Source organism: Chiroxiphia lanceolata, chromosome 4, assembly GCF_009829145.1.
Source record: "Chiroxiphia lanceolata isolate bChiLan1 chromosome 4, bChiLan1.pri, whole genome shotgun sequence".
Taxonomy (NCBI): Eukaryota; Metazoa; Chordata; class Aves; order Passeriformes; family Pipridae; genus Chiroxiphia; species Chiroxiphia lanceolata.
This window is the reverse complement of record NC_045640.1, coordinates 23,097,700-23,386,057: the sequence shown is the minus strand read 5'-3', so window position 1 is coordinate 23,386,057 and position 288,358 is coordinate 23,097,700. Positions and strand designations below refer to the sequence as shown.

Sequence of the window (288,358 nt, the reverse complement as noted above, 5' to 3'; positions counted from 1 at the left end):
CCATATTGGTTTTCAAATGGTATCCATTCTAGTACTATAGTGCAGAATGAACTAAATCTGTTCATTTTTAAGTAAAAAGCCAGCTTATTGTTCACGCACATTGATATCTAAATAAATACATTTTTAATGTATTATTACTACATGTTCCAACAGACCAAATAAAGTAAAAGTATTAAAGGGAAAATGTTTGTATACACATATATATTCTGTTACTAGTGGTCCTAAGCCTAGTTTTAGAAACTACAGTTATTCTGTCACTATTGAAAAAAAAATCACCATCACACCATGATTTTGTCAGATGCAATCCTATGATCTTAGTGTATAAACATGCCAATGAACTTTCCATATATATTCTTGTTAGAGCAAACATATATAAAATTGTTACCACAACTGCATGAAGTGTTAAGAAGTCAAAAGAGATTTAATTCTACCTCCTTGTACACCTGAAAGATATTTTATGCTACTTCACTTTTTTATCTCTTCATTCTAATTACTTGAAACAACTGTAGAAAGAAAAAAGGAACTGAGAAAATGAAATGAGCTGCTAATGAGGATTACCATCGCAGTCCACAACTTCCTAGTGAGGAAAAAAAGAGGGCAGACACTTATTTCTGCTCTGTGGTGACCAGTGACAGAACCCAAGGGAATGGCCTAAAGCTGTGTCACGGAAGGTTTTTTAGGTTGTGCATTAGAAAAAGTCTCTTCACCCAGAGAGCATTTGGGTACTGGAACAGGCTCCCCAGGGAAGTGGTCACAGCACCAAGCCTGACAGAGTTCAAGAAGCGTTTGGACAATACTCTCAGGTACATGATGTGACTCTTGGGGATGGTCCTGTGCAGGGCTAAGGGTTGGACTCGATGATCCTTGTAGGTCCCTTCCAACTCAGCAGAATCGGTGATTCTGTAGTGGAAGCTGCAGTTGATCTCTCAGAATCAGTTAATGTGAATATTAGTTATTACAGTCTCAAGATTTATTCTACAGATAGCATAATACAAAAAATGCCAAGTTTCAATACTTACAGGAAAATTTGTTCCACAGTTAAATCCTTTTTTGCAAATAAGATAGACCACACTTTTAAAAAATAATTTTCACTTATTATGCAGTTCAAAAAGGCTAATAAGACCAGCAGGTTCCAACTTTGTAAACCTTCTTTAATGCAATTAGATATCTTTCTCCTTATGACTATCTCTTTTTTGTGATGAAATCATCCTTGCAATTTGTCAGGAATTGACCAATAAAAATTAACTTTACAGGTGTGGTGAACAATTATTTATATATTTTTGAGAGATCTAGCAAAGTTTATCTGAACACAAGGAAAATTCCTTCTGTCTGAAAACTATCTATATGCAACGGTATCCAACTGCCACTTCTAGCTAACCTAAGCTAATGTGGGATGTGCTGTTCCTATAGGCTCCACCCAGAGCCATCTTTCCATGGTGTCAGTTGTGGGAGATAAGAAGTTCCCTAAGGAGTCCATCACTCCCAGGCGTGGATACTTGCCCTTAATAGCATATAAATAATTGTCTGGAATCCATTTTTCCCATGAATGCACACCTGGATTTGTTGACAGGATTATTATTTTCCTCACCTCTTTCCTGTCTTTGAAACAGACTTGGCAACCACCTGGCAGTGAACGAGGGAGCAGGATGGGAACCCTGTCCTGAGGTCTCACTACCATCCCAGCTAACAAAGCTTCTGTCCAGCCTGTCTTAAACTGTACTTGTGTTATTATACATGAGTCATGAGAAGGCACGAGGTTATTTCACATCATCTCTTTCATTTAGCATATTAAGTGGCACATATGTGGATGTCATATATATGGGTGGCTTTCTAATCAGTTCTATATGCCACAGGCAGATTTCTTAGAAATGGAGTAGTCGATAGCCTGCATGTGAAACCCATTAATTCATTAAAGACACTGAAAAGCAAAGTTCCTCAGGGGCTTGAGCATTCTAGCTGAAGAGGGTATTATTGCTTTGCAAAAATTTTCATATGTATGTTTGCACAAAGAGCACCACTTCACACACAGATGAAAATACAAGCTATTCTGGATACCTTAAATATTAGTGCTACTGCATTGTCTGGAAAAAGCCTAGAAAGATGATCTTTGGGTTTAAACATTGTCATTTACACATTTACAAAGAAGCTGGATTCTATACAATGTTTCCCTTCCTTGCAGGAAAAAAATTGTCTACACTGGCATAGAATGGGTAAAATGAAAATCATAATTTAGGTTGAGCTTGGGAAAACTAAACCTATGAGAAGAAATTCATTGATTAAATCTAAAAGTAAAATATCTTTGGGTTCTAAATGTCACTAGATAAAATAATGTGTTTGTATTCATTCTTAATTTCTTTGCTAATAAGAAATACAAAATATTTTAGCTCTTGATGTCACTGGGGTAACATGCAAAGTGTAAGGTGTGCTTTGTACTGATTTTTTAAAATTAATATCATCATTGCTGATTGTGCTTTCATATTCATTTTATCAACCAACAAGTTGAGATAATGTTTCTTTTATGTATTCCATACAAATATTCTTTGTCTTGGATGACAGCTGTGTTACTGTAAGAGGAGGAGAAGAAAGATGATAGCTCAGCACTGTAAACCAAAGTGTGCTAAGAAAAAAGATGAAAGCAGAGTGAAATAAGTTTAATCTCCCTCTGTTCAGCCAAAATAAGATCATACTTACGTGGGTAAATAAAATTGCAGGAGACTAAGATCATGTATGACCAGTAAGCCTTGCAGGTTAGGTTCATGCATTGCATTTTGCTCTTATCCTTTTGTATAAAAAAACTTCATTCTTTCTTTCTAGCAAATGCATTATTTCTGTGACTCCTAGGAGAAGGAACTACCATTAGATAGTACCTTAGATTATTTTCCATTATTATCTGACCCTCTGCTATGCTATCAGCACCTTCTCTTACTGTGACAGGTTCTGTCAGTTCACGCCTTTGGATTTCAGATTGTCATCTGGAGATCAAACATTTTTCTAGGAAGCTGTGCCAACAAAGAGCAATGATCAAAGACACAGAGTAAACTAAACAAAAATACTGGGTCTATGCAGCTCAGCTAAGTGCTGTTATTACAACTTCTTTTTTTCTCCATTGTTGATGTAGCTTCACTGGTGCAAAAATTTCAATTTTCCATTGTAAATACATATAGGAGAGGCTGAATTTGTACAGGGGACTGACCTTTTGAGTGTGAGATCCAGGCAGCATAAAACCTCATGACACTATGTAATTTATAGTACTATTTTTATGTCTGGCATCTGCCCCAAATCATCTCAGTCTAAAGCTATCCCTTTGACAGGTTTTCATAGTTATTGGGAAGACCTTTTCAGTTTTTTTCTGTTGCAGAATGCTGTAATATATGAGCATCATGCATACAATTGTTAAATTGTGTATTTGTCTGTTTCTCTATCTTCAGTCTATCTTCAATGTGACATAGAAAAATAAGGATATGGCCTCTTGTACAGAACCAATATCTCATGAACTACAGATACAGTCATAGAGAATACGGAAAAAAATTGTATAACTAAAAACATCTTATCAATTTCAGTTGTTATGAAAATAAAATATGTCACACCAGAATAGCAGTCATAGGACCAAAGTATAGAAATATTTGATAAATAGCTGTCTATAATGGGAACACATAGGATAATGACCTGTAAAGGAGATGTCAATCAAACATGCAAAAGAGAATTTGTTTCATTCATACTTGTAAGATATTTCTATCAAACTCAAATGGCCTATGCCTTTGATAACATAGGTTTTTCAGTCCTATAAGGCACAAGTCTTTTACAGATATCCTTTGTGAATGAGCATTTAAGAAGCAAGAAAAAAAAGGCATGATATTTTTTCCAGAGTAAAAGGAAATAGTGATTTTTAAGGAATAAAACTTTTGAGAAGTAAAATTTAAGATTAAAAAGAAATGGAGTTGGACTGAGTTGGCAAGAAAAGTTGCAGAACAATATGGGCAAGACAGACCGCATAATCAACAAACCAGATCCTAGAAACTTTATAAATACCTAATGGGAAGATATAAATTCTCACGGTGTTCAATAACAGGATGAGAAAATGGGCCCAGACTAAAATACAAGAGCCAAGGAGAAAGTGAAAAAGAAACTTGCTTTCTGGCCAAGCTGATCTAAGAGTTCGCTGACAACAAAACAGTAGTCTCTCCTGTCCCAATGTCAACTGACTGGACCTACTTCTTTGTGCTGGGGGGCAGTTTTCAGGCAGCTAGATAAACTAGTAGGTAACAGCATCAGATCACCTTGGGACTGGATGAGCACCAGTGCAAAACACCTAGAAAAGAGGAGGGAGTACGTTGGTTTTTCAGTTAGCAGTAAGCTATCATATTCGTTCAGCATCTTTGTTCAGATATAGGCACAAAAAATTGCAGAGTCTCATATCTTTATGAGCAACACAGCCTGTGTATAGTATCTCTAGGGAGCCAGTAACACAAAAGGGATCATAAGATAATAGAATGCATAAGTGGTATTTAACAGCTTTATGCTGGTATATTTGACAAAAAGCAGGCCCACTGAAAACAAGGAAGCAGGATTAGGAAGAGATGAAATTCACTTGGGAACAGGTAGTGGGTATGGCAGATACACAGCAATTAGCTCATGGGATCTGAAATCTGACAAGTGCCTTGGGAAGAAATAACAGATTCAGAACTTGTAGTACAGACGAGGGCTTTGTCTGTCCTGGCATGCTGGATCCCTGATGCTGACTTCTAGGACAGGTTTCCAGTGAAAGGCTCTGCTTGAGTTAAATCATATTGGGCTTTTCCTATTTGAAAATCTCAGAAAAACGGTGCTTAGCTTGAATGCTAGCCTTCAAATGCCACTAAATACATCTCTTCTATGGTCAGCTGCTAATCTTAACTGCAGCTGAGGGAAAGGTAGATATTGAATTGGTCAGTTTAAGGTTTCTCCACAGATGAATCTGTCTCAGGCATCCAATGGGATGTTGATCTTCTAACTAACATTGTTTTATGGGAGGAGATATGTGTACTGATGCAGCCATGTGGTAAGCTTTGTGAAAGTGTTTCTTCTGGTAGGTGCTAACATCTAACATCTAAAAACTAAAAGTAACTCTGGGCAAATCCAGAAATGTCACATTTTCCCTTCAAAAACTTCAATTAAGTTTTAATCACGTCCCAGGAAATGCAACATTAGAATAATTTTCAGATGCCTCACACACTTGAAATACACAGTGGCTGTTCTCTATTGGAGGATTCCAAAACTCATACATGAGATTATTTTTAATCACTAATACCAGTACTCTCCTAGTGTTTTCAGTAGAGTAGATGACACTGTTTAGTTCCAAGTATGTTCTCTCTTGAAATGATATAGCTAAAATGCATAATAATAATAAATTTACACTGATATAAGCAGATTGTAACATGAAATGTATAAAGCATTTCGAAGTTTTCATGCACTTTTAGGCAACTCTATCCTCTTCCTCCTGCTTTTGGAAGCTTTCCTAGTCTAAGGCTGGAAGAATTGCTGTGTTCATGTCCAGTTCCACCTGCAGATGGTATTAGCGTGGAATCTGTTAAAGTTGGTGCTGCAGTTCAGAAACAAGCATTAAAGGAAGTTGAAATAGTGGCAAACTAGGTTTCCAAGACTGAATGCAAATTTTTCTCAACTTCAGAAATGCGTTTCCATTTTAGTAATTTGAATATACAAAAGATGGAAGTTACTATACTGGTCAGTGGAAAACGTTGTCCAACCATAACATTAGTTAATTCTTCTTGGTTAAAGGAGTTAATTCTTCTTGGTGCCATCTAATCTCTGTACATCAGTGGGGAGAAATGTTCTCTTAATCAGTCTTGTCAGAAATAACCTCAATATACCAGCAAATATAATGGCTTTTAATCAGAAGACAACATTTCCCAATGCAACTTTCATTTTTGATTATGTGTATTTTAGTTATTTGTGAAAGGAATGTAATATTAGATAATTTACTGTCTCTTTTTCTAAGCCTTTTTCTCTGCATCTACATGGTTCTCAATGCATTTCTGGTTTCACTTCAAACAAGTTAGGAGTCTTCTTTTCAATATACATTGAGTGCTCCACACAGAAGATGTTCTGACTTCTGTGAACTATTTGCCAGCAGTCCTTCACTGAGGGATGAGAAATATCTGTGCTGATCGATATGTAAGAAACTTTTAAACTTTTCTTCCCTCTGGAAGACTTTCATTGCTTTCTCTTTTCTGTGCCATTTTTCTGCTTTACCACACATATTTTTCAAGTTCCTCTCTCTCCACTGCCTGAACCCTCAGGTGTTCACCACACATTGTCTTCTTTTCATTGAGTATTTCAATTTATATATTTGAGAGAAAAATGAAAGAGTGTTAGGTCATGTAAGTTGACTTCAGACATGTTCATTGCTGTTGTGCTTACAAAGGGTTGGAAGTTCAATAGATGTTGAATCACAACAGCAAAGCATGGAAGTGTTTGACATTCTGCTCTGGCCACAGTAAATAATTTCCATTTAAAATACTTAATGTAAGTTCCCTGCTGCAAAATCCAGATCAATGAACAGGAAGAAAATGAATAGAAGAAATGGTGATAAAAGATTGAAGAGACAAAAAACATTTGAAAAATTCTAACTCTTTTGTAGAACTAGAGACAGAAGAGAACATTGGCTTAAATGTAAACTAAAGAAGCATTTCAAATACATGATGAGAATTGTATCTGTACAGGATAACCCCCCCCACTATAGAAATATGTAACTGAAGTTACTGTAAAAGAGAAATGCAAAACTATTTGTAGCAGTTTGGACTTACTTTTTTTCTTTTTAATTTAGTTAGGTCACTTACTGTTCTGTCTTTCAAGGACTGTTTGTATATCTTATCTAAATGTTGCTTACTGTAAAATCATAAATAACTTGCACTCAATTACCTGTCTTGCAATTACTCATATTAATCACTGCAAATAATGCAACATCGGTTTGTAAAGATGTTTTTCGTTGAAAAGAGATACAAAAAATCTAAAACTGAAAGGACCAAATACCGAAGGAAATAATTTCTGTGAGTCTGCTATTTTGGGGTGTAGTGGTTTGAACCAGGTTTTCCCCCTGACTCTAAGAAAGTGGTAACCCCCAGGGGGTGGTGACACTTGAGATTTGAACCAGTCTGCGCTCCTGTGAAATACAAACATACCACAAGCAGACTGGAAGAGAAAAGTTGTAGTTTGGTGTTGAAGAAGTAGCCATGTTGTGAAAGCCATGAGCAGAAAAGGGTAAGAGCCCCTGGGGGGCTCTGCAGGGACCTGGAACAGTGTTAAACTGGGCCAGGTGTCTGTAGCTGAAAGGCTGGGAGTTTTCTCTCCACCGTGGGCAGCGGCAGGAGTAGCGGCAGACCAGCACTGACCGGAGAAAAAGCGGCGGCACAGAGCCAAAAGATAAGAGAGCAGCAAATGGGCATGCAGCAAAGCAGATGGAACTTCTGCAGGCTGGGAGAGAAAGAACAGCAGCAGAGAACAGAACTAAGTTCTACAGAGAGAAAGTTTGGGGGTAAGAACTGCAAAACTCCCCTAAACTTTCTTTGAGATCCCTGCAAAATGGAGGGGGGTGGACTCTTACTGATTAGAAGTCCTAAATGGAGTAAAGGAGCTAAGAAGCTCGGTTGTCCTGAGAGCTCAGCCAGGACGGTGTATAGGAGGTTGACCTTGGGGCCCTCCTTGCTGCAAGCTACAAAGAAGCTCACAACCATCTTGAGGCAGAGCACAGAAGCTCTGCAAGGGGCTTGAGTCCCCTGAAGATACCAGACCGTCACGAAGACCCCCTGTGCTTCGTGGTATGACCACGGTGGAACGACCTTTTTCTGGGGTGAACGTAGCCCACGGAAGACCCCTTTGCCTGCGTTGAGGGGCCGAGAGGGGCTTGGAGGCCTCCCTCATGTGTGCTGGCAGAGATCCAGCTCCAACTGCTGCATGGAAGACACAGAGAACCTACTGCCTTAGAAGATACTGCTGCTCAGAGACTAGAAGGGGTCTTTTTTTCTTCTTCCCTCCTGGACTTTTATTTGGAAGGGAGAAGAGATTTGATCCATTGTAAATACTTATGTCATGGTAGAGATAGCTAAGGTTGTATATAATGTACGGCAGTATTTATTTGTACAGTCATTGTAATATATTCCCTTTTCTCCATTTTGAGTCTGGTGTGTTTGTCTGGAAAAAACCCATCTCACACTGGGTTGAGATGTGGGAGGGGGAATGGAGCTAGGGAATTAGATTTGGGGGATCTCAAACCATGATATGGGGTTTTGGGTGTGAATGCTGGGATGTTATTCCAGTAATCAGTTCTTATCTGTTGGATAAGAAATGTAGGACATCATAGTTTATGAATGAATTCAATAGTCATAAAAAAATTTTGCTGATGGCAGAATTACAACACAAGCAAGCAAGATAGCAGTGAAATTCAAAGATACTATGAAGTACAAATAAACATCTGATTTTCACTGTTGACTTCAGTGAATGCAACACATTTAATTGTTTGAAATGGAACAAGTGGCATTATACTCCTTTTTGGTGATATTTTCACTGCTGCTATTTCATTCTCTTACCACTGAATGACACATTACACAATAAAAGTTCATATTTTACATTACGAATACATCATCAGTGAATGTAACCTTATAATACTATCATCAAATATTTTCTGTATTCAAACATACAAAAGAATTTTGAGATTATATAACATAGTTTTGCCTCAATTTTTTAAAAGATGAGGTAGGAGGCTGGAAAAATCTCGTTTGCTCTTTAGGATTAAATAGATATAATTTACATCATAATATATATTTTGATCTATTTTAAATATCTCAAGGTAGAATTTCCTGTTTGCATATTCATCTGCTCTATTCTCATAATAGCTCTGTATTGTATTTCAAAAGAGAATTTCTCTTATCTTGTGATAGTAAAGGGTTTTTACAATACAAATACCTTCATGCCTCTAAAATGCTTTAAGAGATTTATTAACTGTGAAATCCTTCTTTCCTTTTAAAGCTCATGTTTATTTCTTCATGCTGCCAACATAAGACTAAGTGCATATAGGTCTGTTTTTCCAAAATTTAATGGAGTAAAATTAGCATTTAGCTTTTGTCCTTTTATTTTTACTGTACACTAAAATTATTCCTGCATTTGATGGAATCAAGAGATTTGTTACACAAAACTGTTTTGCTTGCTCAAATTCAGATGTCCCAGTTTGCTCATAACCAGGAATCTACCTCTATGCTGTGAGACTCAACAAGCCTGAGAGGAAAGCAACTGCTAACATCCTAATGTCTGGAACATTTATCCTATTAGAACCTGTTAAAAAAATAAGAATTACTGAGAAAAGATGTAGTGAAAATAGCTCTCAGGTCTTTCTAATTTATGCTTTTTTTCATCAGGTGTTCCCTGTTTGCAGTATTTACATGCCAGTGTAAAAACTTTTAGAAGCACATTATTTCTACAGTGCCAGTAAAGCCACAAACTAGTTTGTAAAATCTTGTGTAAATCATTTGTTGGAAGAGGAAGGAGAGGTCTTGAAGCTGAATTTTTCATTTAGGTAGAAATGTTTATATCCTACAGATGAGCAATCATTATGATTTAGTGGATAGCATTTTGTATTCATAACACTCTTGTAAAACCTATTTGATGCTTGCTGCAAGAAACAAGTTGTGGGAGAAGATGAGGATCTAAGCTTATATTAGAAGTGAAAAGGTAACCCAAAGCCGTTGTGGCTAAGTCACATTGATATAGATTTGAATGTTATACCTCCTTTTATACGCTTCCTGAGTATTGTCTGTACAGACTGAGTGCCTGAATGTAAGAGAATCTTATCCTCACAGCAGAGAGCTGAATATGAGTAGCTGCTCTATATAGTAGAAATACTGGCATGTTTTGACTGCACTAATGGGGATTAATTTAAGTCTCAACTCCAGGTTCAAGAACTATTTAAGAACAAATGTAGCTAAATTAGAGAATAGATTTTAAATAGTATATTTTCATTTACAGGTACTACCATGTAAAAAAAAAAAAAATGTGCTATGCCCTTCATCCCGGAAGCACATCAAAGCCTGACTTAATTCTCTGCATGAAGGGAGGAAGAAAAGCAGTGGATGACAGTAGTGGGTTGCTATTTAGACAAAGTAACAGAAGATGTGAACCACCAGCCAATCAGTTATATATCTATATATCTTGGCTTACATCTAACTTCACTGTTCAACAGGAGTACAGCTGCAGAAAAGTTTAATGGATGGACACATTTGCTTGAGAAGGTAACAAACCACTATGGACTCCTTTTGTTCTTTGCTGGCAATAGCATAGATAGAACTTATCCCGGGGAAGTAAAAAGAACAGACTGAAATAATAAAAGTAAGTATTAAATATAGCTGTCACAAGTTCATCCTTCAAAGGAAACGAATCCAAAATATTTTTTGATTTTTTTTTATACAATAGCAATTTCCACTGCTGCCCATTGAGAGAGGAGATTGGCAAGTTTGTATTTATTTTCCTTTCGTTTTTAAAAAAAGTATTAATCACACAATTCTATTCACAAAGGTAGAACACAATAATAAAAATCTCATTTTAAAAATTTAATATACAAATATTTATGGGGCAGTATCCAATTATTTCTTCCTTTCCTGGCTATTACTGTAAATGAGTAAATGGGTCTATAATGTAAATAGGTCTTACAACCAAGGATCCAAACAGCTTCATTCTGTGAAAAGTTGATGTTCATGCCTGAATTTTAATCAGTAGGTCCTATATTTCTCCAATGAACTTTATCAAAGCTAAGATGCAAACAGCACTTTTACAAATTTTAATAAGCTAAGACAATTTGTGATAATTTCATCAGTGCTTGGTAACTTAATGCCTAGTGGCTTTTTAGTTCTAGAATCAAAACATTATCTGTCATCTTCAAAGGTAAGAGGACCCGAGTATGCTAACGTGAAATACTAAAGATTTTTGCTTATCACTGAACAGATTTTTGTTTTAATACTTTACAGTTGACACTGATAATATACTGCACTGAAAAATCTATTTTGTCTGTTTTCTCCAGAATATTTTTCAAATATTGGGTAATTGAAGGAAAATTAAAAGCTTTTATCCAATCAATTTAATTTCACTTATCTTTTAAATAGGTATATTAGATATACCTATTTATATAAAGCTCCTTCTGTAGTGGACAGAACTCAATGGTCTCCCAATTAACAACTAACCAGCTTCCAAAGGCCAACATAATTGTTGCAAATCTCCTGGGTGTGCCTGGCTCTTTCCATTGATTTTGCAGTATCCAGAAGCTGAATTTAGACTAGATGTGTAACTTTCAGACAGTTTGATTCTGAGAGATGAATCCCATCCTCAGCCTAAGAAATTGGAATCTTCTCCAGTCAGATGACCAAATTGGTACTAAAATCTATTTTAATAAGAGCACTGAGATTAGCAGAAACCATTTAGAAATTTAGAAAATACAAAAATGTTTACAGTTATGCTGTGACCCCAACCATTTAACTCAGTCCTTCTACATCTTTTCCCATCCCTCTTCCCTCTCTGCCCCAATGGAGACAAAAAACTTTTTTTGAAGAAAGAAATATCCATGGGGTAAAACAAAATGAATGCAAACACTGACATGTTTTCAGAGCAAAGGTGCTCATTACACTCAGTAACGTGTCAGCAACAGAAAGCACACACTAGAATTGAGTACATACAGACACAATCTGTTGTCGTAGTTCACCATCATGTTTGTTTTCCTGCCCACATGTAGACTCACAGCAGCATAGCATTCAAAAATCCATTTTTATCTACTTCTATCTCATGGTAGATTAGGTATAACTCCCATCACATGACCACATTTTTTTCTCTTTATATTGGAACCATTTTTCCAGAGGATCTTCTCATGTGCTTAGCACCATTCTATATGAATTTCTCACAAACAGCAGCAGGTTTACACTCATAGTATCTCTGTGAAATAAAAGCAAAAGTGTTGCTAGTAAGAGCAGATGTTGACAAAGTGTAATTGATATCAATACAGAGACTTCTATGTATTTCAAGTGACCAGTGAACCTGGTAGCCCTTATCAAGTAGCATTTGCAATTGCACACTGAATTCCAATTGACTATAGTGAGATTTGAGAATACACTGATACATGTATATAAGAAAGCTGAATGTAGATGTCTATCATAGAAGATTGGAAAATACGTAAGATTCCTGAATTAATCTCAGTCACAGAGTTGTTTCTCTGACTGTTCTGTTTGTTAGCTCTCCAACAAAAAAAGCTCTCCTCTGATGCAATGAGTACTTTGTATGCCAACAGAAATGTTTTATCTAACTAGAAAAGGGATTTCATGAGTTGCTACTGCCATTACTTGTAGTCTGAATTGATATTAATCATTCACAATGTAATGAAAAAAACAAACAAAGCATTTCTACATTTTCAATCAACATAGGATATGAAAAAATAACATTTTCTATTAATTCAAAGAAATTTTCCTGAATAGAAAACTTTAATTTACAGCTTCCCTTAGTTAATCCATAAAATGTCTTAGTCTCTGGTTTGCATCAGAGTCCCATGTTCAGTTCTGAGGACAGGGAGAGAAGGATAATGGAGCTTTTAAGACTTGAAGGGACACCAGTGTGATGTGTCGACCTTATGATTAAAATATATCAGCAGTTGGCACTGAAATCACTGTTTGAAAGTCTTGACATGTGAGCACTCATATGAGTCATGGGAGATGCATAGATGTGGACAGTAATGTGTGAGATGGAGAAAGGACAGGGAGTCTACACCCCCAGTGGCCTGCAGTCACATAATCACAGCCAGTGGCTTTTGATATTTCAAAACCACAAATGAGGTACAGATATTTGGTCCAAGAACCAGACTGCATCTATTCCTAAATAACCTTGTGAAATATATAACATACATATATTAAGTTCCTCATATAAGTGAGGAACTTCAACACACACCACTTTAATCCATCAATTTGTTCATTTTGTATTGATTGGTAACGTATAAAATATTAACATTGTATGTTGAAGCCTGCAGAAATACAGTGTCTGTTTTGGGGGAATATTAAAAGATTGGTTTCTCACCAGCACCACCTCCACACAAACCATCATGATTTAAAAAAAATGCACTGAATCTCTAACTTGTCTGTTACACAGAAGAGAAATACCAATATTTGAGTAAGAGAATTTTTTTTTCTAGGAGTCATAGCTTCATCTTTTAGAAATAGTTACTTTGTCAGCCAGATTTTGAAACCAACCACTCACGTATGAATTAACTGTCTGTTGTCTGAGGCTATGTATCGCTATGCGAATATGCATATTGCTAAATGACCTTTGTGGTTAAATTTAGATGATCACTTAAGGAAAAATTGTCAGTTTCATTTCATTTCCCCAAAGTCTTTGTCAGTGTATTTAAGGATCTCATTCACTCTGGAGCGTTAGACAACGTACACGAATAATTAAGAAGAGCTTATAACTGAGTATCTTAAAGTAGCTGTTTAAAAATATGCTAAAATGCATTGAAAATATGTGATTAGCAAAACAAACTTGACTAGTTTCCTCTGTCATGGTTCTTGTTGCCTCTTTTTTTTTGAGAGTTGCTCCTTGATTTGTTTTACTTAAAAATATGCAACAGTAAGGCATAAATGTTACGTAATAGGTATCATTTAGTCTGCATTTTCTCTCAGAGACTTCAGTCAAATTTGGGAAAAAATTTTTATGAAGTGGAACCTCTTGAGACAAATGATAATGGGTTTTTAAAAAATTAAATGTTTTATTGTAATGAACAGGTTTTACTTCTATATAAGTGAAAGGACAGGCCTTTCAGGTTTAGAAAAGAGGATGTCACAGTAAATGTTTTCATAAGTAATTGAATTTCATTTACCAGGTAGAAATGCACTGCAGTAGTGATATTTACCACATCAGTGATTACAAGGCAATTATAAAATCACACTAGCTTATTAAAATTGATGAGAAATGTTATACCTATACATGATTTGTTAAATGTATCACTGTAGCTGATAATTTCTCAAAGTATGCAATGAGAAAACTAACAAGTTATGCTTATATTAAAACCAGGATAATTTAAATTCTTCAAAACATTTATTGCTTACATTTTTTGAGTGAGAAATCACAAGAAAAAACCTTACTACAACTTCAGTGGAAAAAAAACCCATTTAATTGTAACAGGACCACTTAAGACCAAGATCTTCCCTGAGAATAGTTCTACATATTTCATATTTTCTCTAACAATTTTCTAACAACAGCAATAGTCATATACTCAAGCTTGTCTCTCTGGTTTAGACTGAAATTTCAAGTTTTAAACCATGCAACTATTTAGAGAGGTTTGCTTAAGAAATTACTTGGGCTATTCTATGATCTCAAGTAAACTAAAATGATTTATTACTTCAGGTATGGTTTATTTGAAGTTTATTGACGCTCACAGGAGTGTTTCTACTGACCCACATTGGCTTAGGATTTCAGTTCCCACAAGTTTTTCTGGTATTGTAGTTGTCAAGGGTTACTGAATTCAGTAATCTTACAAGGGTGAGGCTGTTGAGGCTCCCCACACCAGCTCATGGTGAGTCTGAGCATGTGAGTCTGTAAATTTGTATAGCAGGTGAATTGAGAAAAGATTAATGCTGAAATTTTTATAAAAAAGAACAGTGGCCACAGCCATGTCTAAAAATATTCTGAGCTATGTTTCTATAAATGTGGAAGTGCTTAGCAAAAGGGCAGGAATATTAGCAGTATTATCTCACTAATACCCAATGTCCAATACTTAAGCTTGGAGTAATTATAATTATACGACAAATATTGTAAAAATTTAAATAATTAGCAAATTGAAGGAAGTTGTAGTTTGCTCCTAAAATTTCAAAAGCAGAAAAGCTGCTAAACTAAATAGATTATTCTTTATGTCTGCTCAGATCTAATATGCAGCTAATTCAACTTTCACACAAGATTTAATAAATTAACTAGAGAAACTAGCATAGAAAGTTCAGGAAAAAGGTAGGGAATGATGCCATCTAACACTTTACTTTTAAACTTACTTTGTTGTTCATCCAAGAGTCATAAAGGTGACACCTTGTGGTAATGGAGAACATTGCTCCAGTATTCATTGGCCACCTAAAGGGTATTTTAAACTGCCTTTCCTGTAATACAAGTAGAACAACGTTATAATTGAATCCCAGATTTGGTCAGTAATATTCCACTCTGAAAGATACCCATTGTGTGTCAGGTTAATGTTATTTTAGATTCAAAGTTTCAAACTGTTTTGTTTGTTTGTTTGTTTATTTGTTTTGTTGTGGTTTTGTGGGTTTTTTTACCTTGTTCTGGTGCTTTTGTAATAATTTCACGTCTTTAGAGTACTAACTGGTTTAAACGATGCTCCTCAGATTCAGCTGAATGTTGCACTTGTTCCTGATTTAGGTGGATACAGGAAGCACAGAAGCCTGATGATGAGAAGGTAGTTGGAATATGCTTCTTTGTTTGTCTCCTAGGTACGTGAGCTGCTGCCAAGTGAGGGGAGAATGTAGCCTACTGTAACCTAAAGAGATTGCAGAGAAAAAACTCAAGGCCAATTTAGAATATAAGGTAAGATTAAAAGAGAGAGAATCAGATTAAATGCATCTTCTTTGTATAGATCCCATGTGCCTACATGCCCCTCAAAGGCAATACAGAGCTCAGATCATGTAACTGTGTCTGCAATACACCCAGGGAATATACTTCTGCGCCTTCGACCTTCCTTTTTGTGTATGCACAGTCATTGCAGAGCTAATGTGAGATAAAAGTTAGTAAAAAAAGCTTAACAAATGGGTGGTGAATTTCCTTGAAGAGTTGGCCAGACATCAGCTAAAAAGGTATTAATATTGGTGAAAGCAGTAGTTAAATGAACTACATCCTAGTTAAATGGTTCATCCAGGAAAAAATATCAAAGAATTTGAAATACTCAATGACATGAAGGACTTTTATTAAAGGGGTTACTAAAATGTGACAGAATGATAATTATGGTTCTTACTTTAAAAGTCTTTGTTCTACTGGGACAAAAGTTGAAAAATAAAGGTGATGTTAAATGTAATGACTGAACTCTGTAACAACATACTGAAGAAACAAGACAGAATGGCATAAAGATCTTTGAAGGTTAATATAGTTTTAGGAAAGGATTGATAAGAATTTTACTTAAACATGGGGAATTTTGTGCCACATTTGATTATAAAAACGATTCTGTGAGTCCACATGAAACTATTGACACTATTTATTTGAATATTTGAGAAATATTATTGAGATTTTTATGGTGCAGCATTGCATAGATAGAATTAGTAATGCTATAGCAGATGTAGATACTGATGACTGCTCTAGCAAAATTCAACATTAAATATCTCTTAATCCAATGAGCAGGCAACATCACAGAATGGTATGCATATTATTATAAGTTGATACAATTTATTTACGCTGGAACATTAAATGAAAAAAGGCATTTAAATCTCTGACTTACAAATTATGACGGAATGAAGTGAAAACTTGCAAACTGTACTTATGTAAAGTCAGATCAGTTTACCCTTATTTCAGTGAGGGATTAGGCAGGTACAAGGAACTGCATGGTTGTTTACTGTGGAGCAGCTGACATGCTGGATTTCAGTGCATAATTTATACTTATTTATATACCCATTCCATAAGGTTCTCAATTTTGAAAGACAATCATTCATCGAGGGAACTAGTAGAATCAACTAGTTAAAGAACTAGTTGATACAGAGCTTTTACAGAACTGTACGAGACTATAAAAATCAATAAAACTATGAGTAGTCAGTGTTTCAAGCAAAATGGGTGTGGAGAAAACTTGTATAATTGTGGTTTAACCTGAATTACTGTCTGTGAAGTGCCAAACAAGCTGATAACTTGGAAGAGAAAAATCATGTGATCAGAGAAAAATTGCTAACTCTCAGAAGTCATATGTAAGGGTAATATGAGAATTACCAAGATTCAAGAGAATTATATCTTGCCAAGATAGTAAAATAAAATAAAAAAAGAATTCTCTATTTTGTATTAAAATACAGATAAGCTGTTCACACCCAGCTTCAGAGTCTTATTCCTGCTACCCAGGGAGTATCAGAATTGACATGTATTGTGTAGGACAAAATGACATAAGTCATCAACTTCCTAACAGCTGGGAGTAGTGGGGCATCAATGTCGTGCAGCTGTAAAATCCAGGATAGGGAGTGGGTTTCAAGGCTGTTTCTCTTTCTCCAGTGAACAGACTTAGTGCCTCAAATCTACCTGTCAAAGAAACCACATATTTAAAGGAGAGCCAGCAAACCCAAGAAAGGGATAATCTGCACACCTACTACTGGCCTTTGTTTACATGAACTCCCAGTCCCCTTCAGAAAGACTTCTCTGATCCAATACAACAAAGAAATGAGTAAATGGCGTAATTTAGAAGAATCCTTACTAGCTGCTGCCATGGAAGCAGAGGAGCAAAGCAGCATCAAATCTTGACCTCTTTGAAGGTCAGTAAGTAAATAATGGCCTAGCACTGTCATGAGACAGGTCTTAAGGCATATTTTGTACTGACTTTTAACATCTGACTGATTCAGTGACTGTCTCACATCAAGCCTGGTTAACTGTGCAGCTGGCATGCAAGAAACAGAATAGATTGTTTGTGTTGTGGATAATAGAAAAGACTAACACATATACACATACACACACACACACAAACACACACACACACACACACACACATACAAATCAAACCATGTACATTCCTGACAATGCAGGAACCCCTTGCACTATTCTATCACCATTGCAAGAGCAGTCACCTGTATCTATTTTGAATAAAGATCTTACTTAACATGGCTCCAGAATAGAACAGAAAAATGTGAAGCAGACTAATCACAAGTACCACTAATAAAACAACACTCTTGAGAAGAACTGGAGAAGACAAAAATAATACAATCGAGGAGATAAATATAAAGTTTCAAAGTACAATGTGGTGTGCTAGCAGATCAGTGAGGAGCAACTTTGCCATAAAAACCTCACAGCTAAGCAGAGCAGCTGAAAGCATCTCTGTACTATTGAATCATGGAGTGACTACTGCTGAAATGTAGCTGCAAAAAAAGAAAGCTTAGATATTTCAACCAGGTAAAGTATTTAGCAATGCCAGGAAAAATCTAATTAAGGCAGTTTTAAATAGTATAGGCCTGATGACATTTACTGCAGGATGCTTAGAGAATAGATGAAGTATCTTTAATGAAGTTAAAGTATATCCATGAGAATTTTTGCAGATTGGGAAATGCATTAAAGTCTGGAGAATCTATTGGTTTTCTCCTTGCAGAGATGGAAGCTTGCTTTCCTAAAGTTCAGTGTTCTGACTTTATCCTTACATGACCCATATCCCTCAGTACTGCAAATTCCATCAGTGCATGGTAACTGCAGCCCAGACTGCCTCCAATCTTGATGCCCCCAATTGGCTCGCTTGCGTTGGTGACCAACAAGTGCAGTATCGCTGCTCTCTATTACCTGGCTCAAGAAGTTATCCTCCGTGCATTCCAGGAGTCTCCTGGATTGCCTACAGCTCACTGTGCTACTTTCCCAGCAGATGTCAGGGTGGTTGAAGTACCCCAGCAGGACAAGAGCCTGATAGCATGATGTCTCCTGTAGCTGGAGGAAGAAGGCTTCATCGACAGGTTTGATGCCTTGATCAGGCAGCCAGGTGTAGACATCAGCCATTAGATTCCCTTCCTTGCCCTGATATCTAATCAGACTTTTGACCTGCTTGTGGCTGTTCTTCAGACTCTTCACTCTCAATCCACCTCTGGAGGCAGAAGGCAATCTCTCTGCTTCTCCTTCCTCTCTTGTCTCTTCTGAACAGTCCATAGGCATGGATAATCACACTCCAGTCATGGGATTCATCAAGGTCATAGCTTTCTAGCAGCACTGTAGCCTCCAACTCCTGCTTGTTGCCCATGATGTGTGCATTGGTCACTGGTAATATCCGGCCAAATAGAGAAGGAATTTTTCTGGTGCTTGCTAGTCCCTTATCTATATCTTAATCTTTTAGTTCCTTCTAATTTCCTAATGATTTTACCTGACCATACTATGTTTGCCATTAATTTGGCTCAACAGTGAGACCTGTTGCCTTCGGTAATGCTGGACTATTTGAACCTGAGAAACAGAACTGTCAACAGCTGAACTGTCTGTCAAAACAAACACACATGTGATCAAGAATCCACTGATTGCTTAATTTCCTCTTCCCCCAGTATAACAATTCAATTAAAGTAAACACAACAGCTAGAATAAAGCTGTAAGTGTGCTGCATCTTGTTCAAATAGCATTTACATTAAACAGTTAGAAGAGGAAGTTGCTAAGTAAAGCCTTACCAAAATCTTCAAGTTCCAGCACTAAGACCTTAGCACAAGCCAACATTGAAAGTGTGCATTACAATATTGTTTTAAAATAATGCTGGCAATTTTTCCAGTGTACTTGTCCATAGTTCAGTTTAGTTGTCTCTTAACAAGCAGCTATTCTATAGTTCAGCTTATTCACTCTGCAGTTTATGATCCCATGCTTTATTTACCATGCATTATTCAACATCTACCTCTAACATAGCTATTGTTAGCTTTCTTTTCTATGAATCATTACAGAATGTACATTTCTTAAATGATAACATACACCAATAAAGGAAGAAGGTATTTTACGACTATGGATCAAAGACACAAAGGCATTAGTGTCAAAAGTACTTGGCAAAAGAGTATTTAACTGGATGTGTCTAGTATGTAATTTTTTTTCCAGAATACACCTATTCTGTAAATCTGAAATGGAAATATCGTTGTTTTCAGGTGAGTTTCTGGCTTTTGAGCAATTCTGCAATTGAACTGTGGGTGCTCTAGTAGTCTAAATAAAATGCCTAGTATCATGTAAGATCCACTTTCAGATGCAAACAGATTACAAAACTGCCAGTAAAACATTCCTAACCAATGGGTTTGGTGTCCTTTTCTAGCAAACTTGCACCTCATAGAGGATCCTCCATACCTAATACTGCAAATAAAAAATTTACTTAATTGACAGAAAAACTCCAGTCTAGGCTCCAGTCTAGCTGTTCTTGCAAAAAACTTTGATCGCTTGTCTCACTGTGTTGGTGTTAATAATTGTGCTCTTTAAACATTACTATATCTACTAAGAACCACTAAGCAACAGCTGGCAGGAAGTATCTTCCTCTCAGTGAAGAATGCCAGCTAATCTGAGTGGCTTGAACCTGCTCCTGGGCTCCCAGCAGCTTTAAACATGGGTTCCAGCTGCCAGTTAACCAAATGTTTCCCCTTGTGATTTAATTTCTCACATATTTTATACCACATGGAATTTCATACCACATTACCATTTTTGTTGGAACAGAAATTTACTTTCTATGTCCATGACAGAATGCCAAACATTTCAGTTCCCTCCTCCAAAGCATAGTCATTCCAGACTTCAAAGAAAAGTAAAGGTCATCAGAATTTCCTTTATTCTCTAAATTTTATTCTTCAAAATTACATTTATTTTTGCAATAGCAAAAACTGTCTCAAATAACAGCATAAAATACCTTCAGATAGGACTTGTCAGTGGGAGAAATATGCAGAATATCAGCTCACACTGATATTTAAAGCTTGACAACTAAGAAGGTAAGTTCTTATAACGAAGAGACCTAAGAGAATCTTAACAATAAATGGTGGTATTGGTCCCAACTGCAACTATTTAATTTTACATCCCATATTCAGATCCCACATGCTAATGGAAACACTTTATAAGCCAGGACTTTCGATGACAAACAAACAACAGCTGATAAGTGAATTCAGACTCCTGTGTGTGGCCCTAAACTTCCAGTATCTTAATGTTGTTGTCAGTCTCACAACATCAGAAAAATACTATTGCCCAAAAAAATAAGACAAAAAAGGTAGGAATTAGGATAATTAATGAGAATTGTTTACAGGAGACAGGTTATCGCTGCATGCTACAATTCCCATGCAATCCTTAATCCAGGAAGCTGCCTGAGGTAAAGACTGCAACATGGTTGCTGCTCACCCCTTTGTAAAGCCTAAGAAAACATTGTACTGAATCATGAATCACGAGTCACTTCCGGAGATTGGTGTCAGGGCCCAGATTTTCACCTGACCTTCTTGAGGATTTAGCTACCTGGGCTCAGGGCCAATTTAGAAGAAGTACAGCTGAAGGCCTTGACAGAAAGAGTGAGAAGTGCATCCTTGTGGTGTGCTGCAAGCAACTCTGAGGAAGCCTGAGCTGGGACTGCTGCAGGCTATCATGGTTGATCCCTGCTTGAGCTGTGCTGCAGCCATGCTGTGCCTGTGCCCTGCTGATCCAGATCCTGACCCTGTGGTTTGATATCCTCCTCAGACCTTGGTCTTGCTCTGTCACTGTGAGCATCCACAATGAGGAGGGCTGCTGGCTGCCCACCCCAGTCCTGCTGTCTCCCTGGGGCAGGGGGACGGGCCCTGGCTGGTACAATCCTGCACTGTCAGTACTCCTCCTTGTGTGTGCAAGTCTGAGGGAATGTGCTGGGTGTGAAGGGTGCTTGTCATTTACCAGAAAAGCCGTTAACACCCAAAATGCCATGATCATAAAACTCTCTGCATTTTTCTTCGCAGTTCTGAAATTATGTTATGGTATTTCAAACTAAGCAAGCTGTGCTTTCCAAGCAAATTTGAAAAATAAGTGTTTTACTCCAGTTCTTTTAGGTATTTAAACTACATCAATTACAATAATATTAACAGATTAACACAGTGCAGGAAAACTATCATTGAGATATATTGCTGGACCTATCCCAAAGTTGTAGAAGCTGTACAACCTCAGTTCTATGAGCTCATGGCTCAGCCTCAGCCTGGTGATAAGTTTACTTCCTAGTGCATTTCTATGCTCCCGGTAAAGTTGTTTCTGTATTATTCATATCTGGAAAATTCCACAAACCCTATGGTAGTACATCCATCTTTCAATATTATTGTCTTCCATTCCACATATTGCCTTGTGCTGTGACTGTACCTCCTAATTCACAGATAATAATCCTAATGGTTTAAGAAAAGCCAAAGTGTTTGTATAGAAGATTATATTTGCCCACTTCCACTTAAAAACAGATCCAGATTGTATTTGTGGTTACAGTTTGTGGACATTCTCAAGTACATCTCCCACAGGAGGAGGAATGGATGGGAAGTGGTGTTCCAGAGAAAAATAAACTGCTAGGTCTCCTTCATTCTAGGAACTAAGCTGTGGTGAAACAGAATGGGAAAGTAAAATTCAGTCATGCAGAGAAAATGATCTATGAAACTATTTTTTTACTTTTAAAAAAGAAATCAGTATTTTCTCAATAAAAAAAATTTAAAATAATTTAAAACTTCTACAATATAAAATGAACATCCCCTCCTTCAAAAAGTGAGTTTCCACCATATGTTTCCATCTCCCATTCTTCCAAAATACAGACATGGGTGTAGAAGTGCAAATTATCTCTTTTCTACTGAAATGTTTCAGTGATGTAGGAGTGCTTGTAGGCAACAGAATGCATGTCACATTTTCAGAAAGTCCCTTCCAGTCCTATTTTCTTCAGGAAGTTTTGCTCCCTTTGAAAGTCAATGCAAGTTAACTATATAGAATTGAAAATGAAATATTGAAAAATTTCTTTTAAAACATCATTTTTATTTAGTAGTGAGACATTTGCCTCCTAGGATCCAGCCTTACTTTCTAACCTGGAAATACTCTACAAACAAAGTTTCTCTGAGTTGTAGGCTATTTCTGTGACAAATAGCTCTACAATGTACACAGAAAAATAAGGCCCAAAAAAATCTTTTCATAGCTGACAATTCTCAAGAACTTGGAAACTCTGCAATCATGTTGAATCCAGGTTATATGCTGAAGAAAACACACTTTATGTAGTCTAACACAATACATTTGGATTGTGTTACAGTGACAGTCAAGAAAATAATTTTTTGAACAAAAATATTATGCTCATGCCTAAAGGTTAAAGTAGCTTCTGACAATTCAGAATGTGATCACTTCACATAAATGAGCTGGGATAGAAGATATTTTCTGATTCAGAATATGAAAAAATATGACTAAAAAAGTGCATATAGAGCAAGGTTTTTCTTTGGTTGACAAAAAGACTCATTTGACTCAAAAAGTCTTCTAGCCAGAAGAGACTGTGACTTCATGACTTTCTATATAATGTTGAAATTAGGATTCCAGAACATATTCCTTCAGGTACAACCTGCAGCTAAACCAGAATTTTCTATGTATATGTAACATTCAGAACCCACAAAAATACTCAGCTGCAGTGTTCTCCCAGTAGTTGTTCCAGTGGTTAACAATTCTCACTTGCAAAGACGTGTTTTGCTTTTTTTCTCTGAATTTCTCTATGTTCATCTGTGGTGAATTAAACTGAAGAGCTGTATAAGCACTCTTCTAGCTGCTGAACTCATCTCCTTCTTTTAAGATAAACAGACAGATCTTGAGGGTTTGAGGGTTTTTTTCTATAATACATTTAATGTCTTCTACTGATTTGACTAATTTGTTTAGTCTTTCTTTTATCTATATTCCTTATAAGTGTAACTTTCTCAGAAGGAGAGCTTTGATCTGAGCTTAGTACTATAGCAGCTTTTCCCTTGGGAAAAGGGAGCATTACACATGCATATTTCCAGCCTCTCAGCCCCATGGAAGTGCCCTGCCACCCTTGTGTGTTACCTCTTTTTCTTGACAGTCACTATTGCACTGCCATCCGTTATTATTACTGGGACTAGGGTCCAGGTATGCTTCTGTAAACTGTCCTTGTGTACCATGCATCAAGATGTCTGGGGAAATGTTCAGATGTTCAGGTTGATTGCAAAGGAAAGGAGATTGAATTGTTTCTTTATCTGAGTCCTGCCTAGAGAGTTACAGAATGGTTTGGGCTGAAAGGGACCTTAAAAGACCATCTAGCTCCAACCCCCCAGCCATGGGCAGGGACACCTTCCGCTAGACTAGTTTACTCCAAGCCCCATCCACCCTGGCCTTGAACACTTCCAGGTATGGGGCATTGTGCAACATCGAGTCTCTCTAGATTATGTAATTATTGGGTCGAATCAACCAACCTGTGTGTGTTGTGGGAGAGACCAGGCCAGAATCCACATGGTCAGGCCTGCCATGGAACGCACATGGCCTGCAGCTGCAAGGCGGTATTGGAAGCCATGTGGCAGAGCTGTCAGTCAAAAGGCTGGTCTGGTAGCCTGTCCACACCACACCCCCTGGAACCCCTGACCCAGCCTCTGACTGGCTGCACCGCCTCTCTCTCTGTCCAAGAGCTATAGGGATCAGCCCTGTAAAAGTACAAATAAATCTAAAATCAGTCCCAGAGAAGTGTGATGGAAGAAAAATAGCCATTGGTGATATTCCTTATTTACATTGCATATTGAGTTTTGTTACTCAGCTGTTAATCCCATTAGTATGTGCCTTGATAATTTGTATTCACTGAATTTATAAAATGGTACCAACTTAATTTGACAGGATCAATTTTCCATGTACCCATGTTGATTAGCAGTAATTATATTATTCTCCTTTAGTTGCTTATTTCTTGATTCCCATATCAGAATTTACACAATTAAAACAATCCCCTAATACTGGCAACATGAGACCTTTCACTGACACTTAGATTCTTTTCCCCATGATAATGCAAGGTGGGTTTTTCCCTCTAAATATTCCATATATATGCTTAAATACTTATTTATCGTGTTTACTAAAATTACATATTAGTGTGAACAGAGTGATGAACCTGTCTTATGTTTTATTTGGTGAAAGTTTTGACCAGAAGGTTCAGAAATACTTTAGTCTAAGTTGTACCTTCCCTAGACACCTGGGGGGTTTCATATTCAAGAATATTTTTGCAAGATTTCAGTACATTAAACATTTTTCCCTAAAAAAGGAAGACATTCCAGGCCTTATTCTTTATTCCAGAGGTTGGTTACATATTTGTGTTGGAAATTACAGTCTGAGAGAGTCAATTACTAGAATTTATGTATCTTTTATGCAAGCACATGTTACATAAGGAACAAAAAAGGCTCACAAAAATCCCACAAAAACTGCAACTCAAACTGACACTTCATTGATGTTTTTCGGATGCACCTCCCAGAAAAATCAACTGGCCTTAAAGAAGGGGGGGGTGAGAAGAGAAGAAGGGATGGAAGGAATCTTAGTTACCTATCTTCTCCTTCTATCTTTTTTCTTTAAGAATGTAAGGGTTTTTAAACTTTCACTATTAGAGCCCATGCGTAGTTTAATAACTTCATGCATTCAGTAGTTAGAACATACTTTGAAAATTTTATTTAATTGTCTGAAAAATATCAGTTCCCTGATATGTTTTGTCCATGAACTATAGTCCAGTGTACACCTATGTGTTTAAAACCAAGAAGCACTTATGTTTTCCTACCTACAGGAGAGAGGGGAATATTTTTCTGTATCTTTTTGTAAACAGACAGCTATTTCTGACATTCAAAATATCAAAGGCACTCCTGTGTAAATAACAAATTCATAAATTAAATATCAAAGTCGACTGGACATTTTTATCCTCTGTGTGCCTATAGAGATTTATTTGGCCCAACAATTGTACTGTTTTATTTCTAATTAGTAAAATAGTTTGCAATAGCCTGCTTCCTCAGATATCTGAAAAACTGATGTTCAAGTAAATTTATTCTGATTTTGTTTCACTATGATTTTACTTTAATAATATAATATGATCAATTTTTCTTTGTTTATTGCATTCCTTCATTAATTTTAGTTAATGGAGTCATAACATTTTTAATCATAAGAGGCTTTTGAACACAGTGGAAAACCAGCATCTATAGGATAAATGAGATTTTTTATGAAGTTCAGAGGCTCTGATTAGAAGACTGGATCTAATATATCTCTTCCCCTAAATAATATTGATTTTATATATTCATTATGGTTTAAGCCCAGCTGGTAACTAAGCCCCACACAGTTGCTTACTCTCTCCCCCCTGGTGAGATGAGGGAGAGAACTGTGATGCTAAAAGTGAGAAAACTCATGGGCTGAATTAAAAACAGTTTAATAAGGAAAGCAAAAGCTGTGCATGTAGCAAAGCAAACCAAGGAATTCATTTGCTGCTTCCCATAGGTAGGCAGGTGTTCAGCCATCCCCGGGAAAGCAGGGCTCCGTCATGTGTAACGGTGACTTGGGAAGACAAACACCATCACTCCAAATGTCACATCCTCCCTTCTTCTTCCCCCAACTCTATATGCTGAGCATGACACCATATGGTATGGAATATCCTAATTTTCAAGAGGAGCAAAGAAGGAGGATCCTGGCAACTACAGGCCTGTCAGTCTCACTTCAGGGCCTGGTAAAGTTATGGAGAATATTTTTCTGAGATGTATTGAAAAACACCTGATAGACAACGCAGTCATTGGTCACAGCCACCACGACTTCATGAAAGGAAAGTCCTGCTTGTCAAACCAGATTTCCTTTTATGACAAGGTAACCCACCTAGCTGATCCAGGCAAACCAGTTGATATAATCTTTTTGGATTTCAGTAAAGGTTTTGATACTGTCTCTCACAGGATCCTTCTGGACAAACTGTCCAGGACAGAGCTGGATAAACACATCATGCAGTGGGTGAACTATTGGCTCATGAGTTGAGCAGAGAGGGTGATAGTGAATGAGGTGACATCAAACTGGCCACCTGTCAGTAGTGGAGTTCCACAGGGCTCCATCTTAGACCCAGTGTCCTTCAACATCCTCATAAATGACTTGGATGCAGGACTGGAAGAGACAGTAAGCAAGTTTGCAGGTCATACAAAAGTGGGAGGAGCTGTTGACTCCCTCGAAGGCAGGGAGGCCCTGCAGAGAGACCTCAACAAATGAGAGAACTGGGCAATCACCAATAAGACAGAGTTCAACAAGGGAAAGTGCTGGATTCTGCAGCTGGGACAGGGTGATCCTGGTTGTGTGTATAGACTAGGGAAGAAGAGGCTGGAGAGCAGTGCTGTGAAAAGGGACCTGGGGGTCCAGATTGATGGCAAGTTGAAAATGAGTCAACACTGCCCTGGCAGCTGGGAAGGCCAACTGTGTCCTTGGGACATCAGACAAAGCATCACCAGCTGGTTGAGGGAAGGAATTGTCCTGCTCTGTTCTGCATTTATGTGTCCTCACCTTGAATCTTGTGTGCAATTTTGGGAGCTACCATATAAGAGATATTGAGTTATTGGAAACTGCCCAAAGGAGGTCAATGAAGATGGTGAAGGGCCTTGAGGGGAAGCGGTATGAGGAGCAGCTGAGATCACTTGGTCTGTTCAGCCTGGTGAAGAGGAGACTAAGGGGAGACCTCATTGCAGTCTACAACTTCCTTGTGAGGGGAAGAAGAGTGGCAGACACTGATCTCTTCTCTGTGGTGACCAGTGACAGGACTCAAGGGAATGGCCTGAAGTTATGTTAGGAGAAGCTTAGGCTGGATATTAGAAAAAGTTTCTTCACTCATGTGGTGGTAGAGCACTTCCAGCTCTCCAGGGAAGTGGTCACAGCACCGAGCCTGTCAGAGTTCAAGAAGTGTTTGGACAATACTCTCAGGTATGTGATGTGACTCTTGGGGATGGTCCTGTGCAGGGCCAGGAGTTGGACTCAATAATCATTGTGGGTCCCCTCCAACTCAGCATATTCCGTGATTCTGTGATCCCTTTGACTTGGGATCAGTTGTTCCAGCTGTCTCATCTGATGCGCAGCTTCCCATGTACCCCAGCCTACTTGCTGGCATGGTAGTATATGAAGTAGGAAAGGCCCTGACATCATGCAAGCAGGGTCATCCTAGAGCACAGAATTCTCCTAAATCTCCAGTGAGGGAGACTCCACAACCTCTCTAGACAATCTGTTCAGTACACAGTCACCTACAGAGTAAAGTTCTTCCTCGTATTCAGGTGGAACTTCTGTACATCAACTTCTTCCTGTTGTCTCTTGTCCTATTTTTTGGCACTACAGAGCAGAGCCTAGCTTCATCTTGGCACCCTCCCTTCAGATACTCATAGACATTGATGAGGTCCCTTCTCAGTCATCTCTTCTCAAGGCTGAACAGGTCCAACTCCCTCAGCCTTTCTCCATAAAATAGATACTCCAGTCCGCTATCACCTTTGTAGCCCTCCACTGGACCAGCTCCAGGAGCAACATGTCTCCCTTGTATTGGGAAGCCCAGAAATGGACACAGCACTCCAGATATGGCCTCACTAGGGCTGAGTAAGGGGCAGGATCACCTCCCTCGACCTGCTGGCAATGCTCTTCCCAATACACTACATCAGTTTATTCCATGAGTAGTATCCTACTTCCCTGAGGGAAATGTTTAATTGAATGGTAATATTTGTTTGGCTGGGTAAAAGGATGCAGAAAATATAGTGTACATGATCTTTGTTTTTAGAGTGTTTAAACCTATAGATTCATTAAGTTGGCTTTTTTTTAAACTCAGAAATATCAGACATGCAACGAAGGATCATTGTCCCTCAGGTCTGATTTGACAGCGGCCGTAATCTCTTGCTCCGAGAAAGAATTGCTATGGCATGTTGTGATGACATATTTTCCTAAAGCAAAACTGTTAGTGGTACAGCTTATGCTCTTAAGCATGGCTTGATAATGTTCTAGGTTTTTTCATTTCACCATAATATAGCCCTAATATCATCCATCATCTGGATGATATTCATATTTATGTGGACATCTTAGGCCTGTGGAGCTTCACTGTTGTCTGTGGCAGTCTTTTTGTGGCAATTATAGTTCACTGGTGTTCTTTTCCATTATTTCTCATTTTCCCCTCAACAAAAAATATCTGCCCTAAAATGCCCCCTTTTTAATATATCTAGTGCTGTGAGTACATAAAAGAAATAAGAATGCTGGTTTTCTTCTTGCAGACACTAAATTTTTCAAGTTTCTAAGCAACATCACGAGATTGCAAACAAATATGATTACACCTTGTCCAGGCATAAGGAGTTTGCCCAGGCTCACAATTATTGCTACAGAACAAGATCACTTTCCAGAGCATTGTCACTCTCCTGTAAACATGAGGCTAGGATGGAAAAAGAATGATCAGAAATGAGCACTTGTTCTCCAAGTACAAAATGTCTTCAATGCATTGGAAAATCAAATTCCAGATTCTCTAGATCTCAGTTTTCTCAGGGGTTTGTTTTGCTGTTTTTTAGGCAACTCACAAAACTGCTCATTTGTTTTACAGTTTCAGAGTTTCTGTAATTCTAGCATTCTAGTGAGAATTAAAGAGGTTTTTCAGTATTTGACATTCATCAAACACTGGTGGTTACAATGCAAATGAAGAAATTGCAAAAGATAAAGTTGGCTGCAATCCCATCATGATTTTGACTTTAGTAAAAGAAGGAAGTCTGCAACAGATTTTAAAGCCCCAACAGCATCAGTTAGGAGCATAAAAAATAAGTCAGAATTGTACTTCAGAATACTACGAAAAATATTACAAGTGTAAAAATTGTCAGAATAAGCCTCCACTTTGGTTTACAAGCTCATTTGAAAGATTTTCCTTGAACCTTTTTTGTCTTAGAGATACATAAATAGAGAAAAGAGGAGAACTGCATGCTTTAATCAATTTTTTTTCATATTTCAAAGTTTAAAATTCTCATGGGAGATAAAGTCACCCTTTTTCACATCATACAGACTTTTATGGCAACTTATTGTACATCTATGCTTTTTCTTCTTGTATCTCATTTTATAATAAGAAACCCTCTTGTAGCCCAGGGGTGGACTTAGAGGCCTGTGGAGACAAAGCGTTTTTAAATTCCTTGTTACATTGTAGTAGTATCATGGCAAAGAGGGAAAATAAATAAATACTTGCCATTCCGTTCCATGCTATCATTCTTCTTTTTTTTAATGATTTTGCAATCATTATAATAACATGCATATTTGAAGCATCTAATTAAAGCAAGTTCTCAAGGTACTTTTATCTGTTACATGTAACCTCTATTCTCCCTGACTCAGGCCTCTAGAAGACTGAAATAAACTATCTATCAAGGAATCAGCATTTTATTTGGTGTCACTAAGGGAGTCTATCCTGCTTCACATTTCACAGTAGCTAAATTTTAACACAGGTGGGAGCAAGTTATGAGAACTATTCCTACCATTACATAAATTTTAAAAAAATTAAAACTCAAGTACTTATGGTTTGTACTCTAACAACAATCATCCCTGTGGTTACTGGGAATTGCAGGTGTATGGTACTATAATCACATCCTATCCTCCCTCCACTAGAGGTATTTCTAGATTACTTTTTCTGACCATGGGTGATAGAAAGTCTTTTCTTCCTCTTAAGAATCTCCACATTGAACACATTCCACTACTGACCGCAACACTGGACCACTAATGTAAGAAGTATCTGAATTTTTTTCCTATTTCTAACATTTGAGCCTGTACCAAGCTGTTACCAAACCTGTTAAAACTGAAATAACATTAATCAATCAAGTAAGCACTTTCTAATATGAATTAATCTAAAAGTGTACTAGTTCCTTGTACTTAATTTAATTTTCTAGATTTCTTTTAATCTTTAAAATTTTCAGACTAATATTGTATATAACATAATTTTCGAATACAATTCTTGATTATTCATCTATTTTTAGGTAGCACAATGTCTGTTTACTGAATGGGTCCTCACATCCCTGATGTATTTGTTTGTCATCATCATGGATTAACATAAAAAATTTATGTGTTGAGTTTAAAAAGAAAATCTGAAAAACTAGCAGTGGAAGAATAAGTTAGAGGTAGATACCATCTACAAAACTTGGTTTCAGATTTTAATTTCTTACAGGTAAAATAAGAGTTATTAGAAATTTGCTCCTTCTCTTTTTTTTCATGGTGCTTTTCATGGACATTTACCTCAGCCAAGCCATATAGAAATATCAAATGAGTTTCATGCACTTTTGAAGAAGATTGTTTTCACTCCTGACCACAATGATGAATATACAAATAAATTGCTAAAATGTTTCTGTAGTTCAGAATTAGTTGACAGAAATTGATCAATTCTCATGGAAAAGAATTATATCACCTAATCCAAACTGGATCAGTCAAAGGATGTGTGTTCCTGTCCCTTTGGATGCAGCAGTAATAACATTATATTTTTCTGCTCCTTACATTTCTACACAGACCTGCTATGCTTAGTTCTCACACAGAGTTTTTGTATCTTTTTACACCACAGTTTGGTCCTGGTCATGACATGGGTAAGTAGAGCTAAAAAAACTTGTCAGGTAAATACTAAGGTTCCAAGAGGTCCAGCAGGAATTCAGGGAAGAAGATATTCAAGGAAAAAGGTGAAATTGGAATGATGGTTTCTATACTACATCAGTTTCTATACTATTTGTTATCAATAGTTCAAACTAATTTTAGCAGTTAAAGGTAGAGAATTATTGGATGGAAGCATTAGCAGCTACACAGTGAGAAACAACAAAAACACATACATCAGATGTGTCCTAGTCTGTTCAGAATAAAGTGAAAACTTATTCTATTGTAAATTAAAACTATGTAAAAACCCACTAATGTAAATGCAAATATTGCATCCAAACTCTTGTACTTGAAATGCCTTACTGCCCCAGCCAATTAACTAAAAGTTTATCTTTTTTTCCAGATTTTTATTAATTTTTTCCTGCAGAGGTAAAGTTTAAATTGATATGGAAATACAATCTGTAGTATAGAGAATCATAATGTTGGATAATAATGTTACTACTACTTGAATGAACTGTAGATTCTAATCTATAAATTAAAAATAAAGAAGGTATTTTGTACAAAACAGGTATTTTATGTTGGTTAAAAGGAGCAATGGGTTAAAATATTACCCCAGCTAAATCTATTCACTGTAAAATGGCTAGAAGACCTTTGACAAGCTCATTAAAATTATATGAACATTTCAATGGGACAGACTGACTGTCATAAATTATTCAGAAAAAGTTATTATGCTGTTCAAGAAGGCATGTATTTTTTACTAAATACAAGCAAAATTTTAACTAGTAGCTAATTTTCACTTCACCCTGAATTACTAGTTTTATATTCTGGGGGTTCCATAACAAAATCAGTTGCAGTAAACACAGCCTGAATTACAGCACTGTGGATCAGCGAACTTTATTGCATTGGGTAGCCATGGTTACCAGTCACTGAAGAAGAAATGAGACAAAAGCTTGTCAGCAGTATATTGTCAGCCAGGAAACCATGAATCAGGTTGATTTTATACCTTTCTTAGGCATGAACTGAGGCTATTGCCTGTCAGGTTTAGGTGTGCATATGTGTGTATGTCCATGTACACTGTGTGCAATGTGACAAGGAGTGGTAGGAGCCTGCTTGCAAGTGGAGGTGGATTAAACAACTGGTAAAAAGGATATGTTGATAATTCCCATCCGGTTTATATCAGTCTCTATAATCTAGGAACACAAAAATGGACAAAGAATGTCTGTCCTTGTGACTGCAGTTCTCCACTGTTGAAGACTACTGTTCTAAAACATTTAATGAACTTTAAAAACTGCAATTTAAAATTCTTGCAGTATGTACTCCTTTGAATCCTGCTGGAAGGTTATAACGGTTAGGAAAATAGTTCTAATTCCTTATTTATATCTGTGTTTATGCTCAGCAACCAGTAGAATGCTTATCTAATTGAAAATAATTTTATTTTTTTCTCTTTTTTTCTTGCTAGACAAGACTTTTTTCATAGTTTCCTGTAGAGAACTTTTCTCTTTTTGCATGATCTTTTACCTATTCCACCTCTGCAGAAGGGCTCAGCAAAGATTTGGTACTTTGAGTTCATTATTTTTGAAGGTACATGAGCACAACCATGCACCTTGCTGCAGAGGTCTCTACAATCTCTTCTAGACTGGTGCTGGCAGTTTGCTGTTCCTCTGTGCACACTTCTTGGTACCATTTGTTTCTGGAACATTTTGGAAATTGTCTATGTAGTTTAAAAAAAAAATCAGAAGGCTTTCCCTGTTTTATGCCAGTTTCCTGAACGCCCTGCCTTTTCAGGAGTTTATTTCACTGCACTTGAGATCTGCTCACTGAAATGAGCTGTTGAGAAGAGCTGGAAGGAACCTCTACTGAGGCTCTCCCACCAAACAGCTCTGTATGTGAACTCCCTCTCACTTCACTTGAGAGAAGCTTTAAAGTTCAGACTCTCATAATTCAAGATGACTTTGCTACAGATGTAAACAGTACTTACCCAAGGCTATTGAAAGAATAAACCAACTCATTTCTGAAAGGGGCTTGGATGGGATATTGATTAAATGCCATCTTCATTTTTTTTAATTAAACATCTGTTATATTAAGCAGTTTACTGATTCTGCCTATTGAGCCTTGCTTCACTAAGTAGAGAGAATTTGTATTTTGAACGTTGAATATGTGAAGTCTGCTTCATGCCTTTGAACTTCATCAGTCTCAGATGCAGTTGGCAATCCGTCCTGTAACAATGTCTCAAAAGGAATATATTTTTTTCTGATTAGCTGTTCAGTATCTAAATAATTAACTTCTGTCTTCAGTTAGCCAAATTGTAGTTGTCTTGTAGGTGATTTCTTTATGAGCAACTGGCTTCCTATCTTAGCCCCTTTTCTGTTCAGCTGCCTTCATTTGTGTTTAGCAGAAACACACAGCTTCACCTTATCTTTAGGGGTGGAAAACAGACACATTCTAAGCAATACAGTTCAGATTTTGCTCTTGGTCCTACATAATTTTTATAGTCAACAAAAACACATAGCACAGAAGCGGATTTGCCCCATTTAGGTTTCATTCTTTCCCACATTTTGACTGCAATTCAGTGAGTCTAAATCTCACTGAGGGAGCCCTTTCTTTTAGGAGACAATATCTGATTGCCTGAAAAAGAAACGAGAGTGTTGATGCTAGTTAAGAAATTGGACTTTCCACATCAGCAGTTCAGCCATATCAGCATGTGACTGGCATTTGCTATTTGGAAAGGAGGAGAGTGGTTAGGAATTCTTCCTTCCATAAGGTTAGAGAACCACCTCATTTGATATCCCAATACTACTCCCTTTTTGACAAGGTCTCTTTGGATTCTGCTACAGCTGGATCTCAATTTACTTTAGCCATAAAGATCTACAATTTTGTGTCTTATTGCTGCTGATGTTCTGTTGCATGGAAGACCACACACATTGATCTGAAACCTACTTTGTTTGGAGGTTTCATTTACAGCCTTTGAACTTCAGAGGGGAAGAATCTCTTCTCTAACTGAAAAGACAGGAATCTAAAACATATCTGGATATAAAACTGTTGGTTGAGACTAAACATGAAGGGAAACATACACATCCCACACCCCCATTCTCTCCTCCTGTCAAGAGTCCCTGGGGTTAGAAAGACCTAAACAAGGAGGATGCTTCTGTGGATATCTGGTAAAGCAAAAGAAACAATGTGGGAAGGCATAAGAATATTTGGTTTTCATGTGGTGCTTATATAATTTTTTGTTAAAATGTGCATTTTAAATATGCTTTTCTGTCAAAATGTTTTTCTAAGCTGGGAAAGTGTATACTGAATGCTACCCATGCTTTTTCAGCAGATGAAATATCCAAAACGTGGGAATGAAAGCTGTGAAGGTTACCTAGAGCAGATAGCTGGGAAAGGCCCAGCACCAGGCAGAACTGGTGAAAGAGATGAGGAGGGAGAGGAATAGAGGAAAAGCACATCACCACCCAGCTTAGCTTTGCTGGTCCACAACAAGACTAGTTACTAGTTTAGAAATGTAAGTGAGAATTACTGTAAGAAGAGAAAAATAACCAGCAGACCTAAAGGTTACCTCCTCAGAGGAGAAAATGAAGTGTTATATTTAAAATTTTTAATTTTTTAATCTACCTTATTAATAATTTTTGCAGTCTTTCACAAAATATATTGTTTACTTAGTCACTTGATTCATATTTGTTAATTAGATTTGAACATGAGCAAATTTCATATATTTTTACTGTTCAATTAATGTGAAAAATAATCTCAAATTCCCAGGAAGAGGAGGCTGAATGCAGTTGTTCCCTTTGCATAGATGCTATTGAAATGCCCACAATTCTTGGTGCCTTGCACTGATGTTACTGATCATAAAATAATAGAATGTATGTTTCCAAAGGGACCTTAAAGATCAGCTGTTTCCAAACTTCCACTAGACAAAGTTACTCTTGGCAGTGTCCAGCCTGGCCTTGAACATCTCTAGGGATGGTGCATTCACAACTTCTCTGGGCAACTTTTTCCAGTGTCTGATACTGCGTGGAGTATCTAGGTGGCTTTTAGTTTTTAGTAGTGCTTTATTCTTGTAGTTTTCAGCATGTGAAATACATGGTTTTGTTGGACGCAGAGGCCATCTTGTGGCAGAATGTTGGTAGTTGAGTCAAAATACTTTTAGATGGAAGAATGAAATCCAATTTTTTGTAATATTTCTGGTGTTGTTTGCCATACCATCATACATAGAATCATGATCATGATATACATACTCACTGACAATATCTGCTGAACCTGCAAGTGAATATTAATTCCTAAAGAGAAGGCACTGACGACAAAAGATCTGATGCCAAAAGTGTTGGGCATTGAGAAAAGTTTGATAATACTTTCCTCTAATAAGAAGTTAGTTTACACTTTAAAAAAAACCCTTTATTAAAAAAAAAAAAGAAAAGGAAAGGATTGTTAGTATGGTTAGTTCACAGTGAAGGGGTTAAATTGTTCATATATTTGTCTTACGTCTAAAAACTGATAATCGCACAGGAGGAAACATTATTGACTAGATGAATCAAACTAATTAATACTATTTGTATTTATCTTTTCTTTTGCCATGCAATTTTCTCATCTATAGTAGTGATTTGGAAATGTTGCAAATATATGACCTCTAAAAATAAAATAGCCAGACTAACTATGTATCACAAGTAAGATTTGTCAGCAAGACTTACAGGGATTCTAAATAGTCTAAACACTAATAAAGTTTGGATTATAAACTTTTTGATTTAGATTAATATTTAAAGTTTATATTATTTTATTAAAGGAGAGGTGAAAGCAGAAAAGTGATGCATTGAATCAAGAAGAATAACAGTTACTAAAAAACATGCACAAGTGGATTTGAAGAAAGAGCTGCATCTGTTGCACACTGCTGAAGCAGTAGGGAAATCACACAAATGTGACAGCCTGTGTAATCACAAATTGATATTTTTATGTGTAATTTCTTAGCAGTCAGCTTGCTCTCAGAATTGTGTGATTCAGTGACTCTTGCCACGTACTTTGAGCCTTTAACAGAAGCCAAAGTTTCGTGTTTAGAGAAATTCTGTGTGTGTTACATGGTAGAAGCAATGACAGAAGACCGTAAATTAGAATATTATCTCAGCAGAAACACAGTACTAAAAGCCCAAACTTGCTCTTGCTCTGACTTAAAAATTAGGTCATTCCTACTTAGCATTTTGGAAAGAAATGAGTTTTTAGAGATTGAAATATATGACTGAGGAATGGCACAAACATACCTGCTTTACATCTGTATCTTCAATACAAGAACTTAGTATGATGAACAAAACATCAAAGCAAAGCATTTTAAAATTTATATGAAGAAATACTCCTTTTTCCAAATTTGATGATAACCTAAAACACCCCATTACAATGACAGTTAAAAGTGAGGCAAGAAATCTCATAAATTTTGGAAACAGATTACATATTCACATGTGTCTGCTATGACATTCACAAGGATACAGAACATTATTGGAGAATATAAATGCAGAATGAATTACTAACAATCTGAAAGTAAGAAGTTACCTCTGTGCAGTATAATGATAGCTATTAATACTGGATATAAAGTAATCCACATTTCATAGAATGATCCATATGATTTTGGTGTAATGAATAATTCCAAATGTTTAAAGTACATAGAAATATGATTCTGTGTTGACTGTTGCATGTGCAAAAAATTAAAGTCCTTAGAATCCTATGCAGACCAGTCTACAATTCTTTGTACCCATATTTTCAATATCTTACTTTTCCACAGAAGAAATTTTCACTTTTAGCAAGCATTATTATACTTGTTATTATACTTTGCTTTAGTAAAGAGATTGCAAAGTAACAAATAAATAGTCTTATCCCTGACTTATATGCCTGTCATTTTTTCATCCAGAGGTATCATGGAAATATTCACACCTTTTGACAAAAAACAAGAGAAATTGGACTGTTATTCCGTCAAGTGAACACATTATTTTGCCACTTTAAACGAAGTTCTTCTGAAAGATCACTTCTGCCACTCTTCCGCAAACAGCGAGACAGGAGCTTCTGTTTATTAGCTGACCTTGGAAGGGTCTTTTTCCAGCAGCAAAGCAGCTCATAGATCTGGTGTGTTAAATTATCAGGACACTTCAGCCTAACAAGCTGAAGTGTGCTCCGTCGAACAGGTAAACATAAAGCAAACAAGGATGTATTATCTTCTGCAAGCTCTTCTGCAAGCCAAAACAGCAAGTTGTCCCACAGGTCCTCTAAAGAGCAAAAATTAGTTAAGCGAGAGCATTATTCTTCTGCTATGTATATTTTCCTTTCTTTCAAAAAGCTTTCTAAAGCTGGAGGCTCAGAGGATAAACTCCCTAAATAAATATGGTTTGATTTTTACTTTAATAAAAACAGCTTCTTATTTCCAATGTAATTTTTGGTAACTGCACTACGACATGAAGTGAATTTAGTCAAGAGCAGATTCAGCAATGATCTACAAGTTTTGGAACTGCATGGGAAAAGTTAGCAATAAAATATAAGGTTTTTGATATTTCCTGTAACTGATACATCAGTCATACTGGAGCTTTCTAATATAATCTGAATCTCCTTATACAGAAAATTGTATGCTGTTCAAGCGTCCCACCACAACATTATCTTACAAGACCTTTTGTATTTCAAGATAAACAGATTTTTTTTCCTTTCACTATCTTTTAACACATTAAATATTCCTGAATACGGCATTTTTAAATGTCAGTTACAGCCAAAACAAATTTTTGCATTTTAAAAAAATAAATATCAAGTATAATTATTATTTATATTTATATAAATATAAATATATTATGGATGCTTTCTTACCTGATGAATCAGAAGAAATTGTTTTTGTGCTTCGGGGATGGTTTATCAATTTTTCATGCTATTAAAGAAAATGTGTCAAGGAAAGAGAAACGACTAAATGAGTAAGGAATGAGGCATAGGGTATAGGAGGAGATTGCAGTAAATCAACATTTAAGATTGGTTGTTAATAGAAGATTTTTGTCACTATTGAAAACCAGTTAACACTGTCAGCAGGTATGAATCAATATACAGCTATTTAAAATAATGAAACTAATAAAGTTTCCATCCAACAAATGGGAGCTTATTATCTCTTATTAAAAAGTTCATAATTTATACAATTTTCCAAATGTTTGATCAATAGCATTATGCCATCACTGGTGTGTAGAAACTAGAAAGTCTGTATGGCACCTTCATACATGCAAGAGATTCTAATTTTGAATACTGCATTAACTTTGCCTACCTTTCAAGGAGAATAACCATTTTTAGGTATGCAATAGCTGTTGTTAGGTCTAATAATTATGCTGTGTTTGCAGGTATAGTTATTCATCTTACATAGTTCATCTTACTAGTTCAATGCATCACAAAAAAATCATCAAAATTCAAAAGACAAGTTTCATTAGAAAGTACAAAGTTCTTCTTCTTTCTTCCTCTAATCAGTGGAGAGAAAAAAAAATACTTTGTCCTTTTTTTCCTGTGACTGAGAAAGAGGAAAGTCTTTTGGGCTTTAGTGTTTCCCACTACATATAGAACAAGAAATTACTTATATAAGCAATTAGCACAAAAAGAGATTAGTTTGTATAAAGTGAAATTCAGATTTTTTTTTTTTGTTTAAAGCTGTAATGATCCTCTTTTAGTGCCCATGTTACTTTTGTCACACATATTCAGTTGTATTATGCAGCTGGTCATGCACAGCTTTCCCTTTGAGACTTGCCCAAGGTTTATTTGCTGATCCTCTGGTTTTCATTTGTGAATGAAGAGCATGAAACTCTGACTGGAAAAATTATTCTCCTTTTCCTTCTGGGCATACTAAGCCAGAGTCTTATGGAGCTTGTCTTAATCACTTTTATAATACAGACTTTTATATTGTTCAATATTTGGAGTGTCTCATATATACTGAGCTGCACATCCAAAAGGTCAATATAATCACAAGTGTTACCTATTCACCTCTGAATTAATCAACTTTTCATCAGGCGTGTACTCAGCCATCTTGGGAAGCGATTTCAGTGTGCACAGGATGCCCACATTATGTACTGCATGGCAGTGCAAAACCATCCTGTGCTGTACCACTCTTGAGATCTTGGGGGTAGGACTAGATGACCTTTAAATGTCCCTTCCAACCCAAACTATTCTATGTTTCTAAGTTCTGAATCTGCCTTTTCTTACATTCTTCTACAGAAATTCTGTCATTGGTCGTGCCTTTGTGTGAAGATAGAATAACATGGCTAAAACCCCCTCAGAATAAAGAGAATATAAAGCTCTTCCAGAAGGGGGCATTGTTTTTCTTTCAAGACTCAGCTTTCTCTGGCTTTGTTTAATTATGCTTTTATATTTAAACTTATTTTCATTCATTAATGAGAATTTAGCATCTCAAAGATCTGTGAGATTTTCAAGTTATTGTAGATGAACTCAATTACCCATGCATTAACTTTAATCTGAACCACTTTATGCTACTTAATGTTAAAATAGGAGTAAAAAGTATAAGAATTGAAAATTAGTATTGTCTAGAAATAGTATAATAATATGCAGTGCACTAGATCTAAAACATTAAACTGCCTTTAAAGATTAAGTATCTGTGGTGAAGCGCTAAATTCGCTCATGGTTCAGCTGCACCAGCATGTGGTCCCGCTGTTCTGGTCAACAGCTTAAGTAAACTACTCCTAGCAGTCAAAGCAATTTTCTAGTCTGGAAGGCCCTTCAATTAGCTAAGAAACTGCCTTTCTGAGGCAGAGGAGCACATGCTATTCTGCTGTTAGACAGTCATTAGACATAAAACTCCAGCAGAATAGTAATTTCATAATGCCTGTATGTATTACAGCAATCTACTTTTGCAAAGCATTTTGATTTCAGCCAGTAACATAGACGTGTTCTGTCAAATGGACCTCTCAGACATGACCAGACTCCTGTAGCATATCAAACAGGACAGACAGAAAAGGAGAAATTAATATTTTAAACTCTTCAGCTCCATTTCACAGAAATACAAAATTTTGAAATAAATAGATAAGCACACACATACTTGATATCAGAACCTAGTACATATATTTGACTTGTGTTGAAAATAACTGGTTAGATCAACAAGTGTTTCTGTTGCTAAGGAAATGAAAGAACTATAAATAGGAATCATTAGTGAAGACCAGATTACTTCTGTACAAATGTAGCGTGTTGAAACTAAAAACTGATGTGAATGGTTACATAAAGTAAAAAAAGACACTGCTTTGATCACTGCCAGAAATATATTTGTAAGTGTACAATATCGGCACAAACATATAAAAAGCGGCTTATGATCTATATAGTTACTACCTTCTCTCCACAATTCAAGAGAAATTTAGGTGGGAATTTTACAGAAATGAGTGAAAATGTAGTAGTCAGAATGGCTGCCTTAAAAAGATTCCAATCTGTCTTTGTCAAAACCAAAATCAGGCATTCTTGATGGTTCTAACTTTATCATCTGGAAAAAAATTAATTTTGTTGAGAAAATTTGCATTGTTGCAGGTAACACTGAGTATTTGTGAACTCACATATATTGAAGCAAATCTGTTAACATGGTTAAAATAAACAACTCAACAAAGTAGTAGAAACATAAATAGTCTTTGCTCTTTCTGCCCTGCATTTACTACTATTGCGGGGATTTTATTCCCAAACCATGAAAAGCTCTCCCAGGATACTGGCAGAAAGTGAAAAAAACCACCAATAATCCTACAATTTAGAGTAAACTGGTTCACAGTTAAGACACAAGAGCCTTACTGTGTAAACTGGAATTCTGTAAGCAGCTGTGTATGAGAAATACTGTAAAATACAGATATGAACACTGACTGTTATGCTTTCATATGCTTGCAAGATTTGTGGCAGCTTAATTGCTACTGCTACTGTAGTAATACACATGTGATAGAAACTAGAAACTAGTAAAACTGAAGGACAGTTGCTTTAGTCTAGGTCTACACACACAAATGTGGTGAGGTAGTCTAGATGTTTTGGCAGCATATATTAATAGCATCGGCATGTGTCTAACTATGGGCAGTGCCAGCTTTGGTTCCTGTTGTACGAACATTAATACATGAGCTGTACTTTAATAAAATGGTAAATAGCAGCTGCATTTGAGAGATGGCTAGGGTAGTTTGTATATTTAGTGCATTAAATTTCTTCCTAACTTTTTTCACGTACAGTTTTTACCATTTCCTTTTATTTATTTTATTCATTAGAAAGCCTACCTAAATGTGAAGAAATATCTGATTCAAATATGCTGATTGGATAACATGTAGTAAAAACAGAATCAAAGTCCTTATGTTAATATTTACAGTCAGTGTTTTTATCACTGTTAATAATTTTAAAGCACATCATAAGATATGGTAAGTAATTAGTATTTCATTTTCATGGTTCTGGCATTTAATTGGACTGTTATGTTTAATATATGATTCTGTCTCTCTTCCAGTCATTTCCTTTTCTGGCTGAAAAATGTATTTAACTGCTGCAAGTATCCTGTGAAAATGAGTTCACCATTTGATTATTTCTGAGTCTAAAAAGTATGTTCTTTCCTATTGCTGGTTACACCTGTGTCTTACAATATAATTGTTCTTATCTCCTGTGAAAAAGTATATATTTGTCCTTTTTCAGTTGCTCCATAATATTCATATTCATATTTCAACTTTTATTGAAGCTTCCTGAAGTGTTGTGATCAATATATTGTCTGTCTACCTAGAACCAGTCCATGTTTCTGATCACCTACTTTCTTTCCTCTTGTTCCAAATCTTCTTTCTGTGTTCTATGACCAGAATTGCACAGGGCAGTCACGATGTGAATGCCTCATGATGCCACACAGATATATGGCAAAATCTTGTTTTCAGTTTTGTTGTCTAATAATTCAGAACATTCTACTTGCTTTTTTATTTGCTACTGAATGCTCTGGAAATTCTAAGAAATTTTCAGAAAAAAAATTAGGAGATTTTTTTTGAGTGCTAATAGGTAATTTAGAATCTCTGTATAAAATTAGATATGTACTTCTACTGCAACAAAACAATTATTGACATCTAATTATCTAGTTTATTTTCAAGTGGCTCAGTATCACTTTATTGTGTGACTTTTCACAGACAATTATTCAAAAGTTTCTGATGAATATCTTAGTATTGATCTGTATGGGACTTTACTAGTAATCATCTTTCCTTGAAAAAACCAACGACTTTTTCGAGTCTTTTTTTTTTTTCTATCTTTTGGCTGGGAAATATTTTTTGTCCTTAAAATTTATGTGAGTTTGGTCAGTATGGAATTCAAGATTTACTTGGCTGGAAGAACGTATGAGGAGCAAAAGAGTGAACAACATTGTAACTTTGCTAGTGAATGTTGTAGGCCGCTAGGTACTGGTGGGGAGGGAGTTCCCATTTGCCTTGTATGTTAATATACTAATAGTAAGGTATGTTGTATTTAATGTACTAATTATTCACTAAAGTCAAATAATCAGCTTCACTGAGGTTGTTTAATTCTTAAAGAAAGATATAACTGAAGTAGCTAATTTATTAAAGAATATTTCTTTACTATTAAAAAACCCCTGACTTTAGGCATTACCAGTTTTAAATTACTGCACTGGATGGATGGAAAATAGAATAAAAAGTAGGAAGGTTCACCAACTATAACAAAATATAATATTTTGTGTACAAAGGCGACTTGCAACATAAGGGAAGATGTTTTTGATGCTGTTTTCTTTATTCTACATATGAGTATTTCATTCTGTGTAAGACAGAAAATAACAAAAAAGTTATCAGTGTGCAAACACTCTCAAGCATTTTGATTACATTCTGGATATAATATTTGCACTTAGTGAAGATTCTTGAGTCTGAAATGTGCTTCATAAAATATATTTACAAGAAGAAAAAGAAAAATTATTTGCAAGATGCTTTAGCACTGATTTTCTGAAGTAATATAATAACTCTGACCCTCTAAGCAGACTTTCTGGCATCAAACTTATGTCCTCTGTGCTTGAAGTGATTCAGATGAAAGTAGAGACACTTCTCAAGATACAAAAATAATATTGCCAAAGGCTATCACCATTCCTGAGGTTTTTCTTTATTTCTAATTTTCCAGCAATGATTATTTTATACAGCTCCTCCCTTTATTTCCACTTAAATGAGTAGGTTGCCTGGGTGCTACGGTGTACCCACATATTTAAATATTCTCACACACTTATAGGCTGACCAGACTCCAAGATCTCAACCACACTGGGAAAGAGGAAGCACAGCCTTAAATTTAGTAGGGAAAAGGTCTAGTCAGAAATATTTGTTTTGAAAAGTCCAAATACAAGAATAGTCCAAATACAAACACTAATATGTGTTACAGTAGACTGTATATGCCAACTCAAATCTAAGAAACTTGATATTTATCTTTGTGGTTTAATACAAATGCAATTCAATCCTTAAATCTTGTTATGAATAAGATTAAATAAAGTGGAACAACAAGATGGAGGCTAGCCAGGCAGATGGAAGACATAACTAATGCCTAGGGTATGCTACAATTATTTTTTTTAATAATGATTTTTTTAATCATCCCACTAGACTTCAAGAGTTTGTATTTCCCTCTCTGTAAACACTGCTAGCCCTGCAGAAAAACAAAGTGCTTGAAAGGAAAACATACATTTTATGTGGAGTTTGTCACTAAAAGAGATTTTCTCTTATAATCTTCTGCAGTTAACTCTTTAAATTTTACTTGGAAGAATGATGATGAGAGAGAAAAGAGGTATGCTCATGAAATAGAAGATGTATTTATAGGTGATAGCTTAAGGAAGAGTGAAGTCAATGAGATTGAAAAAGAGAGAGAATGCTACTCCTTGTCACCAGAGATTCAGACCAAGTGTTATTGTACATATTTTGATATTAAAATGTATGCAAATTTTATAGCAGTCTGGTGGCATCATTTTGTACAATATAGGGTGCTGATGCCTAGGCTCTTTGAAAGGATTACAATGAGATTTCATTGCAGGAATATTAAAGATTAATTTATGTAGCAATAGCGTTCACCAGAGATGAAGATAATTGCCTGCATGGCTGTATTGCCAAGGCTAATCAGGCATAATAGGATAATCAGGTGATAGGTGGGAGATAGGTTACATGAACCATTTAATGATCTTACAATTTGCAAGTCTGTGCTCCCAAGATGGTGAAACAAAAATTATGTAACTGAAACTTAAGTAATAATTTCTGAGTGCCATACTAACTGGGGAGAGAGTAGATGGGTGAAAAAATTCTGCTAAATATTTTTCCATGCTTATACCTGGATAAGGCTCCCTCCCTAGTGCTAAGAGAAATTCTGAGAATGCTTGTACGTTGAAGATGGATCAGAACGGCTCCCTCAGTGACTCCTGTGTGTATCTGTAAATCAAAAATCATACCAAGATCCTTTTGCCTAATAAATATATGATAAGAGAAAAAGGGAAAGATCTCTAATATTATCAAGTGAGAAACCCACCTTTGGTAATGTTAGTGGTAATTTACACAGTGGAGACTGGTGTTGATATTCACAAAATGGTAAGGATTGTTCCCATTTCTTGGTTATCATCTCTCTGGTAATTTTATAAAACACTGCAGTTCCTTTGTAATGAGGTGAACTGTGGTTACCAAATTCATCCACTTCTTTAATTTGGAGCTCCAGCCTGGCTTTTCTTTGTGAATGAAAAATCAGTCTGTAGACTTTTCCAAAATCTTTTCCATTCTCTGCAGTACATATCAAAAAAAAAATTTAAATATTTTTGCACTGTATTCAGATGTGTGGCATCTAAAATAATTCATTAGGGTGAGTCAAATAAAGGTAATCACATTCTTTGGTTGTTCTTTATCATTATTATTACTTTATTGAACATCTGAGGTTCAAAATTCCTGCCAGCCTGTTTCAGTAGTAGAAATATCTTCATAGTTACTTCTCTTAGCCCCTGAATAAGGAAGGGGCATTAGAAATAAGTGGTGAAGTCTGTGCTACAAGTTGATAAGCAAAAGAAGATAAGTACATAATACAGAGAAGAATGAAATGAATGGTGCCAGAGATTTAGGTGCATTTTTAGGATTTGTAATTCCATTTTAATTGATACACTTATATACACTATCCTTTGCATATATGACCAGGCATCCCTTGGGGGCTGGAGACTTCTCTTTTTGAAGAATAGTCCTTTCTTTAGGGTAAATGGAGTTTTCAATGGGAGAGTTCATGGAGAAAATGTCCATAGGGCCAAATACATATGTTCATTCTAAAACTGACAGAGGCGTATACATGCAATTTTGGGTGAAAACTTTTCTGAGGCTTCTTTTCTCTTTTTCCTCTCAGCAAATCCCTGAATGGTAGCAGCCACTGCATGGAATTTTCTAGGCTGTTAATGGAAACGACAGAACTCTCTCATCACCTCAATTCATAGTGCAACTCAAAACAGGCAACATTTTTGCCCTGGATTTCTTGCTCCCTTTAAGTGAATGTTACATAGATAAATTAGCAGACTTTTCCTTTTGTTTGGAATCTGTTTAATTCCCATGCTCTTTATATTAAAAAGCTATTGACAGAAAGCTGCCCTTTTGAAATAAAACATAAAATGACATCTCTTTCTGAGGGGCCAGTTTTCACAGAATGGCAGATGTTTGCGAGATCTCTAAAGATCATCTTGTCCAACTCTTCTGCTCAAAGCAGGGTCACCTAGAGCACATTGTTCAGGATCTTTTTCAGCTAGCACATTTTTTTTTCAGTTGGAGCAGTTTTCCATTAAGTTCCATGTTCCTATCATTGACGAGAAATAAAACAGCAAAATAACTAAATGTGCTGTGACTAATCACAGTCTATCAGTGTTCCCATATAGCCCTTTTTAACAGCTGAGGTAACTGGTAATGTTCATCCAGATGCATGAATTGATTATCTTACCTGAAGCAAAAATATTTCCTGTAAATCTAAAATGAATCTGCTCTCCCTCTCTTAATGGGAACTGTTGTGTAGGTTCTGGGGGACCAAAATAGCCCTCCTCATGGAGATTTTGAAGTTCATAGGTCAATTCCTTGGATGCAGACAGCAAAACTACTATTTTATATGGGTTTTCTCTTTTCCTATACAATATCACATTAGCCATCGTGCTACAAAGAGCTTCTTCCAGAGCCTGAGCAAAGAGGAGTAGATACAGGTTTTCCAAAATGAATGAAAGGCGGATGACCACAAAGCTGTATTAAGAAAAAATAAATAAACAAAAGGAAGAAAATTAAATTAAATAGCTCTAACTTAAATCATTTTATCAACTGCTAATCATTTATTTTGCAAAATAATTTGGGGCAGTCTCCAATGGGCCTTTTTTCCCTCATTTTCATCCTTGTTTCCAACGCATGAGAAGGTGGAAATTTGCCTGCTTCTGTGGAGTATGTTGACTATGTATCTTACGATTTCAAACATATATGAATTTTAGATGAAAGTGAGTATTTCCTAACAAGAATTCAAAAAAAATTACGATTTTGTAGTTGGAGGGCTAAATCACATTTTCCAATTAAGACTGATACCTTCACTTCCTGTTTCAGGTTTTGTATGTACTACACTGTGTACATTTTATAAATGAAAAAGTGTTTAAATTTATATTTTTTTAAGAATGAGTAACAAATCTAAATTATCTTATGCTTTCAAGTGGGAAAAAGAGATACTGACAAGTTAATAGTTAATAGTGGATGATTTCTTGGCTCTAATAATTTCCATTGATTTGTATACATGGAAGTGAATATTTCAGTAAATAAAATTTTATTAAATTATTCATACATTACCTTTCTAAATGTTCATTTAGTTCAAATGATACAAGTCCATTCCGTACATTCTGGATAACGACATCATCAAACACCTTCCACCCCTCTTCTTTGTTTCTGTGACCTAATAATTTCAAAGTATCACTGAAATTCTCCCCATCTTTTCTCACAAAAGTGCTCAAAGCCCTGGAAAGCCAAGGAATTATAGGAAAAAACAAAATGAAAAATAGATCCTGTAGAAAGAGTAAGATTGTGGTTTTTAGCTGTTCTCCCTTCTGCTTTCCTTGATGACTATGTCTGGTTTATCCACCTTGCTTAAAATCTGTATCTGGAACTATACTGCAGAGTATGTAAGTAATATAATTATTAAGAGATTTTTTTTTTCAATTCTGAAGAAATAAGGAAAAAAAAAGGAAAAATAAAGCTTTTTGTCTAAACCAGTCGAGTTTAATCTATCATTTAATATAATGCACAATACTTATTATGGATTGGTTTTGAGTCATTCATTGAGATCTAGATTCTGTAGATACACATATCTGAAAAAAACCCCAACCAAAATCTCACCTTTTCTTCCAGAGGCCAATATTACTCAACCACAAAGGAATTTAGAAAACAAGTCATGGGTGCTATCCATTATTGCTCTCAACAGAGAAAATAAAAGTAGGTTCTCTTCAAATCAGCTGATTACTTTGATATCACACTCAGAACCAAGACAGTATGACATGACATGTTCTGGCTAATTTATTTCAATGAATGAAATGAGGGTGTTTGGTGGGGATTTTTTTGCTTGTTTTTTTTTTTTTTTTACAGAAACCCATACCTCTCCTTTCCTACAAACCTCTCCTCATGAGTTTTTTAACACCGTATGTGAAGAACCCATTCACATCAAATACATGCCCTATGTACAATCTAAAAAAGAAAATTCTCCAAACAGGAGAGCCTAAGCGTATCTCAGGTGTTCGGCCTCAGCCAATGTGTAAATGTAGGAAAGCGTTGGCAAAATTTTCTATGGAAATTCATGCAGAAATAAGCATTCAAGCCACCATCTTTTCACACATGTGCTTTGAGAATCTAAAGGGCCATTTAGACTGGTATTAAGAAGAGACAGATGCCATGAGGGTACTGTCACACAATGAAATACTTCTGGTTCAGGAAATGGAATTTGAATCCCCTATAAATTGACATGGTCACCCTTCTCACATCTGAAGTTTGTGATAAAAATGGATGTCTACTCTAAGAGACCAGTGTGAATGCAGAGCTTTTTAAAACATAATCTGAGGAGTTTTTCTGAAATGGAAAGCTAGAACATTGTCAGCCTTCTCCATTTGTACCTCGCTTACTTTCAAGACTATCGTAATCTTGGAATATAGGTGGATTTTTAAAAAGAAATGTTTAGCCCAGTAGGAATAAGCTAACTCTTTAATGACATAAGGCAAAAGTAGTTCAAAGCTGACTGTTGTTCCAAGATAGCCCCTACCAAGACAGTAAGGCTTTCTGAACCTGGAGTTGCCTATGGCAGCACAACTGGAAGGACAATGATCAAATGGTAAATTCGGATTAATTTTTTCCCTGCATGAGATGGTAAAAACACCATTGATTTACAGATTGACAAAATAGATGAGGTCAGCTTTTGCCTTTTTTTCCACGAAAAAATTTTTGTCTGTATCCTTGTGTGCATGATGAATAGATTTTATTGAACTGCCAATAAAGAACTGAGATTCAGAGATTACCTTTTTTTTTAGGAGTCTTCTCTTCATGTTTTAATCCATTTTTAAGACATGCCAAAAGCTCTAAGTTTTAGAAATGTTGTAGTGAGTGTTTTGAAAAAATCTAGATCTTTATCCAGTGCAGTAGTTACCATGAAGTTGACCTACTACAAACCACTGTGCCATACATTTTGATTCAGGTAACCATTGGAACGTTGTGGTGGTTTGGGCTAGGCCTTCCTTGGTGACCAGTTTGTAACCAAGGAGGGGTCCAGATTTACCCAGTATTCCCTACGATTTTTACGTAAGCCAGATTATAAGAAGAGAGGAGGAGAGGCCTTCGCTCTCTCTCTTTCCTTCCGGTGGCTTGGAGGTGCAGGTTCCCTGCTGTTGAGTCTGCCGTGTTGGGGAGTGAGGCCTGGTAGGGCCTTGTCGACCTTGGGAGGCGGAGGTTGCCGGCGATCGTACCGGAGCGACTCTCGGTTGTCCCAAGGAGAGTGGTGGGATATTTTCTTTGCTAACTCTTAGTTACTAGATCTCGGGCTACTGATTGGGATATATATATATATATATATATATATATATATATATATTTTATTTTGGTTTTGTTCCCTTTCCCTTCCCCCTTCCCCTTCCCTTGTGAAATTCTATATATTTTTAAATTGTATATATATTTCAATTGTAACATAAGTGTAAATATATTTATATATATCACTTTAGCTGTCTCTCTTGTTTCGGGTTTTCTTAGTTGGTTGGTTTTTCTCCCTCTTCTCCCTGAGGTTTGGGGGGGGGGGGACTTCTGGTGGTAAGGTTTGGAGACTTGGTAGGGAGCCAGCTTCAAACCATATCAAACGTGAAGAAGTAGAGATCAGAAAATTCAAAGGTCAGGTTCAAATGACCAACTGGTAAAGTAATGACCACAGTAGCTTTAAGATATCTCTATTCTCCATGTTCAGCATTTGATTTTGTTGAAAATGCTTGAATATTTCTTACTGAAAAACCCCACACATTTTTAATTCTGACTCCTGCTAGAAACGCAGTGGTCAGAATGTTTAAAGAATATACATCAAACCCTATATGAATTTCTATGGTGAAACTATAGCATGAGAATTGTGATAATTTGCTCTAGTGTTACTCACAATGTTTCTAAGTATAGCAATCTGTATTAAGGAACAAACACATTTTTAATACAAGAAATTATTAATCAGCAACTGCTAAAATTAATTAATTTTGATGTTTTAAAAATGCTGAATTTGTAGTGAGGTTGTTCTTACCAAGGATGGTATGCTGCAGCAACCCTCTTTACTGTAGCACTAACAGCTCTTTCATGTTCTGTCTCACATCCTTGCCTTTTTTTTTCTGGGTTTGGAGGACAGGGTAAAGTAATAGTGACTGAACTGTTAAAAGGTTGGGCTGAAGGATGCTGGACACGAACCAGTGCACTAGTAGATATCACAGAGTGGTACATATCATGTCTTGCTTTCAATGTTGAAACCAATGATGGTTCAATTGGCTGAATCTAAATAGAGAAAGCAATTATATAATTAATTTGTAAATAAAAGTCTCTTCTCTTACATGCCTGGCTTTTTTACAAATTAGTTTGTCTTTTGAAATTGGAACAGACTATCACAGAACCTTCAGACTCCTTTCTATGACCCAGCAACAACCTTACCAAAGTATCAGCACTTTATACGATGCATATCAAAATGCTTGAAAGTCATCAAAACCTGGAACCTTTACTGACTCAAATATTTTGATTGTTTTGTTCCTGCTTTGGTTCAATATTTGAAACTCATTAGCTTCCTCAGATTTTGGAAATTTTCTGAGATTTTTCTAATCTCTATTTTTTTTCAATTTTAGTTTCTCTCTACCTCCATATTAATGTTTTAATGTGGGAAGGGAAAAACATGTTATAACTGATGCAAAATTTGAGATTATTCTCATCCTAAGAGTAAAACATAGTAAAACCTTCTGTTGCACTTCCTGGCACAAAGGAGGGAGGTTGGGTGAGAAAACTTGTTCAATTAGCTTGAACAATGGGATAAACAGTTGAAGTTTTGAGTTGCTACTTACATATTTATTTAAAACTACTGTATTTTCTGAATTACATGAAAAAAGGTAGATAGATATTTTTAGCTAGAGATATCCTTGACTACTGATGTTATTATGTGGTTTTTACAAAACTGACAGGAAATCTGCTTATACAGGATGTAGAGTTGTAAACACTTTGTGTAGACTTCTGATATTGGAACAGACTGCACTTTAACATTGGCAGACTTGCTACAGAACTGATCAGATAACACACTGATGGAACAAGTATTGCATATTTCAAGCTTACCTTTAACTCTATGGGTGCTGGAGAACTGAATGCTTCTGGATTGTAACAGAAAGAGATTCTAGAATCCATGCTCAGCTTTTGTGAGAGTCCTACCTTTGGAACAGTAAATGTTTCTTTCTTTAAGCATGACAATACAGATAAAACACCCAGATGATAAATTTTCACTTCTGCAAAGCTTTCCTGAATAAAGAGAATGGGGGGTTAGATCACACTGGAGAGAAATGAAGCTGTGTTCCATAGTGGAAAAGAATATTGAGAAGGCAACATTCTTTCCAGAGCAATGTCTGAAATGAAAATAAATTGCATATTATTGCCACCTCCATGCCCAGTTTTGTGGTGATCTCTAGTCATCATGTGATGTCATTAATACTCCAGTGAAATAAAATAAGCTTCTAAGCTGGGTGATGACTCTGGTCCAATGCAATACTTCTGCATTTTAAAAAAAGAAAGAACCATCCTGTGTTTTTATAATATGGAGTTTGAACTTATACACATGGAACTGTGTTAGTTTACTGTGGTCAAAATTCATAATAATTCCCTTTAAGTTTTACTTTTATCAAATAATGCAACTCATTACACTTATTTACAACATCATGAACCATTACTCAATCATTAATATTGTGGGATCAAGCACTTGCCTCAACATTACAATTGAAGAAAAGGACCTTGTTAAATACTAGGTTTAAATTACAGAATAGTTCATGAGAAAGTGGGAAGAAAAGTTCTATTTTACCCTGAGTAGTAGACAATATGATTTAATAATGACAACTTTACTTATATAACTCCAGAGAGACTTGACTGAGAACCTCAAATGATGTCTTTATGGTGCTTTGATGAGAGGTTACCAACCTCATGGTTTCCTCGGTATCCTTCCAAAGAAATAGGAGTTAAGTAGGTAGATTGAAAGTTCACATCAGTCACCTTCACCATAATCTCCCGATAATTTCCTCTGAAGCGTGAAGTGAAGGGGATTGCAATGTTGATGGGGAAAAGAATTTTTTCATAATCATAACATTCGATGCTTATGATGTTGCTGACCAGCTCCTCAGAATCATCCACCACCAACGAACTAGTGTCATTCAGTACCTTACACTTCAGATTCTCCAGAACAGATGCAGGAGCTTTAACAAAACAAGCTACTTCATGTATATTCTTACTACTCTCCTCGACTAGAAATCTGGCGAAAAAAGATATAAAATATTATTCTTTGTATTTTGGGTGGGGTAGTGTCTTGCATTTTTAATTAAATATTTCAGTGTAATGATGTGCTACATTGAAGCAAAGTAGATCGTTCAGAAAAATATGTTTATGAATAGATAGGAAAATCATGAAAATTTTCATCTTTTGCCTGTTTCAGAACAGCTTATAAATTACCATGAAATTGACAAATTGGGGTAATTTTCTACTGATTTCCAATAATTTGGGAGTTATTGACTTTATTGGCTGTGACTCAGTCCCTCTCTGGTATAAAAATAATTATACAAATGCAAACCATACTTTAGACCAAAGGGAAAGATCTTCATTATGCACACTTAAATTGTAAACTGCATGACCAGCAGCTGTTCAGTACATGTATATTGAGCTTCTGCACCCACGTATGTTTATATGTTAATAAGCAATAATTATGTATGTCTTTTCCTAAAAAAAGAAGAACATATGCTTACTCTTTCTTCATCCATTGCCTAGATTTTTGTACTTCTGAATCACTCACAGAAAGATTCCCAGCAGTAAGATCATATATTTGTGCTGAAGATGTGAAGGTACTTAGGTAATTTCTACAAATCTCCTTATTTGTTTTCATTTTACTGTCTTCCATTTTCTCTGTCAGTCTGTGCTCTTCCCTTTCTAGCCCTTTCGAAGATTCTCCAGCTACTTCCTTTTTTTCCTGTTCAAAAAGACTTGTGATGGTTCTGTCATAAATGTCTTTCAATGTTCCAGACAAAATCCCTTCCCCACTGTTCATAAGAGCATCTTGAAAAGCCGGTTCTGGAGGCTTTTCAGTAACAGAACTACCTCTGTGAAATTTATCCTTTCCATTGCACTCTTTTTTCTCTGTAACAGAGTTCATCAGTAGTCTGTGTTCACCATCTTCCTTTTTCATTGGAGGTTCTCTGCTAGCATCCTCCTCTTGGTCAGACGTGTTTTCAGTTAACGATGCAGCATCTTTTTCAACAGTTTTAGTTTCACTTATCTGAGTTTGATTAACATTTTGACTTTCTGTGTTGTTCAGGGAAGGAGCTTTTTGGAATTGCTGACTTGGACTGGAAGATGCTTGTACAGAGTCTGCTGCTTCTCCTTCCAAACAACGCATATCTGTTTCTCTAGAAGCATTTTGGCCAGTTTGGTTCTGAGAATCATCATCTTGTCTACAGCTAGCAGCATAAAGTTTATTTTCTGCCTCTTGAAGGTGTGAGACTGTATTTATCAAATAATCCTTCACTTTCTGCAGACAATCTATAATTCCATTGTGCTCTGAGGAAAAAATAAGTAACCAATTAAATTATGCTATGAAAGCTAGAAAGAATGTGAAAACTCATATACATACCTAATGAATTTTGCATAATTCCATAGTGCCAGTCAATACATGAAGAACACTGTATTTCCTGGCATCCACTTAATGTTTTTAATTAATTTCTGAAGAACTGAATACACACAAATACATTTTTGTTCTTTTCCAAGAACAACTGTGTATTTGTCAAAGTGTTACTGTGGCAACTCTAATGAACACCTTTCTAATGGTCAGACATTAGCTAAATTCTTAATGACAATCAATCAATCCAAAGCATGGAATTGGTAAATAATATTCAAATCAATTTGGGAAGAGCTTTAAAATTAAATCTTAATTATATATATTTCCAGAATTGGAATCCTGCAAGGTTCCAATGCACGAGTCTCTAACAAAGCTGTAATACACGAGCCTAATTTTAAACATGCTTAGCAGCTTCGAATTTTTGCTATGAAGAATAGATAACACAAAGCCACCAGCCCCTACATAATACTGGAGTTCAGCAGTATTCAGGAATGGTAGAGGTTGCCCTTGCATGTAACTAAGACCACTTGGTGAGGAAGAATGCACAAAAAACGCACAATCATTATGTGCCACTCGTGTAAGATTTTATCTTATTTATTTTATGAACCCTCATTTTTCTTATCTTATACCTTTTCTTAGAAATCACTCCAGATATTCTCTCCAAGGATTTCATATGTATTACTTAGAGCTCTTCCCTCACCTTATGCTGTCAACCTCTATAGCTGGAACTAGGCATACTTCAAACCCCTTGGAAAATTTCTTGCTTATTTCTGTTTGCTGCATGAGATTCTGGAAAACCCTGTTTTGCAGGTTAAATGCAGTGAAAGTCAATACAAATAAGAAAATAGTACAAAATGAAACACAGTGTAGCGTGCTCTCCACTTACAATGGACAGAGACACACAAAAGAAGGAAAACAGAAAGGGTTGATACGAGTCTTACAGGAAGTCATCAACTTACATTCACTTTTTTCAACGACATCATATGAGGTAAATCAATACCTCAAGGTTTTTAACTTGGAAAATAATTTTAGAACAAATGTCGTCATACATCAACGAGTGAAGTTATGTGATCTAGACAGGCCTCTCACTTTCATCTCTGTTTGCATTTGATTAGTTTAAACCTACGAAGAGTACAGTTCAGAATAGGTTTTTTCTCATTTAACTCAGTTTAAAAATTATTCCTTTCCAATACTTCCTCAGTTCTCAAAGGACTTGTTATTGGACTTTTACTATATTGAGGAAAAAAAAAAAAAAAGAAAAAAAGGAAGAAAGTATACTTTTTAAAAATATTTTTTCCACTGGTAACTTAAAGAAAACTATTATTCTAATGTTTTTCCAGAGGCACTTTTACAATAATGAAGAAATTCTAAATAGTTTAACAGGGCTGAGAAATAAAACAAAAGGATTGGAAATAACACAGCTTTGTTTGCAGAAGAGGTTGTAAAAGACCCTTCCCAGTTTCACTATAAGGCAAAGTTCAAGCTTAGGCAAAACTGCCAAAACTGACATTTCTTCCCCAAATTTTGCGTTCCCTAAACCAAGCAAACAAACAAAAAAGCCCACCATGAAACAAATTATATAGCTCTTTAAACTTCCCTAAAATCAAATTTGAAGATAACAGGGTAATTCAAAACAATGGCACTTTCCTGTGCTGTGAATGTGACTTTTCTAATACTGCCAAGCAAAGATATGGCCTTGTAACTGTACACTATCCTGTGTCACACGGAAAGACACTTTTTGCATTCTGTTACAAGGCTAACCTCGAAATAAGTCTTCTTTTGTGTTATCCCCCTCCCCCATCACTTTTCTAACACTTTGCTTTCTGTGCTTTTTCTGATGTTTGATAACACAGCTTTAGAACACAGATGCAGTTTATAGGCAACTGTATCCAGACCTTTTTGCTGACTGTTTTAAAGGGTATTTGTCAGATGAGGAGTAGTAGCTCTTTGGAAGGAGAATGATTCTTGGAAACCTGACAAAAAAAATTTAAAAAATCACATAAACCATGAGGTCAACAGGACAAAGTTTGCTTGCCTGGAGCCTAGAAGGAGAGTTTTTAAACACAAATGTTTTAATTTATAAACCTATAGATCAAGGACTCATAAACACAAGCATAGGTAAAGATTTCTGTCTAGAATCTCTTTCTTTCTCTGTCTTTGCATCATAAAATCATCATAGAATCACAGAATGGTTTGAGTTGGAACAAGATGATCTTTAATGTTCTTTCCAACCAGGTTTCTCAAAGCCTCACCCAGCCTGGCCTTTACCATCTTCAGGAATGAGGCATCCACAGCTTCTCTGAGCAACCTCTTCCTGTGTCTCACTACCCTCTGAGTAAAGAATTTTTTCCTAACATCTAATCTAAATCTCTCCTCTTTTAGTTTAAAACCATTCCCTCTTGCCTTATCACTATCTGCCCACTTAAAAAAAATCAGTCTCCCTCTTTTTTATAAACCCCTTTTAAGAACTGGAAGGCTGCAACACGGTCTCCTCCGAGCCTTCCCTTCTCCATCCAGAACAACCCCAACTCTTTCAGCCAGTCTTCATAGGAGAGGTGCTCCATCCATCTGATCATCTTCATGGCCCTCCTCTGGACCTGCTCCAGCAGGTCTATGTTATTCTTGTGTTGAGTATTCCAGACCTTTACTCAGTACCCCAGGTAAGGTCTCACAAGGGTGGAGTAGGGGGGCAAATCACCTCCTTTGACCTGGTGGACACTCCTCTTTTGAGGTTTAATGCTGTTAGACCATTATTAAAAGTTTTCACTTCAGCTTTGATAAATGTTTGCTAATATGTTGATGTTCACCTATTGCACAACTGAACTGAGCCTTGCAGCAAAGCCCCTGTGAAAAGATATTCAAGAAAGGGCAAGAACACCAGAGAAAACTGAGGAGTGAGGAAAAAGTGTGAGAACTAGCCCTGCAAACAACAAGGTCAGAGGAGAAGGAACAGGAGGTGCTGCAGGCACGGCACAGAGATTCCCTTGCAGCCCGTGGGAGACCAGACTGGAGCGGGTTTACAAAATCACAGAATATTCTGAGTTAGAAGGGACCCACAGGAATCATTGAGTCCATCTCTTAAGTGAATGGTCCATACAGGAGATTGAACCCATGACCTTGGTATTATTAGCACCAAGTTTTTACCAACTATCCACTCTGCAGTCTGGGGAGGACTCTCTGTCAGGGCAAGTAGATATTCCCTGAAGGAACTGCAGCCTCTGTTAGAGCCCAGCTTTTCCTGACAGAAACTGCAGACCATGGGAAGGACTCATAGTGGAACATGAAAAAGAGTCAGAAAGAAGGAATGGCAGGGGGGAACTGCTATAGACTGACTTTTGCCCCCTGCACTCCTCAGGAAGGGGAGGAGGTAAAGGAGTTGGAAATAAAGGAGTGAAGGTGAACCTGGAAAAAAGAAGGGATGGGGGAAAGGTGGTGTTCAGATTTTTTTGCCTTTGCTTCTCACTATCCAATTCAATTGACAGTACAATAAATTGATTTTTTCCCAAAGTTGAGTCCCTTTTGCCCACAATGATAAGTTTTAAGTGATTTCCCTGCCTTTATATCAACCCAGGAGTTTTTCCATCTTATTTTCTTCCCTTTTCTTGTTGAGCAGGGGGTAGTAAGTTGCTGGCTGGGCATCTGGTGTCTGGGCAAGATAAACCCACCAAAGAATAGTGTACATAAAACTTTGAACAATTCTGTTTAGTTTATTTTATTTTTATACGGTTTTGGTCACATAATGAGAATTATGAATCTCATATTGAATCTCATGTAATAGACTCAAAAAAAGTGTGGTACAATTGTGGAAATATGAATTAATTTGGTGTCATGAGTGACCAAGTACTGAAATACTGAAAAATGTCCCCTGGCACCATCACACAGCAGAACTTAGCACCCAACATGCCCACTCCCTACTGTTTACAGCTAAGTCCTTCCATACTTGCCTGGACTTCCAGTCAATTCCTTGTGTTTATTGTGGAGAGCGCTCAGCAAGTGACAGGTGTCTTGAATACTTTCCATAATGTTCTCCAGCTGCTGCCTGAGAGATCCGCTCAGCTCTTCTGTTAAAGAAATCAATCTAAGCACATACTCCTCTATACCTTCATTATCCAGATCACTTTTCAGAAGCATATCTCTTGCCAGCAAGTTCAGGTGCCAGATTTTTTCCAGGACTTGGCCTGATTTGCCTTCAGGTATAATCTTACTTTCGGCCAAATCCATTTTATGCTCAGAATATACTACTACAATTTTTTTCTCCTCTCATAGGTTGTTGTGCTTGGTTCAGGCTACTACACTGTTTAGAGTTTCTAGCCTAAAGAGAATTTCTAAAAGTACTAGCTCAGAAACTCTGAGTTGATGTTGACTACTAAAAAGTTACTAGGTGACAGAAAGGAGTGGCTGCCCTGTAACTATGGGCAAAGTTTGCCAGGAGACATCAATTTACACCATGCACCTTTAAGAGAAGTTATGCAACTCAGTTATGTAGCAGTGACTTAAAATTTCAGGATATCTGAGCAATTTCTTACTTCAGTAGCTACAAATATTCAGTACCTACGAAATCAAGGCTAATTGTGATTTCATTATTACACAGTCATCAACAATGAGGAAGTGTTTTTACTGCAATCTGACACTAAATGCCATAGATCATTTGACATAATTTTCTGACAACTGTGTCTTATTAGTTGTTTACAGACAACAAATAGGTGGGGCAGGCCCAAGGTGCCATGAGGGTTATGTATTTGAATTATATGTAGCTTTCAGCAATACAAAAATCTACAAAACTTATTTTGTGATTAGCGAATATATTTATTAGCCGTAGATGCTTAAAGAAACTTCCAGTGAGTTCTGGGGTGTGCTTATGTAACAGGGAAGAAACATAAAAAGAAAAGGAGTATCAGCTAGAAGTTCAAATAACTATTGACTGACCTTTTTTTTGACACTTAAGAAGTTGAAAAGCAAGGTTAGGAGAAAAACTTGAGCTTACTAAGCTGCAGTATCAAGAACTTACTATATGGAGATCATGAAGAAAAAGCAATAAACTATGAGTAAGAGTACGTCAAATATCCCACTCCCATGAATACCCCCATGAAAGCAGGTAGTATTGCTTTTGGAGAGGTTCACAACCATGTGCTCCTGGAGGCAACCTGGGAAGCAGCAGGGCCAGTACCTGACAGGGCTCCCATGCTGGTCACTGTCTTGAGTAAGTAAAACTGGAGCACTGGTACCTCAAGGACAACATTTGCAATGATTTCCATTTCACACAGCAAATTTGGGAGAAGATGTCTCACTGGGACAGCAATGAAAGCAAGAGGAGGAACAGCACTGGCATTCTCTTATTGATGCTAATTCACATTGTGTTGCGTGATGGTCATCTGCAACCCTTATTAGCAGAGTTCAGTACTTGGCTCAATCTGAAGTATCACATCAAAGTATTTTGTAATTTAAGATATGTACTGCAGAAATCATTGGCACGGTGTCTTTCCTGCTAAACATTCCTTTTTATGGAATAAATAATGTAAATTTAAATGGCAATTAAAATAGGATTGTGATATAAAAGCACACTGAAAATTGCATCTAAGCATTACAAGAACTAACAAGGTAGTGTCAGCAGAGTGCTTTGAAGATGTAAAGCATTGTATAAATGTTAAAATAACAATGAAAGATGTAAAGTGTCTTTAATCAAAAGGATGAGCAGGAACCAGCTATAATTATTACATTCAAAAGGAAAGTTACTTTTGACTTATTATAGTTTGCTTGATCACACTGAAAGTACTGCACAGCTAACAAAAAAAGGTATGTGAATCATTAACTTACTTACCATTTCTGATGGTTCAGTATCTAAACTTTTCCCAGATTATTCCTAGTAAAAAGGGAAGTCCGAAGAGAATGTATACTGACATGTTTATGGAGTGAAAAATGTCATCTTTTCACCCAAAAGTTTTGTGATGTGTAAGTGAAAAAAAAAAAAAGGAGGAAAAAATGCATTAATATGTATTTTCTGTATAGCATTGAATTGACTGACCTCTCAGTGTGGAATCATAATGTTCCCCTAACCATAACATAGTTGCATTCATCAGCTCTAGATCTTTTCCAATATATGTATTTCCTTAGACTACTTCCAACTAAATCAATTAGCAACGTGCAGATGTGAGTTATGAAAAAAGACATTAGATTCAATAAAGGTAAAAGAAGATCTGATTTTTAAAAAGCAATCTTTGTGACTAGAATAGATAATAATAAATGAATCAGTTAGCAGAATATCCTACTCATTGAATGCTGTAGAGCTTAAAAGAAGCTACTATAACACCCTGTTATAATCACAGAGTTATAAGATATGACAACAACTATCTATATTTATGTTCTTTGTCATAAGCAAACTGTTTTGGTTTGGGTTTTTTGTCAAAAAATTATATATCTAACTCCTGCTTAAGTCGATACCTGTTATTTCTATAAGTTGTCTATGCATATTCAAACAAAGATATTACCTTTTTTAGAAAACACATTTGTCTAAAATATATCCAATAGAAGAGAAACGACTCAGAATTTTTAATGGGTAGTTGAAAAAATGTCAAGCCTTAGAGTTAAAAAAAAATATTGTTATTCTCTGTAAACATGAGCAAACCAAGCAAAAATAATAAAGCTTTTGTAAAAGTGTAAAGTACTACATGGTATGCATGGTATAAGGGTCTGCAGTTATAGAGTGGTCTCTCTAAGGTTTTATTATAGAGGCAATTGGGTGAGATACACTATCCCTGAAACACTTACTACATGAGTCCTGCTATTGGGAGACATTTCATTTTTAAACACATGATCTATATCAGATCTCATGACATGAAATGAGGCAGTAATGGCCATTTAAATTACAGTTGAGTCTTCCGGCTTTTTTCCTCTTCAGCAGTCATAAAGAGAATATATATTTAGGCTGTCTGATGATCAGCATTTGAAGGTCTTTAAATTCAATGATTCATAGAGCAAACGCATGATTTCAGTTAAAAAAATAGGTCCTTGTGTCAGACTATGAAAACTTGTTATTTCTAATATTTTATTATCAATTTGCTGTTTCTCCTTACTCAAACAATGGTGATAAATTATGTAAGTGGAATTTCTTAATCTTTGATGATATTCAATGAACAGTCTTATAATCTAAAGCTTGTGTTTATGGACCATACTGACAGGTATTAGACAAGGTGACTATAAAATCTTTGGGAAAAATGAGGTGTTTTTTACTTGACAAATTCATGACCAAAGAGATCCAGTTGCAGTAGTGTTGCTCTGCAGACACCCGGGGGCTTCATGGTCCAGATCAGCCTCCCCTGGTAAGTGCAGATGATTAGCTAGGCCATGTTTTGAAGCTTTCTGAACAAGGCAGATTGTAAAGGAAAATGCTGCTGAAATGAGTAAAATATAACCAGAAGACATGAAGGGTAAATAAAGTAGGCAACATGAGTAATTCAGAAGTATTACAGTGCATATCCTCTGAAAATAAGACTGCCTCTATTAATATATAGTATGGAGTATACTGAAGAAAATAGTATCATAATGTCACATACGGGAAGGAGGAAGTCCTTTCAGTGAAATATGATAAAGAATTTAGTGCAAAGGTTATTTAAATAGGATAGAATTTATATCATACAGTTAATGCTGGAGTTTTACAGTCACTTTAAGCTTGTACTTTTGTGAAGTTAATTCAATCTGGATTAGTTATCTGAGATGGTTTACTGTGGAGTACACCAGCTACAAAAAGAGGCCGAGACTTCATGAATAAGAAGACTTTATAAATACAGTATTACTTCATTCTCCAGAAGAGTCAAGTTTAACACTGAAACTACGGTTTGCTCTTTCAGCTTTTACTATATAAAATCTGTGCAGATATTATATAAAATCTGGCCACTGTAGATCCCCAGCCTCACCGAAAATCCCTGGCTAAAATACATCCTTTAACTGAGAAAGAAACTGAGAAAAGTCTATAGTGGTAGGACAAAGACACGAGTTGTTGTGTTTTCCATCACATAGGGACACCAGCTAATTAGTATTACAATAACAGACTCACAAGAAAAGAGAAAGGAGTGTCCTGCAACCCAATTGACAAAACAGGGTCCTATGCCCAGGTAGGTAATATATTGCACAGGGAAGAAAATTAATATAATTGAGACAATATTTAAGAAATAAAAGTGCAAGAACAGTTGTGATAAATATGGAATTATTACTAGACTGGTTTTTTTTCAAGTCTTGTTATTTATTTATTTCTTTTGTGTGAAAGAACTAATAAAAGAGCTTGGTACTCATCCTCAAAGTTTAGTTCTCAATTAAATTTTGACTTTCTGAAGAGTGATTCTACTCTTCAGCAAAGTTACTTTAGAAAAAAAAAACAAATTGGAAAATTGGCTCTGTGCTTGATTTTGTTTTAAAACTATTCCTATTCCTGAGTTACTTTCACATTTAACTATATTATCTTTCACATTTAACAATATTCTCTAAGTATTTGAAGAGTCCATTAAAAAAAAATAGCTTTTTCATCCATATTCAATAGAAGTCTTGGATGTAGGAGGAACAAAATACCAAATTTAGAAAAAGTAGGGATCAAATTATACATTTAAGTTACCATTTAGCAGATATGCATGTTGTTTTCAGAATACCTTAGCAGTGTTGCATAGCTGATAACAAAGGAAGTGGACTTTGTTCTCCTAGAAAAGGAGATTAGGGTGTGTGATGCAGACCCAGAAAGTTCTGTCTACATACACTGCGTATAATGCAAAGTTCAGTATGTGACAGTGAAGGCATTTTGGTGTATTTACTGATCTATTCATATTTAAAAATATGTGTAATGGTTTTTCTTCCTGTCTCTGGTATTCTAAAGCCCAAGTAAAAAATCAAAAATAATATAAGAAAAGCTAAGAGTGCCATAGACATGCTGTGCCATAGAATTTATATTATATGTTTATGTAAATGGTTTATTTAGCACTCTACACAGTGATCAGTGTTGGATTTTTTGAAGAAAGTCGTAATCACCTTAAAATACATAATTATGAAATAACATGGTTAGAAAAAGTATTTCTCTCCGGGTGCAGTCACAGTACTTGACTTTAGGCCATCTCAACAATGAATCAAATGTTCATGAGCCTCATGTTTAGGAAAGGCAAAGCTCCAGACTTTAGGAGGCAAGCAAGTCTGAGCCTATGCTAAACCTCTGTGTGGGACCACTTTATACCTGTATTCACTTCAATGCAGCATGGTGCTATTGGCCTAAATTTGCAATTAGATTTAACCTAGCTTCTGTGGAGGTTTTGGGCAACCATTGTTAAGAAAACAAGCTATAATCTGCTGTTCTGGGGTAGAGCTAACATATAGAACATGGGTTCAGGGTGCTAACTGTGGTTTTCACATTTCTGAGCCTGATCTATGTCTGCATAGCCACAGCCTTTGGTTATCTTTGTAATCTGTGAAAAAAAAAAAAAAGAAAAGAAAAAGGCAGGTTATATTCTTTATGTGTTCTCTTTTAGTTTAATTGATAACTTTCTCTAAGCAGTTTGAATATACCAAAGAGACTGCAGACTGGGGCTTTGAGTTCTTATCTTTGGTGGGCAATGTCCTCCTATTTGGAATGGCAAGAGGCACTTCAAGCCCATCTAATCTGTCTTTTACTACTTGAGCACAGACCCACAAAATATAGCAAGAATAAAGAGGAAGATAAAAATATCAATATATACTCTCAAATCCATACACTTTATTGTCCTATTTACATTCTTCTACAGGAAAAAATCTTGAAAATTTACGTGAAAATCTACTCTGCCTAAAGTCCAGCTTGAACTGTAAAATGCATAAGTGGTAACCTAATTATAACCTTTAGAAAAAGCTATTTCTTGAAAGCAAAATGTCTTTTTGATGTGATCAGCAATAATATTTTGTAGTTATTAAATATTATTGATGTTGTTTTAATGTTGTGTTTAATTATGCAAGAAAACCTGTAGCCTTTTCTATCTAATATTGAAGTGACACTTATTTAATTGCAATTTTAATTAAACTTGAGAAAGGGAAAGGCTGTAGAAACATGACATGAAAGTGTTGTTTTCACTTGATGGTATTTCTTTTCCTAATGACAAAGTCCCAGTCCATTTATACTGCTGTCCTCAATACTGGAGTTAAATCTTCATTGCTCTTAAGAGATATCCTTGTTACAAAGCAATGTTTGAAGGAAGCATGACATTTTCTGTATAGAAGATGAAAAAGATAGTAAGAAATATAACTTTTAGATATAGAATGTTGTGCTATCATCAGTTTCAGCAGTTTGTAACATAAGCTGAGCATTTGAATAAGACTTCTTAAATGGTAATCTAATTCAAAATTGTAGGCAGAATATGTCATCCTTTGTTTATCTAAAATAATTAAGGTTACTGGAACTCCCCGGGTGACTTGTCTATTTTTAACATTTGCCATTTTACATTTGAGGCTGTTGCTCAATTTGTTATTTAGAAAAGAGGCAGAAAACTAAGGAAACTATTTGTGAAATGGGATGTATGTAGTTAAAATTCAAAGATTTGATACCTCTCATCTTCTAACTTAACCTAATAATTTAACAAGAAATTAGTCATGGACAGATGGGGTATTTTCATTATGAGTTTTCTATTGAAGTATTGTTTGTATATACAGTAAGCCTCCAGTTTAGCCCCATTAAGAGCATCGGAACCCTGGAAATGAGCCAGCTATCATGATTTGGGCAGAAAGCAATGGGGAAAACAGAAAACAGAAGAGAAGGAACAGGTTGTCCAGAGAAGTTGTGGATGCCCTATTTCTGGAAGTGTTTAAGCTCAGCCTGGATGGAGCTCTGAGCAATGTGGTCTAGTGACTCTGCCTATAGCAGGGAGTTGGGACTAGATCATCTTTAAAGTCCCTTCCAACTCAGGCTATTCTATGATTTTATGATAATGTGTTTCATCAGACCTAAATAAAAGTGTGAAAGTATATACAATTTCAGTCATGACTGTACTTTGGAAATTTTTTTTTCTAAAACTAGTTCTGTGATGTCCATTACGTTTCATTACTTTTCATGCTAAATTTGCTTAAGCAACAAGTAAAATAAAAGAGAGAAGGAGGTAGCTGAAACTGTGACCTTTAGAACTAATAGCATCTTCAAAAGTGTCATATGTGGTTTCTGTTGAGTGTGAGCAAGCCAATGCTGTACAGATAAAACCTTAATGATATGCGATTCATTACAATTCAATAAACTGTGCAAAAGAAGAATATGGGAAAAATCTAGCACTTGGATGTGCAGGTAAGTTCCTCAGAGGGATTTATTTTGAAATAAGTTAAAGAATGCTCCATTACACTTCTCAAAGATGACAGGAAGTTATGTCAAGATAACTAGATCCTGTAAATGAGAGCAACAGCAAAGAAACAGAAAAGAATGTGTCACAGGCTTTGAAGGTACATTTGTATTCAAAAGCAACTAGAAAATGAGAGACAGAAGTGCTAGGATAAGGTGCCACACTGAACACAGGTACTGTGAAAAGAAAGTATTAAAACCACTAGACTTTCTAGTGACAGATTTCTTGGAGAAATCCTAGTCAGTAACTACAATGAGACATTGATGACAGGAATTTCTACATTTTCCTTTTTTTTTTTGTTTCTTGGTTAGATGACTTTCATTTGAAGCAAGAACTTAACTTGCCTGCCTTGCTAGAATAAATTTTCATTTCTAGGCTTGTAAACTTAGGTGAATCTTGTACATAGAACATGCTTTTGCTTCCTCATAAGCAGTGAATTCAAATAAAGCAGTACTGCAGACAAAATTCTCAGCATGTCTGTAGGTTAAAACATGTATCAATATATATGAAAGTAGGGAATCACAACCACATAGGGCTGTATCCACAGTTTTGGGTTCAGGTTTGAGTCAAGACATGGAGCAGGTAGTCCAGGGAAGTACTGTATTGTGTGCTTTGGCAAAAGGCAGTAGACAGAGCCTTTTTAATTTCTTGAAGTCTTCTTCTTGTCCCAGAGGATGTATTTTGAATTGCAATCTTTGCAGAGTCTTGTTGAAAGTGAGGTCACGTTCAAAGTTTTTTATTCACCCATTACCACTGCATGAGGGGTGCTAATTAAAAGCAAACTTTACTGTTGGTTTAGAAGTGGTTTTATGATTGTAAAGAGTATGTCAGTTAATCTGAATAACTTCTTGACTTGAGACGATTTTGCATGTGCAGTTGAGTACCATATATAACATGTAAGCCAAAAATTTGTTCCGACTTAACTGTCACAAGAATTGGTAAGGGAAAGAAAAAAATCAGTGTACTGTAAAAGTAATTAGGAAACAGTACATCGCCCTGTGGCATTACTTTTATGGCATTTATTTCAAAAGTCAAATATCAATATAAAAATATCTTAAAGGGACTATTTCATGAGCTCATCAGTAGTTTTAACAAAACAGACTGCACTAAGGTTGAACTTACAGCCATTGAAGAAAATAAGATGGCAAAAGCCAAAATCATTGTGTTATCATACTTGTACAGAATACATTAATAGTTTACAAAGTGATAGTCTAAAAATACAAATCCATCATATGGTACAGGAAACTATCTTATGAAGCTTCCTGGAAATCAGACTGACTATTAATTACATTAAAATATGGGGTATGGGTCAAACTGGCTTACACGTCTGAGTAAAAATGTAGGTTGGTATCCATTGTGACATACAAAAGTAACTGAGTTATAATGGCCTGAGTAACTGGCTGAGAGGAATCCCAAGGACACATAAACAATCGATAGCAAATGCAAAAGTGGAACCTTGATATTTTAGTTCTTGTGCTCATTCTTAACTGCAGTCCTATCATTTTTCTGAAGCTTTGTAGCATTTTGTCTTACTCTGAATGAAATATGTTACCTCAGGCTAGAACTCAGCTTATGAAAATTGTAATGCATGATTTAATTTCCAAAGTTAGTTATCCTGATATTTTATTAATGAAATATCAATGCTATACTATAACAATAATACTGAGGCTCAAGTTGTAAAAAGACTAGATGTTCATCTGCTGGTTGTTTGAGATGTAGTTAACATTTAATTTCTTATAATGCTTCATAAACTCCAAAATCTAAATATATTTAACCTTCTCAACACCTTGAGGAGACTGGTGGATGAATTTTATTATTTCTGCTTTAAAAGGAGCAAATGAGACTGAATAGATTGCCGAAGACCAAGTTTAGAACTTAGATGTTGCTATATGTCATGGACTGTGTTAAATGAGAATGTGTGCTTTTTTCTTTTACAGGAGAAAGGGAAATAATCTCATCAAAAGTCACAAACTCAGTTCTTCTATGTATTTTTAGAGAGCTGACAAACTTCATGTAAATAACAGAGCTGCTTGAAGGCCATCCATAAGGGAAGGAGTAGCAGTTGTTTCTCCTAGTTTATCTTATCAATTTGCTGTTTGTACAGCTAGATTTGGAGTTCTTAAATAGAATAAATATTCAGCAAGTAGCACAGATCCACAGTTTTAAAGATATACACACTCAAAAATTACAATATTTGAAAATTGGAAAATGGCTGACTAGTTCGAATCAGTTACTTTACAACTTAATAAACAATAAGAAATGTGGCAATCATCTACTCTGACTTACAACAAACCACACAGAGTGTGGAAATCTGGGATAGATTCATATTTTAAGGATCAGTTCCTGTACAGTTTAGATTGTATTATTCCATCTTCACTTAGACATAGGCTTACATGGTTATTCTCACGGACTGATGCTAAAAAAAAAATCAGGCCAATATCAATTACTGGAAAACAATATTATTTTAAAGGTGTTTGTAATGATAATTCTGAGTTGGAAGGTAATATTAGCATGTTTATTACGAATGACCTTCTTGTATTGCCAAATATATTTTAAGATACCAAAGCCCCTAATGTCTTTCAGAGAATATAGCAAGACTCATGCAACTTCTTTTTATAATTAGTTTCTAGACTGAAATTTTTTCTTGAGTTACTAAAAAAAAATTGCCTATATAATACTTATTGGATGACAGCAGCACAGAAACTCGAGTGAAGAAGAAATTATCAGATAACTAAATCTCTGCAATTTTCAGGCTTTTCAACAGATTTTCCAAAACTCAGTCTTATCAGCAAGTCATAGAATAGTACTCCGCCTTATGCCATATCTGAACTACATCAAACTTAGTAAGGTACAATTTCTTGTTAGATTTTTGTAAGACTTTTTTTATCATAGTGTTAGAAAGCTGCCATTCCATGCTCTCATCATCATCATCATCATCATCATCATCACCATGCTCTAACAGAGAACTATATGCTGTAGATAAATCAGTGACTTAAGAGCTTTCTTAGAAGCAGATAAATTATGCTACTTTATTTTAAACAAAGAGGAGAACACCATATATTAAATTATACTACTTTATTTCTAAAAAAGAAGAAAACAACATATGTGTTTGCATGGTACTGATAATGCCATTTACACATACACAAAAACCCTTATTAGCAAAACTTGGCTTAAAATGAACTTGTGTATATTGTCATTTTTCTGGACATAGTACAAACAGAAATAAGTAAACACAACTGAGTAGGTGTTTAATGCTTATTTCTCTGATTCTTTGCCCCTCTCAATAAAAAGAAAAAAATATCTCCGTTCTTGTGATCTTGTATTGCGGTCAAGGGAAGTAGAGAAGTAAAATTATGATTGAGACAATAAGGGAAGACACTATTACAGCACAAGTATAAAAGTGCTGAAGGCAATATCTTTTAGTGTGTTCCTTGTGAGACTCTGACACCCTTTTTTAAACAAAATACCGAGAGGACTATTATCTGTAGTCTCTGCCAATGGCCTGCTGACATGAGAAAATCATGTGGGTCTCCTGGAAGAGAAAGAAAGGACTTGTGAATTTCTTGACAGAGGAGAGAGAAGAGCTCAAGGGTATTAATCAATGATCATACTTTAAGACTTGCAGGAGAAAGAAATTCAGCCTACCACAAACTGGTAATTAACTGTGTTTTTGCATGGTGAGGTAAGCCTTGCAAAGGGGGTAGGTCTTTTGTTGTTTACAGGACCTGAATCTTTCAAATAGTTTAAGTTACTGTGGTTAAAATTCCTTTTCTAAGTCAGTATTCATTGGCATTCTTACTGTTCTGAAAGGAAGCTGGGCTTAGCTGGAAATGTTAGGCAAATCTGTGATCAGATGACTCCGTGAGTCATTAGGTTACAATCCAGAAAGGCTATGACCAAAAAGGGTGTTAGTATACTCACCTGAATCACATCTGAGTGCTCACTTGGTTTGGAAACATATGGGTCCCTTTGCAAATAACTAGGAATAACACTGAGACAGAGTGAAAAAGCAGTAATAAAAAGACAAGTAAGAACTAAATAAAGTTCTTCAGATTATCAAAAAAAGGCAAACCCAAAAGCTTACACTGGAGTGGTACTTTCTTCCTGCATAATACAAGTTTAGGGGTAAAATTAACTGCATTTTTTTGGTACACGGGTATTTATGTATCTAATAATTAGAACTTGCAGCTGGGTTTTCAGAAGTGCTTGGACAGCACCGGAATTGGTGCTATAACGCTGGACTGCAAACTTCTAATCATTTTTACTGGAAGTGAGAGACTGAAAAAACTGTTTGCATACAAAATTGTGATCCTGAAATCTTTTTATTACCATAGCACCAACAGTTTTTAACAGCCTTATTACTAGTAAGGCTATTTAGTTAGTCTGTACTTAATGTGTAGGAAGCAGTCTTTGAAGAAGGAAAGAGGACCCAGATTTATTTACTCCTCAGTTAACGCTTTAATAATTGGCTTCTTTGTCTCAGTATCTCTTTGCTTCTTTTCTCCTTCAGTAGAGTGAGTGGCAGACTTCAGGCTTCAGCTGCAACAGTGTGAGCCTTCTGGAACATCCTTGGCTTTAATTAGAAAAAATCAGAACTGATACTTTAAGAGGAGGATGTGTATATCCACCAGCGGAGTACACAGAAATACTTTCAGTATCATTTTGTGTAACAAAAAGCTAGTTTCAGCTGAGTGACAGTAATTTATAGATATAGGCCAGTTCCAAGAATTGGGGAAGTTACATGAGTTACCGAAAGCTCAGTAACTTTTCCTTTTTTGCAGCAAATGATCACAGCTGTGCCACTACTGGCAGGCTGTCCTACTTCCTCGAAGCTGGGGCGCCTGCCCCGAGCGCGGCTCCGTGCGGTGACAGAGGTGATACTGGGATGCCCTTTGCCGGGAGGCTTGGCAGGGAGGGAGACCCGCCGCCTGCCCAGCCCGGGCCGGGGCACACAGGACACGGCCGCCTCTGAAGCGATGCGCTGAGGCAGAAAGTGCTCCGGAGCCGAAGCCTGTGGCTGCCAGCGGGCTCCCTCCTGACTCCTCCTCAAGAAATATGCTGTCCGGCCAGAACGCCCTGAGCCCCAGCCCGGCGGCCCGGGCGCGGAGGGGCGGCAGCGCTCCCGGCGCGCCCAGGTGCGGCCGCCTCCTGCGGGAGGGAGGGAAGGAGGAGGGCAGGGAGGGAGCTCCGCGCCGCGGGCGCGGCCTGACGGGGATCGGCGTGGGGGTGGGGTGGGGTGTGGAGCCAGGCAGGCAGGAAGGAAGGAAGGAAGGAAAGAAAACTAGCAAAGATAGAGAAGGACCAGGGTGGCGGAGGGAGAACAGAAAGCCAAAGCAATCGGAAGCCCTGCGCTTCCTCCTCTCGCCGTCGCCGCTGGTCTTTGCCAAAGGTGAGCCGGTCCCGGCGGGGCGCGGGGTGTGCGGGTGTTGGGCAGGGTCTGCCCGGGCCCTGCTGTGCGCGGAGCTGGAGGTGCCGGTCCCGCGGCAGGAGAGTCACTGCGAAGTTCCCGGCGAGCGCAAGGGCGAAGCAGTGGCTTGGTACGGGGCACGTCTCACATGAGCCACAGATACCGAAGCTGGGATCGGACAAGAAGCAGCTGGTAGGCAGGTCGGAGACAAGGCGTATGTTGCTCTCTGTTTTCTTTCTGGCTCAAGTTGTTTTAACGGTTTGTATGTAAATGCCCTGCTAAAGAACAGTGCTTTATTACTGTGTATTTGTTTACTCTCTGAGTTGTTTTTGTGAAGTCGGATGTGAACAATCCTCTGGTTAGCTGCCATTATGTTTCTGGAAATTTTACCAGCAATTTTAAGAAAGTCAAAGAACTAGTAGGATGTCCTGGATCGAAAATACGTAGTGAAGGCTACAGCACTCTAGTGTTGCCACAGCAACTTGCTTCAGTTCCAGTTCCACCTTTAGCTTGCTTATTCATACCATGCAGTTCCTTACTCCAGCGACTCTGCAAGTTGTTCCACTGGAATTTCTTGCAGTATGAGGTTTGACTCCGAGGTAGTAAAGGTGGCTTAACTTTCTCTGGAAGAGAAGTGTTCTAAAATTAAAAAAAGCCAAAGAAGCATTTTGACAGAGGATGTGATTAAAGTTATTTTGTAAATAACTTAGTAACTTCCTTGTATTGATAAAGGGAATGGTTCTATTGTAATCGTTTCTATCAGTATGTTGCTCTGACTTGACCCATGTTAATTCATTAAGTAATCACTTTAAAAAGGTAATTTGAGAGTCGTGTTTGCATTTGTTTTTGTTTGGTTGGGGATTTTTTGTTTGTTTCTTTGTGCTTTTTTTTTTGTTTGGCTTTTTTTTTTTTTTTTTAGCATGCAGTCAATATGCTGATTGTATTATGTAAGTTTTGGGAAAGATATTTAATCTACAATGTTTTCTAGGCCTGTTAGTCTTGTCAGTTTTTATGGAGTCAGTTACAACTGGAAGATGAAATTCACTACTTGCAGATTTCATTCTGCTCCATGGTAAGTCCTGTTGTACAGTTTTATTTTGCTTTGGTTGTTTTTTTTTGCCTGCTTCTTAGGAACTTAATCTAGTATGTGGTTTAGCAGAAGCTAGGAGCAAGCCTGAACTTGCTTATGTTTGTTGAATTGATTGCTTAAAGTGTGATTATCTTGCCATGTACTTTTAAAGGTTTGACACTTTCTTCAGGTTTTGTCTGTATTGATATTAAAAAAGGAAAAAAAAGTTTCACTGAAGTATTTCTGTATTTAGCTATAAGCTCCTGTACACACATTTCATTATTAAAATTTGGATTGCTTGCTTGCTTCAGCAAAGATTTGTCTATCTTCCAGTCAGTGTTGTCTTGAAGACTTTTCAACTTGAAAATCATAGAATGGAAGAATTGTAAAATCAGCTGACATAGCTTTTCAGAATGCTAGATGCAGGTACTTATCCTCCATGTGAGGGAAGAGTCCTGATAGTTATAGTTGCCCTTTTTTCTTTGATGCTGTTTAGCTGTCAGTTTTAGTAAAACGAAAGAACTGTTAGGCCACTCTGAGTTTTCTTGACGCTCTTGTCTAAGTCTCTTCTGTAAGATGCGAAAAGGAAGAAGTTGAAAATCAGTTTGTAAAGAAGTGTGAGAAACATCATCTTCTATGAAAGAAAGCTGGATGATCCCATAGAAGGCTTGAGATGTGCAACACATATTGCAATTCATCCCCTGCCAAAACTTATTTTCTTACAAAAAAACCTTGGATGGTTTCCCTTGTATTGGTTTTTTTCCACATAGCAATTTAGATGTCTATCCTTATTTTCATAAAATTGAATGGTCAAATGTCTTCCAAGAAGTTTGATTTCTGTATAACCACTGTAGTATTTTCCCATTTTTAGTAACCATGTTGGGAAGGGTGACTTTTGTCTTGGTTACCCTGTATAGGAGAATATGATACTACATTAAGAATCAATTTCATTTAAGCAAGACCAAATTCCCCTTGGTTGGTTGGTCTTTTTGTTTTTTGTTTGTTTGTGGGTTTTTGTGTTAATGTTTTGGGTTTTTTTTGGTTTTGTTTTTTGTTTTTTAATGTATATTTCTACGTAGGAAAAATCTATTTTGCCTTGCTCTTAAGAGAAGTTTTGTTTTATAAGATATATGCAACCATATGTGCTAACGGTCTTGACTTAAACTCATAATTGTACAAATATGGATGTGAAGGAGAATGCATGTATTCATATAAATGTGCATATGTCATATATATGCACTCCATATCTAATGCTTTACAAACATTCTTTAGGATTTATTATTATTTTGCAATTAAAACTAAGGAGGAGATTATTTTTTAAATTTATATTAATCACATCAAAATTGATTAGTGTATTGAATAAATATGGTGGTCCTTGAGTTCTGCTTTTCTGTAAACTTCTTTAGTTCAAGCCTTTAATAAGAATAAAACACCGTAAGAAACAGTTCAGAATTCATCTACTAGCCTGCAATATATTCACTAGGATGTATAGATTTGTTTAGCTGTTTGTTACTTTAATCTTTGTGTGAGTAGTCAAACCAAATCAGTTGTCAGTATACCCTTTGCTCAGACCCACAAAATAATATGTGACTGTGAACTTACTTGTATTTAACCAGCTGTATAGCTAGGCCAGATCTATAGCATGTCTGTATAATAGATGCATTGACAACTTCTGCCATAGACTACTACAGAAACAGAAAGTGGCTTGGGCTTCATCTTCTAGCAGTGTTAGAATTTGTGGTCAAAATGTCTTCTGAGGAGGCAGTTCCTTCCTTTCTCAGACTGTTACATGTTTTGCTCATAAAATACACTGTAAAAAGTAATCATTCTTGCAGATTTGGAAACAGAGTTTGTTCTGTGCTGCGTAATCTTTTGCATTGTTATGTGGTTTATACAGAGATGGGTTAGAATCCAGATAGCTGATAATACATGGCTATTTGAGTTCCTGAAGCAGCAACAGTGGAGGTGTTCCCGAATGAGGTGTAGGCAAAACTATTGCATGTAGTAAAAACTGTATTAAAATACTGAAGAGAGTGTGTGAGTATAAATATATATGTTTACATAAAAGACATATTTATTTATAAACATATTGTTAAAGCCACTTTCCTAAGTGTATTTTTTGTTACTGCAAAAGGTGGAGGGATTGAACGAATTATGCTGTCTGAAAATAAACACTAACACCTTAGGGAAAAAATAGCCAAATGCTACCATGAAACCCAGAACTGCCAAGGAAGGTGGAAATGGCTGAGATAACCAGCTGCAACTGCAACTTTGAAACTCTTAGACTGATATGCTAACACTGTGGGGGTTTTATATATTTGGATATGTATGGGGTTTTTTTGTTTGGTTTTTGTTTGTTTGTTTCTTTGTTTTAATTAGTGGGTACATGAAAGACTATTTTCTGGCCCCAAAAGTGCCTGTCTGATACTTTTTTCCCACTTAGTAATTTCTGTACTAATTATTGTTTCATTCTGTACTCAGAATTTCAGAATATGTATTCAACTTCTTAAGACACTAGGTATTTACATTTGTATTTTCCAGGGTGTAGAGATGGGTGGAGGCCATACTGTTGAATTATATCCTTTATGGCTAGAGGCTTATATGAAAAATTTGAGGAAATGCTGATGTCTGAAATTTTTAAAGGAATGATGAGAGTTTAGATAAGCATACAGGTTGGGAAAGGAAAAAGGTAAATCTGAAAATGGGTTGTTAATCAGTTTAGCTCAATCCAAGGCTTTTTGAATTTAAATGACTTTGGAATCTTTTAGTGAGGGTTAACTCCATAATAAACTTAATCTCTCTTGAGCAGTTGATATTTGATTGATCTATAGAGCTCTCTCCCTAAACAGATTTAATTGTACCAATTTAATATTCAAGATAATAAGTCACTTCTCAGACTTGTAGGTAGTGATAAAAGCTGATAGAAATATTTCCACACAAATGAAGTTAAAGAGCCCAGTAAGAATCCAATGACTTCTTTTAAATAATGGAACACTTAGAGTAAGTGTGCTATGTTGGTTTCAGAAAAATGGAGGTTTGTTCATCTCCTTCTTATTATTCTGTCACATACATATGTATGTGGTGTAAGTATGAAGAGTTTAGTCTTTCCCTTGGTTTCGATTACCACGTTTTGAAAAAGTGTGGGAGTAATAAAGATATTTATGAAATTTTGCAAGAAAAGACTGAGGTAGTTCAGGTAGTTGATTGAGGTAGTTATTTAACAATTTATTTAATAATCATAATAAAGTACAATCACCAATAGCAGTGATAACTGTTGTGCTTCATTCAGTACATTATTTTAAATTTCTATTTACTTATATGTGGCTTTAGGGAATAAGGAGGAGTGTAAAGATTTATTTACGACTGCATTTCTGAATAACAGCTTATATATTCAAAAGACATTGTATCACAGGAAGAGTTTTTATCCTTTACTGAGGAATTTATTGAGGAATTGATACAGTAAAAACTTAGGCAACTTCTTAAGCTTCAATTCTAGGTCATTAATAGTGTGCTTTTTGTCAGGAAATACTTTGAAGAATGAGCTATCAATGCCTACTACCATGGATAAATTCTGGGCATAAGGGTTTTTCTCCTAATTGCTACTTAAGTCTTAACACTGTTCTACTGAAGCACTTCTTTCTTTTCCAGGCTGCTTAAGGCTAGTACCTGCATGCCAGGACAGCTGCTGCAGTCAGCAGATTTCCCTAAAGCCAAAATACTCTTTGTACAGAGAGGTGAAAAAACCTGTTGACTGCTGCTGATATTAAACCTTCTTTGAAGAGATATGATTTCAGGCTGTCTCAAACACCTTCAGAACAATAGCATCTGGATTTTGCGAGTCGTGAATTTAGATATGGCCCTGAAAGAAAAAATAACTGAAATAGATGAAATCTGGAAAGTGTAAGACCTGAGTTGAAAAATACTAAGGAAAAACTGTCATGGGCATTTGAGATAACAAATGTCTCTCGTGTGGAGGCCAGAACTTATAGAGTCATGCCTCTTCTACTCTTTGTGCCAAGGGAAAACTGCTTCCTTGACAGAGTTGAGAAGTTACCTGTTTCCACTTTTCTGGCATGACTGTTTGAAGGGCCTGATCTGTTGTAAATCATTTTATTGATTATAGTACTTGTTCAGTTGGATTCTCAGTTGAAGAGGACTTCAATGCACAGTTCACATAGAATGCTCTAGCCAGTCATTTTTCCTTTGTTCCATTGAAAGTCTATTTCTTTGTTAAAAGGAGTCTAAGGTTCAGAAGATAAGGGAATAGAAGCCCTATTTTGTAGTTAATTGGTGCTAGCATGGAAACAAGAAAGCTTTAGGTTCCAGTTCTGGTCTTAGATAACTTTTTCTCTCCCTGATGTCCAAATACTGTGTAATAAGAGCATGTGTGTAGATAAGTAGTTCATCTCTTAACTGTTCATCTTAATGTTTAACTATGTAGGTTTTAAGGAATGTATGTTTTAAGTCTGTGTTACTTGTGCTGCATTAAGACTGATTTTGCTATTCTCTTTATAAAGGCTAAGATAAAAGGATGGAATGTGTATGCTGTTTTGTTGGACTTTTTGTATACAAATAATTTTAAAATATTACTGTAAAAAAGACGGGGGGGCCTTTCAGAATTTTATTCAAGATAATTGTGAAGTTCAGGTGAGAATTTTTTTAATTGCATTTTCCATATGTTTGCAGCGTTTAAAAAAAATAAGTTTGAACTGAAGAAACTTGAAGAGGTGTCTTGAAGAAACTTATATTCTCTGCTGGCTGGCTGTCATCAAATTTAAGAGAGCTTTCTTGCTGGTGAACATGCGCACACCCTGACACTATTTGTACATGACTGTGTAGGGCAATATTCGATATGAAGTCATGTCATCCACAAGCAATGACACTGATATTGAAGAATTTTTGGTCAATATTAACCTTGGACAGTATATTCCTAACTTTAAAGAATATGGCTATAACATTGTGACAGATTGCGTGGGAATAAATAACAGTGTACTTCAACAAATGGGAGTGTTACCTACAGGGCATCGCAGAAGGATTCTTAAGCAATTAGACAGCAGTCTTTCAAAAATTCAAGGAAATACTCTTTTCTGTGAAAATCTAAAATTCAAAGACTTGAAAGGTTTAGAAGAGAAGCAACATTTGTCCTTGGATCAGGAGTCTCCAGTAAGCAATTCAGGTGTAGATGGCACTGGCTTGATAGCTGCAACACTGTCAGAACGACTTCTTAATAAAACTTATATTAAAAAGGAAAAGTTTGACCTTGTGGAGCAAAATTTAATGGAGGCAAATGATGATAGCTTTACAAATCTGGATTTTTCTCCTTTATACCAGAATTCAGACAGCATACTTAAAACTGTCAGTCAAACTGGAAGTATTAAAATGAATTCTCAGCCAGATGCATCACGGAAAGAAGCTGCTGCATACCAAACTGTTGAGGACTTGACTGGCTGTTTGGTATTTCGTGATCATCCTTCTTCATTTGCTCATTCATGTGAGACAAAACACAAGGAAAACCAGCATCTGAGATGTGCAGATGAGAGTGATTTATCTGATAGTAAGCCAGATTCTCCATTCTATAAGTTTAAAGGAGAAATGACAGACAATGACTTATATGATTCCTGTACACTAAACTGCATGAAAGTATTTCCAAGAGCAAGCCGATCTTTTATCTTAAGGCATCGACCTGTACCAGAAATTCCTGAATCCAATAAAGTTCAAGCTTCATCAAGGTAATTACTGTTTATTACTAATGAGGAATCGCCATCCTTGTAGAAATTACAGTTTGGGATTTCTTACAGGGTTTTTTTATTTTATTTTTTTTTTGTGGATTTTTTTAAAATGTGCTGTAAATACACTGGGTCTGGTATGAATGTTGCCAAATTAATTGAAGGATGATTAAGCTTCAATGCAAGTTAAAAGCAAAAATGAGAGCGTAAAGGAGAATTTTAGAACAGTATGTCCTTATAAACTCCCCAAATATCTCCATGTCTACATGTTATCAAAGAAAGGGATCTTTATTGCTTTATATATAACTGTTGTTAAAAACAACTGTATAAAACGTAAGCACTTTCTTCAAGATGACTCTTAGGATAATTTCTAAACTGATTGTCATTTCATTGTTAACTTTGGAGAATGAATGCAACCATTTTCTTATTTTAAGTGTTGGCCTTTGCTGATGTTCTCCTAACAACAAAACCTTAGCTTTTAATCATATTTGTACTATAAAAATATTTCTGAATCATTCCAGCAGGGGGGAAAATCAATGGAAAAAGTAGAAAAAAGAGGATAGATGTGGAAGATTTCCAGAGTTTATGGAATCTTTGAAGTTTGAGTTTCTTTTGAAATATTCAAGTAATATGACTATGTATTTTTCTTCCTTCAAAATGGTTGAGTTCATAACTTGAATCCAGAAATTACTGAGCAGTACTTATTATCTTGAATAAGCATTAGTTTTTGTAGCAAAAATATGGTGGAATGTAGAGGAAAATATCTGATGTTAGAACTTAATTTCAGACATATCTTAATAAAGTAATATTGTTTGAATGCTAATAGGCACTGAATATGCAGTCAATCACAATATTACAGTCTGGAAGCACAGAATATCTCCCCACAGATTAATTTTTAATATTTTTGGATCGATTAACAAAAACTGTTACTCATCATGTTTAATAATCATCATTAAACAGAAGAAAAATGTCCAAAAAAAGACTTCCGGTGAAAGGCGTATGCAAAGATTTGTTGGTGTAGTCATATCCAAATCATTAGATTGCATTTTTTTTAGTTAATGTATATTTTCTTAACCACTAGCTATGCCTGGAAGGGGCATGTCTGAGAATGTTTTTTATTTATCTTGGCTTTTTCATCTGCATATCTCAGCAGTTAGAAACACCGAGTTTATACATGCTCTAAATGCAGGGGTTTCCCAGCATTTATAAGTTTCTTTTAGGTTACTGAAAGAAGTCAAAATTAAATGTTTTAATACAATTCTTTAAGCAGGTGGAGAGGCAAAGATTCTTAAAAAATGTTTAATCAGTGTCTTACTGAAACTTAAGTATACGTATCTTTTGGTGAGGAGTAGATTTATGTTAACTTTTGTAGAGTGATTATCCCTCTTTCATTTAATGAAGCTATTGATGCTGAGACAAAATGGGATTCTCAACCTTAAAGGCAATAATAATAACTGGCTACTAAATGAGTATTCTTAATGTCTTTTGAGAAACAATCATCCAGTAGAGAGAATATGCTATATTTGTAATCTTCCCACTATTGAAGTAAATCCTCCAAATCCCAGTCTATTAGTGATTGATGTGACTGGGTCACTAAATTCATTACCCACCATTTTGTTTTGTGAGGTCCAGCTTATTTTTTTTGTCTTTATGCTCCAATAAAGTAAAGGAATATGGGAATGCTGAATGGACCAGTCTGTCTGAGGAAGATCAAGGCTAAACAAGAACTTCACAGCAGAATTTAAACTTCGCAGAAACATTCTTGATAACCTTGCTGGCAACCTTTTTTTAGAGGCAGAGGACTAATACAGAACTTTAAAATGGCAACTTGCAAGCATCTTTAACCTCAGGATTAAAGATCGTGCCTGTCTTGCAGAATTTCATAGACAAAGATTCTCAGCTGACCTTATTGACAGATGCTGATTTTGTCCTTATTACATTGAATGAAGGCTATTCCATAGAGGTAGAGAAAGCATTTCCTTCTGGTTGTTCATGGATATTAGTTATTAATTTTTAGTTATCAAGTTGTTTTTAGTTATTAAGCTGAAGCAGATTTATAACATGGTAGACCTGGTTTTTATATAGAATGCTACAAAGATAAAATTTCAGACTGATGAACTCTATATTCTTTTAGATTTTTTCCTGTCTCCCAGCTTTATTACTTGTGTTGTTTAGTATTGGGAGTGCTCTGATTCTTTTTTAAGATAAATAAGAACAAGTAGAACAAAAGTAATTCTGGATAACATGCTGCGTTTAGGGGAAAATATAAATAAGTAAAATAGATAATGGCATTTGGCCTGAGGAGGCATCATTCATTTTCTACAGTTGGCAGATCCTGTGATTGAGACTTCTTGCTTGGTACTGATATTCTTTAGACTCCATTTCTTAACATACAAGTGGTCGAGATTGCTAATGAGGTGTCCAAGCTGGTGCTGCTGTGTATCTCTACTGTCAAAAAAAATATTTTTTTAGAAGAGAGAAGCTGCTCCCTCTCTATTCCCATGGTCAAACATCGCCATTAATTTACTTCTGCAAACAGTCTATGAACCCCAAAACTTTAACACAGCGTGCTAGAGCAATTTGGATGTGTTTGCATTATGAGAGGTTAGGTCTTAAGGTGGATAGAAAAGAAAACATGTCTTGAATGAGTTTGAAAAGAAAAGCTTCTTTCATTTAAAATACTAGGCAGATGAATGCCAGTGAAGACTTTGAAGCACTGACTGCTTGCACTGACCTCTTTCCCTGACTTTATTTGCAAGATGACAAGAGTATATTGAATAAACCAACTCAGTGTGACGTTTTAGCTTTCCAGCCTCTCGACCTTTAGCAAGACCGGTCACTGCCTCATCACACCCTTTCATCCTGTTTGTGCGTAAGAAGGGGTGGTAGGGAAGAGTGTGTAGCCTGAGCTGCATCCGGTACCTCTTAATATATGAAAATTGTGAGCATTAGTCTCCACAGTTGTAACAAAGTGGTAATTGAATAATAATTGAAATTATTATTATATCATTGAAAAATTGGCACTTTGTGATTGGCACTCTTAGACTGCTCGCACTAATCTTCCATTAAAGAGCAAAATAAAGAATATCATCAATCTTCTTTGATTGAGGTATTCAATTTTTGAATTGAGAAAATTCAAGAGAAGAGGTATTAAATTTTTGAAATGGTTGACAAAAGTCAGAGATTAGTATTCATATAAGGTATTTTTTAATTTTTTTTACTCATGAAGTCTTCAGTATTTTTCTGTCTTTTAATCTAGGTATTCCATTTGCACAATAACTAGCTAACTATTCTATTGAACATTGATAGATTATTATCATTTTATAGCTTGAACTGAAGGTTTTTTGTTATGCATAATCTTTCAAGCAGTTATTCGAAGTAAACTAGTTTCATTTCTTTTATACCTTGAGATAGTTTTTACTTAACATAAGTTATAAATTTGCTTTCCAGAAATGACAGAAATGTTTTATTTTTGATTGCTGAAAACCCCCCCAAGATTATAGTTAGCTTATTAACAGGTTTTTTGCCATGCATACATACATGTAGGTACATGATCAAGAAAGAATACACTAATCCTGAAAAGTATATAGATTTTTAAAAAATCGTGCTTTGGGGTTTTTTTTAAAGGTGATTTTGTTATTTTTCATTTCCTGTTGAATTTATCCATCCACCCTGAAACCAAGAAAATGACTCACTGTTTTACATAAGGCAGTAAACCATAATTTTAAAAGCTCTACGAGTCAAAGCTGTTTATCTGTAACTCTTAATTTAGTTTAATGCTGCTAATACCTTTTAAAAAAAAACCCTAACAAATGATCTGTGTTGAAATAAGTTAGGTTAGGTTTTTTGTAAGCATACCAAGTTCTTTAAAATTAGGTTAGTACAAACTCAGGAGGTTAGTTTGCTAATGGAGCTTCAAAATATGTAACCTCATCAATTTTAGTAAAATGTATGAAGAAACACAGACTTTTAAAGTATTTGCTGTGTATTTTTTATTTTTTTGTAATTATAACTCGGGAGACAAAACAGCTATATAGGAACTAGGCAATGATACACTGTAGCTGGCCAAAGTCATTCTGTGTTTTCTAAAACCAGGATTTTACAAAATATCACTAAGGAACTTAATTTATATAACCTGGATAACAATTGAAATGTCAAGTAACCTAGTAAGGTGTGACTTCTGTCTTGAATCTAATCTAATGAATTCTTTGAGGCAGATTTAGGCATGGACTAAAAATTAAGTTCACGAATGTGTGCCTTCTGTTACAAAGAAACATCATCTTTTAGTAGGGAGTAATTCTACTTGGACTTCAAGGGACAGTAGTTCTAAAGTTTTAAATGTAGCTAATATTAAAATAATAAAATTTCTCAATAGCTTAAGTGGGGAAACAACAGTTAGGAAATTGGTATTTTTAGTAAAACACTTTATTTTGAATGATAGAGGACCTACAAACTGATAGACAAAATTTGTAAGGTTCTTGTATGGCATTTATCAACCACATAATATTCTGTAAGAATATGTGAGAACTTTTACCATTTTAAGCACAGAAAATGAAATTAAGATGAAAAATTACTAATTATGATAATGGGGGGATTCAGAGCTTGACTGAAAAGAACTCTAATACAGACTGCTAGAGTAGTGAAGAGGGGATAGAAATGTTCTAATTCACACATATTTGTTCCTGTGTTCTGATTATAAAGCTGCTGTCTTAACCTGGAACCTTAATAATAATATGTCACTATACATGAAACTACTGAAGTACTTTGGGGCCAGCACAACACCAATAATAAAATAACTTTTCTGTTGTGTATGGGGATACATTCTTACCCATCTACAAAACGTGCAGGAGTAATCACAAGCAGTTGCAATACAATGTCATTTACATCTTGGTTTTAAAACTTTGTGGGAAAATAATGCACCTTAGGAAATCAAAACTTTTCAGCAATTTTTTTCTAGTGGTTGAGAGCATGTTTTGTCTGGATTCCCATGCCCAGGGTCACGCTGAGTTTAATGTTAAATTAGATTTTCAGAGTACGTCCTTCTATAAATATAGTTGTTGGTAATCAATGGGAAGGAGAAGAGAGGTAAAGGATTGGGGGAAAAGTGTAGGATCTTCATTCTTCCCAGCAATCTAAATGTATCATAAGAACAATTCAGAACAAAACAGAACCCCAAACTCAAGATGTGTACTAGGATCAAAGGAGCATTCAGTGTTTTAAGGGAGGAAAACAAATTGTTGTGTGACTTTTAAATTAAATTTTCCCAAGTCTTAAAATCTATTATTTCTATATTTTCTATATAATTTTAATCATTTAACTGCATGAGGTGGTTAATTTCTGGGATATTTCACTTAATGTTTTAATTTTGTACTCTGTTTTGTTCAAGCTCCCTTCAGAGAAGAAGAAATGTGGACCTTGTAAATATTTCTTGCACTGGGAGGCAACTTCCACAAAGCAGTGAGTACTGAACGGTAATATTTACACCTTGAATATTAAGGAAAAAGTAACCTTGGACCAGAAGCTGCTTAAAATTAGTATTGACTTGCATATTTTAAGAAATATTGGGCATCTCAAAGGTATGGAAGAAGTGATTTATGTAATAGCAGGGCATTTAACCACTTCTGCATTTTTGCTTAGTTTTTAATTATGAACAAATAAGATAAAAATTAGAAAATCCTGACTTTAAACCTTCTTCATTTTGTTATACTTTTTTAGATTGGTGGTTTGAGTTTCTAAGTTGAGATCCAGATTTTTTAAGCAGAGTTAGCTTTTTCTTGAAAGATATTAGTAGCCTATTCCTGAATAGTGCTGCTTTTTTTGTTTGTTAATGCTCATACCTCCAGGAAGTTAATTGTAATAAATACTTTACTGAAGAGTTTGAGTCTTCCACAGTCATTTGCAAACTTCTTTCATATTTGAGAGATACATCTTGTTTGAGGTTATGTATATTGATTTCAAGCAAATACTTGATGACAAAATGAAGATTGTGCACAAAAACTTTATTTTTGGTGTGCAGTTTTTTAAGTGAGAATAAATTACACTTTGGAGCTATTGGTCCTTAGAAAACGAAAGGTTTTTTATTTTAACTTGATGCAGGGTAGAAAAGAAGAAAATGTCTGTATGCAAGTTATATTCAAATTGCATGGTAATAGTGGTAGTGTCTGTGCTGAAAATGTGTCTGAAGTTCAGTTAGAAATGAGAAATTGTTTCTTGTTCTTCAGAATTTTTTCTGTGAAGAACAGAGAAATCACAAGCTGAAAAATATGTCCCTTGTTGATTTTATTATTACTTTAGTAGACTATTGCACTATATGACTGTACTTACTTATTTTCTTGCTTTAAGAAACTTGCATAGAAGAAAAGCCAACCATCATCTCTCCATATGGGGAAACCTTTATTTGTGACAACCCTAAAGATACTAAAGTAAGTTAAGAAGCCTGAATATAAATGCTCTACCTTCACTTTAATCTTCATGTTAGATATCCTATATTGCCCTTAATTCTTTTTTATTTTTTGGCTTTTTTAGTTTCCAGTACTACTTCTGTCTTTTTAGGTACCTGCAAGGGTTTATAACGTAAATAGTTGAGGTCTAATAACTTTTCATAATCTTGAGATACAGATGGTACTGTTCAATAGTAATAGGAAGCTGTGGTGTGTGTGCTGGTTGAGGTTTTTTTTATTTTTTTTTAAAACCAACATAGGGTAGATAACAGACTTTCCTCCCCCACCCTATGTCCAGAGCTGCCATATTTAAGCAAGTACAGTGGTATATTGAAATACTTTTTTTCTGTAATTGAGGTCAAGGGGTAAATAACCATTCGAATTTATTAGTAAGGGTAAAAGCGACTTCTCTGCATCTGGTAATTGCAGATCAAGACTGGGCATCTCTACACAGACTTGTGTGTATCCTGTGAAAGCAACTTGCACAATAGCTTAGCTGATCTAATGGTCACTTTTGGCCATACTGTTTTTCAGTTCCTGTATATGAAAATTCTCAGGACTTCTGATATTTTTTGTGCATCTTCTAAACTTGCTGTATACCCAGAAAGTCACTTTTGTTTTAGAATTCTCTGAAGTGAACACTTTTGTTGGGGTCAGTAATTGATGATGTTAGTACCACAGATGGCATATGGACAGACTTCAGAATCATGTGGAGATCTGGGAGGTAAATTAGCTTTGTGAGGTGTCTGCCAAATGCCATGAATTTCCAGCTCCTGCTTCTATCTCAGCAGGATACAGACCAGAAATTGTTGATTCTGCGACTGCTTATACTTCTTACAGCCGATCTCAAACCAGAGTTAAAGAAAACAGAAAATTCTTCTGTCCTAGTCTTCACTCTAATGTTTTACTTTTTAAAATATTGTAAACTACTGACTAAAATAAAAGCTATTCAAATGGATGCCTAGGGGTTTTTTTCTCCAATTTTAACTTTTTAAGAATTGGTCAATAAAAAAAAATTTCATCTTCTAGTGGGAGTGGTTTTATAAGCATAAAAGTGAACTCTGTTTTTGGTAGGTACTTTTGGAAATATACTGTCCTTTTCCTTGTTGTTGACTTCTTAAGGAGGTACACATAAATTCATGCCTTTTTTCCCTCTTGTTTTTGTCATACACAGAAGTGATTTTTTAGTGTTCATTTTCTTTCCTTGCATACAATGTCTTGTCTGTGCCAGTTATTGGTGTCTTTGCTGATTGGTGTCTTTAAAAATTCAAAATTTAACTTCTTTGTAATTAGTTCAATGGCATAAGCTGATTTTCTACAAAGTTTCCTAGCTCTCTTGTTACTTCTTAGCATTATTCTGTACATTTAATTGAAATGATTGGTTATGAAAAAGGATACCCAGAAAGGTTGTCAGCACTCTTTCTTATCTTATAAAGGCAGCAAGTACAAAAGTACCACGCTGTTAAACTGGATTAACTGCCTGAAATTAATCACTGTTTCTGCTGGTTCTAGTGTCATGATTACTGCAGTATGTTATAACATACTTTTCCTGATCTGAAGATTTGGGTTTCAATATCACTTTCATGTATGTGAACAGTTTCTTAAGTTTGATGTTTATCACAGACCTGTTGGAAATTTCATAGCTAAATTTTGCTCCGTTAGAACTTTATTGCAAACAAAGGTCATAAAGGAGAACCGTAAAAAAAACATCCTGAGATACATTTCACTTTCATATTTTTTTCAACAGGTATCAAGGAACAAATCAGAATATTTAGATAAAACTGTAAAATATTGGACATTTTAGAGCTTGTAGCTGCTGCTTCATGCTAAGTCACATGAGCATGTAATTTGTAGAAGAAAAGGTAGCAAGTTGTTATACTTACTGACTGAAATTTGTTTTAAGGTCTTGTAAGTTGGCCATTACCATTCTTCCTGTTTCATTGGTATAAGGAAAAGGCTTCTGTAGGCTTTTACGAAGGGAATGCCTGTAGAAACAGGTAATGAGTCACTACAGATTGGAAGTAAGTGAGCATGAGAGAACAGGGGAATGAAGGTTATAAAGAAAATATGCCTTTGATTTGGTTCAGGAAGAAAGACAAATAGAAGGAGAAATCTCTAAAGGGCAACCTGAAGAAGGAACTGGGATTTTTCTATTGATTTAAAAATAACACAAAAATCCAAATGTTTTAAGGCTGTTTTATTGTTGTGCCCAACTAAAAGAGTCAAGTATGTTAGAATTCCTTCGGAGGAAAACTGAATTCTAATGAATTCAGGCCTCTAAAGTGAAATATTGGCTTTATTTCTTGCCGTAGACAGATTAAATTAAACATGCATATTGAGTTCAGTAAACTGTGTGAGTTCCTAAGCGTTGTGATGCTGTGGAAGGCTGACCAGATTGCAAATCTTACTACTTTAACATAAAAAACCTTGATATTTTAAAAGGAGACATTTATCTTTATGGACCTGTTATAAAATTGTACTGCTAAACCATGATTCAAGAATCAACCTGAGAACTGTGTGACATCAGCTTTAATGGAACACTAAGGTAGTATCTCTTAAGGAAGATGCCTCTGTCCTGAATGGCATTGAGTCTTCGTTTAATGTAGACTCAAGCTTGATACCCTTCATGCAGTCGATCTTTTAGCATTCAGGGTTCCTGTCTTGCTGTTCAAATCAGCAAGACTCCCTGTTAGAAAAAGCTAAATGTATCTGAATTACTTCCTGATCTGAAGTAGAGGGTTTTTATACAGACCTCTAAGTAGGCAGTTCCATCTGTCTGGGATCCAGAAACCAGATTTCTTCCTTAAGGGTGAGTGCTTCCTATGCATAAGAACAGTACATATTTAGAGACAGTTTCTGTGTAATGTATATACCTATCTTTTAAGAAATACTTCTCTCTACAAAGTAGTCTGCAGAAGAAAATGCTGCTGGTAACTACCTTTGTATAATACCTCAGAGATCTGTAGGAGGTGGGAGATGGGGATTTTGTCTCATCTTGAGTCTGAGCATCTTGAAGGGTATTTCTGTAAACAGGACATTGGAAATCCTTGGGGTGTCTGTGGGCATATAGAACTCCCTTTACCCACAACCTGTTTTCATTTGTGGACTTCTGCATTTTAAGATCTACTGGTAATAGAAATACATTTATTGGTTATTACTTGAAAGTTATCTGGCTCCCTGAATTCACTTACCCAGGTGCTGAAGACTGGGGAGGGAACACAAGCAGTCCATCAAATTGTTGTAATGGTTCATGACAGGGAGGAAGAGGTACTGCCACATAGCTTCAGTGGGTGTGGTTTGGGCATGCATACTAATAAGGAAACAAAGATAAAGGATACTGACCATTTTACTCTGAAGATGTTTCATTCATGGGTTGTGATACTAGCCTCTTGACTGTTGTGTAGAAGTGGGACACTTCCATTTCCCCTCCTTTGGTGAGATTCCAGACAATTCAAATAATTGATAAGCAGTGGACAGGTTGCTTTTTGGTTTTCTATTTAATTTGTTTGCAAGGTATGTGGATGCTTTTTTGCTTTGTGTTCTTTAGATTTGTGTTGTATTTTTGTGTTTTTTTGTTTACTGGTTTTTTTGTCTAGACCTTGATGCTGCAACATAGTACTGTGATGTGTGGGTGTCAGGGTTTTGGTGGATTTTTACTAGTATAATACATCTGGCTGACAGAGGAAGGCAGACAGTTCACCTAGGTTTGTCTTAGCATCAGCCTGTGATTTCTACATTTTTGCTACAGTGTACACTTCCTCTGATTTGGACTATTTGCTTTTTTTATTCTTGCCTTTACATGTTGCCAAGGTACAGTCCTCAAGTACAAGATTAGGTGCTGCTGCTCAAAAAACAAATGACAATGCTGTGAAAGCTTATCCACTTTTTTTTCTGACATCGTTCAGCTTCGTTACATACACATCAAAGATCAAATGAGTAAATCAAAATGCTTCCATCAGAAAGCACAAAGATGTTAATTTTACTTTTTTTAAAGGAAGAAAGATGAATACTGAGAAACTTAGTAATATAATATGATTGTCAGATCAAGTTTAGGGAATGTGAAATGAGTGGTGTTAACCTTAACATTTTATAAACTGCAAGCAATTTGTGATAAAGATTTCTAAACAAAAGTTAATAAATGACCCTTTTAGGAAGATCTTAGAAAAAAAAAAGCAAGATATATTCAGCAAGATATTGCTGAGTTTGGTGTTACTATGATTTTGAATTTGCCATTATTTTATCCTTAGTATATTATGAAGGCTGTATGTTTAATTCCGAGAAGAATTGATATGAAAGATAGGCTAGCAGTGGCAAATCATAAATGGTGCTTAACTTACATGTAACAAGTGGCTCTTGATCTTAAAAAATATTCAATTTTCATGGTTTAACCTCAGCTGGCAACTAGAACACAGCTGCTTGCTCTCTCCCACCCCATTGAAAATAAGAATGGTTTAATAACTGAAACAAAGTAAAGTATAATAATACTAATGGTGTTAATAAGTATAATGGAAAGGAGAGAGAAAGAGAAATGAAAACCAAAACCCACAAGAAATGCATGATACAATTGCTCACCACTTATGACTGGTGCCCAGTCCATTCCCGAGCAGCGATCGGCAACTTCAGGCCAACAACCTCCCTCTCCCCACCCTGCCTAGTTTATATACTGAGCGTGATCTATGGCGTGGAATATCCATTTGGCCAGTTTGGCTCAGCTGTCCTGGCCATGCTCCTTCCCAGCTTCTTGTGCATCTCCTTGCTGGCAGAGCACACGACGCTGAAAAGTCCTGGACTTTGAGTAAGCACTACCTGCCAACAACTAAAACATCTGTGTTATCAACATTGTTATACTAAATCCAAAACACAATACCAGCTACTAGGAAGAAAATCTGTATCCACTGAAACCTGGACATCAGTGGTACCTCGAGAAAAATCAGAGCACTGATACTTCTACACGCTGGATTTCTTTATCTGATTTGTTTGTCTCAGGTATTTTGGATTATGCTCAAGTGTTTTATATGAGTATTATTATTTAAAATGAAAATGTTGAAAATAAAATTTCTTAGAATACTTTTTAAAAAATAAGCTTTCAAATGCATATTTAAAAATATGGGAAAGAGTAGCTTTGCTAGTTAGGCTGTTGTTTGTGTGTGATTTATATCTACAGTAATTTAAACATCACTACTTCCATACAAAAGTTGGTAACAATATATTTCTTTTCTAGGAACTTGGTAGAAATGATTTCCTGGCTTGTGAAAATAAACTGGATCTAGGAATGAATGAAGAATATCCTTCCAAGAATCTATGGTATTAAATAAGTGTCACAGAGAAACTCAAAGTGTAAAGAGTTATTTACTGATGTCACAAGTAGATCTCTAATTCTGAAGGCACAACCATGACTGTATATTTTTTTCTCTTATTTGAACCTTTTACCGCATCCTAGAGGAGGCAAAGTTAGGCTCTGTGCCTGTTCTGAGACTGTCTAAACCAGGTTTCAGAATACTTTATGGATTTGGAAAGTGTCCTTGTTTTCCCCAGTCGAAACAAGAAAGGCACAAGTTCCATTTTTGTATGGCTCCCAGCTAACCATGTCTGAGTACTCTCATAATCTATCTCCTCACTGAAAAAAAAAAAGACAAACACAAAACTAAAACCCATTCTCCTCTCCTGTCATGAGGCAGTGGCCACTGGTTTGATGAAATGGGAGCTAATGTGCTCCTTAATTATCCAGTCTGCACCAGGCTTTTGTTGATCTGGGAACTGGAAGAGAGAGATGATACTGCAAGTCCTCCAAAGTATTCGAATGAGCAAAGCTAGTTTTCTCAGGAAGGAGAATTAATTTTTAATTTCTGTTCAGGCTTCTAAAGGAGTGTTATATTGCTACCATTCCTGTTGAATGGAGAAAGTAGGATTCAGTATGGTCATAATTATAAGATAGGTTGTGTTTAGCGTTTCTCTGGTTATCACAGTGATTATACAAGTTTATACATAATTATAATATGTTTTACCAATATTTGTTCTAATTATTAATTTTATATATTTGTGCATTGTAGTAATACATTTTAGGATTAAAATGTGCTTTTCCTTTCCAGTTACTTTAATAATCAGGAAGAGAAGACAAAGGAATTTGCAGAAAATGAACCCTTGTCTCAGGAAAACCAGTCATTGGGACCAGAAGAATCTGAAAGTGAATCTGTATATTCTGTTGTGGAACAACATTCTTTGCCTTTAAAGAAAAAGAAAAACAAAGCCAAAGCACACTCAACTTCTTGTAGTAAGATACAAAGTAGAGATTCTGATCACTTAGTCAGTAAACAAATGAATTTTTCTCAATTTAGTGGAGATCAGACTTTGATTGGAAATGAATCAATAACACCGTATGCTTGTTTTTTTGGACCGTCAGTAAAGAAGGTTAAAGCAGGATGGCTGGATAAACTATCCCCTCAAGGGTAAGTATTTTCTGTGATTACTGTACAATTGTGACAATGTATGTTTGCGTGAGAGATGTTAAGTTTGTATTTGGTCACTGCTTAATATTTGCGGTGGGAGGAGAAGAGGAATTGTTTTTTGTTGAAAGAGCACTGGACTGCTGAATTCAAAAGTTTTTATTAGTGTTCTCTATCCTGAAGTTTATTTATGAGTGCACTCAAGAAAAATATTTTATTAAAAATGTTGGTCACTACTCATGAACTCTAGCGGAAAAATACAGAATGAATTTGTACCAGTATTTCTAATCATTACATTTTTGCTGAATTGCTGGGTTTTCTCTGGGCTACAAAGTAAGTGAAAACTAACTCCGATTCTGGAATACTGCTTTACTAATTTGGCTGTGGATTATAACTTAATAATTAGTATGACTGAAGATCCTGTTGCTTTCAGAATTGTGTGTATAAGTTGAGCTTTGAGTTTAGAAATGTGTCTGGGGTGAATTGACTCATAGTTTAGTTTACTGATGTGCCTAAACTTAGATGGGAGGAATTTGAGCCCAAGTCTTGTTTTAAGATTTCAAATAATGAAGAGGAGAGGGGAACACAATAGAAAGTGAATACTCTTTGCCACATGTGGAGGTTAGACAACAGCAACAACAAATCTTATGTTTAATTTCTGTTATGAGTTTTTTCATTGTTTTATTTTAACCAATTTTAATTTCCAGCTATTATTAAATTGATTTTGGCTAAAGAATGCTGCCTTATCAAATCTTCCCTTTATAAATACTTGCAAACTCTGATGAAATTTTTCTAACTTCCTCAGTAGTAATTTGAATAGACTAGTAATTTTAAATTGTACTTTTCAGTTTTCCCCATTTGTTCTTATGACTTCTGAATTCCTTTTTCTGTTGAAAGTGGCACAGTTTTACTTTTTTAGTCTGTTTCTGACCTTCAGTACTACTTAACATCTAAAAATTAAAGCTGTTGTACTTGTTAGGGCTGTAATACATCTACTGTACTTCTATTCAAGCCTGGGTACATCTGCATTCTTTGTTCTAAGGACTGTGTCTTTAGCTACACTGAATGGTATTAAACTGTTTGGCCTTTCCTTTCATTGTTTGTGGCTATAATAATTGTCACTGCTTAGCAAGTAGCATAGCTATTATATTTTTCAGTTTAGTGAGAAATTTATTGAATTAAATTGTTTTAGAATACAATATGGTCTGAATCCACTTGAAGCAGCTCTACTGTATAGCAATTTCCATTTTTTTTCTTGTTCTTTTCTGAGGATTCTAATTTGACAAGGTTTTTTTAATTTTGGTTTTGCATGGATACATTGTCGAAGGTGAATAATAAGAAGAATAAAACTGGTTTAATAAACCTGTTTTACCTTCATGGGATTTCAATGTGCTCAAACCTATTTTCTTTCCTTTTTAAATTGCTTTAAAAGTTTCATTAACATTTATGGATTTTCATTGTTTACTTTTGGTAAAGAATCAAAGAATAATTATACACAGAGTCAAGACTTTTTCCCCATATAATATGCATTTTTAGTTGTTTTTTTTTTTTTCAGAATTGTTAATATGCTGACTTCTTGGAGAGCTGCAATTAGTTGTACCTTTTGTTTTGTTTCACTTACTTTTTTTTTTTTTAGCAACACTTTTGGCAGTTAACTTTTCGAGTGATAAAAGTATAGTTTTTGATTCCAGTTGCCTTGTCTTGCACTGTTTGAAATAATAGAGTTGTGAACAAACTTTGAAGACTTTAATAAAGTATTGTGTGAGAATATATTATTTGAAAAACAGTGCATTAACCCCAAAATTAGTACTGGTTGCTACTGAGTAGAACACTTGTAGGGTCAGTAGCCTTTGATCCAGTGATATTCTTTGACTACATTTCAAGGTCTTTATCTCAAATGCAGTTCAATGAATGATACATTTTTGTTTCTCTTTCTTACAATACCACTTTTCAAATATCTGAAGAATTAAAAAAAAAAAAAGAAAAGGAAAAAAAAATGTAATTTTTTCAAGCTATTGAAGCATCATCATATTTTATTTCAGTTCCCACCAACTGAATCTTTCTGTTCTACACCTCTCATTCTTTTTATAGAGCTCCAGTTTACATATGGCGGTTTGTTTCCTCAGGAAAAAGAGTGTAGACTGTTTCCTTAAATTGCTACAAATCATGCAATTAAAGTACAGCCTCTCTATTTTAGTTAACTCACTAAAAATTGTAAAACCATTCAGTTTACTCGCATTGTATGTGGTACTTAGGTTCACTCTTCACTGTATCATCTTGAAATTTATTGACATTTTAATGGAAAGGCCATTTTACATTGGCCTTTCCAGGTTATGAAAAATGATGATTTATTGTAGTCATATAATACAAGTTAATTAAGCCAGAGCTGCTATTTGATTAAAGTTTTGATAAACTATCACAATCTACTAATCCTAAAGCAGAGCACTCATTTAGCAGGAAAGGAAATAATGTTGGGAAAAGACATAAGTCGGGTCTTGTTGCTGCTTAATTAACTTGTTTAATAGATTTTAGAATTGAAACTTTTATAGATGGTAACTAACAGGCTACCAGCATTTTTAATGAGCATAATGGACTACTTTGGGTTCATGTAAAAATATATTTTCTTAGAAAGTCCTTATAGAGCATGAGTTAACTGGATACTGAGATATCAAATGATACCCAGTTGATAACACATGTTGAAATGAAATTTCATGATGTACTTGTTGAGAGATGTGGTGTGATTGCTATTTATTCAATGGCCAGGAAAGAGAGTGTTGAGGAGATGTGTTGATGTTTATGATTGGAGATACTGTAGCCTATAAACAGAGATTTCCTTCTCGTAAGCATGACAACGAGATGGTCATTTTAGGTTCTCAGCTTTCATTTTTGGAAAGTATGTGAGCAGAGCTTGTAGTACTTATAGTTTTGCTCTATGTTCAGAATAGTTGACTTCCAATAAGAAGTCAGTTCTCATCCTTGTTAGCTTCAAGCAAAACTCAAGTAAACCTTTCTATAATTTGTGCTTGAGACATTATTAAAAGACAGTGTTAGCTTGTGTTTATAATATTAATTGTGTTAATTTTTTTTATTCCCAGCAAACGTGTGTTTCAGAAGCGCTGGGTTAAATTTGATGGAGACAGCATTTCTTATTACAATAACGAAAAGGTAGGTCATGTGTTTTGGTCATGTTTAGAACAAAATGCATCCGTGTAATACACATGTTACCATTAAGAAATTATGAAATAATTACAAATGAATATTCATCTTAAATTAATTTTCAATTGTAAAGTAAAAGGGTGAGATATTATTAAATACTTCAAAGTGTCCTTGAAATCATCATGTATTGTTCATCCTTTTGTTTCCTAGAAGGGTTTGTATTCCTCACCTTTTCAGGTAGATATCAGCTTTTTTTACTTTAGTGAGAGTGTGACACTGCTGCCATCTGCAAAACAGATCACGCTAAACACATTTAAGACAACAAGTGGTATTTTGATGGTGGTTGGAAAGTCTCTTTGCAACCTATACACTTGTTGATTCCTTGATTAAAAATCTCTCTTTCTTGTATGTCATGTCATTGAACAAGGTTAGGTCTGAATGGGTCTGTTCGAAATCAGCATAGTACTGTGATGTTTATGGATGTTTTTGCTTCTGTACCTGAGGATTGAATCTTACTGAAATATTCGCAGACTCATGAGTTGCTTCAATTAAAGTAGTTCACTTCTTATATGTGATGCAAAAATGGATTCGTAAATCATGATTTTCAACAAAGAGTATGTTCCTTGTAATTCTCTTGTAATTCCATGTAATACTCTAGCACACTACAAAATTCTTCTTTCTTTTACTCTGTGATTAATTAATTTCTCCTCTTGGAAGTAATGAAGACTTTCTTAAACTCAAAAGTGATAGATGATGGTACAATATGCATGTTTGGGGAAGTTGAGGTTACGTGCTTGTGTGTTATTTTAAATGCTGGAAAGCATTTCCTGCTGAAGATGCATATTGAATTAGGAAGAAAATACAGTTTCAGGTAAAAGTTCCCAAACAATATGCTGGTTGGTGGTAATCAATAAGAGACCTATAGATGCTTTATGATGTGCTAAGGGTGTAAGAACTGAAGTAGGATAAGACTGTTTATTTGTGAAGGGCTGGGAAATTAAGAACAAGCTCAAAAAATTATTTACATTGATCTTTATGCCTACTGATTGGGAACTTGAAACAATCTGTTTTCACTTGCTTACCTTGCTTCACTTACAGTCAAAGACATGATTTTGCAGGTGAAGGGAACAATAGAATAACATGTGGATAGCAGTGACAAAAAATGTTACCCTTTTGTGGTATTGATCCCAAGGCTTCAGAGGAGCAGAAAAACAGGGTTAGTCATTAAGAAAGACTTGAAAAAATACAGCAATGGGATTTGCTTAACACTGTCTGCAGCATAATTAGGGAAAGAAATGATAATATAGAATTTTAAATCTTGTATCTGCACTGGGGATTTTTTTTTTTGAAAGTTACTGAAAATGTTATTTGGAGGTCAATTACTCCAGAATAGTACTTGTTACACATTCATCTGTCATAAGAGATTCCAGAAGTCTTCCCTTCTGCTCCAGGGAACATTTAGTGTGTCACATGAAGCTACCAACTCTGCATCCTCTATTTGAAAGGTCTCTGTGGTAGGTTAGACCCTCACGAGCTTGCGAACACTTGTCTTGAAGCCTCTTTGTCTCACTTTTCCTCAAATCTGAGTCTAAACTTCACTCTGGGGTTTGAAAGAGATGCTGGTTGGTCTCTATGTGTATAGGGTTTGACTAAGTCTGGGCATCTGACTAATTAATTTGGTGAATCACATATGCGAAGAACTGTATGTCTGAGAACTCCAAGGCCTGAAGAAAATTCTGGGAATTGGGGATTTGGTGAAACTCAGGCTATCTTGCAAATAGGAGGAAAATATAGTTGATTACCAGTATTTCTTAGTGCACAGTGGGATTGTGTTGAGTAAGAAGTGGTGTCATTGGGGAATGTGAGATTTTGGTGCAGTGGTCTCTGCTGAATCACTACTCCCATACCAAGCGCATTCATGTTTCCTGCGAGATGGATACCAGTGTGTTCCTGCTGTTGCTTGTGTGTTGTTACCTTGAGATCATAAGCAACTATTTGCAGACCCATCAGGAGCTGCGCAGAGCTCAGGAGATAATTCTCGTAAAAGATGAGGGTAGTTATACAGCTCGTTGCAGGTCACTGCATGTCTCCCCTCCTAGCTAAATAGCTATATATATATATATATATACATATATAAATGGGGAAATGGTTGTTTTAACTTTAGATCTTAATGGCGAGTTCTTTCAATTCTAATTTGTGTTTGTCCAAGCATGTTCCTACACGGACAAGCATGTTATAAAGCAATTGCTGTAATTTTGGTTTCACATATCAATTAAAAGTAGTTCTCAAATGGAAACCAATCCATACTGATATTTTTCTGATTATTACAAGCAGATAAGAGTAGACTCAGTGGAATGAAAGTGTTTATTTTACCCAGAAACACTAGCAGTATTAAATAGCTCTATTTGTCATTCACGTTAGGAACAGAAGAGGAGTGAGGTTCTGAAGAAGGGGAAGTGTGCTACATGGCTAATGAAGAGTGAAATTAGTGAAGGATAGAGAGGGAAGATGTAGAGTAGTACTCCTGAAAATGCCCACAGGAGTGCTTCTCTGAATGATTTCAACCTTAATTTTATAAATATTTCTCTAGCTTTGTTCTAGTTGGGCATCAACTTCTAATTGATAGAGATCTCTCCTTTACTTTGTATCTGCATATATGAAAAGGGTCTTTAGTTTTGAACAAACAACATCTGACCTAGAGAAGGTTTTGGTTTGAATCTGTGATGCTCTCATTTCTTCTATGTTCCTTGTTCTGAGAAAGTTGATGTAGTCAGAACAACATCTTATGTGGCTTTGTCTTAATAGACTGTAGTTAACCGAAGTGAGAGTAAACAGGAAGGAGGAAGGTAGAACTGGAGAATTTTTTTCAGCTATCCAATGTGCACAGGTTTTGATTCAAATTTCTTCCAACTTTCGGCAGAACCCCAGTGCTCTGATGTTACTTTATAATAAGGCAGAAACTGCTAGTTATGTTGAAAGTTTTTATTTTAAACCAGCTTAGGTGATTTTGGGAAATCTATTAGTGATTTAGAGAAAAGTCTTGCCTTTTCGTATGGAGAACTTCAGTATTTTGTTGTGTTACGGTACATATGAGCATAACAAAGAACAACGATCACTGCAAAATGAATTTGTCTTTCTTCAAATAGGTCATGCTTAATCTGTTGAGGAAGTAAAGCCAAAGCAGTGCAAAATGGTATTTTCCAGGATCTTTTAGCCCAACTCTGAATCACAATTGTCAAGGAGTGATGTTGGGCTGTATTTGAAAATAAAAGTTTCCATTGAAGCAGCTGGTATTAAAAAAACCCACCAAAACATTCTGCTTTTCCTCCAGAAAGTTGTTCTGTCATATAACTTCTTAGCAGCTCTAAAACTAGTGAACACCACTAAGTAATAGAATAAATATCTTTGAGGTTTGGCTGCATTTGTTTGGTTTTGTTTCCTATATTCTTAAATAATTCACCTAATTTCTAGTCTGAAGTATTTCAAAAAGAGATACTGTATCTTGATCAACAAGGGCTTTTTAACAGCCATTATTTTTGCACATGAAAGAAATGCTGCTGTAGAAGAAAGATTGATACATTATTATAGTTTAAACTGTATTTGAAAATATGTATGCTTTGGAGAACAAAGCTTTAAAAAGGATGATGGATGATTGTTTAAACAGCAAAGCAAAACTATGCTCAGCTTAAAAGGGAACTGACTTTTTTTTTTTGAGCAAATGAAATAAAATAGTTGTGACTTCCAGCAGTCTGAGTTATTCCCTTATAGTAGTACCAAAAACAGCCAGTAGATGCCTGCAAACACCATAATATATTTATATCTGAATACCTACAGAAATAGTACATGTAATAAGTTTGTTTTGCCATTAGAAGGATCAGTAGTTAATATAATATCTAACTTTATTACAAATATGTTAAAATCACTCTTTTGAAAAATATAGCCATAATAAAAACAGATGTGCATTATTATAATAATTCTATTTCTTGTGTGTAACTATAGTAACATGCTTTTGTCTGCTGTATTTTAACATATCTATTTATTTATTTGCTAAACTACGTTTACTGACATGTATTAGTACCTCAAAGCGGAACAATGTAAGAGTATTTATTTGGTGAAAATCATTAGTATATTAAACTCAGTAAACAAAAAAAGGATCCAATGTATCCTTCATGCTTAGCATTCACAGTAGTTCCTTAAGTCCTGGTATGAAGTCTTATAATTTATACTTTGGCAGGAAAGTTATTGCAGTACAAATTCTTTATGGGGAGCTGACTCTTGGACTGTTACTGCATCTGGAACATAAATTTTAGCAGTATATCTGAATTGTCTTGGTCAGAAAACCAATTGATCAAAGCACAGTGGGGACAGGAGTAGCATTAACTCTGGAATCCAGAAATCATGCAGATGTATTTCCAAAGTGCCCATCTGCTTGACCTTTCCTCTCCTCCCCTCTCCCTCCCCCCCCAAATACTTAGGTTAGTTAGGTTAAAAGATGAGCTACTTGAAGGTACTTGTAGCAGTTCCCTTTTACTATCTTGCTTTTTTATCCAGGTCTGTTGTCCTGATTCCTAGTTGGAAATTTGCAAATGTGGGGAAAATTTGCACTGATCCCAAATTATTGTACTTTAACCCCAGCTGGCAACTGAGCCTCACACAACCACTCACCAACCACTCACTCACTCTTCCCCCACTGGGATAGGAGAGAGAATTGGAAGAATAAACATGAGAGCTCATGGATTGAGATAAAGAAACTTTAAGGGGCAAAGAAAAATCTGTATGTGGAAGCAGAGCAAACCAAGGAATTCATTGACCAAGTCCTGTGGGCAGATAGGTGTTCAGCCATCTCCAGGAGAGCAGGGCTCCATCCCACTAAATGGTGACTTGGGAAGACAAAACTCCGTCACTCTGAACATTTCCCCCTTCCTCCTTCTTCCCCCAGCTTTATATACTGAGCATGATGCCATATTGTAAGGGATATCCCTCGAGTCAGCTGTCCTGGCTGTGTTGCCTCCCAGCTTCTTGTGCACCTCTGTCTCCTCCCTGGTGGGGTGGAGTGAGGAGTAGAAAAGGCCTTGACACTGTGTCAGCACTGCTGAGGTGTAGATACCACCTCTCTGTGTTATGAACACTATTTCCATCACCAAACATAGCCCTATACTAGCTACTATGAAGGACGTAGTTAACTGTGTCTCAGCCAAAACCAGCACACACGTATAGCAGAAAAGTACATACTTGATCCAAGCTAGAGCATTCTTGTTAATACTGACAGGAAAATGTATTTTTCTAGAGTGATGCCCCCTTTGTGTTCAAATTTAGGGATAAATCAGTGAATTTACTTTTCTTATTGGCTAGCCATTGAAGGGGCAGTGTGGGAGGGAACAGAAACAATGTTTAGAATTCTCTGCCTAGAGAAAGCACAGTTTTTTTCCTGTCTGACTCTATCCTACAAGTGTAATGATTATATGTTTTTAAATTATTTTTCTGTGAGATAGTAAAAGTAATTTACTTTGGCATAAAAATGCAAATTTTGGAACGTTTGATGTTTTGCAATATTAATGCCATGAGACAATTTTTGTATCTCAAATATACACATTCTATTTCACCATAGGATTTTATTCTATTTTAGAAGGTAGTAGATGTGGATAGGTCCAGAGCAATGAAGTTGGTGATGTGTAAGGTAGTGGTTTACTTATTAATGCAACTTTATTAAGTGTGGTGAACTTTTAGGAGCACACACTGTATATGTGAACTTCCTAAACACTATGACAAGTAGTATTACCTGAGAGAAATTTAACATTCCATGAGAGTTAATAAATATTTCTATTCCCTTTTTATTACAGGAAGTATTCTCAAAGGGAATAATACTGCTCTCTGCTATAGCAACAGTAAGAGTTCATGGGGAGAATAAATTTGAAGTTGTCACATCCCATAGGACTTTTGTTTTCCGTGTGGATAAAGAAGGTAAGTAGAAGATGTGTAATTCTAACAATTGCCAAAAAAACATGCAATCACTGCTGATAAATTATGTTTGTGAAATAGGTCTAGTTATATTACCAGTAATATTTCTGGAATCCAGCTGGTTTGAGCTCATAAAGTGAAACTGAAGATAACTGTAACCTTTGTAAGTACAACTGAAATTGTTGGGGAATGGCTTTTTAAAATATCGAAATGAGAAGACTATTTTCCTAACTCTTCTGCCTCCTCCCCCATCTTTCCCAAAGATTAATTTGTTTGGACTTTCCTCAGGTCTCACTAGCAGCTCTTACAGCCGGTGTGCTCTTAACCATCTCCTCCAAGTCACCACTTAATACAAAATTTAAAAAGAGACAATGAAGTTGGTGGCTGGAATGTGATGCTGTGATCAAAGGAAATCAGAGGCTTTCTGCCTTATACAGTATTTTCAGTCATGTGTTGATAGAGAATAAAAATTCAAATTGTAGTAAGAAAGTTAGTATCCCTTCTAATTGAATGCTCTATCAACCTCCTGCTGTAATATGTGGAATCAATATCAGTGCATGTATGATTTATTAACAGAAACAATCAAATACAAATGAATACCTAGAAAAAAGAGATATGCAATGTGTATTTACAGCAGTACATGCCAGAGCCTTTATACCTTAGAGTCTCTCAGCATTTCCATTATCAAATCCCATTTTTATGGGTTATAGCTTGGTTGTAAACATTTGCTGCAGGCTTTAACAGGAGTGCAGCATCAGTGAGCAAATCCTTCTTATCAAGTTTGGCTCAAATTATTTCAGGCATTTCTATGCTTTTAGCTGAGTTTAAAAGTATGTATTTCTTTATTATTTTTGCATTTCTCTTCCAAATCTATTTTAAAAATTCTTTATAAATGGGAACATAACCATCTTGATGCAATACATTTTGTAAGGTTGCAATTTGCTTTATGGACCATTGCCTTTGACTACTATAAAAGTATTTACAACTTATACTGACTTATAAAATATATTCAGAGCAACCACTTGTTATACATGAAATTCCATTTTCCTGTAGTATATAACCGTCTTTGGACATAGTAGCCTGTCTGTAAAGCTGTTCACTTAAGATTAGAAATGTTTGTTGGGCAAGGAATTTGGTCCTTACTTACTCCAGAACTGGATGATATATTCATAGTAAAGTATGTATATAACCCTGCTTGATTTCTGTTATGTGCACAAACCTGTTTCTTCATGCTGTTATTTCTGTGGATTTGTGGTTGAGAATTGTTCTGGGACTATTCAAAGGGTACTTACCTTCTTTCAAAGATTTTGAAATGGAGACTTTTATATGTATTTTGATATATCAGAAAAACATATTTCTGGATGGATTTAAATATCTATAGGGAAAACATTATACATAATGGTTTGGAAAGCTTAGGAGCATTTGGGGGAAAAAAATTAACTAATCGGGGGTTAGCAATGAGTTAGAACATAATCTGCCCAGATGCAGTGAGATTTGGTGAATTGGAGTGAAAAACACTTCTAGGGTAATTTGATGCCCTCAGCTATTCTAAAATACTTTGAAAAGATCACTGGAGTGTTTCAAGAGAGCATATATATATTAATACAAAACCTCTAACAGGAACACTTGGATTGCATTCCCTGTGCTAGTCTCTCAGGCTAGTCTTCCTCTTCTTCAAAGTGTTTTATGATGCTTAAATTTGTGTATTTTTTCTTTCATGTTGCACACATAACAGTTATGAAGTAAACACGTTGTTTTAATGTTGCACTTTGCAATGTTCAACACTACTTTTGCCAATTTTATATATACTGTGGATACAACTTTCCATTCCTCCCTGCCCCTCCCCCAATATATTTTATGACCTGAATCTTTCAGAGCAAACAGTTGAAATATTCATGATATTCCAATTGCATAAGAGGAGTCTAATTCATTCAGACTACTCAGCATTTAAGTATATCGATCTTAGTCTGGTGAAATATCTGAACATAGTGAATGAGACTGAGTGGAACTTTATTACTTCACCTCCTTGTGTTCGTGTATTTGTAAGATGTTAAATTAATAATGCATGCAAAGATGCTCAAACATTCGTTTTCTTGATTACTCAGTACCCTTGACAATATCAAGCTTAACCACCACACCTTAATGGAATAGATTGTAAATTGCCAAGTGTTTTTGCTTAGAAGCGTGGCCAGACATGGAATAGCAGTGGTGATGGCTTGCCTCTTTAATGACAGATGAAATTTAGACTCCCTCGTTTCTGCTTGTGTAACTGCACTAGTTCTTTCCCATTGATCTGACTTCCAGAAGGTGAACATGCCACCTGTCTACAACCTCAGTCTTTAAGCTGCCTGGAATTCAGCATCTTAGAATTTGTAGTCATGATTTTAAGAATCTCCATCATCAGTTTATTTTGATTTGTGTGTTGATTGTTGGGAGTTAACTACATGGCTGTCTTTGCTAACATCTCCACTGATACATATTCTCATTATTTTTATTTACACCTCCTCTTCAAGGTGAATCTCTTACATGGTATAGCTATGCCATCAACCAGCATAGCATGCTAGGAAGAATGGGAAAACTAATGTGTAGAGAAGAATGGACCTGCTGCTTAACTAACTGCCTTTGACTAACTTTTTTCCTGTTTAGAAGAAAGAAATGACTGGGTTAATACGATGCTCAATGCCTTGAAATTGCTGTCTGATAATAAAGCTCAGTCTCGAACTTCTGTCGCCCCTGAGAAAAGCGGATACCTTGAGCTGAAGGGATACAAAGCCAAAATCTTTATTGTACTTCAGGGGAGTACTGTATGGATCTGCAAAAATGAGCAGGTAAATTTTTCATATGCTTTTTGTGAATGAAAGCTTATAAAGATGGTTTAACTAGTGAGTTGGAAATTGATGGCTCCTTGTGAATAGGTGCATTTCAATATAAATGCATATCTCTTTTTGTGTAGTACTTTATTGCTGCAATTCTCAGAAGGCTTCACAAAGCAGGCAAAGTATCATTATGTCTGTTGTACAATAGAAAAAAGCGAATATATAGTGAGGTGAAGTGAAAAGCTCTGAGTGTCACAGCATGTTAGTGTTAGGGCTGGGATCAATTCACTCTTAAAATGTCGGCCATAAGCACTCAATCAGAAGGCCTATTTTGTGCACTGTTTTCAGTCTTTATTTACTGCTCCATTAAGTGTGTTAAACAGAAGCACATTATGGTATGTAACTGATACTTCAACTAAATGTTCAAAATGTTCTTTGTGTTGTTGAGAATGTAGATTGGCCAGTTTCTGTTGTGCACTGTAATATTTTAAACAAATATTTTAAACAAAGTAGGCCTATCATTTCAGCTCCCAAAATCTAGGGCTTTTGGTTTTGATTTGGTGTGAGTATATGATAACATGAAGTACTTATATGTGGAACTCTCTAGGATGGCATAGGTAGGGAATAAATGGGGATAGTTGGATTCAGTCAGTGATTGTGTGAACTAGTGGAAGAAGTCTATTTCAGGACACCAAATGGAAGGTGTTATTTCTGTGTGAGGAAATTGGTTACTCACAAGTAGCTGGAACTTGGAATGATGTTTGGGGCAGGTATTTTTACATGTTTGTCTTGTTCTCAGTTTCTTTCAAATTTGTGTACAAATACGAATGGTTCTCTTAGTAAGACTTTTCATTTTGGAGTTGATCTCACTTCCTCTCCTGTTATCCTCTTACGTGTGAAATTATTTGGGTGGGTTTGAGGGACCACGTAATGTTCAATATTATTCATTCCCAGAGAGATTTGAGACCTGTTTTTCTTTGTACTTACTGTACTCCAAGGAAGTTTTACCTTTTAGGTAAATTCTTTGAGGTCAGTCAACAGCCAGCTAATCAAAAGTGTTGTATTGTGTTTGCATGGCAAACATGAGGAGGGAAGACCAGCAGAGACAAAGTACCACAACCCACATTCCCTGTCCACCTAAGCCACTGAGTGGGGAAGAGTAAATCAAAATTAAGAAAGGAGAGGTGGGAGTAAAGGTGCTTAAGATTTGCTTTTATTTCTCATTATCTACTCTGGTTTGATGAGTAATAAATGAAGCCGATTTGCCCAAGCTGAGTCTGTTTTGCCCATGACAGTAACTGGTGAGTGATCTCTCTCTGTCCTTACCTTGTCTCTCAATGATCTGTTATATTTTCTCCCCCCCTGTCCGGTTGAGGAGTGGAGTGATATAGCAGCTTTGGTGGGCACCTGACATCCAGAAAAGATCAATCCACCACAAATGTGATACAGTTCATGGATTTATGCTGTTCTGTAGCTATAACAAAACTCCACAAATGACTTAGATATGTAATGTGTTACCAAAAGTGTATTTGCTATGTGCTGTTTGAATTTAAGCCAATAGCATATGTTTTGCCAAATAAGCATCATGGAGAGAAATTGGTCTTCATAGTTGAGCACAGTACTCTTTATCTATACTGAAATCCTCAGTTTTGATTATTGTAATGAACAGGTGACCTCTCAGTTAGTTCATTTATTTAAGTAAAGTTTACAGCTGTACATCTTTAAGGAGGAACAAAACCAAAATGCAAACACCACCCCTCCGTTCTGAGACCCTGTACTTCACTGAGGTTCCCTCGCATCAGTCAAGCCCAAAGAATGAAGTCGGCCCACCTACCTTACAGTCGTTGCTTGTGGGATGATCCACACTGTGCTGCAGTGCTCAATGTTAATTTTCCGTCGTGGGGTTTCCAGGTAATTTCATCAGTGAGAATCCATGGAAAGAATTCTCATCAGTAAAAATCCTCTTTTTGTGGATGTTCGTTGTTAACGACCCACTTTTCCCTTCAGAATTGATGCTTATTGAATCTTACGTCCCTGAATATTTTAGAGTGGTCCTTAGGGATGTTCTGAGCTTCTTGATTAAGGAACAAAGGTATACAGACTTGTGGAGGCATTTCTTTTCCAGGGTGATAGGTCATTTGAAACTAGTTAAGTCCCTCTTGAGAGTTACGGTGCCAAATTTTTGCTTTCTTCTTTCTTACTTTACCTGAATATAACTGTTGGGAGCATCTTCCTTGCCTCGAGCAGAGGCATTCATCCTTTCTGTTGATAAAGGGCACTCCCAGCTCTGCCCACTGGCTGAGTCAGTTTTTCTGAGTGTGCATGTTGATACAAAACTGTTGCAGAGCCAGTCCCTGTTGAAGGGTTCTTGATTGCTCTCTTCTACATTTTCAGAGTGCAGAGATTATGACTCAGATAATCCTAAAACCACTCCCCCTGCCCCCCCATCAATTTCTGTATTTACAGATTTTTTCTGAAATTGTTTTTTTGTGTGAGGGTGCATTTGAGTTGGTTCTATTACTTGTGCAGCTGTATAGTAGATTGTGTCTGCTCTGCTCTTTCAGCATCATGGAGTTCAGAACTGCTTTAGCTGATCATGAAAGCACATGCTTATACAACCTTTTTACTAGATATTTATTCCCTTCTACTATGTGGATGCTCTGCAGAGATCACTGACTGCAGTGCAGCAGAAGGCAAACCAAAATCAAGCCCTGAAACAATGGTTAGACATGCTGCCAGCCTGTCAACTCCTCCTGTGTGTATGAATATTGCAAACAATGGTGCAAAAGCAGCTTCTTCCTAAAGCTTATTTTCTTAAAACCAAAAATAACAAATGGTCCTAAGAGATTTCTTTTTAGATTCTCAGTTTGAACAATGTCCTTTCTTTATGCAATTTCTGGATGTTTGGGAAAGATGAGAAATAGTTTCCTTCTTTAGGTTTGCATAGCCTGCAATTCTTTTGGTACCTCTTGTGTTTTAATTTCAAGTGGAAAACCGAATTATTTTTACTGCAGTACTGAAGAAAACCCCAGTAATACAGCACTGGTCCATTAGAGGGCGCTGTTGATCTAAAAATATTTCCCTGCCTCAAGTTTGCACTTCAGCCAGTAATTACTAGGCAAATCTGTCCAGGGATGTCCTCAAATCCTGTTCATATTGGAATTCACATCCATACTAGAATGATTCCCACAGAGCCTTAGAGGAGTTTATTATAACTGCAGTGCTATAAGACACCTATTTAGACTTCTTACAATGCTGAAATGAGGTTGGATCAAGCTGATTCATTGATTTCTATTAAACTTGATAGAGAAGAGCCCACTGTTACTTTAAAAAAATTTTCTGCACTGTTAAAAGTGGAGAAGATCCTAAGCCAAATGCCAAATCCTGACATAACCACCATGAACTTTGTGAAGTTCAGACTGAGATCAGAACATCATGTCTCAGGCCCATTTCTAGTTAAAAAGTGATTGGTTTAGCTTGAACTTCTGGCACTGATATAGTGCTAGTATGAAACCATCAATTTCTTTGACTCCTCATGTAGTGTAAATTTCTTAAACTTCCTGTCTGAAGCAAAAGTGAAAAATAAATTGTACAGAATCAATTTGTTCAACTTGCAGCTTGCTGAAATCCCCATTTCTGTTTCGAAGTCATTCGTGCTTGTATAAAATCATGTCATCTGATCCTTCATGACAGCTCAGGCATTGGCTTGAAATGTCAGTCTGCTGTGGTAGTGCCAGTAATAACCTCCCCTCTGTTACCATCAGAAGGGCTGACAGGTGCTTGTCTGGTCTGCTCAAATGTACCCCCTTTGTTAGGTTATATTTAAGGTTCACTGATATGTAAAGTTGGGGGGGCCTAGGCATCATAGTTTTCATGCCAGAATTTGGCTTTGAAAAGAGAAATCAGGATTTTTTTTTTACTGCTTTGGGTGGTTCTGAAATAGATGTATTTACCTGGGGTATCTGAGGAAACTTTGTCGAATATAGAGACTGTATGTATGGCTGGCTGTATGCCATAATTACTTGTGAAGTGTTTTCTCCATGCATGACTTCAAGTTAAAACTTGAATAGTGATGAGTATTCTCTCTGATATTTACAAGCAATGGTATCCATTATTTATTGGAGAGCTCTTGTTTTCATTTTGACTCAATGTTCCTATTGGTTTCAAAGGGTTTTCTGTTTTGTCAAAGGTTGAAATGATTTGCTGTGTGGCAGATGGAAATGTTTTTTTGAGTTGAATGAACCAGTAAGAGTGCCTAGTAATTTTTGATTTCCTCTCTAATGCTAATGGTGCATTTAAAGCAAAACTGGACAACACCAAAAGATGTATTAGAGGAAAGGATATTAAACAGGTAGAAGATGGCAAAGGGTAGGATAATGTAGAGAACTGATATGAGGATACCTAAAAGGACAAGCCAAAGATGATGCTTGAGATTGGCATCCTGAAAGAAAGGAAGTGATGTGGATGCTGGTGGAGGGAAGCAGAAGGGATGTGCACACATATCTCTGTGTGCATAAGAGCAGAGATGTGCTCTTATCCCTGTTAAGAAACACAGGCTTAAAGGGAGGTGTTTTTGAACAAGCTGACCTACTTGAAAGATGCTGATATTGGGTGCGTATTTCAAGGGGACTGGATTAGATGATCTTTAAAGGTCCCTTTCAATCCAAACCATTCTATGATACTGTGAAATTCATTGTGAGAGATGATGTGGCAACCTTGGAAGACTTGTGGCTTTTTGGTATATAGGAATGGGAATTTATAATGATACTCTAAATTTCATTAGGAAATTTTCTGTTTTTCCCTGGAGAAAAGGGAATCCTAATTAATAATCATTAACATGATGAATGTAAAAGAGAAACACTTTAAACCCCCCCAAAAAACTAAAGTATCTGTTAAGTACAGTCAAAGGTGTCTAACGATTGATGGTAACCAAAGAAGAATAGTTAAATGAAGTCCTAAAGATATGTGGTAATAATTGGTTGTCATGTTAAAGCAACATGAGAAAGTCTTTTTAATGTATGTAGATTCTTTGGTGTATCATTGCGATTATATTTGTGAGTATGAAATGAATCCAAGGTGATGGCAACAGAAGTATGAAAGAAAATTGGGGTGAGGAGTTGAATGCAAGTTGAGAAGAAAGCAAAATAGTTACTTAAAGGTTTTGAGATCTAATGAGGAACCCTGAGCTAAGCAACTGACAGTTTTGAAAAGGAAGCTATGGAAAAAGGTACAGTATTAAAGGCAACAAAAGAAAGCAGGAGGGGGAAAGAGAAGACCTTTCAGGTGGTTGATAGATGGTAAGAGAAGAGAGAAGTGCCCCAGTGTACTGGGGTGTGGCGGTGGAAGGAGAAATTATTGAGAATGAGAGAACAAGAAGAAGTGTAATTCTTGTCACTTTGTTTCCTCTGTTCCCCAACCTTGTCTCCCATCCTCATCCTCCCTGCCCCAAGAACATGTGTGTTTTTGGAGATTTTGGGGTGATAAACTGTTATTTGTAATAACTGGAAAACTCTCTGAAGAACCTGTATTGTACTTGATTGCTAGTGCAGACTGTGATCAGGCATGTTTACAAACATATGACTGAACTTGTCCTGGAATGCCTTAAATAAGTGAAGTTAATAGAAAAACATTAAGAAGAACATTTGCCCTTTGTTGTTTGATTCATTTTGGCTTTGCTCTTGCTTCAGAACAATACAAATCTGTAGCAAGATGTTCAAAAAACAAAACCAGAACGACCTAAAAATATACCAAATACATTGGAGGGGAAAGACTAACATGAAGAAGTGTTTTAAGATCAAATATACTAATACATTGGTGGAATCCAGTGTTTCAGCCTCTTTTAAATATGGTTGTTTACATAAAACTGTAGCCGAGATGATAGATTAAGGTCGTATTCCTAATTTTCCAGCAGTTCCTTAAGAAGTTCATTCCAATTTTCCACACTCAAAACCATGGCAATGATCAATTGCTGTACATGACATCAGAAACAACTGAACAGGAAATAACTTGAATTGTCTAAGAAAGCTTAAAATCTTCCTTTTTTGCTTGTTGTAATACAAAATGAATGAATACAGGAAATGTTGTTGAGTGGAGGAGAGGTTTGTTGTTGTTCTGACCATTGCTTCTTCAATTTTAAACTAATTGCACACTTCAAAAAAGATTTAAAAATGCATTTAAAATAATACATTGTTAAAGTGGTTCAATCAGAGAAGAAAAATGTGTCAGTGACCGCCTTTACAGGGAAGATCTATACTTTACATTCAAAAATATTTTTGTGTGATGTTGCTTTAGGTTATTGAATATATTATGAAAGGACATGGAGAAGGGCATAAACAGGACTTCTATCAAAAAAGATTTAAAAGTTAATATTAAATTCTTCTACGTGCAGTTAAACTTTCACTCTGCGAGGATGTTTTCCTGTTCATTTGTTTTTGTGCTATTAAGATCTCATTGAGATGTTAATACACCTAAAGAAGGCATGAAACATGGTAGGAAGCCTAATGCTTCCACAATGATAAAAAGCTTTATGATTAATCTAATTTGGACTGAATGGTAGGGAAGGAGGAAAGAAAATGGCAAAGTTGTCAGTTTTTCAGTGATGCTAAGTCAAGCTTTCTGTATCATGGTCATATATGTATTATGACTAATACATATATAGCCAGCTACCTTGATCACTTAAAAATTAAAAGTGAAGAAAAGTAGGATTTATTTGAATATTCTGAAGATTTTATATAGTGGTGGCACAGCACATGCATAAGCAATTGAAGAAGATTTTAGGTCTATTTGTCATAAGGTTGCAATACTATTCGTGCAATATTGGGGAAATCCGTTTTCCTCTAGGAGTACTGGAATTAACTGAGACCATTGTCCATCACTATATATGTTACTTGTTTATAAGAACTACTAACTTGGCTTCAAATCCCATGGTAAAATAATGTATTGGATAAAATAATATAGGAAGCAGAACATCATTATGGGAACTTCCGTTTATAATGGTAGGCAAAGTCTTCAGTTATTTATGTATTTGATATCACATGAACAAGTTATTTCTGCATTCCATTAACCTGAGAGGTTGTATAATCAATATATGTTCTGTATATATATATATACACACACACAGTTAAATGACGAAGGTTTTTTTGTGTGTGCAACAGGAAGGTTTGAGGTGACAATGAAACAGAAAAACACAGTATTTTTCAAGAATACTTAGATCTCTCTTAATAACTCAGTGTACTGTAGAATTAAGGCAGCTAAATCATTATTTTTTACCAAGTTGATTAATGTTTAATTGTAAACATATAAGTCAGTTCTCACAGGGAACAAGCTAAAAAACTAGTCAGTAGCTTTGGTTTGCTTTTTCTCTTTTAAATTGAGGGAAATGTAAAATACTGTTATTTCTATGCATTTGTCACGTTTGGTTCAGAAATAAGTTTAAGCATAGCACTGGCAACACTGATGACTTTTTTTCCCTCAGCCTGCATCCTTTACTTCAGGTATTAAACTGTATTAGCGTAGGTAAAATACTTGTGTAAAGCTACACAAGCATTACACCAGCGAAAAGCAGAGCATTTCTGAGGCAATGTAGCATATCCTCACTGAAATGCTTGTTCCACAAACTTAGATAGATAGGTACAAACATATGTTATGATCATCATAGAGTCATCATAGAATGGCTTGGAAGGGACTTGAAAGATCATCTAGTTCCAATCCCCCTGCCATGAGTAGGGTTGCCACCCACTAGACCAAGTTGTGCAAAGCCCCTTCCAACCTGGTCTTGAACACTTACAGAGATGGGGCATCCATAAGTTCTCTGGGCAACCTGTTCCAGTGCCACACTAGCCTCATAGTAAAGAATTTCTTCCTAATGTCTAATCTAAACCTACTCTCTTTCAGTTTGAAGCCATTACTCCTTGTCCTGTCACTACATGCCTGTTTAAAAAGTCCCTCTGTATCTTTCTTGTTGGCTCCCTTCGGGTACTGGAAAGCAGTAATTGGGTCAACCATAAGCCATCTCTTTTCCGGGCTGAACAATCTCAATTCCCTCAGCCTTTCCTCATAGGAGAGGTGTTACATCCCTCTAATCATCTTGGTAACCCTCCTCTGAACTCAGTTCAACAGGTCAATGTCTTTCCTGTGCTGGGACCCCAAAGCTGGATGCAGCACTCCAGGTGGGGTCTCACCAGAGCAGAGTAGAGGGGTAGAATCACCTTCCTCAACCTTCTGGCCACGCTGCTCTTGATGCAGCCCAGGATACAATTGGCTTTCTGAGCTGCAAGAGTATATTGCCAGCTCATGTCCAGCCTCTCATCCACCAGCACCCCCAAGTCCCTCTTGGCAAGAGCTGCTCTCGATCTGATCATCCCCCAGCCTGTATTGATACTGGGGGTTGCCCCGACCCAGGTGCAGCACCTTGCACTTTGCCTTGTTAATCCTCACGAGATTCTGCTCGAGCTTGTGCAGGTGTGGATAGCAGCCTGTCCACCATGCTAACTGCACCAGTCAGCTTGTCATCTGCAAATTTGCTGAGGGTGGACTCAATCCCTGTGTCATTAAGGAAGACATTAAGTAACACTTTTCCCAGTACAGACCCCTGAGGGACACCACTTGACAGTGATATCCATTGGGTCTATGAGATGTTGACCACTACTCTCTGGATGTAACCATCCAACCAATTCCTTTTCCACTCATCAAATCAGTCTCTCTGCAATTCAGAGAGAAGGATGTTGTGGGAGACCATGTCAAGGGCTTTACAGAAGTTCAGACAAACGACATCTGTAATTCTTCCCTTGTCCACTGCTGTAGTCACTCCATCATAGAAGACCACTAGGTTGCTTAGGCAAGACTTTCCCTTGGTGAAGGCACGCTATCTGTCTGAATCTGTCCTCCATGGGCCTTAGCATATCTACTAGGAGGATCCTTCTCAAGATCTTCCCAGGCACAGGGGTGGGGCTGACAGGTCAGTAGTTTCCAGTGTTGATGAATACATCTAGTGCAGCTTTACAAACTGCAGTGCGTGATGCAGATGGAGATGCAGATGCAGACTGAGCTCTGGTTGGGAGCCCAAGACAACAGGCTATGAACTGCCAACCCTTTGCATAACAAAGGGCACGTGTGGTGAATGGACACTGAGAGACACAACAGGAACCAGGGACTCAGGAGGAAGTGTGAGACTTGTGAGGCTTTTGTGCATGTAGACTTTGAGGGCATAAAAGCCCAGGGGTTCCTTTGTTGGATGTCCTCCCAGGAGGCACTAGCTAAAGCTGTTTCTGTGCTACTGCACCATGAATAAAGTGCTTTATGGAATGAGACGTGAGACTCCACTATGGGAAACCTGGGGTTGAACTAGTAAGAAAACCTGGTCTGACTGTGTGAGTAGGATGTGTGGGGAGTTAAATGGGGTGCCTGTCACTCGCTGGAGCTGCCTGCTGTGAAGACACGTTGGTTTCAGCAGATAAAGTTGCTGGTGTTGGGAGTGTGATTGCCAGGGAGTCTCGTGAATGGTCAGAATGGGAAGTTTCCTTAATACCAGGGTACTCCTTTCTACCCTTTTAAAGATGGGTACAGTGTTTCCCTTTTTCCAGTCAGCTGGGACTTCACCTGACTGCCATGACTTTTCAAATATCATGGAGAGTGGCTTGGCAGCTACATTAACCAATTCCCTCAGGACTCTGGGATGCATCTCATTACGTCCCATAGACTTATGTACATTCAGGTTTCTCAGGTGGTCACAAACTTGGTTTTCTCTTACAGTGGAAAGCACTCAGCTCCCTCAGTCCCCATCCTGCTGTCCATTCACTTGAGAGGTGTGGGAAGAGAGGTTGCCATTGAAGAATGAGGCAAAAATTTGTTGAATACCTCTGCCTTCTCATCTATTGTCACCAGGTTTCCGTGATAGTATTTGTGAATTCCATGTCCTAATTAGTTAAAAATACCGTGAAATGCTATTGCAAATTTTTAATCGTTTAGCATATATCTTCTGTTACCAATTTGCCATGTTTGAAATCCATTGAAACTCAATTATGTAAATATGGTTTCTGAATTCAGTATATAATGGTGATTGAGCTCAGACAAGTAATGTCAGAAAAGGATACATTTATTTTTTGTACATTGTCCCAAAGAGTTGTATCGATATCCTTTTGTGAAAGCTAACAGACAGGTGAGGCTATTCTTTTGTCCAGTCTGAAGTGGAAAAGCAATATTACTGAAGACTAGGATTTGCCTAATCTGTGACAAGTATGGTCAGTTGAGCACTAACAGTCACATTATGATGATTAAAATTTTATTCTTGGTTGCAATGCTAAATAAATTGGATTAACGTGCAGCAGCGGGAGACCAAAGAGTATGCCTGCAATTCATTAATGTGCCTTGTAACTGACACTGTAATGTCTAGAATTCCAAACACTTAAAAGCAGGTGATTGATCATAACGCATTTAGCTTGCAGTAGCTGATCAAACAGGAAATAAACAGTGTTCATAAAAAAAGCAGTTTGGGCATTCATGGATTTCTATTGTTACTCAGTGGTGATTTTCAAGATTGGGTGCTCTTACTTCAATTTCTACTGGAGTTCATCAGAGTAAGGACCATTGGAATTTGCTGAAGATACCCTGTAGTATCTCACTGTTTTTTTCCCTCTTGTGCTTTTTCACTTTCCACCTCTTTTTCTACAAACACTTAATCCAACAGTGGTATGATACCTGCTCCAAAACTGTGCTTTTCTGCGCAATGTGTGCTGGAAATGTGAACAGTATCTTTGATAGCAATGGAGAGAGAGCAGGTTGGACTTGCTATTTGGACTACTAAAGTAATTAGGCCATTTTCATCAGTTATGCAAAGTGGATGATTTAAAATAAGAATTGTAGAGATAGATGATCCTTAAAATATTGAGAACTTTATTATCATTGTAGCTTAAGTGATGTTTTAATCTTTTGGACCATAAAGACCATAAAGATTTATTTTTCTTCATTTGTACTGATTTCTTTTTGTTGCTTGGAGCAGATAATAACAAAACATTATTTTCTTTACTCCACTATCTTTATCCACTATATCTATCCAATGTCTACAAATTTTATTCTAAATAAATGCATCATCCTTACAGCAAAAGAAAAGAAATTTATGATTCACAGCATAGTAAGAATGTGGGGAATACCCCGGTGTGCTTTCTTAGCAATAATTTCTGTCCCTGGTTAATAAATTGCTAGGCCAACAAATTTGAACTCAATCAACTCACACTGATCTTGCTTCATGAAACACTTCAATGTCATGGTTATTAAATTAAATTCTCCCTATTAAATATTTTGCATGCAAAATAATATCTTGCTAGAGATGGTATGTTTTATAACTCATTCTTTAAAATTCGGTATCTTAGAGATATTTCCAGCAAACTTCACTCAAAAGTTATTTCCATCTCAGCAGGTGGGTCTGGCCCCCTCAGAGACCCAGCAGGATGCTTCTTTGATATCCAACACTTTTAAAGAAATATGTGAAAAATATTACATGCACTGAATAGTAGGGAAAAAATCAAGCTTTGTTACCTTCACTTAAGATGGCAGATTTTCAAAACACCTGGCAGTAGACAGCCAGAGAACCATATGAAAAGGCCTGGACAGTGGTTGAGAAGAAAATATAATCAGGAAAATATATAGAAAGCAATGATTCAGAAAATAAAAGGTGGAAATAATCTTGTTTGTATTGTAAGTCATGCCTAGTGATGTACATTAGTATATTTTGAGCATTTCAAACAACTTTTATATGGTTTGAATTGTTTTTGTTGAGTTTCTTTTTCCTCTTGGTAGACCTTTTTATTGTACTTCTGTAGCATTTCCAATCAAATTACTCTGAAAAAAATGCTAATCCAAATAATGCAATAGCTAATGAGTGTATTTTACTCATGGAGATAAACACTTTAATTATTGACTTTGCTAATCCTTTTGTGGATTCTGATATATATTTTTTAATTATTATATTACATTGATTATGTGTCCATTTATTTGTTTACGGTGAGTTAGTCTATTAAAAATATAGTACAAAAATCCCTGCTACTCTCTGTTGGAAATTATTTCATTTCAATTATGGTTAAAATTGTCTGTTTCGTACCAGCCAATATTTCCAAATATTGGAGGTTTCTATGCTCTGCATCTAGGCAGAGAGGAGTCTGTATCCACTGTACTGCATTTGTCTACAATTATACTTGTCTATGGTTCAAGTCCAGTATGCAGAACTGTGTTAGAGAAACATGAGTGAGGTTTAAAAAAGGTTTGAAGCATTGTGGCTGCGTTGGTATAATAAATATGGCTTTGTATACTTCCTGTTTCACCGTCAGCCTTTCTGGCACTTGTTTAAGAGACTCTGCAGGGCGTTGTATGTATGATGCTTTTTCCAGCTGAGGGCTGTAATTCCTTGCCATGGGGTCAGAAAGAAGTTCAAAGACAGATAAAATGACAGCAGTCAGCAACAGCAGCTCAGTTCCTGCAACACAGGAGTAATTGCAGCCTATTATTACAATTGACTCTTGCTTCTCTCCCCTGAAGGAACTGAGCAGCTGCCAATTTACTGGGCTGCAAGAAAACTGATGAGCCAGGAGATGGGGGTCATAACAAAAGTTGAGAAACTGATCAAGGCAAAATTCATTAGTCCTGAGTAGCCATAAGAGAAGAAAAGGAGACAGTACTGACTGGTCATCACCAATGCCCATGTGGGAGATGGATTCTGACTTTCAGGTTGGTTTGTTTCACCTTGTACTTCTTTTTTTCACAAAAAGAAGCGAGGCAGATTCTATAATCTTTTGTCTTAATCTGTATAGAACAAACCAACCACACAGCAGAGGTCCCTGCCATTTTTATGCAACTTACCTAGAAAGGTTTAATTGTACCCTGAGTAAATACATCAGCTGTTTTTCTCTGTGCTCTGTGATCATTCCTGTGCATCAGGTATTTGTAAATTTCTCACTTCTACAGCTGATAAAGGATGATCTATAACTTGTTTGGTTTTATTTAAGAACAATATGCAGTTGAATGATCCTTAGGTACTTGCTTAGGGTAAATATGTACAATTAGTAGTGTGGATCTGAAACTTGTCTTTATTGACGTTATTGGAAATAAATGATAATGGAGAAGTGAAGGGGTTGCATCTACACAGAGCTGTGTTTCACACTGTTTCTTCATCCTTCTCTCACTGATGACATATGAAATATCAGAAACATCTTTTAATACATGCAAGTTGATCTGTACTGGAATTTTATAGGGAGGAGAAAAAGTAAAGGTTAATAGAGTGCACTGTAGGTACAAAACCAGAGGATGTTATTTCATCACAGTTCTGCATGATTAGGTGATGTTGGCTGTTCAGGTCTTCTAATTGTGCAGGTCTTTTATCCTCAGACCTAAATTTCATTCTCCTACACTGCATGTATTTTAAAATTAACCTTAAGAAGCCAGTGCAGATTGTATTGTAGCTGTTTGTCCTTCTAAATGGAAAAGTTAAAGATGCATTTTCAGTATATGCAGGGCTGTTTAAGGAAAACACACCTAGAGTGAATTTTCATCTCTGTGAATGACAGTTGGAGCTTTGCCATTCATGTCAGAATTACCAGTTTCTCACTTTAGTCCAGTATTTTGTTTCAGACCCAAATTCTTCTTTGTCCTAGTTTCTTAAATGACGTTTTCATGCTGAGAAAATATACCTTCTTCTAATTTCAGTATGTTTGCAGATTGTGGCAGCCCATTCTTACTAATATAGAAAGGGTTTTTGGTAGACTTTTGTTCTCAAAAATTGTTGTAGCATGTTACAAGCCTCCCCACCCACAACTGGTACAAAATGCTGCTGCTGGGTTTCTGAGTATCCTAAATTGGAGTGATATTGTAATTCTAGTTCTATTTTTACTGTTTGTGAGCTTCCCTTTTATGTGTTAATCTTGATCGAGTCTTTGCAATTTTGATGAAACTTATGTGTGATGAGATACACCTGCATACTTTCAGTTATGAGCCAGAACAACATTTTCATAGCTTTGCTTCCCCATGATACAAAGTGGATTCAGTTTGCTGGTGTCTAGGTCACAATCACAGAATATCACAGAATATACTGAATTAGAAGGGACACAGAGGGATCATCAAGTTCAACTCTTAACTCTGCACAGGACCATCCTCAAGAGTCACACCATGTGCCTGAGAGTATTGTCCAAACACTTCTTGAACCCTGACCGGCTTGATGTTGTGACCACTTCCCTGGGGAGCTTGTTCCAGTGCCCAACCACCTGAGAAGTGAAAAGAATGTATCTGTAGCTTATTGTGGGTCTTGAAGGATCTTCCTCTATTGTTCAGTGTGTGACAACAGGAAAATCAGTAAAACAAACAGAAGATAAATGTATAAATTGTAAGTGGAGATAACTTGTTCAAGATGTAATATTTGGTGTTCTTTCTACTAACTAGCTCTCCAGTTAGTAACACAAAGTATAAAGGTTCTTTGAAAGGAGTTTGTAGAGGACTTTTTTTAAGGATTTTGGTTTGTTTCTTAACTTTTAAGTGTCATAGTATTTTTTTTTTTTAGAGTATGGTTTCTCCACGTTTGTACAATTTCATTGCAAGCTTGAATTTACTTGATTTTTTCATTAGCTTCTTCTAGCTTATACTTTTGATGGGAAATGATATTCATAAAAAAAATAGATTATGTTAATTTTGACAAAGGCGTTTTGCTTGTTTGAAAGGGTATATTAATTCTACATGCAGTCATGAAACATGAATATAGTGCAGATATTTTAGAACTGGAGCCTTTTTTAGCTGTGATGGTTGCCCATCTTAGCTTTGATCATTATAAAATCAAAACTAAAAAAATACATCACTAAAAACAAATGGCAATGGGTTTTATATAAACTCATAATAAAACTTATTTATGATGGATTTACTAAGGAATTCAGTAATCTCTATAAGCATTTAATACTATAGTTGTTTCATTATTAAGTAATGAAAAATAGATTACTTGTTTGTAAACTGTGTTGATTTTGAAACTCTTATATATTTACTTTTATATTAACAGTATTTTCTTCATGTGAAATCACTACCTTCATTACATAAAGCCTAGGCAAATATGAAAGTGAATATCTGACAAGCAGTAGCTGTATGTGTGTCCATTATTGATTTTGCTTTACAGAAATTCAAAATAGTTTCTCTGCATTCAGAGAGTTTTCATCTTTTTTTGTCACATAAAGACTAATTAGTATGAGTAAATCTAAAGCCAGCAGAAGAAAATATTTTCTTTATAAACAAAAACAAACAAAGCAACCTCTCAAAACAATCAAAATCCCAAGACCACCCCACTCTGTTTTTGGTTGAACTAAATGTAAAGAGGATGTCTTCCTGGAAGAGAAAATGTTGAAATGACTGAATGTGTTAGGAAAGGTTTGTGCTTATAAAAATCTCTGGTGCGACATTGTGGTTGTCATGGCATCAGCCCACTCCTGGTGAAGGCACAGAAGAATGTGTGGTGAACTTGTTGGTGCTACTATCCCTTCGCTGTTTTGGAGTAAGTGTTGCAGAAGTGAGAAAAATTCACAAATCATAGTTTGGTCTCCCTGTGTTTCTGATTCTGGGTGTTAGAGGGAAGTTGCTGCTTTACACTGGCTTCCAGAAAAGGTCTGTACCTCCACAAAGTCTAGGACACATTCTTCAAAGTTATGGAGTGTGCATGCAAACTCTCAAAATTTAGATTTTCTACTAAGTATTTATGTATTTCATAAGAAAAAAATTTTTTTTGGTTCAGATAGTCCAAAAGTTTCTGAATTCCAAATTTTAGCAAATCTGAAATTTTATAGAGTTTGATGTTTCTTTTCTGCTGGGTGAATATTTCTTAAGAAATGAGAATTTATACTGCCTGGCAAAAAGCTTTTGTGTGGGTCTACACTCTTCTTAGATTATTTTTTTCCTCTTAAGTTGAAGATCATAATGGTGCTTGTTAAAGTGCAACTTTTCACGACTTTCTAAGCAGCAGGTATCTGAAATCTCTGAGCTGGAAAAAGTAGTTAGCACAATCTAGAGCTCTCTATATGTCATGTCACTAGTATTGAGGCCATGTTACTGAGAACGCAACTGCGATGGGCAGGGCACGTCTCAAGAATGAAGGACCACTGCCTCCCTAAGATCCTGCTCTATGGTGAACTTGCCACTGGCTGCCACATGAGAGGAACCCTGAAGAGAAGATACAAGGACTCCCTGAAACAACATCTCAGCCTTGGTCATATTGATCACCATAACTGGTCTACTCTGGCCTCCAGTTGGGAGGTCTGGAGACACACCATCTATAACGCTGCTGATGCCTTTGAGAACGCACACAGGATCACTCTTGAGGAGAAAAGACAACGCAGAAAGAATCGTGCCTTGCAGAATATACCACCTAAGGAGTCTTTCTGCTGTGCCTTTTGCAATCAGACCTACCTGTCTCGTATTGGCCTCATTAGCCACCAGCGCCCTTGTAACAAACGTGGGTAGAGCCCTCCCCAAATCTTCGTTCGCAAAGCCCAGCCATCATGATGATGGCGGGATGTGTGTGTTTGTGTGTTTTGTTGCAATATGCATCATTTAAGGAGGGCAATTAAGTTTGATAGCATCAGAGATCTGAACTGTTCAGTTTATCAACACCAGCAGGGAAATCCCATAGGGACCCGGTTATGATAAAATGGGGTATGTTTGGAATATATTGGGAATACCATAGCTATATTTTTTCAATTTATTAAAGTAGGAGATTGTAAATTAAATAAGAAGTCCTTATATGTACTGCGAGGACTTGTTTTAGCACCTTACAGTTTGTAGTCAGTAAGTAAAAGCACAGTGCTTGGTCAATGATACTTTTTACTGTCAATATTATATTTGTTTATCTCCATGGGCAAATTTTGGAGGAAAGCAGAAACTCCTCTTTTTGGAGGTTTTCTTGGTTCATTAGGGGAATTTTGCCAATGGAGATATCATATCAGTTTTATCTATTGTCGAGTGACAGCTGTATTAAAAGGTCTGTGAAAAGGTTTGTCAATTTTGCATGTCTGCTCTTGTAGATTTTAAGGTGTCACAGAAATGTTCACAACCTGTCTATCCTGTAGGAGTTTGGACACTTTTTTAGCAGTTTGTCTGGACTATGAATACATAACAAGATCTTTGGTGTGTATGTAAAGCTTCAGCAAGAAGATTATAAAGATATGAATTCAGAAAACCATAGCTATACATGGTACTTTTAAAAGTCACTGATCCTTCTGGTCTCCAGAGAACAGTCTTGGTAAATCTTCTAAGATTTCCATTTGTGAAGCACTACCAAAGAAGAGTCCAGATGGCTACATAAAATTGTAATAGTAATAGCTATGTTTCAAAATGTCCTTGTATGAACAAGAGTTGCTCTGAGTGCTAATTTGAGGGTATTTATTTACTAACTACTTGGTAATTTTAATTTTTTTCATGAACTAACCCATACCTTTTTTATTGAACACTGTTGAAAAGTACCCTACATTTGAAAGAATCCTTCACCAGTAAAGGAATGTTCTTTGAGGAAATAATCAGTAATTGCTGTGTGTGGCAATTTGAGAAACAGTGATTAACTTAGTTTTCATCAGTTCCTGTTAGGTAAAGGAACATGATTGTCTCCTCCATATGACCACACAGTTTTGAGAAACAGAATGAAGGATTCAAATATCCGTAGATTTTACATTCTCTGTTTTCTCAGTTTTTTATGGGCAGTTGGGAGAGAATAGTTTTCTGTCAAACTATACCTGCTCAAAATACTGCTTTCATAGGTCTCGGCTGAATTTCCAGTTACTCAGCAGTTCTGCAAATCAAACCCTAGAGCATAAAGTCAGGTACTAGGAAATGAAAAACGTATAGTGAAATGACTGTGTGCTAAGGCTTTTGATTTACACTGAGTAGAAACTGAAAAAGGCAAAGATAAGACCTAATTCTCCAGGATAGTGTCCAGTCACTTTAATTCTGTGATCCTCCTCTTTTTTTTCTTTTTTTTTTTTTTTTGTATTTTGCAGCTTTCATCTTCACATGTCCTAGTTTCAATCCCATAAAACAAGCAAGGCATGAGCCTGATGGTGCATAATCAAGTAATGTAAAACTGTATTGATGCTGCAAAATACACACACATAGCTGCTAAAGTGAGGATTCTGCATTACTTCTGTAATAAGTGAATAGAGAGATCTGTAACTTACATGAGAAGTAACATCTAAGGTTGTAACTACCTTAGAGTGTTGATCAGAAATGCATTTTTGAAACTAATCTCTTAGTTATTCCTACCTCTTATGTGTTGGCTTTCTCACATAGCAGAAGAAGAGTTTTTGTAGAAGAGCATTTTTGCAGAGAAAGTCTGTTCACTAACTGAGTGTCACAAGATTCAGCCTCTGATTTAAAAATTTGTTTACAAATTACATAGAGAAAGATACCCAATTCTGTCTTTTTAAGACAACATGCTGAAAATTAGGTGTCCAGCAACTCTGAAAATTAGCCTTGTTTAGATATAGGCTGCATGATTTCATTCATAATAAGTGTTCTTATGGTGTTCATTTCTGTGTCTGTAAAACAGTACTGGTATGTTAGAAAAGGTGTGAGACTAATTTTGAAGCTCCTTGAATTTCATCCAAAATAGAATTGAAGAAAGATTAGTAAAGCCTGTCACAGGGAAGGCAGTTTTGTACACTGAGAGACACTGTAGATACACATTAAAGGTATGTCTTAAAAAAACAGTTAAATAACTTCATGGTTTATGTACAGATGGCAGGTTTTCATAGGTTATGTCTTTTTCAGGCGGGGTAGTGACAGCAACACTCGCACATTATAATCTTTCCTCCTTTAGGAAGGAACAGCAGCTAATCAGAAAGCCAGTACTCATCTTGCATTGGTATTTTTAGCCTTCAATCAACTGTGCTATTTAGTGAATACTTTTGATCTATTATTATATCTATAAGGAATTTGTTTGGGGTTTTTTAAAGCTCTTATTGTCAACCCATTTTTCAACCTTTCTTCAAACTTATGAAGATAGTATAAATACAGACATTTAAGTCATATCTATAATTAAATAAATTAAAAAAAAAAATCCAACGCAATTCTTGGCTTTCTCTGTGCATTTTTTAATCAAACTTTTCTTCACTTGTCAGAAAGTCTTATGGAGTTCAATGTATCTGAAACTATGAGCTTTCAGTCTGTAGAAGCAAGACAACTCTTATTCTGAAAAGATACTGCTTGGTCTTGCTGTCAGTATGTTTTGTATAGTGCTTGAATGGCCCTATTGTCCTTTTGTGCACTCGAAGTGAATGGATTTATATTTCAAAGTGGAGCACTTCTTTCTTCCCTGTACCAATTCCCACTTCTGTTTCTGAAGGAGAGAAGAAGACTACACTCCTGAAAACATATAAGTTCTGAGCACTGAAAATTAGATTCCTGTGTACCTGTCACTCACAAAGCCTGGTTTATGCCAAGTGTTGTGCACTTACCATAAAGAGCTTGTCTGGACCATTATGAAAATCACTCTAATGTATCTATGAATTCATTTGCCACCATCTTCTGTTCCAAAAAGTAGATTCTAATATCTAAACATTTCTGACATTCTTCACACTGAAATTCAGTACACTAAGTTCTTATGCCCTTGCTGAATGTAAAACATATAATGTGTTATTCTCTTTTTAGTGGGATTGTTCATACACTGGGCACGTGTGCAGATTTTGGAGGGTTAGTGCTGCAGCTATGCACTTGTTTCTAGAGTGCTTTCTCAGTTCTGCTTTGTTAAGTTTGGTACAACAAAGTTTGTTGTGTTTGTGCTATCTTCATGCGGTAGGTTGCTTCCATACAGCCTGCTCCCTTTTTGCTCCAAGGAAGCAGGTGTGACTAGTTGTTTGAAGGCATGAAAAAGAGACTGAAATGAATATATGATAGAAATTTTCAAGAAGGAACAGTATGGAGTAGGTAGGTGAATGAAATTTAGTTAATGTTTCTTTCCTCTTATGTAGTGAAATTCTCAGTTGTCAGGCAAAAAAGCCCCCACATACAGGCACAAAAGGAACTCCTTTTTTTTTTTCACAATTAGTATCTGGGAAATCTATAAAGTAGGATGCTGCAGAGACCTCAAAGTATGTTTTGGGTTTTTTTTAATTCCTTGAGGATGTGTCTGTCAGTGGCTAGTAAGTATGTCTGGCTTTACTGCAACTGTTTATTCAGGGACTTTCCAAGCTGAACGTCCTTAGATTGCTGGAAACTTATTTGAGAAGATGAGAATGTACCTTTTCTTATTTACGTTGTTTTTATGACAGTTGCCAGTAGCAAGTTCCCAAAGCTACTGTACTAGGGAAACTTTTGATCTGGCTCCATATGATAGCTATTAATTTTGGTCATCTCTGTTAATCATTTACCCTCAGTGAACTGTAATCTGGACCTAAAAGTATATTAAACTGACTTCTGGCAGACATTCAGCTGTTATTTAATAAACAAAGAATGCATTGCACTGTTCAGGTACAAGTATAATCTTGTTGCCCATCCTTTAAAAGCCAAGATTTCTTAAGGCCAATTATTTAAAATAATTGAAACCAGTGAATGAAACATGCATCCAATTTACATCTCAGAAGCATAAACCATTTAATCTTAGAAAGTTAAAGGTTTTGGATTGTTTTGGCTTGGTTTCTTTTTTTAATTTTGCTGAAAGAAATTAAAAAAAATTGTATTTTTCTATCCTCAGTCTTTTTTTTTTTTTTATTTTTTCATGCTTCTGTTTTTCTCACTGGTGATATCTGCCTCTAAGAATGCTTCACTGCTATGGAGGATGCTGTCAAGTTCATACTCAAAAGGAGATTATTCTGCCCACTCCTTTCCCATAGAACTGATCTTTGAGGATGAATTAGGGACTGTGTAGGCTTCACAGAACTCTGCTTTCTTCTGAGGCAGGTGTGTCAGTATGAAAACCTGTGATTTATAGGGAAATAGAGAGAGGGCTGAAGATGAAGAGGGAGAATAAAAATGTCTGTTACAGGATATGGATATAGAAGAAAATTAGAAATGTTTAAAAAATACATTATGTGAGTAGTGGCTAAGCCAGGTTACTTATTTAAAAGTTATTACTTTTTATAAAGGATTGTGCTGAAATCCGCATCTGGGTTCCCCACTGTTACTATCAAAGGTAATAGAATGTAAAAAAATCCAAAAATTGTTAATAAGGAGTCTGTCATGGAAACATTAGCTGATTTATCCCACAATATGTTTAATTAGTTTACACGTTTAATTTTAAAAATCTCATCCTCGAATGGGCACTACTGTGCTTTTTTGAGTATTATTCTCTTCAATGCCTCATGTGATATAATTGATACTTCCGTCTTGTCAGATTTAGCCTTAACAATCATGGATAAAATGATAATTTTATTTGCTCATATCTGAAATAGGGGAATAAAATTAAAAGAGTTTTGTGAAGTATTTTCTCCATGTGAGCTTTAATGCTCAAAAATTTGAAAATCTTACAAAGAGAAGCTTGTCAGTGATGCAGGTTTAAATATGTATTAACTAGAAAAACAATCCCCTCTGTACAGGCAGACAACTCAAGCTTTTACCGTTCAGTGTTTTAATTTTTAACAGTTCGTACCCAGCTACTTGTTATGTGAGAGGTAACTTAGTCAGCAATTTGCAGGTGGTAAGATATGTGAATTTGGCTTTTTGCTTGGTTGATGAAGTTTGATTTTTTTTCTGTTGCAGTTGCTGTTTCCAAGAAGTATGTTAATATTTCCAGAAATTAACCTTGTGGAAGTGACTACCTTTAGATGAACATCTAAATCAGTTTAAGAAGGAAATACTGATGGTGTTCCAAATAGATCAGAAATAACATATGTAGCACGTTTTCCAAAATGCATACGTTTGAGAGGCCTTCACAAGAGCTCACTGAACATTTTATTTCCCAACTGTGTTAATGCAAAAGCTATTTTTATTTTAAGTACGTTGTTTCGTGCAGAAGAAAAAAACCCAACAATTTCTCTTGGTTTGAGGCAAAAATACTTTTTAATAATTGAGTCACAGCTAACCCTTTGTCTATTTTAGCTGCAGCATAGGACTTCTTTTCAAAGACGTATTTAGTTCAGTTAATAGATCAGAAGCATGAGCAACCAAAGGTTTAAGAAAGAATTTTATATATAATATGTTTCATTTTGTTAAAACTGCTGTCAATGAGAAGGATTTAGATGTATAAACATTATTTAGACACTGAAGCATGATTTAAGCTAGTTACTTCTGTAATTTTACATCCACTTTTTAATGCAATCTGTTGTTTAACCTTTTTATATTTTTTCTCTTATTAATAGTTAGAGTGTGCATTTTATCTCCTACCAGCAATCAAGTAAGGTCAATCTAGCACTTAGAAATGTAGTGTTTGGACAAAATTTAGTGTAGGTTTATTTATGCATTAATGATTTAGAAGTAGCTTGTATGTTGTGGTGAAAATGTCTGTTACTGACTTAGATTTTTAGACCATGCCAAAATAACTGTTCTATACATATTTGATTCTTGAATGATAAACCCCTGAATTTTATTATCTTTTCCCTAGGATTTTAAGACTGGATTTGGTATCACTTTGATCCCTATGAACGTGGCAAATGTAAAACAAGTGGATCGGACTGCAAAGCAATCTTTTGAAATAATTACTCCTTATAAAAGCTTTAGGTGAGAAGTTTAATATTTACATTACAAAATATGCAATTAACTAATGCACTAAAGAAATACTTGCTTCATAGTGCGGTGCCTTAGCTAGTTTGGATGAAGAGGTAATGTTTTTATTAAGAATGCTCAGCAATCTTTTAAAAAAGGGAAGGATTTTCTGTCTTTTGTTTACCTGTGTGCTTTAACTGTTAGCTCCCTGACTAGGCATATTATGCTCACGGATTCATATTTTTATGTAGCCTTCCTTGTTCATTCTGTGCAAGGTCAAAAGAAAAAGAGAAATTCCTCTATTTTAACAACTTGAATCCATCCTAAAGAATAATAAACTACAATAGTGAAATAATGCAGCATACATTTAGTATTAAGCATTTTATTTGAAAAGAATCTTTCATGTGCCTTGTAGAAATTCTGGTTGAAAGCATTTGAAAGTTTTACTTAAGCTGATGCTGTGACTTGTAATGATTTTTAAGAAAATGGAAGTATATGCTAATAAAAGCCTTTTGTTTAGTGTTGTAGTGTTTCTAAATGAAATCTCAGTAATGAAGGAGAAAAAGAAATCACTTTGTTCTCCTGGGCTTTTTAAATGTTAGCAAATACTTTCATTCTCAGTCAACTAGCACTTAAATTAAGTCTTGATCTGCATTTTGAGTCTGTGACTAGTTGGCAGATAGCTGGTTCTGTGACTTTTCCTTAGACATCACCATGTTGATATTTATTATTTAATTTTTAAAAAGGATAAATTTAAATGAAAAACAAGTCTATTCTTACTTCTCAGTAAGTCTCCATGGTTTCTTAGGTCATTTTATGCATTTGCTAAAGTTCAGTTATTAAATTGGTAATGGTAACATAAAAAGATTGAAATAACTCAGGAATGTTATGAGAGTGTTACAAAAGCTATGTAGCTTTTACTGCTAGTGGTTTTGTTGAAAACTGCATATGAAAACAGGGAGTTTCACTGACTAAAATACAAAATAATACATTCCATCTTAATTTTTATATCTGTGTAGATAAAGATTTTTTGACTGTGATTTTGGGTGTAAATGTAATAAATGAGAGACTACAGTCTATATTTAATTTGGCTTTAAAATAAAGATCAATAACACAGGAAAGTCAATTGTTTCAGCTTTACAGCAGAGTCGGAAAGAGAGAAACAAGACTGGATTGAAGCACTCCAGCAATCGATAGCAGAAACTCTATCTGATTATGAAGTAGCTGAGAAGATTTGGTTCAATGAGTCCAACAGGAGCTGTGCTGACTGTAAAGCTCCCAGTCCTGACTGGGCATCCATCAATCTCTGTGTTGTCATATGTAAGAAGTGTGCAGGTAGAGTAATAAATGCCATATTTGCATATCTGTGTATGTCCTTGAATTGACTTTTTTCATTTTTGAAGGGTTATCCTTGTGGAAGTTTTGAGAAACAAAAACTGAACATAACCTTTTTTTTTTTAATACCAGGGTCATTCTTATGCTAAAGCACTTCCATGCATAAATGACAGGTCTGTGGTGATTGAGTTCTCTCAGATGAATAACCCTTCACAATTAGATGGAATTAAGACACACTAGCACTTCATGGAAAATGTCTGGTTTTTGCAAGGCTAGATGCCAAAGAATAACAATTTTCAGTGTTTAAGTTTTGCGTATTAATTTTGTTACATCTGGGCATATTTTACTGTCAACTGGAATAGCTTTTTCAGAGTCTACTAAAAGTCTAGTTCTATCATGTTATATTTAAATATGTGTTTAAGCAGTAGATTCAAGGGAATAGTTTATAACTCTATGTTTTCTTTCAAAACAAACCCTCCCAGAAGTATTCTACATAAGCCGGCCTTCTTTGTTTATACATTACTATCAAATGAAATTCAATTTTTCCTTTTCTTTTTTTTTTTTGAAAAAAGGATGTATTTTTGGTGCTTTTATTTTATATTCAAATGGCAAGCCCAACCTTTTTTTAAAAATAACAATTAGAATAAATCTATCTTCGATTTTTTTTTTGTTATCTCAGCAGAAGAGAAACCCAATTTTAGTGCCTTAGTTAAGTAAAACTACTCTTGGATTTTCAGGACAACACAGATCTTTAGGACCAAGAGATTCAAAGGTCCGGAGTCTGAAAATGGATGCCAGTATTTGGAGCAATGAACTTATTGAGGTATGTTGTAATATTCTGACTCTTTGTTAGAATTCTAACATTTTGAAACCTACTGTATGTAAAGGAGTAATTTACTGCTTTACTCAGAAGAAAATCGAATGTATAACTGCTAAATAACATAGTGCTGTTATAGTGAAGTCTGTGTTTCTGAGCATAATGTACCTTTATGTATATAACAAATATTCATTTGTTTTGATAACAATTTCTCTTAGTATTTCTCCAAATATCTATCTTTCTTTGGGAAAAAAAAAAGAAATAAAATGCTTTTGGACAGCAGTCATGGTGGGGAGTATTGGAAAGGGGAAAAGAAAGGAAACTTCTCACTACCAATTTAGCTGCTTGGAGTATTAAAAAGTGGTGATGATAAGAAGTGGTGCTGATTAAGAGGGTTGAGCCATCAGTGCTTTTTAAAAAACACATGATACTCTTCTGTGAACTTTAGCTGGTGTTTTCTAATATGTACTGAAGTGTTATAATTGATTAGCCTTGTAAATCTTAGCTGATATTAATGATAAGTTATGACTGCAGACTTTATTTGTAGATGACTGCAGGCAGTGACTGAGGCTTCTGTCTCCTGCAGGGAATTTTCTTTTCTTTAATGACTTTCTTTTTCAACTTTTAGTAGCTGGAAATTATTTGGAGGCCAACTTCATATCCTTCATACTATTTTGCTCTTTTTTTTTTTGTTGTTGCATCTCATCCAGCTCTTTATTGTCATTGGAAATAAGAGGGCAAACAGTTTTTGGGCAGGAAATCTTCCTCCTGATGAAGAGCTGCATATGGATGCCCCTGCAGAAAAAAGGATAGCATTCATTACACAAAAATACAAAGAGGGAAAATTCAGGAAAGCACCTTTTCTCTACAAAACCAAGGAACAGTTGAATAAGGTAATATGAACCATGGTTAAGCCCATAGTGCACTTTTTTTATTGTATTATATCTGTGTGCAGTTTGGTCATCTTGTTAAACTGATGAGAAATAAATTCAGATTCCTGAGTGACATTCTGACACAGTTGAATAAGAGTTGTTTTAGATCCTTTACAGGCATAATTTCATGACTACTTAGTTTCTTGTTTTTTCTGTTAGTTTGTTTACAGAATGTTATGGTACTTATATAGTGTCTCTAATATGTCTTCCTGAGCCATTGATGAATATGGATCTTTATATTTCTTCAAGTACACAGTCTAGGGATGCAATTTAACACTTTGTTTCTTTAGATTCCTTATTAAGTCTTTTTAATGTTTTGTATATCTGACATCTAAAATTCAGATACATTAGATGATTTGTTGTTATCAGTGGTGAAAGTAGCTCATGCACTCTTACTTATTAGCTTGTAGCTTGTTGGAAATGAAAAAAGCTAAAATTAATTATTAAAAATGTGTGTTCTCAGTTTTTCCTTTTACACAAATAAAAAAAGTTCCTTACAGTTATAAAATGGAAAATTATGTCTATGTAAATTTGAATGTACATTCGAGTGAATTCTAATAATGGTTAGTTTGAGTCATGAATGCATTAATTACGATGTTAATGCATTCAATTACATGAGTCAAATTGTCTCAAAGATTATCCAGACATTGTCAGGAGGCAATAACATTCCAAAGTTGTGGTTTGAACCACAGAGGTCTCATTTGTTTCAGTGTTGAAAAAGTAGGTGTTAGTTTTTGTACATTTTACAAGTTGTATGTTAGTTATTCACAGAAGTAGTTAAAATGAGGGCATATAAGAGTAGTTATCAATGAAACATGTTTAGCCAAAGCGTAGAACTACCTCACTGTATAGCTTGAATTTATGTTTTCTGCACAAAATAATTTAAATAAATATTAAATCATAGAAATTGTAATGGAATAAGTTGCTGTAATTGTGTAGCTATTTCTGGTTTTGAGGTTTTGGACCAACCTTCTGGAAAAATAAAAAAAAGTTGGTCATGTTTTTCTGTGGTTTTGTATACAAAACTAAAAGGACGTGAGGAGATCTTTAAATTTCAAGGAAGGTGAACAAGTATTAAGATACTAAGGAATAGTTGCCTTATTGACTGTGACCATGGTTTTTAAAAACTACCTAGGAATTTTAATCTAATTCTTAGTAATAGAGTTTAAGGATCTAATCTTGTCCCTTTGGATTAAGCTTTGAGGTCTGAAATAGTAAGATTTTTTCTTTAGTAGTTTGGTGTAAATAAACAGCAAGCTTCCCCTCCAGTTGTATTAATTCATGTTATCCTTCCCAAGTGAAATTTGTGACAACAAAGTCTTTCAGGGTTTGGGTTGATGATGTTTTTGTATTTTCTTGTTATTGCTGCTTTTTTCTGGATTCAGACCATACTTCATGATTTCTCATACATTTCAATGTTTACAGTCTTTGAAAATTCAGGGGAACCATATTGGAGGTGAAAGGATTTGTATCTGACATGTACTTGTTGCCAGTAACTTTCTAATTTAAACAGACTTCTTGTTTTCCTTCTCCATGAGGCCCTGTGTGCTGCTGTAGTCAAGCAAGACGTGCTAGAAACTCTGATGTTACTCTTTAGTGGGGCTGATGCTATGTGTGCCACTGGAGACCCTGTTTACAGTACTCCATATTTATTAGCCAAGAAAGCTGGACAAAGACTGCAGATGGAATTCCTGTACCATAATAAGTTTTCAGGTAGGATGCGTTTCTTTCTTTTGATCTTCTCATTTTATATTGAGCAAAAGGGAAGGAAATATTTTAGTAGAAAAATTGACATTGCTTTAAACAATAGTGTTGTGCCAGAGGGGCAGTTGTAATGGTATTAACTGGATTTCAGTAGTGCAATTTCAATTGTGTACAAATTTGCTGTTTTGCTCAGATGTCTTGTTTAGGATTCAAAAAAACCCCAAAATGATAGCTCATAGGTCTCAAACCCTTATTTATAGCCAGAAGAAAAACATTATCTTCTCTGCTAATATTATCTCTCTTTTACCAGAAAAAATGGATTTACAGAGTTAACAAATATCTAAAGTGTTCATCTGGAACCTTTTTTTTCTTAAAAATTATTTAAATTGATATTTACCCCTACTTTTTACAGGCCTACCTGTTTTTTAACAAACTTTCCTCCCAAAATAAAACTCTCCTCTTGAGCCTGAAATATGATCTATCCCAGAAAACTTTTTTTTCCCACATCACAGCTTCTGTTGCAGCTTGGAGCACATGATAAACTTTGGCCATGAAAATCAACAGTTCTGGTTGTGTGACTGTTATGAGGCTCTTGAAAACAGAAAGCTGTTCTTAACAATAAATAAATAAATAAATAAATAAATAAATAAATAAATAAACTGTAGAGTGTAGATGTGACTGAACTTACCTGTTAAAAGGGCTGGACAGTATATGAAACAGTTGGGGGCTGAAAGTTCACATGCAGATTTACACTGGAAAAAAAATAACTGTGTGGACGTAGGCCTGGACCACTTTCCGTTGTCTAGTGTCACTCTGCAAAGTAACACTTTATAGGCTAAACAGTAGAAGTTTTAGTGGGAAACACAGGAATGAATGAAGTCTTTCTAGAGCAAACACAGTGTGTTAAATTCTGCCTGAGCACTTCTCAGGCCAGTGCCATGCATGGGGTCATAGGATGTTGAGCTCCGTCAAAGTGCAATCATGTAACTATGGTTTTGGGTTTTTTTTGCTAACTATGATCTCAAGCAGTCCTAAGGCTGTAGGGAAAGAAGTTTGCTTGTCTTGGCTCTGTCTTTTCTACTTTTGACCTTCCAGCCAAAGCAGCACCACCACGTACTGATTTTTGTTCTTATTTTCAGAGAAAGGGAGGTCAATGCAGGTTGATGATGATTCTCAGAATCTTTATCTGTCTGCTGCCAGACTTGCTGGTAAACTCTATATAAGCTCTCAAGAGAAGCAATTCCCTTCTATTGAAACGTGTTATGTCAGGGATGAAAATGAAAGATCACTACATCAGAAAGCCCTATTTTATATTACCATGGCAAGCAGTGGTAGACAATGGCAACGTTGTAACAGATGTGGTCCAAAGTTAGTTTATGAATATGTAAGAATCTTTTTCTAATTATAAAAATAAATCCAGTAGGTTTTATCAGTGCTGTAGGAAAGATACTGCAGAGCAATTATGTATTTATGGATACAGTTAGACAGACCTGTGTAGAAATGGTTATAACTGACATAACTGAAGATGTATGTTATTTACTCCTTTGTCTTTTAATAGATTTCCCAAACTATGATACTTGTTTTGAAAGTGGCTTCTCTGAAGATTCTTCACATTCTACCTTTCTTTGTGAATTCTTATACAAAGTTTCCTCTAATGCTGCTAAGCTTCTTACAGAGAAAAAATTAACAGAAGGTATTTCACTTTTAATTTATGTTTTTGAATAACACATGAATATGTATGATTTGGGTGAATTTTATTCTTTTTAACTTCTTGCATTACTCTTTGAAAGATATGTCTTTGATATGACATACTGTCTTTTGATTTAGTAGACCTCTTTCAGATAAAATACTGATTGTCTTGATGTCTTTATTCAGTAGTTTACAGAGCAGGAAGACTGAACTTCTGAAAAATTGTTCAGTCAACACAGTAACTGATAAATAAAAAGCAACTAGAAACACTTCTCACTTTAATTATATTTAGATAACTACCAAAAATTACTTTTCATCTAAAATGATTCTATTACAGAAATCATTTGGAAGTATCACTGACTTTTTAGTAAGAATTTGAATGGGTAACACTTAGGATATTTCTCAAGTTCACAGATTTACAAAGTATTCCAAGTGGAAAGGAACATGTCCATCAACTCTATGACAAATTGAGCTTTGTGGGGTGAAAACATGTGTATATCACATGTAGTTATTTTCTTTTCTGAGAGAGAGGTGTTATCAAATAATTTCTTTACCTTTTTCTCCTCATTTGTGTTCCTATATTTTTCTTCCATCTAAACAAATGAGTTATGTGGATTTTAAAATCTGTGCTGATTTGTCATTGAATTTATTGCTCCTAAAATCCTTACATCCTAAAATCCTGCACTGGTATAGACTTTTCTTTGTATGATTATGTCCTTATTCTCATGGTGTATGCCTTTAGGATCCTTAGTGGAGATTAAAACATCTAAAAACATAGAACCTCTGTTTAAATATGCATTTGAAGGATCTGTATGTTAATGTGGCTCCAAATTCTTGAAAGCACTGGATAATCAACAGAGCTTATGCCTGATCACTTATGCCTGATATTTTCCCAGCAACTTTGCAGTTTTAACAAAGATGCCTGTTGTGTCAGAGGACTGCTGCTGGACAGGACTCTGTTAAGGATTGCTCTGAAACTGCACTGAGCTTATTTGGGAACTAATTGAATCCTCACCAGGCCAGAGGGAGCACCATTCTCTCACTGGGGATTACAGTACTTGTCTAAATTTGGGCCTTTTGATTTTTTTGATTTTTTTTGTTTTTTAATGCTCTTGATGGATAGGACTCCAAGCCAGAATCCTGTGAAGCTGTCTAACCATTAGAGTTAAGTTCTTCTTCAGTTTTAGGAGTCTCTGAGGCACTTGTCAGCCTTGCCTTAAGCACCAAGGGCTGAAAATTTAAGTGCTGTGTTTGTTGTTGCAAAGAACTGTTATCCCTTTGTGGGCCCTAATGGTAAAAGGACACTCAAGAAATCATTCAGTGCTGTGAATTGAACCTAGGTGTTATACCAACCAGGTGTAACACCTGGAAATACACTGTAGTTTTTCATTATGTGTGTCTCAGTGCAGGAGAGAGTAAACCAACGCAGTGTATACTTCTCATTATAGCAGCATCAGTTGTTTCAGTAGGGGTACATAACTTTTGAATAAAGTTGTTAATTAACAACTGTTGATTTCAGGAGGAAGTGAGCTCAAATGTTGGTGCTCTTCTGATGTAGTGGATCAAAAAGTAAAGGTTAATGGTTTAATGGCTTGGGTTTGATTTGTGCTTCTTCTGTTTCTAGTGTAAAAGATTTTATGGAGCCCTTTTAAAATCTTGATATTCCAACTCATCCTTGAGAGTTGTAACAGTTTAATGAATATTGAAGCAATGAGCTATTTTATAAAACAGGTGTTGGAGGGTGGAAGAAGGAAAGTTGGGGGACAAAAAAACCTGAACAATCAAAACCTTAAAGTTTGGTGCTCAACTCCTCTAAACGTATACATATTCAAACTATTTCTCTTATGTTTATTTTAGTACTTAAAATGTGTATTTAGACAGAATCTAGATAGTACTAGATAGCAAATAATAGGATGCAAATAAATACTAATAAAAGTATTTTTATTAGTATTAAAATACTAATAAAAAACTAACAAGTTATTAGTATTAAAATACTAATAAAAAAGTAACAAGTTATTTATAAAACTTGTATAAATCCTATAGCAAACAACAGAAAAAGGAATTGGATGAAATATCAGATAACATAGTATGTATTTGCTAACTACAGCTGGTTTTTTATTTGTTTTTTTGTGGGATTCTTTTTTCCAGATCTGTTTTACCAAACTCTCACAAATACTTTGCCAGCCATATAAGAATTTTAAGACTGTAGAAAATAAACATATTTTCTCTTACAACCTGCTTCTCCGCAGCAGTGGTAACAGATGCACCTCAGATTATGTTCTAAGAACTAGATATAAGCTAGAATGAGCACATGAGTATTTCCATTAGCAAGTAGACATTAATATGCTATGTTGTGCGATGTATTCATATTTTAGGTCATAAGAGTGAGTAAACACTTGGTCGAAATTAAATATGCCAAATAATACGTTGAAGTTGCTCTGAAGACTTTTTCCTCTGTCTTGTATTTATTGATTTTTTTGAAAAAACTTACTTCTTTAAAAAAACCTGACTTTTCTATGAATTCTTCAATTACAGATTGCAACAAAAGATGGTGCACTTTGGAAAGTGGCTTTCTGAGCTACTATGAAAATGATAAAACTACCACTCCTAATGGTATGATTGACATCAATGAAGTTATCTGTCTTGTAGTACAAAAGACAGACTTCTTTTCAAATAGAGGGTAAGATCCCAAAGTCATATTTCAATAAACAAACTCAGGTATTTCAAAGATTTTATTCTGAGTTTTCAGAGCTGTTGATTTTTTCTTGAGTGTTGAATACGCAATTTAGAAAAAAAAGCTGAATTGTTTTATTTGACTTAAGAAATAAGCACTATGTGATATTTGGGATTTTTAATTTTTTTTTTATAGTGATAGAATGAAAATGTTAGGGTAATTTAAAAGGGCATCTTGAATTAGATACATCTGTTTCTTACTAAATCTGTAATGAATATTCTCAGTGCTTAAAAGGTTACATGATGATAAATCGAACAATTAATACTCATTTTTCTTTCTGAGATAGACCTCTACCTCAACCCAAAGCTCTTGCTTTGTTTCTTCCATATATTAATGCAGCAGTTTACAATTCTCCACAATACTTTTGGATTTGGCCACAGAGATATTTGTCTTTGAAACCCATTCTTTGTCCTGCAGCTGAGGACAGCAGTGTAACTGATGAACATTGTGTTAGTTTGAAGAAAACAACTTTTTTTTTTTCTGGTTTGCTTTTCTTTTATAACACTCATATCCCATTTGTAAATTAAAAACATCACATGGAGATTGACCTAAATCTGAGTTGCATTCCAGTGATACTTAGTTTCTTTAGGGCAACATTTTTGTTTAAATTATACTTTGGATTTGTCTAACAAACTCCATAACACTTGCTTTACATTTTTTTAATGTCTATGTATGTATGTAAAATAAAAATATCTTTCTTCAGTATAATGCTCTAATGCTTTTAGTTAAAAACCAAAATTGTCTACAAAGAAAGCATTCTATTCAGTAAGCTTCTGGAAAGGATAAATAATGATAGGAATAAAGGACTTTCACCAGAAAAAAAAAAAATCACTTCTGTCCTCAAACCTAACCTATTGCTATCTCCAAGTGGCTCCGTTTTAGGATAATGCTTAAATTAAGAACATGTTGGATGAATACTTCACTCTTCACAACCTCCCATTGTGCTTTACCTGTGATTGGGTAGTTTTATGAGAAATTTACTAAGATTTGATATTTCATGTAGTTGAACAACTGGTCCTCAAAAATGCCTGTTCTATTAGTCAGAATTAAGTGTTCATATAATTTTCAAAGTGATTACTGAAAGTGACACAAATTACTCATGTTCAGTTCTCCACATTTAGACAAATCTCAGTCTTCAGTATTGAAAGGTAAAAGCCTACTCCATCTATTTGGAATCTAGACAGAGGGCACAAACAAAATCATGCTATAAATTGGTGAACCATAATTTGTAAGTTAAAGACTGACCGTAAGTTCAACATGATATTTACTTTCCAAATTCCTCACTAATTTGAATTGGTTTGCTTTTTCCTCTTTTGCTATCCTTATTTGAGAATTAAAAATAGAAAAACAGAGTCTATCTGTTTAAATAATGGTATAATTTTTAAAAGAAAAAAACCCAAGAATCTCCCTTGATCATGCTGTGTTATAAAGTACTCTATTATTAGCTGGGCTGTACTTGTAAGATTGGAGGAAAAATGCAGAGGGTTTCCATTCCATATGTATGAAATAATGATAAAATACCAAAATAAAACCCTTGGGTGTCTACTGTCATGAAGGCTAAATACAGCTACCTTTTTTCTCTTGCTTGCTTTAGGGACATCTTTACCTTTGAAATCTACTTAATGTCAGAACGTGTTTTTCAATTTGGAGCTGAAACTGCATATGCACAAAGAAAATGGACTTGGGCAATAGCTAAGGTAATACTGATAATTATCTTTTCCAGTTAGGCCAAAGAATAAAGTGTCATTGTTAGCTTAAAATCCTCTCAGAAGCTATTCTTGATGACTGCTGATCTAACCTGTGTGTGAGTGTTTCTTGTGCAGCAGGAAGAAATAATTTCTGTGATTTAATGTTTGAAACAAGATAATAAAATAAAATGCAAAAGGAATTGAAGCAGCATTTTAATGCCAACCTTAAGAATATATTAAAGGTGCTCTACTATAAAGACATATTCTGTATGAATTTATTTCAGCAAAGTTGTTTATGGTTGCAATTCTATTCTTTTATTTGCTGCAACAGGTTTCATAAAGCAATACCGTATTTTATACTGTAACAAATGTTAATAGTTACATTACTAGTTAAATCAATTGTAGTTTAAAAAGCAAAAATATTTGAATTGGAGAGTATGAAGGCAAAAAATGTTAAGCTTGATTTTGTATTTTAGATTTATTGTAGATATGGGTTTATGAATGATATATCTGGAGGTCTTATTTTTGAACTGTGACCTTCATCCTTGAATCCTATAGATTTGCAATGTCTTGATTTTGTTTTTTAGGGGCAGAGGGTTTTTTTTCTTCATCTGACTCACCCCGTTTTCTTTGGTAGCATTTTGTTCCCCCTGTGGCTGAATCCTTGTTAGAGAGAGACTTTGACCTGATTGGCCAGCTGTACTACAAAGATCGCCATAACCTGGATGAGTGGAGAAAAGGCTGGTTTGCCATAGAGAAGTCGAGCCTTTATTTTTGTCTTGAAATGGCGAATGCTGAAGAAGAGTCCATATATCTAAGAAGGTTGCAAGAACTAAGTAAGAATTTTGTTTAAGGTGTAGCATTCGGGAAATGTTCTACGGGATTAATTCACTGTTAAGGATATTCTATTGCATTTCAAAATAATAAACTTTGGGAAGCTCAGGAACTATTCTTTCACATGAGCCAGATGTTTTTCCCACTCTTATCTAAATGTGGATTTGGTAAAGTTCTGTCTTGGGGTTTTTTTTTTTTCTTACTTTGTGGCACACACTAGAGAAATTTTTCACAGCTTTATAATGAATGAAGGCAATTTTTATTTCAGTTGCAGCAGTATCTTTCTTACAAGAATACAGAATTGGATAATAATATATAAACTTTTGGGATTATTGCCTCATATTTTTGACAGGGCAAAAATACTTCCTGCAGAATGTATTCTTGATATGATTGACAGGTCTAGTTTTAACACACTCAGATGTACTGGAAAAGGATAATTCTCTCAGAAAACTTTCACAGACTAATAGACTTTTCTTTTTTCTATTAATAAATATTTTTTGGTCAGTATCATGGTGTGGAAAGATAAGAATATTTGTTCAAATGGTCTTCTAAGACCAATTTTATATCATTGTTTGTAATCATGCTCTGAATCCTCTTAAAGCATATCTGCCCTATATGTTTTCATATCGAGCAAGACAATTGGTTATGTAGAAAATTAACTATAATTTGAGGTTTTATACGGAAGTAACATAGAGAAGATAATTTAGCTCTTTATTTATGGTCCTCTTTATAAGTGCTGTCAGGTTGTGGACTGTTTTGCAGGAGCTTGCCTAAATGCCATTGGGCTTTCTACTGTTTGTTTACTACCACCTTATATTTGCCGTCAATAACACTGTGAAGGTGGTTTTTAATCAGGAATGTTTTTATGCCTCTAGCTGGCTTTTTAACTTGTGAATACTTTTTGATCTTGATTCAGAATTAAAAGATTAGGCAGTAGGAAAACTGTTCATGATACTTATTTTGATGAGGCTACTGTAATTGCTTTTACCACAATCATATTAGCATCCAAAATCTGTGCCTATCCCAGGTATAAAAATAAAACAAATTTAACTTTCAGTTAAGAATTATTTTTGCTTGCATTTTTTAATATTAGCTGTATTTCTTGGAAATATCTCTACTCCTATCTTTTTTTGATTTCTGCTTTCCCCAAAATAAATCTGCTCTGCTATTAATACTGATTTGTTTAACTGAAACCTGACAGATAATGAAACATTTGTGGAAGTATAGTCACTTAGCTTCTTGATATTTGACTCAGTAAACGTAGGTGATGCCAGGAGTATGTGTGATACAAAACCAGCATATAACATGCAATGTGTTGTTTGAGCTTCATTGATATTCAGAACTTTACTATCTCTGGGAATTAGTTGAAATAAGATGTGGATTATATATAAGACATAAACTCTGAGAAATTCACTTCTCAGAATTTTGAATTAGTAAGCAGGTTACATTTAATTTACCATTTTTAGTATAGAGCACAGTATAGTTTTATAAGCACTGTTACAGGAAACTAGCCAGATGTATTTTTTGTATTATGTACAAGGTGAGTGTTTTACAGGGTGCTTTTTTTAGCACTAATAGCATAAGGTGATGTAAAAATGGGTGGCGGTGATCTTCACAGTAAAACATAGAACTTGTGTTATGTTATTGTAAATGTGTGCAGCAATTAGGGTGCAAGTAAATGAATATATTCCAAAATTCAGCTTACTTCTGAATCATTATGTCTTCTAAAACTTGTATTTACAAGTTTAGTATAATAAAACACTGTAGCATGTTTTCACATTAAAAAGTACGTGTTTAAACTTTCTTCATAGTTTTGTATTAATTATTCTTTTAAATGTATTGTGCTACTTTGTGGAGTTTTGTTTCTTTTATCAGCAGTGTTCTTTATTTGTAAAGTTTAATAATTCCGTGCTCCTTCTGCCAGTAAAGATCATACTGAAAAAGCACACCTATATGTATGTGCATGTATGTGTTTGTCTGTCTGTGTAGATCATGCGAATGTGTGTGTGTTTTGTTTTCAGCAACCAGTAGTGTGATGCAAAATGGAGAGAAAATAGATGTCCTGCTGCTCGTTGAAAAAGGAAGGTAAGGTTCCTATCTGAGTAAAGGTTTGATCTGTTTTTATATTGATATTTTAGAATTCTTGTGTGTAAGTCTTGGAGTTTTTTCGCTTGGGGTTGTTAGGAGGAGAGTAAATTTGCAGACTTTTTAAATGAGGGAAAATCTTTGTGTATTAATTACGTTTTATGTCTATGTCAGGAAATTCTAACAAGCACTACTTAATTAAAAGCAGTTTTCCCACTGAGAAAATTATTCCCAGATTAGTCTGCCAATAATGGTTTCTTCAAAAGGACCTAACTTCTTTTACTGTCTAAAAACAGAGTATCTTTTTGGAGCATTAAGTACATTAATCACTCTTATGTCTCAGAATTCCGTGCCTTAATCTTTGTAGGTCAGGTTTGAGCGGATATGAATGAGTCCCCGGGTTAATCTTATTGTAATGTCTGATCTCAGTTAACACCATCCTAGCTAGGAAAAAACATACTTATGAAACAAACATGATCCATGTTTGCTTCCGAGTAGGTAATATTCTGTGGAGATGACTGTGTTGTATTTACAGTAATATGAGAAGTTGAAACTTGAAACGAGGTAGGTTATTTCTGCCTCACATATAGGCAAAAATTCAAAGATGAAAGTAAAAATTATGGAAAATAATTCTTAGTTTGTAATAGATTGGGGCTTTTTTATTTCGATAATGGATTATTGGGTGTCTGTATAAGAAGTAGCGCAGTGTTTACACAGTCTCTCGAACAGCCAATAATAGGTTAATAAATGAACATTGTTTTTCTCTTTGTCCGGCACACAAACAATCCCTACAGATACCTTTGATATCTAATCAGGGTTGGAGTAACTTGTTGGAGAAATGCATTATAACTTGTGAGTTCTACATTTTAACTCTTCCCAGGATACTGTATAAGTTTCAGAATTCAGTAAGGCTATGAAGGCTAGAAAGAAACACTTTTTCTTGGGGATTTTTTGCTTGTTTGGTGTTTTGTTTGTTTGTTTTGTTTTTTCTTTGTTCAGGTTTTTTGTTTTGTTTTGGGGTTTGGGTTTTTTTTCCCAAAGAAATATATTGAAAGATGCAGCATTAAGTAACCTACATACACCAACCAGTGAATCAGAGGTTTCCTATTCAAGGTGTAGTCCAATAGATGGATCTAAACCTTGCATCTAATTTCGTAGGTGTTAGTGCTGAGCAAAACTCTTACCTCCAAATCAGCGTTTATTTCCTTATAATATATCTGTCAAGTAAGGGTAGGTTTTCCCTGAACCGCTTTAATAATTTAGTGGAAATTCTGAACTATTTGAAAATAATTTCACCAGGGGCACTGGCGGATTAATGGTGGACATAAATATGTTTAATTTTTCTTCACTGAAGTCTACTATAAATAATTTAAATGTATGGTGTTCGCTTTATCTTAACCATTTAAAGCCATATGGGTATGTAAGCTTTGGCACAGTGATTCCTGCTTAGGATATTACTCTAAAAGTATCCAGATTTTCAGTGCAGTTGTGTGAGATTGCATCTTAAAGTGATAAGCAATTTAATGTGTGTGTGTGGAAAATGATTAAGTATAAAATCACCCTTGTCTTTAGACTCAATTACTGTAAATTGAAATAAAACCAGCCATCCTCCCTCTGCCCCTTTAAACTCTAGATAAAGTAGTTAATATCATCAGCATCAACTAAATGAAACATCGCAGTTTCTAGTTTTTCTGTTTTGTCTGTCATTTTATGTCAGTGCTTCTCTAATGTTAACTTTGGCATTGATTGATCACTTGGAAGAGACTCTATATAACTGATGGCTTCTGTGTTAATTTGTTAGTTACTTAAATGCAGGATAAATTTTAAAATAGAAAAAAAATAGTATTGCAAGAATTGCATAAAACAAGTATGATTTTTCCAAAATTAAGAAAAGTTTAGGGGAGAAAAAGCAAACACCTCAAACCAAAGAAAAAAGCAAACCAAAACCAAAAAAAAAAAACCATCTTCCTTTACATAAAGACATAAATGTGGTCAATATCTTATATCTTGTTAAATTTCATTAGAATAAATTATGAAAATTCCTTGAGAATTTTCTTACTGACTTTCCATTACATACAAATACTTATGCCTCTTTTTCAAATCTCAGTCATTGGGTTGATTAATTAGGGAAAGTCATACATTTACATGTATCATATATCTTTTTCTTTTATCCTTTTTTGTTAAATACTGTAGGCAAAAGAATGGCTTAAGTTGTTAAAAGTGGACTTCACACTTAAGAGTGATTTCATATGCAAGTAAACATTTTCAGAACTGTAAAAACTTCAAATCTTCTGAAATAATTATAATCTAATAAACTTACGAAATCTTGATTATTAAAAAAAATACTTAATAAATTTGGGGTACATATATTTAACATTAATCTGATCCATCTTTACTCAGAAGAAGAATTTACAATTGATTGTGGCCTGTGATGTACATAATGCTTTCCTGCTTTTATAAAATACAAGAATTCAGAGAGAATACTACCAAAAGGCATGTGAGATTTTTCTGAAGTGTCTTAGACATGAATATGATCCACTCCTACCCCTTCTTTTTTCCCCCCCTCTTCCTTTGCTCTGCTGTCCATTTATTCTCTATCTGACATGTTCAGCTAATGAAGACTACCAGCTCAGAAATAAGAAGTGGTAATCATAATATACATTGCCAAGTAGCAGCATATCATGAGAGGCTCAGCCATGCTAAGATATTTCCAAAACCACAACACCGCTTCACTTTTTGAGATTGTTGTCTTTTTTGAAGATCAAAGTACTTGCTAAATTTTCATGATAGTTCTAGACCACTTCTAACTCTACATTATTTTTTTTCGGATCAGTTAATGTTTGTGTTTGGGTATCTTTGCTAAAGTAAATTATAAAGGAACACACACTCTTTTATGGCACTTATTGGTATTTTATTGCACTCTGGTCTCTACTGGAGCATATTGTCTGGGCTGTTAGAACTGTCTCAAACTCAGCTGGAAATCTTGACTTCTTGCAACACTGTTTTATGCCATAATCAGATGATCATTTGTCTCTTCTTGCATTCCACTTTCATAGTTGAAATGCTGCTTGACGTTTTGCTAGAAGTGGCAAACCATTTTCCAGATTTCTGTGTGTGATGCTTCCCTTAGTCACATAGAGTTGTCCTCTCATTTGCTCCATATTCAGTTTGGATTTTTTTTTTCCTTGATCTCTCCTCCATATTTTTAAAATGCCTGAAGTGATTGGTCTCCTGTTGCCATCCCAACAGAATTTGCATACTAGATCAGTGAAACAGCTACTCCTGTGTACTTTGACGGAGGACAACAGAGAAATTTGTACACTGAAGAGAGGAAAGCTGAAAACAGCTGTACACAGTAGTTTTAAAATATATTTTCTATATATAGAATTTAATGTAAAATCTAATGCTACACGTTAAGGAAACACAGTGGTGCAGACAATTCAGTTTCAATTATTTCCTATTTTTTTCTGTAATAATTTAAGTTCTCTCTTAGGTGTCAATGAATGTTTTCAGACCATACTGTAATCCAGATGGTGCTTTTCTTCCCCCTGTTATGCTTCTCTTGTAGTTAGCTCTTTGTTATTATGAATAATAAACCTTCCCTATATACCGGCACAATTTCTTTATGATGATGGTTCATGAATTACAATGCTTTCTTAACCCTTTGATGATAGCAGTAATTTGTCTCATAAAATGCAACTATGGGCACAAAATTCTAAAATCCAGGATTAATCTAAACATAAGACTTGGATGGAAAGACTTGTGCTTCCAGTGCTTCCAGTATTATGTGCTGGATATAAGCTCAATATCCTTCAAAGAAATATTGATGACCTTCTTTACATGTAACAGTAATTATTAGTGGAATTTCCATGCTTTAGCTGCAATTTGATTTTCTAATATAATTTCATAGTAATGTGTATCTTCTTTGTACCTCTGTTTTCAGATAGGTAAATTACCAGAATCACTTGAAAATTGCCAGAGGGCACTAAATTGTGCTAATGTTGATTTCTCACTCTTCCTCCCCACAAACCTTACCCAAAATCACTTGCTACCACTGCTTTCCCATTGCAGAGTTGTGCAACAAAGCATTCAGACATAGCTAAAGCTAGTGGACTTTGCAAGATGGGCTAAAGATAAGCCTTGCACTGTTGTGGATGAAGTGTGGTCACGTATGTTGTTTGTCTGACTGCTGGTGCAGAAGGATGTGCTGGTAGTCAGCAATAAAGTTGAACAGGTAACAACAGTAGCTTCCTTAATGTTGAGACTAGGTGATTGTGGGCTGCTGCAGTAATTTGTGCCAATTCAATTCTCTCAATTCACTAAGGCAGAAATCTACCTTGGCAGGGCTTCTTGTTTGATCGAATACTTAAATTATTAATTTCTTGGGTATGGATTTTATGTGCTTCACAAACATAGCAAAAACTGCCATTATTCACCATGTAATCACTATTGCTAAATATTTGTTATAAAGTGTGTGCTCTTTATCAATTTTTTGAACTGGAAAAGTAGCATATATGTAAACATATTATAGAAGGCACTGAATTTATATTGAAGGAATGCATTTCAGTTCAGAGTCTGTGCAAAGTATTTGGTAGTCTGCATGACAGATCTTCATAAATGTTGCAATACAAATTCTTTCAAACATGATTATTTCTATAAACCTGTTAAATTCCTCAGTTTTGTTCCTCATGGGATATCACTACATTTCAACCAGTGTTAATGCTTAGTCTTAAACCTTGGATTTAATATAACTTTATATTTTGATAATGACAGTTCAGTGAGAAATGCTTATATTTGTTGTTACTGCTGTCTGAAAACTGTGTGAAAGAGATGATGAATTGACATGAAAAAGAAGCCAGATCTGCAAAGGTGTCTCTATTGCTTCATGAAGTTCTATAGGAGACTTCTGTGCTTTGAGGAAAGTTCTGCTCAGCTTCTGGTAATTATTTCCTCTTCATTCCTTCATCATCCTTTTCATTCCTTCAAGGTTCATGGAGATCAACAAATCATTTCGAATTAGGAAAAAAATAAATTTAACATTGTTAAGTTTGTCTGAAAGGATTAAAGGTAGAAGGAATTATTTAAACTTCTTATTTGTAAATTGTTGTATGTTTTTATAATTTAAATTTATCCTAGGTGTGCTCTCTCTCAGCCAAAAATTATTGAGGTTTGAGATGAGCTTTCTAAGTCACTTCCACAGGAAATTGACTGAGTTCTGAACTGTGTCTGGCACTGGTTTCATTTCCTTTTCTCCCATCTTCACTTCTATGGTATTATAGTGAAATTGCATCTCAGATTTATCTTACTTTTTTATGTGACCACTCTGGAGATTTTTTCACTGGGCAAAGTTAATTATTTGCAAAATAATAAGTTGCCTTCTATCAACATCCAGGTTGATAGCAGCAAGATTTTTCACGTTTCTGTTTCTTATTGGCAACTTCTCTTTCCTGACTGTGTTGGTCCTATGGGACTACTACTTAAACAAATACCACATTTTCTTTTTTATAACCTCTTCCTTTGTAATTTGAATTTTAACTCAACAACTTCTGCAGTTTTAGAATTTTAGAAAATTTAGAGAACATCATCTTGGTAGTTCTGATATGTTTTTTCTAATGTGATACATTGAGAGGAAGATGGAAGGATCCATAAAATACAAGGTAATTTTTTCCTCATAGTTTAGGTAATTCATATATTACAACAGTTGATTGACAGGCACATGATTTAGACTTTAGTATCTCTGTGAAAAATACTGATAAGTTTATATGACTTTTGAAGTTCAATATTGTATTTTCTCTCTCCTCCTATGGTACCAATTGATTGATATGCAGCAGAGTTGCCCTTTTCTTGTTTAGCAGTAATAATATTTTCACTTCCTGTATATATCATAATGCTTTAAATAACAAAAAATAATCTGTTGAGACTTCCATTTATCCTTTTGCATAAAACCATAATATGAATTCTGGTGTTCTGCAGGGAAAATAAAAACATATGCATATATGTGTGCATCTCTTGTGTTGGGAAGCACCATAAATCATTTATAAATTATAGTCCTAACCTCTTCTGATCTGTGAATAATAATACTAAAGGAGTAGGGTCTCATACACTGTCAAACTTTTTTCTGCTAATTTCAAACTTTTTACTTTCCTTAAATGTATGGCAGCAGTACTAGAGAATGTTAGGGTGATGTGTTCTTTGGAAGTCGTTGATTGAGAACTACCTGTTCCGACAGGTCTTAAGAAAAAGATTGAAAACGTTGAATTAAGCACACTCGTTTTTGTGCAAAAATGTGGCAGCTTCATGCAATTTATTGGTTATTTTCTTAGTGGAAGAGAGAGACTGTGTTTCTACTACCCAGGCATGTAGTTAATATGGTTAACATGACTTTGGTAGTCATGAAGTAAAGACTTCTTAAAAAGGGGCTTCAGTAAGGTGAAATATTTTAGTGTCATCTACTGTGCTGTTGAATGGCTAATGGCTCAGCCTGTATGGTGAATCCTGGGTCTGTGCATGTAATACATTGACTGCATCCTCACTTCCTACCAAGATAGGAATGCTAGAATGGAAACATTTGTAAAAACAAAATTGAAAGATGCTAATTAAAAAAAAAAAAAAGAAATCAGATATTCCCTCTTTATATAAAATACTTGGGTTTTTTCTTTTCTAAATGAAATAATCAAAATGAATGTTTGTTTTTATTTTTTCTTCTATTTTCTTATATTTTTCTTCTATATTTTCTATTTTTTTGATGGAAGTGTTTTCATAGAAGTTTGGTAGAACATTGTAGCTCTTTGTCATTAGCAAATAAATTGTCATTAGAGAAAACTGATCCCTGACATTTCTTTCATGGAAGACTAAGAGCATGTATGTAGAAAAGTTTACTTGCCATTTTAGCACTTTAAGAAGTTCTTTATTACATGCATGCATATAGATGAACATACACTCTTCAACTTTTCCATTTTAGTATTTTCTCTTTCTGTCAGAGTGGAACAGAGTTTACTATAGCATGTTTAAATAATAAAGTCAGAACAGGGTTATGCTTTGAGATAGACAAGTAAAGTGTTGCACTAACTTATTCTGCCTCAACTCTTACCTTTTTCATACATGTTCCTTAGCTCTGTGATATCCTGAGCGTGATTGTTTTGATACTTGTGTAGGAGGGAAATTCAGTATGTCTCAGCTACCCTACAGAACAAGAGGAATGGTGGGTATGTGTGGTGTGTAGGTGTGTGAATAGAAAAGAAGGAAAGCTTTTACGATATTGCAAGTTGTCTTTAAATCTGTTTCCTGTTTAGCTGTGGCTTGGACGTATGAATGCAGACTGAAGAAGAGTAATTAAAATGTTGACAGGTTCTTTCAAAGGCTTGTGACAGTGTTTGTGGATCTTCTTTATCGTGGCAGTGCTAGTATGAATGTAGTTGGGGAAAAAAAAGCTGTAACAATAGACCACCATCACAGCTTTACGTGGTGGAAGGTGCCTTGATGTCTTACTCCAAGTGTTTCTTTTTTTTTTCTGCTGGACATCTGTTTTATTGCTGTAGTACAATAACATAATTTTTTTTTTATTTCTTTCCCAAATTCAAAATATTTTTATACTTTTCAGAACGCTATACATCCATGGCCATACAAAGCTGGATTTCATGGTCTGGTATACTGCAATTGAAAAAGCAGCAAGTACAGATGGTAATGCTTTACAAGATCAGCAGCTCAGCAAAAATGATGTTCCTATTATAGTGAACAGCTGTATAGCATTTGTTACACAGTATGGTAAGTATAGTGGATTTTATTCAACCCAAGATCATTTGTATATTATCTAAGCTCCCCCAGATCTCATTGAATGAGTTAATTTATTACTTAAAGTAAAATCATGCCCCTCGTTAACCTTGCCACTCTTTGATGTGATGGAGAAGTACACTACCACACATCTGAGAACATGCAATTTGGGGAAATACAACTTGGTAGGTTCCCTTTATAAACACCTTCCTATTTTAAATATTGCCTTCTTTGCCTTATGTAACTCAGCCTTGAGGTCCAATGCAGACATCTCAGCCCTGAAAATAAGCTCTGTGAACCAGGAAAAGCATGACCTGAACTGGTCAGCACATCTTCTGGGAAACTGGTATTAACCATGGAGTTGGTTCAGTCTTAGGCTGCTGAGTTTTCAGTGTTTCTTCAGCCTAAGAATGTATAGTCAGTAACAATTTGTTTAAGTAAATTTTGTCAGCATTATTTTCCATAGCATTAGGTCATACACAGATAATGTTTGTGTCCTTTTACTACTGCAGATTCATCAGTTTTCTTCTGAAATGCTAGATACATATCAACCCTGTACCAATCTGTCTTTGGGATAAATACCTCTGTCAGTGTGAGAGCCCCTAATTTATATTTGAGTGGTTGAAGTTTAACTAAATAGCCTCTGAATATGGCAACACTGCATTATGGTAAATAGTTGTATTGGGGTTACAACTGTTGCCTAAAACTAACAAAAATGTTTTTGTTAAATTATTTTGTAATCATTAGTAATAGGAATTATTCCAAGTATAGTTTACACCATTTCATGCACTGACATGTTTTTAAAGCAGGGTAATTATGTCTGCCACTTAGAACAACTTCTGTATTCTAAATTAAAATTCAATTTCCTAATGTCTTAAATAAGTCAGATCTTTATTAAAAATATTTTTTTTCAGGATCAACGTTACTGGTTGTTAAACTGCTCATTTGAAAGCTGAAGGAATTATTTGTATGCATTATTTGCATATATACGTCTTTTTTTTTGTCACCACTGTAGAGGTTTTGTCTTTAGTTGTAGTCCACAGAAGACAGATGCAATCAGGTTCCATAGCTGTTCCTGACAGTAACAACACAAAGGCAATATTGAATGGAAGTGCATGTGGGCATTGCAAGAAAGGTGAATTCTAAGAACGTAAGACATGATTTCATAGGTTTTGACAGAGTACTTAATTTGGCAGGTACATAAGAAAAGCAGGGTTTTATGTAAAGTACCAGTCTCTTTCAAGAAATGTGAATGCAGAAACACCTCTACAAAGAGAAATAGGACTGCACATCTATGAAAAACTTACACGAGGTTTAAAATTCAAAAGTTTTGACTACTCTCATATGCAATGATTGAAGGTAGTCTTGACTTTGTTTTAGACTATAAATTTTCTTTGAAGTTGACTTCCATGGTTTAAGTTGTTAAATGCAAGTATACTGGCTGCCTGATGTCTTCCAGAATGTGAGAAAAATCAGAAAAAAGGAATACTTTCTACTAAGCTTAAGGCTTTAAAGAATAAAATGTTTCAGATTGGATGAATGCAATGATACTATGAGTCCTAAGCTGAGTTCATCACTAGGGTAATAAAATAATGGGAGTTTTGCTCATGAAAGCAACTGTGTTTTATTTGTAATACAATACCCATCATCAAAACTTCTTTGCTTTACTGTGCCTTTTGAAAGTACTGTTTTAGGAAGTCCTGAGGATATTTGAGGATTTGAATTTCCTCTCAAGTACTCCTGAAATTGTGATCTCAGGCTTGCTTAATATTATAATGTGTATTTTTGCAAAGAGATCTAGTTGGGTGTAAGAAGACTTGGTAGTGTTTTTACTAATGAAGTATGTGCAAAAGGTCAGAGTGATTTTGGTAGGAAGTACAATGTGTTTGGCACCCGCATATGCTTTTCATATAATGATGTTTGGAATTTTTAAAATACTTGATTTTACATTCACTTGGTTTTCTACCCTGTATTTCTGTACCTTAGGTTTAGGTAGTAAGCAGATCTACCTTAAGAGTGGTGACTCTTCCAATGTGGCTGAACTGCTGGAAAGCTTCAAAAAAGATGCGAGGAGTGTTAAGCTAAGAGCAGGAAAACATCAGCTTGAAGATGTGACTGATGTATTGAAAAGTTTTCTTTCTCAAATAGATGATGCACTTCTCACTAAAGAACTTTACCCATTCTGGATCTCTGCATTAGGTAATGTATTCAACAACACTCAATACAAAAAAAGGTTGTATGTACAATTTCAGTATCAAATTTCAGGGGGATTGTTAGTTCCTTGCCCTGTGTCAACTATGCTATTTGGTAATCGGCCCTATAATTGTGGTGAGGAAAAAAATATTTAGAGCATGACTGCAACAGACTTATGTCAATCAGAGAAAATGTTATTGCCTTTAAGAGAAACAAAATAATAATAACAAATAGCAATGTGTACCTGACAATACGTTGTAAACAGTAGACCAATATTGTCCTATGTCAGAGTTGGATCAGACAAAAGTAAAAATTGATGATTTACATGTTATAGAAACATTTAAGGTAGAATTCAAGAAATAGAGACATGTTAGAGTAGGAGAAAAGCATGTACTCTGTCTTTTGACCATATGTAGTTAAAAATGGGAAAATGCTATCATCTGCTTGATAGTTAAATGACAGTCTTGCTACCTAAATTTTTCCTATATTTTTTATGAACATTCAGACAAATTTACGTATATTAACAATGTAAACTTGGTAACATGTTATTTGGTTTATTTTTCCTTAGAAATCTTAAACTTAATTTGAAAGAAGATATAACTGGCTTCCTGTTACTGGAGATTATGATGTATTTAAAACATGACACGTGTCTCTGTGTGGTTAGAAGCAGAACTATGAGATTACTAATAGATTAATCAGTTATTCATTACATAAATTGTGATAATTTTTATAATGTTCTTTCAAAATAGCTGCAGTTCTATTTGTTTCTGTATTATAGTATTTACAAAGTGCAAGAAACAAATGGTTTCACTGTGAGGCTGTGCTATAAAATCGCAGTTGATGCATAGCAATAAGAGATGCATAGGAAAAGCTAAGATAGAACATTAATTTCTACATGAATGCACAGGAAGCATATATTTACTGTGTGGTGAGTTTTGTCTTAAAAAAAAGGCATATTCCTATCTGATTTTGTTTAAGTTCAAACATATGGAGATTGCTTTATTATGACACACTAGAAGTTCAGGAAATTCAAATATTAGAAGTATTACACATTTTGACCTTTAAACTCAATTTGAGCAAACTAGAGGAAAGACTATTAAGAATTTATTCACTTACCACAAGATTCTTCTCATCAGAAATCAGAAAAATCTGTGGTAGTTTAGATGTAAGATAACTTTTTTTTTAATGATGTTATAGTGATTCCACTTCCTGATATGCACATGGGGCTAAAATTCTGCTTCAGCTTTACAGCAGAGAATCCTGTCCTGTTATAGTTAAGTGATACTGAAAGTACTTGAGGGAAGACTAAAACACTTAGGAAGATAGAGTAGAAGACCTTTAAAATGTTGTTTTGTTGTTAGTTTTTTTTTTCTTTTAATGGAAGAGATGCGATGGAAGAGATTAACTTGGCTTACGTCTCGAGGAGGAGTATGCTCTGTAGTATCTATGCAGTACAGGGAGACAGACTTGAGAGCTGTGGCTGTGTCTCAGATACTGTCATTCCTGTCATTGACCATGCCATTGTTCAGCTATGTGTAACTTTGTATAACTTGTTCACCAGCCCTTCCCCTTTGCTCTCCTCTTATCAGTCTTGTATACTTGGTCTTCAGACTACTTAGGACCTTGAGACACTTTTCCAGTAAAAATTTAAAATATGAAAAGGTCTTTTTATTTCTCATTTCTGGGAACTCTTAGAAGTATGTTTACCCTTGTGCATACACAGCTCCACTCACACATGTACATGCACAAGCTACAGATTAAATATGCTTTGAGAGGAAAAGCAATTGCTATTCTGGGATTTAGTCTTAAGCTGTAGCAAATGGTGCTTGAATACAGAACTGTCACTCTTTGTTGCTCTTTCCCTGAACTGGTGTACAATAATAGAGTTTTTTAATAGTAGATTGTCAGCGCTGCCTTTATGAAGTAGAGGTTGGTTGGGTAAATAGTAATTTTAAAGGACTGGATGATGTTGTTATAGTTAATGAGAACTGCTGTTGGGTTTTGTTATTAATGCTCAATGATTATTATTTTCTGGCAGATACACAGAATGAAAAGGAACGTGTGAGGAAATATGGAGCTTTTATTCATTCGCTTCCACCAGTCAACAGAGCAACTCTGGCTGCTTTAATTGAACATCTTTACAGGTCATTGCAAATGATGCATTGTAGTAGAGAAATTCTTGTAATGTGTTCTCAGTATAACTCTACCATATATGGAATGTGGCTTGTTTCATTAACCAGTAATCACAAAAGCTTACCTAGTTGCGACAATTAATTACATTTGAATCCCTTTAATTGATAATGTGTTTTTTCTTTGGTTGTAATTTTTGCAGTAGGTATCTATAAAAATCAATGGATTAGAACAGCCTTCTAGGGAGAGAGGGCTGCCAGTGTATGTGTCCAAGTAGGGTAATTTTTGATGTAGCTTCTTAATACAGTCTCATTTCACTCCAGTCAGCTAGTCTTCCAGAGGATTGTTGCAAATCATTCTTGAAATTAAAAGATTTTTTTCAGTGAAAATGTCCTTCTCTACAATCTTTTTGCACATAATAACTTTGAGAATTGCCTACCCTTTCTGGTTTTCATCAGTGCTTCATTTTACAAGGTAGGTAGTGGTAGAGAATATCCAAAATACAAACTTGTTTAAGCACCAAAGGTCATGTCTTCTTCCAAGATCAAATAAGAGGCAGAAAATATATAAAAAATATGTGATTGAGTGGTTCTATGGTGTCATGGTTAATATTACTGGTCTGTAGTGTATTATATCATCTATTGAACAAGTCAAATTATATTTCTGGTTAATTGTAGTGGGTAGAGAATGTGTAGAAAATTCTCTTACAGAATATTGTGTTAAAAAATAAGTTACATAACTAGTTACATAGCTAGGTACATAGCAGATGTCATTTAAAAACTATTTATATTACTATGAAATAAATTGGCACCATTATTAGGAAAAAGATTATAGTATGTATTGTGTTTAAGGATATTTCTAAGCATATCCAGTTTGGAGATGCTGTTACATCTGTTCTGAAGGTAGTTTAAATTCATGTGTATAACTACCAATGCCTAAAACCTATTCTGACACAGTTTCAGTTTTTCTTCGATGTTGATTATTAATTAAAAGAGTCTAACTGCATCACTAAAAGAGAGATTTTATTCTGTGGTCCTCTTTGTCACAGTCACCCATCGTTACCTCTGAGGCCTCTTGCTGGGCAGCTGCCTCTGGCTTTCTAGGCTGAACACCTGTTTGGTTTCCCACATATAACAGCCAAAATTCTGCTGTGCTTTAAAGTGTTTGCCTCTAAAGGAGGAGACATTATATAAACAACAGAACTGATATGAACACTTTACCATAAGTATAGGAACTAAGGATCTAATTTCTTTCCACATTTTGTTTGATCTTAGATGATACGTTTGTAGGATCTACTTCTTTGCATATTACAGTGAAACTGTATTTAGCATTGGTGTAGCCTCACCTGAGTACTGTGTGCAGTTCTGTGGTCTGCAATTTAAGGATGTTCAGTTCTTTGAATGTATCCAAGGGAAGGCAACAAAGCTGGTGAAGGGACTGGAAGGAATGGCCTATGGGGATTGCGTGAGGACTTTAGGCTTGTCTAGTTCAGAAAAAAGGAGGCTGAAGGGTGACCTCATTGCCCTGTACTTCTTCCTGAGAAGGTGAAGTGGAGAGGGAAGTGCTGATCTCTTCTCCCTCATATCCAGTAATAATGTGCGTGGAAATGGTTCAAAGCTACGTCCGGAGAGGTTCAGACTTCTTCCTGGGAGACATTTCTTTACTGAGGGGCTGACCAAACACTGTAACTGGCTTCTTAGAGGGATGGTTGATGCCCCAACTCTTTCAATGTTTAAGAGGTGTTTGGACAGTGGCCTTAGCAACATGCTTAACTTTTGGTCAGCCCTTAAGTGATCAAGCAGTTGGACTGTATGATCGTTGTAGATCCCTTCCAACTCAACTATTCTATTCTGGTTTTATTCTTTTTAACTCTAAATAATTTTTGTATCACTTGAAATGCAGTTAGAAAGTTTTCGTTTCTGTAATGAAAGATAAAGAATATAAAGAAATATAAAATAAATAAGTAATAGTACATGTTTTCATTTCATTTAAGGGAGTTATTCTTTTTGAAATGAACTCCGTATTCTGTAAGCTGCCTCAGACAATTAAAGGAACAATGAAACCTTCTAACTATGTTTATTTTTCTTTCAGCAGGGTGCAGAAGTGTTCTGAAATTAATCATATGAACCCTCACAATTTAGCCATGGTGTTTTCCTCATGCTTATTTCAAACTAAAGGCCAAACTAGTGAAGAAGTGAATGTAATTGAAGATCTAATTAAAAATTATGTGCAACTTTTTCATGTAGGTATCTTTATGTAAAAGTATCCTAATTGCTCAGTTGTTAGAGATGCTGAAATATAGAAACTTCTTTAAAATGATCTTGCTATTAGTTAAATGATCTGAGGATTTGCAGGGTTTTTGAACTCTTAATTCAGTGGATGTTGTTCTTGGCCTGCTTTAAATTTTATTTCCCAACTAGCTTAATCTGTGTAGGAAAGACTATTTAAGGGATACTGTGAGCTACTGTTTTCCAAAATGGTGAGCATTCTTCTTACCATCAACAGCTTATTAAATTTAAGATAATTTTATGATTATGACTATTTAAAATAATACTTTTAATAAAATTTTATGAGCCTGATGAGAACTGAAGCATGGAAGGATTTTGTGTTCTTAGTCTCTGAGCTGTGATTGCAATGTGTTTTTTTCCTTTGTTCTAGAAAGAGTCTTAAGTTCAAGGGGATAGAAAAGATACTACTCACAGCAATTCCTATTAGGCATTTTGGTTTAGAGTTTACTGTGCCACTCTAACATTGTTTGGCAGTTTTTCATGGATTCCTCTCTGTTTTGAAATTTATTTCATCAAGTTTATAATAATGAATATCATCAATGAAGAGCTGTTTCTGACTGATAGAATATTTTACATAGCTGCTTCTATAAGAACGTGATTGACAGTATTGGTAATTGTTACAATATTTATTATTTGTTGATCAAGAACTATTCATTTTAAACAGATAAATGAAGACCAGGTCAAACAAATGGATATAGAGAACAGCTTTATTACCAAGTGGAAAGACACTCAGGTAAGTGGCAAATATCAGTTGGTGTGAGAATAATTTCAACAAAGACCATTTTGTTGTTTACAGGTTTTTTTTATACCTAGATTTCTAAAAGTAAATTTGTAAGTTTGTGTTGTGATCAGTGTTGTTAACTACAGAGGTGAGGGACATAAACTGAAATGAAAGAGGAGGCATAAGCTGATTAAGTAAAACAATTCTGTGTAAAGCATCTTGGGGAATTATGTTCTGGCCCAAGCTTACAGGTTAACTTACATGCTTTTACTATGCTTCGTAAATTGTATTAGAAGGAAATAGTCAACATTTGCAAGTGCAAAAGTGATGTCCTCTCTATTGTTTTTTAATTTTAAACATGTATATTAAATACCTTAAAATGTGTATTAGCTTTTATTATTTCATGAGCTTTGGGTATACATGGTCTCCCTTTATTAGAGTTACACCATCACTTTGAGTTTAAAGCATCTGAGTCTTCAGTTGCATCCTGTTTTGCGACTGTTTCTAGAACCCCAAGGCACAAATATTATTTGGGGAAGCTTCAGACATATGCTGACAGTCAAACAGTGAGCTTTAGAATACAATATAAGAAAATGGGAGATCTTAGGCCACTTATTGTCATCTTAAGTTCCAGTTTTACTTGTAACAACTTTTGAATAATTTCAAAATTATTGAAATTGAAGTTGTAAGAAACAGCAAAGTGATACCACGTTTCACTGTCTGAATGGTATTTCTGTCCAATCCTAATTATAGCAAAAATCACTAAGCTTTGTAACACCAAGGTGGATGAACTAAGAGAGCTAAAATGAGATGTAGGGAGCTTAAAAGCTTTTACAGAAATCTAAAGTAGTGGAGGAGAAGCTTTCAGTGATTTTGGAGTTTATGGGGTTGTAGAAAAGGATAGAAAGCTAGCAGAGAAAATCTGTAATGCTTTCTCTGTTGGCTGCCTTCCTACTTGCAGCAATAGTTTCATGGTACCTTGTAAGCCATAATTAAGAAGACAGGGTCTTGGAAATACATGTTGAAATTGCATGTTCTGTGAATTGCTATCTGGAATCGTTCTTTTATCTCACATTCCCTTATTGTCTGGGTTGTAGTGGCATAAAGCCCTCTTACCATAATGACTTTCTGTCAATGTGCGTATTAGAATGTCCATTTCCTGCTTTGTCTGGTGGGGAGTGACCAAGAAATGATTTGAAGTTTATTTCTAATGTCTGTCTTGCAGAATGGAAGTATCTGCCAATAGATAGCCACATAAAAAGATAGCCAAAAAATCCCCCAGATTTTATATAATAGAATCATAGAATTATAGAATATACTGAGTTCAAAGGGACCCATCCAGATCGTGGATTCCAGCTCCTGGCCTTGCACAGGAGACCCCAAGAGTCACACCATGTGCCTGAGAACATTGTCCAAACACCTCTTGAACTCTTTCTGGCTTGATGCTGTGACCACTTTCTGGGGGAGCCTGTTCCAGCACTCCACCCCCTTGTGGGTGAAAAACATTTTCCTGATATCCAACCTAAACCTGCCCTGACTCAGCTCCATGCCGTTTCCTCAAGTCCTGTCACTGGTCATGCGAGTGAAGAGGTTGGTACCTGCCCCTCCACTTCTCTTCATGAGGAAGTTGTAGACTGCAATGAGTCTCCTCTTTTTTAGGCTGAACAAACTAAGTGACCTCAGCTACTTCCCCTCAGGCTTCTCCTCAGTTCCTTCACCATCCTTGTGACCCTCCTTTGAACACTTTCTAATAGCTGAATGTCTTTTTTATATTGTGGTGCCCAAAACTGCACACAATATTCAAGGTGAGGCCTCACCAGAGCACAGCAGAGCGGGACAGTCCCCTCTCTCAACTGGCTGGCAATGCTTTGCCTGATGCCCCCCAGGATACAATAGGCCCTCCTGGCTGCCAGGGCACTGCTGACTCATATGGGACTTGCCATCAACCAGGATTCCCAGGTCCCTTTTCACAGCACTGCTCTCCAGTCTCTTGTTCCCTAGTCCATACAAACAACCAGGAGTGCCCCATCCCAGGTGCAGAATCCAGCACTTTTCCTTATTGAGCCTTATATTGTTGGTGATTGTGCATCTCTAATTAGTTGAGGTCTCTCTGCAGCGCCTCTCTGCCCTTGAGAGTGTCAACAGCTCCTCCCAATTTAGTGTTGTTGGCAAACTTACTTAGTGTTCCTTCAAGTCCTGCATCCAGATTGTTAATGAATATATTAAAGAGAACTGGGCTGAGGATGGAGCCCTGCAGAACCCCCTAGTGACTGGACTCCAGCCTGATGTCACCTCATTCACTATAACTCTTTGTGCCAGACCTGTGAGCCAGTTACTCACCCTTTGTGTAACATGGTTATTCAGCTGTATGTTGAACATTTTGTCCAGAAGGATACTGTGAGAGACAGTATCAAAAGCTTTACTAAAGTCCAAAATGATTGCATCTACTGGCTTTCCTAAATCAACTGGGTGGGTTACCCTGTCATAGAAGGAATTCATGTTCAACAAGCAGGACTTTGTCTGAGGGAAGCTGTGCTGGTTGTGACTGATGACTGCATTGTCTTTCAGGTGTTTTTCAGCACTTCCAAGAATAATCTTTACCATGATTTTACCAGGCACTGAAGTGAGACTAACAGGCCTGTAGTTTCCAGGGTCCTCCTTCTCGCCCTTCTTGAAAATCAGGACAATGTTTGCCAGCTTCCAGTCAGCTTGGGAATCCTCTCTGGATTCCCAAGACCACTTAAAAATCATCAAGAGAGGTTTTGTGATGATATCAGTCAGTCAGCTCTTTGAGAATTCTTGGGTGAATCCCATCAGGCCCCATAGATTTTTGGGGATCCAGCTGGAGCAGCAGATCCCACACAATTTCAGGTTTGACTGGGAGTTGATCATTCTCGCAGTCATGGTCCTCCAGCTAAGGGCACTGAGACCCCCTGGGTCCATCATCTGTGTTGAAGACAGAGGCAAAGAATATGTTAAACACCTCTGCCTTGTCTCTGTCCCTGTTTGTGAGGTGACCATCCTCATCCTGATTTTATTTCAACGCTGCCTTTTTTTCCATTAATATATTTGGAAAAACTATTTTTATTGTCCCCCACATTTCTGGGCAGCTTCAACTTTGGCCACACAAATTTTTTCCCTGCAGTGGCAAGCAGCATCTCTGAATTCTTCCCACATCACTTCACCTTACTTGCATTGGGTGTACACCTTCCTCTTTGTCTTATTTCCAAGAGAAGATCCCTGGTCAGCGAAGCTGGCCTTCTGCCTCATCTGCTCAACTTTTGACATTTAGAAATTACCTGTTCCTGTGGCCTTAGAACGTGATGTTTAAAAAGTGACCAGCATGTTTTTTTGCACCTATGAAAACATTTTCCCATGGGACATTACTTACTAGTTCCCTGACCAACCTGAAGTCTTCTCTCCTCATGTCCACAGTTGAAATTTTGCTGGCCCTTTTCTTCCTGTCAACAGAGATTTTAAACTCGATCACTTCATGGTCACTGTGGCCAAGACAGTCTCCAGTCTCCATGTCACTCATTAGATCCACTCTGTTGGATCAAGGATCAAGGAGGGCATCTTTCCAAGTCGGCTCCCTTACGGACCTTAGGACACTTAACGGACCTGTTCCATGAAGTGTCATCTGGGTTTTTTAGGAATCTTCTGGTCCATGTTGTACCAGCTGTGTGATCCTCCCAGTTAATTTCTGGCAAGTTGAATTCCCCCATAAGGACAAGGCCAGTTGACTTGGAAGTGTCCCTTAGTTCCTCATAGAAAAACTTGTTGGTGGCATCATCCTGGCCAGTCTATAGTAGACTCCTGTGTGGGATATCTGCATTATTTGGTTGTACCTTGATTCTTACCCAGAAGCTCTCAACTTGTGCTGTTGCCAGCGGTGAGGTCCGTACATTCTAACCCTTCCGTTACATACATTGCCTCTCCCTTGCACTGGGGTATTTTAAAATTGTGTATCTGGAGTGATTCCGGATTTCTACTTGGAAAATACTTAGAATTCATAATATTCAGTACATGTTTTCACAACCTATTATGAGAAAAATAGTAATTGAGTTGCTGGATTTAATTAATTATTCTTAATACTATATTTGAAGAAATCATAAAATGCTGAGTTTGAGTTAGAAAATATTTTTGGACCTTATCGAATCATTGGTATCTCTGCTGTATGGTATCCCGTAGGAAAAGAGCCACTAGATAGCAAATATGACCTGAGAAGACTGTAAGTTGTTTAGGAGCACTTGCCCCAGAGATAATGGCATTTTTCTTTTTAGCTTTCTAAACAAGTGATGGACATTGGAACAAAATTTCTACCTTTTATTGGTTAATAAATTGAAGTTTGAACTGCTTTTAAGGATTAGGACTGCGTTCTTTCTGTTATGTCAACCTGTTACCCTTGAAATAGCAACTAAGGAATGGAGTCCTCAAGAGCCTGACTGTCATTTGTGGCAATTTGATTGTGACTATGAACATTTTTTCCCTCTGAATTAAGATGTGGAACATTTTCTGGGTTTTTTTTGTTTGTTTATTTGGTTTTGTTTTGTTTAGTTGGTTTGGTTTTGTTTGTTTGGTTTGGTTTTGATTTTATTTTTTTTTGTTTGTTTGTTTGTGGTTTTTTTTTGTAGCAGACGATTAATGTAACTGTGTTTCATTTAAAAGCACATTTTCCTGAAACTTCACATGCACATATGAAATGCATCGATGTCTAATGCCTAGTACCTCTTCAGTGCAGAAGGAAGTGCTTCATATTATTTCAAAGTTTTTACTACCTGAAGCCCACTGATTCTGCTATGTGGTTAGAAGGTTGTTTAGAGATTTTATGTATAACTGTTTTTCTGGAAGAATTCTACATTTCTCTAAATATGCATGGTGTTGTCAGTAGGTTTTGCTGAGGGAATATGTTAGAGTCAGAACTGGACTAACATGAACTGCTTTTGAAAAGGATTGACCTTCATCATTGTTATATTTTACAATTATAACTTCTGTCATGAGTATATAGTGCATATTAATCGTAATTTCAGAAGACTAGATTTTAGGGATGGATACACTTTACATTTTACCAGGCTTGGAACTTTCATGATTACAGATTCATGAATTTTGTGGTTTACTGAAGCAACAGAAATACAGGTTCGAAATTGCTGTTAAATGCACTTACTTCATCAGCACTAGATATACTAAAGCTAGCAACTGACTAACTAAGCTAAGTTAGCAATTTAAAGTAAATTAACAAATTCAACTTTGCACTAAGCTTAACTTTACAATTATTTAAGCTTAGAGCCACCCAGATATGCTCCAAAATAGTTGGAGGCACAGATCTTACCAAAGGGGCATCCCTGCTTTGGGGAGGAGAGAGGAGCAAACTCTTTGACTTGTCCCTGAAGAGGGGTTGTGATCTTGTCCTCTAAAATGCAGGATTCCAGATATCAAATTTGTATTTTTAGGAGAAGTAGACGTGGGACTATAGTAAAATATAACTGGTTACCTGTTGCTGCCGTCATGGATGTCGGGGCAGCCACTTTCTCATTTTCATATTGGTGGGTGTATTTTTTCATATGTAAATAGGACATAATGAAGGTTTTGGTTACCTTTGGTCAGACTAAGACCCATGGTTGAATCAAAGGCAGAAGAGAACCATGGCACTTCACCATCACTTCGTCCTCCACACATCTGAGGCAGCAGTAAAGGCCATCTGACCTTTGCCTGCAGTATGTTAAAATCACACATCATCTCCTCCTTAAAGGACCAAGTTTAGCCAGCTATGCATGGTTAAAGGCGAGTGAGACTAACATCTCCATACAGAGATGTGGCTGCTCATCTGTGCTTCACTGAGGCATTGGGCTGTGAGGTCTCTGCTTCACCTCAGACACCATGCCGTTGTTAAGTTGTGCTCAAGCCAAGTGGCTTGAGATAAGGTAGCTCAGCACATGTTCTTGCTCAACCAGTCTCATCAGTTTTCTGCAGGTTTCCAGTTACTGATAAAACTGATGACATGATGCAACCGAGTGACATAACAGCATCATTGTAATCATGTAAGCATAATGGGTATTTGGCAACTTAGGCCTCAAGCAGCTACAATTAAGAACTGTAAGAATTCTTTACATTTAACAACTGATAATCTGACATTATTGCATTCAAAATGTGTGCGTTTTTGTGGAAAAATCAGTGATGTGTATATTTATTACATTGGAATATACAGGTTGCCACAGTAGTAGTATCTCTGGTGATGCAGAGTGTTCAGAGAAGAAAAACTGTACTGAATTTCTCCTTAAGGACTGGAAGTTCACGTGTCTGAAATGTCGCTGAAGTTCTGTTCCAGGTGGAACAGAAGCCACTCTTCATTAGCCACTCTTTATTCTCCGTCCACCATATACTTATGCCAGCTGTTGCTGTAATTTACATCACATTTTCCCTCCATACGGTTGTTTACATGAGCCCAGTGGAAATCATGTGTCAGCTTCATTCTTATTTCCAACCTTTTTTCTGTAATATCATCTGAAAAGCAAATTTTACAACTAAATGAGCTTTTCTGAGTCTGTGCCACTATAATTAAGCAGCTTTTTTCAAAGTAGCTTTGTAATGTTTTTCATCACAAATGTTTCCATTAGTTTTCTATTCTCAGAGGCTAAACTAACTTAGAAGCTACTGTTTTTCAGAATGTTAATCTCGTTTAAAATTCAACACTGCCATTTATTTTTCTATAAAAATGTAGCTTTAGCTTCTGTAAATTAGTCAGTGTATCACAAGGCTTGACTTGTTATATATATATGTATGTTTCTCTATACTTTTTTTAACCTCTTCCTCTCTTTGTAGTAATATATAGATATGTAGAATCACTATCAATACTTTTCTCTAAATAAAAACACAAATTGTTATTCTTAGTGTTAATTTGATTTTTAATTCTTTATATTGGCTTATTAATTGAAGGGTACAATTATGTCATACATTTTGCTTTATCTTATTATTCCACATTAGGATTGTACATATAGTTTAGATATCTCTCCAACAAATTTGGCAGAGGTTTATATCAAGAACATTTGTTTGATTCCTTCTTTAATTACGAAATGACAAGTTTTCATTGTGATTAAGAATCATAAATGTAGTATTTGTAGTAATGAATTTTGATTTTCTGAATGTGTACACATGAGTCTACGGCTGAAATATTCTGTTGTTTGTAATTTTTCCTCTCATTCATAACAAAGTCAATTTAGGGTTAGAGTCTTTTTTTCATGGTTTTAAATTGTAATCATCTGTTTTGATTCTGAAGCGAGCTTGAGAAACCTCTAAATAAGAGTTATGGTTCTGTCAGTTTAAGATACTAAGGTACACTTATGTCTTAGACTTTAGTCTTAAATATAAATCTAAAATTTCCGCTTACTTCATGTCTCCCTTAGTTTTCCTGTTCTTACTTGAATGTATATTTGTAAAGTGTGCTCATTTTGTTTGATGTATTCTGTTGGATTTAGTCAGGGTTAGGATTTTCCTCCTGAACCTGTGAAGAGGTATTTTTTTCCTTACACTAGTCAAATAAAAGTGAATATAGTGCAGGTTTTCCCATTATAGTCAACATTTGTACTACTGTTGTAGATAAGTGGGTGGAAAAAGAGTTTGACTTCATTAGGTTCTAGCACAACTACTAGATAATAATTGTACTTTCCCTGTTTAAAAGAATATTTCTAAAGCTTTTAAGACAGTCTAATTTTCTTTTTAATTATTTTGTTTTAGGTTTCCCAGGCTGGAGATTTGCTTATTGAAGTTTATGTGGAAAGAAAGGAGCCAGACTGTAGTATTATCATCAGGGTTAGTGTATGAAAATGATACAGTGATTTTTTGGGAGACACTTTGTCATGAAGTGTATCAATTTATTTTAATACATCTTTTTTATATAATTGCACAACAAAGTGTGCATTTATGTTTATCACTATTTTAGACCTTGCTATGTTGCCTAAATTATGTAAAGACTGATTATTATGCATTTTTGCATTTTTAAGGAAAATATTATGATACAGTTTTAAAGGGTAGATGTCCTTTTATTTTACTGTAGTATACAGTGGTATAAATTGTTGCAACTCTATGGGTGCAACACCCAAGAACATTAACAAGTACTCAACGAATGTTGGTTTTATTTAATAGTATAGGCCATTTAAATGATGTTCCTCCTGATTTTTCGTTTTACCTGTGGCTTTACATTTCTGTATGCCCTGAGTGTTAAGAAACCAAAACTTGTTACTAACAATAATTGAGATTTTTCAACCTTCTATTGGATAGTGTATTTTAAATACTCTCATCTCCACATAATAGTGCTCTATCATTTTTTGTTACACCTCTCTGACTTTGTTTCCTTTTGGTTCTGTTCAGCATATAACTCTCAAACACTCGTGCTTGTATATATGTGGGGTATGTGGCATACATAGATACATATATGCACATGCTTTTTAAAGCTTTTTAAAATTGAATTAAAAATGGGAATATGCATTGCTAAGATAAAAAAAAAATGGTGCTTCTGTAATATTTACCTTCCCACACCCAAGAAAACATACCAAGGCTTTATTTTTTTCCAAATTTTTCAATGGTAGAGAAAGGGAATTTCAAGTTACCAACTTCAATCTCATGGAACAAAATAAGGAAAGCATGTTGGAGTCTGATGAATAATTTATGGATTTCCAACATGTATATCTACTGCTGCTCTTTTTTTTTTTTTGTTAAGGCAGTTGCAGGGAAGAACACTTTGAAAAAATGAATCAGAAATCAGTAATTGAAATATAAACTGAGTCATTTTGTATTACAGGTATCACCTTTGATGGAAGCAGAGGAATTAACTAATGATGTTTTAGGAATCAAAAACATTATTCCCAACAAAGATGATATCTGGGCTGCTTTTGAAGTACTTGAAAATGGAGAACTTGGTTGGTGACATTAAAATTTATGCAAGTTTAATCAGCTTTTGTTATTTTAATTTTTCAATACTTAACATCATCAAAAGCTTAGTTAAAGACTTTATGGTAAAAAAATATTAGCCTTCATGCCAGTGTTTTACATTTGGTGGCTGTGGTGTCTGCATGATTTCTTTCTACACTTTACCAGAAGTAATGTGATGAATTGTTGTAAATTGCTTATAAATTGGGGGTTGAAAAGATGTTCTTTATATTACAGTGCTTCGCAGTTCATTAATCATCAGGTATAGAAAAGTAGGTCTTACTAATAAGTCTTAAAGAAGAAACTTATTTTCATTAGAATGTCAGCACTTGATTTTATAAGGAATAATGCTTTTTGAAAAATGAAATGAGAACATACACGTGATACTTAGGAGAAAGAATCTTTTTTACATTATTTAGTCAATTATTTTATGTATGTAGATGAAAAAGGAGGCATAAAGTGTGTAATCCTGTGTTTATAGCAAGTGGCATTAGAATGTATCTAACAACTTCTTGAAAAAGTTATTTGAAATATGATTCTGCTGCCAACAAAAGCAAATGTCACGTGGTCACAAAATTAATGAAGTAGAAAGAGATTTTAACATTGGGAGTGCTTTATGCATGCTGGAGCATGTATAACATACTGGAGCATTTTATTATTAGAGATATTTAAAATAATGTAGAGTAATAGGAATTTTTTTAATTAAAATGTATTTTGATGAATACTCACTAATATAATCCGATTTTTGGAATACATGGGGACAGAAATATGCAACGTTTATTTGCATTTCATAGTAAGTAGCTGTTCTTACTGTTATGGTACAGAAGGAGACTGTGGACTAGTTTATTTCTGTAGTGAAGATACCTATTTTCAAGTTAAGGAGAAAAAAGTATAAGGAATTGGAAAAAAGTAAGTTTATTGAATGTTCCAATATTGTTTGAATAGTTTTGTTGTACTTGATTTTCAGATGTGCTTACAATAATCTCTTTTATACTATGTAAGTATATAATTACTTATATACTCAGTCTTGACCTTGGCAGTATCAATAACTAGAATGGAAGTGTATTGTCTTTTTTAACTTAAAATAAGTGATCCTGAGCCCTTCACATCTTGCAGTCTGTTGGTGATGCTGTATAGGGTTGTAATGTAGAGTTTATTTCCAGATTCATGAATATGGGTCACAACTGACTAAGAATGCTAGCATCTGTTATCCTTAGAAGAGTCCTGATAATTCCTACAAGTACATTATAAATCCTGTTTCTTTTCTCTTAGCATTGGAAAAAATTGAAGAGGGAATTTTATTTTCTTAAATGATATATAACACAGGCAAATGAAAACTAAACTAGGTATGGCCAAGGGAACATAAAAGTAAAACAATAGACCCTGCAACAGCTTCTTGAGGTATTTCAGTGCAACAACTAATATTTTAGTGTGGGATAGAAATGTTGTCTCAGCTAATGACAGAGACACTAAGGCACTACATAGGACAATAAATACAGGCCAGGTATTAGAGTGTTTCCTATTGAAACAAGTTTCAAACACAAATTAGAAATGACACACAAGTGTTTTAAACCCAAAACAACCAAGCAAAAAGAAAACTAAAGTAAGTCCTAATTCATCATCTATCAGTCACAGAGACAGTGTTGAAGAAATGTCTTCTTCATGGATCCCTTTCTGGAAGAATCAATGCATCAGAACAAGCAAATTATTGTTTAAAAATAAAAATAATGCCTGTAGTAAGAGACACTCATCAGTACTCCTGTGATGCTATGGCTGAATCTAGCGGGTTTTCAAAGGGCTGGAACACAGAGAAATATAGTTCTATGCAGTCTTTGGTCCAAATATGACACTAAAGAACTAAAAGACTGTTTGAGTCTTTGCTGCTCCAAGTTGATTCTACTAGTGTCAAACAAACACTATTGAATATTACGTAACCTGAGGCATTTACAAGAGAGTTGAAATTCTGATACGCAATGACAGAAACAAAGGTTGCATATTTGTTTCAAACATATGCAAATAATCACAGTACCTTTCTGATAAAAAATATTTGTCTGCTTTTGTTCCTGCTGTGGTCTGGTACCTGTCCAGTTTGTGGTGGTATTCCGTTTGTTGCACTCAATCCTGAAATTTCATAAGACTTATTTACTTTTTAAGATACACTGTCCTGAAAACAAACCCTGAGAAGTCAAGAAAATTAGAATTATATTTTCTAGAAAGTAATTTTCTACTGATAGTTAATGTTGTTTAAGGTGAAAATGACTAGTTCCAGATATTTACCAGCATATGATGGCCTAAGTGAAAGAAAGGGTAATTGGACGTATGTGTTGACTGCTTGCTGTTCAAAATACTAAAACTGCAATATTAAAAATTAACTAATTTATTTGCATATAGAAAAGCTGCAATAATTGATGATTTTATCTAGCTTAATGCAGAATATTCAATACCATATGCTTTTACAAAATAGGGTGCATATTTTTTTTAGTAATAGGTGATTGATGAATAGTTTGTAAATGAGGTGTGTTACCAGTAAAATAGGTAATGGTTTTCAGCATGATGATTTATGTGCCGTGTAATCTATGATGACAGATGGTCTTAAATATAACTATAAATAAAACAGTAGGTGTTTACTGTGGGAGAGCTGGTGTTCTAGGAAGATGTAATGATTTGCCAGTCTCCTGCATTTGATTTGCAAAGTTCTCCTTAACGTGGGTTTTCCCTCTTGTACAAAGGCATCGAGTTGTTTTCACTTTATCATGTCAGCATTCACAGTTTCCCAAAAATCCAAAGAAAATTTTAGAAGTTTGATCATTTAAAACAAAAGGGCTAGAAAAATTGGTGTTATAAAATAGGGTTTGAGCTGCTGTCTACAGAATGGTATTTTTGTTAGGCTGCTTTGGTGTCATGTCAGAATAATAAAATCTTTATATAGGTGATATCACAAGTCTGCAGGTAGGGTAGGTTTTTTTGCATCCCAAAATAGCAGTAGTTTTTTCTGTCACTTAAGTATGTTATTTGTGGCTGTTGCTTTCAGAAGCGCTAGTGTTCAGGTGTTCAGGAAAATATGTTCTGCTAGAGTGTAGTGCTGGACAGTCCCACAGCAGCTGTTGACATTTCATATTCATCTACCGTAGCAGAAATCAAAAATGAGATTATGGCAGTATACTTTTCAGTACTCAAGGGACACTGGGCTAGACTGCGTGACCTAACATGAGCGTCACACAGGTCTGACTTTTCAGGAGCTTTACCCAGCTCTTCTCAAGGCCTGACCCACACAAATTGGTATGCAAATCTCTCTTTGGAAATAAAATGACATTTGAACCCACTACTCTAAGTTGTAGCCCACAAAACCATTGTTAAGGCTTTTGTGTTTTCTTAAATTACAGTAGATACTTGCTGCTGAGCAGGTGAAAGCCTTCAGGGATGTGATTATGTATAGGAAGGATTAATTAGAGGGGTAAAGTGCAATCTTTCCCCATCTACATCAAGTGTTGCCTCAGGTTGTGTTGCAATACATGTCACACTCAGATTTCTGCTGGACCTGGTAATGAACATTTAGTGATTACTGCAAGATCTTCTCTACTTTCATGTGATATATGAACCGGGATATGTATAGAGTACTGGCTGGATTTTCTTACCACTGAAGTTTTTCTGTTCCGTGCTAGGGTCTCAGAGTTTCTCTTTTAGGATGGATGGTACCTATCAACAAATATATGTCTGAACATCTGAAGTTTTGAAGTGCACACAGATGGTCTAGTCACGCCTATTGCTATATTAATCTTGTACTTTTTGTATGAGGTTGAAATATAAAGGTGCAAGTTTGGAAATTCCCTGACTACAGCAAGAGAGAGAAGACCCAGTAAGACTATATGCTTCTCCCTTCTAGTAAAAGGAATGTAATGAAACCAGGAGTCTGTTTCAGTCTGCTTTGATAATTAACAGACAGTATAATCCATACCAGTTGAGGGTTTTGTTTCTCTGTGATTGCTCCAAATTCTTTGGTTCTTTGATTTTATAGAATTAGTAGCTATGATGTTTCATTTTTGTGTTGAGCCTAGGCCAGTGAGGCACGGTATTGCTGCAGGGCTCAGTTCTGTTTGAACATATTTAGCTATGCCCTGTGATAGTTCCTAACTTTTGTATTTAGTTTGAAAGCAGTGCTTTAGTGTATTTACATTAAAAAATATAACTAAATACAAGAGTCACTGAACATTTGGATATTTGGATTATATATTTGCTACTGTTTGTTTAATTTTATATTCATTACCAGTGCAGATCCTGCCAGCAAAGATATTGCTTCAGAAAGTCAATTAAGTCCTTACTTGTCTTATTTTGAAAGCATTGTTCTTCTATAACTCAAAGTCAATGAGGCAGTGTTATGTACCAGGCATATGTAACTTGTAAGGGCCTCCAATCTGGATGGGTTTTGTCTTTTATTTTAATTTTTGATTTTTGTGTTTTGTTTTTCTGGCATTTTTCAGAACGTCCTCTGCATTATACAGAGAATGTACTAGAACAAGTTCTTCACTGGAGTTCACTACCGGAGCCTGGCACTGCATATCTGATCATAAAAAGATTTCTAACAGCAGACATGATGAACCGGTACAGTGGTACGTAACTTCGTTTTTAAACTTAGTTTTTTCACATGTTTGATTGGAGCAGAGTCTCCAGAACGTCTATATTATTGCTACTTCATAAAAGTTATGGATTTACTGAGGGTTGTGCTAACTTCCTCCTAAAACATATAAATTATGGATGGTTTTGTTTCTACAAACTATAAGCTCTCCTACTGGAACATAAAAGTGTACAGAAATTCTGCAATCAGTTCAGTTTGTGAACTGCTGTGAAGCTCAAGACTGCTCTTTTACGTATAGTACAGCTTTCCACAGTCCGTCCACATGCATAATATGCTATACATACTCTTTGTGGACTACATTTACATATATCTTGTATATAAAAATTGCATTATATATAAAATTTGTGATTTATAGTTATTCATGGCTAGGCTTCGCGAACGAAGATTTGGGAAGGGCTTTGCCCACGTTTGTTACAAGCGCGTTGGTGGCTAAAAAGGCCAACATGAGACAGGCACGTCTGGTTGCAAAAGGCACAGCAGAAAGACTCCTTAGGTGGTATATTCTGCAAGGCACGATTCTTTCTGCATTGTCTTTTCTCCTCAAGAATGATCCTGCGCACTTTCTCAAAAATGTCAGCAGCGCTATAGATAGTGTGTCTCCAGACCTCCTGACTGGAGGCCAGAGTAGACCAGTTGTGTTGATCAATATGGCCGAGGCTGAGATGTTGTTTCAGGGAGTCCTTGTATCTTCTCTTCGGGGCTCCTCTCATGTGACAGCCAGTGGCAAGTTCACCATAAAGCAAGATCTTAGGGAGGCGGTGGTCCTTCGTCTTGGAGACGTGTCCTGCCCAATACAGCTGTGTTCTCAGTAACATGGCCTCAATACTTGTGATTGGTGCTCGTTCTAGAACAGATGTATTGATCGCATAATCTGACAAGTGGATGTTTAGGACTGTACGGAGGCAGCGTTGATGGAAGCGTTCTAGGAGTCGCAGGTGGTGGCAGTAAATGACCCAAGATTCAGATCTGTATAAGAGAGTAGACAGCACTATGGCTTTGTAAACACTGATCTTTGTACTTTTCTTCAAGTGTTTATTTCGCCAAACTCTTTATGAAGCTTTCCAAAAGCACTATATGCCTTTGCTAACCTGTTGTCTATCTCTCCGTCAATCTTACCATCCGAGGAGATGAGACTACCTAGGTAATTAAACTGCTGGACTGATTTGAGCTCTGATTGGCCAGTGGTGATATGGGGATGATGGAAGATTTCCTGAGGTGCAGGCTGGTAGAGAACTTCTGTCTTCTTTAAGCTGACTTCCAGCCCAAAGAGCTCAGCAGCGTCTGCAAAGCAGGATGTTAAACGCTGCAGAGCTGCTTCTGTGTGGGCAACAAGGGCGGCGTCATCAGCATAAAGCCGCTCCCGGACAAGATGGTTTAAAATCTTAGTATGAACCTTCAGTCGCCTTAGGTTGAAAAAGCTTCCATCAGTGTGGTATCGAATGTAGATGCCGTCCTGATCATCGAGGTCTGCTGTGGTCCTTTGGAGCATCGTGCTGAAAAAGACTGTGAATAGGGTTGGTGCGAGAACGCAGCCTTGTTTCACACCATTAGTTATTAGAAGGGGCTCAGAAAGTGCATCGCCGTATCTGACTTGGCCATGCTGATCCTCATGGAGTAAGATGATCATTTTAAGGAACTTGGGGGGACAACCTAAACGTTCCAAAATCTGCCATAGACCTTTTCTGCTCACAGTATCGAAAGCCTTGGTGAGGTCGACAAAGGTTACATAGAGACCTTTGTTCTGTTCCCTACACTTCTCTTGCAGTTGTCTGAGAACAAATACCATGTCGGTGGTGCTCCTGTTGGCTCTGAAACCACATTGACTTTCAGGTAGAATTCCTTCTGCTGTAGTGGGTATTAGTCTGTTCAAGAGTATTCTTGCCAGGAGTTTGCCAGCAATGGAGAGCAGAGTAATACTGCGGTAATTTGAACAGTCTGTTCTAATTCCTTTCTTCTTATACAAAGTGATGATGACTGCATCACAAAGGTCTGATGGTAGTTCGCCTAGCTCCCGACAGCACAGTAGAAACTTGTGAAATTTAGCATGGATTGCAAGGCCCCCATGTTTCCAGACTTAGGGTGAAATTCCATCAACCCCAGCTGCCTTGCTGATTTTCACCTGCGCTATGGCCTTAAGAGTTTCTCCTAAAGTGGGGGCAGTATCCAATTCATACTTCACAGGTTGTTGTGTGATGGACTGAATAGCTGAGTCTTGGACTACGCGGCTAGTACTGAAAAGGGTCTGAACGTGTTCAGACCATCCATTAAGAATGGAGGTTTTATCTGTCAGAAGCGTTTGACTGTCAGTGCTGAGTAGAGGACTTTGGGCTTGGTATGTAGGCCCATTATAGTTATATAATTATGTTATACTACTAACAATTTCTATTATCGAATTTGATGCCTCCAAGCTAGAAAGTTAATTTCACAGAATCACAGAATATTCTGAGTGGGAAGGGACCCACAAGGATCCTCAAAGTCCAGCTCCTGGCCTTGTACAAGGACAGCCCCAGGAATCACACCGTGTGCCTGGGAGCATTATTCAAACACTACTTGAACTCTGTCAGGCTTGGTGCTGTGACCACTTCCCTGGGGAGCCTGTTCCAGTGCCCAACCACCCTCTGGGTGAAAAACTTTTTTCTAACATCTAACCTAAACCTCCCCCTGACACAACTTCAGGCTGTTCTCTCAGGTCCTGTCACTGGTCACCACAGGGAAGAGATCAGTGCCTGCCCCTCCTCTGCCTCTCACGAGATGGTTGTAGACTGCAATGAGGTCATTTCTCCAGGCTGAACAGACCAAGTGCCCTCAGCTGCTCCTCACACAGCTTCCCCTCAAGGCCCTTCACCGTCTTTGTTGCCCTCCTTTGGACGCTCTCTAATATCTTTATATTCTTATATTGTGGTGCCCAAAACTGCACACAATATTCAAGGTGAGGCCACACCAGTGCAGAGCGGAGCGGGACAATCACCTTCCTCAACCAGCTGGTGATGCTTTGCCTGATGCCCCCCAGGACACGGTTGTCCCTCCTGGCTGCCAGGGCATGGCTGACTCATATTCAACTTGTCCAGGACCCTCAGGTCCCTTTCTGTGGCCCTACTTTCCAGCATCTCATTCCCCGGTCTCTACGTACATCCAGGGTTGCCCTGTCCCAGGTGACATACTCATTTGAATTACGTACTCAAGCAACTGAATGACTTGGAGAGTATGTGGCCTTTAAAAAGGATCTGACACTTGAGAGGAAATATAGGTCAAATATATAGTGGAAAAATATGATATACAAGCTTCCCCAGTCCTTCCCCCCCCACCCCAAATAATACCTGAATTTAAGTTTCCTGCTAAGTATGTAGTATCTGCTTTGAGGGAAGCGCAAGTTTAAATGTCCAAAAATCACTATCCTATTTTCAAGCAGCTGAAATCCTGTATGTATGCTGTCACTGTAAAATGTGTGATGGTGACACATGATGCCTGGTTTAATGCCCATCTTATTTTATCTAATGGCTTATTCAAATATGTAATCTTTTCCTCTCTTTCTCGCACACAGATGTATTAATCTTTCAATCTGTGTATCTTGTTATGCTATTATGCTTATTCTTCTGAAAGTAATAGCCTTCTCTCATCATGCTTTGTTCCTGTAAAAGCATATTTTACAAATATGAATGAACCTGAACAAGTGTGCTAATTATGATTTTTATGTTCAACTTTCACTGTCTCTAAATGTGTAATAGCAGATCCTGAATGGAGAGAAATGGCCTAGTTCATTAAAAGCTTGATATATGAACTCCCATCACCACACTAACTGTTGAGGTATAATCAGAAAAGGGATCATAAGGACTGTGTGAATCACTGCTCTGAGAAACGCATAAGGATTAGACCAGTGTCAATTTACAAAATGTAGTACTAGTTAAAGGGGAGATCTGCCATTTGCACTCCTTCCTGCCTCCTAAATTTTACTTCCATTTGTTATCGCAACCCATCACAGTAATTGTTTGCATCAGTTCAATTCAGTTTGATCTTAGTCTAGATACACTGTCTTTTGACTTATTATATTTATTGATAATTTTTCCATTTGCTTTAAAATAATTAAAACCTTATTAAATAAGTTATACTGGTTTTCTTAGTGGTTTGAAAAGGCAAGTCTCTGCCATATTGCAGACTTACAACATCAACGTCTGCAAACTCCACATGGCAGAATAATCTCGTGTGTTACAAAATCTTTTCTTGAGAGTGGAATTGCCATTCTAAGGAACTTTTACATGGCAAGGTGCTTAATTTCTGAAACATTACTTTTTTCTAACTGGATTGTGTTATAATAATGTTAAAAATAAACTCAGTTCTGTGCAGAGTTTTTGAGTACACTTTTAGCTTGTGAAGTTACTCTGAAAAATTAGCAATACTTAGGAGCAACTTCACTAGCTTGAGCAAAACAGTGTATATATATTAAGTGTAGGCACAGATGCAGAGAAAGTCTGCCCCGTTCATCCACGCTTTTTATTTGCAGGAATCAACACATTAATTGTTTCTATTTCCAATTTTTTTGTATGTACACACTGTTAAAACAAGAAAACAGCTATTTCAGGACAAAAAGATAAGGGCTTTTTAGATAAATGTTATTCTTGCATCACTGGAGAGTATCAGAGTGAGAAAATACACAGAATGAGTTCACTGGGAAAGGGATGTTCCCAGTATTTAGAATAGGAGGCGCTTGGTTATGCTGTGGCTCTCCATCTCAAAATGTACAGGAAATAATTGCTGGCTTGAAGGGGAGACCTTAGTCTTTTCTGTCTTTTACACTCTCTGTGGATAATTCCTCTTCACTGAGTAATAGAACTCAGGCCAGATGTCCAACCACTACTACCCGAAGTATGTTTTTTAACAGTGGATTAAGTGCATACAAATGGACAACTGGATGGATGAATGTCCTCTTCATTTGAAGTAAAATTAATAGGACCATGATCATGTTATGTTTATAATTAATTTCATGAATTTCCCTTGGTTACCTGATTTGTTATAATCTTAAAGACTAAATTATGATACTCTTGACTTTTTTTTTATTAATGTTACCTCAGAGCTTTGTGTCATCAACACTTTTCTCCTTTTTCTTCCAGAGACTTGAGTGGTGTTTGAAATAATGTTGGTTCAATAGTGGGCCTAAAGGAACAACTCTATTAGCCTCATTTCATCTTGGCAACTTATCACTGTCTTCCCTGTCAGTGCAACTTTTCCCATGTTCCTTATACATAGTACATTTTCCTTTTCCATAAATGTTATGCTTATTCTCATCTTGTCCATTTTAAACTAATTTCTCCTGTTGTGCAATATCAAACATTGTATTGGGGTCTAGATGTATATTTTCTCTTGTCTAGAAATCAATTTTCCTTTTCCACGAAAAAGGTGTTAGTTTATTTGTATTGATATGTTTCAGTAAATTTGTGGTGAGTTTTCCACTTTCTTCCAGATCTTTAGGTACTCTTTCTTGACAATTTATTCCATAGATTTTCATGCTTGTTGCAGGAGCACTCTTTCAAGTGCTCTTCAGCAGGGCAAGATATGTATTATATTTTGGTATAAGAGATACTCAGTACAGCTTCATTCTGTTTCAAGACCCTTTTTCTTCTCCTTACCTGAAAATTTCTAACATCAAAGTTTTATTTGTTAGAAAAATATGAGACAATAGATTCACTATAAAGTGTGCGTATATAAGTTCTTGAAATTTTACCAGTAAAGAGTTGTATAATTTGAGTGGGAAGTATTGATTTCTGAGAACAGGGACTATTATTCAGAGATATTCTTTGAAATGCAAGCTTCTAAACCATAGGTGAATCAATCCTGGATGGATGAAGTGCATTTAGTTCCTAGTAGTTTCAAAGTTCTAGGAAGTTTAGCATGTTTTGTAAAGTTTGTATCTGAAAAATACATTCTGATTAGGACATATTCTGATTATTTTAGATTTATTTTGTAAGATCTTTGTAAGTATCAAGCATTTGATAGATTGGCTATGGTGGGAGTGCTGTGAAGTTTAGAATGAGTTTTTGTCATGTTGAGAACTGTCTGCAGAAATTTAAAATCTTCTGATTTGGTACAGAGGTGGAAGTATCCTGCTCCTCTCATTTGGTATGTTTTAAAAAAAATAAAAGAAAAAACCTTGTGATTGTGTGGATAAGGATTCATATTCTATTCTGAAAATAAAATAAATATTCTTATTGGCAAAGAGGGAATACATTAGTGCTTTCTTTTAGCTGTGCGTGTATATTTTCACTTAATAAATGAGGAAATCTAAGTAACTTCTGATTTTAATTGCTGAAATATATCGATTCTGGCTTTAGATTTGATCTTAAATTCTAACAAAAATACTTGGAAATTTTCTTTTGGGATTTTTCCTTTCACGACACACATGCTAATGAGAATGTAGTTGATTTTATTTGACAAAATCATAGAAGTTTATTATCTTTGTAATTTCTGGTATCTATTTAAATGTTTTTAATGACTCCAGATTTTACTAAGATATAAAGCAGAAGTAAAATCAGAGTCACAAATTTTAGTTATCTTCTTTTTGCAAACAATTAGGAGGAATAATTTAATTCCCACTTTTTAAACAACTGGTTTTCAGGCAGTATGAAAGATGAGATTGAGAAAAACTTTTCCAAGTAGTCCCAAAGTCTCTCTGCACTGTGCAGATGACAGTAGAATCTGACTCTGAGTTTTGAAATACAATCTAACTAGGTTTCTTAGATACACTTTGAAGTGTGTTTGCATAATTGGATGTTTGGATGTTTGAGACCGAATATCACTCGTGTACTTTTTGTGCATGCACAACTGTGCATCTAGTGCATTAATGTTTTTCACTATTAAAATCTTGTGAAGCTTCCTCAAAAAACTTGCGTGGAATAACTGTCAACAGGTTCTTTAAAAGAAGAGCAAAAACCATAAAGAATAAAATACAGATAGTTGCAAACACTACCATCCAATTGGTACAACTTCCACTGTTTTAATATCTTCTAACAAAATACCTTTTTTTTTTTTTCTTGGTAGAGAAAAATGAGAAAGGTAGCGTGAAAGCAGGCAATTTGAAGTACAAAGAAGAACCACCAAAACTACTGTCTGGAAGCAAGTTTCAAGACCGTTATTTTGTGTTACGGGAAGGAAATTTGCTTCTTTATAAGGATATGAAGGTACAGCAGACAAACTCTCCACCAAATTCTGAAGCACTCACTTAGCTTTCTTATTTGTATGATCAACATTACTCATTAAATGGCAACTTCTAGAGTCTGGGGTTGAAGTGTAAGATTTTTGTCTTACTGTTTCACAAGTGCATTAGTAAAAGGAGTTTGTGTGAATTTGTCATTTGCTTTTGTGGTTACGCATTGCTATAAATTTTAAAAATTAAAAATAAAACAATGTTTAGGAATGCCTATAGGTTGTGCTGTCACTAAGTTTTTTGAAAACCTACTGTAGAAGCAGTAGTAGAAGTAATATGGAACTTAAGTGAGCTGCGTGCCATTTTTTTCTTGGTATTTCACACAGAGCCTTTAAAAATTACAAGCAACAGGGTTCTTATACCTTAAGTCTCATGACAGAAGAAATTATAGGAAAGAAAAATTCTGAATACACTAACAAAATCTTTCCCTGCTTCCCAACAAGTTTCAGATTTATTCTCAGTCATCTAGAAACTAGTATTGATGATTAGATATACCTCAGAATTCTGCAGAAGCAAACTTAATCATACTTAATAGCATGATGGGTTCAGTTTTAAATATTTCATGGGAGTTTTCTTAAAACTGTGATTTTTGTTGTGGTATTAAAGTATAAAGTAAATAATATCGTGAACCATGTTTTCATTTTGGTTTTGATAATTTCTGGTTTAAAAAAAAACCTCTTAAAAGTTTCAAGTGCTTTTATTTTTGCTGACTGCTGGTTCTTCCCATCCAGCAAATATAGATGTATACTTGCTGACCTTCATAAAGTACTTTTTTTAAGACATATCCCTTGCTAAGGTAAGCTGATGCACTCTGTCTTCTTGTAATGCTTTGGATATAATCTTTATTAGAATGTCCCCAGAATGTCAAAAATTTTGTCTCATAATTTAATGGTAAAATTCAAACTGGCACATATGTGAGAATAAATTAATATACCTATAATTAGTATCCTGGAAAGGTTTTATGATAGGATTATTGTACTACTTTATAATCTCCTTTTTTAAGCCATTCTGATTTATAAAACATTGAATTTCCCAACTCAGGTGGGGTTTTGAGCAGTGTTACTTATAAATTGCTTCACCTTTGTTTTTTAAAAAAAGCAAATGGAAACACCATTCTTATCAAATAGTGTATATCAACTTGTTTTATTTTCTTTTGAGAGTTGTTCATCTACCACTAATAATCTTGGTTTAATTTTAGTCATATTTAGAAATTAATAGTAGGAAAGCTGCATGTACTAATTAATTTATAAATCCTCATTAACAGCAAATTAGGTTTGTATATGCAGGTGGAGATACATTCTGTTAAGTGTTTCCCTTGTTCAAGAGCAATTATCAAAAAAGTGAAAAGTTTCCATGAACACTGTATGTTAAGTTACTGTAGTCTATGAAGTGACTGAAATAATTTACACCTCTAATGTTCTGTTGTTAAGAGATAAGCTGACAGACAGACAAATGGCTTCCTTGAGGTACATTTTTGTGAGAAGTATATAGCTGTTTAACTAAATAGTATATTTTGCAGGGATGCTTTTCATCCTGGCAGTACCCTTCTTTTGAGCAGGAAGTTACACAACAATACCAACTATAAAACTGTTGTGTGGTTTTTTTGTTTATTTTGTTTTCTTAAGTGTTTATGCCATCTCAGATTTGTCTCTTTCCCCCCCCCCCCCACTGGAGTGTCAGAGATTGAAAGCTGCAGAGTTAGAAATCGAGAATCTACGGACAGTAAACACTATGGAGTAGCTTTATGTACTGGGATTATAAGATTTATTAAGTTGCTTGATGGGTTTTTTTCCTAAATTGAAAGCTAAAACACTTAACGTTAAAGTACTAAAGGGATGCTATTGTGTTGTGTTAGATACTAGTTGTGCTCTGTAGTAGAATAGTGTACATGAGAACTTTATTGTTTGCTTTCAGCACTTCATCTTCCAGGCACGTTTAGTTCTCATACTCAGTGTGGGTGTATGTCTGTTGAATGTTGGCTAAATGTAGTTTGTTCAAGAAGGAACAAGGAAAGAATGAACCTCGGGAGATCTCTAGTCCAACTTCCTGTACACAACAGAGGTAGTAACTGAGATCAGAACCTGGGGTTGATTCAATTAAGTCTTGAAAAACTCTGAGAATGAAGATCAAGTGTGAGGTGCTGCACCTGGGGCAGGGCAGCCCCCGGTCTCAATACAGGCTGGGGGATGAACAGATCGAGAGCAGCCCTACTGAGAAGGACTTGAGGGTGCTGGTGGATGAAAGGCTGGACATGACCCAGCTGCACTTGCAGCTCAGAAAGCCAGTTGTATCCTGGGCTGCGTCAAAAGAAGTGTGGCCAGCAGGGTGAGCGAGATGATTATGACTCTACTCCACTCTGGTGGAACCCCACCTGGAGCGCTGCATCCAGCTCTGGGATCCCCAGCACAGGAAGGCCTGTTGGAGCAAGTCCAAAGGAAGGTCACCAAGTTAATTAGAGGGATGGAGCACCTCTCCTATGAGGAAAGGCTGAAAGAAGTGGGTTTCTTCATCCTGGAAAAGAGACGGCTTAGGAGTGACCTAATTGTGGCCTTCCAGTACTTGAAGGGAGCCCGCAAGAAAGACGGATGTTTTACAAGAGCATGTAGTGACAGGACAAGGGGGAATGGCTTCAAACTGAAAAGAGAGTAGGTGTAGACTGGATATTAGGAAGAAGTTCTTTACCGTGAGGCTGGTGAGGCACTGGAACAGGTTGCCTAGAGAAGTTGTGGATACCCCATCTCTGTAAGTGTTCCATGCCAGATGGGATGAAGCTCTGAGCAACCTGGTCTAGTGAAAAGTGTTCCTGTTCATGGCAGAGGGATTGGAACTAGATGATCTTTAAAGCCCCTTCAAACCCAAACCATTCTATGATTTTATGATCTGAAACAAATTCTCACTGGAGTATTGTCCATCCCATAGAAGAGCTCCTTTAACAGAGGGCAACCCCACCTCTCATTTTCCCTGTCGCTCTCAAAGAGCTTGTGTTCATATATTACAGCACTCCATTTTTTTTAAATAGCACCACATCTTCATTATTCTAACTGTGTTATGCTTTTGTGATTTCATGTGAACCTTCAGTTCCTAATCAGTCTGCTTCCAGTAATGGTGATTGGTACACTTTTTTAGTGGAAAAGAAAGAGACAAAAAAAATGTAATGATCTGCTAGAAAAGAGAGGTGCAGTCCATGAAAGAAGCCTAACCGTGAAGTCAGTCATGCGGCATTTTCTTTTGCACATTTCTGATAAAATAATTAGGATCTTATTTTACTTACAGGCTAGTAAACCTGAAAAAGTGTTGCCTGTCAATTCCCTGAAGCTGTATCTTGGAGTAAAAAAGAAAATGAAACCACCAACAAAGTAAGAACAGAAAAGAAAATATGTCAAAAACTGTGTAGCAAGGTACTTGTATCATCAAGAAAGGGGAGCACAAAACATTGTGAAACAAGGAAAAGTCAAGAAGCCAATAGCAGTATGCTGAATTAAATTATTCTCTATAATATTATTTGTTCTGTTCCTCTCTGTTTTCATGTTACATGTTAACTCTTCTGTGCTAGGAAATTACTTTATTGATTGCCTTTTCTTAATCTAAAGTGCATTTATTGTCTCTTGTGGATATGTTAGCTCCTAGCTCACTTAGTTTTGTGATATGTGTCCTGAATTTCATGGGTGGACACACCTTCCTTGCACCAAATAAAAAGAGAGAAGGGAAAGCTAGCTAGTCATGGCCTTTAGTGGCAGTTCCTGTTGTTCAGTAGAGTATTTTCCTTTTTCAGGGTCTTTGTTATTTTGATGTTTCTTCTAGCTGAACACTACAGTGCCCTTTGCAGTGATTATGTCTCTGGAAAAGAGCAGTGAAAAATGACACCTGTTTTTCTAAGGTGTTTCCAGTTCTTGTTCAGTCAAAGCTTTGAGACACTGAGATAATACGCATAGGATCTTATTCCAGGGGGAGTCTAGGTTGGCTGTAGCCTTTAAACAGATCTGCTTGAACTTTTCCTTTAAAGTTGGCAATTCAAAACACCCCAAAAACATCTATAAATTTCAAAGATTAGGCATTTTAAAGAAAAAGTTGGTGGTTTTTTTGTGGTTGTTTTTTTGTTGGGTTTGGTTTTTTTTGTTTGTGTTTTTTTTTTTTAAATTAAACACAGAACGAGTAGGAGATTAATCCAAAATAGGAGTAAAAAGATTATGTAAATGAGTCTTTGCAGGTGGGATTTTTCCTTCAGTTTTATTTTTATTCTACTTTAAAAAGCAGAACTTGCCAAGTCTCTTCTGGATCTCCAGAATTGTCTGTGTTTGTTTCACCTCAGAGGCTTCATTGTGTACCCAGTCCCTTTTTGTTTTCCTAGCAATTATTAAATCTCCATAGACTCATGTGATTCCTTTGGTTTATGGTGCAAGCATACCTCTCTTCCCTCTGTGATTTCCACACTATGGTGGACTCTCCGCTGGGCAGTTTTACTTCCAGCACCTTTCACAAAGTACAGCCACAGCCAAAAAGAGGCAAGTACAAGTAGTTAGCCACCATCTGCAGGGCTCGGCTATAACCCTTTGTCCAGAACAAAATGTTCATTACCTGTGAATCAACTGTGAGAAAATGAGAAAAATCCATCCTCAAACCTACAATTCATTCTAGATTTGTGCTACACATTTAAACTTTTCAATTTAATTTAATTTTTTTAACTTAAAAGCACTATATAAAGGTAATTAATCTCTGCAGTTTGAAGAATATGTCTCTGTTTATGAAACTGATTTTTGAAAATTTTCTTTCAGCTGGGGACTTGCAGTATTTTCTGAAAAGCAGCAGTGGTAGGTAAACATGAAACACATGATTGGTTTAACTTCACTGTCTAATATTTGTTGAAACATTCAGTTGCAAAATAAGAGTGTTTGAAAATTAATGGACATTATTTTGCTTGCATGTTGACTTTTTGCTATGATTTTTTTAAGTAAAGAAACTCTCTTAATTCATGTGTTTTGTTCATCTTTTGGGATTAAATGTCTGGCTTCCTTCTGTGGCCAGAAACCAAACAATAGTCATAAAGTTAGAATCATATATTTTAATCTTATGCACATGCCTGAAATGAATCACAGGCAAATTAGGGTAAAGTGATAATTTGAATTATTTATATATCCCTATTTTTTTCTGGGAGTGCTAATAATAAATATAGACATCATGAATGAAGGTAAGAACTGTTTGAAGTAGTTTAGAAGCCTATTTAATGTTTAATTGCAACAGGAATTTTCATTGTTTTCCTTGTTAATTATTTATTGTGTTCTAGGTATATATGTTGTGATGGACAAGATGTGCAGATGGAGTGGCTGATCAGTATTTTTATTGCACAGGTACTAATCTGATCAAAGAAATGTAACATACTGCTGTTATGAAAATCCCATTAAACAATATGTGCATGTTATATATAAGGTTCAATGCCAGTGTTTCTGGAATACTTAATGTAATAAAGCTGCCTAAAGGTAGGTCTTAGTCTATGAAGACTGTGAGTGCTTCGAGAGCGAGAAGAATATTGGATTCTGGCACCACTACCCCACCCCACTGTGTTGTATGGAAGCTGGTTAAAGCAGGAAAATTAATTTCCTTTGTGGAAACTTCTTGTGGGTGAAATTCTGGCCTTTGTCCTAAGGGGTGTGTTTGTGTGCCACAGCACCTGAGTGCTATTTCTCTGCTCACTAGTTTGGAGGTTGCTAAAGTCATGGAAGAGGAGTGTCCTGTTTAAAAACATAGTGGTGTGAAGTAGCCCTGTTGAGGAGCTGTGCCAACATAGCTATATTTCTCTGATGTCCAGGTTAGCTTAGTTAACACTGACAATTTATTGTGTTGCGTAGGCATTATCATGAAGTACTCTTTTGCTCGCTACTAGATTGTAAGAAGGGTGTATGTTTGAGTGCCATGTAACCCATTCTTGGAAATGGAGTTTAATATATACATAGGATAAGTGGAAGTAAGAGAGATGGGAAGAATTCGACCTGATAGGAGACTGGAACATAGTTTAAGATTTTAACAGGATGTTGTATCTCTGTCAGATTTTTCTTCTTTCCCATGATGTTCAAGGAGCTTTGCAGAATATCACTGTGAATAAACATTGCTAGATTTATGATAACCTGTGAGCTTTACATGTTGCATAAAGTGGGCTGGGTGCAAGACTGTCGAAATACGTACTTCTTAGAGGGTTTCTAAAACAGATCTGACCTTCGTAGATAGTAGTGCTAGAAGTACAATGCATGCCTTGAAAGTAAGACTTCCAAAATCTTGTCTTATTCAGCTCCCATAACTGAAGTAACTATTGCAGTTTCCATGGAAACAGCCACCAGTTCTGGCATACATCTCATGGGCATAACATGAGCAGTGTCACAACAAATAGGCTCAGAGGTTATTGATATAGGATACTTAGAAATAACTCATGCAAGCTCGGTAACTGTTGAAGTCTCTTTGATGTAAAGAAGGGCAGTTTGTTAGGATTCTGCTCAGGTACAGTGGTATGTAAAATCTTCCTTTGACAATATAGATAAAAAAACTGACAATCACTGCTCAATGTTCATGATAATTTTTTCTAACAAAAAATAAAGTAATAATTTCATGTGCATTAAAAGAAAATTTGCTATGAATTCATGCCTTTTTTTTTTTTACTTTATTGCAATGAATGAACAGTGCGACGAATTAGCATACTAATGAGCAACATTGGAAGGGGTTTTTGGTTTGGTTTGGTCTTTTTGTGGAATTTGTTGATTTTTTATCAGCATTCTGGACATCAGTAATGTCAGTCTATAAACTACATGAGAAATGGTGTGCTAATGACGCAGGCTTTTGTATTGTTCTTATTGCAATCTACTGCTTTAAGTTACAGAGAAAATCTTGAGAATGCAGTGGCTCATACTGGTGAAGCTTGCTATAAGATCTCTAAAAAATTTTGTATCAGACAGCAGCAGACAGTTATTATTACATTATCCCATTTCTAAATCAGAAAACTGTAGATGTCATCTGAGGTTACTCCTAGTTAGAATTTTCAAGTTGAGACCATCTTTAGAGAAAACAGCTTGTTTTTTACCATATGTGCTATCACTGTATTTGAGGACACGTATGTTAGAGAGACTGCAGGCAACATCTTTTCTTTGTCAGTGGAATAACATAGATTAAAAATTGAAAAATCCTGCAAAGTAGGTTTTGAGGTGTTAAGACATTGCCATTTAATGATCTCTTGCAATTAGGAGGGACATAAACCAGTGTTACTGTGCTCCTCGGTGCTTGAGCAGAGTAAGACTTTATTGGTAATTATTATCAGTAAGATAGTAGTACTATTCTTTTTTCCCTGTTTTCTGATAATGATTATTCCTATAGTATAAAAAGTGCAGAGGATATAAATAGCAAAGTTTAGGTACCCCACTGTAATCTAGTGACAAGGGTATTTTTGATACAGATGATCAAGTTAACCCAAAGATTCTACTCCAAGCTGGTAAATACTGCGAATGTTTGAAGGAGGAGCAATATTTCTTTCAGTTCTGTGCAAAATCATCCTGAAAAGCATGGTTGAAACTTGATTCATGAATTCTGTAATAGTTCTGTACAAAATCACTTAAGAGCATAAATAGCATACAGTTGGAAGTAATTTATTGGTACAAGGATAGACAATGGTATTCTTCCGGTTCTATTGCCTTTGATCAACTAGAGGCACATTATACTACCATGAGGTGCTGTTGAACAGATGGGTCAAAACTATGAATAAATACATTTTTTATGTGGCCTCATACGCTGCTAGTATTTCTGATGTACTTTCCCAGAGATCTATTTTAAGAAATGTTACAGGCACAAAACGGAAATCAGGCTGCTTAATTGACAGGGATAGTTTCCTTAAGATTGCTGGGAATTAAGGGAGGCAATTTTCTTCAGAGTCTGATTAAAGTTTCTCAGTCACTTTCTGGATTGCATTTATGTCTTGTGTCTTGATCCACAGTAAACTGATTTTGGCTGGCAAGAGCTGCTCTTTCAGATAATACCTTCTCGCTTCATTGGAAGAAAATGTTCTTAATGCTCACTGGGGAGAAACAGGCTTTGACATCACCCTGGTCAGCACCATGTGTGAGAGTTTTTTACTCTATAAAAATGTAAATCTATAAAATACTTTTTCTGAATTAGGAATTGGGGCTTCCAATTTCTGGCCTGCCGTCATAAGTCAATAGTCACTAATTCTGATGGCTTTTTACTGGTAATGCTATTTTTACTTGCAGACCACCTGCAAGTATGATCATAGTTCCACAACTGTGTTTTTAAATAGAGTCTTGAAGAGACTTACTTCATGGATTTGCAGTTCTGGCTTGCCAGTTTCTTTTGGAGTTGTGCTAATTTAGCTATACCCTTGTACATTCTCTTTGATTCACAGTATGTCATATTGAAGATTTTTCAGTAAGATACTCTTATACTACCTTGTCCTCAGACCTCTTTTTCTGGTTACCATTAACATCACCAGAGGACTGTGAGCTTCAAGTACATATGCTCAAACTTGAAATACTCAGTTAGTGATTTATGTTTCTTTATTTCCCTTCTCTTCGCAGTCTTGTTTTTTCACTCAGAAGGAAACCTCATATGTTCCCAAAACTGACCTGTTTCAGGAGAGCTCAAGCAAAGACTGCTATTGAAGGCAGATCTGTATATTTGTAGATTGTGGGTTTGGAGCATTCAGAATATCAAGCCATTTCCTTTTGGATAATGCTTGTTATTATAGGTTAAGCAATTATTTTCTCCTAAATTGTTAATATAAATTTTCACAGAATCAGTTAGGTTGGAAAAAACCCCTGAGATCATCAAGTCCAACCTATGACTGAACACCACCATGTCAACGAGACCATGGCACTAAGTGCCATGTCCAGTCTTTCCTTAAACGCCTCCAGGGACAGTGACTCCACTACCTCCCAGAGCAGTCCATTCCAATGTCTAATCACCCTTTCTGTGAAGAAATTTCCCAAATGTCCAACGTAAAGCTCCCCTGGTGCAGCTTAAAGCTATGTCCTCTCATCCTATCACTAGTTGCCTTTCAGGTAGTTGTAGAGAGCGATGGGGTTATCGCGGCCAAAGTGTACAAGACCTGGCACTTGGTCTTGTACATTTTGAAACACTTGTTTGCAAATTGGGGTAATTTTATCTTATTTCAGAAACTTTTGTTGAGACTCCTGAAGGTATGCTTTTGCGGATTTTGAAATTGTGAATCAAGTCAATATGCATGTTGCATTTGATATTTTCTATTTTTAGAAGATATTGGAATAATATTAGGGAGGGAAGATGTTTGACACATGGGAATTGTATAGAGACATTTTGCTTCTTTTCAGTCAGCATTGTGCAGCACTTACAAAATATTATGATAATTTTAAGCATCATAGTGTTTTCCTCTTTCTTCTACAAGAGGAGGGCATGGTGTTGTGCAGTAGATAGCTTTTTCCAAGAGAGTTTTGCATACCAAAGAATGTTGTGTATTTATGAAATTCCAACATCAAAAATAAGGAATCATTTTGTTCTTCAGCATGCAGATATATGGCCACCTGCTGGAAAAGCAAGAAAACAGTCCATAACTAAAAGTCCAAAGATCAGAGGCTTACCACTGATTCCTATTCATCAGGAGAACACTTGCAAAATCAGGGGAAATACAGAAGTAAGTGGGGTTTATACTTGGTATATAACATCTAACTATAATGCTGTAATTGTAAATAATCTAGTAATAATAAACTCCCTAGAGCTGGATAAATATAAATTGGAGGTACTTTTATCAATATGTCTTTCAATGTTTTGTCATTAAAGGAACAGTTAGGACAATTTAATGTGAACAAGCTATTGTAATCTAAACTTGTGTCACCTCTTTGGCTGTTCAGTAAATTAACAGTTTTGATTAAAATTATTTGTGCTTGGGTTTTTTATTAGCAAAGATTATTCATTAGAAATAAGACTTTTATCTGGAAATATATATTGCACTTTATTATAGTGCATTTTATTACAGTTTTATTTTAATAAGGTTATTGAAAACTGTCCTTCATACCTTTTCTGTCATATCTTTCCTTCTATCTAAAATAACTGTACTGTTTTAGTACAGTTAGCTCTGTGAATACAGTGGAAAAGTTCAGATGGAACTGACTGTGATACATTTATATTGTACTATCATTAGTTTCAAAGAATAAGAGACTTTAGTTACAACTCTTTGCAGAAACTGAGCTGTGTCACTACATTACCTGCAGTAGTAATGCATTCGGACCTTATCATATTAGCTTGAGGTTACTTTCTGGTATCCACATAGATACTGATGTCTGTGAGGAGGACTTACTTGCCTTACTTTCAACTGAGTTGAAGAAGTGGAGTATTATTCTGCTTGGGAGTAATAGTGGTAACTAACCTGACTGAAGCAGTGAATGACTGTTGAAACAACAGTTTGGTCCTTTGACTGTAGCAGTATTATTTCTCCCATGTTTTAGAAGATTTTGAAGGAGGGTAATTAATATAGTATCTGTTATCACCACTAACAGAGACAGCAGTTCAGGTGCAGTGTTTAAGTTGACTTGGTTCCATAGCAAGCCAAAAGCTAAGACAGGAGAAGTGCTTTATGTAAAAGACAACTCCATCTTTCTTGTGATATACTTTCTTCTGGCATTTCTGCTCTGCCTTATCACAAGAGTATAATGCAGTGTAAACGCAAGTATAGCTTTCCTATTTTGCTTAATTTGTCCTTTCTTTTTAACCGTCTCTCAGAAACTATTTTTGAAATTCTTTAATAACTTACTTCTGATGATTGCATTTTCAAACTTCTTTGCTGAAAGTAAATCAGTCAAAAAACTTCATAACCCTTAGATATATCTCTTAGCTGTTCTTTATTCAGGTACAGTTGAGACCTCTAATCTTTGAGATGGCTACAAATTCAGATATTCTAGGATAAAAGTTTTATTGGATTATGAGCTTCATGATTAAAAATCCTTAATACCTCGTAGTACTGTAATTATTTTTTATTATTGTTTTGTGGATAATTTGCTTCATTAGGAAGGATTCTAATGTTTTGTATGCTGCAATTTCAAGGAAGTCTGCATTTAAACATAAAAGTGGAAAATGACAGTCTTCATAATTTATGCCATGACTAGATCTAGAGAATTTTAATGCAAAAGGTATTTGTATAATTTAGAAAGGTTAACACAAAAATACATAAAGTAAAAATAAAAACTAACACTTTATTTTCATGGAAAACCAGCACTGGAATGAACAGTAAAATTGTGGTAGAAATTATATATATGATATGGTTTACTATGGAGAAATATTGTACAGCAGTCAATAAAATAAAAGATATCCATTTGGAGACCACTCTATCAGTCTTTCCATGAATTTGGTTGCTTCTCCAAGCAAAAATGTCTCCGTTTTAAAGCATTAGAGAGTAATAACAGGAGCAAGGAGTTTCTGAAAGATGCTGCTTTATAGAAAATGGAGTTCTTTTTACAGATCAATGTAGTAGAAATGTGATCAATTTATAGAGATAGGAAAAGAAACAAAGTTTTCCAAACAGTGAAAAAAGTGTTATCTTTGTGATATCTTTCTGATAGGTTGATAAGTTGGGGGTGGAGGGAAGAAAAAAAAACCAAACAAACAAAACCCAAAATACCAAAAGCTCAAAGATATCCAGAAAAGAATGAATCTAATATTAATGTTTTGTGCTAAAAAGTCTATTTTGAGTATCTGATCTTCCTCCATTATTGGAAGTAGTTTTATTGTGTATTGACAAGACGTAATACCAAAAGTTTGAAACACTCTATAACTAAAAATCCTTCTAATAACTAATAGAATCAAACAATTTCCATTGTTTCTGCACCGGTTGTTGCATATATGGATAGTACACTTAAAATTTGAAAATTTTTTATATAGAATCATTTAATTGAAATAGAAATAAATTGTTGTGTATCTGCAGTAGCTCAAACTGCCACAGCATATTTGATTTTATTTCAAAATGCAAGAAGACTGAGGAAGGAAGAAAAACCTTCTATTTCTTTCAAGCCACGATCAAATACCATACTGAATTATAATAGATCATACAAGAAAGGCCTACAAGAAAGCTGGAGAGGTACTCTTTACAAGAGCATGTAGTGATAGTAAAAGGGGGAATGACTTTAAACTGAAAGAGGGGAGGTTTAGATTAGGTGTTAGAAAGAAATTCTGTACTATGAAAGTAGTGAGACACTGGAATAGGCTGCCCAGAGAAGTTGTGGATGCTCCATCCCTGGAAGAGTCCAAGGCCAGATTGTATGGGGCTCTGAGCAACCTGGTCTAGGGAGAGGTGTTTCTGTCCACATCAGGGGGGTTGGAACTAGGTGATCTTTGAGGTCCATTTCAACCCTTTTGATGATTCTACGTATATAAACTGGCTCCTCTCTAGTGTTTGAATGTCGTGTTTGTTTTAACATATACGAGATATCAAGATTCCGTGAAACAATTTGCTCATGTGCTGTGGATGAATAGCTGCGTAAAAAATTCAGCCACACTGAACAAGTTTCACTCAGGAAAGACTAAAAGAACCAAAGTCTCTCTCAGCTTGGAGTGTCTTCTAGTAGTCAACAAAGATGCCACATATGAAAGAGGAATTCCAAGACATAATTTTCTCCGAGAACTATTAGGCTTTTCTGCAAAAGGAATATTCTGCTTACTGCCACACCAAGTGAGCAACCAGAGTACAATAATGGAAATTTAGATGCAGCATCTGATTTACCTTTAATTTTCTACAGCTTAAGAACTTGAAAACAGCCCACCAATATGGAATTCAAAAAAGCAGACAGTCTTTATAATTTATCAGTTAGTACTTAACGGCTGCTGAAAATGTTTGTTATTATTTAAAATTATCTGTCATACATTCATTAAAGTCAGTACAGTCATTAAATTATCAAAATTGCAACATGCACAGTTGTATTCATTTGATCTAATTATTCTGAGTTTTTAAGAGTATATGGATTTCTGTAAAACATTAAAATTTAGTCTGTTGTGGTAGAATGAAAAATCAAATTGTGATTATAAGAAAATAAATGTCTTCATTGTCATGGTGCATTTAATTGAAAGATTTGTGTGATTTTCAGAATTATCACTAACTGAGAAATTGCTCTCTAAAAGAGCTAACTAAATGATAAGAGCACATATTGTGATAATTTAAAACTGACTGCTATTTCAGCTCTTGAGTAAATTTGATGTTTTTCTTTAAAACTTATGTGAAGCCAATGAGCAAAAATTGCAATCTAAATATCTTTGAATATTGTGTTAATGTTAATGATCTTATTTCTCTTTGCTAGTTTGCTAAGAATATAGAACTAAAAACTGGAAAATCAAGATTTGGTGAACATTGTGAAAATGAATTTCTGGAGGAAAGAACAAACTTGAAAGAAAAAGCATCTATGGTGGCACAATGTTTGGAAAGAAAGGAGGAGAAAGTGCGGAGTCATGCAAAAACACATCGAAGCTTGATTTCTGAGGATGTAGGTTCAGGTGTGACTGACTTACACCAAAAACCACATAAAGCAGTGAAGAAAAATAAAAACAAAACAAACACAACTACTTTGGAATTAGATAACAAATTGCCATCGAAGGTGATTCAGGAACTAAATACAGTGCTGCAGAAGAATAGAGCACTTCATAATGAAACCTCCAGCTGATTTCCTGAGTCTGAAGTTTAATACATATACATATATGTATGTGTGTATTTATATATATATGCATTTGTGCGTATTTTCTGTGCAAAAGTAGTTTGTTTTGATATGCATAGTTTGTACAGTGCAGAGAAAATATAATTTGTTTATATGCAGCTGTTGATTTTGTATATGTGTATGCCACATGTTGTAATTTAAGATTGAGCTGAGAGAACTGATTATGTAAAACTCCTGAAATCTGGAAGTTTTCCTGTGCAGTGCAAGGACACCAGGATTCTAGGATTTTGTCTATTATTTTTTTTTGTTTCAGATTTTGTTTGATATAATTATTCTAAGCACTGTCAAAAGGTTTTGCTCTGTTTATGCTCTGTACACCTTGTAAGTACTGGAGAGATACTTCTGGAAGGAAGGCAAGATACATGCTGAAATTGATACTACGGATCTGCAATATTTTTAATTGTCTAACACTATAAAATTAGTAACATTTGCTTTGAAATTAGGTTTTCAGTGTTTTTTTTGTATTCAAGAATAAAATAGATTTGTCCTCTGAAAGAGTGGCATGTGAAAGAATCAAAAGTGGGAGAGGAATGTAGTAGATGAGAAAATGTATTAATTCTTGTATCTCAAAACTGTGTCTCTGTGATGTACATCTGATTATAACATTTAAGCAATGAGAGAGCATATTGAGATTACAAAAAGAAGTCTTCAATGAAACATCTAATTTTAATAGGTACATGAAATGGAATTGTAACATCATCTCTTGCTGCTCAATGGGTTGAAGTAATTTTATAAAAAGGCCTTGGTTAGCTCAGAGTGACAAAGGCAGACTTTTCTATTACTGTTTGGGTACTGCTTGCTTGGTGCTGAGAGTTGCTGGCATCTCTTGAATATTTAGTATTCACAGGAGAAATTAATTTCCTTTACAGAAATTAGTCTCCACACAAACAAATTTATTAGAATGGTACTGACACACTCAGTTAAGAAGTGACAAATACTAAATGAGGGAGGAGATTAACCCATCTTTTTACCATGAGGACAAAGGTGAACAGTATGCTGTTTGCAGGGACTGGGAAATGCTTGTGGTACAACTGTAGCACAGCTCTTCTGAGTGTGAGGACAGGTCCCAAGGTTAAGATAACAGCCTCGTTTGCTGTGTTCTGTCTGTGTAGGTAGCAGTTTCTGAATATATGTGATTGTAGCACACTGCAGCTACTTCGGTTTTTAAGCCCAGAGTTCCTTACATTTAAAAATCAGCAGGTCTCTTCAAAACAAACCTATTCAAGCAATGAAATGATTTTGTTTTCTTCAGTTGTTTTGTGAATCTTATCTTCACTTACCCTTTGGGATTGCTTACTTCCTATCTCATGGCATATCCATTTGTGCTTTGTCCCATAGCAGCTGGATGGGCAAAAGGCACTGCTGTGCTGAGGCTGTTTCCAGGTGTTGCAGATGCTGTCTGGTTAAGCAGCAGGACCCACAGATCAGAGCACTAATGAGCTCACATGGCACATTTGTTTCAGGGGAGGCATTAATAACAGCATCTGCTTGATTTTGTTGCTGTCCCTTTTGTAGTCTGACTAGCCATGCTGCCACAGATTTCCACCAGTCTTTTATGAACTTACTGATGCGTTTGGTGTTTGATTGGAATTGGCCAGATCTCTTAAGGTAGAGGAGAGGATCTAAAACAATTTCTTGTTTATTGGAAATTGTTTTAAATAATTTCTTAATTACTTAAAATTTCAGAGGAAAAAAATTCAATTTATCAGCATCAATGACATTTGATTTTTATTAGTGGATAGTTTTGAGGATGTTTTATGCTGCTGCTGATTCCCTCTTCTTCCCGCACAGAAGCAGTATGCTCACTTATTCCGTCTTCTATTTTTGGTAGTCACAGGTGCTGTAACATTTCTCACACCATTTACTTCTATTCTTGATTGCATTGAGCAGCTTAATTGGAAAAATAATTTGTTTGATTGAAGAAATTAGACAAGTGACTCAAATGATGTATCTGGCAACTCTGCTAGGAAGCACAGAGAAAACGAAATCCAACTCAAATATTTTATAGTTTTATTTATTATTCTGGAATATAGCACTGACAAAGCAAGTCTTTCAGACCTTGCACTTACCTTATTTGACCAGTTCTTAAATCTGAAACAAGTTTGTAGATTTTAATTTTCCCAGTGCACTATTGACTGTTTTGCTACCTTTAATTTGTATTTGAGCCTCATCTAATCACTGAGGCCCTGGCTCAAGAAAGCATATCAGCCTGAATGTAAATTGTATTGATTAAATCTGGTGCTTAAAGTTAATAAACACATTCTTAAATGCTGATTTTAATTGGGGCCTAATGCCATCAGGAGAAAATACTTTACTTTCTGTCTGAGGCTGGACCTGAATGTACTGTTTACAGTTGTACTTGTAAATATTTTTCAGTATTGAGTTATGGTTGCTGTATTGTTTATCTTTTTATAGATCCTTAAAAATGACATTCACCTCACTGCTGAAAGCCTCATGCATCATTTAAGCCACTACACTAATGGAATAAATGGAGCAGTAGAGGGGTTTTGTGCATTGAAGTGAATATGTCCATGAAGAAAATATTGTGTATTTTTTATTGGATCTAAGGACTTCAGAAACACTTGCTCTATTTCAAAAGCATATCACAGATAAAATATCTGTATAACTGCTGTTAATGGGCCCTAAAAATCAAGAAGAAAAGAACTTCCATAAAGTATGTTTAAATTTGGGTTTGCACATATATATACACAAATACACTATATATGTGTGCGTATGTTTTTGTGCACATCCACAAGGCACACTGAATGATGACAGTGTTAACCTAAGGAAAACTTATTTGGGGAAGTATAAATTAAATTTCCATGAATTATTTCAAATAGGTATCAAAGTTTTGGACCAATCATCTGATGCATTATTGTTGCACTACGAATTTCAGACTAATTTAAGACCTGCAGAATAAATGTGGTCTGTTGCAATATCTTAATGGCTGCTGATCTTTTATTGTTCCTGTGCCATGTTGTGAACTGGTAAAGGAAGTGTAATTTTCAGAGAATTGTAGTTATTTGAATAAATCCTATTTCTCTAAACTAAGTGATGGATTTTTTCAGAAAAAAAATCAATAAAAATGGTAAAAAAGCGCTTCTGTTTGTCTTCTCATGTGAAAGCCATTGAGTAACCTGGTAAGTTCCTACTTTCCGTTCTGCAAAATGGAGTTAAATGAGACCCAGATATTTTATGTATGGGCTTATAACAGTGGGAAGACTTAGAGTAAAATCTTAGTAAATCTCAGGTTCCTCATTACCTTGTTAGACTTCTGCAAGCGTGATAGGTTTGAAGCTGACATGTAAGCATTATTTATATCGTTTTAACATGATGCCTGTTTTCTGTCTGTGTGAATATTTTCACACTTTATTAGGATGGGGGAGGGAAGCAAACAAAAACTCCCCCAAAAAACATGAACTGGATTCTTTGTTTACTTTTTTCCTTTAGTTGAGCTGGATATGGTCTGCTATTTTAGAATTTTTCTTTGAAACAGATCTTTTTCTGAGGTACTGTTTTGGGCTGGCAGTTCAAAAGAGCAGTTTGACTAATAGGTTTTGTGCCTCAGCAGACTGCTTTGGTGTGGAGTTGATTTCACCAGCCAAGATCTACAGAGTGTGTTCGTGCAGACCTTACCTTTACTGTGTGACTCGGCTTAAGATGCACCTTTTCCATTAAAAGAGTTTGCAAATGTTATCCAAGAATCTGTCCAGTGGGGAAAGGATATCATCCAAAGATTTCTTCAGTTAATGGGGAAGGCTTGACCATATCACTGATTTTTGTTGCTTCCTTGTGAAGAGCTCTTGGCTGTTCTGCCCAAGGCAAGTTGTTAGGATACCTTCAGCTCTGTCTGCCAAAGGCACCCCTGGGGTGCTTTCTGCTGTTGGGTGTTGGGGTAGTTTTAGAGTGCTCTGGAAATACAGGTTTACCAGAGAGTAAAAGTTACAGGAATTTTGTCTCACTACTATGATTCTTCTCTGCCCTGATACAGTGCTGGCACAGTTTGTGTTCCTGTGAGTGCTGCCAGGTTACCACAAGCTGCTCAGCTCAAGTTCCCAGATTAAGAAGTCTGGGAAAAAATTTACATCTGGGGATGGTGATGGTGCCTGCAGGAGTTAGGAGGTAAGAAGTGCATCTCACTGACTGAGACACTGTTATGAGCCTACCTTTTTGATTTTTAAATACTGTTTTCCATTGTACTCTGTTTAGTGGGGGAGAATTAGTTATCAAACTTTGCTTGCATCTGAGTTCTGCTTTAGTCCAAAGAGAAACTGAATAAATATTGAAAAAAACCCCTAGTGAACTCAAGTCCCTGTTGTGAGCATAGCATGTTCTAAAAAATACTTTTGATTTAGGCTACTTAAGACAAATCTGTGGGTTCACTAAGTTACAGTGAGAAACCTGAACTCTGTACCTGTGGGGTAGAAACAGACTACCTTGATGGATGGATGGAATGTATTCCAAGTTAAATTGTTTGCAAAACTATGTACTAACTTACAACACTGAGCCTACTGTGGCAAGATTGACTGAGAAGATTCAAAATTCTTGGATACTGTATTCCTGCTTCTGAACTGCTAGAGAGATTCTCTGTGCTGTCAAAAAAGAAGTATTTGTCAAACTAATTGTTTTTTTGAGACTAGATTGTTCTCTGTAAAAAAGGTAGGCAGCCTTGCAAAGTTTTTTTCAATGGTTCACACTAGTTTTGGAGATTGTACTGCTTTACTTGCAACTTCACTGCAAATGGGATCCATCTGCAGCTCAGTTAAGGGGAAAAGCAGTCCTGCTGTTTTAGTTCTTATGATTGTTGTTGCTTAGCTGGCTAGTTATTGCCTCTGCTGAAATTTCTTTAAGAATATTCTTGTTATGATTTACCAATCATCTTTACTAGAAATTAATGACCATCTGTGATACTGAAGAAGGAGAATGTGGATGTTAATGCCACAGCTGCAGTAGGTAATTGTATCTTCCTATGTATCTCTTTCACTGTAGTTCAGATTTTTGGGGTGCTTCAGTATTTCCTTAGCCTACCTTACCTTACTTGAGCCCTTCCTGCTTTTTGCTCTAGACCCTGTTCTATGTTTTAACCTAAAGATTAGGATGTTTCAGAGTCTTGTCTTCCATACACACTCCCATTCTGCTCATTGTCTGCTCATCTCTGATTTGCTCTGCAATTCAGAGAATCACAGAATATGCTGAGTTGGAAGGGACCCATAAGGATCATTGAGTCCAACCCTTAGCTGTGGACAGGATCATCCCCAAGAGTCACACTGTGTGTCCAAAAGTATTGTCCAAATTCTTCTTTAACTCTGACAGGCTGTGACCACTTCCCTGGGAAGCCTGTTCCAGCACCCAACTACCCTCTGGGTGAAGAACCTTTTTCTAATATCCAAAGTAAACCTTCCCTGACACAACTTCAGGCCATTCTCTGGGGTCCTGTCACTGGTCAGCATGGAGAAGAGGTCAGTGCCTGCCCCTCCTCTTCCCATCACAAGGAAGTTGTGACTGAAATGAGGTCTCCCCTCAGTCTCCTCTTCTCCAGGCCGTGACCTCAGCCACTCCTCGTATGACTTCTCCTCAAGGCTCTTCACGATCTTTGTTGACGTTCTTTGGACACTCTCTGGTACCTTCATATCGTTCTTATATTGTGGTGCCCAAAACTGCACACAATATTCAAGGCGAGGCTGCCCCAGTGCAGAGCAGAGCAGGACAATCACCTCCCTCAACCAGCTGGTGATGTTTTACCTGATGCCTCCCAGGAGACGGTTGACCCTCCTGGCTGCCAGGGCACTGCTGACTCATATTCACCTTGCTGTTGACCAGGACCTCCAAGTCCCTTTCTGTGACACTGCTTTCCAGCATTGCTAATTTATGTCTCAAACTTTAGCCATACTTCCTGTTTAGATCCCACGACATCTCTGAGTATTGACTTTACCTTGGTTTGCAGATGGTATGTGCATTATGGTCAAACCTATTATGTCAAGTTTGCCTTAACCTTTCTCTTAAATCCTAACAGAGATCTCAGCATTACCATAAAGAAAGTGGTTTTGCTGAAGTGACCAAGAGGAATAGAGGTTTAGATGTTGACTACTAAATGTTCCAAAGTTCTGTAACCCATTTCTATAAATGCTTTTGAAGATCTTCTATGTACTTACATTTGTAATCCTCATCAAATCAGAAGGCAAACTAAAACAAATACACTCTCTTTGCCTTTTTTTATCATTTCAGGTCAGTGCCTTAATGATCCTATAATATGTGTTTTGCCTGGTACTAAAGAAGCAATTTCTTGCAAATTATAGCTTTGGTTACATAAACAGTAAAGCCTTTTCTTTTAAAATTTAATTAGCATTGGTTTGTTCACTGCTGCAGACTGCTTAAGAACTAATAGGTCTGAATAAATTGAGGTTTGCTCTATGTTTGAGTTTTATAATATCATTTTCTTCCCATCTACATTTCCAATATGATTCATTGAAAAGATAATAATGTGTTTACATTTGACTACTTTTCCTTTATATGTCTATTTAAATTACACCATGATTGAATTACAATTTGTTTAAATAGACTGTAGCCATTAGCCTTTAATTTATTGTGTCTTAGTGATTTACACTTTTGATTGGTGTTCAGCACTTATGTTTTCAGGGTGTCTTTTTTTCTCAACTGTTTATTCGCCTATCTCACATATTGGAACTGTTAAAGCTCAGTGGATGATAAATATCATAAACGACATATAACAATCTTAAGGTCTTCCCAGGCTGTTACAGGTAGAACATTTTTCAAATGAGAATCCTTACAGGTTTTCCTTCCTGGGGAAACCAGGTTTCACAGGAGATTACAGAACCTTAATGTAAAAGACCATGTCTTGGAATCTTGGTTAAGTAAAATAACAGTAAACATCATCCATAACCTGGAGATTTTTGGTTTAGTTCCCTTTCTGTCACTTTTTGATCTTATATAGCACAGCTTAGCCAGGTAAATATAGGATTTGTTCTAAGAATTAGTGTACAGAAAAACAAATATGAAGCATCTGCAATAAATCCGACAATTAATTTAAGAAACTTTCTTTTTTTTTAGCTCATTAAATATCAAAATCAGCTTTACTGTTTTTTCCTTCCAGCTTTTAAAGAAAAGTTCTCACTAGCTTGAACTTTCTGTGAATTTTCAATATTAGTAATTGAGTTTCATTTGGAAAGCTTACTTTCCAAACATAAATCTTGATAGAGAGAAGGTAGTAAATGTAAATTTTTTTAAAGACTTTTTAGAAAGGCTTGCTTTCCTAAAAAATATCTACATCATAGCAGCATTAACTTGTTTAGTTCACTCTGAATACTAGTTTTGGGATGGATGCATATCTTGTGCATATCCTGTGATGATTATTCATCTTTTTTAACATTGGTTATGAAAAAAAAAATCAAGTTTTTCATCTGTGTCTGAATTAAAAAAAGATGCACATTTAGGTTATTTAAAATTTACTATTGAAATTCGTAAAAACAGTCTGACAGCATTAGGCAAAATATTGTGTCTGAAATTCAACAGCACTGAATATGTTGCTTACTTGAATAATACAACCTTGATTTGTTATATTGGATGCAGAGAATCTGACATTTCTTCAATTAGATAATTTATCCCTAGTTGAGTCTCTTGCAGCCCTCTCCTCTTTCTCCGGACTACCTAGATTTCTAGAAAATACCATTTAGAATTCCAAATGCACAGCCAGAAATTCATCTTGAAAATTCTATTACAGCAAAAACCCCAAACAACCTACAAAAAATAACCCTTCTCCTTAATATGTTTGCAAAAGTTTCCTTTATTGAATTATTTTTGAGAGGCATTTAGCAAAACAGAAGAAGGATAGCTATACAGAAATTCAAATCAATTTTGCAGTAGGTGAATGATATTTGACTTAGAATAGTTCTTTTTCCATCAAGTGGGTTACAGTGATCAAGCAAATGTTTCAAATTATTTGACTCCAGGTCAGAAGTCGTTGGCAAAAAATTGCACCTGTTATCTTGCTGAGGACTTCAAAGAGGAATGCTGTCTCCATGGTTTCACCATTTTTTTTTTAATTTCAGTTGTTATAGAAAGGCCTCAAAAGTAGTTCAAGGAAGGATAACTTAGGAGTTTCTGTAATTCTCTTCCAGCTTGTGGACACTGTAGTTCTGTAAAGAGCACAGTGATTTTCAACCTTTGAGCTCTGACCTGTACCTGAGAGTTGCACTCCTGAGAGATAGCAAGTATATCTCATTAGTTAGTCATCCTTTTTAGAATTTATTGTCACTCTGGACTTTCTGGTGAAGACTGATGAAATCTATAGCCAAATAACATTTTTGTGGAACTAATCTAATTCCTTTCCTTGACATATTCTAAATTGAGCAACCATGCTTTAAATGGATGGTTTTTGTCAGATTTTAGTTAAGTATAACAGTGTTAAGGTGAATACTCTTTTTGGATGTTTACATAAAATAGAACCTCCCTCATCACAGGTTACTGGAGGTTTCATGTGATTTATTTTAGCTAATCAAGCAAGTCATGCAGCCAAGTACTGTATCTCTGGTAGACATAACCTGGTATGTTTGAAGGTGTGTAACAAAACAAAAGGGGTTAGAGCATGTAGTCAGTATCCCACATTTATCACCCACTGGTAAGCTTTTTTGATAATGCTCTTATATCACTTTCGTTTTCATAGTAAAGGTTTCATTACAATTAAAAAAAAAAATTCAAAGATATTTTACAAATAAATTGAAGTTATTTCATTCAAGTTTTACTTTGAGGCTTTTGTTTAGGCTTTTTAAGCAGCCATTTTAATAGATAGGTACAGCAATCATTTTTTTCCTGATTGCACTAAGCAAAGCACTGGATAGATGTGAACTATCATTGTTGTATATATCTTATTTTACCCTTACCGACACCTTCTTTCTCGCCTTCTTTCTTCTTTAAAGGTATATTTTTGTTCTTTATTAAATAAAGTGTGGTCAAGTGGTCAAATTGTTTTCTGTTGCACTGACCCTCCCCTGTTATTACTTAACTATGATGAGAATCTTCTTTAACCTTGCCTGTTGTCAGCTGTTCAGAGCTGAAAAATAAGTAGTAAAAATTAAAGACGGGTCTGTTGCCTCCAAAAGTATGGTATGCTGTATGCTGCCCATTTGTATAAATGTTGTCATCTTCCTAGCTAGTGATATTCACCTTCCTATTCCCTGATATATCATTAGTGAGAAAAACACATAGAAGTGTATCCTACCCTCGTGGACATACAGGACCCTATCATAAAATGATAAATTTTTTTTTTTTTATCATTCAGGTTATCTCCTTGCAATTAATGAACTGTGAAAAGAAATTGCACAGTAAAAGGATACTACCTATGCAGCTGTATTGATGATCAGATCTTAAACAGAAGGCCAGTTTATATGCAAAAATTACTTACTTTCTCCTATAATATTTTTATTATCAAGATAAAATATCTAGTGGGACAACAGGAAGAAAAATTCTGAATGAAAGCAAAATTACATAAGGTTTACGCTGGGAAAAATGTTCTCATGAACATTCCTATTTATATATTCCATTTGCAGATGATAACTTTAGTTTATTGAGAGGTTAGAATCCACATCACTATCTTCTTTTAATAACAACGTCTGAACTACAGTGTACACCAGAAAATGTCTTCTTTCCCAGAATCAGAACTCTTTGCTGTAGAATTCTGGAAACAAACTAGATTTATATTTAGAAGTCATTGTTAATTTCTTTTGCAATCCATTAAGTTAATTGACAATTAACTGAACCATGAGAAAGCTTTACTATGCAGGCCATGTAAGACACCTAATGCATTCAGCATGCTGTACATCTTACACTGTTGAAAAAAAGAGTCATGTTGCCACTTCTTATGTTCCTTTTTAAGACCAAATGCTTGTTCCCTGATATTTATATACACTTTATTTCAGAGCTGGAGCCCCAGACTCTAGTGGAAAAGAAAAATATCGATTTATTGGGTATTATCCTAAACATTTACTGGTGAAAGAGGTGTGTCTGTTAAAAGAGCTTTCAGCATAAAGTGATCAACCTTTCCGAATAAGGTGATTGACTGGTTTGACAGCAATAAAGTTCCCCAGGAAGTTGCATTTGTGCGTTCATGAAAAGAGTAAGGTCATTTTACTGTGATCTGCAGTTTGATTCAGGCCCCCAAGTGTTAATGTTAAGTACATTAGGCATGTTATAATTGAACTGTTGAGAAGCAAAAAATTAATGAACTGCCTTCCCTTTGGAAGTAAACTCGAGGTTTCTTATTACTAGCACTGCCAGCATTCTTGTTCTTTTTGTCTAATTGACACTTAATGGCGCTCTCTTGGTGTCTCTAATTTTCCATAATTAACGTGAATGTAAAATGAACCTTGTAAATATTTTGTGCTTGTATACCACACGCTGAATAATGTAAGCAAGCTATTATAGGTTGTTTATGTTTGCCTCTTGTGGTCTCTAGATTTCAGAACTTTGCATTAACTTGGAGCTGTGAGGGAGAAGTCTACCAGGCAGCTCACCTCATTAAAGCATATAGTGCAGAAACAATGAAAAAATTCTACAGAGCAAAAAGATCAAGTAGATTCTTTTTGTTTGTTTTCCCATACCAAAACAGTCTAGTGAATAGTAGGTTCCAGAATTTTCAACTGTTATGTATTAGACTGTTTTACAAATAGACCTCTTTAAACTGATTATGTTTTTAATACCTGAATATCTTGCAGATGATCTTCATAGCTACTTATCAAGGCAAAACTTGTAATATCTAATGAAATTGTGAATTACAGGATATAAGATTTAAAAAAAAGTTTTCTAGCTTGTTGAAATTATATGGACTCTGCCATGAGGAAACAGTCTTTTCTGTTTTTAGTATGGGCTGAGTTTCCATAAAATGAAATATCAGGTCACTAACCAGATATTTCTTGTACATTAGAGAATAAAAAATTTCTTGGTTTTATCTTTTCTACTAGTCTTTACTCTGCAGTGCAGAATGCTGGCTTAATATTACTGTATTTGATAACTGTGATTGAAGAAAAAAATATTTTCTTACCTTTTTACTTTGCTGCTATTATTTTGTATTTAATCCTGTGCTCCTTGTAGCTTAGTGAGTTTAAAGAACTTTCAGTGAGAGAGGTCAGGAAGGCTCAGCCCTCAGAGAAGATAGACACCATGAGAGTGTCATCTTTTAACAGTTATGTTTTTAATAAGATCTTTTCCAGCTGCTACTTGTAATATACAGTCTGTTTCATGGAAATTAAATAGAATTTTCATTTTTTCTCACTGAAGTTAGAAAGGGCTTGCTCATCAGAATTCTGTACCAGTTTTTTTCTGTCTCTTCATTTAATACCTGCCACGGGAAATTACATAAAGGTTGCATCTAGGTCCATGCAGTAATCTGGCATCTAAGATGCCTTATTTTGATACATTTTCCCACACAAATTCAAATAATAATATTTAAATTTTAATGATACAAATAGTTAAAATCACATCTTTGTTATATACAAATGTTAAATATGTTTATCAAAAAACCCTTTCTATCTTAAAGTACAAAAATTTACACTAGCATCCTTTTAAAATCAGGTCAACAGAAAAATGAAATGGAATTCCTGGATCAACCTTTTTTACTTCATCCCGCCAATGTAATTTACACACCTGGTGATCATGTATTTTAGCCTGGAATGTTGATATAATTTTTTTAATGTATAATAGTTGCCCTTACAGTGACCTAATAAAAGTGAGGTCTGAATGTGGAACAATCTAGACAGAAAACACCACTTCAGCAGGGAAAAAGTAATGACTTAGCCTTTGGAAGGCATTACAGTGAAGGACTGAAGCTGATGCAGGTTGCTATGTGCTGCTTATCTGATGTATATTTTCTTCTTCATCTACAAATTGATAACCTTAAAAGAAGGCTTATGAAAAGTTATGAAAGGCTCTTTCCACTGTATGTGGTTACTGACAAAAATCAATTGATTTTATGGTGAAAGGCTATTTTAAAATTTATTTTCTCAACTTTGTGCTGCAGAGGTAGAGTTCAGGATAATTAAGTCGCTTGGAAATTTAGGCTTTCAAAACAGTTCCTTTCTTTTATGCTGAATCTTCTGGTTTTACCTTCAGCTAAGAAAGATTTTCTAGACTTGGAGTACGGGCAGTCTACTCCTGTAGAGCAGAAGATAGTTTTATTTCCTAAATTTCTCTGATGTAATATAAAAAAGAACAAATGAAGATAAGTGGAGGTCAGTCACTGCTAATATGAGCAATGTAGAGTTTATCCATTTTCCGTAGCTAATCTGGGCACTAAACAGAATTAATATTTTCTCTCACTGTTTTTTTTTTTTTTTAATGCTGCACCACTGTTATAAGTAAATACCTTTACCAATTACAGAACTTCTCTGACACAAAATGGATTATTAATGGTTGAGATGATTCTGTCAGGTTTTGAACTGGAGGGGATTCACCTGTCATAAAATTAAGTAATATTATCCTACTCTCTTCTTCCCAAAATGAATAAGCACAGTAAGTATAAAGCAGTGTAATACACTATAGTATTAAAATTGATAGTACAGATATTTAAAATAATTTAGAAAAAATATACCTAGACTTATCCTTTATGTTAACACAGTATTACTTCATATGTAATCTCATCATTCCACATTCATTGGACAAATATTCCTGAAGTGCAGAGAAGGTCTATTAACCACTAGAAATAGTCACGTATAAAATATATTCAGATAATTATAGTGCACATTTCCAGTTTCAGATTATGATGTGCATTCAGGCTATGGTCATATTTAATACATCACAGGCATAAAATTCGTGTTTTGCTAAGTCTTATATACAAAGAGGTTTTCATCTAGTTTTACTTTATAAATAATGAATGAAGGTGAGATAATGATGTCCTACCATGATTAGGTGTGCTGGCAAGGGTGACTCATCAGTCGTAATTCATTCCTGTGGAAAATAGCATCTTGGATAACTTCACAGTCAAAAAGAAATATTACACAATGTACAGTCTTTCAGCACATTTCCAATTTAATATTACTTTCAATACAAATTAAAGAAGGAGAACTTTTTGGCAAATGAACAGTTTTTCCTTATTAATGCTGAGTGGAAAAGAGGAAAAAAAGCTATCGACAAGTGAAGATACATATCCCACCATATGGATTCTAACACTTTAATTATATTGCTCTCTTTCTTTTTATGGCAACTTTTAGTGATAATAATTTTTCAACTAATTAAAGACCAGCTGCTACTTAGCAAGGTAGGCACCCAATTAGGAATCCAGAACCTGGTAAACAACCTTTACTGCCAGCCAGATAGTTGAATCACCTCCTGTCATGGGCATGGATGTCTTTTTGTAGTTGTTGTTTTATAAATGTACATTTTAGTTATGTTAGCTGGCTCTACTGAATGCTCTTCCTTGAGACTAGCAGAAGAATCCAACATCATGTTCACTTCTTTTGTTTCAGGACAGCTTGCAATACCATGTAGTTTTTTATTTTATTTATTTTTTTAAGTTTGCTAACAATTAAAAGACATTTTGTAGGAAAAGTTTACTGAGCAGAAAACCAGATCTATTTCCTGGATGCAGAAAGCAGTTTGCATACAGCAACCTCTTGCTAATTTAGGATATTTAGAGAAATTATGTTGTTACTTCAGATTGAAGTCTAGTTTTTCCATGCAGTGTACAGTCTGTGTGAATGCAGCGTGTGTTGAATAAAACAGTGTCTAGTGCTGTGCAGTAAAGAAATAATCCACATATGAATTACCTTGTCTTTTTTTATAAAAATAATCACCTTAGAACTCTTTAGGACCAGCGGACATGACAAAAAAGTCTTTGAAACTAAATATATACATTTAGTTCTGAATTTAGTGGCAGAGCCAATGAAGGGGAATGAATTCTGCAGATGACAGAATCCCAAAAAATAGAAAAACCTGAGTGTAAGTTCAGATGCACAGTTTGGAAAAATGTAAGATGACTCATACTGAAAGGAATTGCTTGAATGATTCATATGTATTGCAGCAAGCCATCTTTGATGTTGTAATAAGAATAATAAGCTTTATTTTATATACACTCTTGCTCAAAAAGACAAAATGTTACTATGTATCAACATAAAATGAAAAGAGTAGTAGCTACAAAATCAAGTTGACAACTTTTCCATGAATCTAGTGCTTGCATAACTAGTACTGAGGAAAAAAAAAGCTTCACTAACAGAGCTAGGGGAAGAGTACAGACATTTTAGAAGCATGAAAGAAGAAATTGAGAAGTCTTGGGTTACTAGGTTATAAGGGAGGTGAAAGAAACTTTCTAAGAGAACAACAAGAGAATTTCTGTAAACTTGATGTATGAAGATGTATATTTCATAGTCATGAAATCAGTCATGTTTTCCCAGCAGACTGACAACTTCAGGTTTTAGAGAAAGATTCCCATGCAAATGATAGCCAGTTCCTATGGTAGCCTCTGCTTTATTCCTTTGCTCTGGTGTTGCAGGTCTGTCAGTACAGAGGAAAGCTTCATGTAATGAAAGGTAGGTCTCTCAATATAAATAAAACACAGTAAGTTTTGAAATTATTAAAATTAAAAGAAAGTTCTTAACAATATGATAACTCTGCCAAAAGGAATGGCCTCAGATGCAGATGTTAGGACAAAATAGATGCCTTTAGGAAGTATGCAAACATCCATTTGTTTTAAAAAGGGACAGAATTGAGTTGCTTTGGAGAAAAATATGGATACTCTCTTGTGTTTTTACTGGAAAACATAGATTCTAGTGGCAAGATTAAAAAATATCACAAATTTGCAGTCATAAGTGTGAGATCACGCAAGTTTCCCAGGCTCAGATAAACAGATAAACACCCTTTTTTATCACTGATTACCATGATCTTATGCTGCACTCTGCATTCTAAGTTTGCTCAAGACGAATCGAGATTATCTGCTGTAATATTTCTTCCCTGTTCCTGCTACATGGTTAATTTTACATGGTTCTACCCACTTCCTCTGCTAATCTTGATCAAAGAGACAGAATTGTAAGCAGAGTAACTCCATTTCTGCTTCCCAGAAACCATCTGGAACCAAGACTCTTTTGCTATATACAAGAACTATTAGCACCCTGCAAAAAAATGGTTCCCTACTCCTTGCACTGAGGTGCTAGGTGTTTTTGCTTATACCTAAGCTGAAAGCCTAAGCTTAATTTATTATGCTGTTGAGGCTTATTTGGAACCTTGTTTGATAACAGCAGAATGAAAGGGGGGAAGGGAGAATCACAGAAAAATGTGGTAGAAAACTGATATTGGGAGTATAGTTTTCCCTGTGTGGATTGAGTTGTTCTCGTGAATCTGGGATAGCAGAGATGATGATATTAACACTGGAGTATACCCCAAGCATTAAACTGCGTTCCTGAAGTTGGGTTGAAAATAAACTTCTAGTTAGAAGGTATATTTCTCATATTAAGGATTAGATTAAAACTGAAATCATAGAGTCATAGAATCAGCCAGATTGGAAAGGACCTCCGAGATCATCAAGTCCAATCCTTGATCCAACACCGCCGTGGTTACTAGACCGTGGCACTAAGTACCACATCCAGTCTCATCTTAAAAACCTCCAGGGACGGAGAATACACCACTTCCCTGGCCAGCCCATTCCAGTGTCTGATTACCCTCTCTGTAAAGAATTTCTTTCTAATCTCTAACCTAAACCTTCCCTGGCAGAGCTTAAGACCATACCCTCTTATCTTACTGATGATTGCCTGGGAGAAGAGACCAACCCCCACCTGGCTACAACCTCCTTTCAGGGAGTTGTAGAGAGTGATAAGGTCTCCCCTGAGCCTCCTCTTCTCCAGGCTGAACAATCCCAGCTCACTCAGCCTCTCCTCATAGGACTTGTGTTCGAATCCCTTCACCAGCCTTGTTGCCCTCCTCTGGACCTGCTCCAGCACCTCAATATCCTTCCTGAACTGAGGGGCCCAGAACTGGACACAGTACTCCAGGTGTGGCCTCACCAGCGCTGAGTACAGGGAAAGAATCACTTCCCTGGTCCTGTTGACCACACTGTTCCTGATCCAGGCCAGGATGCCATTGGCCTTCTTGGCCACCTGGGCACACTGCTGGCTCATGTTCAGCTTCCTGTCAATCCAAACTCCCAGGTCCCTTTCTACCTGGCTGTCTCCAGCCACTCTGTCCCCAGCCTGTAGTGCTGCATGGGGTTGTGGCCACAGTGAAATCAAGGTATATTCATTAGAGCTGGGTTTGAGGCTTCTCAAAGGTGTTTTGATAGCTTTCCTTTTTGAACTGCTTTTGCAAATGACATTCTTTTAACACAAATAAATGTATTCTGAGCTTGACATTCTTTTAACCCAAATAAAAATATTCTGAGCTTATGTGGGACGTTCATAGCATTAGTGGTACTAAGTATTGTGAATGCTATGCAACTGTTCTGCAAAGTTAAATAACTTGGCCATTTCCCAATAATTTTTTGTGAAGAATTGATGAGCTTAGTGTACTTTATGGATGGTCTGCCTGTTACATTTAATTTTATTCCTTTTCTTTTCACTCACTTAAACCCAATGAAAATATGTTTAGAACTGTATCCAAATTGTATGCTTTTACTTTGAACAGGTGGTAAAAAGAACATGTAAGCATTAGATATTTCAATATAGTGTTGACTTATTTGATTAGAAATAGAATTTATTTATCTTTTCCTGTCTATTCAAGTGACCATGTAACACTGAGAATGTGCGTTTGTTTGCCTTTGACAGTCAATGTTTAATTTTGTTATTTTATCTATGGGTAGTCTTTCTACTTAGGAGTGGAAATTTATTTTTGTCATTGGGTTCTTTGTGGCTTTACCCAGAAATGTCAGTGCTCTAGAATGTATAGAAGTATGTGGCATGGAGGTGGGTGTGATGATAGTGGTGGAACAATCAGCAACAATGTAAAATTGAAAGGTGAATTCAGCATTACAGTAATGCTACATTTGCTCTCTAATAGGAGAAGAGCGAGTCAAGGCAAATGCTGTCACTTTACTGGTACTAAGACAGTAAATTCCTATGGATTTTAAATACCGCTGACATGGGACTGTAGAGCTGGGAGGGCCTCCTGCATCATTGTGTCCAGCCGCCTAAAATTACTCTTGCAAGAAACCCAACCAAATAAACAAAACCTCCAAATCCAAATGGAATACCTTTTCCTTTTCTGGCACCCTCACTACAGGTCTGTATTGGGTTTGTGTGGTGAGGTTTTGGTAGTTGGGGGGCTACAGGAGTGGCCTCTGTGAGAAGCTACCAGAAGCTTCCCCCATGTCTGGCAGAGCCAATGCCAACTGGCTCCAGGATGGACCTGACACTGGCCAAGGCCAAGCCAAGGAATGATAGTAACACCTATGTGATAACATATTTAAGAAGGAGAAAAAGTTACTGTGCAAAGGTAATTGCAGCCAGAGAAGAGCGAAGTAAGAATATGCGAGAGAAACAACTCTGCAGACACCAAGGTCAGTGGAGAAGGAGGGGGAGGAGGTGCTTCAGTATCCACAAGCTGAGTCTTTTGCCTGTGATGGCAAATGGTGCGTGATCTCTCCCTGTCCCTATCTCAACCCATGAACCTTTGTTGTATTTTCTCTCCCCTGTCCAGTTACAGAGGGGAGTGATAGAGTAGCTTTGGTGGGCACCTGACATCCAGCCATGGTCAACCCACTGCAAGGTCTGACACTGGCCACATTAAATTGTAAACAAGACTAGTGCTGCTTAACCTAAAGTAGCAATTTAATGGAATGGGAAAGAGAAAGAAAATTAAATGAGGTTACCAGTTGATCACATTCTGAGCTGACTGTGGGAGATATAATGTACAATGTTTGGCCAAGAGAGATTTTAAACTCTTTTTTTCTCATACATAGGAAAAAGTTTTCCAAACGAAAATTTTAAATGATCAAGTATTTTCAGTAGTGACCCAGAGGTCCTACATCCCCCAACAGAACCATGCATCGTGACCTGCCTTTAGCTATAGGCAATTTCCAGTGCTTTATAAGGAGTTTTTTCTTGAAAGAGACCAAGAAGAGGAGGGGAATCTTTCCTGCAATGCAAGCAGTTATCTTCTGGCATTACACAGAAAAAGATTAGTCCTCATGCTGCAAAAAAACAAATACGACAGCACAGCTTTCTTTAGGTGATTTCAGCCGTCCTCCATTCTTTCAAATATGCATGTAGAGGGATTTATGTCTGTGTGCAGACCAGTGTGGAAACAGAAGTTTGTGGTCAAATTGCAAGTACAGCTTGCACAGCTTTGGTTTTGTTTTACTGGATCTGACAGAAATCATTATAGAAATTATAGAAATTGTATTTCATTTGTGGAAATAAAAAAAAAAATCATAACAGTATTTGTTAAGAAATTTGTCTTAATTTCTTGTTCAATGTCTTTTCATCTCTTTTTTGTAGGTGCTAAGTAAGATTACCATCTCTTTCTTTTTATCATTTTCTTTTATTGTATTTTTTGTGTGGTTTTAATTTCTTTGGTTGTTTTTGTTGTTGTTGTTTGGTTGGTTGGTTGGTTTTTTGTTTGTTTGTGGGAGATTTTGTTTGTTTGGCTTTGGGGATTTTTTTGTTTTCTGGCTATTAGCAAATAGAAGATCTGATTACTCAGACTGGGAATGAAGAGGCTACAGTTTCATTTGGAGCCCCAAATGCTAATTATTAATCAACATTTTTAGTATTTGCTTTGTTGTTTCAGATAGATCTTAATGAATACACAATCACCTTTATTTCTTACTTTTCCAGAAGAGAGCAGGGATCATCAGACTGAAACAGGTAAGCAAGACAGCCTGCGTAAGGTTCTGGAAATGTGTTATTAGTGCTTGACTTTTTCTTGAAGGTAGCAGGATACAAGATTGACTTTTGACCCTCAGAGAGAACATTTGATAGTATCAGTTATTTTAATGCCCACTTCTTCTTGACTTAGTGAATGCTTCACTAGGAAATGGCTTGTTAGGCACTCCTTCTTGAAGGACCTCTTAACCTAAGTTGCAATTTGTTTTTAACAGCTCTGGGCAGATAAGCTCTCTTTCTTTCTACCAGAATTCTGAAAAGTGTTTGCAAAATGTACAGTATTATTCCTTTGCTCAAGCACAAGTATTGTTATTATTTCCAAGACTGAAATATCTTCACATGTTTTAGGCGTCTTGGTTTGGATGATTTAATTTTCATTCTTACTGTATTTCAATAGGAACAAAGCCAAGTTGGAATTCAGTACTCTGTGGTACATCTCCCAGAATTAGAATAGCCTACAAGTGATTTAAGGTAGAAGAATAGAATAATTTGTAGCTGGGAACTCAAAGATGGTTCTTGAATATCTTTATTGGTTTTATATAAGGTGAAATTATTTTTCTCATTTATGTTATTTTTCATCAGGAGAAAAGCATATTTAATTTCCTTATGATAACAGTGAAAATCTATGCATTTTTATTTTTCTAATAATCAAATGGAAAACTTTCTTTTCATTTTTGAAGAAAGTTTTCTATTCCACATTTCTAAAAAATGCAACAACAATAACAACCTCTAAAGACTGTTTAATCAGTAGGAAAATGAAAGAAGCATGGTCTACCAAGAAAATTGTTCTTCTGTTGCAAAGTAATGTCTATTCCAGAAAATTAAAGGGAATGAAGTTCCAACTTATGGTTTGGTGGAACCTCAGCATTTTCATTTTAATAGGAATATTTTAGCAAGTATTCTTTCATTCTGGGATCATAAGCTCTCTGCATTTTGCTAGAAGGATAGAATGAAAGCATAATGGGAGCTATGGGTCCCTGGAATTTGCAAAGCTGTAGTAATACATTAGTTATTCTTCTTCCATATAGGAGTAGTGCATGAAGTTAATAACTGGTGTAAAACAAACAAACACACAAGGAATTACTGAACAAAAAGAGAATCCTTCTGCTTTAACGTGTATTAGTTAGGGGAAATTATCTCTTTTTAGTTGTTGCTCTTTTAACATATGCAAGTGACAAATGTTTAGTACATCTGTTCAGCTGACAAAAAAGCTTTGTCACTGTGATGACAAATGAAAATGATTGCATTTAGTTCTAAATTTTATTTAGTTATAAAGAGATTTATATTTTACTACTTCTGATTCTCCTCTACAAGATGGATAAATTACTAATAACAATTCCTTTTAAGGCGACCATTGTAGAATGGGGTAAAAAAAATTCCTCTCACTGAAGTATGTATCATATATCTGGCAGGTAAACCCAAAGAAAGTTCCTTCTGTTATTAACTAAATCCACAGGAGACAGCAGGGTTTGTAAGATGTATGACCTTAGTACGTTGCTGGAGCACAGGTATTGCACTGTTGAGTGCAATACCTTCACTTTTTTTCTTTTTTTTTCTGATATGTTTTGGCACATTTAGCAGTGGAAGGGTTGATGTCGCAATCAGTGTAAGATTCTTCAAGTTTTCAGGTTTTTAGAATGATCTAGAAGGATTTAATTTGAGCTTTTTACAAAGTACAGTAAACAGTTGCCTAGTGATTGACTTGTTTTCTTAATCATTGTGTTTCATGTAACATACACTGACTGCTTTATAGTCTGGATTTTATGTAGTATCATACTTCTGCAAAATTAACCAGCACACAAGCTCAGTGGCACCTGAATGTCTGATGGATCATTTCCTGAACACTCAGATGACACTAGAAATTTTAACATAACAACCAAAAAGCGAATTATAAAACACAGGATCTCAAAAACATAAAGGTATCTCTGAAACAAAATTATAACAAAGCTTTATGGAAATAAACTTAGCAGTTTTCAAGTATACTGATAACTGTAAAATATCTCCTTGTGCTTTCCGAAGATGGTCAGATATGACAGAACAATTACATGAGAAGCAGAAATTTTCATCTGCTGGCCTTACTTACTGTCAAACTCTACCTGCGAAAACCCACACACTTATCAGACATTAAGACAGTCTAAAAACGGCACAGTACCTTAAAAAAAAAAAATCAGAGATTCAAGAAGTTATACATTTCATTGTTGTTCAAAGAAATCAACGAAGCAAAAACCCCAAACCCACCAAGGTCAATTATCGTCAACAATAGAAATAAAACTGATTCCTGTTTCCAGTTCTCTGACATATTCATACTTTTATCTAGAGTATGCTTTTGTCAAATAGCATTTTTGTTTCTTACTGCAGTGCAGTTGGTTGTTCAACAATATGCAATAATTGCACAACTGGCTGTCCAAATTATCGTACTTGGTAAAATATGCAAGCATCGCAACCTTGGTTGAGTGCGTGTTGAGGCGCTGACTGCACAAGCACTGCATGCTGGAAGTGCCTCTAGAGGGCTCCTGAGGCATTGAGAGAACTATGACCCTGTTACTTTTCCTTAAAAGTTTATTTTTCACTAACAGTGTTTTCATTCTGAACTTCTTATTTCCCTTTTACTTTTTTATTCTTTCTTGCCACCATTTTTGTCTCTCATTAAGTATTTCCATGCCTGTTCATGTAATTTTCATTAAAACTTCAACCTCTCTCTTTTTTTCCTTCATTTCTGACTCCTTTTGAGTATACATCTTCAGTCTCTACTGCCGTTGTCTTAAAAGCAAAATCTGAGATCTTTTTGCTTCTGCGTGAAGATCAGTGGGGGTGTCTTGCTCCATGAGGGAGTTTTAAGCTGTGAATTCAAGGTCTCCCCTGAGCCCTAAATCATCAGCGTCGAGAAAGGTGGTATTTTACACATAGCTCCATAATTTGTATATCTTGTTCTTTGCTGGCTGTTTTAGTTTCTTTGTAATGTCCAGTGAGTTAAATTATAAGCCTTATTAGAATTACTTTCTTAGGTTTCCAGAATCATGGCTTTTGAGTCCTGTCTTACCCTTTCCCAACACTGAGTCTCCCTCTTGTCAGTGCACAGTGGGAATTGGTCCTTCAAACTACAATTTTAAAGAAAGTTATACCTGTAAGAATCGATATGCACACAGGTAACCCAGAGAACTAAACCAAGGCTAAGGTATTAAGGCAAAGTTTATTATGAAGTCAGAAACCCTGAATACATTACACAGCATCACTGAATGAAACCATCAGCGGGTGAGAGAGAACACCTAGGCCTGTTTTCCTGTGCTTTTATAACAACACCTTTTGCATGTGTGTAACTTCAAGCCTGTGTTCTCCCCAGTCCTTTTACGGACTCTTTTCTTTCCCAGCAGGGTCCTCACAGCATGTCTGCGAGAAAGTGTTATCTCTATACAGGAATCCTACTTCTCAAAACAGGCAGAGAATAAACATCCCTCGGTGTAATAAATGGAATTTTCCCACTGATCTTTTCCCAGGCCTGGTTTTCCTAGCAGCAAAAATTTCCTTGAGCAAAAACTCTTTATCCTCCCTGAACAAATCTTCCGTATTCAACTCTTCTATTCCTACAATACCTATACTGACATGCAAGTGCATTGGTGTTTTTGGGAGGGAGGAAAGGTTAAGAACAGTGATATGATGCAAACTAGAAATATTTTTTGTTTTTCTTTGAAGCGTAACACTGTGCCACTTTGTACATGTGTAGTAACCGATGTTGTATCAACCATCTAGAAAGAACACTGTACTGAGAAAATATAGGTGTATCTGCATTCCTATCAAGAAACAGTTAAATAAAAAGTATGGTTTATGTTGTCTGTACCTGCTAGTTTGCAGAGATGAAAGGCAACCGAAGTCTGAATGTGATCCTTTGGGATGAAATGGTGGTTCCCCTGAAGCTGCCTGAAGTATATACATCAGCCTAACCAGGGATCTGATTTTGACTTCTACTTTGTATGTGTCCAGGAAGAGTAAGAGGAAGTATAAAAAAAGTTCTTTCAGTTTAATCCGTGCCATCAAGAACTGTACTGCATTTTCTGCAGCTGAAATAAATGGCAAATAGAAAAAGGACTAATCAGTAGGATAAGAATGAATGCAGCATGTGTCATAGTGCAATATGATATTATTATTTACATGAATGTGTGGTATGAGCAAAGGTCACAGAGAGCTCTTTTTCAGATTTTCCTTCAGCTATATCATAAGCTAAGAACAAAGAAAGTGTCTTTATAAGACTTTACTGAAGCCTCTTCACTATCCGCATGAAGTGCATGGCAAAAAAGTTGGCCAGCAGTATTGAATGTTGATAATGAGAAAATTGAATCAAACTTAAAGCTCATTAATACAACTGTGCATTTCCAGTGGCTTATTCTATGTAGTATATATGCATATACATACATACATACACATTTATATACATATGTATACATACATATATATACACACACAACCCTAAAAAAAACCCACCAACCAAAAACCACTACCACCACAAAAACAAAAAACCCAAAAAAACCCCCCAAACCAAAAGAAAGTCCAAGCCCTTGTGGTCCCAAAGCCACCTCTGTACAGCAAAGGTTTAAGTTATGTTGGCATGGTAAAACCCCTCATGGAAGAACTGAAAGTTAAATTGCTTTTTTAGTCATTCTTAAGATCGTGTTTAAGCAGGTGGTCCTAATCTGAAGGAAATGTTTGTTTTTAATCTTCAGCTTTTTGAATGCAAGAAAATTGTTTTGAGCATTGACATTTGCCTTAGGAGATGAAAACGCAAATTGCATTCACCAAGAAGGCAAGGGTAAACAATTAAATATTATTCTTTCGAATGAGTGATGTGAGTAGTAAAAGGACAGTGCATCTCAGTCCTTCTACAGGCCATTACATTGTCACAATGTGACACTGAGATATTAAGCTTATAATCCTGTGCAATTCCCCATCCTTTTCTATAGGATGTTTTTTTGGCTAGCCATTTCCCACTTTGGTTAGAGAGATTTAAAATACAGGCACTGTTTATCTTCAAGTGAGTACTGGGCAGGACATGAACTATCTCAAAATGCCAACACAGCTACCACAATGTAATTAAAAAAAACCCCTTCTTCTTTTCATTTTGACTGAACAAGAAATATGGGGCTAAATTGAAGTACCTATTATTCAATTCAAATGTCAGAAATTTAACAGATGCACATGAGGCACAACATGTTGCCTAAGGGGTTTTATGGAATCTCTGAGTACATATTTAATATGGTCGGCCAGGAGTGAAATAGCTGAGGTTGATCTTGCATTGGAGAGGCACTAAGTTTTCTTTCAGCTCCATTCTGGTGCCATTGTTAAGTTCAGGTTCTTCAAAAGTATTTGAGAGATGCCTCTACCTGAATTAATACAAATGAGACCATATGCCAAAGTCAATAGTACAGATTTTTATGTAACAGTAAATAGGAGGCTGAAAGAGAGAAGAAAAGAGAGAAAGGGGGGAGAGAAAAAGAGTGACAGAAGGACAGATTAAGTAGAAAAAACATCCTTCCTGGGAAGGAATGAGAGTGTGTCCCACTGACCTTATGCACTGAAATGACAAATCTCCAGTTCTTTCATGAGCCTGTGTCAGAGAGGTAAACATACAGATAATTTTATCTATATAATTTATTCTCGTGTAATTCCCTGTTTTCATTGGGGCTGCTTGAACATTTAATGTTAAAACATGTTTATTATTCTGGGGTGGGACCTTCATTTTTTCACCTGTTGCTCAAAACCGTATAATGCCAGGGAGCAGTGGGAAGGCTGCCGTGCTCCTCACCAGCGTGGTTTCTTCTGCACTTGCAGACTGATAGTTTGTTCCCTGTTCAAACCTTAGCTGGACGCTAAAATACCTTGCTGCCAGCCTAGCTGAGTGCACGCAGCCTCTTGAGAAAGAAGAGGCGATGAAGTCTTTCTCCGACACCTGAGGTTATTCTGTTCCCACTGAATTGGAATTTTATTCAGTATTCTATTGTTTCATGATAGTTTCTTACTGAATAGTTTAAAGGTTCAGCACAGTATTACTGTGACATGCTGAAAACTAGTGCTTTCAATTCATAATTAGGAAAAAAAAAGGGAACTACAGTAAGATATTTAAATAAATTTTTTGGAAGCTGCTGCATTGCAATGTCTGTGAAATTGCTTCCAGGCTCTTTAAAAGCAGATTTTTCACTTGAATTTCTGTTTGGATTTCATGCAAAGCATGTTCATTTATCTACAGATGAATCTTAATGAGGACCCTTTCAAGTTTTGTGATGTGCAAAAGATTTCTGCAGAAACTGAAGCCATTCACGTACAAATTCTTTCTTACCTTGTTTCAGTGGTGGATCCTCTGATACCAGAAATGAAATTTTTACATCTAACTCCTCAAAGCAGTTGGTAGCTTAGTAATAACATTTCAGCACCCGCAAGTGCCATATTAGAAACACTTTCATGGTTTCCCCACACCCCTGCACCAGGATTCACTTGCTGCAAAAATCTTCAGGATTTTCTCCGCAGTCAATTTTACACTATGTAACCCAATCTATCAAGAATATTACCACTCGTATAGCAATATAGCCCTGGACTTTCTGTAAGTTTTAAAATACCTATAGGGATTAAAGTAAAATTATATTGTTGCTATGACAAAAATTATATTCTCAAGTGTATTTAACTAACAGCACCATTTCTTTCAGTAGGAGTGAATGAATTTATTTTGATTGGTACTATATTTGCACCTACTGTTGTGCTTTTGAAAAGGTTATCTGTGTTTTATTTATGAATAGGAAAATAGACATTACTTATTTCTATAGATTTAATTGATATTTTAAATCAAGTTTAATAATTTATTATAGTTTATATCAGATTTATTTTCATCATAGTCAAAGTATTTGCATGATTCTTTATACATTTTTCATGATTGGTGTCATCTTGAGAAATTTGACTCGTGTTTTCTTAAATGCAAGACAACCAATGTCTGCTGGCTTCTACCAAGTGAGGCAACAAACAGAAATTAATAAAAAAAACCCAACCCAAACAAAAAACTGTATTCATAAATGTCATTCCTTTTCCCTACAGGCATACTCTATCAATATAGATGCTAAAATACTGTAATATAAATCCTAGTGCTGATATGTAATTCCTGCTAAAACAAGTTTCATGTTGTAAACAAAGTACATGTCTCCAAACAGAATTCTATGACTGGTCAAACTAACTTGAAAAAAAAGACAAAACGTATTGTGTGAGGTACAGATAAAAAAAAATTATTCTGTGTATTTTAGGTAGTAGAAAAAACATTTTCTCTGTATCTACCCAATCAAATACTTTACTAGTATTAGAATTTTAAATGGAATCTAGCACTAACAAAGCAAAGAAACCTAGTAACCCTAAAATATCTGCTATCTTTCTTAATGAAAATTATTGGGTTTTTTTTAGTGCAAAGAGAGTAAGTATGTAAGTACTTGTATGATTCAAAACCCAGGAAGTCCACTTTCCTTCAAAGATTACTCTCATATAGTGTTTCTGTATTGAGTTATATCTACTCTGCACTTTGTTATTGCTAGTCATGTTGTTTACTTTTAGATAGAAGGTTTGACTCCGTGAAGGGTGAAGAGCAATTCAGATTATCCTCTTTTCAGGCAAAAAATGTGTGGTAAATAAAATTATTCATATCACCGCTCTTCCGGACCTGAATTGAGATACCTTTGTGATACTTTTATGTGGTGCTGAAGCTACACACAGCATTAGGATTTCTGGTGAACAGATATTTCTCACATTTCCAATTTGGCTAATAAGAAGTACTTTTTATCAGTGTATAGGTCACTTCAGATTCCATTTATGGTGTCCAAGGTTTTGCTGAATATTGCTACAGCAAGAGTCATTCCCCATCTCCTAAACCCAGCTGCAGCCACTGCCTTGTAGCTTCATTATATTTCTTTGTCAAGAGACCTGAGTATGTTTATGTCACTTGCTTCTCTACTTCTACACAAAAATTCTCCTAGAAGCAGGAGCTTTACAGCATTGGTAGCTTGCATGATCTGCATACTGCTGTGTTGAAGTGCTCTTTGGAAGACGAGAATAAATGCAGTCTAATTATTCCTGTGCCACTGCAGATTGCCCTTATGTATCTCAGGGTTTTAATCCTAGAATTCTCCTAGAGCTGGACTGCTGGTAATATCCTGTACTGACTAGTTTTTTTGGCATTTATGTTATTTCATGCATCTAATTTTCTGCCACTTGACCATATCAAAGATTATGAGAGGTAATAAAAATTACCTGAATTTTTAAAAATAACTCAAAACTATACAAATGCCCATCTTGTGTGCTATTTGTGCATTTATGGGAAGTGTTCTTTAAAAAAAAAACAAATGCAAATCCACTCCCAGTAATCCTCCCATTGCCTATACCTCTACATATAGCCTTGTTCATCCAAAATCAAGTGATAAATCTCTGTACCTCTGCTTGGTGGACATGAGCTTACTACTAAATAGCCCCTTCTTAATAGATACTGTTTGGTCAAGTGTTTTAAGTGACGCAGGAGAAAGAGAAGGCACACCCACATTTTTATCTATGAGAGCTGGTGATTTGGGCCATTAGTTCTTAGATACAGAAGCATACAGCTCTTGTTTGTCTGTCAAATGTGAAAAAATTCTTCCAAACCTTTCTACTCTGCTTAAAATACATAATTTATCTGAATAGTTTGCAAACATACTAGATGTGGTTGCATTTTAGAAGGGTGCCCATATAAGTCAGGGCCTAAGTTCTAAGGTGAATAAATATAAATTGTTCACTGTAGAATAAGCTGTGAATACAAGGTTGGTGAACACTGCAAACAGTGTAAAGGGAAAGTGTAGAAACATAAAGGAATTCTGCAAGCTTTATGAGCTGAGGACTTCTCTTTAGCCTTTGAGAATATTTTGCATTGCTTGAGTGTTCTTTAGGTGCCTCTCCTTGATTAATTGATTCAGCTCATCTCAGCTATTATCCTTCCTTTTTTTCCTACACATTCAATCTTAATAGATTTGCATTAGTAACTGAATATTTTTTTGTGCTAGTTGTGCTGGAAGGGGCAATTTAGGAGAGGATCACATTCCAGAGCAGGGCCTATGGCATATGATATTTGGTAATAAACCATGAGTCTGTCAGTAGTAATATAAATGCTGCCAGATGTAATTGGCATTCCCTGCTCTTGTGTCCTCAGTAAGCCTGAGGAAGTGGAGCAGATAATGTGCCTCAGGAAAAGGTTCTTTTTAAATGTACATATTATTTTTCTAGGTTTTATAATGCTTAATTGGGGGCTATGACTAAGATGGTTCCTTAAAATATCCCCTGGTCCTATGGGAGGATAGAAGTGATATAGATGTTTTTATTTGGGTGTAAATGTCAGTTTCTTGTAGCCAATATTTTTTGTGCTGGATGTACATCTACACAGCCATTCACATCTGAGCCTTTTTTCCAATGATCAAGTGTGAATGCTAACATATAAACTATGATTCAAAAGTAGAACTCTTGAACAAATAACTTAGTAGACATTAAATAAAAATTCCATTAGTCAATAATAACCAATGTCAACAATAACAGAGTTGAAAATAACAATTCCATGAATTCAACAGTTCAAACCCTGGCTAACAAACCCCAGTTTCTTAGTAATTTGTGTGTTTAGTACTTCTCACGCTCCCATCATTATACAGCTGGCTCTCTCCAGATCCACAATGTATTTAATCTTCCTCTTTGATTCCCTCTGGTATTATCTCTGGATCCTGCTCTTGTTCTTTGGCCTGTCTCAGTGAGTTGCCAGTCGCTGCTCTTTACAAGTGCAGAGGTCAGGAGCTTTCCTTCACCCTCAGGGAAGAGGATGGTGTGCAGCTGGATCCAATGTGGCCAGTGATTGGGCAGCTGGGCTGTGATCAGCTATGTAGGACCTCAAGTTTGGATAATGCCTTTGAGACTCCTCTGTCAAACAGAGTCAGACCTGGAAAACAAGATAAAAAGTGTGTGAAGAGGAGAGGAAAAGGAAAGAAAGAATGATATTGCAAGAACTTAAGTTCCTGAGGAAACAAGGTTGATACTTAGACCACACATCACCTTCGTATTAGATTTACTTGATGTTCTGTAAGATTTATTTTCAAGAAACTGGTCAAAGAAGAAAAGTAGGGCTGAAAAATTTCTGCATGAGAGCATTTTCAAAGACTATTCCTTAAACATTTATGAAGAGAAGCCACGAGACTGCACAGGAAATTCAAACTCAAATTCTACATCAACAGAATGTTTTCAGAAGACGAGAAAAGTCTCGGTGTACTCTCATTTCAGAATATGATCTCCTTTTCATAATCACTCTCAGGGTCCCCCATAATACCTATTTCAGGCTTTTTCTGAAGTATATAACAAGGCACATAACAATGAATAGCATTTATACATAATAAGTTACCTGATAAGGTATCGCTTTGGGCCCAACAGGATTTGTGAGATTGTACAGTAAGTAGCAAACTTAGTAATTAGTAAAGTAAGTAGAAAATTTAGCTTTTACTATCTTCAGGTATTTTATACCCCTACTTTGGGGGGGAAATAAACTAGACTCTGATATTCATTTTCATGTTTACAACAGTAGTTAATGTCCTGTATACCTCTAAAAGAGTAGTTATGAATTTTAAATTTCTTAGTCTATATAGTAGAAAGTAATTTAGCAATATCAACTTGAGGTTTTAATAACAGATATTAGAAACACAAACATAGCACAGTAGCGTTTTATATTGTATGAAACTGTGCCTGTCCGATCAATAATGTATTCCTTCTTAATTATTCAATATTATTTAGTGAAAATTTTATGCCTACTGGAATATTAATATGATATAACAACTGTAAATACACCCATTTTAATTAAAATAATTTAGCAAAAGTTTAATAGAAAGTTGTGATGCATTGATAGTCATGACAAACCAAAGTAATCCATTGAACTGCAAAATAAAGTCAAGGAATTATAAAACTCCTAAAGAATTGCAGGAAAATTATCTTTATAAATCATATACTTGATTTTTTTGCTTTCAAATGCTATTGTCTATACAAATGATATATAACAAACATTCAAAAATATTCTGGGTTTCTATTTATTTTTCATGCCCTGTGTATAACTTTTCTATTTCTTGGAGCTTTTAGGAATAGAAGATGCTCCTGTTTAGTGCTATAGAATGTACATCTCAGATCTCCAGGAATTTAGATTTTCTTTTAATTGAAAAGGCTCATTCCAACTGGAAAATATACCAGATGATGAATTCCTGGGAGAACCATGAAAGCGCTAACAAGCTCCTGGATACATTTCATGTGAGGGTGATAACATCACTGAGCAGACAACCTTCACAGTAAGGAAGTGCTTCAGATCCATTGTAGGCTTCAGGCTGTGACTACAGTCCTGGATTCACTGACCTTGATAGCGGAAGGTCTTCTGAGGGGCCCTCATTGCACAGCAGTGCAGGGAGGGCACCTCAGTGTATGTCCCCTCTGCTGTAGGTGGCTGACCACAGCCGCCAATGATACCTGGGCAAACATGGAGCAAGGAAAGGTGAAAACAAACGTCAAAGAAGCTGTCAAGAAGCAGGAATGGAAGTGTTCACAGTACTTTTTAAAATGCTGCTTCATGCTAATACCGTTATGTGTTCATTTGGCAATTAAAAAGAAAAAAAAAGAAAAAGAAGAAGAATAAAGAAACCGCTCTCTCCACCAAAGATAACTAAGTAATGCTGCAGAATAGGAGATAAAGGAAATTTGTGACCTACAGATATCTGAGAATTATGAATACTCTTAAATGTGTGAATTTGGAATACTCTCAAAAAAATTGAAAATTTGTCTGGTCAAGTGATCCTTTCAGTAAGGTATCTAGTTAACTAAAACATACAGAATCTGCATCTCCCAATACTGAGGCTGCCTCTATGAGGACTACCTCAGGTAGTACCACAACACATCCAATCACCCCTTGTTGACATTAGTGCTGTGTGGGGCTTTTCTCAGAGTTAATGCACATGCTTTTAAGCTACTTTGCTCAATGGGACCTACAGAAGTGTGAAAATATGAAAAGATAAAGAAGAGATAAAATAATTAGAAAGGAGATAAGAATCACAATAACAAAAGAGAGGAGGGAAAATGGATTGTACTATGTTTCCCCTTTCACCATTCGAATATATTGCTGTTCTATTGCTAGAAATGGCTATTTTCACTACAGTGGCACCTTATCTTCACAGCTAGATGTTTCAGACTGTCAAAATGTAATAGGCCTTACTAAGCTGCTACTGGTGATAAGAGATGATGCTTAAAAACCAGACCCAAATAAAGCAAACAGAAAATGGGTATTCCTCTCTCACAGATGCGATATTAGGAATAAAGCAAAAGACCAGACAACTTAAAATAACAGATATTATAAAGAATGCTGTAAACTGCTTAGAGATATGCTAATGGAGGTAGGCTGAGCTATCCCAACCATGGGATGCCCTCTTGCATATGCCTACGCTTAGACAGGAGACTGTTGCTGATCAGATCTGGACTTTAATTTTTTGTAACACTTAATAAAATTCTTTTTTAATTTTTATCACAGGTATTTTTTTTCCTTCAATATATGAATAAAATCAAAGTATTGGAAAAAGATAATAAGCTATAAGAGAATAGCTGTACAGGACACCAACCTATTAAGGTAGACCAATGACCTCTGAAGGCTGGCCATTTCAGAGTGAAAAAAATTATACAATTTAGAGAACAAAGACAGTACCCAAAGTTATCCCTGTGGGACTTCTATTCCAGTTCTTCTCTATCCTAGACAGAAATTATTAAGTCTTAACCCTTTGTTTTCTTTCAGCCGGTTTTCAAATCATAAAAAAATGTTTCCTACATTGAAAGTCTATGTGGGTGTCAGCTTTGTTCCTGCAAAGGCTTTTAGTGCGGAATATTCTCAAGTGCTTCTGGAAGATCCAGATACCTTATGTACACTGAATCCTCTTTATCCGTGCATCTATTTACATGCTAAAAAACTGCTAGGAGCTTAGTGAGACAGCGTTGTTCTTCATGAAATCCATACTGACTCCAGAGCTCTTCTTGATTATAGGTTCTTCCCTTTTACCAAAGAACGTAGTCATAGTCACCAGTTTCCAGAAACCCCTTTAAGACCTTGAGACAGGAAAAATTGCTGCAAACCATTCCTTTCCATGTGTTGCATGGAAGTCTCTCCAAGCATCCCAATATCTGAGTTGAGAAGGGAAAAAAGGAGGGAGGGAAAAGAAAAAAAAAATAATACTCTCTTATACACTCTGAATGTTCTCCCATTTTTATTATAGTGCTTATGGAAAAAACTGAAAGTAACATATCTAGTACAAGAGCAGTGGAGCTACTGTGTTTGTCATTAAGGTTTAAATTGATAAATACTATAATTATAGTTAGCAGTAAGCAATATGAGCAGTAAGCATATCCACTTGTTCAAATCCTGCAGTGTTTGCCTATGCGAGACACCCTGAGAATTCTAATTTAAGGCTTTGAGTCACCTCTAAGGTAGGAAAGCAGAGTTATTTGTTATAAAGGGAGGCACATACTGTAATTACTTTTATGCCACTGTCAGCATCTTTAATAAGTATCTGTGCTCTCCTCAGTATGTGTACTAAACCTTGATGCCATCAGTATAGAATAAAATTGACATTTCTTTGTCCCACTTTGTCCTTTCTGTTAAAGTTATACAGCTAAAATTGAGATAGAGATACTGTTTTCTAACTAATGAAGAGAAACGATGCTATTTTATTTATTTGTGGCATTATTGTATATGTAACACAGGACCATCAGGAACAGATTTTGTGTTTTGCAGAGTGCTCATCTAGTAGTCATGCATAGTAGTGAAAATATAACCTCGTGCCTAATTTTTTTTTCTGTTCTTCTGATCTGTGGCAAAATTTTGTCTGTCCTACAGGTATTGACGTCCTTTTTGCTTTCAGACTGTATAAATGCATAACACAATAAATTAAACTCAGAATAACTATTGCTAACTTCAGTCTCAGCATTTGTTACTTCTGTTTCAACCTGTAGAATCGTTTATGTGACCCTAATCTTGTCTCCTTCTTTCCATTTCCCCTTTTCATTTAACCTTTTCAGAAAAATCTCATCTCCTTTTATGTCTTGCTTTCTCTTGAATTTTAGACTGTCACAACTCTAGCAGCACTACAACCTCAATAGCTGTGGTAGTTAGTGGATGGCAAAACCAGTAGCAGTTTGAAGGACTTTCTGAATAAGTGATCAGATGTATTCACACTGTGATCATTTAGTTTCTCCCTTTCAGAGTATAGGCCATAGGTCATCCTCAACTTTCCACCTGAAATGAAAGAAAATACTCAGTCTTGATTTTTAAATTGCCAACAGGAACCTGTGTAACCTGTTCTAATTACTTCCCCTCACAGTTAAAAATGTGAACCTGATTAAAAGGCTGTGTTTGTCTAACTTCAGCTGCCAGGCTGCTAGGCTGAAAGCTCATTATCAATACCATTATAAATTTAATTGATCTTTTGCTGCTGCTTTAAGATGAAACTCTTAAGTGGTATTTCTAACTATGCTGTAAAGTCATGTGAAACATTACTCACTGCAGCCAGTCATTTGATGCATGGCTCTCCCTCAACATTTACTTGGAAAAGTGGGTGTACAAAAAGTGCAACTAGACTGAGAATGGATGAGGCAGGTCTGCTAGTGAGTAACTCCTACACTGTTCATGCTTCAGAAAGTGTAAAGGGCTAAGTGAAGTACGTGCAGTGGAAAATCAGATCCACTGAATTTTTTTTGACTAAATGCTGGAAAGAATAAATGTAAATCCTGAGCAGCTGTCATGTTTGAACATATTCCTTCCCCCTTTTTATTTGCTATTTACAAATATTCATGTGAACGTATTATTGTTCCAAAAGATTTTTGGAGACTCTACGTATAGAGACATGTATTTGCATGCAAATAAGTATTTCTGTAATAAAAATATTAATACATTTTTCCATTTTCAAACACTTCAACCAACCAATCAAGGAAGAGAAACAAACTCTAAGTATTAGATGACCATTGGCATGACCTGAATAGAGAGTTGCAAGCAACTGAATCCACAAAATGTTTTAGGATTTTTCGTCTCTCTGTCAAATCAGTCTAAATAATAAACATTTTTACAGAAATAAATCTTTGTTTACTGAACAGATCAAAGTAGAGAATTTGTTTACTATGAATAATTTCCTGTTGTTTGAAAAGACAAAATTATTTTCATCCACTTCTGATACTGAAAGAATGCTACTAACCATCAAAATATGGTATTTAGAACAGTTCTTGGCTTTCAAATGTTGGTGCTTGCTTGCTTTTATTGCTCCTGCACTGTGAAATTTTATCTCTTTAGGTCACTGCCTTCATTCACTGAGGTGTTGGAAGTAGAGCAGGTAATAGTGCTTGGATAGATAAAACAAATTCTCAGTACCTCTGTTAAAAAATTAGGACTGCTGGTCAGGAGTGCTCAGACTTGTTCAGGAGTTTTCGGTTCATAGATGAAAGTACAAACTATTTGATATCAGCACATGGTGACATCTTTGATGGGTACAATAAAGTCTTTCTGCTACACTTGTGAGTAGCTGCAGGAATATATTTACAGCTCAGTGACTGAATTTGCAAATCTGTTTCTATTTCCATTTACAGCATGAAAAGTGGTGTAATATTTGTTTCTGTTTTAAGAAGTCAGTGGCCTAATAAACATCTTTTTTCTTTCAAGTGGGAGCAGAATATGCTCCCTAAACATCTATTTCATATAAAACTAAATTGCATCTGATTAGCTTTTTATCAAATTAATAGGAGGCCATCCTTTGTGAAATAGACCAGTTTCTAGGCATATAAAATGTGACAAGGTATTTCTCTAATTTGCCCTTTAGCTATTCTTTTGTGGAAATCTATTTTTCACTGCTTGGAGATTTTAAATATTTCCCAGATCTATTTTGGAAACTGGACAGACCTCATTGTCTTCCTCTTGAATTTTCTATCTGAAACTAGCTCTGGTGATGAACAAATGTACTTTGTATGCTCTTGGCACTGCCACTAACAGCTTGAAACTAGAAATTAATTTTTAAACACCAGGCTTTTGTGACCACTGCACTACTCTTAAGCTCTCTGGCCTGATCTTTAGCTTTACAGCTTTACTCAGTCACAGTTGATAACGGTTTCTTTTTTTCTTTTTTTTTTTTGTTTGTTTGTTTGGTTGGTTTGGTGTTTTTGTTTTGTTTTTAAGCTCTACTGTATGGTGCATATTACCTTTCCCCCGAAATTATTATTTAACTCAAAATATATTGGAAAATAAAAAACCCAAGCATATTAAAGGTGCATCCTGGTCAAGTCAGAGTTTTCACTTTATCTGTAAATAATAGAATTTCCGTTTGACTCAGCTGTTTACACCTTGGTGGAAAACACAATATTGACAATTTTCTGTTCCTTTCAGTGGCTGTTGTGCTGTAAAAAAACCTGCAGCATCAGCAGGCCCAGCAATCGAAACCTTTTAAAGGGAATACTTGGAAAAGAAAAGCCAGCTGTCTCTCTCAAAGTTTTCCCCTTGGCTGTCTGAAGGAAGGAGAATAAGCTGGAACATCCATTGCCAGCCTGGCCATTCTATTTGTCTTCTAAAATGATCCTGGGAGTCATGACTCTCTTGACTGACATCAAGAAGCAGATCAAGATCTCTGATATGTAGGAGAAGAAGGATGAAGGTGACAAAGCTCAGATGGGAATTGGGAAGCATACACTTCAAATGTACATCTTTCCACCTCTCTGTGACCAGAGTGCTGAATAGGTTTCAGAATACCTGAGAATGAAAATTAAAATTTGTTTTTCATCTTAAATTCATCATGTCAGAAGAAGAATCTAAGACTTCTGTTAAGATTCCAGAGGGCAGAATCCTAAGGCTTAGAGCAGGAAAACTAATCATGCAAATACTTCTATCTCTTTTTTTTTTTCTCTTTTTTAAGTGCGGTGTTATTTCAACTGCTACAAATTATACCACTGACTGAACGAACATGATGTAACTGAAGATTTAAATATAAACCTGGGCTGATTAAACTGCATGCTTATGTGGAAAGAGCAGGTGCTATCAGTAACATATTGAACTTCCTTAACTCAGTGCTCTCCAACCTTTGTGGTAACAGCCCAACAAGGACTGTGCTGTTACTAAAAATATTCATCTCTCTCAGGCTTCTTGATTTTATCTTCTGAAATTTCCTGTGGCTTCAAGGGAGTTGTCTGTAAGTTATGACTTGCTTTGAAAGTCTGAAACACAATGCTCATTGATAATTCTTGTAAATGCAGAAAAAAGCTCCTTGCAACCTGGAATACTCAGGGACGGATAAAATTCTGTCCCCACTGAAATCAACAGCTGTCTCTTTCTGAGAGTGTAGTCTAGGTCAGATTTCATCCTTGTAAATGAAACAGAAGATGCTTTCTTCAACTTCACTAGACTCAAAAAATGAAGAAGGCTATGTACAAAAATTCTCTCTGCTTTGATTTTGGAGTTCCAGGGCATTTACTTTATTTAGCATTAGTTTGGGTGGAATGATTTCTTTCAGAAAAGAAACTAAACTAGAATGTGTAAGTGAAAATACAGAGTATACAAAATAGCTTTTCTGGAGGTGATATTATAGGAGCTCAAGTATTTCTATTTTGTTGTCTTCCTTCTGAATACTGGCCTTTAACTGGAGCAAAAACTTTGCTACTGGCAAAGCAAAGTAATTCCTATATGTTATTCTTTCTACTGAAGAGTAAATAAACAAAAGTATGACATTGTGTAGCAGCTGTGATATGCTCTAGATATTTCATGTATACTCTAATTTTTCTAAAAGCATTATTTTTTTATACCAATGTACCAGGTAAAATATTCATCTAGTGTGATATTAAAATAAAGATTTTACCTTTATGTTGCTTATATAGACTGTCAGATACAATTTTTTGTTTTGGTAAAGAATTTATATTAAATATATGTGTATACTTATATATAGTAATAGTAAAACTAGACAAGCATCATTCATCTTATGGTATGTGTTGATACTACTTTTAATGCTAAAGCAGGTTCCAGTGTTTTTGAGACTAGCTTTTATGGTCTTGAATATTTTATTCCAACGTTAACACTGAGGAAGGTTTAGTTCACACACATCAATGGTTTTAATGCAGCAACCTTTTCAACTGGATCTAAGACATAAAAATTCTTCAGCTTGCTTGGAAGGCTTATTCAACACTGTGAACTTGAGCTCAGCTGAATCACAATGCGACAATGCGAAGCAGCCTACAGAAAATGGAATTAAAAATATAAATAAAAAAATCAGAGCAGAAGCCATCACAGAAAGTTTGCCCTATGTAGAAACAAAATGTTGGAATGCTTGAATAAGTTATTGTTCCATGAAGAATATCATATTTCTCTCTTCCAATTTATTCTGAAATTTAATGAAAGCTGAAAAAAGTATTGAGCCTACTGTTTTTCTGGGATAAGACTAAAAGAATGCAATTGTAAACTAGTGGAGTTCTTTCTCTGCACTATAATTGATTTGCCAGGTGGTCATTTAGTCTCCTGAGTTTGTGTCTTGTAGCAGAGGACTACTATGTTTAAGAAGCAATTTATTATTCTGTGTGTGCTTGCTTTTCTCTTTCCCCCACCATTTAGTGATGATTACAGCACATTCCAAGATTTGACTAGTTCCTTAAAAACATGCATGTCATAACAATATTTAAGTCTTTTTTTCCAGCCATAAAGCCACTTTTTTTTTTTTTTTTAAATAGACAAATCTATAGGACGTGGATTAACTGGGCCAGAGAAAGATTATGAATCACCAAGAGATCTCCACCAGGAGAGGAAGTACTTGTTATTATGGAACTTGCGAAGTGTTCTCTGTAGCCACCTTTTTGATGCTTGCTTCCCTTGTTGCAGAAGGATAGTTTAATGTACAACACTTATTCATAGTGAAGTAAGTACCAAAACAGCAGGGTCCACTAAATGGCTGACAGGCAAAGGGAGAAATGGCCATAGTGAAAGGTGCACCCCATCAGATAATAGCAATGTGTCTGCTTCTAAGGGATACCACCTGAAAGGGAGAGACATCAAATAATGTTTTATAAAGGACTCAGTTGGCAAACAGTCAGCAGGATCTGTTACTTCTTGGTAAGGTCTGTAGATTCCTTATCTTACCATGTGCTATGGTGGTGGACAAGGAACCTTTGAATATAAGTTGAAACTTGAGAGAGGACCTGAGGCTGAGATCCATGTAACAGAGTAGGATGAGATAAAAGAACTGGAAACAGTATTTAGAAGCTCTTCAAAAGATATATGAAGACAATGATCAGTACAATAGCATTTTCTAAAGTTTTCTCTATGCATGACAGTGGAGGAGAGACCACTGCAGAGCTATGAAATAAGACAAGACATTTCCCATTCCCCTCTCACAGATCCTCCCTTCTCAAAGTAAATACCTTCTGTGGTGTCTGAGAAGAAGAAAATTATCTGGAGAAAAAGTGCATCCCTTTTCTTCCCACTGGCACAAGTAAATGGCTATAAAGAGTAGATTTTGTTGGAATATTATAATACAGATTTTAGTTGGTTGTGTATTTATGCCCAGAAACTAAGACTTCACTATAAATCATGTAAATTAGTTGTATTGAGTTACTGAAAGCAAAATAGTCTTTAATTGAAAAAACAGCATGTTTTTACTTATAGCATGTCATTCTGAGATAAATTGTGGTATGAAATTTGCTCTGTTGTATCAAACAATATTAAATATCAGTGGTACAATGTCATGACTTGTAGATAATAAGACTTGTCAGGTGGGGGATGACAAATCCAAGATACCTGTGTATATAAGAATGCCTCCCTAAAGATTGCATTAAGTGATAGTTATTGTAAAATGAGACTGTGAAGTGCAATTTCTTGGTCCAGAATGTTCCTACCCTATAACTGGTATGGAACAGTATTAATTGCAATGTAAGTTTTTGAAAATCTTGCCTGTAATAGATATAGCACAAATAACAATGTATATGAAAAGGGCCATGTTCTTGTTATAAAACCTCTTTTCCAAAGAAAATAAAATATTTTCTCCTCGTCTCCAAACATTTACTGATGGCCTTCATTTGCTGAAAACATGACACGCAAGATATAAGGTCCACTCATCCTGAACTAACCCATTTAGGTTGTTTTATTACTTTTACGTCTCTCTTTCTTTTAAGAGCTAATAATGAGCCCATTAGTTGTTCTCCAGTTATATTTGTATAAAGCGTCATTTTTGTAGTGTAAGTGGCTATGAGCTGAAATGTAAGCTTCTCCTTTCTGGTCTGCAGAGGCAATTTGCCGTGGGTGAATGCTTTGTTTATATCAAATTCCAGCTTCTGCTAGATTCTTATTCGCCAATAATAACTGGGACAACAGTGTTTCTGGGGTGACCGACTATAGCTGTCAAATATTCTTTTGGAAGAAGCAATCACATTTCTCAGCCATGGAAAACTCTAATATAAGGTCAAGGAGGTTTCAAAAGGTTATGGATGCTGTTTCACTAAGCTACAAAGGAGCTGATAAAGCAGAATGTTGGTCTAGCAGAAATGCTTCCCAGAGGGAAGTGTTAATCAGACTATCCTTGGCAGGTAGAAGGGCAGTGGAGAGAATGCTTGGAGGAGAATGTCTCCTTGGTAATGGTAACATCATAAAACCTTTTGTTTTTTAAAGTTTTCAGTATTAAAACAACCAGCCTTTTAGTAGAAACTATTTTGGAATATATATATATAAAACAGAGGTTTGTACACTATTAGAAGTTTTTATTAATAAACCACGTGGAATTTAATCTTATATCCATGCCATAGAATTCTGTTCATATAATCTGTCGATCAGTAATAGATTTTGAGCTCTTGCAATTACATTTTGGTTGGAAGAATCTGAATATTTTCTTAGGTTGTGTTGCTGTATTTGTGTTCTTCTGAAAAGAAGGAATACAAACTACACAGGCAACTCTACTTTTTCTGATTCTCAGCCAGAATACTAGAATCTGCTCCACAGAAAGTAGTGGTACCTCCAAAACTGACTGTGGTAGAGGACAAGAGACAGAGAGCATTTTTTTTGATGTTTCAAAACTGTTGTCTTTGAGTAGGTAATACCTCATTTAGGTAAGGATACTATATTATTGTCTTAAAAAAAAAAAAAAAGATTATGTGGCTGAATTTAAAAATACCACTGGCCAACAGTATTTGCAGGAAAATGTTAGAAAACCTATCAGAAAGCTTTCCTTAGCATCAGTTTATTAACAAAACTGGAGTTAGAAGAAAACAAGATGGGGTTGTTGTGTTTGGGTTTTTTTTCTTTTAGTTTTCAAACACACCTGTATCTTTTAGAAAACATAATTTATCTGAGGATTAGGCCACCTGCTCTGCAGTTTTTACCCTCCAGTAATAGTCTTACATGTTTTTTCACTTTAAGTTCTAAGTTTGAGTCCTGGTTTTCAACACTACAGATTTTCAGTTACAATTTTTATGCTTTACCATCAGTGCTACACTACCTAATTGCATATGAGAGCAGTAATTCTACAAATACTGTTCATCAGTCTGATCAGGATAGTATTTACATTATTTGGATAATGAACAATCCAGGGAGAGTAAGACTTGTATATACATATACTTATAAAGTGATTTGTACATATATAGATACATCACTAGTCCTGTAGCAAAGAAGTGATCAGCTGTGTTCAATGAAATAAATAGACTGTGTTGTCATATAGCAAGTAATACTCCTATCCACAACATCAGCCAGGAAAAAAATCCTGGTAATGATTAGCCTGAAGAGCAGGTAGCATAATTTATATATTATTCCTTCCCTCACATACCATATGGGAACACCCTTTACTTAACCATACTTCAGTGCTTTGAAAGAAAAGCACAAAATTTAAATATAAATCGTTTTTATTTTCCTTCTATTTCAGTTAATCCTGACTACAAATCTTAAAACACCGGTTGAGCCTGGAAGATTTTGCAGTCCTTTGTGTTGATTCACTGGCAAGGTCAGGGCTTAAAAAGAAGAAATGTGAGTGCAACAATATAGGTAATTCCTTACAGAAATAACGTGCTTGCTTTTAGGTAGTGGTATCTTACTGCATTATTAATATTATAAAATCAATGTATTATTAATTAACGTTAGTATAATGTGTTACATGTAAGTACTGCTTAAACTTAGAGGCTTTCAGAGATGTTAGCAAAATAAAAAAGAGAACCTCACAAGACAATATTTGGCTTAATTCTACAAAGCCAGACTTGCTTAAGTGTTATTACTTCCATGCAGAAAGCACATTAGACTGAGGAGCAGGGAAATGCAGCTTTTATTAATCGAATCGCTGTGGCAAACGCATTGGCCGCTGGGTGTCACTGTTGATCCACGCGGTATTATGCAAAATACTGACTTTGGCAGAATAAATGTTTCTCGTCCCATGAACAGCAGGTGCTCTCTTAACTGTGTGAACATCCCTACAGAGAAGAAGAGTGTCTGATTAAGGAAAAATACTTTCTTCTTTCTTTCTTCTTTTTTTTTTTTTTTCTTATTTCTCTATAGATAGAGGACTCTATCCCCCACCTTTCTTGTTAGTTAGCCTCACCAAAGACATGTACAAGAATGTAAAACTGGAGCTGAATTTAAAAATGGGATTGCTTGGTGCTTTGTGTAAAGGTTGCATGGATGGTGATCTGCTGAATTTCAAATCTGGTAGAGTCAAAACTAAAAAGGAAAGAGATTTCTATGATAACAGTGTTTTGTGGTATTGTAAACACATGCCCTAATTTTACTAGGCTTTTTTTTCTTTTTTTCCTGCTCTTTGGAGTGTGGTGTACAGAAATATCGAGGGAATGGCGAACAGTGAAGGTGCCCATATATGAAATAATATTGCTTCTCTAAAGTCCACGTGAAAATGGAAGAACATACTCCTCCTTTTTGCCTGGGTTTTTTAACAGAATGAGCCATTATTTATAGTTGTTCCCTCGTAAGACTGAAAACAAAAGAAATAGCAGAATGAATACTGTGAAGTTACTTCAGAGAAAGATGTCAAATATACTTCTTATTTTGACATTTGTCAATGACTTTGACATTTTCTCCTTAATCGGACCTCTGGGAAATTTTTCTTGTTTGAGTATCATATTTTTCTCCAAGTCAAAGTTTTCTGTTTGTGTCCTCAGGATAACTCAAAAAGTTAATGATTTTTATATTCATGCAAATTGGAAGGTTGATTTTTCAGGGTTCTGTTATAAAATTCAAATTTCATCAGTTCATAAAGAGACACACAGCAAGCAACTCAATATTAAGTGGCATTCAGTTTATTTAGGGCTTTCCATTTAAAATCCTTATCAATGTATAACACAATCTTTTCCAGATGAGTTCAGAATTCATGTCAGGAAGAAAAAAGATGAATGTTCAGAAGGTCAATAAACCAATGCTATAAATAGTCAACAAATTTGACATTTAGGAACAATTAAAGAAAATTATATTCTCTCTTGCACCTAGTTATCTGCTAGCTGGATCAGATCAAAAAGGCACTAAAACCAGATGGGAAGAGAGGACTGATTTTTATGAAATAATTGTTAAATACTTTAGGAATGCTAAAGGGCATATCTCAGAAACCTGTATACATCAACTGTTTGAACAAGTAATTTGTTTATATATTTCCTGTTCATTTCAGCACTACAATGTGCAGTAAACTGGACAAGGCATTGGGGCTGGTTTATGAACTCTTACATTTCTTTTGCAGCATACATATTGCTAAGAAGAAATAATGATACAAATCACTTTTTCCCAGTCTAACAGAATTCTTTTCCCTTTTCCTCTTGCTATTCTCGATCTGCATGCCAGATTATTGCTTTACATTGTGTCATTTTCAAAGACATGGAAGGCAATACAATTCAAAACGTGATTTTAAAACCAAAAGTATTTCTTTGCTTTGGTCTTTCTCTTTCTTTCATTATCTTTCTATCTCTGTCTTTCTTTTTAATTAATTTTTGAAGCGCCAGAGGACTGGAGCACTATAATCTCTACAAATACAAAGCAACTTTCTTAAAATGAATAACAATAACAGAAATTTACAAGAGAATATGGGCTGTTATGAAGCTATGACTGACCATTTCTATGCGGTCCACGATTTTGTGAGTGAATTTTCAGAGAAATATTCTAACAAAGAACCATGCCCATGCAAACATCACCCTTTCCTTGTGCTTTCGCTGAAGGTTTTTCTGTTTCAGTAATGTTAGTGGGTAGAGTATTTTCAAGTAGAATTTCTAAGGTATAATTATGGTGTAGTCCAAGTGTTCTTTCAATTCAAAACTTGCCTTCAATGTTTTGTTTTCTTTTCACTGATCTTTTTTGTGTCTTTGGAATGTCTTGAAAAATGTAGAGGTATTTGTGAAGTGTCAAACAGACATGTACTTATTTTTATGTACACAGCAGAGTTTGCTCTGTTTGGACAAATAATATATCCACTCTTTGAAAATGCACTGCATAATGTTAGGGTTAACAGTAAACAGCAGAAGTGGTAAATAAAAAAGTATTTTTCAAGCAGCATATTTGTTTAACAGTGTTTCAAAAGAAGACTAATTTATTGGTGAGAAAGTTCAATGAGGTAAGAATATGAAAAAGAAAAAATTCTACAGCTAGTCTGTGAAGGTGTGAATGAATTTAAATCACAGAAAAAGTCTGAAATAATACAGGGATTAGAAATCAGTATCAATGGGCTAAAAAAAAGGTAAATATGAACTGATAACTTTTACTGAAACTATCTTTTATATAAAGAGATTCTTGGGAAACATTAGAAAGAAATAATAAAGCTACATTATTTTGTTACTGATAATAAGTCAAAGAGACATTGTATTTATGATAATGTAATGCTCAAACAACAACAAAAAAAAAGAGTTCACATTTCCAGGAAAAGAGGTGATGGTGTCTGAGTTATTTAAGATTTAACAGAAGTTAGTGCTGCTGGTGAGACCTGAAGGAATATGAGAGATATTTCTGAAGTTACAGATCTTAAAAAACCATATGGTATCTCAATTTTTCTCATTACTACCTCAGTTTTTAAATTTGGTTTGTCATTTTCTTTTGAAAAAGGGGGAGACCAAACAGACTTGGAAAAGAATATTTTAAAAAAAGGAAAAGTTTATTATAGAGTGAATTTGTTATTTCTGGGATTCCAAGTTCTCTGCTGCAGTTTTGTGAGAGAACTGGAACAGTTCTCATCTTGTATGTTTCAGTGTCTCCAGCTGCAAAATTAGTAAGATACTTCCATGCTGACGGTAATATGCACACAGGTGTGTCTTTTCAGATAAGAAGCAGCTTTGTGGAGTAATGAATAACACAGAGTAATTAAGATGTAATTTTATCTTTTGGTTATATGTTATACAATATCAACAAAGTAGAATGTATGACATACAATTATTTTCCTGCAGGCTATAATAATTCATAGTTTGTACTCAGTTATTCAATATTACTAGACAGAAGACAAAAAGTAGATTTAACTCACTATAGACTGGGAAAAATTACCAGAGAGAGGTAAACTTACTTTTTTAAAGTCATTTAAAAAAAAAAAAAATCTGAACTTTAATATCAAATTCTTTTGTTGAGCAAATTACTGAGTATCAATGGCTTGCTCTTAGCTTGTGGTAATTCATATACATTTATAAGTGTGAGGATAACAGAAACATTGTCTCTGACTGTTAAAAACACAGAAGATGCATGAGATTTAAGTGTAAAATAATATTCTTCTATCTTAAAATATGAGATCGGAGAAAAATCTTCTTGAATGTTATGATTGTATTTTAGATTGTGCGTCATAGATTTTATGTTCTGTTCTAAATAACTTGTCTTGGCATCTGCCAGAACAAGTTAATAAGGGCTGCAATGGCAATTCCTGTATAGTGACAGGACAGGACAGAAACCAAAGGAGTGGATTGATTCATCCAGGCCATGAACTCCAAACGACAACTTGTCATTTTTTTTATGACAGATGAAGTTGCTAAGCCACTATCCATCATACTTGAAAAGTCATGACAGACTGGTGAAATTCTCAGTGACCAGAAAAAGGAAAACATAACCTGCATTTTTAAAAAGGCAATAAAGGAACATTCAGAGAAGTACAGGCTGGTACTCTCACCTCTCTTCGTGGCGAGATCATAGAGCAGATCCTCCTGGAACCTATGCTAAGGCACATTGAAAAGTGAGAGGTGACTGATGACAGCCAACATGGCTTCAGTAAGGGCAAAGGTGCCTGACAAATTTGGTGGCCTTCTACAATGGGGTTACAGCACTGGTGGATAATAGAACTTGTGCAGTGCGTTTGACACTGTCCCAGCATTTGTCACTGTCCTGCATGACATCCTTGTCTCTAAATTGGAAAGACATGGATTTGATGGATGGACCACTCGATGGATAAAGAATTGGCTGCATGGTCACACTCAAAGAGTTGCGGTCAGAGGCTCAGTGTCCAGGAGGAGACCAGTGATGAGTATCTCCCTCAGAAGTCTGCACTCATGACGTTTGCAGGGGCTCACCTCTCTTGCCTGTCAAAATCCCTTTGGATTGCATCTCATCTCCACAAACCAGATGGTGCACTCAATCCCACTGTCCATGTCCCTGACAAAGATGTTAAATACTACTGGTCCCAGTGCAGACTAGTTGAGTGTCAATGTGCACTCGCAATAGGTACTCACAGCCCAGAAAGCCAGTCCCATTCTGGACTGCATCAGACGTGTGGCCAGCAGTTCAAGCGAGGTGATTCTTCTGCTCTACTCAACTCTTGTGTAATTCCACATGGAATTCTGTATCTGGGGCACCCAGCATAAGAAGCACATGGACCTGTTCTAGCAGGTCCAGAGAACGGTCATGAAGATGATCAGAGGGCAGGAGCACATCTCCCATGAGAACAGGCTGAGAGAGTTGGGGTTGTTCAGCCTCAAGAAGGGAAGGCTCTGGGGAGATTTTATAGCAGCCTTACGGTACCTAAAGGGGGCCTACAGGAAAAAAACAGAGGGATTTTTGTCAGGTAGGATTAAGGGCAACGGTTTTAAACTGAAAGAGGGTAGGTTTAGATTAGATTTTAGGAGGAAATTCTTTACTGTGATTGTCTTGAAGCACTGGGACAGTTTGCCCAGAAAAGTAGTGGATACCCCATCCCTGGACATGTTCAAGTCCAGGTTGGATGGGGCTTTGAGCAGCCTGGTTTAGTGGAAGGCGTCTCTGCCCATGGCAGGTGGATTGGAACTAGATGATCTTTAAAGGTCCCTTAAATTTCCCTTCCAAGCCGAACTGTTTTGACCTAGGGGAGATATTAAACTGATAAGGAAATAGGAAAAATATTGGAAATAGAAAAAATCAAATATTAATGCAAAAAATTTACCAAAATTTCCAACAGACTATCCTGCTTAAATATATTATTTGGTTATCTTCTTTTTAAATAATAAATAATACTCTTCTATTTGTCTACTAGTTCACCCTCTACTTGTATTGCAGGATAAGGTCTAAAATACAGACAAAAAAAAGATATAAACTTTAAAACTCTTGAAACTGGTAACTGGAAATATGGTCTGTCTGAATACCTACAGATTATTTGGGTGGTGGAAGAAATTAGATTTAAAATGATGTGAGATTTTAGTATTTTACCACTGCACCTAGATCAATACTGGGGGAAGGGGTAGGCTTTGGGATAAGTAAATGCTACAGTTTCAATCTGAGCAGTCCCAGAAGCTATCTGTTAATGAAAAATAAGATCTATATATCCCCCGACGTGAAGAAAAACAAATTTTATAGAATGTGAAAAAAATAACACATGGAAACACAGGCTGGAAACATTTTTTTTCTTCACCATTACAGAATAAAAATTACTGTTTCTGCAAGTTAAAACTGTAACAATTGTCAAATTACTAACCAGGTAATAAAATTTTCAATATTCTATTTCTCTGGATAGAAAATAACTTTGAAAAAACTCTATGCTATTCTCTGTGCTTTTACTGTTTATTATGAACAGATATGGATTTTCTGATTGAAAAGTAGAGACGCACATGGAACAAAGAGGTGGACAATTGAAGGAATCCTGCTCTCTTGATATTCTCTCTTAAATCCACTCCAAATAAAAGTAAACATTCTGCTCTTATCTGCTTTGCTATTAGTAATAAGGCAACTTGTGTCTTTTTCTGCAAGCCTTTTTAAAACGTGGCAGTTTTAAAAGGAATCTTTTATTTGCCCCTGTGAATTACATGAAGTTGCTATTTAACTGTGCGGTCACCTTAGAATTTTGCAAATTCCACATTTTTAAACATAATGAATACATTACAAATATATTGATCCAAGTTTGTAAACTGAGATGGTTTAAAACCTATGCCACTAAATTTCCATGGTACAGAGATAATGGTGGTTGCAGATAAGAACCTATAGGCTTGCAATGATTTGGGGGTTTTTGTTGTTTGTTCGTTTTTTTTCCCCCAATGATATTAAAATCTTTGTTAACTATAAATGTTGATACGTCAATAAAAGTTTTAAGAGTGTTTGATCCTTGAAGATGTTGGATGAGCAAAAAGGTTGTTTCCAAAGAGCGCTCTCTCTCTCTCATAAATTTATAAGTTTCTAAATCAAGGAAAATTACATGAGATCTTGCAGGAGATCCATCCATCCACTTCAGGCATATTAGGCTTGTTTCATGGACTTGGTTGTGTACTTGGCTGACTGCTTCTTTCTGTTCTGTTGGTATAATGTCTTTTTTCCCTATGTTTTTGTCCTAAATAAATAATTTAAGCAATATTCATTGTTCCATGTTGTGACTCTTAAGTCAAGAATGCTTCAGTGAAAACCAGTGCATTGCATTTTAGTGTGGAAGAACTGCACAATGTCATTTCAAAATAGATTTGCTAGTTAGAGTTGTTAATGCCTGAAGGATGTAGGAGGGATCGGAGGTCATTCTGAATGCTGTCACAGGTAGAAATTTCAAGAGCTCTATAAAATTAGAATTGCTCTATAAGATTTTTTTTTGGGCCAGGAGAAAAAGTACATTTTTTATGTAAGCTTCATATTAAGAGGTACATCCAGTCTTCCACAGGATTTCAGTTTATTAGAGAGTGAACACTGGTATGAATTCCAGATTGTCAGTCTTATATAAAGATTTTTCTTTAACTCTAGGTAAAATGAATGAATACTCAGCATATGAGGGTTCTTAGGCCACTAGTCAAACTAAAAGTTGGAATTATTATTCCACAAGATAGGTTGTGCTGAAATCACCCTTTCTTCAAAATCATCTAATTAATAATTTCTTTGTCTAAAATATAATTCTACTTTCAAGAAAAGTGTCAGAAACCCTTCACTTATCTTAGACAGTGAAACTCTCAAAGTAGCTATTCAGAATATTAGCGTAAAATATCTGTCGAACTGAACTATCCAGGACTTAACTATTGACATATTGCAGTCTGTCTTTCTTAACAAACCCAAGCAAATGCATGAAGTATCAAATTACCTTAACCCAAAATTTAAGTTTAATTGGGGAAATAAAAATGAACCACTCTTTTTTCCCGTTTTCTGAAACATGGCAATGGTCTCATCCTAGAAAATGTATCTCAGTCTCCCTACCCTGTAGTACTCAGCAGAGATTTCTGCAATCACTGTGGGAACACCTTGTGTTATTCAGATAGGAACACATAGGAACACTCACTGACCAGTGACATTTTCCTTCTGAACTATATAAACAGTGCTTATATATGCTTCTGTCAAATAAGTATTTATAATTTAATCGCTGGGACCTTATTTCAATATTTCTCTTGAGATTAAACTCCTTTTTTCTGCAATCTAAGTGCTTCATTCTCCCATGGGCTTCTTTTCAGCCTATCAGCCTAAATCCTCTGAGAGACCATACACCTTTGTTCTGCCTGCAGTGTTTATTAGCTTCAGTTAAAGAAGTGTTAGGCCAATGCTTAATGGCTTTGAAAATGCCTTTTGAAGGGAATTTCATTCCACCTGATCGATCCAGCTTTATGACAAAGGAGCAGCTTCAAACACTGTATTTAGCCTTCTTCAATTGTACACATGACCACTGAAACAACAAGTGTTAAACTTCTATTATACTTTGATCTAGAGGAAGTGTTTGATTCAATTGAATGGACCTACATTTTTTTTTCTTGCTTTAAAAGGTTCTGTTTTGGAGTGAATAAGATTAAATGGATAAAGCTCCTGTATATTTGAAAGCATGGTTTGAATCAGCTGTATTTCTTCTAACAAAACTAGTTACCTTACTTTGCTTCAGCTACTATAGAATTTTTTAGAGTACCTGTCAGAACAAAAGATTCAAAGGGCTTCAGTTTGCTGCAATCCACTCATCTGCTACCCCAGAAACTTCAGCCTTCCCCAAATGCACCTAATTGATCAGTAGAATGATGCGTTAACTGATGCAACATTCAAAATCCACTCACTGCCTTATTTCCTCCTAAATTAAAGAGATTTTGTAGGTGATATATGAGCAGCAATATTGTAGATAAGTAGCTACACTATCTGGGGTTTCTTTGCAAAAAAATATGTCACTAGAGAGGAAATTCTACCACTGCCATTTTTTGTAATGTTCCTCTTAAGTCTTTGTTTACCTAAAAACAGAGGCTATATAGGAGATACAAGCAAAGAGGAGAATTTTATCAGATATGGAGGGAATGGTACAGAATATGGAGGATGAAAAGAAGTAATAAACATGAGAAGAAAAGGAAAAGCACTGAAAGATCAGCTAAAAGAAAAAAATAATCATAAAGATTTATGCTACCTGAATATCATTGTAATATAAGCCTGAAATGATATAGAAAGAAACTTATTTATGCTAGCAGATCTACAGTAGCAATCAGGAAAGTTCAAGTGCTTTGGAGAAAAAAGGCTCTCAACCATTTGGTAAAATCATGAAGACTGAAATGTCTTTGAGGCCTATTGAGAAGTACTTTTTATCTTTCCAAAATTATAGGAAAAACTTTTAGTGACTGCCATTGTAATTCACTGTTCTAACACCATGGAATGGCGTTAGGGGATAGGGCCATTAATCTTGTGCACTGAAAAAAAATATTTTTCCTGGTGGCTTTATGAGTCATTATTTTTTCTTTTTCACAGCATTAATGGTATTTTTTTTCTGAAGGAGTTGGCAGAAACTTTTGCCATATAAGGATAAAACAAAGTTATAAAAAATCCTCTTGAAATAAACAATCTCCTCGTGAGTTAAAACTGCAATTTATTTAAAATTTAATGAAATGTTTTTTTAATGTATTTGTTGTATTTTGTCACAGCAGCAAGGGTATACATAATTTATATCTTGTTTATAAGCCTAACAAATGTGTTTTCTAGAGATAAGGGGTCTGTTTCTAATACCAGTTATTCTTTGTATAACACAACTTCCCTAAAAGGTTTGTGAACGTTACTTATGATTATTTGTTGATGCTGCTGCTTTTTCTAATTGTAGCATCTGTTTTGCATTCCAGAAATCCTGATGCTTATTCAATTCACTTGATGATCAGCAAAGATCAGCTTCCCTTCAGATCTGCAGGGAATTAAACATCCTGACACTGACCTGTAGATGTAAAACTCTGTTAAGCAAGAAACTCTAATACTTCATTACCACTTACAGATATTTAAGTATCAAAACCCTAGCTACAACATACTGTCACTGGCATTTTTAGCTTCAGATCCCTGTAGTTTGCAGTCTAATCTAACATACGCAAATCCAAATGTCAGAAAGCTTTTATCTATTTGAACGTTGTAGTCTATTTTAGCTAGGTTTTCTAAAGGGCTTATTTCTCCTTAACCATTGCAATAAAATGCCATATTTTAAGGAAAAACAGCATACCAGTGCTCATTGTCCAGATTAAACATAGACAATCATGGACGAAATCTTAGCCCCACTGAATTCACAGCACAAATACTTATGATTTCAGTGAATTCAGGATTTCACCCAGCCAAACAGAAACGTTATTAAAAACTCTGCTTAAAGTTCACTCTCTGCCTCTTACGGGAAGAAAAAAATTGCTGATTATTATAGTGTTATCATCTTTTTTTATTTCATTCTCTGCTCAGCAGAGAAATAACACTCACTGGTGGCAAAATAGGTTTTAGAATTATCACTCAGGGAGGTGAAGGTAGGACTTGTGTACTTCACTCCTAGATCCACTTTTGTTGCCAGCTGAACTGTCAGCTCTCTCAGGCATCACGGTGTGCATTTATCTTTGCAGTGTTTTCTTCACCATGATAGATTCTTAAGTGTACATTTTTCTTCCAAAAGAGAGCTTATACTGTGGTACATAGACAGGATCTGATTTACCACACTATTGGGAGCTAAGTTGAAGTGACCCCAGCTTACAAGACGTCCTCTTAGCAGTCTGCAAAATTAAACCTCTGAAGAACCAAATGGCCTTGAGAACAGATATGAAGTGTGTCTGTGCTCTCTCTTTCAGGCTTCTGTGTACAGAGCTGGTTTAGCGATCTGCCTCCTGGTCCCTGATGATTATAAACAAGGTTCTGTGTATGCCTCAAGGTGATTTTTCCTTGAACAGAGCTGATACCATTATAACAAGTTATGCTTTCTGGCTGTGAGAGTGGGGTATTGGATTTGGACCCAGAAGGGGAGAGAAAAGTTGTTTTTTCTCTTCTGTCACTGAGCTCCTTTGTGAACTTGGGCAAATCAGTTCACCTCAATAATTTCTCCAACATGTAGAAGGGGAATAATACTTCTTTATATAAATAACTGCTGGTTCCTAGTTTACCTCAGGTAGAGCTGTGACAGAACGTGTTCTGGCTGAAACACTGAGGTATACAGGAGAGGTAACAGTTCTTGGAGACAGGGTAACAGGAGACGTAGAGGTAGCAGTTCTTGTCCTTGTCACTGACTCTGGAAACAACCTTGGGAAGGTTACACAGTCTCTTTGTCTGGCGGTTTCCAGGAGCATTCCTCTGCTAAAGAATGGTGTTCTCAGGTCAAATTAATTAACTTTTTTGAAACGTTCATCTACTTGAAATTGAAAGTAGATTTTTCTTTCACTTTCACAAGCAGAGATGCTTCATGGGAGAATCTGGCCTATGAAGTAAGGTGCTGTACAAGTCAGAAGCAGGGTAAGGGTTCTCTTGTCCTCATCACATTTTTACAGTGTCTTCCACAACACGCTAAAGTTCCTTCAGAAGTTATAGCTGGAAATGAACTGCCCCAGTACATATGAAGCTAACCTCTCTTTCTGAGAATCTGGGCTTTGTTTTTAAAGCAGGCATGAGTTGCATGAACATCTGTTTTATATGAGAAATCTGCAGCAATTTAACTTTAAAAATTGAAATTATGGACAATATTTATGGAAAATAAAAGCATATTTCCAATGGACAGCAAGTCAGAAAGATTGATAGGGTCTTTTTACAAGGGCGTGTAGTGACAGGGCAAGGGGGAATGGCTTGAAACCAAAAGAAGGTAGGTTTAGATTAGGAAGACATTCTTTACTGTGAGTGTGATGAGGCACTGGAATAAGTTGCCCAGAAAAGTTGTGGATGCCCTGTGACTGGAGGTGTTCAAGGCCAGGCTGGATAGGGCTCTGAGAAACCTGGTCTAGGGAAAGGTGTCCCTGCCCATGGCAGGGGGATTGGAACTAGATGACATTTAAAGTCCCTACAGTGCAACTATTTTATTATATGATTCTATGAAATTATCAAGAAAAAGAGAAATAATGAAAATTCAAGGACATAATAGGAATGTATAAATAACGGATCTCAAAGATTAATTATGGAGTTAATATGTTTACAAGAGGTAATTATATTTTTGAGTCATTACCAAAATTTTTGGTTTATTAGTTATGTAATTCTAGAGGATAAACTCACGTTGCAAAGTTGTACATATACAATGAAAGCATACATATTTTTGATCTTCTGTAGACTGCGGGAATCAGAAAACAAAAGCAGAAATGTGTTTTGTTTAAAATTTCAATTTTCAGGCCACTACTTCATAAACTTGGCTTTTCTGTCTCTGCCACTCACTGAATGCCAACTTTTTGTGTTCTATTGTTTTTCACACTATTGTTGTAAAATTGCAATCCAGTTAACTACCCACCTAGGGTCTTATTATTAATATCTAACTATTAAGGCATTATTAGATTGCTACAAAACCCACCATCCAAGTCTGCGCAGGATCTAGACTGGTTGTCCTCACTGTGGCCTGCTAGTGCATGCTGCAGTATGAAAGGATCTGGATCTCATGAGCTGTGTTTTTTCCATATATACTTCCTGTAGGCTGCTCTAATTCAAAGCACAGGCCAGTCCCTGGGTGAAGCCTGCCTCCGGGTCAGACGGTGGATGATAAACTCTCACATGTACTTGTTTAGCGCATTCAGCCTCCATGAATGAGGGATCCCACTCCAGCGTGCTCCAGCCCATGGGTGACACACATATCTGAATGTGTGGTGGTGCATTAACAGTGTTTATGATGGGTAAATTTGCACTCAAAAATGGATCTGGACAGCTGTTTAAATGGGAATTTAAGGTAACCTTGTCCTGTCACAGATCCCATTGCTTGGATGCTAGTGCTGCAGCAAAGAAATTATGTGTGTGCAGAGAGGCTGTTTGTCAGCAGAAGGGGACTTGTGCCAGGTTACCTTGTTCTCTGGGAGCTGGTTGGAGCTGTGGTGCCTGCAGACGCTCCCTCCTTATCCAGGCAGCTCTGAGGACATCCGCAGGGCTGAGGCCATGGGTACTGCAGCAGGGCTGTGTGCATGGTGCTGATTGTCTCCAGATCAGCTCTGGCTGATCCCTGGCACATTCTTGGTTTTTTCAGTTATCATTGCAAGAAGGAGCAAGTAGGTATGTACCTACTTCCTTATTTAACCGAGGAGGATTGTTGCATTCAAAAACTTCTGTAAATACCGTAACAACCATTAACAGCAATACTTCAATGCTGCAGTAGTGCGATATCAAATTGTTATTTACCCATTTATTTTCCCAGGAAGTTTATGTGAAAAAGCTGTGTGGCTGCAGCAGTTTCTCAAATGACTCTTGATTTAGGAAGAGTAAATTACTGACGTTTGGCCAAAAGGGTTTAAAAAGCAATGGAGGATTTTAGATATTCTGTTAATTTTTTCTTAGTATTTTCTTACTATTTTCTTAGTATTACAGTCACCAACATAAATCTTCCATTCAAATTGCCTGTGCTTTCCTCTGGCTGCAGAAGGTTGCTTAGCAACCTGCTTGGTTTAGTCATGTGATAAAAATACTAGGATGACAAAAAAGTTCACATTAAAATTATTTAAAAAGTTGGGGTATGTTTTTTAAAATGACTGACTACGTAAAAAGAAAACTAGATTTGTCTAACCTGAAAATTTATTTTTACTGTATTACTTGAAGTGTAAACATTCACTGAATCCCAAATTCCAACCAATTAGTCTTGAATTTTTACAGGCCAATCCACTCCAGATTTCCAGTGTTCAGGAAAACACTCCACTGGTTGCACAACAGTGAAATTCCCCTTGATAAATAGAAAAAAAATGCATAACTGCAAAGAGAGTTAATGACATTATGACATTTACTGAGCACAAAAAGTACTTAAACACATCAGAAAATATGTGACTTTGTAAAGGACTTCAATTTTTAAATGTCAAACTTTCTTTAAAGCAAAATCTTTTCTTTAAAAAGCCTATTTGGATTCCTAATACAATCATTATCTTTTTCCTTAAACAGTTTATTTTCCTGAGGAAAAGTTGGTGCAGCCTCCATCACAGAAATTTGAAGCCAGTGTTATTGCCTGTCAGTTATAATCCCAGCAAAGATATAATACGGTAAGTTTTTATTTTTCAAACTCACATCAGACAAAGAATTCTTGAAGCTTTTTTTCCTACTCACTATGCTAAATATTTTTTTCCCACAGAAAGTTCAATTCACGTTTATTAATGCTCAGTTAAAAATTCTCATATTTGTCTGGTTCTGATATTTTTGTGTAGAGACAGATAAGCACATTAACACTAGTATAAAATGTCTGACTCAAATTTCCTTTGCTGAAAAAATCTAAATTCTAATGAAGATTTTGGGCAAGAGGATGATATTTACATTTGAAGTTGTTGAAACATATTTTCAGAAATCAGATTTGTATTAAAGAATTAAAGAGCTATTGGGGGGGTTTTGTACAATATTTTGGCTAGCACCAGCCACATTGTGACTTCTTCCTATTTTGGGGAAGATTTATTTATCAACAAAATAAAAATACTCTGATGGATATATTGATTTGGTGTTACAACTGTACGAACTCTTAAAATGAAAATTCATTTTGCTAGATGGGTGCCTCCATTACCTTGTACAATTTCATTGTTAGTTTAGAGGTATTCTCTTATTCCCTTCCATTTCCTAACACCACTCATTGAGCTGTTCATCACTGCTTATGGCTTGTGCTGATACCTGTTCTATTTGAGCAGACCACAATCACTGTCTTCCTTTGTCTGGTGGGAATATGTGTCTTTTTCTTACCTTCATTGCTCTCTGTTAGTCAGCCGGTTCCCTTTGTCCTCAATTCTGCCACCTCTTAGTTGGAACATGAATATATTTTCCTGGCTGGGGAAAGGATGTTAATTGCTGTCCTAACCAATGCCTTACATCTGCCTACTGAGCCTGCTCTGAGTTTCCAGACAGATATGTATTATCCATATATATAAAATCTCTTTTTTAATGGGATATTACAGCATCACTATTTTCGCCTTTCACATGTCTGTAAATGTACATTTATGCTTTTTAAAATATAACATCAAGAGTTCCTTCTGCAAAAAATCTAATCTCTGAAATTGGTGAGAGGCAACTTGGATAAACAGGAAGATGAAGTGAAACCTGAAAACCAGGCTTTAAAAACATATGCATTTATTCGTTACTTCAGACAAGAAAGACTAGCCACAAGGCAGGAATATCCCAGCATCTCTATGAGATACTGTTTTCTTTCTGCGTTTCATGGTTAAGAACAACAGTCCATTTAGATGAGTAGGAGTCAAGATAATTGACAGAAAAAAGTACTGCTGAAAGACCCCTGAGTTACTCTACAGGATCAAATATGATGATACCTCAAGACAGGAAATCCCCTGACTTCTCATTCCTTTCTCACACTTCAAATAGGTGAGGTATGGAATGGATTGTAAGATGATTATCTGTGATTTAGGAAAACTGTGGAATATATATATTTCTTATAAATCTTATGCCACCTGAGATTCACCTTCATCTTTCATGTAAACATTCAGGGGAACTGAATGAGTGTTTAAAAGGGTAGGACTTTGTTGTCTCAAATCCAGTGAAGACATGCCTGTGAGGAAATTATGTAACAACAGACCCAGCTTTTCAACTTATGCAGTTAAGGAAAGCTTTGTAAGAACAGTGTGGAATTTCATAACACTCCATTGAGTATATTGGAAGGGGTTGGAGGGGAGGGGAGGAAGAGCATATACATCACTGACATACTTCATCTCTTCTCATACAGCCATCACATTCAATTAAGTATAGAGCTCTCTGTCAACAAACTTGACACGTACATCTAGGGAATGTCACAACCCCCCCAAAATCAATATTCAAGTTATGATGGACTGACAACCTACCAGCTGAATGAGTGTCCCCTGATTTTACCTATTATTGCTTCAGAACAGGGCAAAGTCCTTGTAGCGTGAACGAACAAACTTAAAGGATATGGCTGAGTAGAAACCGAGTCCACAATTCCTACAGAATTTAAGAAAATGATTTATGAAATTCAGATCATCAAGAAACTAAAATATTACACTGGAATCTGAATCTGAAAGGAATCTGAAAATATGATTTCTCAATATCCTAGGAAGCTAAATTACATTTTTATGCAATTTATCCAGATGAATACAATACTCCCTGTAGAATTAAATCACTGTAGATCTAGGGAAGAGTTTACCAGTGCTGCCATGTTGTTACAATTTTTCTTTTTTTAATATATAAGACCATAAATGCAGACCTAGCAGAAAAGACTAATAAAGTAACTAGTTTGAAAATTGCTTCTTTGACAATGTCTATTATATGAATGAGATGAAGGTTAAACATACTATCCCTGAAACACTAGTTTTATAAGTGTAGCTCAATAGGTGTACAGCATATCTATAAAAGGAGGAGAATATTAATTCTGTCCATGAACATGACCACTTCCTAGTTTCGAGCTGATTACCAGAAGACCTAAAAAACCAAACCACTACAGTTTTATATTTTAGGGGATGACAGCCTTATTATGCTCAGAACTCTTCATACTATGCAAATAGTCTAATGGAAGGATTTATTTAGTAGTCTTATTTATATTAAACAGAATAAACTGGCCTCATACAATTGATTTTTTTGTGTGTGTGAAGAGAAGCTCCAGAATGAGTCTGTCCTTATGGATCCTTATTTTGGATCAGCTTGGTCCTACTTCAAAATACACATCAGTAAATAGCAATTATTTTGACCCATTTTACAGGAGCTTTCATACTGAAGTACAATTTCAAAGTGTTTATGGGAGATACACAAAAAAGCACAAAAGCATCCTTATATAGTAGCACAAAAAGATCTGATACGTGTTAGTTGTTATCTTTACACTACAAATCATAGAAAGGTTTGGGTTGGAAGGATTATCTAGTTCCAATCTCCCTGCCATGGGCAGAGATGCTACCTACTAGATCAAGTTGCTCGAGGCCCCATCCAACCTGGCCTTAAACACTTCTAGGGATGGGGCATTCCACAAATTCTCTGGGCAACCATTCGAGTTCCTCACTATCATTTGAGTAAAGAACTTCCTTCTAACATTTAATGTAAATTTTTCCTCTTTCAGCCTAAAACCATTCCCCCTTCTCCTATGTCCATGTAAAGAGTCCCTCTCCCTCCTTTTTTATTAGACCCCTTCAAGAACTGGAAGGCCGCAATGCGGTTATCACAGAGCCTTCTCTTCTCCATGTTGAACAATCCCAGCTCTCCCAGCCTGTCTTTGTAGGAGAGGTGCCTCATCTCTAATCATCTTTTTTACCCTCCTCTGGACTTGTTCCAACAGGTCCACGTCTTTCTTGTGGTGAGGACCCCAGACCTGAACGCGATACTCCAGGTGGGAAGTAATCTCTGTCTTTATCTTGAATCATGAACTTTCTTGTTTGTCTTTTTTCTGTTTTCCCTCTCTGCTGTGGGGGCTGGGGCTGGGGAAAGTGGACAGTGAAGGGGAAGGGGTGTGTTTGACCATAAGCCAAGGTTTAACCACCACAATCATCTTATTACTCCCCCTTTCATACCACCTGCAAACTCACTGAGGGTATATAGTGTCCCATGGTCCAGGTCATTAATGAAGTTGAACATTACTGGCCCCAGTAACAACCCCTGGGGTACACTGCTAGTAGTCTTCTTCCATTGGTTAAAACCCAATAGGCTCAGCCAGATTTCAATGACTCCATGTTACTCATGTAACCTTTACTTCATCACCTTGTCTAAGAGAATGTTATGTGACACAGTGTTAAAAGCCTTGCTTAAGTCAAAGTAAATAACGTCCACTACTTTCCTCTCATTCGTGAAGTTAGTCACTGCATTGTGGAAGGTTGATGACTTGGTCAAGCATGATTTCCCCTTTCATAATTCTGTTGGGACTCCTGCTGCTCACTTTGTCCTTCATATGTTTGGAAATGCTGCTCAGAAGGATTATGTCCATCACCTTTCTGGCTGTTGAGGTGAGGCTTGCCAGTCTGTAGTTCTCCACTTCTTCCTGCTTGCCCTTCTTGAAGACCGGAGTGACATTTGTCCTCTTCCAGAGCCTCTTCTAGTCACCAGAACTGTTCAAATTCAATCAAGGGTGACTCCACAATGTCATCAGCCAGCTCCCTCAGCACTTAGAGGTGCAACCTTTCAGACCCTATGAATATATGTATTTATGTATTTAAACTTAATTGCGTCCTTGGGTACTTTGTGGAGACTTTATATAGACTTTATAAAACTGACAGTGTTTCAGGAGAGACTTTCTCTGAGAGTAAGTTAATGTCTCCTTGATTTTAACTGTTGAATAAGTGAAAGATGAATTCTTCAAAACACATTCACAATCTTCTGCAAATAACATGCTATTTAAACATATAAATTTTATAGATCTCTCTCATGTGTTCCATACAGGAAGATAATCAGAGATTATAATATTTACTTTTTGATCAGGTATCCACTTTAAACTCATTAGAAAGCAGAGAAACCTAGTGGATATACAAAGGTGCAAGGTACGCAGGAACAATAAAATAAAATGAAGTGACAATTTCTGGCATTTAGTTATCGAGAACTATTTCAAATACTGTTTTTCAATACTAAGGCATGTAGAAGAGTTTATTATTTTCTTTTGTATTTAAATAATCATTGTAATTTCTTGTAACTCATAAATTGGCTAATCTTTGTCACCTTTTTCAAGTACTAAGTATAGTTTTGCTGTTGCTTGTTCCTACATTGTTGAACTGAGATTGCAGCGTCTTTCATTAACATAGCCTTTGTTGTTTACCTTGACTCACGATGCAGATGCAAATGCCTATATGAATATACTACATAGAAAATGCCTGTATTTGTTTTCTAATGCAGAATTTAATGAGAAAATAGCGCAAGGAAACATCTGCTTCCCATACGTATTATTCTACCCTTTAATAAACTGACATTTGTCAAATTTGCTACCTACAGAGAAATAAAACATATATTTGATTGTCTTCAGGTAAGTCTTTGAAAGAAAATATTTTTCTTGTACTCTTCTAGGATCCTGCTAATTTAGCAGCCAAAAGGAGTTTTATGGTCTGAAAAGATGTAAGCATATTTACTAGAGAGACTTCAGGAACACAAATTTGCAAACATTTTGTACTCACTTAAGCTTAGAAAGAACAAAATGTACTCGAACAAATAAAGCTTTTAAAATGTTCACTGAACACAACTCCTTTAAATTTTCAGTAAGGCTGCTGTTTTAATATAATATTCATACAAATACAATAAGTCAGATTTTCTGAGTGCTGTTTTAAATTGAAAGCAAAGAGGAAAGGTTGTTTTTCGTATTATGGAGTTAAAGACAGGTACACAAAATAACTTTTCAAGGTCAAACAGCAAGTGAATTGCTAATGGGGCACAGAGTCCAGGTTTTCTGTTATGCAGCCTTGTATATCATCTAATAAATTGCAGCAAACCTTTTCCCAAAGCTGAGTTCATTAGTTTGGAATTATTACTACTGTACCTTTTCCCTAATAAAATATATTTCTCTTTTGAGTCAAGATGTGAATGTTGACATTGTACTGAAAGTTTGTTTCAGGCCACTTGATCGGGATGAAAAATCAGATGAAGTCTTCTTTAAACAACTCAGAAATTGCTTGCTCTTGGGGAATGGGGAGTGGGAGCTGGGGTGCACAGGGGACAACTGCTCATCCTGATGTCTTATAGAAGGGCAACAGAGCAAGACATAAGGAACTCAGAAGATTTCTGGGGGATGTCAGGTTCTCAACACAGGTATTGCATAGTCTAAGGGGTGACACACAGATTGATCTGCTGTTCACAGACAAGGAAGAAATGATATAGGAGAGAAATAAATAATATCAGTATTGGCTATAGTGATCATGAAATAATGGAGTTAAAAATCCTGAGGTGAATGAAAAAAAAAAAGTAACAGAGAACTGACCCTGGAATTTAGGAGAGCAACTTTCAGATTACTCACGGAACTCACCTTCCCCATTGTGGTGGTTTCACTCTAGGCCTTCCTGGAGACCAACTTGTAGCCAGGAAAGAACTAGAAAAGTGATCACGGAAGTATTCCATGCTATTCCTTTACGTAACTTGAGGTATAAACAAAGCCAGCGGGAGGGATCTCGCTCTCTTCCTCTCCGGCGAGGTTCGAGAACGGTGGGTCCCTGTTTCTGTCAGGCTTATCTGGAGCCGAGGCCTATAGTGACTGCCGTTATCTGCCACGCGTGAGGGGAGAGCCGAGGACCGTGTCTGGCCATCCTGCCTGTTCGAAGGGAAGTGGTGAGATTTTTGCTAGTTTGCCTTCGGCTGGCCGTTTGACTTGTTCGGTCCTTGCCCTTTTTGTCCTTCTCCCTTTTCCCCCCTTCCCCCCCCCCCCGGTGTGTGGTATTCTCCTTTTGTGTATCTGTCTCATATGTAAAGTATATATATATATATATATATATTTTTGCTATAGCTTTGGCTGCTTGGTTTTTTTTCTTTCCCTTTTTCCCTCTCTGGGAGGCGGGTCCTTGTTGTCGAGTTTCGGGGGACTTGGCGGGAAGCCAGCTCGAAACTTGTACACCCATCTCCTTCCCCTAGAACTGACTCCACACCATGAATGGAGGCTGCAGGAATCACATACTATGTGATTCATACCAGCAGTAAGGCTGGACTACTGATAACTGAGTCTAGCAAACCAGGGAATCTGAGGCTGCATAGGATCCTTTCTACAGATACCTAATACAAGGTGAGATAAATCCCATTCTCTTAACATAAAATTAAGCTTGGCTTGTGAATTTTTTTTAAAGTCTCCTAATGATACTCTTTTTACACTTAAAGATTAGCTCCTCAAACATTCTGATAATAAATACTGTATTTAAACAATGATGATAATTTCTAGAAATCTCAACTCTCAGTAGGTCCTGAGGCTGCTCCTTCATAACAGTGCATGTTGTGCTTGGTGTTTGTTTGCTGCAATCCCATCTCAGTCACGCTTTATAAGGAGTATATTCCTTCTTGTACCAAAGCATCCCTGTAGAAAGTGGTAACACATAATTTCCTACCATAGAGATGGAAGAAAGAGATGAGGTAGAAAAATAATATGAGACCAGTCATGGAGTAAGGGAAAGATAACAAATCCAAATTGTTCTTGGCTAAACCCCAAAGTATAAGCAAATAGCACCATACATATATCATGTGCTTCATATTCTGCTCTGTCTCCATTTATAGCTTGCAGAAGAAAGCTGCAGGCTGTGGAGAACTGCGTAGAACACATCTGCAATATGTGATAATTGTTTTTTAACTTTTTTTTTTAATGGAAACGTTTTTTAGACTTTAAAAAACCTTATGTTGAAGCAAAACAATCTTTTTCTTGCATGTGGACCCATATAAAGACATGCATAATCAAAGCAAGGAGTGGCTTTTCTCTGTCCTGTAGTTGCCAGTTTGCATAACGGTAATGGTTGTATGGATGTCTTGACATACACAACCAAATCCATTCATTAGCATTTAGAATTCATCTGCACACTGCTTGAGTTTATTTTTTTTTTCTCTAATGCTGCACCTGTACATACAGTACTTTTTCACAAGTGGCTTTTTGGCATAATAGCAAAGTAATGGAAATGTTGCCTTTGTCACAGAAAATGAGTGGACAGTGTATATTTTGTTAAAGCCAGAAATTACTGGCCCTGCGGTAGAAGACAAGAAAAAAAGAAGTACGACATGGTGAAACAGTAGGTTCCAACTCATTGAAGCTCACTGTTATATGCTTGAAAGGCATTCAGAATGCTAAAAGAAATAAACATAACCATATTTGGGAAACTTGGAATAGGAACAGCTGATGTCCTTATCACCTCTCATTTAAATCCTCAGAGGCAGGACTATTTTAGTTTCTTGCCAATAATTTGTTTGTTTCCGGGTATTTTTTTATTTGTCTTTTTTTCTCCCACATGCAAATATTTGCAAACAATTATCACTGGTGGATAGTGAATGGGTCCCACAGCAATGAGTTTCCAGTCCTTGCTCTTTTTCATAATGTTTTGTTTAACTAGAGAAACTTAAATTCATCTTCCTGCTGTGAACAAATGTTTCTCTTCATATTGCTCAAATTTCGGTAGTGATCTTATGAAACAGGAGACAGGTCAAATGCAGAAGTGATGAAAGAAGCTCTTAGGCTGTCTTTAGTGGTCTGACCTAAAAGCAGCAACCTCATATATCCTTTACCAGTTCCTAAACATGGAAGTTAGAACAAATAGCAATCCCTTGAATTTGAGTTCAATTTCTGCAAAAGCCTCATTTACATGCAGATTTAACCATGAGGATTAGGGCGACATTTGCTATATTTTGCACCTCTTCTGAACTGTGACTTTACTATTTAAATTTGATGCCAAAAAAAAATTGCCCTTTCATCTAAATGAGATCAGTAAAAAATGAGAGTCTATAGAGACACAGAATATAAAATCTTGTTACTTTAAAAATCCATAGAGTAGTTGATGCACTTGAGTCATATCTGGCAACAACTATACATAGGGTGCACAAAAATTAATAGAATATGTGAGTAATATATAGAGAAGTGAGTGATACATGTAGAGGGGAAAGGTTTGAAGAGAGTCTGACTCATTGGGAAGCAATCAAGAACCTGTTCATGGCAGCAAAACCAGAAGTACAACTAAAGAAGAATGTGGCAGTTTCAATGCATTAAGCAATTTTTTTTCCCAAGAAATAGCAAGGTGAGGTTCCACTTGAGTCACTAATAGCTTTGTTTATATTTTTTTTACTGGTCTTGGACAGTAACTTGACAGAACTGAGCACAGCAACTCACCAAGATGGTCAGCTACATGCAGTTTTGGAAGCTTACATTCAGGTGTCTCGTTCAGTTGCAGAGATCTTCAGTATGTGCAAAGAAAGAAGGCCACAGTCAGGGTGTCTGCACAGGTGGTGGGATGTAGTTATGATAGTAGGCTGCAGTGAGAATGTCTCTATTTTATAGTGCTTGTACTGGCTTGGTGATGTGACCTCACAGGGAAAGCAGTCCCAGAGTGAGGATTTCACTACATAACCACATGAAATTATGTAATCTAACATGGATTTTTTTTGAGACTTGTGGAATTTGTGACTAAGATTTCTGGCAATTCCAACTCTATTAGAGACTCTTAGGTAGGAACTAGCGCTGCCATTATTGGTGAACGCAACACAAGAAAGACTGCTTACCTGGGATAAACAGGATTAAAGGATAAAAACTTGTGCAGAGTTTGGCTGTTTATGTCCCACAAGAATGATCAAGATGAAATATGGCTTCACCGGGTTGAAAGAATTTTATGGTAACAAGTTTTATCTGTTTTATAGCTTGAAAAGAAAGGTGTGACATTTGCAGGTTTTGCTTTTTCCTGATTTTCCTGTAAAATTTGCTAACTTGCTATAAGAAATATATACCCTTAAAATTATTTCCTTTCCCTTTCCAAGCTATTTGTAGCATGACCAAAATAAGTTGCTTGACTCGTATCAAGTTCTTATAATGCACTTTTGCTAGCAGTGATTTTTGGGGGTAATTCAGCTTGCCCTGGATAACAACTATAAACAGGGACCCAGCTAGCTAGGAAGAAGGCTTCTGTGAGTACGTGGGAGCCTACTCTTACAAGGCTGTTTTTAGCACAAAAGCAGTCAAGGGTATTCTGCCTATGGCAAGGTCATGTACTGGTATTGAATTTCTTTTCTGTGATAAGGGAAGACATTTATTGAGCACTAGAAGAAGTGCATGAAGGGTAGGAGGATAGTTTGACAGACACTTGCAGGCATATTTAGCTTTTATGCCTGCAAATATTTACTATAGTTGCTTGATACAGCTAGAGAGTATCCATTGAGAAACTAAACAACTTACAGTCAGCAGTACCCAGGTCTCCAATTCAGGCAAGAATTCTTTGAACCTTGTATGGATTTTAGGTTTAGAAGTTATTAAAAACAGTATAGGATGGAAGCTGGTCTTATAAAATTACAAAAGCCTTAAAAAACTGAGGTAAAGTAGAGGAAGGAGAAGTTTAGGAAATATGCATACTAGGAAATGTAGAGAAACATGGTTAAGAGACAGGTAGTTTACTTTAGATAATAAATTCAAAGAAGACGAGTATGTTGCACATAGGATGGTAATAGGGCAGCTTAACCTAGACAGAGTACAGGCTTATTAAGCCTTGTTTATTTCCAAAATCACTGTTATTTGAATTTCTAACAGTGAACTAAGAATATTTCTCTTGCTGCACAGAAGCTTTTCTTGTGGTATCAGCAGTCTCTTTGACGCTAAAGAAGAATTCTGATAAGAACCTTTTATCTCTACAGGATGCATTAAGAAAGTAGATTTGAGGAAAGGGAAGGAGGAATGTCATGACTTTTCTCATGCCTTTGTTGACATGATCACATTGTAAAGCTGCTGATTAGGAGACTACTAAGTGGATTTTCATTATTATTTTCTCCTTAAAGCAGAGTAGGAATTTGGATGCCATTTGATTGTGTTGCTGTTCTGTCAGCTGTGACATATTAAAGGCATGAATACAAAAATGGAACTGTTTTTCTCAGATATTTTTACTGTTTGGTTGCTGTCTACAGCTGAAGTACAGCAGAGGAATTGCTCCTCACTATAACTAGTGATAGTCTGAACTGGGTCAGTCTGAATGCTTCAGGGCTACATGGGCTATTGAGCACAGTAAAACACTGCTAAATCTGGTTGGGAAGGACAGAATAAAGGGGTTATGTATTTTTTGACTTACAGGCTGCAAGTATGTACACAAACCTAAGTATAATTAATGCACTCATAGTACAGTCTTTTTACAACTTTCTATGTAGCCTAGTGACACCTCATTGTGCATCCAGATTATTTTTATCTCATTACTTTGAAATTTACTTAGAAAAAAGGAAAGGAAGACAAAACCAAAACCAGCAGAATATTTTTGACTGGATTCATAAAGTGGTCTAATTGCAATGATATTATTTCAGATGAAATCTCAAAAATAAAATGCTTTGACTCTCCCATGGAATGCTTGAAGAGAGAGGTAACCGACTAAGGTTAGAATCAAACCAGGCAGTCTTCATAAGGTAGAAGAAAAAATAGGTTGTCTAATGGTGACCAATAGAAAATACTGAGAATACAGCTGGGTCTGTCTTCTCCAATGTTCAGATATTCTGTAGAGTCAAGATTGACTCCATGGCCTTTCCTAGCCAAGCAAACAAACAAAATTCCAAAACCTAGGTAGTAAATCACTCTTTTAAGTTTGCTGATAATACTTGGCTAACTTACCTGGTAGGAAATAGGAGTGGATTTCTAGAATCTGTTTGTACATTTTAATAGAAGTCCTTGCAGTTCCAAGAAACTGCTCTAGACATTCAGTTATGCTTCTTCTCAATCTCTTCTTCGTCAATTAATTCAGAATTCTTTTATGTGTAGTAGAAGAGACTGAGACTATCTTTCCTTCCTTTCCAGAAGTAACTTACTGCTTTGTTGATAAGGCATGTGAGGGGAGTTTGGGATTTGATCTGCCTTGTGAAAGCGATTAGATTTGGGTCTTTTACAACACACATGATTCTACAAAGCATAGGGCTATGGAAGAAGGGACATACACCATACTGTCAGGCTGCTTTCACAGAAAATAACTTTTCTATCACTTTTTAAGAATTTCTTTTCAAAGTATCAGAGACTGGCAGGCATGCTTTGAGAACCTTTGCTAGGTTATTTTCCTCAGGATTCAACTGGAAGATTGTTTAATTTCAGGATGCAGTATTTTGTTCTGTCAATAATGAAATGATTCTACATATATACGTACAGATGCAGTTTCAGGCACCAGAACAGCTTCAAGAAAGAAGCTGAGGAGTATGTGCTGTTAAGCTGCAGCTCAGTCAGATATCAATAAGTGAGAAATGGATCATGATTCTGATCTGAAATTTTTTGTCAAGGTCATAAATCCTATTATTTCCCTGACTATCAGAGATATTACACACTGTCTCACCATCTTTATTTTTTTCAAGATCTCTCCATCTTGGGGAGTTTCTCCTTTTTGACAACTTTATTGTTAGGTTAGGTAAACACAGGTAAAGTAAATTGTTCATTGTTGTTCCTTAATGCTTATCCAATACTAATGAGATGATGAATATAGAAAAATGTTCACTTTCATGGCATTGAACACAAATGGTCAAGTCTTCCCTATTACTATTGAGCCTGCTTTAAATGTTACCCAAGTTGGTTGAAGTTGGTCATCCAAATTTGGTATTTAGAGCTGTGGGCTCCCCTTAAAGGATATTGTACACCATTAAGAAAGTATTTCAAATTTTTTTGTTATTGTTGGGTGGTTTTGGAAGATTCTGATAGGCATAACATGATTGTGTGTAGTAAATATTATGTATCTGGATTAATTAATTTAGCTTGACTAGTTAACAGTCTTCAGAATATATTGCTAAAACAAAGGGATCTAAATGTCACACACACTCCATAACAAGAAGAAAGTCATGAAGCATGCTATTGCAGTCAAGCTGTTTCTTGGACTCACTTTAGGAAACACAAGTTAGATTAAGGTCCTTTTGGTTGCAAAGCAGTATTTTTAGCATTGTTTCTCAGATAAAGCAAAGGTTAGGTAAGGGGAGGGTACCTCATTGGCAGAAATCAACAGAGGCCAGGCCTGATCCTGGGATAAGTAAGGTATTGACTAAAAATAGCTAAAAAAAGTGACATGACTTTCTGAATCTAAGAATCCGATGTCTGTTCTGAGTCTGGAAGATCTATCATTAACTTAAGCTTTAAAAGTCATTTGTTCTTTTATGTAACATTTCATTTATCTCTCCTTCTGTAATACAAAAGAATAAGAGAGTGGGAAGTGCAGATGAACAAATAAACCTACCAGAATGGATTTTCCATTGGGAGATATTTTCAGTAAGTTATACATAACTGTTGTTTTCCCATATGAAGCCACTTTATATATTTCTAAATGTTGATTGGTGGTCTCTCATAATACAAGATTAGAAATCTGCAGGGGAGTGTGAACTCTTTCTTTTATAATTGTATCTCTAGCAAAGAGTGTTTATCTCCAATGTAGGCTTCTAATCACTACCATACCTTAATTTATCTTTGATACTTGAAATATTGGCAAGTTCAAGACTGCAATGGATTTACTATGTAAATATACTGGCTTTTTCTCAGAAGCCTGTGAATTAAAAAGCAATAGATCAGATTCCAAGCAGGAAGGTACTAAGAGAAATCTGCCATCAAGATTGATTAAAATTGTCATTTAATCTGAAATGCCTTGTTCCATGTTAATATAATCTGAATTCTTAAAAAGAATGTGAACTTTAACTGAATGTAATTGTTTACCATCAAGTGAATTAAGCTGATCTAGCAAGTGGAACACTGGTGTTGTTTATAGTATTCCTATTAGGTGGTTGCAGAAAAAAATGCTAGAAGACATTTTATAAACTAAAAAACCCTTTACAAATTTACTGGATTTTGAGAGAACATAGATAAGTTTTTCAACTGTTTTGGATCCCACTATTTGGGCTTTCAACAAGGAATACAGTAATTAAAGACCTATATAACATGAACCATGAAAACTTGAGAATCTTGAGTGACCTCCCCTCATAGAAGGCATGACACTATTAGACACTATTATTAGTAATTAGAGGTCTTCAATATTCCTTGTGTCAGAGTTTTAATTTCAGCACAGCAGCTGTGGTACTGAAAACCAAGAATTTACAATTCCTTGTAAATTTTTTCTCCTTTCTAATGCTCACATGAGGGTATCAACATACACTGTCTGAAGATAAGAAGCAGCTAACTCTTCTAGTAGCTGGGCTCTACCATGTTTATTCATTGCAATGGCTGTCCTCAAAAGCACTGGTAGGATCCAGCAGGTAGCACCTATGGATTACTTATAAGCATTGTTTCATTGCCAAGATTTTTCTGATAGTGCCACAGAAAAATCTGAGGTTTCTAATAAATATTTGTGCTTGTTCTGCAACATTCACACAAGAATTAAAAACTTAAATTGCATGTAGTTAATGTGTTTAAATGAAAATATAAAGCCAGAAGGAATTTCTATAATACTTTAGACAAATGCCATGTAAGTTATTCTAGGTTTTTATGCTTGTCTTTTTTTTTTTTTTTTTTTTTTTTTTTTTACTTTGGAACATGATAAATTAAGTCCCTAAGTTATGTATAGGGCATAGAATTTATTTACTGTATAAAATGCAGCATAGCCACTATTAATTACCATCCACAGTAAATCTGACTAATATTATTTATTCTCTGACTCAAGTTCTGCTTAACAGCTTGGTTTTTAAAAGTTTAAAATATGAGATCCTAAAATAGTTTAAAGCATGTAATTTTCATGGTTGAACTATCTGTGACATCCTTCAAACTATATGATTTTTTATTTAAAAAATATTATCCAATGTATGAATGAATGTATGAATTTGCAGAAACTCTGCAGAAATGTGTATCTGCTAGACTTTAGTTGCACTATGAGCAGCAAATAGAAATTATACATGCTGAAAATATGCTCTCAATTACCTTGAATTTGCTTAAAAGTTTATTTCCAATTTTTTTACATGTAGAAGTGGTAAAAGTAAGAAATTAGAATTTAACTCTATAGGTTTAGATTAAGAATCTTTTACTATATCTTTCCATTTGTTTTCTATGAGAAAATCACCTCCACAATGCCAACATACTGCTTTCTTTATTTTGAAAAGATATTTCGGACCAACAGCTGCCCACACCACAGAAGTTAAAACATTCTGCAGGCTAGCAACTAACTGGACCCGGGAAATGTTAATCTTTTCTGAGAGAGCAGTTAAATTTCCCTAAAGAACAGGGAACCTTCTCATCCAAGAGAAGAGGTTCCCTGAGGTTCTGGTTGAGGTATGAGTTCAAATGTTTTAACGAGGCTTGTATGCCAGTGTCTGTTCAAAAGAGGTTACCTTTTCCTCTGCTTCTTGCTACAAAGGATTCACATACACAGCCTGATGGACTTTAGGTTATATATATATATTTTTTTATGCTTCCAGAGAAGATCAAAGTAAAGGTCACAGAAAAATAATCTAAAATTCACCTATAAGCATATAAAAGATTTCAGTGGTCCTTCAAAGCAAAAAAAACCACCCCAAACCCACAAACCTAAACCCAACACCTTTTGGAAATGTAGTTTCCTTCTTTCATTCCTGTCTTCATTTGCTTTTCCTATCAAACTCTCTCTAATTATGCTTTCTCTATTTTCTCTGTCCTTCAACCTCAGCTGGCTGAAAAAGTCCTTTTAATGTTCTCTTTGATGGTTTCTTTTTTCTACCAATCCCGGGATACTTCTTGACTTATCTAATAACTCTTAGTTTCATATATCTCTGTTAGTTCAGTTCTTCCAGGATGTTGCTTTCATTATACTCTTTCTAATATGGCTGTTGAATTGAAAACTAGCCTTTGACTCCTGCGTGGTGCTTTTCAGCACAGTCCTGCTAAGTCTGGACACACACTGGCTCCAGAGTCTCTCCATTCAGTGGTAGATAGGAAGGATGACTAGGAGAAGAACAGTTAATTGAATGAGAATTAAAAGCTACTTCTCATTGCCACACAGTCTTCAGAAATTGGCTGAGGCATTGATTTACTGGGACAGTAGTAGACTTGAGCGAATCAGGACTATTGGCAGCATGAAAGAATCACTGTCTGGAAGGAGTGATTGGGGACAGAAAGTGGAACAGACAGGAATGTAATACTGCAAGATGGGTTGGTTAAAACATATAATTGTCTTCCTGAAACGACACATCTGCCCAGAACAATAAACTATGGACACAAGGACATCAAAGGAAAAATAGGGTTGGATTTACTGTTATTAATTCCACCCAGCTGGTGTCATCTCCCTTTAGTTATATGGATTTATACAGAAAATAAAGTTTTCTGCTTCTAAAGAAGCCTAAATACTTTTTAAAGTATTCATTGTGAAACTCACATATGCTTTGAATAAATCTTACTATAGTCCAATTTAGCAAATTAATGAACTTCCCCAATGTAAAATTCCATTTTAATACAGTATATGAAAAATAAACTACTGTTAATGTTCATTTATAAATTGGTACATAATTTTAGGGAAATGTGTTTAGGCAAAAACTATGAAAATTAACACTCTAATAGTATCCATAGTAACATTGGTTTAGGTGCTCTTAAGAATTTTATAAACATGTTCATAATGTCTAAAAATAATCCATAAATGTCAATAAATACATTAGAAAAACACAAAATATTAAAAGCTTTGCATTAGACACTATGTAAATAACTTGGACATTCTAATAGCTTAAGACGTCTCACAATAATAGTAGGTTTTACTTTGTGTGTCCTAGACCAATATAAAAGTCAGTCCCTGATAAACTCCAGTCTTTAATCCATGATACACAATCTGCTTCCTATCATCTACTAGGTCAGATAATGGCACAGAGTCAGTATCTGAAATAACATACAAGCCTCACATACACAAAAATATTCAAAGTGTTTGAAGATATAAGGTGATATCCCTCAAAGACAACTTGTGGCAGTGTGTTTCCCAACCATATTTTTCTTCAAACTCAATTATAATTTGGTCTTTCCCTAAAATCCTCATTGAAAGGTAAAAAGCAAATCCAGCTATATAACTACCTAAAAGAAATAGATATATTGTGGATTTTTTAATGTGACTTTGTTTTTCTGACTCAAGTGAAGAATCACCAGCCAGGTTTTTCTTAGAAATTGTCAGAATTCGCCACCATTCTGGCAAAGCATAAAACCAATGTATGCTTCAGCCACAGCTAGAGATGAATTTCTTAATCAGAAGTTATACTGTAGTTTACTGGATTAGAAATTCTCAGATGAACAAATAAATATTAACCAGTAAATAGCATAAAAAGCCTCTCATTTTAGAAGGCCTATGCTGAGAAATATGTTGAAAACTCAGGCTTCAGCAAAAGCTTTTGGTCTTATCAATGGGACATAGTTACAAATGCATGGCAGTATTTGTTTGTGTTTTAAAACTGCGTTTTTAACTTTTGATGAAAAAACTCAAAATGTAACAAAGTGTTGGTCAGCATTGTGAATAGATGCCTTCAAAGTGACCAAGGAAGTTGTCATTGGCTGCAAGAACAAAGATGTGCAAGGGATGACAGGGAGGGCACAAGTATTACAAAGACAGTCTTTGTAAGTAGAGACACATAATAATTCTTTCAGAAAAACATCATCAGTGAGACTTTTCAATACTTTCAGATAGGTAACACAGAAGATGTGTATACAGACTTAGTCCCTTGGTGGACAACAAACAAAACACTTGTGAAGATACAGGATTAAAGGAAGAACCATTAAAGGACACTGTTAGGAGCAGTATTATCCTAAGATGATCCTGAAAGACCTAAATGCTGCGTAATGAAGATTCATCTTAGAGGTAATGAAGTAAGAGCTAACAAACCGATTTATGCATAATGAATGACATAGGCACTGAAAAATGTTAGCTAACCATAAAGAACAGTTCAACAATCCTCCCTCACAAAGTAAAATGACCTGATTAATTTACTAATCTCAGAAAACAGAGATATTTAAAAATGAGTAGATACTATTTTACAAATCAAATTGAATTTATTTATTTAAGTTTTGTAGAAGCACTTAGTAAAAAGACACATATGATGGCTGGATTTGGAGTTACTTTGATGGCACAAGGGATAGTTGAGGTGTGCATTTACAAAAATTAGTGACTTTAAATAGAAATTAAATTACCTTTTAAAATTTTTTTTTAATAATTGCAATGGTTAGAATTTGATTTCTTTTATTACATTTGCAGTCAGAAATTGCACCAAATGTACATTTTTGTTTTAGTAGATAGACTAGCATTCATTAAATGCATTTTTTATACTTGATAATCACAGACTAAATGTCATATTAATTCTAAAATATGATTTCTTCATTGCCTCTTTTTCTCCTGCTCATTTCATAAGACCTTGACCAGAATTAAACAAGGGTTGATACCATGGTTTTTGCCAGGAATAATTTCCCTTTGCAATACTATACTTTATTCTATGCTCTATGTTGTTACAGTAATTAGAGCTGTTTTAAACATGCATACTTTTTTTTAATGGATTCTGCCCCAAAACATCTACTGCATGTATACTTTCATCTGCGCATCCCAGATCCACTTTAAAAATGTACAGACATAAACTAACAGGAGCTCAATAAGCTATAATGGAATTTGATTGCTAAGAGGATGTTGGCTAGGAAATGAAAACTACTTAGGTACCATACTGTAACAGTTCATTCAGGAAATCCATGCTCAGTTTCTTGGTCTATATTTTGAGTATGACTACAATTTCCAACTCTGTATATTCTACAAATATGCTTTTTATTTTTGCAGGAATACTACCTGGTCCTGTCATCACTATTTTAAAGAGAATTCCAGAATAATCTTAATGATAGAGATATTGCATTATTTGGAATGGTATTTTTGTTAATAAAATCATCAAAAATATTTAAACCAAATTATTATTAGAGTTTGTTTTGTTAATATTATGTTACTTAAAAATCTCTATGACAATGACTGTTGCATGTACCATTTTCTCTCAATGAAGAGTAAGATTAAGACGAAAAAATTTTGTTTTATGGATAATTTTCAGATCTAAGTTGTACATGCAAGAAAATGTATCACATTTTTTAATGCTGATGAACACCTTCGTATTACATAGCAGTCAGCGTGCGAAAGATTAGCCATATAGACCCAAATTCTGATTCACACATTCATATATATATGTGTGTGTGTGTATGTTCATATTCGTATTCATACTTATTTGCTCTATATTTCCTAATATCAGGAAACACCTTTCATTCACTGAAATGTATACATAAACATATAGGAAAGTTTATTATATTTATAAAGTTTAAACATATACGTTAAATTTTAAAGTTTTTTTTTTTTTGTAAATGGTTATCTAGTGGAGCTTTATGACAATAACTTAACTTTGAAAGAATCTTCTGCTGACAGTCAAGCATCAAAGCTTCTGATACAAAACTGCATCAAAGCTAGTTTTGAATGTTTCACTGAACATCCCGAAACTTTTAAGTTCAGCCAAGCGTCGATGAAGCAAAAAAACAGAAGCCATCACTCAAGACTCCCAATCATATGGAATAAATAACCTTTTCAAACCTTTCTGAAGCTACCAGAAAAGATCACCCATTCCAAATTAATACTTCACTGTAGCAACTTTTTGTTGAATTTCTTCTGCACCTAGATAGTACAAGACTTTAGTCTTCTATGAACAGAAAATGACTATGCTGTCACAGAATATAGCATCCAGGTAAAACTACAAATTAATATTACAAAGAATAGATGAAGCACATATCTGTCAGTGGAATTCCTTCAAATTTTCAGAGGTTTCTATTTTGTCTTCCAATGTAATAACTTGTATGGTTCCTCTCAATTATTTACATTAGGTGCTGTTGTGCGTGAGAACAAAGTGATCTTCTATAAACAGCATAATGTTTGAAACTGAAAATAATAGAATATAAACATAATATAAGCTCCACGATATAAAACATACTATAAACTCCATCATATCTGAAAAGTACTGGCAGTCAGGTAAACTCAATAGGGACTGGAAAAAGAAACATTGCACCCATTTAAAAAAGTGCAAAAAGGAGGACCCTGGAATCTACTGACCAGGCAGCCTCATCTCAGTGCATGGTAAGATCATGGAACAGATTCTTCTGAAAGACATGTTGAGACATATGGAAGATGGGGAGGTGATTATGGATGAGAGATCTTATAGCAGCCTTTCCATATACAGGAGACTTTCAGGAAAGATTAAGACTTTTTCCTGTGGCCTGTAGTGATAGGACAAGAGGTAATGGTTTTAAATAAAAAGAGGGTAAATTTAGATTGTATATAGGAACATATTCACTATGATGAACATGGTAAGACACAGGAGCAGATTGCCCAGAGAATCTGTGGATACACATCCCTGGAAGTGTTCAAGATGGACAATTTTGAAGGTCAAGATGGACAGAGCTTACAGGAACCTTGTCTAGTGCAAGATGTTTCTGTTCATGGCAGGTGGATTGGACTAGATGACATTCAAAAATGTCTTCCAACCGAAACCATTTTATGATTCTACTGTCATGTCTGGAGCTGTGGCTTTCCATTGTAAACATTTACATAATTTCAAGAGTTGGTGGTAATTTCCACACACTCCAATCGGTGAAGCAGAGGTCTACATTTCTGTTCATAATTTCTAAAAGGATAGTATTGTTTAATTTACAGTGAACACACTTTCAGAAGGTGGCAACTCATTCTTATCAGAGTTCTTTCACGGTGTTGTAATGTCAAATATGTATCAGAGTTATGCTCTGCTTCTTTTCAAATCTGCTCTGACATTGCATTCTGGCACAATGTTCTCTGGCATTACTGGTGTTCTGCCACTATGTTGTGTTTAAAACACAACTCTTACAATTAATGTTCAAGAAATTATATTCCACTCTCAAATTATTATACCATGCCTGGTGAAAGTGGATTTGGTAGCTCTCATTACCTGCAAATCTTACTATTTTATAGGAAGGGTAGTTTAAGGATGTGAAAATTCTAGTCTAGGCTTAATCAATTGCTTTTTTCCAAGACAAGAGGAACAATTCTCTGTCTCTAAGGTCTGTTCTCTAAGGTACAATGTTCTCTCTTCCATGTGTGTTTTATATGCTTCATTTGGTCTGCATTTCTGACATGTGCAATAAACTATGTTGCAGACTCCAAAGTGATACTGTCCACTTTGGGTGAGGATTTAAAATCTTGGGCCTGTTCTTATTATTGTAGTACCATAAATTAAATTTTACTTTTAAAATATATTTCTGTAAGTAAAAATATTGCATGGGAACAGTTCTACTGCAGAACTGACAACCTTATCTAATTTTACTTTTCCCTATCCTACTAATACTAACTTACCTTTTCCTGAGAAATACTTCTGCTAATCATAGCCTGTATTTCCTCTCCAGATAGACTTTGGGAAATAATAATTAATATATATATCATTGTGTTCTGGACTTCAAATTGCTGATTTTTGTGTAATATTCAAGAGATTGTAACTGCAACAACAGGTAACAGGTACAAACTGAAACTGTGAAGGTTCCATCTGAACGTCAGAAAACACCTTTTAACTCTCAGGGTGACCAAGCACTGATACAGGCTGCCCAGGGAATTTTTGGAGTCTCCATCCTTAGTGTTATTCAAAAGTCATCTGTATATGGTCGTCAGAAACTGGAGCCTGCCTGAGCAGTGTGGGGTTGGACTTGATGACCTCTAGAGATGCCTCCCAACTTATGAGCTTTTTGCAAACTGTTCTGAGGGGAACCATTACAGGGAGTAAAATTTACCAGTTCTCCAATTCCATAAGGTAAATCTAATGACTAAATAAATGTGAGGAGTGTTATTTATCTTTTGAGAAGTTTTAAATTTTTTTCTGCACAGCATCAAACAAAGTTATATTCTTCTGTTTTTATTGGGGTTACTGAACACAGCTCAATAAGCAGTCTGATGTTACAAATGTGCAAAAAATCTGCTCTGTTTTTCTAAGAATTTTAATATTTACAAATATATATAACACATTTTTTTTTAAATTTTTGTCTTTCAACTAGATAAAAATGTTTCCTTTTAACTGCTTAGAAAAAGTTCTTTTTATTGTCATACTTGGCAAATTTGGAGTCTTTTCATATAAGTTGAAAATCAGTCTTTCCCATTTTAGACCAAGTAATGTAGACATCCTGTTGTTTCCTCAAATTGATATAAACTTATTTAGCTTACTCTTCCACCACAGTTCATCACCATGTTGGTAAAAATTACTCCATCACACAGAAAACATTTTAGTTTCCTTCCTCAATTATTTTCATTACTTTCTCCTCAAAAGACCACTCAGGAATAGAAGAATGTACATAATACAATCTACTTATAAATTGCTTATTTTCTCCCCCAGGTTACATCAACAGTTATTTAACAAATACAGTCCTTGACTGATTTTAGATCTCCCTATTTTAGGCAGACAATCATGATGATGAAATTAGGAGCTCACTTGCTCGAGGCTGTTTCTCTTTCCTTTGCAAAGAAATGGGTGTTCTGAAAGCAAAGTCAGATCTCAAAAGTTTTTAAATGCCCTCTAAACACGTTTGTATCTCCTCAGCAGCCACAGAGAATGCTTGGGGCAGCTGTATATCTAACTTAAGAGCCTCAGTAGAGCATTTAACACTAGCTTAAACAAATCCAGAGGAGCACTGTCTTTGAACAAAGACTCAGTGCCTGTAATCAGATCTGTGTTTTACTTGTTTACATCCCAAACCCTGGCCTTGTATTATTTTATATTATTCAGTAGTAATATTACGACATGTAGCATTACTCCTGACTGTTCACAAATGCTGCTGAAAATTAAGCTGTGTGCCATTTGCATTTAGGCTAACAGTTCATCCATCCTCTTCTGCCACTTTATCCCATTAAAAATTTTTCTTGGCTGTGGTGGCATTGTCACTGACTTTACCTGAGTATACTGCATTTGCAAGGAGTAATTTTTAGAAAGTCATTCACTGTTTTCCTCCAAGTCTGAAATACTATTCGCTTCTTTGTGACTCTGGCCTTTGGCTTTCATGACTTTTTCCTTCTAAAAATTTTTAACTTACATGATGATGGGATCAGAGCAGTGTCCATCTTCAATCTTTGTCTGTCTAAACTAGGTTTAGAGAACCTGAAAGTGGCTGGAAATGGTTGGATGGGGGGTGCTGTTTTCAAGCTGGGACATGCACGTGGGATGAGAATCTAACCTCAGTTTCTTTTGATTGGTGAGTGAGACTGCGCAGGATGCCCTCCTTTTCTGTTCTATTTCTCACAACTGCTTGTCTACTTCCCTCAGTTTCTTGTATTCTGACTGGGATCTGAAAGTTGATTGGTTGCCTGTTTACTAATCACAATTGACCTTTCAATGTCATAAGCCATAATTACAACTTCTTCCTGATCTTAGCTAAAGAAAGCACGTGGGTCACTTGCAGAAATAAAGGTGTTGAATGCCACTTGAGAGTGGCTCACAAGTGACATGAAACTTACATTTTTAGTAAGGGAAACAAAAAATCAGGAAAAATATACAGCTGATGCAGCGGAAGCAACTGAAAGCATTTCCCATTGTTCAGTTGATTTGAAATGATTTTTTAAGATAATTATCTAAGGAGAGGAATTATTTTTTTATTGCTGCCCATGACTGACAGCTTTTACAAAATTCAGACTATGCAAATGAAATATATTTGAGTTTGTTAAGGGCATGGTCATTTGTCTTCATGTGCCATCAGTTAATGTACTTATCATCTCAATTTTTGGTGTATAAAAATTTAATTTTGAAAATATGTTGTAATAAAAATCTAATGAGCATGTTAAGTAAAACAATAGAGACAGCATGGTTTTGAATTCTGAAATAAATACATTTCAGGATGATGTAAGTGATAAGGTAAAATATTGATTTGGCAGAATGCCACCAATACACAGTTAGAAGGTAAAAAAAATATAAAAGTTGTGTGATGATAGAGCAAAGCTTATCAACTGAAGACCAAAATTTTTCTACTCTTCTTATTTGAGAAGAAAACACTTAAAAATACACAGCAGGAGAGCAAAACTACAAAAGGGCTCTAAAGAACTAAGTTTCTACAAGAAAAAGCAAATTCATGAAACTTAAAACACCAATCAGTGAAAATGTGGTAGAAAAATATGAAAGAGTTCAAAATAAGTTGGGGGACAAATTGCTTTGAGGTATAGAAGTCTCACAGGGAAACAGAAGGACCATTTGTTCCAGTAAATTGACATAGCAAGCTCTACTCCAGGAAAATCACAAACACTTTAAAAGTAGATCAAGGGCACAGCTGAACTCAAGGAAGACTAAAGACTAAGAATTCTTTGGAAAATTATATAAATTCCACTGAATGCATTTTCTCTAATGGATATTGTTCCCTCTGTGGAAATTATGTCTTGTAAACCTCTGCTAATATTCTGAGACGTTTTGATTGATTGGTTAAGGTTTTCTCCATTTTTTTTTGTTTGTTTGTTTGTTTGTGGTTTTTTTTGTTTGTGTTTTTTTGTTTGTTTTTTGGGGGGTTTCTTTTTTTTTTTTTTTTTAAGTCTGGCAAGACTACTTCAGGAACACTAAGATTCACAAACAAAGGCTGCCAAGTCACAATTTATTAGGCAGACTGAAACTCATGACACTTTTTTTGTGTGACTAACAGTTCTAAACTCTCTGACCATAGCAATACTTTATAACAGTGACACAGGGATGCACTCTGTTTGCTTGTGCTGCTGGAGATACACTGTCTGCTTAGTTACTCACATAGCTACTGTGAGGGAATAGAGCAACTGGGATGGATATAGTAGATCTACATCTCAAGGAATGTATTAAACTGGAATCATACTCCGACTCATAACCAAGGACTGAGAGTCCTCTTACTCTCTCATTTAAGTTAAGATTTTGCCAAAGCTTTTAAGGATAGAAGAATCCAGTCAGGGAAAGACACTATCTATGTTTCATGCAACAACACTTGGTTTATGTAAATTATGGTGTATGTCTGGCAAAAATGGTGTCATTGCAATTAAGTAGAGCTACAACAGTTGATCAAATGTAGATTAAAGTTTCAAGGTCATGGTGTTGCTTGTGTGTCATGCAAACAGTAGCTACTGCCATTGGAACTGAATTGGAATTATTGTAGATTGAATAAAGTTAAATAGTTGATGGAAATCTATGCATTTACGATGCCCTCAATAGATCAGTCAGCCACATTCAGAACCACAACTAGGACCTGGCAAACACTTTATTAAGAGGATCCTCAAATTATTGTCCACCTTAGTATATTTTTTAAAATATCAGCATATTAGTATATTTTAAAAGTATCTGGTATTATTAAATAGGAACAAGATGCCATGAGTTTTCAAGATCACTTTAAAGTTTGAAAAATGTGAATTTAATGGATGAATAAAGTCTTCTAGAATGTTATTTTACATTTACAGGAATATAATACAAGGACAGTCCCTCCATAATAATATTTTTTTCTGTCTTGTATAAGAGAGGTGTCCTAAAATCTGATGGATTATGCTCATTACTATTGTAAACATACAGAGCAATTATTATCTTTGTTGTTTCATTTGTATTTTTTGAAAAACAGACAATTTGGAGAGCAGATGGCTTCCTTGGTATTTAAAATGATAGTAGGAATATTGATGCTGCCAGTAGAAACTAGGAAAAGAAAAATGAGAAACTGAGCTTTTGTACTTGATTGAAATGTCACTCTCAGATTTTATTTTAGTTTACTTTTTTTTTAGCTGTTTTTTAAGAAGATAAAAAACAAAGCAACATCTTCCAAAAGGTGATGTAAGCAACAAATAAACAAATGTTTAGTCATTGTAAATATTTAAGTGTGTTATATCATCCTTATGGCTTGGTCAGGAAAAGGAATAAGACACCTCAACTCAGACTGAAGCAAGGTGAGCTGGAGCAGCTTACGGAGTGCATCCTCATCAAGTTTGCAGGTAACATCAAAGTGGAAGGACCACTTGATAACTGCCATTCAGAATGGTATAGGAGGCTGGGCAAATGGGCCAACAGGAACCTCCTGAAATTCAGCGAGAATAAATACCAAATCTTGCACCTGGGAAGGAAGGGGTTCCTACAATGTTGTAGGTTGGGGCTTGGCTCTCTGCGGAGCAGTGCTGTTGAGAAGGACCTGGTGAGGTGCTGGAAGGTGGAAGGTTGGATCTGCAGGGTGCCCTGGCAACAAAGACCAAGATCAACCAGGTCAGTACTAACTGGGGCGCCTCCAGAAGGTCCAGGAGACTGATTGTCCTCCTTTCCACTGTACCTGTCAGATCGCTTCCAGAGGCCTGTAACCAGTTTTGGGTGCCCCAATACAAGAAAGATGTTGACCAGTTGGTTTTCAGACATGCAATAGCATAGCTAATTGAAGGGAAAAAATATTTCTCACAGTTACAGTAATATTTGTTGTGCCAGTGGCTAAGGAAATAGTGCACTTTAGCATAAATGTGAAACTTCTATAGCTGGTTTTGATGCTGACAGTGCCACCAGGATTCATTTTGTTGAATTAAATAACTAAAGTGAGAATGAGCTGTATCTTAATTTTTTATGTTTCTAAGCTACCTAGGTACTTTAGTGAACACTATACACTACTACTACTGTCCCTTTCTCTTTTTTGTAATTTGGAAACCATCTTGGTCAAGAAGTACCTGATTTCTATCTGGCAAAAATTCTGTAAAAGCCTTTTATTCTTAAAAAATTGGAATTGTCTTTCAACATTTCTGATACAATAGCCTACAATATATAACTTTCCCTATACTGAATTTTAGTTCCCTGCTCTCCCGAAGCGAGTTCAAAGCTATAGCCCTGAACTTGTGAGTGAATAGGGAAGACAGTAAAGTATTCTTGGCATTAAAGTATGATTGAAGACTGGTTTGGTGGGTTATATTCAGTGTCATCTATTGAAGCTTTTTACCTTATGGAATGTAATTCCAGAAATATTGGCAACAAGAAAGAGCTAATGTGTTTAGTTCAAATATTTATCAAGGGAAAGTCTATTATAGCCAAAAAGGTAGTGGCTTGGGTAAGATTGTTTCCACATAAAAAGGCAAAACCAGGACAAAGAGGACTAAACATCCAGAAACCCAGAGTGCCTGAGTGATGTTCTGTGTCCTTGTCTTTCTTATTTCAAGATTGCACATTTATTGTTTGAGTGGTAGAATTGACTGCACAAAACTCTTAGTACTAATGCAGCAGTGACACATAACGCTTTTAATTTATTTTAATGTTTATTTTGTTTTAATGTTTATCAAGTAATCTGTAATGAATTTGCAACTGTTATTTATAAATACTGTTAGTCTATTGACTGAGATGTTTTACTGTGTGAATAAATCCTTAAGTTTAATAGGTAACTGACAGAAAGAAATGGTCTAGGATAAATAACCCTTCAGAAAACATTTAAGATTTAAGAGTAAGTAAAGATAGAAGAATGTTCTTGAACATAAGAAGTTAAAGAACCATTCAGAAGAAGAGTATCAAAAGTGAAAAGAGTGTAATTGTTGAAGAGAAACAGACTGAGATGCCTGCTGTTTCAACATCAATATCAGCAGCGAGTAAGCCTTGAGGTAAGATAGAGATATATTGACTGCTTTATAGTTTTAAAACCCGTAGCTCCAAGTATGCTGTTCTTATTGTTAAAATTACCTTAAGAAGATTGTTTCATCTGGTCACAAACTGACCAAATAATACCTCCAGAGGCAGTCAGTTTTAGTTGATCAGCCTAAAGAATACACAGAGAACTGTGTACCCTTAGGCCTGGCCTAGGTTTCTGGAATTGTGAAATTGGTTTGGGAACTTAAGAAGGTCTAAAATTTGTAAATCAAGAGTAAACTGTATAACTGTGGCAAAGCTGAAACATATTTTCAGAGGGTTACAAACTTGATCTATAAATCCTTGAAAATCCACCTCACTGTATGCATTTCAATGAATAGAAAAAACAATTCCAGTTAATCGCTAGATGACTCATCTATTGTAAAGTCTAAATACTAAAACAAATCAGAAAGAAATAATTTGAAATTGTTTCATGTGTTAAAGGCTTCTAATAGAATAATTCTTTCCCAAAAGTTTTAGGATGTCATATATTATAATCTCTTAAATGATTTACTTAATTTAGCAGCCAGAATTTCTCACAGGAGTTACTTTTAAAGCACACAATGAGAAATATTAATGAAAAAAAGGTTATTGTGCTGTATCCCTGCAGCAGCACTTTATATTAAGTGACATTAATTGCTTAATAATTACTATATAAATTGCTATTGGACTTTAAGGAAACAGCAGTATTCCCATTTCTCATAATTCAATGCTCAATAAATATGATCAGTTTAAAACTCCTGTATTTCTGACTAATACCCCAAATGTGCCTATGTGGTAGTGTGTGTCCAGTGGATTCATCTCTAGTAACATCATTTTAATTTAAAACCATAATATAGCAGGTCCAACCAACTCTGCTAGCCTTAAGTATGCCAGGATTTCCATGTTAAAAACATCTTTAATAGAGGTTCATTACCAATCTATAAAATTGTGCTTGCTTCAGCTTGAAACCCGGTCTGTGTTAGGGAGAAATGATTTTCGCAGAATTTCAGTTAACCTGGTTTATCTATTTCACATTAAAATAAAAAATGTAATTCAAGAGTTTGGACTCACCATTACTATAAGTAATGTGGAACACTAAATGCAGTCTGACAGAACTAATTTTTGTCACTATGTCTTCACAGTTTGTTAATGACTCAGCATGATTTTGGATACTTAGTTCCGTATATAGGACAAAGTTTAAAAAGAAAGGAGTTTGGTATATTTTTTTTCAAAATCCCTTACAAGGGTAAAGCTTGTAAGGGAGATAAAGTCATTACTAAATAGAAAGCAACACTTAGGAGCAGAGGATCAGGAAGAAGTGTCTGGTTTAGCAATTTCACTGTTGGACAACTTGAGAAAACCAGGAAATAAAGGTTTATATCAATAAGCTCTGAAAAATATAGAGCTCTGTGTCTTTGGTACTTCTATAATCTTTTTATTCTTTTCCATATGCAATAATAAATATTTGATTCAAAAGACCAATGCTAAAGTGAGTAAGATAAAAGGCAGAACCAAAACCATAGGTCTTTTCATGGATGTTATTGAATATAACTTTCTGATGACCCTAGAGTGGTCCAAGACTTGGACCTGAACAGACTCCAAGCAGTGGAGAAGTGATCTTTAGGTTGGCTTCATTTCAAAATAATAGGAAATATGTATTGTGTCTCTGTGGTCTCTGACAGAAAATAATCAGGTGTACATATGAGACCGATTATGTGTGTTTAGAATGGGAAATTGAACAAAATTATTGATCAAATATATGTGTGGATATTATCACAAAATACATATGGATTTATGTGTGTGTATTTGTACATGTGTGTGTTCTGTAAGGCAAGATAAGCTCAGTTCTTTTAGAAAACGTATTTAAAAATGTTCATCAAAATCTAATATAGGTGAAAGTGGTTTACCCTCACCTTCATTAGGCAATGTTAATTGCAAGTACCTTTCATTTAAAATTCCTTTGACATGTAGAAACAAAATGTTTGGACACATGTTTCCAGGTTAGCTCACGGTCTTTCGTTAAACTGCATATCCATATTTCTTTTACAGAATTCTATGGATTCAATATTTTTAATTATGTCCTACTACCTAGAGTGTAGCCCATTCCTAGTCTTTTAATATTCTTTTTTTTTTCTCTGTACTTTTACCTCTCAATTTTATTTTCTAAAATTCTTTTAGAAAATTGAGACAGGCATAATTATAATTAAACGAAAGCACATGATCTTTTGATATTTCTTTTAATTTTTTCTTATCTTTTTTCTGCTCTACCTTTTTTCTGTCTCCCATTCAGAGCAAATAGCAATACAAAAATTTCCTTTCATTCAAACGTTGTGGTACAGCATAACATTTGCAGAGACATCACATCATCTCAACACCTGACACTGCCATGCCTCGTGTGTGGGTGGCTGTCACTTGGTAGAGAACACTTAATGAGAAGTACAGTGTTTGTGTTTTCAAGTTCAGTAGAAGAGTTCAGGAAGTCTTAAGTTGCACTCCTTTCTTACACTAGAACATCAACTTTGACTTAAGTGCCCGTTCAAGTTAAAATTCAAATCTGGAATTTCATTTCTCAATTTAGATGAGGCATGGGTCTCACTGCTTTCCTTTAGAGGACAAATAGAACTTAGAATCATACCCTGAAACAGTGGTACTTTAAGGTACAAAATTTGATTCTATGCCATCACTGTAATAAAAGGCATTTGAAATCACCTTGGGAATTTCAACCCTTATTCAGATAAATAAAAATGTGCCACTAGATTCACTGAACCAGAGAGAAAGCAAGTGTGATTCCATAGTTCAAAGATAGGGTTGTATGCAATTTTTTTATTACAATCCCAGTTATTGTGTTTAGATCTCCTCTTTCTTATTATCTTTTTTTTTCAAGTTCTCTTTATTTGCAAGTCCCTGGTTTTTTTACATCTTCTCTGGTAAAAAACTGTGCTGATTATTCCTGTATAGCACTTCAGAAGATTCTTTTTTTCTTCCCCACCTTGGCAAACATGTTCTGTTTATGTTCTGCTATGTGTAGCTCTGGGTCTCCTTGACAGCTTTCTGGTAGCATAATCTGTCCTCCAACCAATATAAAATCGAACCTCTAAAATTATCATATACAACATTAGTAAATTGTCCTTTTTCTCATTTATCTTTCAGTTTTAGGAAGCATTACTTTTCTTGATCATCAAATCCAAGCTCCTTTCTATCTCTTTGTCCCACGATGTCCTTCACATTTCCACATCTTCCCATCATTCACTTCTCTATATAGCTGTCATTCTCCTGTCTCAGCCACAGAGCTCCTTTTCTATACCATCTGGAATAGAATTCCAGCTATATTTTATAGTCTGATCTTCATTTTTTCAGTTGTATCCCGTACTACTGCTTTTGTTATAACCTCTTATGTTATCTCACCTAGCTGCTAGGCTGTGTGCATTTGCATAATTGTAGTTCTCCCACTCTTGCTCACTGTATTTGCCTGAGTTCAAATATTTAGGAAGACATTCTTTACAGAGAGGGTAATCAGACATTGGAATGGGCTGCCCAGGGAAGTGGTGGATCTCCGTCCCTGGAGGTAGACTGAATGTGGCACTTAGTGCCATGGTCTAGTAACCATGGCAGTGTTGGATCAAGGGTTGGACTTGATCTCAGAAGTGGCGGTCTGAAAAATAAAAGCTAAACACGATCCCAGTATGGGGGAACTGGAATAATTTATTGAACACAAGAACACTATTTTAAAGGCATCTGAGGCTGGACATGTTAATGAAGGGGACGAGCTATGTTAATTATGGAATTACACAAGTTTTTACTGCAATTTCTAAATAGTTAATTTTTCTTCTAGTAGGATTACATGGGGGATAGAGGAATTACAGGGGTTTAGACATGGTTTGATACAATCATCTCAAAAGTCTTTTCTGATTTCTGCTGGAGCCAGGCTTGATCCATAAGGTAGAACTTTAACAGGTCTTGTGAGAAGGGTCCAGCTCCTTCAGATCACGAGGTTTTTGTCAGCCCTTGTTTTCCAAGGTTTGTGATTCAGATTCATCAAGTTTCCTTTTGCTAAGAACTGGTTTTTGTCCCCTTCATCTCCGGCTTTTTTATTTTCTAACTGAAAAAGAAAAGCTCGAGAAAAACTTTGATTGATCATTCGCCGAATACAAGAGAGTAAACAAGGAGTACATAATAAAATACAAAGAAACACAAAGATTCCAAAAAATGCTACAATAAGTATTTTCTTAAACCCTCCACCAATATTAAAGGCATCTAACCAATCAAATAAACTACTGATTTCACTTTCATTATTTTCTTTTAGTTGATTCGCTAAAGTTTTCAACTTATCAATACTTTTGTGAATAGATTCTGAGTGGTCACTCAAATTCATGCAACACAACCCTTCAAAATCTTTGCAGCTGTGACCATGAGCTAGTAACAGAAAGTCTATGGCTGCTCTATTTTGTAAGGTAGCTTGTCTCACAGAGCTAACGTCTGTAAGCAAGTCTTCCAGGGCAGAGCTGGTGGCATTAGCTTCTTTTGCTAGCCAACATCCCATCTTGTCAAGCGCACCCAACGCGTGACCAGCTCCTATGCCTGGAATTAAAAAACTTCCAAAAAATCTCTGTGCGTGGTTCCAAAATATGATTTCAGAATCACAGTCTGCCTTAAACCCATGTGTATTAAAATCCTGCTTGTTAAAGGAGCGTTTAAGGCGTTTACTGAGTGAAGGGCTCTTAGAAGGCAAGGGGGTTTTTACTGGATTAAATAGAGCAAGTTTACCCAAAGTACATGGTCCTCCTTCAGCCTTGCTAGGAATACCTTTCCACACTCTGTCTCCGCAAATTAGAAATAAATCATCAGGAAGTCCAATTGAAAAAGGTTTTGATTTGATGTTTACCGCATTAAAGTGGTGCTTACACCAAAAACTTTCATTGTGGTATACACTTGTGGGAGACACATCTAAATTCACTGGATCATGTGAGTGTGGATTTTCAGGGTAAAAATAGAAGCACAGGGGAGCAGTTAAGCTGCCCATGATGTCTAATTCCTGAGGCTCTACAGTTAAATTTGTAAAATAATTTTGATATGGTCCCTTGGGCTGACCATGGTCTGTGCTGTATTTTTCAAAACAATCATTTATTAGTATATTATGAGTTTCTGGGTGTGCACACGGGGGGTAATGCTTTCTCAGAAAAGCATTCCATTCTCCGCTGGAGAGTGGAATTCCTACCAGACAGGTCCGAAATGGGTTTGTCGGGGTAGCAACTGACAGGCACAGGGTGTCAGTTCCCGTGGCTTTTGCTAAGGTAGTCCAAACGTTTTTTCTGCTGGAGGTTAGCCATTTGGATGGGACTGGACCAGGAGGTGGTATTCTCGCAGGCATTCCGGTGGTCAGGAGGACGATGCAAGAGATGGTCGTATAAAACGTGAGGGGATCCATCTCGGTCCACGATCTGTTAAAACACAACCATACCCTTTTCCCCATGTTATCAAGGGACAAGGACCTTGCCACTGGCCTGAAAATGGATCTTTAAACATTACATTGGGTTTTGAATTTTCAGGCATGTGTGCAGGTATAAAATGACGCTGTACTGGGGTAGAATTTTCTGTCATTCTATTTAAAAAATTAAGTACATACAAAGCTTTGTTTAAGCAATCTTGGGGAGCTAACCCTGTACTCCCCCTTTTCTGTTTTTTTAACATGTCTTTGAGAGTGCGGTGAGCTCGTTCTATTATTGCTTGGCCTGTTGGGGAATGAGGGATTCCTGTTACGTGTTCAATTCCCCATAATGCAAAGAAATCTTTGGTCTGTTTTGACACATAGGAAGGCGCATTATCCGTTTTGATTTGTTTTGGTACACCCATATGTGCAAACGCAGTTAAAAAATGTCTCCGGACGTCTCGACTTTTTTCACCAGAGTACGCTGTGGCTGTCATAAATCCTGAAAACGTGTCAATAGAAACATGCACATATTTTAATTTACCGAATGATGGTATATGTGTAACATCTGTTTGCCAGAGTTGGAGAGATTCTAAACCTCTGGGATTTACTCCTTCTGAGGTCAAGGGTGTGATCATCTGGCAATCTGGGCAAGAAGCTATAATTGCTCGGGCTTGTTCCATTGTGAGGTCAAATTGTTTCTTCAGAGCTTTCGCGTTTTGGTGAAAAAAGTCATGTGATAATTTAGCTTGTTCTAAACGCTGAGGGACTATTACTGGTCCAGCTAGCAGGTCAGCACGTCGATTTCCTTCAGCTATTGGGCCTGGCAAAGAGGTGTGAGACCGAATATGCATAATGAAGAACGGGGATTCCCTGTTATGAACAACATACATCAGCTGCTTAAATAGAAAAAACAAAGTTTCATTAGTAATGTCTTTCAAGTATGAGTATTCCACTCTTTGCACAATTCCCACGACGTACTGGGAGTCTGAAACTATATTCAAAGCTCCTGTAAACAAAGAAAGAGCCCGAACAACTGCAGACAACTCGACAATTTGTGGTGAACCCTCAATTTTGTGAATGTCTTGTTGCCACTGGCCATTCTTTTGCCAAACTATTACAGCATTACCTGTTTTTCCCGACCCGTCTGTAAAGACGGTTTGGGCATCTTGAAGTGGGACTGGAGACCAATGTGTTCTCAGCTTCAAGGGAATTTGGTTGAGCCTCTGTAAGAAAGCACAAGCTGGCAAATGGATATTTAATTGGCCGTGATAATCAATTAAAGCTATTTGAAAATCGAAACTGAGTGTCTGCAATTGTTCTAAATGCTCTGTAGTTAAAGGCAAACAAACCGTTTCGGGATCAGTGCCCGTGAGTTCCCAGCATCTAACTCGACCCTTATAACATAACTTAGAAATCATTTCTGGTAGTGTGGTAACTGTCTTTGAAAACTGGTGAGGTAAAAAAACCCATTCCCATAAACAAAATGCAGTGTTGTTCTGGTACAGCTGACCTATCAGCCCGTAGGGCTGTCTGGGTCCTTTTATGATGACAAGTGTCACAGGTTCCTTTTGAAGGCGTCGATGTCCCTGTTGTGAATTTAACCTTTTTTCCACGATGTGCAGAGCTGCGCTGGCTTCTGAAGTCAGCTGTCGAGGTGATGTCAGGTCTGGATCTCCCTTCAGTAAGTCAAACAGTGGGTGTAGTTCATCTGTGGAGATTCCTAGGAGAGATCTAAACCAATTAAGCGTACCCAAAAGCTGCTGTAAATCATTGAGGGTTTTTACTGATGTGGAGATGGATACACGTTGAGGCTGTATAGATGTTTCTGTGATTTTCCAACCCAGGTAATGCCAAGGAGATTCCTGTTGAATTTTCTCTGGAGCTACTTCTAGTCCATGATCTTTGACTGCTTTAATTGTGGCTTTCAGAGCTTGCTGCATTAGGTCTGTATCAGCTGCACACACTAAAATGTCATCGATGTAATGGTAAATAAGTACCTCTGGATACTGCAGGCGAACTGGAGACAGGGCATTTGCTACATAAAGCTGACATAAAGAAGGTGAATTTTTCATACCCTGAGGTAAAACATTCCAGTGATATCGTGCATATAGTTCGCTGGCATTTAGAGATGGCACAGAAAAGGCAAACCTTTCTGCATCTCTGGGATGCAGGGGAATTGTAAAAAAACAGTCTTTTAAGTCAATTATGGTTAAAGGCCAGTTCTGTGGCAGCATTGCTGGGGATGGGAGGCCAGGCTGTAACGTTCCCATCGGTTCGATAACCTCATTAATGCGTCTTAAATCATGAAGTAAACGCCACCTCCCACTTCGCTTTTGGATCACAAAAATTGGGGAATTCCACGGACTTGTTGTTGGAGAAATGTGTCCGCTTTGAAGCTGCTCTTTTACCAGAATTTGGAGTTGCAGCAGTTTATCTGTGGGTAAAGGCCACTGTGGAACCCAGATCGGGGTGTGTGTTTTCCATTTGAGGGCTGGAACTAGCTGCTTTTCAGCGGCCATTAAGACAAATTGGAACTGAGCCCAATTCCCCACTGTCCAAGGGCGTCTCTGCCCCACAGTGTAACTGGAAGGTTTAAAATGAAGGGTCTTACCGTTGCTGAACGACCTTCAGGTCCTGTAATAACCACAGGATGTAGGCTCTGTTTCGGTAAGACAACTCCAGCCACCCCTTTGATACTTGCGTTTGGCGAAACGAGGGGCCATGTGGCTGGCCACTGCTGTTCAGAGATCACTGTAGCGTCAGCACCGGTGTCTGCAAGGCCCCTGAGTAAAACTGTCTCTTTGCGAACAGAGTGGAAAACCAAGCATCGGAGGATTGGACGATCTGTGGATAGAGTCTGTGACCAGTTAATAAAGTTTCCAGGGACCAGTTGGTCTCCTGTGGAGCCAAAGCCTTGATCTCCCCTTTGTCTGTTGCTCCAGCCCGGGGGATGTGCGTGTATTAGGATCAATTGCGCAATTCGCGTTCCTTTACTGATACAGGCAGGCGGTGAGGGGGTCCAAAGCATTACTTTAATTTCTCCTTTAAAATCTGAATCTATGACTCCCGGTAAAACGAAAACCCCGCATGCGGAGGCCAAGGAATGACCGATTAAAAGAGCACTGCATCCGTTTCCTGGTGGCCCCTGTACCCCTGTAGAAACAATCTGTACCTTTGAGTCAAGCAGAATTACGGTCGATGCTGCTGCTAGATCGACTCCGGCGCTGCCTGAGGTATGGGGGTTGAGAGAGGAGACGGGTACCAGGTGCTGAGGTTGGCTGTAGGAACCTTTTCTGTCATCGCGCTGTTCCCCTGAGCGCTGCGCTGGAAGTTTCCCGACGGTCCTCTCCCATTTTCTCTCAGCGGCAGTGGGTGGCCCTCCTTGGTGAACCTAGAGCGACAATCTTTTGCAAAATGTGAGCCCTTTCTGCAGCGGCGACAGACAGGCGGTTGGTTTGACTGCCTTTTTAAAGGGCAATACCTCCTTATGTGACCTGTTTGCCCACAACCAAAGCAGCGTTCTTGCGGGGCAAGGGACTCTCGTGCTGCAACCAAAGCTTCAGCTAGGGAAGCAGATGCGTGAGCCTGCGTTCCGACATTGTTACAAGCTTGCAACATTTCTGCTAGTGTGGGGTTCCGCATAGCCCTTAGTATCTTTTGGCAGTCTGCGTTCGCCTGCTCCACAGCAAGTTTCTGAAACAGCACGTCCTGTGCAGCTGTGTTATCGATTTGTTTGTTAATCGCGTCTCTGAGCCTGTCTGCAAACTGAAAAAACGGCTCCTGCGGTCCCTGGCGAACCGTGGTAAAAGAGGGGGATTGTATCACAGCCTTAGAGATTTTACGGAAAGCTTGCAGTGCCAGGTCCTTTGCCAGGTTTAAATCACGGAGCGGGATCCGTGCCTGGGCTGCAGGGGCAGCATACGGTCCTTCCCCAAGCAGTTTGTTCAGCGTGTTTGCTATAGGGGTCCCGTTTATAGCTAAAGCTTCTTCTGCAGTTTTTTTGCTTAGGCTTTTCCACTCTGTTTCAAATAGAGCGAACTGCATCGTGGTTAAAGTCATCCTAACGATGGAGGAGCAGTCGTGGGGGGTTAGAGTAAAGGCACTAAAGAGATTTTCCAATATACCCAGTGTAAATGGGGCCTCTAACCCATACTCTGTAACCGATTTTTTCAAGTCTTTTAAGACTGGATACGGAACAGGTTCCCAGTGCGGGAGTCTGTTTGGTCGTATGTAAACAGGAAAGGCTTTTAGCATGTCAGTGTCCCCAGCCGCCGCAGCCTCCCGCCGTAAGCCCTCCCACCGTAACCTGGGGTCGGGGGGGTTTGTCATATCGGTGTCGAATACCTCTGGATCCCAGCAGTTTTCTTCCGATAAGGAATTAGTCGTCCCTGGAACCTTTGTGCTCGGAAAGATTTCCCCATTGCACCTTTGAAAAGCCCCTTGCACATGCTCTGTAGCAGTATTGCGAAATTGTCTTTCTCTGGGCAATTCGGAAACAGTTTCAGTTCCTGACGGGGGCAGAGGCATGGGAAGCTCATCCTGCAGGGGTATGCATGCATTTGGGGTGCCTGGGCTGGTGGTGGGGGTTTCGGGGAGGGTTTGATCTGCAGCTGCTCGGTCTCTCAGGGTCTCGTATAAAATTCTCCATGGCTTTAAAACTTTTGTAGCTTTTTCATTTCCCTGCGTTGCCTCCTCCCACAGTCGCACCCCCACTCTGTCCCATAAAGCATCGTCTAGAAAGTTAGTTACATTCAGTTCTGTAAAGTTATGCTGAACCCAGAGCAACAGGCTTTGTAAAGACGATTCGTCCAGTGTTTTTCCGTGCTGCTTTAGCACACTTTGCAGGATTAAATAAGCATGATTTTGCTCAGTTGATATATTTGACCCCATTGTACCCTACTTATAATGTTACAAAGTCTTTAAAATAATTACCCAATCCGGAGTTCGTAGTCAGCTCGCTCAGCAGTTCCCGCCTGCTGAGGACAAGTTTCCGTGCACGTCTTCCGCTTTCTCTCAGTTCTGACTACGCACACACCACCGAAACACAAGGAGTGCTGCTTCCCTTGGTCCAGCCAGCCGATGGCCGAGGAATCTTCTAAATGTTAGAAGGTTCTCAGCCCCACGGTTGTGGCGACATTAGTGGCGGTCTGAAAAATAAAAGCTAAACACGATCCCAGTATGGGGGAACTGGAATAATTTATTGAACACAAGAACACTATTTTAAAAGCATCTGAGGCTGGACATGTTAATGAAGGGGACGAGCTATGTTAATTATGGAATTACACAAGTTTTTACTGCAATTTCTAAATAGTTAATTTTTCTTCTAGTAGGATTACATGGGGGATAGAGGAATTACAGGGGTTTAGACATGGTTTGATACAATCATCTCAAAAGTCTTTTCTGATTTCTGCTGGAGCCAGGCTTGATCCATAAGGTAGAACTTTAACAGGTCTTGTGAGAAGGGTCCAGCTCCTTCAGATCACGAGGTTTTTGTCAGCCCTTGTTTTCCAAGGTTTGTGATTCAGATTCATCAAGTTTCCTTTTGCTAAGAACTGGTTTTTGTCCCCTTCACTCAGAGGTCCCTTCCAACCCAGCTGATACTATGATTCTATGATTCCTCTTACCAGGATTCCTTAGTAGCTAGTGTAGAGTAAACCCCAGATATCTTAGGATGAAAATATGCTTTAGTTTTGCAATAATCTTATAAAGTCTTGCTACCCCATCTTCTTCTACATAGTGCTGTATCCAAAATATCCACCCTCTCCTCACGTGCATAAGCTGTTAAGGGCCTTATTGCCCCCCTTACTACTGAAACTCTTTCAGTATCAGGAAGGCAACTTCTGGTTTTCATCTGTCTTTTAACAGCAATGAAAGGAACTTCAGGTTGGCATCTAGTCCAGTCTTTTATTCTGAAGTAAAATTGTCAGCTGACATACTATGGTAGTTTTGTCATTCTGACCACCGCAATTACATTTTTTTTCTCCATTACACATCACCGGTTCATTTTACTTACAATTTTTTCCTAACATCATCGAGATTGAGGGTTTCTTCTTTAGTTTTGTGTGCATACAACAGTACGTGTTCCTTCACCATAGTATGTCTAGTCCATTATAGAGGTTCTAAGATCATAGAATTGTGGAATCGTTTAGGCTGGAAAAGACCTTTAAAATTATCAAGTCGATCTGTTAACCCAGCACTGCCAAGTCCACCACTAAACCATTTCCCTAAGCACACATCTGCACATTTTTTATTTTCACAGCAAACATCTCACAAAGTTACACACCAGCTCTCCACCCGTCACGGGTTCACTCAATGTTTCAGCTCAACTTTCATCTACTTGCACTTAAAAAAAAAAAAACAAAAAGAGAAAAAAATCTTAATTAGATTTACGTTTTCCCTAAATGTTTTAATAGGAATTTTATTTTCATGCTTTTTTAAAATTAAACTTTGTCAAAAGACATAAAACATATAGAAAGACATAATTCTTCTGAACACTCATGTCCGTAAATATATCTTTCTTTTACATGACCTCAATAGACAGATGACAACTCTTTATACTTTATTTTCCCTAAAAATGACCTGTGTAGATCTTTCTCTTTTTTCTTCCTTTGAAGTAGTTTGACTCTCCTCTGTAACCTTAAGAAGAGAATAATAACATTTCAGATAATTTCTGTTAGTAGAAAAATTCTAGGCGGGGGTGCTTTTCTCCACTGGGGTTTCAAGAATTGTACCTATGGGGATCTTTGAAAGCAGGAAGCAATGGTTGAGGTTTCAAACCTGTATCTCTAGTTCTCATGCTCTTTAACTTTCACCATTTAAGCTTTAAATGTCAAAAGAAGTGATGTGAACTAAAGAAGACAGCGAGTGCATAGGGAAAGAAAATGAAATATACAGTCAGATAGAGAAGTTTTTCCTGTGAAATTTCGTAACAAACTTATATTGAATTTAACTCCTAATGGAGTACTGCTGTAGAATACAGCCAAAAGGATATACAACTTCTATCATCTGTATTTCTACAAGAATAATCACAAAAAGTGAGAACAACCTCAAAATCACTTTGTTACGACATGAATGCTATAGACTTAATTTTAAAATATATTGGATTTAATAGATATTCTTCCTTTGCCTCTGAGATAGGTTTAATATATAAGTTTTCTTTCTGTTGTGGGTTAACCCCTGCCAGTGGGCAGCTACACAGCCTGCAGTGCTAGCTCACTCCTCTTCCTCCCAATGGGATGGGTGAATAGGTAAGAAAGAACAAAAGCAAGATAACTTTGGGGTTTTTAACAAGTGAAGGATAAGTGAAAGAAGAGACAAAGGGAGGGGAGGGGAGGGGAGGAGAGGAGAGGGGAGAGATCACTCATCACCTCCCATGGATATATTGATGCCCAGACAGTTCCCAAGCAAAAGGTGGCTAATGTTCCTAAAAATCCTGTTCTCCCGTTTTTGCTCTGAGCATGACACGATACGGTGTAGAATATAACTTTGGTTAGTTTAAGTCATCTGTATGGTTTATCCCCTCCTAACCTATTTTGTGCCCCTGGTGCCCCTGTGGCACCAAAGTGAACAACAGAGAAGACCTTGGTCTTGTGGAAACCTTTTTTGGCAACAGCTAAAAACTGTGTTGTCAGTGCTGTTTTGGTTAAAAATCTATAATACAAAACATATGAGGTCTGTCATGAAGAAAAGTAGCTCCATCCTAGCCAAGCCTGGTAAAGTCTCCTGTCCCAAGAGATTGTTTTTAAGAATAATATTTGCATTTTGCAGGAAGTTAAACTTTTCACAGTGTTGGTTTTCAAAAATGAAATTCCTTTACTGTTGTAAAACAATATAAAAAAACCCCCCTCATCAATCAGGAGCATTCATGAAGAGTTACTAAACTTATGATTTTGATAAGAATTTTCAGTAGGGTGTTCAGAGGAGGGCCATGAAGATGACTGTAGGGATGGAACACGTGTGAGAACAAGCAGAAAGAGCTGGGGTTGTTCAGCCTGGAGAGCACTCCTGGGTGACCTTACTGTAGCTTTTCAGTACCTAAAGTGGGCTTACAAGAAGGCTGAAGAGGGACTTTTTACAAGGGCATGTAGTGATAGGACAAGGAGGAATGGTTTCCAGCTGAAATGGTCTAGGTTTAGATTGGATATTATGAAGAAATTCTTACTACCTGGAGACATTGTGGATGCCCCATCACTGAGAGTGTTCAAGGCCAAGCTGGACAGGGCTTTGAGAAACCTGGTCTAGTAAAAGGTGTCCCTGCCTATGGCAGGGGTGTTGGAACTCAAACCATCCTATGATTGATTTATTTTAAAAGAAATAATAAATTTTGTATATGTTCTATTGTCAAAAGGAGTGATTTTGATATTGTGAAAGCATTATAAGAATTTATGCCATCCAGAGGGACCTGCAGGATGAGGGAGGCGATTCTCTGTTGTTGTGAGATCCCACCTGGAGTACTGCATACAGTTCTGGTGCCCTCAAACATAAGAAGGACATGGAACTATTGGAGCAAGTCCAGAGGAGGGCCATGAAGTTGTTGAGGGGACCTCCCATGTGAAGACAGGCTGAGAAAGTTGAGGCTGTTCAGCCTGGAGAAGAGAAGGTTGCATGGAGAACTTATAGCAGCCTTCCAGTATCTGAAGGGAGCCTACAGGGATGCCAGAGTGGGACTCTTTGTGTAGTGATAAGACACATAAGATAATTATAGTGATAAGACAAGGAGTAATGGGTTTGAACTGAAAGAGGGGAAATTTAGGCTAGATATTAGGAAGAAATTATTTACTGTGAGTGTGGTGAGGCACTGGAATAGGTTGCCCAGAGAAGCTGGGTAATACTCAGATGCCTCATTCCTGAAAGTATTCAAGTCCAGGCTAGATGAACTGTCTGAGCAACCCAATCTAGTGGAAGAAGTTCCTGCCCATGGCAGGTGGGCTGGAACTAGACGATCTTTAAGGTCCCTTCCAACCCATACCATTCTATGATGTAATCTCTTTCATAATGCTTATGAAAGCATTTACTAAATTATGCATTTAGTAAAATATAATCTTTTTCTGAGCATTTAAATGTTCATGAGTATAGTATTCCTCATCAATATAATTTCCTGCTTTTAAAAAATATCATTTCTTTTCTACTTTTATTTTGATAAGGTGTGTAAGTACTAAGTTAATTTTGTATTTGAGACTAAGAACTACCCTAAAAATTAAATTAGTAATGGTGAGATTTGCAAACTAAAGATTGGACAATGTGTTCTTGGAATAATTTTAGTACCTTTTCACTTTGTAATGAATGGTATTTCATTTCATTATATACATTTCACAATGCAAATGATATTATGTAAATAATTGTTGCCATTAATAAAGCAAGTAGGATTGTATTCCATGTTTTAAATTAATTTATATTCATTATATTCATGGGTCTATTAAAGAATAGAGTTGACATAAAGCAAACCATCCTAAAGCAAGGATGATTTCTGAATGATTTCTTTCTTCCTAAAGAACTCTGAAATTCATGTCACAAGTCAATAACTTAAGCAATTCTCACTTGTTCCATAGAATTTATTGGGCTGAGAAAAAAAAACGCTGAAGTCAATGGAAGATTTTCTTTAATGTCTTTTTAGGTAAACTTTGAGTTTCCAATACATATATCATTACTTCAAATATATTTACAAGTGTTCTATTTTGTGTATTTCCAGTACTCTTCTATGTTAGAGAAGTTCTAACATAACAGTTCAAACTGAATGTTGGATCATGTTTTATAATCCAGTTAGACAATGTTGCACATCTATTTTTACAGTCCTTACATTCAAACTTGCCAATATTTTAGAAATTATGAATGAGGAGAAAGAGTTTTGAAAATGCTTCATTCATTTTTCTCATGTGCTATATTTCCCTCAAAAGTCCTTTTGTCTGCATTTAAAAACATAGATGGATAAATGTCAGTATTTGATACTTTCTACTATGAGGGCATTGAGCAAAAAAACCTTCTATGGATTTTTTTTCTTTATCCTACTAATTATCCTAACCTTTATAAAAAAAGAAAATGTATCTGAACTTCAAAGAGACTTTGCTAAAACAGAATTTACTACTGTCCTCATGACTGATTGACTGATTGCAAAAAGAAACCCAGTATAAATTTATGTTATATGATTTATGAAAAAATTACAGGTGAAACTAAGAACTCTACATTTCATTTAAAGGGAAAGCCTCTGAATGAAAGATGGTGTGCGAGACACACCTCAAGGCTTTTGATCATACAGTCAGGAAAATAGAATGTTTTAGTAAGAGAAAGCTTGTTTGGTAGTATGACAGATCAGAGGATTCAAGGTTTTGGGAGGCTTTTAGCATTCAGAATAAAGACAGATCAAATCTACTACAAAATGCCCAGAAATAATAAAAAGAGAATATTCATGTATCAATATCATTTCAGTTTTCATTAATATGGATGACTCAAAGTGCTATGCTGACACATGAAGAAATGGATATAAGATGGTTGTGAATACTGAAATTGAATATTAAAATAAGTTTTCTTTTAATTCAGGGAAAGTATTTTATCCCAAGTCAGAGATGTCAGATTCTGGAACAGTCATACAGTAGGGAAAAAGATCCTTAATTGTTTTAGTGGGAAACTTGATGAATGCATAAACCAAATTCTATTATCTGGTAATTTTTGCCTTCAGGTGCCCTGATTCATGTTCTTTCAGTCTTAAATGTTGAACACATTAAAAGTTTATAAAAATTTTTATGACTGCCCATTGAGGCCAGGCTTTGGGTTGAGTTCTTTTGGTGGCTGAAAGCACTTAGAATTGGGTAGGTACAAACCTGAATTAATGCCAGTTAAACATCATAACTACTTATTTGCAAGGAAACCTTCTGGTATCCAAGTGGATTGTTTTCCTCATCTTCTGAAGATCTAAGAATAATTGCATTTCATGTATGATACTCTGAAATAATTTATTCTTTCTGGACTAGAATGATATTTTGGAAATTCTTTGAGAGATCTACTACTAATAGATTGCTTTCTTGGGACGCTAATATTGTACTAGAATTTTTCATGATACTCAATTTCTTTGGATAATGGTCTTGGAGACAGGAATAAGACAGATTCTATGTTGAATTGTGGAAAGACACTGTACAGACAACAGATAGCACAGCAGTTATGGTCCTCTCTGTCAGACTCTCCTTTGCCAGTTGGACACTATCAGTATTCCAACTCCTCTTAGTTAATTTTTACCAAGTTCTTGAAATGTTTAAAATCAGTATCTTCCTTGATATCACCTTTTATAAGCTTTAATATGAACCTTGATTTCATTTATAATGCAGGGAAGTAGTGATAACTTGCTAGGACTTTTCTAAATATGCATCATGACTAGCAGTTGGGAGATATACCTGTCCTTTGCAAACGGAATGAAATGAAGGCAATTTCTCTGCTTTTTGAGCTGGTATAGTTTTATGGTTTCATAGGTATTATGTCTATATTACAGTTAATAAGGAGTCAGATGGTGATATTAAAGCTACTTTTAAATGAGGAACAATTTGACTTTAGCAACTTGTTTAGGATTGACTTTGGATGGGTTTGGGTTTTTGGTGGTGGTGAAGTTTTTTTGTGTTTTTGTTTGTTTGTGTGGGTTTTATTTTGTTTTGGAGTTTGTTTTTTTGTTGTTTTTAAGTAACTTTTTGCTTGCTGTTCTGGATACTCTCTATTTGAAGATACTCTCTATTTTTTCCATCTGTAGCTACCAAGAAGAATCACAGAATCATTTAGGTTGGAAAAGATCTTTGAGATCATCGAGTCCAACATTTGACTGATCACCACCTTGTCAATTAGACCACGGCACTAAGTGCCACATCCAGTCATTTCTTGAACCCCTCCAGGGATGGTGACTCCATCACCTCCTTGGACAGTCAAATCCAATGTCAAATTCAACCTCTTCCATGAAGAAATTCTTCCTGATGTCCATCCTAAACCTCCCCTGGCACAGCTTGAGGCTATATCTTCTCCTGTTGATAATTGCCTGGGAGAAGATGCTGACTCCCACCTGGCTACAACCTCCTTTCAGGTAGTTGTAGAGAGTGATTAAGTCTCCCCTGAACCTCATTTTCTCCCAGGCCAAACCACCCCAGCTCCCTTAGCCACTCCTCACATGCTAAAATTTGCTTTAATCTTTTATCTTGTTTTTCCACTGGATATTTTTCATTGGAAATTTATATGATCCTTTAAGATAGAACTGATTATATCCCATTATTTAAGTCACATGCCTTATAACAAGGTCATGACTTCTATGATAAAGTCACATGCTTTATAACAAAGTTATAAAAACCCAGCAAGAATTTCAAAGTATCGCACAACTTTTAGTCATATGATCTCTGAATGAAATTTTTAAAGAATACAAAAGGAAGGAGTTGGTCTCTACTTTTTTAATTTTCAGATTACCACAGTGACTTTGCAATACAATGTCTTTTCCTAATGTCTCATGTAGATGTATTTTATACATCTACAATGTATAAAATATTGTATCAAAAAACCTGTATTAGAATCAACTTCCATATTGAACTGTACTGCCTGTGTATTTACATGGTGACAAATAGACAACTGACATTAAGTATATATAAGTGTATATATATACAATGACTATTTCTTTTTTCTTTCAGAGGTATACACATTTGACCTGTACCCTTTCCATCTGATCATATACAAAGGACATTTCTGAGAACCACTCTGGCAAATGATGCTGACCTTGATCTTATCCCAGGCTTATTTCACTTTAATGTCTTATCCTTTTGTGACAACCTTCTTCTGCTTCATGTAGCTTTTCAAGACACAACTCTTCCTTAGGATGCGCACAAAATTCAGCCCAATAATTCACAAGCACACAATGCACTGTGGTCACTGGTACTGAACAGTACTGGGTAGAAGAATATTTTCTTTTCTTTATGTCTTGTACATCAAAATATTATCGAAGTGTTCCATTACCATAATTTCAATTCAGTTCTTGCCAAATAAAAATTATTGAGTTTCTGTACTGGTCTATAACTGTCTTGTTCTGACAGCAATTCCAGGTTTAATGAATCAACATGTTTTGATGTAAAAAATGTTTGGTAAACAATCAAAACTCATTTCTGACTCTGGTTTGTCTCCTTGTCTGTTGTCATATCTCCTTTGTCCTAACACACATATTCGGGACTTCTAATGTATTTTTCCTGTGTCAGAAATTTGGAAGGTTGCTTTTATTATCTTTATGCAGCACCTGCAAAAATGGACCTTGCAATATTTGGGTTATTTAGATATTTCAGCAGTAAAAAAAGCAGGCAAATACCAAGATATGTAATATAAGAGAA

At 36.0% G+C, this 288,358-nt stretch overlaps 2 protein-coding genes across 2 annotated transcripts; one reads left to right on the top strand and one right to left on the bottom strand.

Annotated features, from left to right (window-relative positions):
* Positions 1-37,182: 37,182 nt before the first annotated feature.
* Positions 37,183-57,783, bottom strand: DTHD1 (death domain containing 1). Its single transcript, XM_032685708.1, has 10 exons — positions 57,507-57,783; positions 52,697-53,504; positions 51,882-52,209; positions 51,033-51,212; positions 49,969-50,213; positions 47,010-47,174; positions 46,135-46,424; positions 44,704-44,948; positions 38,059-38,116; positions 37,183-37,472 (listed from the first exon to the last, which is right to left on the bottom strand). Exons 1-10 carry the CDS (start codon positions 57,781-57,783, stop codon positions 37,183-37,185), a joined length of 2,886 nt encoding a protein of 961 aa, XP_032541599.1.
* A 12,334-nt stretch (positions 57,784-70,117) lies between these two features.
* ARAP2 (ArfGAP with RhoGAP domain, ankyrin repeat and PH domain 2) lies at positions 70,118-190,979 on the top strand. The gene is made up of 34 exons (XM_032686720.1): positions 70,118-70,272; positions 71,279-71,362; positions 76,046-77,088; positions 82,472-82,542; positions 83,428-83,507; positions 88,747-88,829; positions 89,615-89,971; positions 93,064-93,133; positions 98,965-99,085; positions 101,729-101,910; positions 124,436-124,551; positions 125,672-125,871; positions 126,609-126,694; positions 127,399-127,581; positions 129,159-129,333; positions 130,883-131,017; positions 133,549-133,693; positions 135,342-135,444; positions 136,073-136,271; positions 138,291-138,354; positions 145,955-146,118; positions 148,111-148,323; positions 150,356-150,461; positions 152,542-152,689; positions 153,400-153,468; positions 161,188-161,262; positions 162,251-162,368; positions 166,857-166,985; positions 174,041-174,180; positions 177,480-177,562; positions 178,979-179,014; positions 179,488-179,551; positions 183,733-183,861; positions 187,511-190,979. Exons 3-34 carry the CDS (start codon positions 76,220-76,222, stop codon positions 187,868-187,870), a joined length of 5,073 nt encoding a protein of 1,690 aa, XP_032542611.1. The 5' UTR covers positions 70,118-70,272; positions 71,279-71,362; positions 76,046-76,219; the 3' UTR covers positions 187,871-190,979.
* Positions 190,980-288,358: the final 97,379 nt, after the last annotated feature.

Bases quoted from the DNA above. Each gene is read 5' to 3' on its own strand.
- DTHD1 (XM_032685708.1), bottom strand. From the start codon at position 57,783: ATGGATTTGGCCGAAAGTAAGATTATACCTGAAGGCAAATCAGGCCAA. The intron at 53,505-57,506 runs GCAAGTATGGAA...TTTTTTCCTCAG, and splicing joins GGAATTGACTGGAAGTCCAG to AGCACAATGGAATTATAGAT. The intron at 51,213-51,881 runs GTTGGTAACCTC...CTCTTTATTCAG, and splicing joins GATACCGAGGAAACCATGAG to GAAAGCTTTGCAGAAGTGAA.
- ARAP2 (XM_032686720.1), top strand. From the start codon at position 76,220: ATGTCATCCACAAGCAATGACACTGATATTGAAGAATTTTTGGTCAAT. The intron at 136,272-138,290 runs GTAAGAATTTTG...TTTTGTTTTCAG, and splicing joins AAGAAGGTTGCAAGAACTAA to CAACCAGTAGTGTGATGCAA. The intron at 174,181-177,479 runs GTACAGCAGACA...TTTTACTTACAG, and splicing joins TTCTTTATAAGGATATGAAG to GCTAGTAAACCTGAAAAAGT.